Source organism: Talpa occidentalis, unplaced genomic scaffold, assembly GCF_014898055.3.
Source record: "Talpa occidentalis isolate TD23 unplaced genomic scaffold, MPIMG_talOcc4v2.1 talOcc4.7, whole genome shotgun sequence".
NCBI classification, from domain to species: Eukaryota; Metazoa; Chordata; class Mammalia; order Eulipotyphla; family Talpidae; genus Talpa; species Talpa occidentalis.
This window is the reverse complement of record NW_023605083.1, coordinates 328,486-574,792: the sequence shown is the minus strand read 5'-3', so window position 1 is coordinate 574,792 and position 246,307 is coordinate 328,486. Positions and strand designations below refer to the sequence as shown.

At 72.4% G+C, this 246,307-nt stretch overlaps 39 protein-coding genes across 56 annotated transcripts; 22 read left to right on the top strand and 17 right to left on the bottom strand.

Annotated features, from left to right (window-relative positions):
* Window positions 1-1,167: 1,167 nt before the first annotated feature.
* CCDC183 (coiled-coil domain containing 183) lies at window positions 1,168-9,840 on the top strand. Its single transcript, XM_037494079.2, has 14 exons — window positions 1,168-1,287; window positions 1,547-3,708; window positions 4,084-4,205; window positions 4,536-4,613; window positions 4,700-4,867; window positions 5,568-5,672; window positions 6,736-6,858; window positions 7,597-7,722; window positions 7,796-7,850; window positions 8,168-8,268; window positions 8,509-8,669; window positions 8,923-9,199; window positions 9,268-9,364; window positions 9,615-9,840. The coding sequence occupies exons 2-14, from the start codon at window positions 3,372-3,374 to the stop codon at window positions 9,731-9,733; spliced, it is 1,869 nt and encodes a 622-aa protein (XP_037349976.2). The 5' UTR covers window positions 1,168-1,287; window positions 1,547-3,371; the 3' UTR covers window positions 9,734-9,840.
* A 475-nt stretch (window positions 9,841-10,315) lies between these two features.
* On the top strand, window positions 10,316-21,793 carry RABL6 (RAB, member RAS oncogene family like 6). 2 transcript variants are annotated; one of them, XM_037493538.2, is made up of 15 exons: window positions 10,316-10,508; window positions 15,036-15,170; window positions 15,997-16,044; window positions 16,579-16,631; window positions 16,917-17,008; window positions 17,366-17,506; window positions 17,585-17,690; window positions 18,315-18,418; window positions 19,471-19,748; window positions 19,832-19,967; window positions 20,275-20,469; window positions 20,538-20,751; window positions 20,864-21,023; window positions 21,366-21,433; window positions 21,519-21,785. In XM_037493538.2, exons 1-15 carry the CDS (start codon window positions 10,379-10,381, stop codon window positions 21,696-21,698), a joined length of 2,040 nt encoding a protein of 679 aa, XP_037349435.1. In that variant the 5' UTR covers window positions 10,316-10,378; the 3' UTR covers window positions 21,699-21,785. The 2 variants fall into 2 exon arrangements, with proteins under 2 accessions (XP_037349435.1, XP_054545112.1); XM_054689137.1 differs by lacking the exons at window positions 10,316-10,508; window positions 15,036-15,170; window positions 16,579-16,631 and adding an exon at window positions 15,375-15,571 and having other exon boundaries at window positions 21,519-21,793.
* Window positions 21,794-24,085: 2,292 nt separating this feature from the next.
* On the top strand, window positions 24,086-27,041 carry AJM1 (apical junction component 1 homolog). The gene is given in 2 exon segments (XM_037493934.1): window positions 24,086-25,909; window positions 25,912-27,041. Coding segments are annotated over 2 exon segments (2,898 nt in total). The 5' UTR covers window positions 24,086-24,141.
* Window positions 27,042-28,071: 1,030 nt separating this feature from the next.
* PHPT1 (phosphohistidine phosphatase 1) lies at window positions 28,072-29,115 on the top strand. Of its 2 annotated transcripts, XM_037492563.2 has the most exons (3): window positions 28,072-28,279; window positions 28,654-28,778; window positions 28,880-29,007. In XM_037492563.2, the coding sequence occupies exons 1-3, from the start codon at window positions 28,120-28,122 to the stop codon at window positions 28,970-28,972; spliced, it is 378 nt and encodes a 125-aa protein (XP_037348460.1). In that variant the 5' UTR covers window positions 28,072-28,119; the 3' UTR covers window positions 28,973-29,007. The 2 variants fall into 2 exon arrangements, with proteins under 2 accessions (XP_037348460.1, XP_037348461.1); XM_037492564.2 differs by lacking the exon at window positions 28,654-28,778 and having other exon boundaries at window positions 28,880-29,115.
* Window positions 29,116-30,000: 885 nt separating this feature from the next.
* Window positions 30,001-36,768, top strand: MAMDC4 (MAM domain containing 4). The gene is given in 28 exon segments (XM_037495418.2): window positions 30,001-30,046; window positions 30,130-30,261; window positions 30,334-30,507; window positions 30,583-30,708; window positions 30,797-30,927; window positions 31,008-31,092; window positions 31,202-31,327; window positions 31,424-31,561; window positions 31,740-31,828; window positions 31,896-32,069; window positions 32,281-32,455; window positions 32,458-32,523; window positions 32,799-32,927; window positions 33,035-33,166; window positions 33,661-33,777; window positions 33,849-33,884; window positions 33,887-33,982; window positions 34,075-34,211; window positions 34,288-34,507; window positions 34,598-34,735; window positions 34,830-34,948; window positions 35,019-35,109; window positions 35,243-35,389; window positions 35,523-35,657; window positions 35,729-35,856; window positions 35,935-36,043; window positions 36,341-36,513; window positions 36,615-36,768. Coding segments are annotated over 28 exon segments (3,411 nt in total). The 3' UTR covers window positions 36,657-36,768.
* Window positions 36,769-37,515: 747 nt separating this feature from the next.
* On the bottom strand, window positions 37,516-40,592 carry EDF1 (endothelial differentiation related factor 1). Its single transcript, XM_037492601.2, has 5 exons — window positions 40,461-40,592; window positions 38,564-38,615; window positions 38,251-38,411; window positions 38,063-38,156; window positions 37,516-37,772 (listed from the first exon to the last, which is right to left on the bottom strand). The coding sequence occupies exons 1-5, from the start codon at window positions 40,536-40,538 to the stop codon at window positions 37,711-37,713; spliced, it is 447 nt and encodes a 148-aa protein (XP_037348498.1). The 5' UTR covers window positions 40,539-40,592; the 3' UTR covers window positions 37,516-37,710.
* An 8,514-nt stretch (window positions 40,593-49,106) lies between these two features.
* Window positions 49,107-56,676, top strand: TRAF2 (TNF receptor associated factor 2). The gene is made up of 10 exons (XM_037491989.2): window positions 49,107-49,305; window positions 49,501-49,579; window positions 49,693-49,791; window positions 52,197-52,358; window positions 52,732-52,803; window positions 52,952-53,026; window positions 53,456-53,758; window positions 54,088-54,265; window positions 54,546-54,694; window positions 54,850-56,676. The coding sequence occupies exons 1-10, from the start codon at window positions 49,118-49,120 to the stop codon at window positions 55,066-55,068; spliced, it is 1,524 nt and encodes a 507-aa protein (XP_037347886.1). The 5' UTR covers window positions 49,107-49,117; the 3' UTR covers window positions 55,069-56,676.
* FBXW5 (F-box and WD repeat domain containing 5) lies at window positions 56,576-61,708 on the bottom strand. Of its 2 annotated transcripts, XM_037492978.2 has the most exons (9): window positions 61,693-61,708; window positions 60,863-61,078; window positions 60,569-60,726; window positions 60,188-60,374; window positions 59,908-60,056; window positions 59,410-59,830; window positions 59,082-59,229; window positions 58,796-59,008; window positions 56,576-58,721 (listed from the first exon to the last, which is right to left on the bottom strand). In XM_037492978.2, exons 2-9 carry the CDS (start codon window positions 61,053-61,055, stop codon window positions 58,478-58,480), a joined length of 1,713 nt encoding a protein of 570 aa, XP_037348875.1. In that variant the 5' UTR covers window positions 61,056-61,078; window positions 61,693-61,708; the 3' UTR covers window positions 56,576-58,477. The 2 variants fall into 2 exon arrangements, with proteins under 2 accessions (XP_037348875.1, XP_037348876.1); XM_037492979.2 differs by lacking the exon at window positions 61,693-61,708 and having other exon boundaries at window positions 60,188-60,362; window positions 60,863-61,142.
* Window positions 61,709-62,169: 461 nt separating this feature from the next.
* On the top strand, window positions 62,170-66,136 carry C8G (complement C8 gamma chain). Its single transcript, XM_037495412.2, has 7 exons — window positions 62,170-62,600; window positions 62,688-62,824; window positions 62,989-63,059; window positions 63,122-63,229; window positions 63,387-63,488; window positions 63,574-63,612; window positions 66,048-66,136. The coding sequence occupies exons 1-7, from the start codon at window positions 62,391-62,393 to the stop codon at window positions 66,134-66,136; spliced, it is 756 nt and encodes a 251-aa protein (XP_037351309.1). The 5' UTR covers window positions 62,170-62,390.
* Window positions 66,137-66,255: 119 nt separating this feature from the next.
* LCN12 (lipocalin 12) lies at window positions 66,256-72,965 on the bottom strand. Its single transcript, XM_054689494.1, has 10 exons — window positions 72,669-72,965; window positions 72,312-72,489; window positions 71,465-71,741; window positions 68,286-68,295; window positions 67,980-68,116; window positions 67,924-67,928; window positions 67,143-67,661; window positions 66,971-67,075; window positions 66,783-66,884; window positions 66,256-66,346 (listed from the first exon to the last, which is right to left on the bottom strand). Exons 1-10 carry the CDS (start codon window positions 72,963-72,965, stop codon window positions 66,303-66,305), a joined length of 1,674 nt encoding a protein of 557 aa, XP_054545469.1. The 3' UTR covers window positions 66,256-66,302.
* Window positions 72,966-72,993: 28 nt separating this feature from the next.
* PTGDS (prostaglandin D2 synthase) lies at window positions 72,994-75,681 on the top strand. Its single transcript, XM_037492737.2, has 7 exons — window positions 72,994-73,228; window positions 73,749-73,888; window positions 74,022-74,098; window positions 74,548-74,655; window positions 74,720-74,821; window positions 75,178-75,203; window positions 75,484-75,681. Exons 1-6 carry the CDS (start codon window positions 73,118-73,120, stop codon window positions 75,201-75,203), a joined length of 564 nt encoding a protein of 187 aa, XP_037348634.1. The 5' UTR covers window positions 72,994-73,117; the 3' UTR covers window positions 75,484-75,681.
* A 759-nt stretch (window positions 75,682-76,440) lies between these two features.
* LCNL1 (lipocalin like 1) lies at window positions 76,441-78,567 on the top strand. The gene is made up of 7 exons (XM_037495397.2): window positions 76,441-76,581; window positions 76,801-76,940; window positions 77,263-77,336; window positions 77,718-77,828; window positions 78,043-78,144; window positions 78,305-78,330; window positions 78,498-78,567. The coding sequence occupies exons 1-6, from the start codon at window positions 76,483-76,485 to the stop codon at window positions 78,316-78,318; spliced, it is 540 nt and encodes a 179-aa protein (XP_037351294.1). The 5' UTR covers window positions 76,441-76,482; the 3' UTR covers window positions 78,319-78,330; window positions 78,498-78,567.
* Window positions 78,568-80,662: 2,095 nt separating this feature from the next.
* Window positions 80,663-82,149, top strand: PAXX (PAXX non-homologous end joining factor). Its single transcript, XM_054689167.1, is given in 9 exon segments — window positions 80,663-80,711; window positions 80,714-80,767; window positions 80,801-80,819; window positions 81,067-81,127; window positions 81,246-81,294; window positions 81,363-81,548; window positions 81,625-81,693; window positions 81,818-81,902; window positions 81,977-82,149. Coding segments are annotated over 9 exon segments (612 nt in total). The 3' UTR covers window positions 82,017-82,149.
* Window positions 82,150-82,632: 483 nt separating this feature from the next.
* On the bottom strand, window positions 82,633-84,361 carry CLIC3 (chloride intracellular channel 3). The gene is made up of 6 exons (XM_037494460.1): window positions 84,326-84,361; window positions 83,558-83,667; window positions 83,354-83,479; window positions 83,161-83,267; window positions 82,909-83,084; window positions 82,633-82,828 (listed from the first exon to the last, which is right to left on the bottom strand). Exons 1-6 carry the CDS (start codon window positions 84,359-84,361, stop codon window positions 82,670-82,672), a joined length of 714 nt encoding a protein of 237 aa, XP_037350357.1. The 3' UTR covers window positions 82,633-82,669.
* Window positions 84,362-86,412: 2,051 nt separating this feature from the next.
* Window positions 86,413-103,634, bottom strand: ABCA2 (ATP binding cassette subfamily A member 2). Its single transcript, XM_054689095.1, is given in 49 exon segments — window positions 86,413-87,041; window positions 87,390-87,596; window positions 87,719-87,856; window positions 87,963-88,065; window positions 88,175-88,267; window positions 88,355-88,458; window positions 88,528-88,662; window positions 88,731-88,872; window positions 88,945-89,123; window positions 89,216-89,333; window positions 89,414-89,546; window positions 89,640-89,763; window positions 89,837-89,984; window positions 90,055-90,170; window positions 90,500-90,674; window positions 90,772-90,808; window positions 90,811-90,831; window positions 90,915-91,026; window positions 91,105-91,210; window positions 91,290-91,503; window positions 91,570-91,889; window positions 91,985-92,087; window positions 92,343-92,549; window positions 92,625-92,861; window positions 93,123-93,243; window positions 93,399-93,583; window positions 93,719-93,901; window positions 93,976-94,172; window positions 94,283-94,495; window positions 94,585-94,765; window positions 94,852-95,016; window positions 95,117-95,321; window positions 95,393-95,543; window positions 95,635-95,825; window positions 95,928-96,042; window positions 96,106-96,208; window positions 96,284-96,457; window positions 96,614-96,710; window positions 96,775-96,942; window positions 97,025-97,153; window positions 97,500-97,659; window positions 97,875-98,239; window positions 98,534-98,752; window positions 99,012-99,122; window positions 99,221-99,348; window positions 99,526-99,689; window positions 99,921-100,032; window positions 100,928-101,021; window positions 103,531-103,634. Coding segments are annotated over 49 exon segments (7,305 nt in total). The 5' UTR covers window positions 103,597-103,634; the 3' UTR covers window positions 86,413-87,005.
* Window positions 103,635-105,281: 1,647 nt separating this feature from the next.
* Window positions 105,282-106,403, bottom strand: FUT7 (fucosyltransferase 7). The gene has a single exon (XM_037495389.1). The coding sequence runs from the start codon at window positions 106,401-106,403 to the stop codon at window positions 105,282-105,284; it is 1,122 nt and encodes a 373-aa protein (XP_037351286.1).
* Window positions 106,404-109,918: 3,515 nt separating this feature from the next.
* NPDC1 (neural proliferation, differentiation and control 1) lies at window positions 109,919-113,908 on the bottom strand. Its single transcript, XM_054689493.1, has 8 exons — window positions 113,797-113,908; window positions 111,972-112,118; window positions 110,902-111,264; window positions 110,759-110,825; window positions 110,585-110,669; window positions 110,342-110,421; window positions 110,107-110,200; window positions 109,919-110,020 (listed from the first exon to the last, which is right to left on the bottom strand). The coding sequence occupies exons 1-8, from the start codon at window positions 113,906-113,908 to the stop codon at window positions 109,919-109,921; spliced, it is 1,050 nt and encodes a 349-aa protein (XP_054545468.1).
* A 1,496-nt stretch (window positions 113,909-115,404) lies between these two features.
* Window positions 115,405-119,677, bottom strand: ENTPD2 (ectonucleoside triphosphate diphosphohydrolase 2). Its single transcript, XM_037493123.2, has 9 exons — window positions 119,561-119,677; window positions 118,545-118,662; window positions 117,961-118,111; window positions 117,710-117,869; window positions 117,412-117,639; window positions 116,838-117,095; window positions 116,637-116,756; window positions 115,706-115,843; window positions 115,405-115,613 (listed from the first exon to the last, which is right to left on the bottom strand). Exons 1-9 carry the CDS (start codon window positions 119,675-119,677, stop codon window positions 115,410-115,412), a joined length of 1,494 nt encoding a protein of 497 aa, XP_037349020.1. The 3' UTR covers window positions 115,405-115,409.
* Window positions 119,678-128,239: 8,562 nt separating this feature from the next.
* On the bottom strand, window positions 128,240-133,421 carry SAPCD2 (suppressor APC domain containing 2). The gene is made up of 6 exons (XM_037495385.2): window positions 132,926-133,421; window positions 130,959-131,071; window positions 130,527-130,673; window positions 130,172-130,279; window positions 129,983-130,075; window positions 128,240-129,911 (listed from the first exon to the last, which is right to left on the bottom strand). The coding sequence occupies exons 1-6, from the start codon at window positions 133,419-133,421 to the stop codon at window positions 129,783-129,785; spliced, it is 1,086 nt and encodes a 361-aa protein (XP_037351282.2). The 3' UTR covers window positions 128,240-129,782.
* A 4,035-nt stretch (window positions 133,422-137,456) lies between these two features.
* Window positions 137,457-142,825, top strand: UAP1L1 (UDP-N-acetylglucosamine pyrophosphorylase 1 like 1). Its single transcript, XM_037494158.2, has 9 exons — window positions 137,457-137,760; window positions 138,217-138,421; window positions 138,564-138,739; window positions 138,989-139,161; window positions 139,266-139,459; window positions 139,539-139,679; window positions 140,012-140,197; window positions 140,586-140,652; window positions 141,000-142,825. The coding sequence occupies exons 1-9, from the start codon at window positions 137,472-137,474 to the stop codon at window positions 141,081-141,083; spliced, it is 1,515 nt and encodes a 504-aa protein (XP_037350055.1). The 5' UTR covers window positions 137,457-137,471; the 3' UTR covers window positions 141,084-142,825.
* Window positions 142,826-143,314: 489 nt separating this feature from the next.
* MAN1B1 (mannosidase alpha class 1B member 1) lies at window positions 143,315-149,957 on the top strand. Its single transcript, XM_037492836.2, has 13 exons — window positions 143,315-143,455; window positions 143,708-143,816; window positions 144,369-144,484; window positions 144,945-145,099; window positions 145,295-145,404; window positions 145,674-145,859; window positions 146,049-146,197; window positions 146,362-146,550; window positions 146,785-146,975; window positions 147,535-147,655; window positions 147,916-148,113; window positions 148,186-148,317; window positions 148,763-149,957. Exons 1-13 carry the CDS (start codon window positions 143,345-143,347, stop codon window positions 148,964-148,966), a joined length of 1,971 nt encoding a protein of 656 aa, XP_037348733.1. The 5' UTR covers window positions 143,315-143,344; the 3' UTR covers window positions 148,967-149,957.
* Window positions 149,958-150,240: 283 nt separating this feature from the next.
* On the bottom strand, window positions 150,241-153,311 carry DPP7 (dipeptidyl peptidase 7). Of its 3 annotated transcripts, XM_037492837.2 has the most exons (13): window positions 152,853-153,309; window positions 152,674-152,787; window positions 152,437-152,576; window positions 152,202-152,365; window positions 151,947-152,082; window positions 151,796-151,877; window positions 151,489-151,655; window positions 151,322-151,382; window positions 151,069-151,187; window positions 150,832-150,988; window positions 150,687-150,751; window positions 150,460-150,530; window positions 150,241-150,377 (listed from the first exon to the last, which is right to left on the bottom strand). In XM_037492837.2, the coding sequence occupies exons 1-13, from the start codon at window positions 152,947-152,949 to the stop codon at window positions 150,278-150,280; spliced, it is 1,473 nt and encodes a 490-aa protein (XP_037348734.1). In that variant the 5' UTR covers window positions 152,950-153,309; the 3' UTR covers window positions 150,241-150,277. The 3 variants fall into 3 exon arrangements, with proteins under 3 accessions (XP_037348734.1, XP_037348735.1, XP_037348736.1); XM_037492838.2 differs by lacking the exon at window positions 151,322-151,382 and having other exon boundaries at window positions 151,489-151,617; window positions 152,853-153,311; XM_037492839.2 differs by lacking the exons at window positions 150,241-150,377; window positions 151,322-151,382 and having other exon boundaries at window positions 150,473-150,530; window positions 152,853-153,308.
* Window positions 153,312-160,702: 7,391 nt separating this feature from the next.
* On the top strand, window positions 160,703-183,478 carry GRIN1 (glutamate ionotropic receptor NMDA type subunit 1). 2 transcript variants are annotated; one of them, XM_037491990.1, is made up of 21 exons: window positions 160,703-160,960; window positions 162,202-162,336; window positions 164,307-164,483; window positions 168,529-168,591; window positions 169,286-169,386; window positions 173,552-173,676; window positions 173,742-173,916; window positions 176,414-176,558; window positions 176,656-176,739; window positions 177,876-178,017; window positions 178,097-178,224; window positions 178,349-178,513; window positions 178,587-178,705; window positions 178,816-178,928; window positions 178,998-179,146; window positions 179,230-179,387; window positions 179,647-179,808; window positions 179,919-180,028; window positions 180,107-180,252; window positions 181,293-181,403; window positions 183,388-183,478. In XM_037491990.1, exons 1-21 carry the CDS (start codon window positions 160,703-160,705, stop codon window positions 183,454-183,456), a joined length of 2,835 nt encoding a protein of 944 aa, XP_037347887.1. In that variant the 3' UTR covers window positions 183,457-183,478. The 2 variants fall into 2 exon arrangements, with proteins under 2 accessions (XP_037347887.1, XP_037347888.1); XM_037491991.1 differs by lacking the exons at window positions 168,529-168,591; window positions 183,388-183,478 and adding an exon at window positions 183,051-183,167.
* Window positions 183,479-184,233: 755 nt separating this feature from the next.
* On the bottom strand, window positions 184,234-185,262 carry LRRC26 (leucine rich repeat containing 26). The gene is given in 3 exon segments (XM_037495380.1): window positions 184,234-184,514; window positions 184,604-185,163; window positions 185,165-185,262. Coding segments are annotated over 3 exon segments (939 nt in total).
* Window positions 185,263-186,012: 750 nt separating this feature from the next.
* On the bottom strand, window positions 186,013-187,019 carry TMEM210 (transmembrane protein 210). Its single transcript, XM_037494366.2, has 4 exons — window positions 186,855-187,019; window positions 186,567-186,702; window positions 186,346-186,375; window positions 186,013-186,252 (listed from the first exon to the last, which is right to left on the bottom strand). The coding sequence occupies exons 1-4, from the start codon at window positions 186,940-186,942 to the stop codon at window positions 186,060-186,062; spliced, it is 447 nt and encodes a 148-aa protein (XP_037350263.1). The 5' UTR covers window positions 186,943-187,019; the 3' UTR covers window positions 186,013-186,059.
* A 1,189-nt stretch (window positions 187,020-188,208) lies between these two features.
* On the bottom strand, window positions 188,209-193,696 carry ANAPC2 (anaphase promoting complex subunit 2). Its single transcript, XM_037493904.2, has 13 exons — window positions 193,572-193,696; window positions 192,786-193,408; window positions 191,873-192,005; window positions 191,190-191,364; window positions 190,889-191,008; window positions 190,451-190,568; window positions 190,157-190,338; window positions 189,829-189,970; window positions 189,645-189,720; window positions 189,342-189,545; window positions 189,024-189,153; window positions 188,693-188,928; window positions 188,209-188,607 (listed from the first exon to the last, which is right to left on the bottom strand). Exons 1-13 carry the CDS (start codon window positions 193,677-193,679, stop codon window positions 188,395-188,397), a joined length of 2,460 nt encoding a protein of 819 aa, XP_037349801.1. The 5' UTR covers window positions 193,680-193,696; the 3' UTR covers window positions 188,209-188,394.
* Window positions 193,697-193,811: 115 nt separating this feature from the next.
* On the top strand, window positions 193,812-194,925 carry SSNA1 (SS nuclear autoantigen 1). Its single transcript, XM_037493938.2, has 3 exons — window positions 193,812-193,941; window positions 194,114-194,313; window positions 194,407-194,925. The coding sequence occupies exons 1-3, from the start codon at window positions 193,890-193,892 to the stop codon at window positions 194,512-194,514; spliced, it is 360 nt and encodes a 119-aa protein (XP_037349835.1). The 5' UTR covers window positions 193,812-193,889; the 3' UTR covers window positions 194,515-194,925.
* Window positions 194,926-195,595: 670 nt separating this feature from the next.
* On the bottom strand, window positions 195,596-202,187 carry TPRN (taperin). Of its 2 annotated transcripts, XR_005121996.2 has the most exons (5): window positions 200,475-202,187; window positions 196,379-196,586; window positions 196,181-196,287; window positions 195,711-196,099; window positions 195,596-195,610 (listed from the first exon to the last, which is right to left on the bottom strand). XR_005121996.2 is itself a non-coding variant. In XM_037493936.1 (4 exons), exons 1-4 carry the CDS (start codon window positions 202,185-202,187, stop codon window positions 196,037-196,039), a joined length of 2,091 nt encoding a protein of 696 aa, XP_037349833.1. In that variant the 3' UTR covers window positions 195,684-196,036. The 2 variants fall into 2 exon arrangements, 1 of the variants encoding a protein (XP_037349833.1); XM_037493936.1 differs by lacking the exon at window positions 195,596-195,610 and having other exon boundaries at window positions 195,684-196,099.
* Window positions 202,188-204,798: 2,611 nt separating this feature from the next.
* On the bottom strand, window positions 204,799-206,213 carry TMEM203 (transmembrane protein 203). Its single transcript, XM_037492458.2, has one exon. It carries the CDS (start codon window positions 206,202-206,204, stop codon window positions 205,794-205,796), a length of 411 nt encoding a protein of 136 aa, XP_037348355.1. The 5' UTR covers window positions 206,205-206,213; the 3' UTR covers window positions 204,799-205,793.
* Window positions 206,214-206,429: 216 nt separating this feature from the next.
* On the top strand, window positions 206,430-212,212 carry NDOR1 (NADPH dependent diflavin oxidoreductase 1). Its single transcript, XM_037494082.2, has 14 exons — window positions 206,430-206,564; window positions 206,650-206,727; window positions 208,861-208,958; window positions 209,349-209,447; window positions 209,511-209,612; window positions 209,692-209,901; window positions 210,004-210,125; window positions 210,208-210,428; window positions 210,504-210,611; window positions 210,754-210,868; window positions 210,979-211,125; window positions 211,200-211,318; window positions 211,484-211,578; window positions 211,660-212,212. Exons 1-14 carry the CDS (start codon window positions 206,430-206,432, stop codon window positions 211,802-211,804), a joined length of 1,794 nt encoding a protein of 597 aa, XP_037349979.1. The 3' UTR covers window positions 211,805-212,212.
* On the top strand, window positions 211,902-213,481 carry LOC119232993 (RING finger protein 208). Its single transcript, XM_037495379.1, has 2 exons — window positions 211,902-211,988; window positions 212,742-213,481. Exons 1-2 carry the CDS (start codon window positions 211,902-211,904, stop codon window positions 213,471-213,473), a joined length of 819 nt encoding a protein of 272 aa, XP_037351276.1. The 3' UTR covers window positions 213,474-213,481.
* Window positions 213,482-214,588: 1,107 nt separating this feature from the next.
* RNF208 (ring finger protein 208) lies at window positions 214,589-215,604 on the bottom strand. The gene has a single exon (XM_037493837.2). The coding sequence runs from the start codon at window positions 215,381-215,383 to the stop codon at window positions 214,589-214,591; it is 795 nt and encodes a 264-aa protein (XP_037349734.1). The 5' UTR covers window positions 215,384-215,604.
* Window positions 215,605-217,743: 2,139 nt separating this feature from the next.
* On the top strand, window positions 217,744-219,482 carry CYSRT1 (cysteine rich tail 1). The gene is made up of 2 exons (XM_037492644.2): window positions 217,744-217,951; window positions 218,294-219,482. The coding sequence occupies exon 2, from the start codon at window positions 218,302-218,304 to the stop codon at window positions 218,716-218,718; it is 417 nt and encodes a 138-aa protein (XP_037348541.1). The 5' UTR covers window positions 217,744-217,951; window positions 218,294-218,301; the 3' UTR covers window positions 218,719-219,482.
* Window positions 219,483-220,604: 1,122 nt separating this feature from the next.
* RNF224 (ring finger protein 224) lies at window positions 220,605-221,135 on the top strand. Its single transcript, XM_037493561.1, has one exon. The coding sequence runs from the start codon at window positions 220,677-220,679 to the stop codon at window positions 221,133-221,135; it is 459 nt and encodes a 152-aa protein (XP_037349458.1). The 5' UTR covers window positions 220,605-220,676.
* Window positions 221,136-222,643: 1,508 nt separating this feature from the next.
* Window positions 222,644-227,520, top strand: SLC34A3 (solute carrier family 34 member 3). 3 transcript variants are annotated; one of them, XM_054689335.1, is made up of 14 exons: window positions 222,644-222,671; window positions 223,036-223,177; window positions 223,295-223,430; window positions 223,688-223,777; window positions 224,115-224,243; window positions 224,328-224,471; window positions 224,546-224,657; window positions 224,740-224,935; window positions 225,080-225,166; window positions 225,256-225,328; window positions 225,412-225,579; window positions 225,759-225,875; window positions 225,945-226,069; window positions 227,045-227,520. In XM_054689335.1, the coding sequence occupies exons 3-14, from the start codon at window positions 223,334-223,336 to the stop codon at window positions 227,507-227,509; spliced, it is 1,803 nt and encodes a 600-aa protein (XP_054545310.1). In that variant the 5' UTR covers window positions 222,644-222,671; window positions 223,036-223,177; window positions 223,295-223,333; the 3' UTR covers window positions 227,510-227,520. The 3 variants fall into 3 exon arrangements, with proteins under 3 accessions (XP_054545310.1, XP_037350105.1, XP_037350106.1); XM_037494208.1 differs by lacking the exons at window positions 222,644-222,671; window positions 223,036-223,177 and having other exon boundaries at window positions 223,278-223,430; XM_037494209.1 differs by lacking the exons at window positions 222,644-222,671; window positions 223,036-223,177; window positions 223,295-223,430 and having other exon boundaries at window positions 223,606-223,777; window positions 224,115-224,236.
* A 2,923-nt stretch (window positions 227,521-230,443) lies between these two features.
* On the top strand, window positions 230,444-232,783 carry TUBB4B (tubulin beta 4B class IVb). The gene is made up of 4 exons (XM_037492773.2): window positions 230,444-230,534; window positions 230,797-230,905; window positions 230,990-231,100; window positions 231,563-232,783. Exons 1-4 carry the CDS (start codon window positions 230,478-230,480, stop codon window positions 232,621-232,623), a joined length of 1,338 nt encoding a protein of 445 aa, XP_037348670.1. The 5' UTR covers window positions 230,444-230,477; the 3' UTR covers window positions 232,624-232,783.
* On the bottom strand, window positions 231,399-235,402 carry FAM166A (family with sequence similarity 166 member A). Of its 3 annotated transcripts, none has more exons than XM_037492775.2 (7): window positions 235,126-235,402; window positions 233,973-234,187; window positions 233,651-233,904; window positions 233,439-233,565; window positions 233,248-233,342; window positions 232,999-233,116; window positions 231,399-232,834 (listed from the first exon to the last, which is right to left on the bottom strand). In XM_037492775.2, exons 1-7 carry the CDS (start codon window positions 235,179-235,181, stop codon window positions 232,746-232,748), a joined length of 954 nt encoding a protein of 317 aa, XP_037348672.1. In that variant the 5' UTR covers window positions 235,182-235,402; the 3' UTR covers window positions 231,399-232,745. The 3 variants fall into 3 exon arrangements, with proteins under 3 accessions (XP_037348672.1, XP_054545025.1, XP_037348671.1); XM_054689050.1 differs by lacking the exon at window positions 235,126-235,402 and adding an exon at window positions 234,982-235,060 and having other exon boundaries at window positions 233,973-234,165; XM_037492774.2 differs by lacking the exon at window positions 235,126-235,402 and adding an exon at window positions 234,502-234,794 and having other exon boundaries at window positions 233,973-234,165.
* Window positions 235,403-237,030: 1,628 nt separating this feature from the next.
* STPG3 (sperm-tail PG-rich repeat containing 3) lies at window positions 237,031-238,994 on the top strand. 7 transcript variants are annotated; one of them, XM_054689052.1, is made up of 6 exons: window positions 237,031-237,147; window positions 237,248-237,390; window positions 237,464-237,598; window positions 237,669-237,757; window positions 237,853-238,138; window positions 238,240-238,994. In XM_054689052.1, exons 1-6 carry the CDS (start codon window positions 237,065-237,067, stop codon window positions 238,371-238,373), a joined length of 870 nt encoding a protein of 289 aa, XP_054545027.1. In that variant the 5' UTR covers window positions 237,031-237,064; the 3' UTR covers window positions 238,374-238,994. The 7 variants fall into 7 exon arrangements, with proteins under 7 accessions (XP_054545027.1, XP_054545028.1, XP_037348673.2 ...); XM_054689053.1 differs by having other exon boundaries at window positions 237,443-237,544; XM_037492776.2 differs by having other exon boundaries at window positions 237,443-237,598.
* NELFB (negative elongation factor complex member B) lies at window positions 238,562-245,216 on the top strand. Its single transcript, XM_037495377.2, is given in 15 exon segments — window positions 238,562-238,605; window positions 239,916-239,983; window positions 239,986-240,212; window positions 240,287-240,450; window positions 240,554-240,653; window positions 240,901-241,131; window positions 241,608-241,793; window positions 242,080-242,192; window positions 242,620-242,722; window positions 242,829-242,924; window positions 243,244-243,386; window positions 243,465-243,571; window positions 244,308-244,449; window positions 244,525-244,633; window positions 244,718-245,216. Coding segments are annotated over 15 exon segments (1,980 nt in total). The 3' UTR covers window positions 244,865-245,216.
* The last annotated feature ends 1,091 nt before the right edge of the window (window positions 245,217-246,307 follow it).

Here is a 246,307-nt window from a genome sequence, read left to right as displayed (position 1 = left end):
CCTGTTTCTCCTCTGGGAGGTGGCGCGTGAGGCTCTGGCCGGCTGCCCCTCCTGGGGACGTGCCCCAGGGGCTGTGACGGGCTTTGGCTGCCGTGCATTCCTTGGCACTGCCAGGCGGGCCACTCTCCGAGCCGTGGGGTCTAGACCGCTCTCCACGCGCCTCTGCGGGAGCCAGAGCCACTCTGCGCCCCCTGCGGGGTGCAGGCCCACACCGTGCCCGGTCCAGAGCAGAGGGGCCGCTGGGGCGCCCCTGGGGTTCAGTAGAGGGTGCCCTGTGGCTCGCCCGGGTCGGCGGCAGGTTCTGCCCACGGGAGGGAGCTGGTGCCGCGACCAACGAAGACCAGCCCCTCCCGACCCCCCGAGCAAAGCCCGGCTCCTGCAGGGCCCAGCCCCTGGGCGAGCACCCACGCAGCCGCCGCCCTCCCCGTGCGGGCACAGTCCAGCCGCCTGTCCCGAGCGCCCGAGGCCACTGCTCGGGAGGGCCGGAGGGCCGGTCTGCTCGCGGGTCTGAAGACCCCGTCCCTCCCCTGCACCCCTCCCCTGCCCGAGCCCCCGCCCCTCCACGAGAGGCCCCGCCCGACAGAGGCCCCGCCCCCCGGCAGGCCCCGCCCCCACCTTATCCTCGCTCTGGCGCTTGTGCTCAGGCCCCGCCCCCTAGGCCAGCCCCCGCCCGGGCCCGCCCCTCCCCGAGGCCCTGCCCCAACTTTACCTTGTTCTGCGCGTGCGCGGCTAGGCCCCGCCCCGCCGCCGCCGCGGAGAGCCCGGGGCGGGCCGGGTGGACGACGCCGGGCCGCCCGGCACCCGGGGAGGCCGGGACGCGGGACCGGGCGCCGGGCCCAGCAGCCGGCCTGAGCGGGCGGGGGCTCGGTGGGGCGCCCCGTCCGCAGAGGGGCGGGGCCGCCTGGGGGCAGGGCGCCCCGAGAGCTCCCCGGGCAGCCGAGCGTCCCGCAGGGGCCGGGCCGCGTGGCAGCCTCAGGCCGGGCCCCGGGGCTGGCCGGGCCCTGCGCAGGCTCGGCCGCAGACGCCGCTCCCAGGGGTGGCCGCCGCCGGTGCTGCGGCTCCCCGCGAGGGGGTCTGAGGCCCAGACACCTGCCTGCTGCAGGGGAGCTTGCGAGCCCGCCGCCCCGGCCCCCGCCCCGCGCAGCCGGAGCCCCGGCCGGGCCCAGCCCCGCCCGCCGCCCCAGCTGCGGACTCCGTGACCAGCTGTCGGGTGACCCAGTGGAGTCGCAGACGTGCAGCGACCTCTGGCTGTCCCTGGAGTCGGGGCGGCTCCCAAGACGGGCACAGGTGAGGGGGGCACGGCCTGGGCCCCGGGCGGGCTGTCCAGCGTGCCCAGGCCCCACTGCAGAGCCGGACCGGCAGGAGGAAGGCCCGGGAGCGGGCGTGGGGCTGGGGCGCCGTGGGTGCAGAGTGAGGCGCGTGGGCACCAGGAGAAGAGCCGCGGGGTGAGCAGCCCTGCACCAGACACGGAGCCGGCTGCCGGCCTGGCCCTCCCTTTGGCCGCCAGCCGGGGGGCTCTGCTGTCTGTGACCCCTTGGTCTTGCAGGCGGGCGCAGCTAGGCAAGCTCCAGGGCGCGGGAGACCTGCAGCAGCCGCCCCAGTGCAGCCCTGCACCGGACGCTCCGCTGCGAATGCCAGGTCTGCACTGCCGACTACCTCTGCCCACCCCGGCTGCGCTGGACGACTGGCCTCCCTGGACAGCTGGCCTCCCGCGGGGCAGGAGTCTTGGAGAGCCTGGCAGATGCACACTGGTGTTGGGGCAGCGGTCCTGGGGCGCATGGTGGACTCTGGTGCTTTCTGGCCTGGCACCCCCAGAGTGGGGCTAATAAACACCTGTTTTGTTCTCTTACCTGAGTCCCAACGCAATTGGGAAACCAAGTGTTAGAAGCTGAGTCACCTTCGTGCCCCAGCCGACGCTGGAGGGCGTGCCTTGGGGCGCCCTGGGCAGGTGCTCCAACCCGGCCCAGGCAGTTCCCCGGGGCAGTTCCCTGGGGCCGTGTCCCTGCACCTTGGTGGAGGAGCGGAGTGGGGACTCGGCCAGTGGGGCCTGGCTCCCAAACCACGGGGCAGGTCTCTGGAAGGAAGCACCTGGGCTGCCACCTCACCCGCTCGGAAGGGAGGGGCCGGGGAGCGGCGGAGTTGAAACCGGGTACCCAGCACCCTCAGCACCGGCTTCTGGGTCAACCTGGAGACACCAACAGGGCCTTGCCGTGCCCTCACCCAATCCCTGCGCGGCCTGGCTCAGCGGTCACACACAAGGATGGTGGCTGAGCAAGCGACCGGCCGCGGGGACCTGTGAGGGAGCTGGAGGCCAGCCAGCCCCAGAGCCCGCCGGGAGCACGTCCACTCCAAGCCCAGTGGAGGGCCAGGCTCCTGGTCGGTTCCCTGCCCCAGGACCTCCAGCCCTGGTTCCCCCACAGGGTCTTCACGGCCCCGGAAGGCTGCACCAGCCCCAGCCCTTGTGTCTTCATCCCAGCGCACAGGAAAGAAGGGAGGAGCAGTTCTCCCACCACCTCTGCTTACCCTGTGACCAGGACCGGGCTCACACCCCGCCCCTTGGAGCCCCAGCAGGGCTGCCCTTGATCTCCGCGGGAGCCTTCCTGGGGGGGGGGCATGTGCCCCCCTAAAATAAGGGGGGTGGATGAGGGAGACCTCATGTGGTAGGACAGGGAGCAGGCTCTGCCTCAGGCCCTGGAGAGCCGGCCTGCCAAAGCAGCAACCCCAGGGGTGGGCTGGGTTCTGAAGGGGGCAGTGATCTTGGAGTCCGAGACAGACTCACCAGGATGGGGGGAGAGTCTGAGAGGCCCAACTGGACGCCAGTGCTGTGACCGTGGGTGTGGGCCGAGGGCAGGGGTGACCCCAGGACCTCCGAGCACGGCCTGCTTGGAGACAGCGCCTTGCGAGAGTGAGCGCTGGAGGTGCTGAGCCGGCCAGGCCAGTGTGCTTATAGGGGGACCTGGACCAGGGCATGGAGGGGTGAGCAGGGCACAGGGGGCCGAGGAGGTCTCCTGCACACCTGGGCCCTGAGGGCCAGCCTCCAGGGCTCAGGGGCAGCTTCCCTGGTCTCCGCCTGGCGCAGGGGTGGGTGTGGCTGGTGTGTGCCCTGAGTCTGAGACTGGCTGGTGCTGGGGACCCGCGGCTCCAGGAAGCCCAGGGTGCGGCGAGGAGGTGGGCCCCTCCCCTCCTGGAGTGAGTGGCCTCTAAAGCAAGACCTGGGAGTTCCCAGAAGGTGGAGGGGGCAGAGCAGGCTGGGCTCCCGGCCAAGGTCGGGGAGAGAGGGCCAGGGCTGGGTCCCACCCACCGGGTCATGCAGGCATGGGCTTGAGCTCGGGGGCGGGGGCGTTGGATGAAGACCCGGCGGCAGTCGGGGCATGGGAGTTTGTAGGAAACTCAGTGAGGAGAGATGGAGGGTGCAGAGGCACTGTCGGGGTGCAGCACCAAGCCACACCCATCACCTCTATGGAAGAAAGGCAGCTTGCCCCGGCTGCTTCCCAGCGGCCCCCCTGAGGCAGCGGGGGTGGGGGGCATCTGGAACTCCGGGCTCCTGGCGTCGAGAACCCTCCCTGTCTCCAAGGGCCGAGGTTCCGGGCACAATGTGCAAGGCAGTTGTCCTGAGCCGAAGGACTCGGGAGGGGTGCCGGACAATGCACAGGGAGGAGGACACGGAGGAGCAGATCCAGGAGCTGAAGACCATCACTCGGCTGCAGGGTGAGCCGCCTGCCGGCCAGGGCCTTGGGCGGCCAGGGCAAACTGTGGGCAACCTGCCCACCCGCCCCCAGGGGACTGGGAGAAGAGGGGCTCTGAGGACTCTGTGAGCTAGTGGGCCCCGGAGGCAGAGGGACGGGAGGGCCGCCAGCCTGCATGGCTGAGGTGGGGAAGGACCATAGCTGGTGCCCATCCTGGCTTCCGCCTCGCGCTCCCCACTGCCCAGCACAGCTGCCCATTGAGAGCGGTCAGGGGGTCCAGACAGGCACTGCCAAGCAGCAAGGCTCACGTCCACCAGAGCAGGCACTTCCCTGAGGCAGGCCCTTGCCACACTTCTGGGCTCCTGGCCACCCGCTGACCTCCCATCCTTGACCTTAGAGCAATGCCGGGCGCTCCAGGTCCAGGCCATAAAGGAGAAGGCCGTCAAGAACAAGGCCACGCTGGCCCTCCTCAACAGCAACATCCGCCGCGCGGCCCAAGACTGGGCCTCGACCAGGAAGGTAGCGGCCCCCGCCAGCCGCCCCGCAGCAGCCCCACCTCTCAGGAGCCGCGGGCCCTGGGGGCAGCCTGGGTGCCGTCCAGCCGGGGACAGGCCCCCGAGCAGGAGCACTGGCCAGCCCAGAGGGAGGGCCGCGGTCTCGCTGGGGTCCTCTCCTGCCAGCCCCGGCACGGCCGCTCTGGCCCCAGCCTGCAGGGAAGACGCGGGCCCCCTCGTGGGCCCGTCACCTGCGTGCGGGGACGGCCTGAATGGGGCCCGGGGTGTCCGCGGCCCCTGGGGCCCCAGGGCCGGGGCCCGCTGCCTGCGCCCCACTCAGCACCCCGCTCCGCAGTCCGACCAGCGGATCATCGCCAGGGCCTGCGGGAAGGACCTGTCCACGCGGCTGGCGCACTGCCCCCACACCATGGAGGTAAGGGGTGGGGCCCTCCGCCCGCCCCACGCAGGGGCGCGCGGCCGTGGGCCCCCTGCGCCCCTCGCGGACCGGCCTCCCCGCAGGTGGCGCGGGACAAGCTGCGCAAGTACGTGCACGACCGCGAGAGGGCGCACAACGCGCTGAGCCACCTGGTGCGGCGGCGCGGGCAGAGGCTGGACAGCCTGCGCCGGGAGCTCGCCCGCCTGCAGGGCCAGCCGGGCGCCACGCGCGAGGAGCGGCGGCAGCTGCAGGTGGCGCGGGCCGGGGCGGGGCCGGGGCGGGGCCGGGGGGGCCGGGGGCGACAGCGCGGTCGGGGCGGGCCGGGGGGGGACAGGGCGGTCGGGGGCGTGGCCCGGAGCGGGGCGGGGCGGGGCCCGGAGCGGGGCGGGGGCGGGGCCGGGACAGGGCGGGCGGGGGCGGGGCCGGGACATGGAGGCCGGGGCCGGGACAGGGCGGTCGGGGGCGGGGCCTGGAGCGGGGCGGGGGCGGGACATGGCGGCCGGGGGCGGGGCCTGGGAACAGGGCGGGGCGGGGCGGCCGGGGGGACATGGCGGGGGGGGCCAGGGCGGGGCCGGGCCAGGGCGGCCGGGGGCGGGCCTGGAGCGGGGCGGGGGCGGGACATGGCGGCCGGGGGCGGGCCTGGGGAACAGGGCGGGGCGGGGCCCAGGGGGGACATGGCGGGGGCGGGGCCAGGCCAGGGCGGCCGGGGCGGGGCCTGGAGCGGGGCGGGGGCGGGCCAGGGCGGCCGGGGGCGGGGCCGGGGGACAGGGCGGGGGCGGGCCGGGCCGGGCCGGGCCGGGCCGGGGCGTGCGTCCCACCTCCCGGGCGCGGCTCCCGGGAGGACCCGGCAGCGCTGTCCGCGCGGAGACCCGCCGCGCAGGCGGCCCCTGCCCTCCTCTCCGCCCCTGCGGGCGGCCGGCCGGCCCGTCTCACCGAGCCCCGGCGCCCCAGGTCATCCGCCAGCTGGAGAACAACATCGAAAAGACGGTGGTCAAGATCAACTCGAGCCGGCACATCCACCTGCTGTACGCGCACCTGCTGGATTACCTGAAGAAAGTGAGGCCCCGCGCACGCCCGGGGCGCCGGGGCGCGGCACCCCCGCCCCTGCGGCTTCCCCCAGGCCGGGCCCGGACGGCCCTCCCTCCTCTGAACCCTCCGCTGTTCCGCAAGGGGCACACCGGGCCCGCGGCCCGCGCGTGTGTGCAGTGCTTGGCGTGGCTCCGCCGCACCCTCCCTGCCCTGGAGGACGCCCCGAGGGCCTGCCAGGAGCCCCCCAGGGGCAGGGCCGCGCCGCGTGCCCCTCCGAGCAGGCCGCGGGGCAGCCACCGCCCACCCTCCCAGCAGCGGCCCCTCCCAGGAGGCCGGGCAGGGCCTGCCATGGAGCTGGACTCCTTGGCGGGACCCCTGCCCGCCCCCAGCGGAGCACAGCAGATGGGGCAAGGGCCACAGAGGGGCTGCGCGAGGGAGGGAGGGGCGGGCAGGAAGGCGCCCAAATGCCTTCACCTGAGGCTGGGGAGGGAGCCCTAGAAGGCCCTGAGTGGGGGGCGGCGGCTGAAAACGTGGCTTGGAGGGTGAGGTGGGGGCACAGCTCCCAGGCCCATCCCCGCCATCCAGCACACGGCCCCGCCAGCAGGCGCACCTGCCTGCCCGCCCCGCCCCCCCCCGCGAGTCCTGGCCTTCCATCACTTCGTGTGCCCGGTGGGCAGCCTCCTTAGATAACAGCACTTTACAAAGTAACTCCTGAGGTCACTTGCGTGTTTTAAGGAACTGAAGGTTCTGCACATGACCACTGCCCACAGACCGCGGAGCCCAGGTGGCACCACGGGGGCTCGGCCCTGAGCCTGGCTGTGCTTCCCGCCAGGCCAGGCCATTGGCTACCCCACCCCCAGGCACCTCCAGGCTGGCAGCTGCCTTAGCCCTCAGTGGGCCCTGCTAGCTGCCCTCTGTGGACTTCCCTTCGGGCACAGTGGGCGCATGTCCTGGGAACTCCACGTCAGGTGCAGGATGGGGTCCCACCTGATGCCCCCTGTGGGACCACAGGACGCCAGAGAGGGGCGGGGAGGGGGTGCTGGCAGGGCCAGGCAGCACTGGACAGCACCTGCCTCTCCCCTCCACACAGGAGCTGGTCGGGTACTCCACACAGCTGGACAAGCTACAGACCCTGGTGGTCAGCTACTGCTCAGAGCTTTCGGACATGACCGTCATGTCCCATGATGCCATGATGATCACGGATGAGGTCAAGGTGAGCCTGGTTCCAGGGCCCTGCGGAGGCCACCTGCACCTGCATGGCAGCAGGGGCCAGCCGGCGCCCCTCCTCCCCGGGGTGCCAGGACCCGCTGCAGGGATGCGACCTGAGGGGTATGAGGAGGTGCAGTGCTCAGGCCCCGAGACCCGGGCCACAGGGCAGGCACGCGGGGCCTGCTGGGGCGGGGTCTGGGCAGGTTCGGGCCAGGCCAGAGGGGCTGGGGGCCTGCAGGAGGGTGGGCAAAGGTCCTGGTACACAGGGTGCCCGCAGGTTGCGGAGGACAGCAGCCTGTGCCGTCAAGGCAGTTCCACTGTGGACACAGGGTGGGGGTGGGCAGCAAGGGTGGGGTGCAGGCCCTGCCCGAGCCAGAGCCCAGGGAGGGGTGGGGGCCGCCAGGCTTGTTACAAAATGGGTGCCCCCTGGCTGGAGACCGGAAGGAGCCAGAGCAGACTAGTCACTAGGGCCAGAGCAGTGGCGGAGGGTGCTGGCCCCAAGCAGACAGACCAAGAGGCCTTTAAGAGGCCACCTGAGGTCTGGCAGCGGGTGGGATGTGGGCGCGGGAGCGGCGTGCAGGGCGCATGGGCTGGCCCGGGCGGACTCGAACTGCAGGGAGGGGTGTGGCCATCAGCCTGGACGGCTCTCGGGGCTCTGGGAGGACGAGGACCGAGAGCGGTCGCTGGTTTAGTGCCGGGGGGTCTCAGGAGTCGGACGCCCACCCCCACCCTGTGTCCCCAGCGGAACATGCGGCAAGGCGAGGCCACCTTCATCCAGGAGCGCCGGGCGCGGGAGAACCGGCTCAACCAACAGAAGAAGCTGATCGACAAGGTCTACAGCAAGGCGGCCAGCGAGAAGTACCGCCGGGTGAGCTGGGCCCCTGCGGGCGGCCGAGGGGGCGCCCCCGGCCCAGGCCACTCACCTGCACCCCTCCCGGCAGGGCCAGCAGGACCTGGACTTCCCCACCAGCCTGATGGGCCTGGAGATGGCGAAAGGTGCGCCGAGGCCTCAGCCCCACCCGCCCCAGCCAGGCCTGAGGCCCCGAGCCAGGTGCCAGCTGTCCCCGCGGGCGTGAGCCCGGCCCTCCCAGCCGCCTCCGCTGAGGCCGAGCCCCGCAGCCACCGGCTCACCTTCCAGGGAGCTCAGTCTGTGGCCGTCCCAGGCGTCCCACCCCACCCCTCGCCCCTCAGAAAGGACACAGCCCCGCTGGCCCTGAGAAGCGCTATGCTGTCCCCACCCCGTGGGCCCCGGGCCGCCCAGGAGGGAGCAGACGCAGGGGTCGAGCCTCAGAGCCTCCCTCTGCTCTGCCCAGTGATGAAAACACGGGCCTCCAAGGCTGAAATCCAGTACCAGAAGGACGTGGCGGCTCCGGTGGAGAAAGTCAAGGCCGCCGTGCGCTGCTCCCACCTTTGGGTATCGCTCCCCACGCCCGCCAATGGGGCCCACGCACCCGAGACCCGACCTGGGGTGTGGCCTCAGCCTCCACTCAGGCCCCACCCCACCGGCAGCGCCGCAGGAAGCCGGGGCTCCCAGTACCCCACGCAACCCGACCGGGATTAGCAGCACACCTCCCGCGCCCGCCGCGTCACCCTGGCCCGCGGTGGCCACCGGGTCTCGGGCCACATCCACATGGCTGCTCTCCTGCGGCCCCAGGACATCGCCGGCCGCTTCCTGGCGCAGAGGCACACGGAGGAGAACCTGGACCTGCAGATGGAGGACTGCGAGGCGCGGCGGGCGCGGCTGCAGGCCCTGATGCAGAAGCTGGAGCTCGAGGAGGCCGTGCTGAGGTTCCAGCAGACGCCCACCTCCACCAGGTACCGCGGCCGCTCCTCCGGGCCGCCACCACCCGCCGCATCCTCGCAGACAGCCCCCCCCATGTGGGGCTGGGGCTGCCGCCGCCAGGAAGCCTAGGAGGAGCCACCGAGTCCCCGCCAGGGACCCCATGGGAGCCTTCCTTGCCCGGGCAGAGCTGCCGCCATGTCTGGGGGCCCTGCCAGCACCCCCGTGGGAGTGGCCCGGCCCCCTGTGGGCCTGGGGTCTGCCACCTCCTTTCCCACCCGCCCTCAGCTTTGAGTCGCTGGAGAGGAGAATGCAGGACATGCTGAGAGAAGAGGAGCAGCGGCTGCAGCTGGCCCTCGTCAACACGAGCAGAGGCCAGCAGCTGCTGCTGACTGTCCAGACGGGTATTGACAACCTCTACGTCCGCCTCATCGGCGTCACCATGCCCGGCACCCAGGCGCCTACAGCCCCCGGCGCCCTGGACATGTACAGCAAGCTGGCCTTCTGCGAGGGCAGGCTTGTGCAGCTGGCCAACAGCGTGCAGGCGCTCGCCGGGACCCAGGAGGTAGCTGGGGCTGGGGGGAGGCGCCCGCCTGGCCGCTGTCCCTCAGAGCCCACAGCCCCGACCTGCAGGTCCACGCCAAGGTGAGGGACGCCCTGGAGTCCTCGACTCTGAGGGAGCAGCAGAACACCAAGATCAGCTTCGAGGACCTGGAGGACGACATGATAGGTACAGGCCGGCTGGGCGGGGCTGGAGGGGGAAGGGGACCAGCAGCAGGTGCTGGCCGCTGGACCGGGCAGCCTGGGGGCACCCGTGCGAGGTGCAGGCACAAGAGGGCGTGTCCGTTGTACCCCGGGATTTCAGTGTATGGAGGTGGCGGGGTGGGGCCCAGACAGGTGCCAGGGGGCAGAGGGGAGGGCGCGGCGCGGGCGCCCCGGTGGGCAGAGGCGAGGGCGCCAGCGCAGCCCCTGCCTTGCAGAGACCTTCCACTTCGCCGACATGGACCACAGCTACGTGCCCACGCGGGCCGAGATCAAGAAGAAGGCGCAGCAGCTGGTGGACGACAAGCTCAAGGTGACCAAGAAGAAGAGGAAGTGACCTCCCGGCCCGCCCCGCTGTTACACAAATAAACATTTTTCTTGGACGGCTGGGCCCGGGACGCAGAGGCGGGGTCTGGCGGGGGAGGCGCGGTGTTCGCCGTGGACCTGGGCCCCGGAGCTTGGGGGCGGGAGCGCGCCAGGGGACAGGGAAGGGGCGGGCGCGGGTCACCGCGGCCCCGAGGCCAGCGGCCGAGCCCGAGCTGCCCGCGCGCCACCGCACTCCCGTGGCCCTCGCGGCGCCCCGTAACGACGCGTCCGCTCCCGCACCGCTCTGCGCATGCGCGTCTGCGTGCCGCCGCACTCCCGTGGCCCTCGCGACGACCCGTAGCCACGCGTCCGCGCCCGCATCGCTCTGCGCTTGCGCACCAGTGCGCCGCCGCACTGCCCTGGCCCTCGCGGCGCCCCGTAGCTGCCCGCCCCGCCCCGCCGCGCCGGCGCCAAGATGGCGGCGCTGACGAGCGGGGAGCGAAGCCGCAGCCGCTGAGGCCCGAGCCTCTCGAGGCGGGCGCCCGGCCGCCGGGACCCCGGCCTGAGGCCGCACCGGGTCCGGGCCGCCGGGATATGGTGCGCGCCGCGCCGCGCCGCTGCCACCTCTGCCGCTGAGCTCGCCGGCCGCGCCGGGCTCGGACGTCGGAGCGGGAAGATGTTTTCCGCGCTCAAGAAGCTGGTGGGGTCGGAGCAGGCTCCGGGCCGCGACAAGAACATCCCCGCCGGCCTGCAGTCCATGAACCAGGCGCTGCAGCGGCGCTTCGCCAAGGGGGTGCAGTACAACAGTAAGTCGGCCGGCCCGCGGCGTGGCGGCAGGCGGGGTCCCGGGGCGCGGGGCGGGGGCCGGTGGGGCCCGCGGGCGGCGCGTCCACTGTCCGCCCCTGGGGTCGGGAGCCGGTGCCGGCCGGGGGCCCGCGCCAGAGCGCCCCGGGCCGGAGGCGGAGTCGGGGCCCGCGGCCCGGGCGGGGAGCTGCCGCTGGAGCCCGTGCGCTGAGCTCCCCGCAGAAGCCGCCCGGGCGGGGCCGGCGCGCCGCGCGGGGCCCTGATTGGCCCAGGTGACCTCGGGGCGCGAGGCTTACGTAACCGAGAGCCGGCGCCCCTGGAGGGGTGCGAGCCCCCCGCTCTGGTGGCTGGAGCTTTGGGGCTTTTGGGTGGACTTGGTGTTCAGTTGGGAGGTGCCATAGCAGCCAGGCCACTTTATTGCCCGCCGCTCTCCCCCCTCTTTTTTTAAAAAAGATTTATTTATGCATACAGGAGCCGGGGTGCAGGCCAGAGGTGCGGGGGGCGAGACGACTCCCCAGAGAGTGGGGAGCAGAACAGGCGGATCCACGGAAACACACTGCTGAGGGGGCAGCGGGGAGACGGGAGAGTCTGCTGCGCCCCGTGGGCAGCTCCCTGGCCGGGCATGGAACTCGCGCTGCAGAGGCTGTGGACGGCTGCAGAGCGCTGCGCTTTTGTGCCGCCAGGGAGTTCCCGCTCTCCCTTTTTGGAGAGCCTTTGTAACGGGTATATTCAGAAAGCTCCAGGGAGCACGGAGACGCCTTCCCCGTGGGGAGAGGCGCTCTGTGCAGAGGCCAGTCTTGGGGTATAAATTTTGTAAACCGCGCAGCCCGCCATCCCACCGTCCTGTTGACCTCTGGCGCCTCTGTCCTGCCGCCTTCCCTGGTGGCATTTACAGGCCTGTCCCTGCTTCCGAGGGTGTCCTCCAGCACTCTCCTGTGTGCCACGGTCTCCCCGCCCCTGGCCACTTCGGGGGAGCCTCTGTGCTCACAGCGACTTACTCTGGCAGGCTGCGGAGACTTGTGCAGGCTTAAAAGAAGTTTCGTGTGGACGTTTACACCCCCGTGCGCGTGGCCCAGCCAGGGCGGGCAGCAAGGGAGAAGACTCACGCTGATTCCCGACTCGGCGTTTGAGCCTCTCGTGCCTACAGTGTTGCTTTACACCCATCCTGGGTCCTTTGAGGGTGAGACGCGGAGGTTGCACTTGCCCGCCTCCGCCACACTCCTGCGAGGGGGGCGCGGGCTTTGCCCCAGAGAAGGAAGCCCCCTCGCCTGGGTCTCCGGAGTGGAGGGGTGGGGTGGGGTGGGGTGGGGAGGGGTGGGGCAGGTGAGTGAGCTGCCGGCGGGAGGCTTTTGAAATTGACTTCCCCGCGGTGGCCGCGGGTGTTTTCCAAACTGGCCAAGCGATAGCCGCGGGCTCGGGAATTTTCTGGGTGACAGTTGATGACTCCCAAGTACACGAGTTGTCTCTTGTTAAACGTCATTCTCCCGGGACCTCGGAGTCATTTTCTATTAAATTTGCCATCGCTGGCCTGGGGGATCCTGCAGGCACAGGGCGCGCCGGGAACGGACCCCCGTGGAGACGCCGGACCACGCGCCCCAGGTCCCTGCGGGCCAGGGGGAGAGAGTGGCCAAGCCCTGCCCCTGCTGCCCGGGGCACCGCTCAGCCCCGCGCTTGGCCGACGGGTTCCCCCCGGGTCCCTCCGCTGACGGGCTGCGTCCCAGCGGTGGAGCCCCCGGCCGTGGGCAGCGCCCTGCCCGTCGGGTCTCAGCGTTAAGGGTAGAAGTGGGTGGACGCCCTTCCTCGCCGAGACTCTGCTTTCTGGGGCAAGAGCGTTTCTGCTGGAAATCTGCGGCCGCGCCGAAGAGCCGCGCGCCCCTGCGGACTCCCGGTCCAGCGTGGGCCGTGTGGCCTGCGTTCCCGATGGGTGCCGGCCCCGGACCCAGCTGCCCAAAGCCAGCCGCGGCGACGGGGGCGCGCGGGCCTCTGGGTGGGTGCTCCAGGCCGCGGGGCTGAGGGGACACCACCACTTTGAGGGAGACCACTTTGAGGGGTTCTGAGCAGAAAAGGCCCTGCCACGTGGGGGAGCGGGAGGGCGGGGGCAGGGTCTTCGGAGACGGCGGCCCTGGCGAAAGGCTGAGGCGCAGTCGCTGGTCACCGGCGTCAGAGGGAAACCACAGGCGCTTCCTGGGCGTGCGAAGGCCGCTTCCCTGCGGGGGCTCAGGGACGGCGCACTGACGCTGCCACCCGGACGCCCGGGCCGGGGCACCCCAGGGCATGTCCCGGCGGCCCCCGAGCTGCTGGCTCCGGGGCCGTTTTCTTTTCATGTCTTCCTCTGCCGGCTTCTCCGCCCCCCCACCCCGCAGTCCCATGGCCCCCCATTGGCGCCGGGCCGAGCGCGGGCTCCCGAAGCCAGCTTGAGCTTTTACTCCAAAGCGGAGACTTTTTTCAAAAAGATGTATTGGTTTTTTGACGCGCACGCGAGCTGGGGCGCGGGCCAGAGGCAGGTGAGAGGATTCCCCAGAGACAGCGGGGAGCAGGGCCGGCGGATCTGCTGAAATCCACTGCTGAGGGGAGCAGCGGGGAGACCGTGAGGTCTGCTGCGCCCCGGGGGGTCACTCCCTGACCCGGGATCGCACTCGAGCTGCAGGAGCCGCGGACAGCCTCACAGCGCTGCGCTCACCCCGCGGCACAGGGAGGCCCCCAGAGCGCAGACTTCTCAACAGGTGAAGCCAGGTCGCTCCTGGTACCCCGGGGCTGCTTTTGCTTCACTTTACGTCTGCGGGGAGCACGATCCGTTCTAGAGAGAAGGCCAGACTTCTCAGTCACGACCACACGAACGAGTCATGCTTTGAGCCCCGTGAAGACACGGGCGGGGCCTCCAGGCCGGGCCACGGGGCGCCGAGGGCGCAGGGTGACGGGCGGCTTCGTGTCTGGAAACTGAGCCGCTTGCCCGTGACCCGGTGGGAGGCAGAGCCCTGGAGAGCAGAAGGACGGCGGCGCCGGGAGGGGGGGCAGCAGGGGCGTGCGCGGCGCCCACACAGCAGATGGGGGGGTCGCCCTCCCCGGGTCAGGCCCAGCCGCAGGCGGCACAGGCCAGGCGGGGCCAGCAAGGCCTGGAGGAGACCAGCCAGGAGGCAGTTGGGGCGTGGCTGCCCGCCAGTGGCCTCGGTGAGGGCGGATCAGCAGCATCGACGGCCAGGGAGAGGGTCCTGCGGCCCCACCGGGCCCCTCGGCCGGACCAGGGACACCAGCAGAGTGTGGCGGGGGCCGGTCAGGCCCGGCGTGCGGAGGCGCCTGCGCCCGGGGCGGCCCTCCTGAGCCGTCCTCCCCTGCGGGTGTCCCCGGGCGCCAGCTGGGGCGGCGGTGGTGGCGGGAAGGAGTCGAGGATCCGTCCCAGAGGAGCGGGGCCAGGCGGCCTCTACGAGTTTCTAAGCGCGAGGTGACCTCCGAGCAGGGCTGCCCCTGGCCAGGGGCTGTGCCCCAGAAACCTCAGTGGAAGAGGTGCTTGGGTGCACCTGGGCCGGTGCAGGAGTCGCCCGCAACCTTTCTGGGGTGTGCGGGCCCCGCCACGGGGCTCTGGGGCCACGGCCTGGGCGCCTAGAACTGCCGTGTGGGGCAGGCGGAGCCGGAGGCTGCGCAGAGCCCGGGTGCTGCCCCTCTGGAGGCGCTGGGACCCCCGCTGCGGGGCAGGACGACCCCTCGAGGGATCTCCAGAGAGTGACCACGAAAGGGACTCGAGGGGCAGAGTCAAGGGAGATTCTTGAGTGGACTCAGCTGACGGAGCAACCTCGAGGGCTGTCTGGGGGCCGTGAGCCAGACCTGGGGGCCAGAGGAGGCTGGCACCACAATGGCTAGGCAGAGCCGCCGGGCAACCCCTAACCTCTTGGTCTTCCCTGGAGGAGGTGGGCAAAGCCTGCCCAGCGCCTGCGGGTGCCCGTCCGCGCACAAGTGGGTCTTTAGCGGATGCCGGGGAAGCGGAGCCCGGTGGCTGCTGTGTCCTGGGGGAAAGAGGGGGGGGGGCAGCACGAGCCCCAACGGAGCGTGTTTGAGAACCCCTCGCTTGCTCCCTCCTGACGCCTGAAGCTGGACGTGGGGGGCACGTTAGGGGTGCGGATCGCGATGGGGGCCATGAGTGGCTCTGAGGCCAGCGGTGTGAGGTGCTGGACGCTCCGGCCTGCGGCCCCCGCAGCTGCCCGCTCCCCCGTCCGCGGGCTGCACGAGGGGTGCTGCCTCCGCGTGTCCTCTCAGGGCAGAACCTCTGTCCCTCCCAACACCGTCGCGCCAGCCCTGCCCGGCAGCCCTCGGCCCTGGCCGCACCGGCCCTGGCCGTGCTGCCCGCTGGGGACGTGCCAGTCGGGCGACAGAGGGCACGTGTGCCGCGAGGGCTGGTGGGGGCCTGGGGCCCGCAGCCTCTAACCGGCGCCCCCTCCGCCAGCCCCGGGAGCCCCGGGGGCCTTCTGCTTGCGGGGAAGGGGCCCCTCGCCTCGCGATGAGGACGGCCCAGCCTCGGCCTGACCCCTTCCTTGCAGTGAAGATCGTGATCCGCGGGGACAGGAACACGGGCAAGACGGCGCTGTGGCACCGGCTGCAGGGCAAGCGCTTCGTGGAGGAGTACATCCCCACGCAGGAGATCCAGGTCACCAGCATCCACTGGAGCTACAAAAGTGAGGCGGGGGCGGGGCGGGGCGGGGCGGGCTCCTCTCCCTGCGTCCGGCTCCCGGGAGACGCCGCCCCCAGCTGGCGTTGTCATGGCGACGGCACACTCTGGCGGGGGTGCTCGTGGAGGCCGCCTCGCCCCACTTCCTGGGCCCCCCGGGGCAGAGGCCTGGGCTGGGGGAGGCCCCGGGAGCCGGGTGGGGGGCAGAGAAGGGCAGCCTGGGGGCGGAGGGGCCCCCGTAGCTCCCCCAGCCACAGGGTCGCGCCCTCCCCTCCGCCCAAGCCTCTCTGTCAGAGCCCCGGCGGAAGCTGCATCCTGGCAGCAGGCGGCCTCGGGCCACTGGCGGTCCCGTCCCTGGCGAGGACCGAGTGGACGGCTGCGGGCTAGCCGGGGCTCACCAGAGCTGGGGTGCGGACGCCCTGCCTGCCCGGCACCCCTCTCTCCACGCCCTCCCCTGCACTGGCCGCCCCGAGGCTTGGCCATTGGCCCGGGCAGCCCGCGGCCCAGCACGCGGGAGCGGGGACCGAGGAGCGTAGGGCCGTCCCGGGGGTGGGAGGGCGGACGCCCGGGCCCTGCCTGCCGCGCTCGGAGGCCTCTGGCAGAAGCCTGACCCGTGACCGGCCAGCGGAGGGGCAGCCTGGCCCCCTCCTCTAGGGGCGGTGACCTCAGGGCCGTCGGGCCGGCCCCACACGTCCGCGGGCGGCCTGCCGGGGCCAGCGGGGGTGGGGAGCGGTGCGGGGCGGCCGTGCAGGGTTTCCGCTGGAGAATGGGCGCCTGGGCGGGCTGGAGTGGCGGGCGGGGCCGCTGCTGACCTTGGTGCCCTCCCGTTCCAGCCACTGATGACGTCGTCAAAGTGGAGGTCTGGGACGTGGTGGACAAAGGTGAATGCTCCGGGGGCTGCTCCCCTCCAGTGGCGGGCCCCGGGTTCCCCAGCCCCCCCCCCAAGCGGGCTCTGTTATCGCCACGGGGGATCCTGCGAGGCAGGTGCCGTGCCCAAGGCCCATGGGGCACCCGCAAGCCTCCAGCCCCCCGGGCGGGTACCCAGTGGCCAGGACCAGCCAGCTGTCAGGGCCCGGGAGGCTGCGGGCGCTTCTCCTCATCCCTTGGGTCCACCGCGGCTGTCCCCAGGGGTAGAGGGAATGAGGGCTGGAAGCCCCGCATCTCGGGGGCGCCCGGCCTGACCACGGGCCTTGGGCACACCCCACCCCGGGAGCCTGCCTGTGCGAGGGCTGGACATGGTGGCTCTCGAGGGAGCTCGGCCGGGCCCCGGGCCTCTCTGGGGCCAGGTCCGGCCTCCCGAGGGTGACTGGGCGCAGGCCCGTGCGGGCGGGGCTACGGGTGGCGAGATGGCCGCAGCCGAGGCCACCTCCGCACCGTCACCCCCACTCCACCCAAGACCTGTGTTTTTCAACCAGGAAAATGCAAAAAGCGAGGCGAGGGCCTGAAGACCGGGCACGACCCCCAGGAGGTGAGCTGCGCCCGCGGCCTCCAGGCACAGGGCACATGCGCCCGTAGCCCTGCCCGGCGGGTGGGCAGCTGCCTACCCTGGACACAGGACGGGGCCTCTGTCCGGGCCCCTCTCCTCGGCCAGGGCCAGAGGGCACGGTCTGTCTGGCCTGGCCTGGGAGGCCCCGAAAGGTCGCCCTGGGCGGCTGCTGTTGCCCGAGAGGGGGCAGAGGCCAGCTGTCCCGAGAGTGAGCGCTGCTCCTGGGACCCGGCCCCGGCCCACCTCAGGCCCTGTCCCCCGCCCCAGGCCGAGTCCGAGATGGCCCTGGACGCCGAGTTCCTGGACGTGTACAAGAACTGTAACGGGGTGGTCATGATGTTCGACATCACCAAGCAGTGGTGAGGGCGCTCCTGGCGATGGCCGGCCTGTGTCCAGCGCGCGGGCCGCCGGGGCTGCTGGGCCGCCTGGGCCTGGAGTTTGGGTGCCTCCCTCCGCCCCTTCCCAAAAGCACTGGGTCAGAGTTGGCGTCACCAGGCAGCCGCCCAGGTGATGCTGCCCCAAGAGCCCCCGATTTATTCCCGGGGCCAGGAGCCGGGTCTCGGGTGGACCCCGCGGGAGGCTGCGGGGGTGGGCGGCCCGCCTCTGTCCTCCTCCTCCAGGCGCACGGCGCGGGGTGGGGGTGGCGGGGACAAGGCCGGGGGCTCCCCGCGGGCAGGCCGCTGTCCCGAGCCTGAGGCAGCCTCCCGCTCCCGAAGGACCTTCAGCTACATCCTGCGGGAGCTGCCCAAGGTGCCCACGCACGTGCCGGTGTGCGTGCTGGGGAACTACCGCGACATGGGCGAGCACCGCGTCATCCTGCCCGACGACGTGCGCCACTTCATCGAGCGCCTGGACCGGTGCGTGGGCGGGCCGGGCCGGGCCGGGCCGGGGGTGGGACCCCGCAGCCCCGCATTGCCTCACGCGCCTCCCCGCAGGCCGCCCGGCTCCTCCTACTTCCGCTACGCCGAGTCCTCCATGAAAAACAGCTTCGGCCTGAAGTACCTGCACAAGTTCTTCAACATCCCGTTCCTGCAGCTGCAGGTGAGGGCTCGGCGCTGGCCGGGGAGGTGTGGGGGCTTGGGGCGTCCCCACTAGGACGGGGCGGGGCGCTTCCCTCCCCCAGGCTGGCTGGCCCCCGACCGGGGTTTCTAAAACCACGACCGCCTGCCTGCCCACCCGGGGCGCCCACGGTCAGCGCCGCGCTCAGCTGCCAGGGCCCAGCAGCCACCCCGTGCCCCGTGACAGGCGCGTGCTGGGGACCAACTTCCTGCAGAAGACCTTAGGCGGGGGCACAGGGGGCCTCTGTGGGACCCTGTTTCCACGCCCCCAGGTGGCGGGCACTCTTCTGGCGCCCACCTGGCTTGGGCTGGCTGGGGTGCTGGCCCTCCAGACAGTGGCCTGGGCAGCCCAGCGGCCATGATGTGACATAGGCCCTGGGGTGGTCGCAGCGCGGGGCCGCCGGAGGCACCTGTGCGTGCAGCGGTGCAGGGGTCACTGTTGGGCTGGCCCAGCGGCTCCTAGGAGGACGACCCTCCAGCCTCAGGCCACAGGGCGGCACCCACGCTCACACCGGGTGGTCGCATGCCTGCAGGGAGGGCAGGATGCTGTGGGCTGGCGTCTCTGTGGGGGCCCACGCCCAGCTCTGCCTCCCCCTCCCCCTTGCAGAGGGAGACGCTGCTGCGGCAGCTGGAGACCAACCAGCTGGACACAGATGCCACGCTGGAGGAGCTCTCGGTGCAGCAGGAGACGGAGGACCAGAACTACGACATGTGGGTGCCGGCGGGGTGGGCCGAGCCCTTGGGGCTCTCCACTGTCAGCAGGTGGGGCCTGGAGAGTGAGGGGCTGGCGGCTACCACACGGAGCTGCCTGGCAGGCGGCCCTGGCCCTCCGGGCCTGCAGGGTCGGTGGCCACTCAGCCGTCCCCAGTGCTGCTCACCCCGCACAGCCAGGCCTCCATCTTGCCGCCCAGGCCCTGGCCACCCTGATGTCTGCTGGGGCCAGCCCTGTTGCGGTCGGCCGCCCCAGCTGCCCCCACCCACCTTGTAGAGCAGGGTCCCCAGAGAGCTCCCTGAGCTCCTTGGGGTGCGGGTGGTTGTGAAGGTAGGGCTAGGAGACGGCTGATCCCTCTGCAGTGTGCACTCAGGTCGGCCCCCCACGTGGCTTCCAGGCCCTGGCAGGCACAGTGGGGGTCACTCTGCCTGAGCAGGGAAGGCAGGCCCTCAACCGCGGTCGGCTGTGGGTCCTGAGGAAGCACCCGGGGGCATGGGGAAGGCCCCAGAAGTCTGTCCCCAGAAGGGTTGCAGAAGGGCAGGTGTGTCCCCTGGAGGACACCGCTGGGCCTGTCCCAAACTGCCCGCCCTGTGGCCTCTGCGGGGCTGTTTCTTCAGCCCAAGAGCAGGGGCACCTCATCCCTGCGGGTGTCTGCTGGAGCAGAGCCTTCCCTTGCTCCCCAAGACCAAACACTTGGCAGGGTGTGCCTGCCACAGGCCCTTAGGTAGGATGGAGTAAGGCGAGGCCGACTACCTGGCCCCTGGCCCTGCCCACCGGCACCCCCTGCTAGCAGGACCCCTCCTGATGGCAGATGCCCTGTCTGGGCGCTGCCCCCGAGGGAGCTCACCACAGGCTGGGGAGCCCTGTCCCCCTCAGGCCGCAGCCCCTGCTTTAGCCCCACGCGGGCTGGGGCGGGCAGTGGGGTGAGGACTGCCTTCCCGGCCCATGCCCACCACACTCCCGTCAGGGCCCCCAGCGCATGCTGTGGCAGCTCCTCGCGGTCAGGCTCTTGCGCCCCGTGAGAAGGCCGGTCACCGTCCTGTGTCCCCAGCTTCCTGGAGATGATGGAGGCGCGCAGCCGCGGCCACGTGTCCCCGCCAGCGGCCAACGGGCAGAGCCCACCCTCGAGCTCCCAGTCTCCGGTGGTGCCACCCAGCCTCGCGTCCACTGGCAGCTCCAGCCCCAGCACGCCCCAGCCCGCCCCCCAGCCGCCGCCTCAGGCCCCGTCCCCTCCAGAGGCCCCGCCGGCCGCCCCGGCCCCTCGGCGGGGCCTCATCTCGCGCCTGTTTGGGACCAGCTCGCCGGCCGCCGAGGCCCTGCCGCCCCCAGGTAGGCCCCGGCCGTCCTGCTATGTCTGGGCCGTGGGGTGGGGGGCAGCCTTGGGGTGGGCACCGAGTGCCTGCCGCCCTCAGAGCTGGCCCCAGCCGGAGTCCAGAACGTGGAGGACTTTGTCCCTGAAGACGGCCTTGACCGCAGCTTCCTGGAGGACGCGGCCCCAGCCAAGGGCGAGAAGTCGGCTGGAGCAGACGTCCCACCAGGCAGCGACAGGTGAGGCCTGGGGCAGCCTCCCGAGCCCCTTGGGCTCTGGTGGAGCAGAGCGGACACTGCCTGGCCGGCTCGGCGCTGTCCTGGCTCAGAACCAGGGTCGAGGTGGCGCTCAGGCGAGGGCGGGCGTGCCCACAGCAGCCTGGCCTGGTGCCACAGCTTCTCTCCAGCCCCCCTCCTCCCTCACCCCCCGCCCGGTGCGCACCATGTGGGGCCCCCAGCTGTCTCCTGCTGTTGGCACCAGGGGTCCCCCAGGGCCCCACCCCCCCAACATGGTGCCCGACACCTTCTGAGTGCCGACCCCCAACAGCGACGGGGAGGCCCTGGGCGCGAACCCCATGGTGGCGGGCTTCCAGGACGATGTGGACCTCGAGGACCAGCACCCCCGCAGGCCCTCGCTGCCCACAGGCCCTGTCCCCAGTGAGGACCAAGCAGAGCGGCTGGTGGGGTACCTCAAGACCACTGGCCCCGCCCCCCAGAAGTGCTCTGAGCCCGAGACCAAGCGGTATGTGGGGTCCGCAGGGGGAGGAGCGGGGAGATGGCCGCGGGCTCTCTGACGCCCTTTCCTTCCAGGTTCCCCTCGAAGGCCTCCAGGCCACAGAGGGGCGCAGCGCCCAGGACAGGGGGCCACCCCAGCAAGGGGGCCTCCCGGCAGGAGCGGGGCGCAGACGCGCAGGCCGTGTCGTCGTCGGAGAGCGACCCCGAGGGGCCCGTCGCTGCCCAGATGCTGTCCTTTGTCATGGACGACCCCGACTTTGAGAGCGACTCGGACGCGCAGCGTGGGGGGGTGAGGGCGGGCGCAGCGAGGGGCCCAGCCTGGTGACCCAGGGAGGGCAGGCCACCCAACCCCTGCCGCGCAGCAGGGGCGGGAGCTGCTCCCAACCCACCCGCTCCTCCAGGGGGAGCTCCCTGTGCGCGAGGACAGCTCCGACGGGTCGGACTCCGGACCCGCCCCGCCACCCCCGCAGGCTCCCGCCCCCGCCTTCAGACGGAAGGACCCGGCCGACCTCTTCGGGCTGGGGCCGGAGGAGGCGGGCCCCAAGGACAGCAGTGAGGAAGGTAGTGGCCGCGGGCCCGGGCTGGGGGAGGGCGTCCCCTGCCTGTGCCTCCGAGGGCCTCGCCCCCAGGTGCCCCTCGGGTCTCCTTGGGTCCGGCCACGTTGTGACCGCGCCCAGCCTGGGACCTGGGGGCAGCGAGCTGTGGGCACGGGCGGCCCCGCCCCCACTGGGGCCTCCGAGCTCTGCTGGCCCCAACGGCGCGGCCCCGGGGACCTGTCCCAGAAGCGCCTGGGCGCCGCCCTCCCGCGCCGCCCTGCGTGGAGAGGCTCCGCGGGCACCTCCTGCTGCGCCCCCCCCACTGCTGGGGGGCCCGCGGCAGGAGCTGACCCTGCCCCCCCCACAGACAAGGAGGGCCAGGCCCCCCGCAAGGAGAAGGAGGAGAAGAAGAAGAAGAAGAAGAAGGGCAGGGAGGTGCGTGGGGCCTGGGCCTGGGGGGCGAGGGGGGCCCAGACCCCGGCCCCGCGGTGACGGCGGGCGCCCCGGCCTTTCACCCCAGGAGGAGGAGAAGGCGGCCAAGAGGAAGAGCAAGCACAAGAAGACCAAGGACAGGGAGGACGGCAGGGGCGGGCGGCGGCCGCGGGGCCCCGGCAAGACGGCGGCGGCCGAGCTGGAGGCCTTTCTGGGCGCGGCCCCGGGCAGCCACCTGCGCGCGGGCGGGGACTACGAGGAGCTGTAGCCCGCTCTTCTCAGGGACGGACGGGGCTGCCGCCCCCAGGCCATTGGCGGGGTGGCCCCTGCCCCCACCGGCACCCCAGCAGCGATGCGGGCGCCCCCCGGCAGCGGCCTTTCGCCGGCCAGCACCCCGCTTCAGGCCCGTGTGCGGGGCCGGCGGCCACAGCCCCGGGAGCGTCACCCCCGCCCCGCCCCGCCCCGCCATAAAGCTCTCCCGTTTCACTGCGCCTCCGCCTGTGCTTCTGCCGCGCCCGCCTCCGGCACCCCGGCCAGCTCGCCCCGCGCCCGCCGCGTGCTGGCCCCCCGGCCCCCCGGCCCCCCTGCCCGGGGCAGCGGACAGCAGCTGCTGGCCACGGAGCCCAGCTAGCACCCCTCAGGGGCCCTCTCCCCCGGCCGGGGAGGCTCTGCGTCCTGGGGCCCCTGGGGCAGGTGCGTGCGCGCTCCGGGGCTTGGTGCCGGCCCGAGGGGCGGCGGGGCAGCCCATCCTGCGGCCCCACAGGCCCTGCCGCCCACCCGCCGGGGCCGGGCGCGGGGCCGGAGGGCGCGGGGCGGGGGCGCGGGCCATCTGGCCCCGGGGCCCGCGGAGAGCTCGCGGCTCCAGCGGCGCCGCGGGTGGCGAGCGGCCCATCTGCTGCTGCCGGCCCGGCCGCGGGCTGCCCTCCGGGGCTCTGGCCGCCGGCCGGACTGGGGCGGGCCTGGGGCTCCGCTGGGGCGGGCCGCACCCTGCAGCCGCCAGCGGCCCCCGGGCAGGTGCCCCTCAGGCGGGGCCGGCAGGTGCTCGCCCCCGGGCCGGGCCGGGCCGGGCCGTCACGCGGGTCCGCGCCCGAGGACGCCGGAGACCGCGCGGCCCCTTTAAGCGCAGCCCCGCCGGCCGCCACCGGGGGCAGCACCGAGCGCGGCCGGCTCGCGCCGCTCCTCGAAGCTTCTGCCGGGGCCGGGCCGGGCCGGGCCGGGGCCGGGGCCGCGGCGGCGCGGGGAGCGGGGCCGGGCCGCGGCGGAGGGCAGCGCCAGGTAAGGGGTCGGCCGCGCGGCCGAGGCGGGTGGGGCGCCGGGGCGCGGGTCCCACGCCGGCGGCACCGGCCGCCCCCGGGCGCGAGGGCTGCGCGGGGGGGGGGGGGAGCCTGCGCGGGCTCGGGGCCCTGCGCCCCGGGAGCGGCTCGCGGCCACCGCTGCCCAAGGCCGGGCTGTCACCTCCCCGGGGCGGAGCCTCCGCCGCCCCGGCCGGCGGCCCGGCCCGGCCCCAGCTCAGCGCGGAGGGGGCGGGAGGGGGATGGTCCTGCGAGGCGGGAGGGCGGGGGGCGCCCCGCCCCGGGAGAGCAGCCCCCGCAGCGAGCCCTTGGGCGCCGGCGGCCCAGCCGGTCCTGCGGGGTGAGGGGCAGCCGCTGGCCCGGCCACCCCGAGGCTGCCCCTGGGTGGTGCCTGGCGCCCCTCCCCCGCCGCCCCGGGGCCGTGGCCCCCCGCCCGGCAGGCACTGCGCCCCGGAGCCGCGGGCGGCCAGCCCAAGCCGAGTGGGGGGCTCGCCCAGCCCGGCGCTCGCGGGGGAGGCGGTCAGGGGCTGGCGCTCGCCCCCACGTGGGTCGGGGCCGGTCCGCTTCCCGCAGCCACAGAGCCCCGGGGCCCAGCTCCGGACCGTCCTGAGCCCCCATCCCTGGGCAGGTCTGCGCCTCCCCGGGCAGCTGGGGCCAGAGGAGGCTTCCGCGGGGAGGGGGCCCTGGCCCAGGCCTGCTCTCTGGGGTCACCGTTCTGGCCTGGGCCACTGGGGACCCGGGCGGAGCAGGGGCGCAGCAGGCTGTCCCCAGGAAAGCGGCCCCCAGCGCGGGGGCTGCCGGCCTGGTCGCCAGGCGCGTGGGAGACGGGGAGACTCTGCAGAGCTGGTCAAGGCGAGGGGCAGGGACCGGCCAGCAGGCTGCGCCACCTCTGGGCAGTGGGTGCCGGGAGGGGCTGCGGTCACCCAGGCTTGCGGGGCCAACACCTGCCGGGAAACCTGCAAACGGCGCTGCAGATGAGCACCCGGTCACCCCAGCGTGGGCGGGAGGGGGGCTGCCCCGAGGCCAGCGGCTGACCTGTCCCGGGGAAGAGCTTGCCCAAGCCTGCCCGCCTGTCACGGGTCAGGGTAGGGCCAGGCGCCCTGGGGACCACAGCGGTGGCGCAGCGCACAGGGCGAGCCCGTCGGGGAGGGCCGGGGTGGGGAGCGGCTGCGGGAGGCTGGACAGCCGGCTCCTCCCGCAGGTGCTTCGGACTCCGGGCATGGAGCAGGTACCCGCCGCCCCCGCCAAGGCCAGCAGCCAGGGCTGCTCCGCCGGCCGCGCCCCAGGTAAGCCAGGCCGGGCGGAGGGGGGCGGGGGAGCCATGGGCAGCGGGGGCGCCCTGACCTGCGTCTCCCCGCAGAGCGAGCGCCCCGCAAGGCCCAGTGAGCTGCCGCCACCAGCCTGGGGCCCTTTTCTAAGATGACCCGCACGGACCCGCCGGACCTGCTGGTGTCGACCGTGTACCAGGACATCAAGGTGGCGGCCCCGGGGCCCGCGTCGGGGCCCGCGCCGAGGCGCCCGCCATGTGAGCGCCCCGCGGCCAGGCCCGCTGCGCCCGCGCCTTTCAACAAGCGCCACTGCCGCAGCTTCGACTTCCTGGAGGCGCTGGACGCGGAGGCCATGGAGGGCGGCCCGGAGCCGCCGCCCCCGGAGCCCGCCGCGCCGCGCTCCCGGCCCAGAGACGGCGAGTCGCGGCGCCGCGCCCGCTCCAAGAGCGCGCCCCGCGCCCCCCCGGGCCTGGCGCCCGCGCCCGCCTCCCCGCCCGTGCTGCCGCGCCGCGGCCGGGAAGCCCAGCGGGCGGCGCGGGCGGAGGCGTCCCCGCGCCGAGAGCCCGCGTACCCCGCGCTGCGCGCGCTCGCCAACGAGCTGCACCCCATCAAGCTGCAGCCTCAGCGCGGCGGCCCCGGCCGCATCGCGCCCCTCTGCGCCGCCGCGGGCCGCTGCGCGCCGCCCGAGCCCCCCGCGGGGCCCGCCCCCCACGTCCGCTGCCGCCTGGACATCAAGCCCGACGACGCGGTGCTGCAGCACGCCGCCCGGGGCCCGCGGCCCGGCGGGACCCCCGACAGCGCGCCCTGGGCGCGCGCCGGCCCGCAGCTCTACGGGCGCACCGTGCCCGGGCCCCGCCACGTGGCCCTGTCGCGCACCCCCACCCCCAGCGACTCGTACTGCGCGGACCCGCGCGCGCTGTACTGCGACGGCTCCCTGCCCGCGCCCCGGGACTTCGCGGAGCGCCGCAGCCTGGCCTTCGCCGCGCCCCCGGGCCCCACCCAGTTCTTCTACACCGAGGAGCCCGAGGGCCCCCCAGGCGGCTACGCCGCCAGCCCCGGGCCCGCCTTCGACGGCTACTACCCCAGGCCCTTCCCGTCGGAGGAGCCTCCGGGGCCCAGCCCCGGGCGCGCGGGCGGCTACTACGCGGGGGAGGCGCGCGCCTTCCCGGTCCAGGAGCCGCCGTCCCGCTCCTACTACGGGGAGGACCCGCGGGCCTACGGCGCGTTCTGGGCGCCCCGCTACGGCCCCGAGGAGCTGCGGGCCCACCCCGCCTCCCGGATCTTCTACACCGAGGACTTCGGGCGGTACCGCGACCGCGAGGCCCTGGCGCGGACCTACCCGCACCCGCGCAGCAGCCAGGCCTGGGGGGACTGGGGCCCGCGGCCCTACCGCACCCTGCAGGTGGCGCCTCCGCCCGACCCCGGCCAGCTGCTCGCCTCCTGGCACGGGGGCGCCGGCACCAGCCCGCCGCGCCTGGTCACCGACAGCCGCCACTACTCCCGCTCCTGGGACAACATCCTGGCGCCGGGGCCCCGCCGGGAGGACCCCCTGGGCCGCGGCCGCAGCTACGAGAACCTGCTGGGCCGGGAGCCGCGCGCCGCGTCCCCCGAGGGCCGGCGCGCCCCGGTCGTGGTGAACCTGTCCACCTCGCCCCGGCGCTACGCGGCGCTGTCGCTGTCCGAGACGTCGCTGTCCGACAAGGGCCGGGGGGGCGAGGGGCCCGGCCGCAACTGGTACGTGACCCCCGAGATCACCATCACCGACAACGACCTGCGCGCCGCCGAGCGCCCCGCCGCCAGGGCCCGGGAGCCGCCGGGGGGCCGCCCGCGGCCGCCCCCGCCCGCCGCCCCCGCGGCGCGCCAGCGCAGCCTGGAGCAGCTGGACGAGCTCATCACCGACCTGGTCATCGACTCCCGGCCCCCGCCGGCCGCGCCCCCGAGGCCGCGGCGGAAGGGCCGGGCCGCGCGCCGCGCCGCCCGCCGGACGCCCGGCCCGCCCGGGCGCCGCGCTCGCCGCCCGCGTCGGCCGGCAGCGCCGAGGAGCCCGCGGGGCGCGCGGCGGACGCGTCCCCGGAGCCCAGCGCCGACGAGGACGACCTGATGACCTGCTCCAACGCGCGCTGCCGGCGCACCGAGACCATGTTCAACGCCTGCCTCTACTTCAAGTCCTGCCACAGCTGCTACACCTACTACTGCTCGCGCCTGTGCCGCCGCGAGGACTGGGACGCGCACAAGGCGCGCTGCGTGTACGGCCGCGTGGGCAGCGTGTGCCGCCACGTGCTGCAGTTCTGCCGCGACAGCGCGCCGGTGCACCGCGCCTTCTCGCGCATCGCGCGCGTGGGCTTCCTGTCGCGCGGCCGCGGCGTGCTCTTCCTGGGCTTCCCGAGCCCCGGCTCCGCCGACAACTTCCTGCGCTTCGGCCTCGAGGGGCTGCTGCTGTCGCCCACCTACCTGTCGCTGCGCGAGCTGGCGGCGCACGCCGCGCCCCTGGGCAGCTACGCGCGCGAGCTGGCGGCCGCGGGGCGCCTCTACGAGCCGGCCGAGTGCTTCCTGCTCAGCGTGTCGGTGGCCGTGGGCCCCGGCGCCGCGCCCCCCGGCGCCCCCGGCCGGCCCGCGCCCGCGCCCGCGCCGCGCAGCGCGGGGCCCACCGTGCGCAAGTTCGCCAAGGTGGCGCTGGCGGCCGGCAGCCCGGCGCGGCCGCCCCCGGCGCGGGGCCGCGAGCCCGACATGGAGACGCTGATCCTGACGCCGCCGCCCGGCACGGCGGGCCTGGACCAGGACGGCGAGGCGGGGCGGCGCGCGCGCGAGGTGGCCTTCATCCACATCCAGCGCGAGCTGCGGCTGCGCGGCGTCTTCCTGCGCCGCGAGTTCCCGCGCGTGTACGAGCAGCTCTGCGAGTTCGTCGAGGCCAACCGGCGCTTCACGCCCACCACCATCTACCCCACGGACCGGCGCACCGGCCGCCCCTTCATGTGCATGATCATGGCCGCCTCCGAGCCGCGCGCCCTCGACTGGGTGGCCAGCGCCAACCTGCTGGACGACATCATGTGAGCGGCGGGGGCGCGCCGAGCCCCGCCCCGCCCCGCCCCGCGGCGGCCCCCCGCCCCCCGCCCCCGGGCCTCCCCGGAGGCCGGTCCTCGCCGCTCGGGACCCCCGCGGGGAGGCGGGGGGCGGGGTCGGAGGCCCGGCCGCCCCGGCCCGCCCGCCCAGGGGTCGCTCCCGCAGCCCGCGCCGCGCACTCGGCCGCGCCCACCCGCCCGGCGACCCCCGTCGAGGAGCCCGAGGGGACCGGAGCTGGTCGCTGAAGCCCGGGGCCGCCGCGGCCAGCCGGGGTGCGTGCCGCTCGGCGCCCCTTCCCCTCGGGGGGCGCCCCGACAAGCCGCGGCGGGCCGCGTCCCGGGGCCCCCGTCCTGGCGCACAGCGCCGGCGGGAGCGGGGCCCGCGGGGCCTCCGGCCGCCCTCGGCCGCCGCCCCGGCCCGCCGCGGCCCGCACAGGGCGGGGAGCGCGCAGCCGCAGGGCCGGGCGCCGGCGGGGGCCCTGGCAGGGCCGGGGCGGGGCGGGGCGGGGCGGGGCGCGGGGCCGGAGGCCGTCCAGGGGCCCCCCGCGGCCGAGGGCGGACCCGAGGGGGAGCCCCGCCGGAAGCGCGGCGCGGAAGGCACGGCCGGGAGGGGCGCCCCCCGCGCTCGGCCGCGCGAGTCGAGCCGCCGTCGCCCCGGCGCGCCCGCCGGCCTCCCCGCCCCGAGGGCCACCCCGGGCCCGGGCTCCCGCGGCGGCGGGCGCGCGCGAAGCCAGTAAAGTCGCTCTGGAACGTGGTCGCTGCTGCCTCATTGGGGCGCGCGGGGCTCGGGGGGAGCGCGGCCGGGGCCCGCCTGCCCGCCCGGACGGGACCGCCCGCGCCGGCTCCTTCCCCTTTAAGTGCGGCCCGCGCGGCCCCCGCTGCAAGGAGCTGGGTTGCGATTGGCCAGGCCGCGCCGCGGGCCGGCGGCACGATTGGCTGGGGCGCCGCGCCCCGGCAGCACGGCCCCGCGGGATTGGCCAGGCGCCCTCGCGGCCCGCCTCCCGCTCTCGGCGCAGCCCGGGCCGCGCGCAGTGGCCGCAGAGCGGCGGAGCGGGCGCGCTCCGGGGAACATGGCGGCGGCCGACCTCGCCCAGATCCCCGATGTGGACATCGACCCCGACGGCGTCTTCAAGTACGTGCTGATTCGAGTCCACGCGGCGCCGCCCTCCGGGGCCCCGGCCGCGGAGAACAAGGAAATTGTGCGCGGCTACAAGTGGGCCGAGTACCACGGTGAGGGCGGGGCCAACCGCGGCTGGGGCGGGGCCTGGAGCACAGGGGCGGGGCCTCCCAGCGCTGGAGGCGGGGCGGGGCCTCCCACCAATGGGGGCGGGGCCTCCCAGCGCTGGAGGCGGGGCGGGGCGGGGCCTCCCACCAGTGGAGGCGGGGAGGGGCGGGGCCGCCGCGCCCGTCGGGGGACAGTGCGCTCTTGTCCCGGGGAGTCTGACCCCGGGCGGGCCGAGAGGAGAGGGGGACCCGGAGGGCAAGGGGCTGCCTCTCCGCCCCCCCCCGTCTGGGCAGTGCGCACCCCTCCCTTCCCGCCCGCCGGGCCTGGCGGGGTTCAGACCCCCCCGCTGGCCAGGCCCCGCTGAGCCCCGTCCCCCCAGCGGACATCTACGACAAGGTCTCCGGCGAGCTGCAGAGGCAGGGCTTCGGCTGCGAGTGCCTGGGCGGGGGGCGCATCTCCCACCAGAGCCAGGACCGGAGGATCCACGTGTACGGCTACTCCATGGTGAGAGCCGCCCGCCCTCAGCCAGGCCCGCCGTCCCCGCCCCGTGGGCGCTCGGCCCGGCTCTCCCGGACGCGCCCGCACGCACCGCCGTCTCCCCCCAGGGCTACGGACGCGCCCAGCACGCGGTCTCCACCGAGAAGATCAAAGCCAAGTACCCCGACTACGAGGTCACTTGGGCGGACGACGGCTACTGAGACCGCGCGGGGCTCCACCGCCAGCCGCTGCCCGCCCCAGCCCCCTGGACATGGACGCCCAGTGCCCGCTCTACCTCGCCCCCAGGAATTAAAGCGCTGTCCCCCGCCGCGGCTGCTGTGTTCCTTGACTTCACCCGGCGGGGCGGGCGTGGGCGGCAGCCCGGGGTGTGGCGCGCACTCGGGGCTTTGGTCACGGGACGGCTGTGCCCTTTTACAGCCTGGTGGCCCCTCCACGTGGCTGCCATCCCCAAGGACGTCGGGGGGAGGCTCGGGGCCCCTTGCTCAGGGCCCAGTGACCCTTGTCCTGGCCAGCAGAATGTCCGTGTCCCCAAGGCCACATGTGAGGCAGCCCCGGCCCTCACCCGCAGTGAGCAGTCAGGTCAGGGCTGGGACCTGGACTGGCGCCCCTGTCCCAGACCTCCCTGTGCAGGGCCGGGTGGGGCCGGCACCCACCTCCCCAGCACATCTGCCCTCGCTGGTGCCCCGTGCTCGCGCGCGGTCCTCGGGTCACCTGCAGGTGTGTCCCAGGGGGAGCAGGCTGGGGCCCAGCCCAGGGCCAGGTCCCTGAGACCACACCGTGGTGCTGCACAGGCAGAGCCCGGCCAGCCCTGCAGAGAGCGCACCATCTGCTTCTTTCCAACCAAGGAGAGAACGGGGACCCTCCCACACAGTGCCCCAGGGTGCCAGGGCACCCCAGGCAGGGAGCCGGGAGCAGGGTGGGTCACACACCCCAGTCCCTGCTCCAGCCACGGGGCAGAGCCTCCCTCACTGGCTGCCCCTGCCTTGTGCCTCCCCCCGCCCCAGCCAAACAACAGCCACCCCGACCTTCGATCCGGGGAGGGGGCAGGGGGAGCCGGCCAGGCCGGGGCCCCTCAACTGGGTGCGTTTACGACCAGATTTCCCTCCCCGTCAGCTCGGGGTGGGGCTGCCTGGGGCCGTGGGTACAGAAGGTCTGCACCCCACTCGGCCTGAGCAGACGCTGTGGGGCCACCACACCGAGGACAGGCCGCTGCGCCCTCAGCCCAACCATGCGTCTACCCGGCCCCCTCCTGCCGGCCCTGGCCCTGCTCCTGGGTGAGTGCCCAGCCCAGCTCTGGAGGCAGGGGTGGCGGGCCAGTGCCAGGGGGCCCTGGGGAGTCCAGGTCTTGGGCCACAGTGATACCTGGCGTCTCTGCTGGCAGCAGGGTGCCCGAGCTGGGCCCGTGTCCCCGACCACTGTCAGGCCCCCCCGGAGGCCGTGTGCAACTTCGTGTGTGACTGCTGGGGCTGCTCGGATGAGGCCCAGTGCGGTGAGCCTGGGCAGGCGGAGGGTGGGCAGGCCTGACCCTCCACGGCCACCCGCTGACCACCCACCTGCTCAGGTTACCATGGGGTCCCAGCCGCCCTGGGCACCCCCTTCTCCTGTGACTTTGAGTCGGACGCCTGCGGCTGGCGGGATGTCAGCACCTCGGGCTACAGCTGGCTCCGTGACCGGGCAGGAGCCGCGCCGGAGGGCCCGGGGCCACACGCGGACCACACGCTGGGCACCGACCTGGGTGAGGCCCCTGGTCAGTTCCTGTGCCAGCCCCTCCCGGCTCTCCTGCCACCCCTGACCTCACGCCCCGCCTCAGGCTGGTACATGGCAGTCGGCACCCACCGGGGAAAGGAGGCGTCCAGGGCAGCCCTGCGCTCGCCTGTCCTGCACCAGGCGGCCCCCGGCTGCGAGCTGCGGCTCTGGTACCACGTGACCTCCAGAGGTGTGCGGGCCTCCCGGCAGGGGTGGCCGGGGAGAGGCCCCCAAAGGTGGGGCCGGCAAGCCGCAGGCCTGAGCTGCCCGCCCCGCAGATGTGGCCGAGCTGCGCTTGGAGCTGACCCACGGCGCCGAGACGCTGACCCTGTGGCAGAGCCCCGGGCCCTGGGGGCCAGGCTGGCGGGAGCTGGTGGTGGCCACAGGCCGCATCCGGGGCAGCTTCCACGTGAGCGGGCGGCGGGGCCGGCGGCGGGGCAGGCGGCGGCGCGAGGCCCCCTCAGGCCCTCAGGCCGCCGCTCTCCGCAGGTGACCTTCTCCGCCACCCGCAACGCCACCCACAGGGGCGCCGTGGCCGTGGACGACCTGGCCTTCCGGAGCTGCGGGCTGCCCGGTGGGCCGGCGGGCGGGGCGGGGCGGGGGCGGGCGGGGGGCGGGCGGGGCGGCTCCGGCTCCGGCTCCGGCTCCCAATCCCGGCGGCTCAGAGGCTCCCCCGCCCCCAGCGCCCCAGGCCCAATGCCCGCCCGGGCACCTGCACTGCGGGAACCGGGCCTGCGCCGCGCCGCGCCAGCTGTGCGACGGGGAGGACGACTGCGGGGACGGCTCGGACGAGGGCGCCGCCGCCTGCCGTGAGCGCGGGGCCGGGCGCGGGGGGCGCGGGGGGCGCGGGGGGCGCGGGGGCGGGGGGGCGCCCGCCTGAGCCCGCCTGAGCCCGCGGCCCCCAGGACACCACGCGGCCGCCGACTTCGAGACGGGCCCCGGCCTGTGGAACCACTCGGAGGGCTGGACTCGGAACCGCAGCGCGGGGGCCCCGCCGCTCCCGGCCTGGCCGCGCCGCGACCACAGCCGCAACAGCGCGCAGGGTGAGGGCCCGCGCCCCCGCGCCCCCCGCATCCCCCGCGCCCCCTGCGCCCCCGCGCCTCGCGTCCCCCGGGCTCCCCGCGCCCCCCGCGCCCCCGCGCCCCCCCGCGCCCCCCCCGCGCCCCCCCGCGCCCCCTGCGCCCCACCCGCGGCCCCGCCAGCCCGTCGCTGTCTCCGCAGGCGCCTTCCTGGTGTCCCGAGCGGGGCCCGGCGCCCCCGCCGTGCTCTCCAGCCCCGAGTTCCAAGCCTCCGACCCGCACAACTGCTCGGTGAGGTGGGCGGCGCGGGGCTGCGGGTCGCCGAGCCGGCGCCGCCCTGACCCTCGGCCCCCCGCAGCTCACCTTCTACCACTACCTGCACGGCTCCGCGGCCGGCCGCCTGCAGCTCCTCCTGCAGACGCGCGGGCCCGGCGCGCCCCCGGACCCCGTCCTGCTGCGCCAGCGCCGCGGGGAGCTGGGCGCCGCCTGGGTCCGAGACCGGGTTGACGTCCAGAGCACGCGCCCCTTCCGAGTGAGGCCGCGGGGGGCGGGGGCGGGCGGGGCGGGGGGCCCTCCGACGGGACGGCGGGGCTGCGGGTCCACGCGGGGCCGCGGCCAGGGGGACGGGCCCTCCCTGCGCTGGGCGGGGGCAGCGCCCAGCCGGCAGGCGGGAGAGGGGAGAGGCTCGGGCGCGGCCCGGACGCCAGGGGCGCGGGCGCCCGCTGAGCCCCCGCCGCCCGCAGCTCCTCCTGGCCGGGCACACGGGCCCCGGGGGCGTCGTGGGCCTGGACGACCTCATCCTGTCGGAGCACTGCCGGCCGGCGGCCGGCGCGCGGCCGGGCCCTTGGCTCCCCTCGAGGGCCCCGACGCCCCCGGCCAGCCCCTGCGAGCCCGGACACCTGGCCTGCGGGGACCTGTGCGTCCCCCGGAGCAGCTGTGCGACTTCCAGCAGCAGTGCGCCCGGGGCGAGGACGAGCGCGCCTGCGGTGAGGCCGCGGCCGCCGGCGGGGGCGGGGCGGGGTGTGGCCGGGGGCGGGGTGTGGCCGGGGGCGGGGCCTGGCTGGGACGGGGCGTGGCCGGGCTGGGGCGGGGCTTAGCCGCGCTGGGGCGGGGCTTGGACGGTGGGCGGGGCTTGGCGGGGGCCAGGTGGGGGGCGGAGCCAGGCGGGGCGCGAGGCGGGGCCGGGGCCGGGGCCGGGGCCGGGGCCGGGGCCGGGGCCGGGCGGGGCGGCGCATCGGCGCATCCTGGCGGCTCTCTGCAGGCTCCACGGACTTCGAGTCCCCCGCGGCCGGGGGCTGGGAGGACGCCAGTGTGGGGCGGCTGCAGTGGGCCCGTGGCCCGGCCCAGGAGCTTGGAGGCCCAGGCGCGGAGGCCAGCGGGGCTGCGGCTGGTGAGGCCCGCGCCCACGGGGCCTCGGGGGTCCTGCTGCTCCCCACGCGGAGGGTCTCTGGCCCGCGGCTCCCTGGAGGGAAACCCTGAGGCCCTGCTCCCCCGCAGGGCACGTCCTGTCCGTGCAGCGGGCCTGGGGGCAGCTGGCCGCTGAGGCGCGGGTCCTCACTCCCGCCCTGGGCCCCTCGGGCCCCAACTGCGAGATCCGCCTGGCCTACCACTTCCACAGCCGCCCCCGAGGTACCGCTGCCCTCGGCTCTGGCCCTGCGCGGGCTGGTCCCCGGGAGGCTGGGGGCCAGACCCCCACCCACAGTTCGACCTCGCCAGGCTTCCTGGCGCTGCTGGTGGAGGAGGGCGGCCGCCGAGAGCTGCTGTGGCAGGCCCGGGACAGCGGCCCCCTGGGCTGGAAGACGGACACTGTCCTCCTCGGGGCGCGCCGCCGGCCCTTCAGGGTGAGGCCCCGGGCGGGGGCAGGGCGGGCACACTGTCCCGGTCTCCAGCGAACGGCTCCCCCCTCGACCCCAGCTGGAGTTCGTGGGCCTGGTGGACCTAGATGGCCCTGGCCAGGAGGGCGCCAGGGTGGACACAGTGACCATGAGGGACTGCAGCCCCACGGCCGCCGCCGACAAAGACACAGGTCCTGCCTGCCCTTTCCTGCCCCCCAGAGGGGCCCCTGGGTGCCCCCGCGGCAGACGGGGTGCCAGCTGCAGGGTGCTGACCCCCACTGCCCCCAGAGGTCTCCTGTAACTTTGAGCGTGACTTGTGCGGCTGGCACGCGGGCCACCTCTCAGATGCCCACTGGCGCCGGGTGGCGAGCCACGGCCCCGACTACGACCACACCACCGGCCAAGGTAGGCCCGGGCAGGCGCCCTGCCCACCCGCTGGGCCCAGGGCCTGGTCTGCAGCTCTGCCCGCCCCGCAGGCTACTTCGTCCTCCTGGACCCCACGGCACCCCTGGCCCGGGCCCAGGCGCCCAGCTGCTCACCCAGCCACAGGCGCCGGCAGCCGCACAGCAGTGCCTGTCTTTCTGGTACCACCTCCACGGCCCCCAAACTGGTGAGCAGCTCAGGGCAAGCGGGCGCAGGGCTCTGGCTGGGCTGGGGAACCCGGGATTGGGGTGAGCCCACTGCAAGCTGGCCCTCCTCCAGGGACGCTGCGCCTGGCCATGAGGCGGGGCAGGGAGGCCGACGAGCTGCTGTGGGCGAGGTCAGGCACCCAGGGCAACCGCTGGCACCAGGCCTGGGTCACTCTCCACCACCGGCCGGAAGAGGCCGCCATGTACCAAGTGAGGCGGGCGCCCACGGCGGTGGGGCGGGCCAGGGTGGGGCACCAGGCCCCTGCATGACGCCCTCTGCCCCTAGCTGCTGTTCGAGGGCCTCCGCGACGGCTACCACGGCACCATGGCGCTGGACGACGTGGCTGTGCGCCCAGGACCTTGCTGGGCCCCCAAGCAGTGCTCCTTTGAGGACTCGACCTGCGGCTTCTCCACGGGGGCCCAGGGGCTCTGGAGACGCCAGAACAACGCCACAGGCCAGGCCTCCTGGGGCCCTCGAGCTGACCACACCACCCAGACCGCTCAGGGTGCAGACCTGGGGCGAGGGGCGGGGCCTGGCGGAGGCCGGCGGGGAGCGGCGAAGGGTGGGGCCAGCAGGCTGACGCTGCGCCCCGCAGGACACTACATGGTGGTGGACTTGAGCCCGCAGACCCTCCCCCGTGGCCACGTGGCCTCTCTGACCTCAGGGGAGCACCGGCCCCTGACCCAGCCCTCCTGCTTGACCTTCTGGTACCACCTAAGCTTCCCTAACCCAGGTGAGGGGCCAAGGCCTCTCGAGTCCCCAGCCTCCTGCCCCCGCGGGTCCCTGGGGAACCTTCTCCCCAAGCAGCTGACCACCCTGGGGTGCAGGCACCCTGCAGGTACACGTGGAGGAGACCGAGCGGCGTCAGGTGCTGAGCATCAGCGCCCAGGGGGGGCTCACCTGGCGCCTGGGCAGCGTGGACGTGCAAGCTGAGCAGGCCTGGAGGGTGAGTGGAGGCGCCCACCCCTAGGGTTCCCCAGACCGTGCTCGAGGCTCCCCTGCCTGTGCCCGCCCAGGTGGTGTTCGAGGCCGTGGCCGCCGGCGTGGACCACTCCTACATGGCGCTGGACGACCTGCTTCTGCAGGAGGGGCCCTGCCCTCGGCCAGGTGGGAGCTGCAGGGCTGGCCCTGTGACCTGCCTCTGGTCAGGGGTGGTGCCACCCCCAAGACGCCTGGCCGGGCCGTGCCTGGCAGTGGGGTACCGCGGGGGGGACAAAGTTCATCGCCGGGTCTCTCGCAGCCTCCTGTGACTTCGAGGCGGGCCTCTGTGGCTGGAGCCACCTGCCCTGGCCCGGCCTGGGCGGCTACAGCTGGGACTGGAGCAGCGGAGATGCACCCTCCCGCTACCCACAGCCCGCGGTGGATCACACCCTGGGCACGGAGGCAGGTGGGTCTGCGTGGGGCAGGGCCTACCCCGCTCCCCACAACCAGCCCAGGCCAGGCCAGCGTGGCTCCCCACGGGCCGCAGGCCACAGGTCGGAGGCCGGCCCACCCAGCCAGCTGCCCACTGTGGTCCCCAGGCCACTTCGTCCTCTTCCAAACCGGTGTGCTGGGCCCCGGGGCGCGGGCGGCCTGGCTGCGCAGCCCACCTCTGCCAGCCACCGCGGCCTCCTGTCTCCGCTTCTGGTACCTCATGGGCTTCCCCGAGCACTTCTGTAAGTCGGCTGGGCGGCGGCCCCGGCGGCGGGGGGCAGGGCCGGGCGGGCCTGACCAGGGCTGCTCTCAGACAAGGGCGAGCTGAAGGTGCTCCTGCTCAGCGCGCGGGGCCAGCTGACCGTGTGGGGCGCCGGCGGGCGCCTGCGGCACCTGTGGCTGGAAGGTCAGGTGGACGTGGCCAGCCCCGAGGAGTTCCAGGTGAGGCCGGAGCGGGGCCCGGGGGCGCAGCCCTCCCCCTGGCCTCGGCTGCAGCGGCCGCTTCTCCCTTCTGGGCAGATCGTGTTTGAAGCCACTCTAGGTGGCCAGCCGGCCCTGGGGCCCATCGCCCTGGACGACGTGGAGTACCTGGCTGGGCAGCCTTGCCAGCTTCCTGCGCCCCACCGGGGTAAGTCCTGCCCCGGGGACCGGCACGCCAGCACCGGCCCTCCTCCTGGCTGGGCGGCTCCGTCCTGCTGCGTGAAACGCCCCCCAGCGTGGGTGGCGGGCAGGAGGTACCTGGTCAGGCAGAGCCCTTGGCCAGCCTTCCCCGAGAGCGACCAGAGGGCCTAGCCGGGGCCCCACGTGTCTGTGGAGGAGCCGGCACCCCAGGGCTCCCCAGCCTGTGCCTGTCCGCCGGCTGCTCCCGGCCTGGGCGTGGGCCGACAGGGAGGCCTCTGTCCGGGCTCACACATCCCGCCCACAGGGAACAGGGCAGAGGCCACTTCAGTGGCAGCCGTGGTCGGAGGCGCCCTCCTCCTCGCGCTTCTGGTGCTGCTTGGCCTCGGGGTGCGGCGCTGGCTGCCGGGGAAGGGCAGCTGCCCGCTCCAGGCGGAGGCGCTTGCGGCCCCTGGCTTCGACAACGTCCTCTTCCAGGCGGTACGAGTCCCGCGGGGGCTGGGCGGTGGCAGGGTGAGGCCTGCAGGGCCCAGGAGGGCAGGGGTGCCCCATCGGCCGCCAGAGCCGCTCTTTCCCCGCAGGACCAGGTCACCCTCGCTGCATCGGTCCCCGACAGCCAGTAGACGGGTTGGAGAGACCCGATCCCCGGTGGACCTCGGGGGAGAAGCCTGCCTTCCCCCAGGCTGCACGCGCCTGCCAGCGTACTCTCACCCCGTAATAAAGCCCCTGCTCGCAGCCGCAGTCCCGGCATCCCACTCTGCCTTCAAGGGGACCCGTGGGGTTCCTGCCCAGGGCCCCTCCCACAGCAGGGCCCCAACACTCGGCCCCTCCCCCGCCACCTCTGCAGCCCACCCCGGCTGCACGCAGACCCCGGGAGGGCAAAGGCTTCTAGGCCTGCGGGCCCCTGATGCGCTCAGAGGTCCTGCTCCCCACCGCCCTGAGCACACCCCGTGTCCACTGCACCCAGCATGGGTCTGGGGGACCCCCAGAACAAGGGGCCTCAGCAGAGGTTACTCAGGGGCCCTATACAGCCCCGCACAGGTCCTGGGAAGGAAGCTGGAGCCCCTGCCTCAGACGGTGAACAGGTGGAAGTGACCCCCCCCCAGGAGTTCCTGGTGCCCACACGCCCCCCTGGTGTTAGAAGGTGGTCAGGTCTCCTGCCCCAGGGAGATCCGGTTCTGGGCACCGCCCTTCGCAGGGCATGGCCCCGTGGGTGGTGAAGGGTGCGACCAGGTACCGTGTGCGCAGACCAGTGGCCACTGCGCCTCCCGCGTCCTGCAGGAGAGGAGGCAGGGGCGCGGCGGGAGGCTGGCCACAGACACACGGGTGGGGAAGACACTCGGGCCGACCGGCTCCCTCTGCTCAGCCTCGCCAGGCCCCTACCATCCCGCCCAGCGAGGCGAGCCCCCAGAGCCCCCCTCATGGGGCAGAGCGCGCAAAGTGAGGGCCCTCTGGGCCCTCGCGGGGCAGAGGGAGGAGGGAAGGAGAAAGAACCACGAGAAGCAAACGCTTTGCAAGGTTTAGTCTTGGCTCGACGAGGGGTGCGGGTGAGGGGTCCCCAGGCGGGGCTTCCGCCCTACGTTCCGCGGGGCCACAAGAACCCAGGCTGGCGCGGGCGGCCAGGGGGAGCCAGCCGGGCGAGATCAGCCGGAACGCACTGATTTCGAGGCTTTGTGTTCATTTCGCCCTCGGCCCCTTCTCGATCGGCTTCCCAATGTCCTTCCCCCGGAGCTTCAGGCCTGCAAGACCACGGCCCGCTGACCCGCGGCCACGCTGCCAGGGCGCCCCCGCGTCCAGCCCCTGCCGGCTCCCAGCAGGACGCCGCCTCCGCACCTGGTTTCAGAAGCGAGCACCCGCCCTCGGCCCCCTCGAGGGGGACGGGCCCGCGTGGCCAGCGGGGGGAGGCCCCTCTGCAGGCGGCGGAGACCCGGAGAGGCGGCGGCGCAGTGCCTCACGCGGGGCCTCCGAGGCTCGGGAAGCCCCGCCCCGCCCGCCCCCCGCAGCAGGCCTGCAGGCCCGGGGCACTCACCGATGGCCCTCTCGATCTTGCCCAGGACCTGGTTGTTGGGGATGGCGCGCCCGCTCTCGTAGTCCGCGATCACCTGCGGCTTCTCGTTGATTTTCTGAAACAAAGACGCGCTTCGCACCCGCGCCGGCCACCGGCCCCCCCCCCCCCGGGGAGCCCCCCGGCCAGGCCCGCCCGAGGCCGGCGCTCACCGTCGCCAGGTCCTTCTGCGTCAGTCCCTTGCTCTGCCGGCCCTGCTGGATGACCTTGCCCACCTCCAGGGTGACCCGGTCGTGGTGCAGCTCCTCGGTCTCGCGGTCCAGCTTGGCCGTGTTCTTGGTGATGGAGTGCTGCTTGTTCTGGCCGGCGGCCCCTGGGGCAGGGGGCGAGAGCACGGCGCTGGGGGGGGACCCCTGGCCCCCTGTCGTCCGCCCCGGCCCGGCCTGGCCCTGGCTCCCAGGGCCCCACCCCCGTCTCCGGGGGCCCCGAGCGCAGACTCCCGAGGGTGGCTGCGCGGGTACCTACATTTCTTGGACGTTTCCACGTCTTCTCCTCGTCTCTGAGCCGCTAAAATGGCCTGAAAGCCAGAAGGTGATTTTTGGCGCAGACGGGCCTCCCTGGGGGCGCGGGGGCGCGAGTCCCTGCTTTACGGCGCGGGCTGCAGGGGAGTGGCCCCCGGGGCGCAGCAGACGCCTCCTTTCTCCCCGCTGCCCCCCTCAGCAAAGCGTCTCTGTGAAGCCACCTGCTCTGCTTCCCACCGTCTGAGAAGCCCCCTCACCCCCACCTCTGGTCTGCGCCCCGGCTCTTGCGCGCACAAGTGAATAAATCTTGAAAAAGGCAACACCAGGCCGCGGCAGCGCCAGGCGCACACCGGCCGGGGCTGCGGTCAGCAGCAGGCTCGAGCCCCCACCCCAGGGGCCCACCCACGAGCGAGGCGTGAGACCCGCACTCGCCGGGCGAAACCCAGGAAGCCAGCCTCGGCCAGGCCGCAGGAGGCCGCCGGCAGGGACGCGCCTCGCCACCGACAGGCACACGCTGGCGCCTCCTGGAAGCCAGCGTGGGAGCAGAAGGGGCCTGGCGGGGTGGCCCGGCCTTCCTCCGGGCATCGGGCACGCAGCCTGCACCCCCCGCCGCTCAACGGCCCCTTCCAGGCGGGCGCAGCGCCACGCTGGCCCGTCCACGCTCCGGAGGAGGGGCTGAGGAGCGGGCAGCCGCGGCCAGAGGTTCTGCCAGGGGCTCTCCCACACCGAGCGCGCAGCCAGCAGGAGGAAAGCAGGGGCAGGTCTGCCCTGCAGGACGGGCCCGGGGCAGGGCCCCAGGGCCCCAGGGCCGGGGGTCCCGGCAGCTCACCCCAGCCCAGGCCGGGCAGACCCTGAAGGGCCCGTCCCTCACGTCAGGCCCCGGCTGGCCCCGCCGCACGCGGAGTCCCTCTCCCGCAGCCCCGCCCACGCTGGCCAGGAGGAGCCGAAGGCGCCTCAGGCATCTCCAGGGCCTCAACTGGGCTGCCCCGCAGCCACCACTGCCCTCCGCGGGCTCCGGGGCAGTCAGGCGCTGGAGGCCAGGCAGACCCCTGGTCCCGGTCCCTGTGGACCCCGTCCTGGCCCCCCGTCCTGCCCAGCTGCCCCTGCCCCCGCAGGCCCATCCCTGCCCACCCTCTCCTGGCGTCCTCTTCATCTACTGCCCCTGGACCTTGTCCAGGCTGCGCCCAGGCCCCGCCCAACGCCACACCCGCCCCACGGGGCCCTTGGCCTGGCCATGACACCTCCCCCGGGGCCCCCAGCCACCCTCGCCTGCTGACCCTCCTGGCCCGATGCTCAAGTCCCTGCACCCCCACCTACCCGACCGTTCTCCTCAGCCTGGGGCCTGGAGCCCCTAGTGCTGCCCCTCGCCCTGGCCCCGGCCAGCCTCTCCCGGTGCCCTGCCAGCAGCTGTCCCCCCTGCTCCCGGGCCCTGCTCCCGCACCCCACCCTGCCCCAGACCCCGCTCCCGCCCAGGCCGTGCTCCCCGCCCCAACCCCTTGCCCCCTGGCCGAGCCCCATGCCCGCCAGGCCCTCACCCCAGCCCCTGCCGTGCCCCCACCCAGCCCCAGCCCCGGTCCCGCGGTCGGCCCCAACCCCGCCCCACGCCCCAACCCCTCCGGGCCAGCGTCCCCCCCCAGCTGCGGCCCCAGCCCCGGCCCCGAGACCACCCCAACCCCGGCCCCGCGCCCCCCACCCCCCGGCCCCGGCTCCCCCCGGCCCCGCCCGGCACGGGCCCCAGCCCCGCGCGCGCCCCGGCCCGCGCCCCCGCCCCGCCCCGGCCCCCGCCCCCCCCCCCCCCCCGTCCCGCCCCCGCGCCCCCCCCCCCGCCCCGGCCCCGCCCCCCCCCACCCCCCCGCCCCGGCCCCCCGCCCCGGCCCCCGCCCGGCCCCGCGCGGGCCCACCTGCTTGGACTTGGCCTGCGCGGCCGTGGGGCCCTTCTTGCGCAGCACCGTCACCGTGTCCCAGTCGCTCTCGGCCATGGCGGGGCGCTCAGTGCGGCGGCGGCTCCAGGCCCGGCGCGCGACGCGACGTCCGTCGTCCCCGCCGCTTCCGGCGCCGCGCCCCGCCCCCCCGCCCGCCCCGGCGTGCCCCGCGCGGCCAATCGGCGCCCGGCTCGCCTGCGGGGGGGGGGGGGGGGGGGGGAGGGGGCGCGGGCGGCGCTCCCGGGGAGGGCGGGGTGGGGCGGCGGGCGCCGCGGTCTGCACCCGCGGGGCGCGCCGGCTCCCCCTGTCCCCCGCGCGGGCTCCCTCGGGGCGGCGGCGGGCCGAGGTCGCGGTGGGGGGGCTGGGCCGAGGTCGGGGGGGGTGGCTGGGCCGAGGTGGGGGTGGCTGGGCCGAGGTGGGGGGGGGTGCTGGGCCGAGGTCGCGGGGGGGGGGCCCCCCGCCGGGCCGAGCGCGGGGGCGGGACCTGCTCTAGCGGCGGGTTTGCTCGAGGGTTTCTTCAGGTAATTCTTATTCACGCACATCGGGGCGCGGCCAGGGGCGCGGGCCCGAGGCAGAGGGGCGCGCCGGTGGCCCCGGGTCGGGGGTGGGGGTGGGGGAGGGTCCCGGGGATCAGGTCAACGCGGGTCCGGGGAGGGGGTCGCGTCAGCGCGGGCCCCAGGGGCGCGGGGCGCGGGGGGCGCGGGTGGGGGCATCGTGCGGGGGTCAGCGCGGGCCCGGGGGGGGGGCCGGGGGGGTCAGCGCGGGCCGGGGGGGAGGTGCGGGGGGTCAGCGCGGCCCCGGGGGGGGGGGTGCGGGGGGTCAGCGCGGGCCGGGGGGGGGGTGCGGGGGTCAGCGCGGGCCCCGGGGGGGGTGCGGGGGTCAGCGCGGGCCCCGGGGTGGGGTGCGGGGGGTCAGCGCGGCCCGGGGGGGTGCGGGGGGGGTCAGCGCGGGCCCCGGGGCGCGGCCGCACCTCAGGTTCTGTGACGTCCTGGCGACCTGGTGATTCTGCGTGAAACGGAATTTAATAAACTTACAAACTTTGAAACCAGCGCGCGGGCGCCCGCGGCCGAACAACAGCCCGCGCGAAACCCGCACCCGCGCCTCGTCCGCTGAGGGGAAACGGGCGCTTCACCCGCGCCGCGGGGCGCTCGCGCGGGCCGGGGTCGCCTTTATAGGCGGAAGGCGGTGAGGGCGGGGCCGCTGAGGGAGCGCTCATTGGCCGAGAGGGAGCGTCTTGGGCGGGCGCAGCCTCTCATTGGCCGGTGGCGGCGGGAGCACTTCTTATTGGCGGCTGCCGGTGACTGAAGCGTGAGGTGGAACCCCCCCCCATGGCCCCCCCGCCTGGAGGGGCACCCCGGCCTGCTGGGGCTCCCCGCGCGGACCCTGCTGGGGTCGGTGGGAGGGAACCCCGGGCCATGCCGACTTCGTTGTTTCTCTGGGTGTTCGTTTGCGCCCTCCTTCCGGGTTATGTCTCCAAATCCGAATTTAAGCAGGTTCCCGCGTTTCCTCGCCGCGGTCTCTTCAACGTCTTCATCGCGTGTTCGCTCGTGTTACTTTTCATCTTAATGTCATGGATTTACGGAATTGTCGGGATTTTTTTTAAAGGTTTCTTTATGCAGGGCTCCCAGGTGGCACAAAGAGGTAGGACACAGCCTATGGAGCTGTTCACAGCCACCACCGCACCAGGCCATCCACCAGCCAGGAGAAACCCGCGCGGCCCGGCAGACCTCGCCTCTCGCCCGCTGCTCCGCTCAGCAGTGCACTTCAATCTCCTGCTCTGCTCCCCGCTCTGTCTCTGGTGAATCCTCTCACCCCCACCCCCCACACATACACCTCTGGCCTAAACCCCAGCTCTTGCATGCATAAATAAATGAATCTTTGGGGGTAAATTTTTTTTATTTATTTGTACAAGAGCTGGGTACAGGCCAGAGGTGCAGGAGGGTGAGAGGATTCCCCAGAGACAGAGCAGGGAGCCGAACAGGCAGACTGACTGAAACCCACTGCTGAGGGGAGCAGCGGGGAGCCAGGAGAGGTCTGCCGCGCCATGTGGGTTTCTCCCCGGCCAGCTGGGATCAAACCTGCGCTGCAGAGGCTGCGGACAGCTTCACAGCGCTGCGCTCAACCACCAGCGCCACCAGGGAGGCCCTGAGAAGTATGTCTTTACTTCAGAGAGCAGCTTCCTGCACTGAGGATGAAAACTGTGAAGATGGCTTTGCTAGATCAGGGGCACTTCCCCCCCCCCCAAATTTTCAATATATTTACAAAACAATTCTTTAAGGGCCCCCCTGGTGGCACAGCAGGTTGAGCACCGCCTGTGAAGCTGTCCACAACCTCTGCAGCAAGGGTTTGATCCCGGTCGGCCGGGGAGATACCCACATGGCGCCACAGACCTCTCCTGTCTCTCCCGCTGCTCCCCTCAGCAGTGTATTTCAGTCCATCTGCCTGCTCTGCTCCCCAATCTGTCTCTGGTGAATCCTCTCACCCTCCCGCACATCTGGCCTGTACCCCAGCTCTTGTATGTGTGAATAAATAAATCTTAAAAAAATTCACTTTATTTATTTAGGCATACAGCTGGGGTGTAGGGCAGAGATGGGGGGTGATGGTGAGAAGATTCACCAGAGACAGACTGGGGACCAGAGCAGCTGTCATGCTACTCACCCTCCAGTCTAAACTGTTCTGAGGTGGCAGGACACAGCCTCAAGGTGGCACAGGGCCTGGTCTAGAGCTCCCTCCTTAGACTCCAGGCTGAGTTGGGAGCAGCCTGCAGGTCAACCTCCTCAACCTCTAGCCTGAGATGGGGCTGGCCTTCTGGTCCACTCCTCAGCCTCCAGGCTGAGCTGGGACTGGGCCGCTGGTTGACCTCCTTAGCTCAGGATGATATTGGGAAGTCCCCTGGCCTACCCACTCAGACTCCAGGTTGAGCAGGGGCTAACCTGCCTGTCGACCTCCTCAGCCTCTATGGTTAGGTGGGGCTGGCCTTGGTACGACCATCACTCTCTGGCTCCAGGACAGCAGTCTCAGGCTTGCGGCGTCACCTCACCCCCATCTGCAGCCGGGTGATGGGAGCCTCCTCCACGCTGCTCCGCCATTGCTGTCTTCAAAGAAAGGTCTGTCCTAAATGCCTCCTGCTCTTGGGTGCCCACCCGTGTGTTCTGGATGTGGCTGTCACCAAGCCCGTGGCCACCCATGTCTGCCCTGAAGCCGCCATGTGTCCTGTGGCCCTGGGTGGCCCCCTCCAGGTGGCCCTGGGCTCTGGTCTTGCTGCGCCGAGCCCGGAGTCAGGGTGCGGAAAGCTGAGCCTGTGATCGCGGCTTTGCCCCGTGTCTTCTCCCAGAGTGTTAGTGTCCCGGGGCCCCCGTCACGCAGGCTGTGGTGCACCTGACAGCGTCCGGCAAGGGTCCACCTCCGCCTGCCCCAATGTGCATGACCAGCTCCCCCCGCAGAGTGCAGGCAGGCCAGGAACGGTGGGACCAGGCAAGACCAGGGCGGTGGCCGCTGTGGATGGACGTGGCAGGGCTGGGGGCACCGGGCTGGGCAGGGTGGAGGGAACCCGGCCACCCAGAGCCTCCTTGGGCACGCGGGCTGGCCGGCTGGCCATGAGGCAGAGGGCGAGTCCCTGCAGAGGGCAGGTGCTGTGCAGAGGGGGGTCAAAGCCCCGCGGGCCCTTGGATGGTGCTCCAGGAACAGGCTGGACATGCCCCAGGCAGCCCCTGGGACCTGACCTCTGCCCACCAATGCCGACCCACTCTTTCCTTCATCCCGCCTGCAAAGGCAAGCAGACGCAGGTCCCAAGGAGACCGGTGCGAGCGGGGACCCAGAATACCGCTCCTTCCCGGCCCTCGCGGCTCTCACCTGGCCTGGCATTTGTGCTCTGAGCGCAGCTGAGGCAGGTGGGTGGTAAATCACTAAGGGAATTTGGCTGAGCTTGTCTCTGGGTGGGGGAATTTGGGGTGATCTTTTGCTTTCTCCCCAGTACTTTTCTGTATCTCACAGTCGCCCTCTGCTGGGGCCTTGAGCTTGTGCCGATGGGTGAGAGCGCCAACGCCGGGCCCCTCCCCAACACGATCCGACTCTTAGTCTGCTCCCCACTCAGCAGGGAATCGGGGTGCACAGGCGTGGGAGCTCAGCTCTCCCCTTGGCTCAAGGAGCACGTGGTGGCTGGGGTCCTTCCCGCTCACCTCACCAGGCGTGGGGGGGCAGGGGCTCCCCTGCAGGGGACCCCAGCTGGGGCCAGGCTTGGCGCCTCCTCCCTGCAGTTCTGCCCCCAGCTTGACTCCTGGCCGGGCCCAGCTCCGAGCCCAGGCAGCTCGGCCTCTGCCGGAGCTGGGGCTGCCGGAGGAGCTGGTGGCTGTGCACAAGAGGGGGCAGGGGTGCAGGGGGAGCCCCTCCTGGCACCCTGGCAGAAGTGGTGGCGGGTCTTTCTGGAAATGCTGGGTGGAAGATGGCAGAGCGGATTGAAACCGGCTTTCTTCAGCGCCTGCGGCCCGGGCTGACCTTCAAATAGCTGAGACGAGGAAGAGGAAGGGGCCGCTCCCGGAGAGACACGGCGTACTAGTGGGGCATCTTGGAGGGCTCCATGGGGCCTCCGGGCTGGGTCCTTCCTGCCTCTGGCCGGTGTGCAGAGGCCCGGCGGGCAGGCGTGCCACCATCAGGCAGGGCAGGGGCTGGGGTGGGCGGGACTGGCCTCTGGGAGCCTCCGGGCAGAGGTGGCCAGCGACAGAGCCTTGGTGTCCGCCAGCCTCTGCCCTCTGGAGGGTCTGGAGGGCTGTGGGGGCTGGGACAGCAGCGGGGCCTGAACTGTCTGTGCCCCCTGCTCCCCTGGGAGCCTGACCCCGGCCCTCTGGGGCTGCCCCCGCCCGTCTGCGCTGAGTTTTGCTTTCTCTTTGACAGGAAGGAACCTGCTAGGGAATCCCCGTTGTGAGTCACCCTCCCCAGGAGACCCCTCTGCCTGCAGGGCGGTGCCACCCTCCCCAGCGGGCAGGGGCAGGCCGGCCACCCCGCGGCCCGCTTGCAGGTGCTCCCTCCCAGGGCCCCGGCCCCAAGGGCGTGCTGGCCCCGCTCCAAGGCTGGACCCTCGCGGAGCCGCCCAGGAGCGCGGGGCTGCGGAGGCCTCTGCCCAGGAACTCGTGTCTGGACAGGGAGGGCGGGAGCCGCCGCGCCCCGGGGCAGGAGGCCGGGCCCTGTCAGGAGGGTCCCTTCCTTCAGCCCCGCCTGGGCAGGAGAGGCCGCCTCCCGCCAGGGCCAGCCTCGGTGGCGCGCTGCAGGGGGGCCCCGGGGTCCACGCTGTGGGGCCGCGGCCGCTGGAGGACGCCTGCGAGCAACGGGGCGGCGGGCGGGGACCGCGGACAGCGCGGGTGGACGCAGCGTGGCCTGCCCCAGGGCGCGGCCCCGCCGGCCGCCCTTCCCGCCCCTTCCCCTTGGACGGCCCGCGGCTTCGGGGCGCGCGGCCTTGGGCGCGGGGAGAGCGGCCCGCGCGGGGCGCAGAGGCCGGCGAGGTGGCCGGGCCGCCGGGGAGGCCGTCCCGCCGAGCGCAGCCCGAAGCGTCCGCGGACACGCGCGGCGGCGGCCGCCTAATCCCGGCGCCGGGCGGGCGTCGCGGCGACCCAGTGCTGGGCGCTGCGGCGCCCGTCTGCGCCCGGCGTGCTTCGGGGCACCCCGCCCCCCCCCAGCGAGGCGCGGCGGAGCCCCCGCACCCGGCCCCGCCGCCGGGTCAGCCGCGTGGGAGCGGCGCGCCCCTCGCAGAGGCGGGAGGAGGCCCACGCCGCGCAGCTCCGGCCAATCGGCGCGCGCTGCGGCTCCCTGCCCGCGTCCGGTAGGCCCGCGCGGCCGTCCGTCAGGAGGGCGGGCCGAGGCGGAGAGACCGCCGGCCAATGGGCGCGCGCTGCGGCTCCCCGCGCGCCTCCGGTAGGCCCGAGCGGCCGTCCGTCGCGAGGGGCGGGGCGGGCCGTGCGGCCGCGGCCGGGCGGGCGCGCAGTTCCGGGCGCGGAGGCCGCGGTGAGCGGGGCGGCGCGGGGCCGGGGGCCGGGGGCGCGGGGCCGGGGGCGGGGCGCCGGGGGCGCCGGGGGCGCGGGCGGGCGGGCAAGGGCCGGGCGGCCGCTGCGGGCGGAGGGGCCTCGCGGGGCGTGAGCCGAACTGAAAGTCGGGGCGGCCGGCGGAAAGTTCGCGAGCGCGGGGCTCGGGCCGGGCCGGGCCGGGCCGGGGCGGCGCAGCCCGGGGGCTCCTCACGGCCGCGGCCCGCGGGCGGGGGTGGCCCCGGGGCGGGGCCGTGGGGGCCCGGGGGCCGGTGTCCTCCCGGCGGGGCCGGCCCTGGGGGCCGCGCTCGGGGCGGGGTTCCTGGGGCGGGGGTGCCGGGGCTGGGCGGCCTTTGGGGGCCCCAGGGACCCTCTGGTCGACCTGACGGCTCCGCCTCCCCTCGGCAGCCCCGGCCGGCCCCCCAGGGCGTTGGAAGCCGGGGTGCCCCTGGCTCCCGCCCCGCCCCGCCCCGCCGGGTGTCCTGCCCGGAGCCCCGCAGGATGGAAAGCGCGGAGGGCGGAGGGCTGCCTCCCCCCGGGGCGCAGCGCAGCGAGGGGGCACCCCGCGCCCGTGTTTGTGTGTCCGGGCGGAGAGGGTCTTTGACACCCAGCCTGGGGCGCCCTGCGGCGGTGGGGAGCCCAGGGCGGTGTGTGCTGGGGCAGCAGCTCTGCCGCCCGAGGGGCGGACCCCGCCCTGCAGACCTGGCTGCAGAAAGGGGGGTCTAGCCTGTGCCCTGCAGGCCGAGGCCCCCACTCTCTGTTAATTTCTTTCTGGGCTCCAGCGTGACCCTCACTCTGCAGAGCTCACCGTGTCCTGAATCTCAGACCCTGGGGGGACACTCCTCCTGCGGCACTCGGGGCAGCTGGACCGCGCCTGGGGCACACCTGCGCAGCTGCTCCCCTGCACCCCTGCCTGGCTCCAGGTGGTGTCCTCAGCAAAGGCCCAGTGCCCGAGAGGCTGACCCCCCAAAGGTTTGCCGACGCCGTGTCCGAGCCAGGTGCAGCCTGGGATAGCCCCTGGTTGGATGACCCGTGCACCGTGTGGCAGGGACACCGGCCCCAGTGCCGGGCATGGGCTGCTCCCCCGAGGGGCTTCGGCGGGGTCTCTTGAGGAGTGTCCAGATGTCCTGGGGCGACCCTGGGCAGTGTGTGCCTCAGGCAGGTTGCCCCACAGCCTGCTGACAGGTGCTCAGCACCCATGTGTGTCCTCCTCTGTGTCTAGAGTGGCGTTGAACCCCATCTCTGGTGTGGGGAGCCTCCCACCTTCCAGCTCGGTCCCTGACCCAGTGCGGCCCCAGGGGCTGCAGGGCGGGCGTTGGCTGCAGGAGCAGCAGGGCCAGGGAGAAGTGGGGCCGTGTCCAGGCCAGAGCCCGCAGTGGGCGCCCTGCTGGGAGCCGGTGTCTCTGGAGCCCTGCATGCCCAAAGAGCGGGCGGTCGCTGCCCCCGAGACAGTGGGCAGAGGAGGCTGACCCAGCGGAAGGGTGCCCGGGTGGGTGCTGAGACGCCCCAGCCCCCAGGAAAGCTTGTGGGCGAGGACACGCTGTGTCAGCAGCTCTTCAGGGTGGTCACCCACTTAGGACAGACTGGGCCCCGTCCCGCCGCTGAACATGCTGCTCACCTGCTCCCCACGGGGCGCAGCGCAGGAGGGAAAACCCCGGGGGCAGCCAGGGCTGGTGGGCCCCACACCAGCTCTGCCCTGGGCACGGGTCTGGGGAGCTGCTGCCTCCGCCTGGCCATCCTGGTTGCTGGGCGCCCTTGGCGGTGCTGGGGAGCGGGGTGCCGGTCTGCCCGGCTCGGGGTGTCTGCAGACACTTGTTGAGTGAAGGGCCCACGTGGCGAGTCCGGTGCTGGGCCTCTCCTGGAGTCCGGGCGGCCTGGGGACGCACGTCTGTCTGTCTGTCTGTCCCAGGACCAACCTGCGTGCCGGCCAGGGAGGCCAGGCAGCCGCAGTGCCCACGCGTGCTGACCTTGGCGTGTCCATCCTTGCAGCCTTGCACTTGCGCCCACCCTGAAAAAGCCTCCAGCTGCCCGTGGGAGCGAAGGGCCTCCCGGGCCCTGGAGGAGGTGGCAGCAGGGCTGATGGCCGTGCCTGGAGCCACCTGCCCGCCCAGCAGTCTGGTGCTGCAGGACCGCGGCGAGGGCTGGGCTGCAGCCTCCGGGCGGTGGGTGGACTGGGCATCCTTGCCCCTCCTCTGCCCCGCCTGCCCCGCCAGGGCTCGTGCCGTGGACCTGCCCGGGCCGAGCAGGGTCTCCGTGGCGGGGCGTCTCGCGGGCCCAGCCCGGGGCAGCGCCGATGGTGGGTGAATCCCACGGCACAGGCCTGTCTGGGCCCCCACGCCCAGCCCCCCCACCCTGTCGGCGCGCAGGCCCGCGGAGGACCTGGGGCCCGAGGCGGCCCGTCCATCCCCTCCGTGGCAGGCGGCCCGCAGCAGAGGCCCGGCCAGGGCCTCTGGGGAGGTTCAGGGGCCAGCCGCCTGCCCGAACCCGGCTCCCCTGCGGGGAGGTCAGCCCCGCCCCGCAGGCTGCCCCGAGCTACGGTGCCCTCGGGCCCATGGCCCCCCGCGGCTTCCGCGCTGAGCTGGGGTGCTGTCTTCCCAGGGCTGGCGGACCCGGGGCCGCGTCCCCATGGCTGCGGCGAGCGCCACCCCTCCCGGCTCCCTGGGCCCGCTGCAGCCCGGCTTCTCCAGGGCGCTGCTGGGGACGCCGCCGGAGGACAAGTACCTGTGCTCCGCCTGCAGGAACGTGCTGCGCCGGCCCGTCCAGGCCCAGTGCGGCCACCGCTACTGCTCGCACTGCCTGAGCAGCATCCTGAGGTGCGGCCCGCGGGCGCGTCAGGGTCCCCGCGCTCCTCCCGCCCCGAGGTTGCCGCGAGGGCGCTGCTGCGGGCTGTTTGGGGAGAGGGGTGCGGGGAGGCAGGGCCCCCACCGGCAGGGCCCCTCGTCTTCAGCTTCCGCCGCGTGGCCCTCTGCGGCCGGCGCCGCCGGGGCTCACGCGCTCGCCCCCCCCAGCTCGGGACCGCAGAACTGCGCGGCGTGCGTGCAGGAGGGCATCTACGAGGACGGCGTGTCCATCCTGGAGAGCGGCTCCGTGAGCGGGGCGCGGGGGTGGGGCGGGGGGTGCTTAGCAGGTGGCCGGGCCGCCTGGCACCCGGGCCGGGGACGCAGGAAGGGGGGACGTTGACTGCGGCCCTCTCCCCGCAGGCCTTCCCGGACAACGCTGCCCGCAGGGAGGTGGAGAGCCTGCCGGCCGCCTGCCCCAGCGAGGGCTGCTCCTGGAAGGGGACCCTGAAGGACTACGAGGTAGGTCCGCGGTGCACCCGGCCTGGAGCCTGCGCCCCTGCGTTGCCGGCCGGCCCTCCGGCCCTCAGACTGCCCAGCGCAGAGCAGGACGGCGCCCCGGGTGCCCACGGGGGCCGGGGCGGGGCGGCCACGTGCGCGCGGTTTCTCCTCGTGTCTGTCTCGCTGTGCAGACGCGGTCACGGCGGACGTGTGAGGCCCCCCCAGCTCTGGAGCCGCCCCAGGCTGCCGCGTGGGCCTGGATGGGGTGTCTGCCCCGGTGCTGGGCCTGATGCTGGCGCCCCCTGGCCGGGGCTGGGGTCTGGCGCTCCCCCCCGCTCCGCCTGACGGTTTCCCTGCCCGAGCTGCGTGTGGGGGCAGCTGGGCCTCGGCTGGGCCCTCTGTCCTCTGGGTGGGGACGTGGGCGGGTGCAGGCGGCCCTGGGCTATGCCGTCGGGGCGCTCCGGCAGGCCTGGCGCGCGAGCCCGTGGGCGCGGGAGGGGCGGTGGGCCTGGGCCCTGTGGGTGCAGAGGCGGGTGGGGTCCCTGCCGCTGCCTGAGGAGCCGCCCGGCGGCCCGAGCCTGGGGCCTGGCTGGGAGCAGGGCCCCTGTCTGGGGCTCACCCACAGGCCCTGCAGACGCTGGGCGGAAAGTCCCTGGCGGGGCGAGGGCTCCGGAAATCCCCGTGAAGGGTTTGGTCACGTGGGGGTGGCCGTTCTGGGACAGGGCCTGGCCTTGGAGGCGCTGCTGAGACCCGAGCTGGCGGGAGGCCGGCCAGCAGGGGGTGCTCCAGGGGGGCTGCCCAGAGGGAGCACCCGGGGCCTATGAGGGGGCCCCTCCCCCACCCCATGCGTCCAGTCCCCAGTTCTCTGTCTGCGTGAACATTTCTTGGGGTTCTGGCTGAGGTGATGATTCCCCCCCAACCTCGAGCTGGTGGAGCTGCTGCTCCTGGGTCTTTTTTCTTTTTGAAGATTTGTTTCTGCGTGTAAGAGCTGGGGTGTAGGCCAGAGGTGAGAGGGCTCCCCAGAGACAGGGTGGGGCGCAGAACAGGCGGATCCACCGAAACACACCGCTGAGGGGAGCAGCGGGGAGACAGGAGAGGTCTGCTGCGCCCTGTGGGTCGCTCCCTGGCTGGGGATGGACTCGGGCCGCAGGGACGGCCGCTAGCTCCAGAATGCTGAGACTTAATCCCTGAGTCCCCAGGGAGACCCCCGTTTCTGGTGCTTGTTTTGCCCCACCGGGGCAACTGTGCAGTGGACTTGGCCCTGCCCGGTGTGTTCCTCTGCCCCATGCAGGCTGGGGTGCAGTCTGAGTTTTCGGGTGAGAAACCCCAGGGTTCGGGCCCCACGTCTGGACGCCGAGCTCGCGGCGGTGCGGGGCTTCTCTCTGGCTTCACTGAGACTGTCCTGGGGCCCAGCGTGCCCAGGCGGGGCCCTGCTGTCCATGTGCAGGCCCAGGTGCCCTGCCCGGGAGTAGGTGGAGGTCACGGAGGGCCGGGATGTGTACCCAGCAGGGTGGGAGGCAGTCGCCAGGCTGCGGTTGGTCAGTGGCCCTTGATGGAGGTGGACGCAGGGTGGACGTCTGGGCGCCAGGTCCCCTTCCCCCCTGCAGTGTTGGCCTGGCAGAGCCCTAGGGCCCCGCCCTGTCCGCCCGCTGGTCTGGGTGCTGTGGCGCTCGGGGACATGTCCCGGCTGCTGTGGGGTCCCAGGAGGTGTGCAGGGCGCGTGTGCGGGCGGCACAGGGTCAGAGGGCGGCAGGGGAGCACTTGCGTCTTAAGTTTGTGCCTGCAGCAGCAGCAGCAGCCGAGGCCCGGGGAAAAGCGGGGAGCAGCGTCGGGAATAGCAGGGAGCAGCTGGGGACACAGCGCGGGGAACGGCGTTGGGAGTCAGCAGAGACTGAGCGGGTGGGATGCCGCCGGGGGCCGAGAGTCTGATGGAAGGAGTTTTGGGGGGACAGCAAGTTCTGCGGGGGGCTGGGGAGGCTGCGCCGGGCTGCTGTGAGCCAGAAGAGCAAACCAACCTTCACCTCGGGGCTGCTCACCCTGCCATGTTCTTCGGCCCCTTCTCGGTGGACTCCCAATGCCCCCTCTGGTTTCTGTCTCCCCAGCCCTGGCCGCGCAGGGCTGTTGGGGTGACTGGTCCCTTTCTGTCTGCTGAAGGGCGGGAGGATGCAGCTCTGTGGCTGCCAGACCATCAGGTCCCGCCCGACGTCCCCGCGGCCCCTCCCGCTCTGAATTCCCCCTGCGCGGCCTCGGGCTGGGGCCAGGGCCCCGTGTGGCTGTGTCAGGCTCCATCGCGGCGAGGCGGGGGGCTGAGGCGTGCCGCGGCGTCCCTGCTGTGTGTTGCCCAGTGCGGGCGCAGGCCGGGGTGGGGTGCTCTGCCCATGGCTCCAGCCTGCCCCCTCTGCTGAGGCCATGCTTCCTGTCACCAGAGTGGCCACGAGGGACACTGCCCATTCGCGCTGACCCCGTGCCCGGCGTGTAAAGGCCTGGTGCGCCTGGGCGACAGGGAGCACCACGAGGAGCACGAGTGCCCGGGGAGGAGCCTCAGCTGCCCACACTGCCACGCGCCCTGCTGCCGAGCCGACCTGGAGGTGAGGCGCGGGGCTGGCGGTGCGCAGAGGCCGCTCCACCTTGGAGGAGGCCCAGAGCCGACACCTGCCCCGCCGAGCCCTGCGCAGCCCAGCGCGGCCTCCCTCTCCCCGCCGACCCTGACAGGAGCCGGGCTCGTGTGGCCTGTCCCCTCAGGTTCTGTCTCCAGCGTCCGCCTCGGCGGCTGCGTCCAGCGCATCCTCATCGCCGTCCTCTGCCCCCTCCTGCAGGCACATTCGGGCGCCAGGCGCTGCAGCACCTCCTTGGGGGGCTCCCGGGGCTCCTCTGTCGGCAGGGGACCGGGTGGCGCCCCACCTGTGTTGCCCAGAGGCTGCGCAGAGCCATGCGCCGCCTGACGCCCGCCTCTCGCCGTAGGCCCACCACCAGGCCTGCCCCCGGAAACCCCTGGCCTGCGACGGCTGTGGCGCCAAGGTCTCCCGCGAGCAGGTGGGCGCTCCTGGGGCGGGGTGCCGTGCTGGGGGGGCGGGGTGGGGGGCGGGACGCGGCACTCCTGGGGGTGGGGCGGGGCGCCCAGCCTTGGGGGCGGGTCCGTGGGCGCCAGCGGAGTGACATGGGTTCTGGGGCTCCTGCCCAGTTCCAGGACCACGTGAGGACGTGCGGCAAGTGCCCTGTCCCCTGCCGCTTCCACGCTGTTGGCTGCCCCGAGATGGTGAGTCCGGGTTCCCGGAGGACATAGCTGAGCCCGGCCAGCCTGACCGCCCTCCCCTACCCCTCGCCTCCCGCCTCCGGGCTCTGTCCCGTCTGCTTGTCCACCTCGTCCTGGTGCCCTCGTGGCGCCTGGCTTCGACCCCCGTCGGTGAACACGTCCCGCACCTCCCGCCCAGCCCAGGCTGCTCCCTCCCGCCCCAGGCCCGTGCGTGGGGGCGGCAAGGTCGGACGAGCGCTCGGTCTCGTCTCTGCGGCGCGTCCGGCTCTGTGCTGCGGGGCCTGGGGCAGAGGCAGCGAAGGGGAGGATGCCACAGCGGCACCCCCAGACCAAGCCTGGGCGGGTGGCAGTTTGGGGTCGGGTGGCTGCAGACGGTGACTGTGGGCTGCCCCCCGTCTGCGGCCAAGCACACCCAGCCCGCCGTCTCCGCAGGTGGAAAGCGAGGCGCGGCCGGAGCATGAGGCCCAGCGGCTGCGGGAGCACCTGGCTATGCTGCTGAGCAGCCTCCTGGAGGCCCAGCGCCTCTCAGGGGGCAGCCCGTGTGAGTCTGGGGGCCGGGAGGCCAGCACGCCGGAGCTGGTGCGCAGGTGTGAGGCCCTGGAGAGGAAGACGGCCACCTTCGAGAACATCGTATGTGTCCTGAACCGCGAGGTGGAGCGGGTGGCCATGACCGCCGAGGCCTGCGGCCGGCAGCACCGGCTGGACCAAGACCGGATCGAAGCCCTGAGTAACAAGGTCTGTGCCGGGCAGGGTGCCCGCGCCCCCCGGGCCGGAGCTTGGGGTCTGAGGTAGTTATGGCCGCCCCCATCCAGCCCGAGTCTGCGCCCTGTCTCCACCGAGGGCCCTTCTGCAGCTACACTCAGCTGGCCAGGCTCCCGGGCGCGGGGCTGCGGCCACCCTTCCCGGCTGGGACTGCGTGGGCCTGCCTGTCCCGGAGGGCTTGGGAGCTGGGGTGGGGCTGCGGCCCGTGGAAGGTGGCTTTTTGGGAGGCTCCTCGGCAGGTGGGTGGCCCCGGGCAGAGCAGGCAGCCGGCCAGCCCCCAGGAGCCCTCTCGTGTGGGCCAGGTGCAGCAGCTGGAGAGGAGCATCGGCCTGAAGGACCTGGCGATGGCCGACCTGGAGCAGAAGGTGCAGGCCGTGGAGGCCTCCAGCTGCGATGGGGTGCTGGTCTGGAAGATCTCTGACTTCGCCAGGAAGCGGCAGGAGGCCATCGCCGGGCGCACGCCTGCTATCTTCTCCCCAGGTGTGGCAGGGGCTGGGCTGCGCCAGGGCGGCTGGGGGGCCCCCCTCACACCCCCGGGCGGGTGTCCGTGCCAGCCCGAACTGAGGCTGCCGGGTCTTCGGGCCTGACTGTGGCGCCACCCCCAGCCCCGCGGGTCCTGCGCAGAGGGAGGGCTCGGAGTAGCCCAGCAGGTGCCCCGGGGCCTGCGCTGGTCGGCTGTGCTGCCCCAAGCGTTCATGCATTTCCCCGGTGGGGGGCCACTGTTGGCCGCTGGATGGGCGGCTCACCCCCGCCCCCGCAGCTTTCTACACCAGCAGGTATGGCTACAAGATGTGTCTGCGCGTCTACCTGAACGGGGACGGCACGGGCCGCGGCACCCACCTGTCCCTCTTCTTCGTGGTGATGAAGGGGCCCCACGATGCCCTCCTGCGCTGGCCCTTCAACCAGAAGGTGCTGGCCAGGGCTCCAGGGGGGGCGTAGGGTGGGGGGTGCTGCCCCGGGTGGACCCGAGTCCCTGCCCTCGGGTGCCCAGGAAGCCCAGGGCCTGTCTGCGGCAGGCGGACGGCGGAAGCTCGGAGACCACCTTCCCCGCCATGCTCCTCCAGGTGACGCTGATGCTGCTGGACCAGAACAACCGGGAGCACGTGATCGACGCCTTCAGGCCCGACGTGACCTCCTCGTCCTTCCAGCGGCCAGTCAGTGACATGAACATCGCCAGCGGCTGCCCCCTCTTCTGCCCCGTCTCCAAGATGGAGGCCAAGAACTCCTACGTGCGGGACGACACTGTCTTCATCAAGGCCATCGTGGACCTGACGGGGCTCTAGGCCTCCCTGGGGGGCCAGTGGCGCTGGGCGCAGGCCTCTGGGGCCTGTGCTGCCCTGAGGGGCCCTGGGAGCCCTGGACGGTGGCAGTGGGGGGCGCCCACGTGCCCACCGCCCCTGAGGGCTGCAGAGAAGTGGTCATTACACCCCGGTGAGGAATGGCGTTGGCCCTGGCCTTGGCGCGACCCTCTGGGGACCCTGCCTGCTGGACCGTGACCCCGGGCTCGCGGGGCCTGGGCACTGGCCGCCTCCATCCTGGGGGACCTGGCCTGAGTGCGCAGGGCCTTCGCCTGTGCTTGGGGGTCTGCTGGGCCCTGACTCCCCGCTTAGTTGGCGGAGGGCTACGGGCGCCTGGGGCTGTGCAGAGAGCTGGGGCGCGTGGGGCGCATGGGGCCCCGGCATGGCTACCCCGTTGAGTGGGCGCAGGAAAGCGGTGCGGGCAGGGTCTGTCCCCCAGGCGCGTCCCGTCTGGAGCCACGTGTCTCGATTAAAGGAAACGCCACAGACGCGCTGGCTGCTCCTGCTCTCAGTGCAGGCCTGGGGGCTGCTCCTGGGGGCGGGGCCTCTGGGCCTGCCCGCAGCTGCCCCCCGCCCCTCCTCCCGCTCTGGGGGCTCTGGCTCAGCCCTCCGGGGCGCTGGGGCTCCTGGCTGCCACTGTGGGGTCCCCTCACTGCCGCGCAGACGCTGCGGGGCTCTGTACGCCCATGGGCCCCGCCGGACTGCTGCGAGGCCAGCGGTGGCCATGGCCTGGCCTTGACCTGCCTGCCCGGCTGGGGGCACTGGCCAAGCAGGCTGTTTCCCTTGCAGCGAGCCGTGGCAGGATGCGTGGACAGCCCTCCATGGGCAGTGGGGCGGGTGGGGGCGCCCCCATCTGGGGAACGTGGCCGCCAGGTCCCGCTCACCCCTGCCCCGGGGACCCCTCCTGTCTCAGGACCTGCCCCGCCGGGCCAGGCGGCGGTGCCCTGAGGCTGGGGCCGCCTCCCTCTCTGGCAGGGGTGGCTGCCAATAGCCCGATAGAGCTGAGACTTCACCCCTGTGCCCCGGGGGCTCCCACTTGTTCTAGATGGACTCGGCCGCCGGGCCTGGCATGTGCGGTTTCCCTACGCGGGTGGTCACCCGAGCTGCTGCCCGGCCCAGCCCGGCCTCCGCCCTGTCAGGCTGAGCGTGCCCTGCCGTGGCCGGTGATGTCCATTGGCACTCTTATGCTCCTAGTGTGCTGGGGTTTTTTTCCCTAAAGATTTTATTTTTAGGGGGCCTCCCTGGTGGCCCAGGGGGTTGAGCGGGTGCTGTGGAGCTGTCCGCAGCCTCTGCAGCGCGGGTTCAATCCCAGCTGGCTGCAGAGAAACCCACATGGCGCGGCAGACCTCTCCTGCTCCCCTCGGCAGTGTCCGTCAGCCAGTCTGCCTGTTGTGCTCCCCGCTGTCTCTGGGGAATCCTCTCCCCCTCCTGCACATCTGGCCTGTACTCAAGTTCTTGTATGAATAAAATGAATCTTTTTAAAATTTCTTTAAATTTTTATTTATGCACACAAGAGCCGGGGGCCAGGCCAGAGGTGTAGGGGGTGACAGGATCCGCCAGAGACGGAACGGGGAGCAGCACAGGCAGACTGACTGAAACACACTGCTGAGGGGAGCAGGAGAGGTCTGCTGCGCCCTGTGGGTCACTCCCAGCCGGCCACAGCCGATAGCCTGATAGTGGTGTCTTCAGCCCCTGTGCCCCCAGGGAGGTGCTGGGCTGGCAATTTTTAAATTGGCTACTTTGCAAAGTGTTTTTCTTGCAACAGGTGACCTGTGAGGAGGGACTTGTGCCTGTTGCCTTGAGGGAGCGGCATCTGCGGCGGCCCCCAGTGGGGACGCTGGGCCTGTCGGGCTGTGCTGTCTCCGGGCCAGGCGCTGGCCTGCCTGTCGTGAGGCTGGTTTGATGGCTCAGAGCAGGGTCTGTCGTGGGGACCGGCCTGCAGCGGGGGTGGCCGTGGAGGTTGGCCTGCTGTGTCCACGCCCGAGGCCCTGGCCCGGCCACTTAGATGTGGCACCAACGGGCACAGGCCTCTCCAGCCACATTCCTCAAGCCAGCCGAGCTGGCCCGTGAAGATGGGGTTGCTGGGTGGCCAACATGGTGTGGCCGTCCTTATAAAGAGGCGTGTGGACGCCGACCGGACAGGCAGGAAGCCCTAGGGGAGAAGGTGAGCAGCGTGGGTTGGGGAGGGCAGGGGCCTCAGCTGCCCACCTCAGCTCAGCGGCAGAGCTCAGCTGTCCGCCTCTGGGCCATCCTGCATGTCCTTGTGGTGCCCATGCTGGCCACACCCTGGAATTTCCACTGCCAGCGCATCGGCCACAGGCCTGGCTCTACTTTACGGTGCGGACTGTCGGGCCAAGGTGGTGCTTTCTGTGGCCACTTATGCTGCTGGGCTTTGTCCTGCTTGCCCAGGTGACGTGGACACCTGCCAGCTCTGTCCCGGCCAGGGTCTCGGCTGCTCTGTGCCCCAGCCTCACCTGGACCCAGCGCCCCCCCTTAGCGCCCCAGACCTAGCAGCTGTTCAGGCCTGACTCTTGCCCCCAGTAGCTGTTCGCTGGGCCCCGCCCGCGTCTTGACCCTGTTCTCAGTCTTTCTTCGTGACTTGAAATACTTCCGAGGCCCTTTTCAGAAGATGGCTGGGCCCCCGCAGCATCCCTGGAGCTTGCGGGTCTGGTTCCAAGGGGTGACCAGCTGCATTCCTCGCGGTCCTCCAGCGTTTATGGGTTTGTGGGGCTCCAGCAGCCGGGCTGCCGCCCGCTCCTCAGGCTGGCCCCAGGGTAACCTGACTGCACCTTCCTGGCCCAACTGTCCTGAGGGGACAGCCCGCCTACCCTGCCGAGCCCTGCGCCCCGCCTCCGCCCGTCCTGTGGCCTTCTGCTGAAGGGGGGGTGCAAGGGCGGCAGAGGACCCCACCAGGTGGGTGCTGGGGGACTACGGCGGCCACACCCCCCTCTGGCGCGTGCACACACCAGCTGTGACTGCTTTGCCGGTGGTTTATTCAAGCCCTGACATCGGATGAGTGACATGCGGCTCACCTGGGCCGCTGTGCACCTGCCCCCCTGCTGGTGTGCGCACAAGTTCCCAGGGCCCCCCAGCAGCTGGGGGCTGGGGCCCAGGGTGGGGGAGGGGCAGGCCCCGTGTTCTGTGGGCCCCAAGCCGGCCAGGAGGCCCCGGGCCGCCATGCTCAGCGCCAGGCTGCGGGAGGCGTGTGCGTGTGCAAGCGAGGTGGGTCCGGCTGTCCCCTCCCTGCAGCCCTGCCGGACCCCCTCCTAGGGCAGACTACGCCAGCGGTGTCCTCTGCCAATCAGCGCTGGCCCAGGGCGGGGCCGTGTCCTCTGCGGGGTCCTCAGGCCCGCAGATCCGGGCGAACAGGCGCTCCTGCGCAGGGTGGCCCAGCTCAGCGCCTCTGGCTGGCGAACCAAGAGAAGAAGGGGCGCAGCCGCGGGCGCGGGGCCTGGTGGATGCGCACAGTGCGTGGCGAGCGCCAGGCTTTGATGGTGGAGTCATCGCTGGCCGTCAGCAGAAGCTCTTGCTCCTGGGGGCTAAAGACCACGGAGTTGACCACATCCTGGTGCCGCAGCTTGGCCAGGCAAATGTTGTAGTGGCGGTCCCAGATGTAGCCGTGCCGGTCCTCGGCCCCGCTGCAGGAGAGGGACAGCTGGTGGCAGGGGGCCCAACCCACGCCAGCCCTGGCCCCGCCCCGCCACGCCCCTACCTGGCCACGAAGTCCCGGCTGACGTCCAGGAAGATGAAGAAGCACTCGTCGTTGGGCGTGTAGGCGCGGTGGGCCCGCAGCGCCCGCTTCACCTCCCGCATGGTCTTGAGGTCGAACACCAGCAGGTCGATCTCCTCGGCAATGGGGGGTGGCTGCATGGGGTCGGCCACCACCGAGCCACGGGGCCAGGCGCGACTGTTCACGTACAGGTACCTGGGCGAGGGGGCACTGCTCGCTCAGGGTTGCCTGCAGGCGCCCCCCACCCCAGGATGCCGTGGGGGCCCACCTGTTGTCGGGGGACAGACCCATGCCGATGATGTGTCCCTGCACGTCGATGACGTGGTCCAGCGCGTCGAAAAAGGCCTCCGAGCCCCGGCCCTCGCCCAGCACAGGCCCCGCGGTGGTCATCTGGTGCGGCAGGATCTGCTTGATGCCTGCCAGAGGGCCGTGTGAGGCAGCCGGCCGGCAGGGAGGGCCCGCGCCCCCAGCCCCAGCGGACAGCCCAGGCCAGGGCTGTGCCCTGGGGCCATCCACAGGCGGACCCTGCAGGCTCATAGGGACAAGGGCCCGCGTCCCGGAGCCTCACCCTCTAGGGACTGAGGGGCCCCCGTTACCGATCTGGTGTGGTGAGTAGGTGAGGCTGCCGGTGGTGAAGATGAGGAGCTTGCTCTGGGCGCTGGCTGTGCTGCGCTCAGGGGGCTTGGTGCGGCCCTGGGCCAGCAGCTCCGCCACCTTGGTCTCCAGGGTGCGCTCGGACAGTGCGGGCTGCGCGCGCCCATCCAGGATGCCGTCCAGCAAGCGCCGCAGGCCCTCCTTGGCGCGTGCAGGGGCCGTGCCCTCTGCCTCATCCTCACTGTCGCTGCCCAGGTCGAAGACCCGGCAGGGGCGCGCAGCAGGGGCACCGGCGTCCAGCAGGAGGTCGGGGCTGTCGAAGCGGCTGCAGTCGGCCACCATCACCGTGCGGATGGTGCTGGCGTTGAGGTTCTGGATCTTGAAGAGCCGCTTCACCACATTCACATTCTCCGACTCCACATCCTGGGGGGGGGGCAGAGGCAGGTGGGCGCCAGGTTGGGGAGGGGTGCCAGCCACCGGACCGCGCCCCACCCCCGCACCTGGAAGGCGTTGTTGAGCCAGAGCACCGAGCAGGAGGTGATGTCTCCGATGCGGTGCAGGTTCCCAGAGATCAGGCTGGTCTCCGTGAGCCAGCAGCCGAACACGTCGTAGGGCTTGTTGCGCACGCGCGACAGCAGCGCAAAGGTGTCTGCGGAGGGGGTGCGTCGGGGATCTGGGGGCAGGCAAGGGGCCTGGGGGCCGGCCAAGGGGGCTGTGGGTGGGCAGAGTGGCAGGCCTAGGGGCAGAGGGGCAGTGGCAGGGCCAGCACCAGGGTCTCACCCAGGCTGATGACGGCGATCTCGCCGGAGGAGGAGTTGTGGGGCCCCAGGAACACCCCCGAGGCCAGCAGCAGTGAGTCATCCTGGTTGAACTGGGAGAACTGGGTGTAGCTCCAATTGTACGGTCGCATGTCTGCGCTGTGCAGCAGCGAGATGGTCAGGTCGTTGCTCCAGATCTGCGCAGGGGACTGGGTCAGTGGACAACAGCGAGCTGGCCATCTGGCTGAGCTGGAGTTCGGACAGCGCCCGGAGATCGGGCGGAGGCTCCTCACCCCTGAATGTCAGCTAGCCCACCCCATGCCCCCAGGGGTGTGTGCTCTGGGCCTGGGCCCCGGCACCCCCAGCTCCATGTGCTGCTGGCCTGGCCTCCCGCCGCCCTCACCTTCACCGTGCAGTCCTTGGAGCAGGACGCAAACTGGTAGCCTGAGTGGGAGAAGCTGAGGTGCAGGACCTGGTCCGTGTGCTCCCGGAGCGTCTGCACCTCCACGCAGGGCACCCTGTCGTACAGCCGCCGGAACTCCTCGTACCAGGACGTGGCCGCTGTGGGGTGGACGCTGCTGGGCGCTGCGGCTCAGGCCTCCGCTGGGGCGCCCCGCACTGGCCTTGGCTCAGCTCCAGGCTCACCAGCCCTCCCGCCCCCTGGCAGCCCGGGGCTTCGGGCCGCCTCAGCACTGACCTGGGTGTCGCGGCACGTCGCGGGCCACCTGGTAGTAGCGGTAGAATTGCTCCCGCCACAGGAATTCGTCGCGGGACACGGCCTGCCATTGCCGGCACACCAGCCCCGCGGCCAGCACGTCCGCGGGGCCCAGGCTCAGGAAGATCTGGTAGACCAGGCTGTCGGGGAGCAGGGGCGTGCCCCCCTCGTCCATCGTGACATTCTGCCCCGGCGGCCCTGAAACCCGAGCGCAGCCCCCTTAGGCGCAGGCCAGGCGGGAGGACACGCCGGGTTCCCCAGTAACCGCCCCTCCTGGGGGTTCCATGGGCCAGGGGCGGGGGGCTCACGGGCCGGCACCGCCCGCCGGCCGGGCCACCGCGGCGACTCGGAGCCGTCGCAGGGCGCTCGCCGGCCCGCGGGTCCCTGCGCTGTCGCCGGCGGCCCAGGCCCCGGGCGTGGGCGGGTCCCGGGAGCCCCGACCCGCCCGCGCCCGAAGGGTCCTGGTCTGGGCCGGACCTCGAGGCCCCGCCGGCGCCCCAGGAGGCATCTGCACCGGGCCGGGGCCAGCAGCGAGGCGGCGAGCCGGGCGCCTGTCGCGCTGACCTTGCGGCCCGGCCGGCCCGCGGGACGGAGGCCCCGGCGCGGGGCGCGGGGCGCGGGGCGCGGGGCGCGGGGCGCGGGGCGCGGGCCGGCCGGGCACTGGCGCGGGGCCTCGGGGCGGGGCGCGGGCCGGGGCTCGGATCGGGGTGTCGGAGTTCGAGTCCGAGTCCGGATCCGCGCCGGGGCCGGGACCGGGGGCCGGGACCGGGGCCGGGCCAGGCGGACGGCGCCGCCCCCGCGGGCGCACTCACCGCGGCCGCCTCCGCCCGGACGCGCTGCCCCGGCGGGCCTCGGCCTCGACCCCAGGCCCCTCTTCCGGCCCCGCCGCCGCTCCGGCCGCCGCTCTCGATGGTGGAGCCGCCAGGCCGGCGCCACGAGCCCCGAGGCATCGATGGCCGCGGAGGGCCGAGCGCCGCAGCCCGAGTCAGCCGCGCCTGCGCCTATCGCGCCGCAGCCCGGGCGGGCTTAGTGCGCCTGCGCGCGCCGGGGCGGGCCCGTAGAGCGCCCCTGGCGGCCGCGAGGGGCAGCGGCGTGCGCCGGGCCCAGGGGCGGGGCTTCGGGCGAGCCTTCTGCTGCTGGGGTTCGAGACCTGGCTCGGGCCTCTCAGGGTTGTTGGTCCCTGAGCAGGAGGCGTCCGGATCCCTCCCGTCAGGAGCTCTCGCCTGCGGGCAGAAGCCCACTTCTGTTTAAAGGGCTAGTGCTGGTTTACCAGTAAAAATGTGCAAAGGCTGAACCCTGGATAGAGTGGAAATCCAGAGTGGGGTTGTGGCCAAGGAGCCAGAGGTCACTTCCAGCTTTGTACACAAGCGGTGGTGCCAGGGCCCTGCAGGAAGTGCAGGGCCAGGCAGGATTCCAGGGCGAGCTCACGGGGGCGGAGGGCGCCCTGGCCCGCGGTGGCAGTTTGGGGAGGCCGGAAGATGGTCACGGACCTCCTGGGTGGCACTGGCCAATGGACTCTGACCCTGGTCGTGGCCACCCTGTCCTGCCCTCTCCCAGCCTCATCACTGCTGCTGCCACCGCCATGCTGTCCCCCAGGACTGCACTCCTCTTGACTCTGCTCCTGGCCCCGGGGTCCTTGGCCCAGAGGGCTCGCCGACCCCCTCGGCCCCCGTCCCCCATCAGCACCATCCAGCCCAAGGCCAACTTCGATGCTCAGCAGGTAGACTTGGGGAAGGGGGTTCTGGCACCCAGCTTTGGTGGAGTCAGGCCCCAGTGGACCACGTGCCCTCACGAGCCCTGGACCCAGTTTGCAGGGACGTGGCACCTCGTGGCCGTGGCCTCCTCGTGCCGCAACCTGCAGGAGCAGGGCCACCGGGCTGAGGCCACCGCGCTGCACGTGGTGCCCCAGCGCTCAGCCATGGCCGTCAGCACCCTCCGGAAGCTGTGAGTCCCACCCCAGCCCCACCTGGCCCCTGCCCCGGCCCCACCTTTCCCCACTCCACTCTGGCTGCGACACCACTCCAGCATGGCCCCGACCAGTGTCCTGCATGGCCCCTGGGGTTGGGGTCCCCAAGACCTCTGTCCCTCTGCCCACACCGCACGTCCAGGGACGGGATCTGCTGGCAAGTGCGGCAGCTCTATGGAGGCACAGGGGTGCCCGGCCGCTTCCTGCTCCAAGGTGAGGCAAGGGCCGGGGGGAGGGCGGCCGGGCGGCCAGCGCGCTGAGCCCCCTCTGCCCAGCCCGAGGTGCCCGTGGGCCGGTGGACGTGGTCGTCGGGGAGACGGACTACGGGGACTTCGCGGTCCTGTACCTGGAGCGCGCCCGGCGGCTGTCGGTGAAGCTGTACGGTGCGGCCCCGGCCGGCGAGCCAGAGGGACACGGAGCCTCTCCCCGTCCCCACCCTCTCCTGCCCAGCAGGGCCCAGGGTGGGGGGCAGGGCAGGGGGACGGCGCTGGGCACGGCACGGGCGCTCAGTCCGGGACCCAGCAGCCCGTCTGCCCACAGTCCGCTCCCTCCCCGCGGGCGACTCCGTCCTGAGCACCTTCGAGCAGCGGGTCCAGGGGGCCAACCTGACGGAGGACCACATCCTGTTCTTCCCCGCCTACGGTGAGAGGCGCCTGCCCGCCCGCCGCCCGGCTGTGGCCGGCCACCCCGAGCCCTGACCCCTGACCCCTGACCCCGCCCACCCCAGGCTTCTGCGAGGCTGCCGACCAGTTCCACGTCCTGGACGGTGAGTGGCCGCGCCGGCGGGCGTGGAGGGGGCGCCCGAGCGCCTGACTGAGCGGCTCTGTGTGCAGAGGTGACTGGCCGCCGGTGAGCCGCAGGCAGACGCGACCAGGAGGGAGACTGGAGGTGGGGGCGCCGCCGCACCCCTGTGAGCCCGGGCCCAGCCCCCCGGACCCTCCCTTGGCCCCAGTGGGGCGCCGCCTCATTAAACACCCGCATCTGGCTGCCGCCTCCTTCCTTCACGGGAGCCCCTCCCCGGCCCCCCAGCCCCAGCCTGTGGGAGGGAGGGGCGGAGCTGAAGCGGGGTCACAGCGTCCCCCGTGCAGCCTGGAGGGGGCTCCAAGGGTGTCAAGTGGGCCGTCCGTGGGGTTCCCTTCTCCCCAGGGCCCGGGCCCACCTGCCTGTCCCTCACGGGGCCCAGGCAGGACGAGGACCACAAAGCAGAGGGCTGGGGGGGCACAGAGGGACCCCAGGAGGCCCAAAGTTCTTGGCCAACATGGATGTCAGCTGAGCTCCCCTCCCTCCCTCCCCCCAGGTCGGCCCGGGCGGAGGGCAGAGGCAGGCACAGGGGTCCCGAGGGGCGCGCGTTCCAGCTGCCCCAGGCTGGGGGGGTGCTGCCCGCCTGGGCGCGTGCGTGGGGTGTCCCTCGTGGCTCGGGGGCCGCCGCGGCGAGTGTGACCTTCCGGGGAAGGCGGCCGGCGGCGGGGCGTCTACGGCGCGAACCCGCTAAACACGGCTGTCGTTTCCTGACTGACCGCCGCGCCTCACCGCGAAGTGTGGGAAATGGGGTGTTCTGCTCACTGTCCGCCGAGGGCCTCTGCCCTCAGCCTGGCCGGCGGCTGCGGCCTCGGTCTCCCCGGTGTGGGGGTGCAGGGTCTCACGGCGGTGGGCGAGGCGGCAGCGCCCACGGGTGGGCCGGGCCGGGGCCTAGAGACGCCGCGGGATCGAGCCCCCACCCCCGAGCGGAGCCCACCCGCGGGGGACTTGATGGGCGCGGGGGGCCCGAGGGAGGGGCGTCGGGGCTCCCCGGCTGGGCGGAGTGGAGGGTCGTGGGGGGCCTGCGGTGAGGACGCTCCGCCCCGCCCCCTGCTCCTGGCGGCTGGAGCTCAGGCCTCTGGGCTCCGCGGCCAAGTACAGTGAGGGCCCGTCCTGCATGGGGGGGCAGCAACCGTGTGGGGCCCCTCTCTGGCCCCCTGCGGGCCCTTCCCGGGAGCTGCTGCTTGCAGGGGGCGGCGGCGGCGAGGCGGGCTCTGGGACATTTGAGGGCGCCCAAGAACTGCCTGTTGGGGGAGGGACCGAGGGACCCTCCCCGCCACCTGCAGTCAGTCCCAGAACCCCACATCCCCCCGCCGTGGCCCCTGGGTGCTCCCTAGTCCCACAGGCAAGAAGGCGGCGCCTTCCGGGGGACACAGGCAGGACAGGTCTGTCCCTTTCCAGCCAACCAGCCTGTCCAGCCCGCTGGTGGCCAAGGGGCTGGGGCGGAAGGCCTGAGGACGGCCAGCTCCTGCACCCCGGGCGCTCTCCGCCCTGCGCCCCGGGCACCGCCCAGAAGCCAGGCCACAGAGGCGCCGCTGCCCTCCCTCGCACCCGCAGCCCCCAAGTCCTGTGGCCCAGCCCAGGAGCTGGAGCGCCCAAGCCTCGCGGCCAGACGCCCCACGCGGTGACCTCGGTGACTCGCCCCGCCCTCCCACATGGACACCGTCCACTCGGGATGCGGGGCGGCCCTGCTGAGGGGCCCCGGGGGCCACTGCCGGGCCGGAATCACCCGCTTCCCCGGCCAGCCCCGGGGGACCGCGGCGGACAGCCCCGCGCCCAGACCCTGGCGGCGCCCCGCGCCCCGGCACCCCTGCTCAGACTCGGGCCGGCCCCGGACGCCGTCTCCACCTGGGGCACATCCTCTGCCCGCCGCGGGCAGGTCCCGGGGCCGAGCCGCGGTCAGGGAGAGCCCCTGGCGCTGCGGGAGGAGAGCCGGGCCCCTCGGGAGGGGCGGCCAGCCCTGACCGGGGCACGGGGGTTGCACCCTGCAGGGGGCCCTCAGGGACCTGCGGCCTGGGGGCTGCGCCCCGGAACCCAGCCACAAGGGTTTAAGCAAAACAAAGTAAGTTACTAACGGAAAGGGGAGATGGTGCCCGAAGGACTCGCCGGAGCCGGGAGGAGCCACAAAGGAGAGGGAGGCCGGGCCTGGCCCGGGGCTGACCACAGGTCCTCCACCCCTCCCGGGGCCGCCCGCTCGGGCCAGGGGGGCTCTGTCCACCCACCGGGAAGGGGAGGCCTGCCGCTGCCCCAAGGGGGATGCGTGGCTCTGCTGCTCTGGGGGCCCCCAGACGCCCCTCCACGGCCTCCCACCCACCCGACTCCCGCCCCTGGTCCTCCTGCCCTGGCTTCTGGAGACCAGCCGGGACCATCTCAGGGCCTCTGGCTCCCTGCCCTGCCCCACAGCCGCGGACTGTGGGCCCCGCGGAGGCGCCTGTGGGGGCCCTGCCCGTAGGGACAGCCCCGCGCAGCTGGGCCCGGCGCCTCCCGCCTGAGCGCCCCGGCTCCAAGGCCCGGCCCGGACCCCGCGCGGCGCCAGGGGCACCCGCTCGCACGCAGGGGCGGCTCATTCAGAGGGTTTATTAGCCGGGGCCTGGCGGTTCCGCAGCCGCACAGCCCCCACCCCCGGCGGCTCGGCGCAGCCTGGTCGCTGTCCCGGCCTCAGGGCTTCTGCTCCGGACAGATGTTCTGCCTCCACCTCAGCGCTGTCGTGGACGAGGCCGCGTGAGCACGTGTGCGCGGCCCCTGACGTGGGGAGGCGGCCTGAGCCAGACCCTGGGGCCCCCCCCGTGGGCCCAGGCCCGGTGGGCAGCCCCGGCCCGCGCCCCTGGTGGACCGACACCCCCGCGCCGGCGGCCCAGGGCGGCCAAGCTGGGGGAGGGCCCGCGGCGTCCACCCACAGGGACCTGGTGGCGGCCGCCGTGGGCGGGCAGGTGGGGGGCGTCCAGGGAGGGGCCGGGCCTGGGGGGGGCGTCCAGGGCGGGAGACCCAGGACGGCCGCGCACCAGCCCGGTGGGTGCTCCGGGGAGCTCTCTGGGTCTCAGGGAGCATCGGGTGGACCCCCGTGGGCTGTGCCTACCCACAGGACTCCCCGGCTTTTGAGGGGCAGGGGCGGGGCGGGGCTGGGCCGCAGCCTGAGACCTGGCAGGCCCGGGAAGACGAGGTTGTCCGGGGAGAGGCCCAGCCTCCGGAGCAGGCAGATGAAGTTGTTCAGCGGCCAGAAGCCCAGCGCCCACCGCCTGCCTGCCCAGCGAGCGCGCCGGTGAGCCGGGAGCGGCCCCGCGCCCCCCGCCCGCCCGCCCGCCCCGGAGGCCGGAGGCCGGGCTCACACAGCAGCTGGGCCCGCAGGATGCTCTGGCCGCCCGCCCGGCGCTGGGAGAACATCATGGCGAAGGTGGCGTAGTCGGTGTGGAAGACCTGGACCTGCTCGGGGTCTGGGCGCCGCCTTGGGTCAGGGCCCTCCCGCGGCGCCTCCCGCCAGCCCCCCTCCCGCCGCCTCACCCCTGCTGCCATTCACGGAGAACCGCCCCGTCTGGGCCTCCGGCGTCAGCACATACGACCAGGTGACACAGTGCTGGCCCCTGTGGGAGGGGTTGGGCAGAGCGGAAGGTTCCGGAAGCGGGTTGGGCCCTGGCCCTCCAGCCTCTCTGGGGTGAGGGGGCTGGCCCCAGGTGTGCCCCGAGAGAATCGAGCTGTTTGTCCAGCGGGATCGTGGTCTGAAGTGTGGGCGGGGCCCAGCCCCTGGACTTGGCGAGCCTCCCGGGGAGCAGGTGCCCCTGCTGCCCTGCCACAGGGCCTCCCCTGCGGCTAGGGGAGGCCCCTGGCCCCCGCCGTGGCTCTCCCAGCGTTGCTGCACCCCCTTCTCCACCAGGGGGCAGATGCTTCTTCCTGGCGGCCGCCAGAGCCCTGCCACCCGGCAGCAGGGGTTGAAGTGGACCACACAGGGCTTGAGCAGGGAGGCCTTTGCCAAGCTGGTCTGCGACCCCACCCTTCTGGAGGGGACCCTGGCGGGGTGATAAGCTCAGGACAGCATCTTGTCCCTGAGAACAGCGACCTACCTGAGAGCTCAGGGACAGGCAGAACTGAGTGGGGGCTGACCAGGCCCTGACCTCTGTGTTTGAAACTGCTGGATCCAGCTGTTCCTGATCTCCATTAGCCCTCAGGCCCTCCCCAGTCGGTGACCCAGTAATGCCTGTCCTCTCTCGTGTGCGCCCCAGAACTGGTGAGGTCACCGGCAGCCCATGCTAGATTTCACATGGGGGTGCTCAGGAGAACGTGGCACCAGGACTGAGGGGGGCTTGTCGGGGGCACCCAGGCACAGGCCCCATGCCCACTCACCGTCTCATGGCATACACCACCTCCAGGCTGCCGTCCTGTTTCCTCTCAAAGGTCGCGGTGAAAGGCCTCAGCACAGACCTGTCCTCCCGCCTGAGGGTGTTGCCCCCCAGGCCCAGCACGTACCATGTCCCCTGGAACTACAGGGCGCTGGGGGTGGGCAGAAACCGGGGTCGCCTGGACACCCTGACCAGGCGTAGCCCCCACTGGCCTGCACACTGAGGCTGCCCTGGTCTGGCAGGGACCGGGTGACCCCGGCTTTCCTGCGCCTGTTTCCCCACCTGTGCAGCGGCTCTGAGGCGGTCCCACCTTGCAGGGACTGCGGGGTTTGCGGGAGGGAACAGCTGAGCCAGGAAGGTGGTCCAGGTCCTTTTCTATAGGGGCTCGGGAGTGTCCATGGGGGGGTGGGGGCACTGAGAGTAGGGCCGGGTCACAGCAGAGCTGGCCAGCCTGCTCTCCCCACCCCTGTGCTTGGACCGGCCCCCCACCCCCCCAGACCTGGGCTCCGTCGAAGCTTGACAAGACCGTGCTGACCGCTGATCCTGGCCTGTGGGGCTGGAGGGGCTGACCCTTCAGGGCTGTCAGCAAGGAGAGTGCCATCCACATGGCCTGGTGAGGCCCCATCCTGGCCAGGGCAGGCAGGACTGCCTGCGGAGGGTGGCCCCAGATGCCCTCTTTATGCGCTGTCCTGGCACGGGGCGGTCTCCGCCTCTGCAGGGACTGGAGGGCTCAGTGGGCCCCACTTTCCTCAGGTCCTGCCACCCAAGATGGGACATCTAGGGGGCAGGAGTGGAGGCGGTGGGCAGTATGCCTGCCTGGCCACCAGCTCCCAGTGGGTTCTGGACGTCACCTCCCGGCTCCCAGCCCCCCAGCCCTGTTGGCACCCCAGGCCAGGGCAGAGGCCAGTGCTGTCGCCTGTGTCCGGTCCCACGCCCGTGTCGCCAGGACAGACTGCTCCGTCCAGGGTGGGAGCGTGACCTCCCGCGGCCGGGGGCCAGGGCCGCGATGTCCTCTGGGCAGGAACACAGAGCACAGGCACTGCCTGCGTTCCCCCCACCCCACCGAAAGCAGCGTGGGCAGGAAGGAGAGAGCAGTGGGGGAGCGGCGCCAGGCGGGAGGGCCGGGAAGGATGCCCGGGCACCCACCTTAGGGCAACCCAGGCTGTGCGGGAGCCTCTGCCAGCGGGGGCAGGGGTGGGGAAGTGGCGGGGGTGGGGCGCGCCATGCTGTGGGCAAGCGAGGGGGGCTCAGCAGGCTCTGGGCTTCCAGCCACCCCTGCAGGGAGGGACAGGGAAGAAACCCCCCCTCCCCCAGAGCAGAGAGTGGGGCGCTGGGCTCGCCAGATGGCCCGGAAGGGCCTGTGCTGCGCCTGGGAAACTAGAAATTTAATTACTCAAAATGAAGACCAAGTGCCCAGTTGAGGTGGCTGTGCCAGGCGGTCCCAGGGCTTCTGACCCCGTCAGCAGCGTTCCGTGGGCGCCTGGCTCAGTGCCACCCTACAGGCGCCCCGCAGCCCCACTGGCTCTGCCTCTGCGCACGCAGGAAACTGCACCGAAACGAGGTGCCTGAGCTGGTGAGCCGGTCAGGCTTCACCACGGTCCCCACAGCACCTGGTGTCCAGAGGCTACACACTGGGGCACGGGACCCGCGGGAGGTAAACAAAATAAGAACATGGCCCTCCCTGGGTCTGGTAACAACCAAGCAGCAGGATTCAGGTCCCAGGTGGTCCAGTGCTGCCACGTGGGGTGAGGGCAGGCGTGTGTGGGGTGTGGGCAGGCGTGTCCAGTGCCCGGGCATGGGCAGGCGTGTGTGGCCGTGGGCAGGCGTGTCCAGGGCCCGGGCGTGGGCAGGCGTGTGTGGCCGTGAGCAGGCGTGACCAGGGCCCGGGCGTGGGCTGGCGTGTGTGGCCGTGGGCAGGCGTGACCAGGGCCCGGGCGTGGGCTGGCGTGTGTGGCCGTGGGCTGGCGTGTCCAGGGCCCGGGTTTGGCAGGCGTGTGTGGCCGTGGGCAGGCGTGTCCAGGGCCCGGGCGTGGGCAGGCGTGTGTGGCCGTGGGCAGGCGTGTCCAGGGCCCGGGCGTGGGCAGGCGTGTGTGGCCGTGGGCAGGCGTGTCCAGTGCCCGGGCGTGGGCTGGCGTGTGTGGCCGTGGGCTGGCGTGACCAGGGCCCGGGCGTGGGCTGGCGTGTGTGGCCGTGGGCTGGCGTGACCAGGGCCCGGGCGTGGGCTGGCGTGTGTGGCCGTGGGCTGGCGTGTCCAGGGCCCGGGTTTGGCAGGCGTGTGTGGCCGTGGGCAGGCATGTCCAGGGCCCGGGCATGGGCAGGCGTGTGTGGCCGTGGGCAGGCGTGTCCAGGGCCCGGGCGTGGGCAGGCGTGTGTGGCCGTGGGCAGGCGTGTCCAGTGCCCGGGCGTGGGCTGGCGTGTGTGGCCGTGGGCTGGCGTGACCAGGCCCAGGCGTGGGCTGGCGTGTGTGGCCGTGGGCTGGCGTGACCAGGGTCCGGGCGTGGGCTGGCGTGTGTGGCCGTGGGCTGGCGTGACCAGGGTCCGGGCGTGGGCTGGCGTGTGTGGCCGTGGGCAGGCGTGTCCAGGGCCCGGGCGTGGGAAGGCATGTGTGCGTTGTGGGCAGGCGTGTCCAGTGCCCGGGCGTGGGCTGGCGTGTGTGGCCGTGGGCTGGCGTGTCCAGGGCCCGGGTTTGGCAGGCGTGTGTGGCCGTGGGCAGGCGTGACCAGGGCCCGGGCGTGGGCTGGCGTGTGTGGCCGTGGGCTGGCGTGTCCAGGGCCCGGGTTTGGCAGGCGTGTGTGGCCGTGGGCAGGGATAAGGCCTTGTCCCACCTGGCCTTGGGAAGGGCCGGTTCCCTTAGCCCCTGCACACACTGCAAGGGCCCAGCTGCCACCCCCTCTCTGCGGCCTCCTGAGACCTGCTGCTCCAGGGGGCCCCGGTGGAGGCTCAGGTGCTCCTCCCTGGGCGCTGTCATCTTTTGTGACCTTGACCGTCTCCTGACCCCAGGCCTGGGTTTACAACTGCCCTGAGACCCCATGCCGCCCGTGGGACCGACCAGGTGTGCCCGAGCACTGGCCGCTGGGCCGCGGGTGTGTCGGGAGAGCCCGGGAGACCGAGGAGCCGACGTGAGCTGGGTGTCCGGACAGGAGTGCAGCGGACGGTGCCGGCCCAGACTGGACCCGGGGAGTGACCGGCAGTCCGTGGCCTCCTGCCCCCTGCCCGGGACTGGGACCAGGCGCGGCTCAGCCGCCTCCCAGCGGGGGTCTCCTCAGGGCTCTTGGCCCAGGAGACACCGAGTCCTCGCATGGGCACAGCCCCTGGGGGGGGGGTGCAGGGTGGGCGGGGGCCGGGGAGATGGGAGCTCAGGCCCAGGCCCTCCTGGGCACAGGTCTGGCAGGCACCCCTCCAGGTGGGACCCGGAAGGGACAGGGCAGGCCGTTGCTGGCCGTGACCAAGAGCCCCCTCCCGGGCCCCAGCCTCCCGCTGCGCCCCCACCCCCCGCCCTGCCAGTGGGGCACCTCAGGCTTCCTGGGCTGGCGTGAAGAGCCTGCACCGGGCAGAGGCTCGGAGAGCATCCCGTGCGGGACCCCACGTAGGGGCAGCCTTGAGCTCCAGAGCCCAGAAGCCCCCGGGGCCAGGTGCAGCCGTGGACTGGCCAGCTCTGTCCCGCCGCCTTCCTCGCAGCTGGCCCTGGGCACACACTGGCCCAATTTCAAGAGGGGCATGGGCCGTCCCCTCCTCCTGGCCAGGTAGGGCTGACCCCGAAGGTGCCCTGGAGGGAAGGTTTCAAAGGGCCCTTCAGGACGCTCCACTGCTCAAGAGCCCCCCCAGCCCAGGGGCCTCGCCTGAGGGAGTCGTGGCACCGCCCTGGCCGAGGGGCGCCAGGGCTGAGCCAGCATCCAGAGCACAGGCCCAACCTCCCCTTGTATTCCTCTCCTGTCCCTGCCACCCTGAAAGGCGCCCAGATCTGCACCTGGGCCACTGGCAACACTCCCAGAGGGCCCAGCTGGGGCAGCGCCCGCGGGGGCTGAGGTCAGGCCCACAGGACCTGTGCGTGGGGCCTGGCCTGCCAGCCCAGGTGGGCGCCAACCCGACCCCACGCCTCTTCCCAGCCATTTGCAGACAGTCCTGGGGCCGTTCCAAACCAGAGGCCAGGCTGCCAAGGGTCCAGCTTCCGGGCAAGTGCCAGGCCCAGACAGCCTAGGCCGCCTGTGGGCTGCGGCCATGCCTGGAGGTGACCAGCCCCCGTCCCCCACTGCAACTCCTCCCAGCTCCATCTCCCTCCAGGATCAGAGCCGCGCCCTCCAGGCCCCCAGCCCAGGTTCACACCCACCCCACTCACCTTGGTCAGAGCTGTTGACCCCCTGACCCCCAGCAGCGGCCTCGGGCAGGAGCAGAGGGCTGGGGAACACGTGCCAGTTGTGGACAAAGCCCAGGACCTCTGAGACGGCCACCAACCCAGGGAGGCTTCTGGAGGGAGGCGGCCCTCCGTGAGGTGGCCGGGGGACCTGTGTCCTCTTCTGGGGAAGATGCTGTGCGTGAGCAGAACCGCACCCGGGCGGCACGGCCAGGGTGGCAGCGGTCACGAGGGAGGGATGGGCCTGTGCCCGGCCTGGAGGCCCGGGCCGACCGGGGGAGGCACCAGCGGGGCCCGGTGGCTGAGGCCCGCTCCCTGTCGGGGCAGATTCGGTTTCTTTACCTTGGCCCAGGCTTCACGCACCCCCGGGGCCACCGGGCCTTTCGGAGCAAGCCGGGCTTTGCGCCCTCCCGGGTCGGGGCCCAGAGAGGAGGCGTGCCGGCCGCAGCCGGGCGCCAACAGAGCCCCCAAGACCTGCCCCCGGCTCCGCGGCGGGCCTCTGGGGCCCTGAGCGCCACCGGCAGGGGCCTCTGCCTGGCCCGCCCGCAGCGCGGTCCGGGGGTCAGCGGCCGGAGCTCTTACATAAGCTCTGCGGGAGGCTGGGCCGAGGCTGGCCGGAGGCGCTGCCGGCGCCAGCATCACGCGCTTCCAGTGGGCTGGCCCCGGCCCTGGTCGGAGGCCAAGGCAGGCCCATAAATAGGGGTCTCCCCGGAGCCTCTGCTCCTCCCGCAGCCTCCCTGGCCCCGGACACACTGCTGGCCCCAGGCCTGGGACAGTCCCGCGCGGGGAGAATGGCTGCTCGGCACAGGCTGTGGCGGGGGCTGGTCCTGCTGGGGGTCCTGCTGGGGGTCCTCCAGACCCAGGCCCAGGTGCCCCTGCAGCCCAACTTCCAGCAGGACAAGGTGAGGGCTCCCCCCACGGGCCCTGAGGCAGGACAGGGCTCTGTCGGGGAGGGGGCTCTCTCCTCGGCCCAGCTGTCTCCCCGGGAAGGGGGAGCGGCCCAGGGCTGAGCCAGGGTGGGCCGGGCACCCGCGGAGGCTGCCCGGAGGGGCCTCGCTGGCACGCCCACGCGCGGGCACAGGCAGACCCGTGGGCGCGCTCGCCCCTCCGGGCACAGAGCGGGGAGCGGACAGCACCCTCCTCCCCGCCCCGGGTCCCGGCACGGCTCCGGCCTGAGCGGGGGGTCGGGGGCGGCGCTCGGGGACCCTGGGGAGAGCACGCCCCACACCGGCCCTCGGGGTGCGCCCGCGGCCCCTCCCGAGCTTCGCTAGACCCCACAGCCGGGAGCCAGGCGGAGCCCGCGGGGCCCACCCCAGGCGGGCCTCGGCGGGGCGGGGGGGCCGGGCCGGGCCGGGCGCCCGCGCAGGTCATCCCGGAGGGTCTCGCCCGGCCCAGGCCCACCCGGGGACTCGTTCGCCACAGTTTCTGGGGCGCTGGTTCACCACGGGCCTCGCCTCCAACTCGAGCTGGCTCCGGGAGAAGAAGGCAAAGCTGTTCGTGTGCAGGTCGGAGGTGACCCCGGCCGAGGACGGCGGCCTCAACGTGACCGTCACCTTCCTCAGGTGGGACGGCGGCCGGGCTCCCGGGGACCAGCTCGCCCCACCCCGGCCGCAGTCCCGGGACCTCCCCAGGTGACCCTGGACCCGGAGGGTGACCCGCGGGTCGACCCCTGACCCGGAGCCTGACCCCCCGCAGGAAGAACCAGTGTGAGACCCGCACGATGCTGCTGCGCCCCTCGGCCGCCGCCGGCCGCTACAGCTACACCAGCCCCTGTGAGTGGCCGCCCGGGGCCACACCCGCGCCCCGCCCGGCTCAGGGGGCGGCCTGGAGGCCCCTGGGGTCCGCGAGTCCGAGCCCGGCCGGGGCCCGCGTCTGCCCCCCCTTCTCCCAGCCCCGGCCCCTCCAGCCCCTGAGGGTGTGTCCCCAGCTCCTCCTGCCCGGGTGTCCCGGCCGCCCGCTCCCCGCTGACCCGGGGGTGGTGCCCTCCGGGAGCCGGCCCGGGAGGTTTGGCTGCACCGGGAACCCCTAATTTTCTGATGGACGTGGTTCTTGACGCCCCAAGACATCTGACACTGGACCCCGAGTGTTCCCTGGCTGTGCAGCCAGGAAGTGGGGGGCGGCTGTCCGCCCTGGGGGGGAGGGGGCCGGCCCCGCCCAGCAGGGCGCCCCTCTCCCAGGCGGGGAGGAGCAGGCGCCCAACCCCGCTGTCCCGCGGCCCCAGACAAGGGCAGCACCCACGAGCTGGGGGTGGCGGAGACGGACTACGGGCGCTACGCGCTGCTCTACACCGAGAGCCCCGGGCTGGACTTCCGCATGGCCACGCTCTACAGTAGGTGCCGCGGCCCGGGGGGGGGCGGGGGGGCGCAGACCCTCTGAGGCCCCCTCCTGCCCAGGCCGCAGCCAGAGCCCCGGGCCCGCCCTGGAGGAGAAGTTCACCGCCTTTGCCAAGGCCCGAGGCTTCACAGAGGAGGCCATTGTCCTGCTGCCGCCGCCGGGTGAGGGCGCTAATCTGGGGCGGGCACCGCTTCCGGGGAGGCGGGCTGGGAGGCGGGCTGGGCTCCGCGGCCCCGGGCCCTGTGTGGGCTTGGCCGTCCCTGTGCTGGGCCTCCCGCCCGCGGCCGCCCCCTGCGCAGAGCCCCGTGCCCTTGGGACTCGGGGGCCCCGGCCTGGTGGGGCCAGCGGCACTGCCCAGGCCCACGGGGCGCTGACCAGACCGGGGCTCTGGGGCAAGGTGGAGGAGCAGGGCCAGGGGGGCTGGGACGGTGGGGTGCAAAGGAGGCTCTGTTTGGGGGTTCACTCCCCAGGGGTGCGGGGAGGGGGCGCAGGCAGCCGACTGGCTCTTTCCTGGCAGATAAGTGCCTGGAGGAGCCCGAGTAGGTGAGTGAGGGGCTTCGCGCGCCCCGCCCGCCCGCGGTGCAGCGGCCCCTCCAGACACGGCCCTCCCTGGGGCTGCGCAGGGCCGGGCACCTGGGGGCGGGTGGGCAAGCGGGCGCGGCTGGTGCAGGGAGCAGGGTGGGCCCAGGCAGACCCCGGTTCCCAGGGCAGGGGGACTCCACCGAGCTGCCCTAAGGCTTCTGGGGCGAGAAGGGGTGGGGTGGGGCTGTGGGGGGCCCGGGGAGCCCACAGGCCGAAGAGACCACGGAGGCTTCTGGAGCAGGGGCGGCCTCAGACTGGACGCTGGACCCGAGAGGAGCTGTGCCCACGACAGGCCCCCCGGCCGGTGCCCTCGGCCCCCAGGACCCGGCTAGCGCTTTTCCTCCAGGCCCCAAGCCCCCCGCCTGCCTCCCCCCACCCCTGCCCGCGGCTTCATCCGGCTGAGAAATAAACTTTGGACGCGGTCGTCCGCCTGCTCTGTCTGTCGGTCTGCGTCCCCCGCACATCAGGGCTCGGGCCCGGCCCCGGCGTGCCTGCTCCCCGGGCCCGGCTGCCCTGGGGTGTCCTGCTGTCGGTGTGGAGTCGGCTCCCCTGCGAGACTGTCAGCGCCGGCGGCCCCTGCACCTGACCGCGGGGCCCAGGCCTGGGCGCCGGGGGGCCGCCCGCGCCGCCACGCTCCCTCGGCCGCAGCCAGGCCGGCTTGGGTCCGGTGCCCGCGCTCCCTCGGCCCCGGTGGGGGGTGGGGGCCTGGCCCGGGGGGCCGTGCGTTGCCGGCTTCTGAAGGCGCAGGATTAGCAGGATCAGGGCCGAGGCAGGGGTTCCTGGGGACAACGAGGAAGTTGGCTGGAGTGATCATCCGCCACGCGGGAAAGGCCAATGGCGTGGCTGCCTGGCGGCCCCCACCCTGCTGGCCAGGGCCATGGATCCCTGTACAGCCCGGGCCTACCTCCTGCCAGCCCGGGCGTCCAGCCCAGTGGCCGTCCCAGGCCTGCCCCGCTCAGCAAGTGGTGTCCACCGTGGCCTGCCCCGGGGCCCCCGGGGCCTCCGCACGGAGGGTGGACGCTCTTGAGGATGCGCTTCCGGGGGAGCTTCCTGGAGGAGGGCGTCTGGGGGCCTGCCCAGGGCGGGCAGGCGGGCGGGGGGCCAGGCCCGCTGCAGGGCACAACCCGATCTGCAGTCTGTCAGCGCTGGCAGCGGGAGCCAGCGCCCCGGGGCAGCACGGGTGCATAAAAGCCTCCTGGGTCTGGCCGCCCCAGCTCTCCTGCCCACCCTCCCCTGCACCATGCAGCAGACCCTGCTGACCGGCTTCTTCCTCGCCCTGCTCGGGCTGTGCCCAGGCCAGGCCGAGATCCCCATCCAGGACAACTTCGACGCCAGCCAGGTGCGCCAGGGGCCCCCAGAGCCCACCCCCTCGCCCCTGGAGGGTGCCCTCCGGGCTTCTCCCAGCCCCAGGGAGGCTGGTGGGGGCCATGCCCCTGAGTCAGGCCGGGCTTGGTCCGCTGGGAGAGCGAGCCCCGCGGCCCCCTGTCCGCAGGAGGGAGGGCTGGCAGGGCAGTCTGCCTGGCGCTGCAGCCGCCCCAGCGCTCCCTGCCGCCCGCAGTTCCAGGGCGTCTGGTACGTGGTGGGGATGGCGTCCGATGACGAGGGCTTCCAGGAGGCCAAGGACGACATGAAGATGCCCGTGGTGTCTATTACCCCCTCGGCCAACGGCGACCTGACCGTCAAGTTCGGGTACCCCACGTGAGTGACCCCACGAGAGCCTGGCAAAGTCACCTTTGTGCCAGCAGGAACCCGAATCTCCCAGCACAGCGGGGGTCGGGCTCGGCCTGACCGGTCCGCAGGGCCGGCCACAGTGTGCCTGCTCCCTGGGGCCGGCTGGCCTTGGGGTGTCCTCCTACGCTGTGAGCTGTGGGCCCGGGGTCCACTCGGCTGTGAGACTGGAGGCGCCTGCGCCCCTGCACCTGGCCCCAGGGACTGGGGCGGCCACTCGCTGGCTCGACTGGACAGCATCCTGGGGTGCTGGGCGGGTGGGTCCTGCTCAGGGCCACGTGCTCCTCCCCAGGCCTGACGGCGGGTGCCAGAAGCTGGATACCACCTACACCAGAGGCGCCGTGGACGGGCAGTTCAGCGACGCGGGTGAGGCTGGGAGGGGGTGCAGGAGGCCCGGCCAAGCGGGCCAGTGGGAGGCGATGGGACCTGGGGGTCTGCGCCGCCATCCTGGGGGGTGCCCTGGTCTGGCCTATGCTGGGGCTGGGGGCCTAGGGCACTGGGGGTACCCTGGGCCAGGTTGTGTGGAGGTAGGGTGGGGGAGAGTGCCCTGAGCCAGGTTGTGGGGGCATCTTACTGGGGTACTGGTGGGTGCCCTGGCCTGGAGTCCTGGGGTGCTCCCCGGGCTGGGTTGTGCTGGGGGGGGTGCCCTGGCTTGGGGTCCTGGGATGCTGGGGGGCTCCCTGGCCTGGCTTGCACGGGGGGTGCCACCCGGGCCGGTGCTGGCCTGAGGGGGTCCTGCGCCCGCAGCCTTGGCCCAGACCGACATCCGGGTGGTCGTCACGGACTACCAGCACTTCGCGGTGCTGTACATGCAGACGCAGAAGGGCGGCGCGAGCAACAACTGGCTGCAGCTCTATGGTGGGTGGCCGCCGCAGGCCGAGCCCCTGGCCCCGACCCTCTCCTCTGGGCTGGATGTGGGCTGGTCTGCGGGTGACCCACATGTGTGCCAGGAAGTCGGGGCTATGGTGGGTGGCAGAACCAGTGTCCCCCAGAGTCTCCTCAGGGACCCCCGTCTGCGGCGTCAGACCCAGAGCCCTCCCCCCGCCACCTTGCTCTCCACCCCTACCCGCAGCCCGGGCTCCTGAGCTGTACCCCGAAGGCGCCCAGAAGATGCAGCAGCTGGCGTCTCAAGTGGGCCTGAACCCCAGCCAGGGCGCCCTGCTGCCCAAGTCAGGTGAGTGCTGGCGACGCCGCTGGGTGGGGGTGCTGGAGACCCCAGACCCAGAGCAAGGGCCAGGCCCTGAGCCCCCACCCAGCTCAGCACTCGATGCAGAGCGCCCCAGGAGGGCGGGGGGGCGGTGGGGCTGGCTCCTCAAGTCCTGTCTCTCCCACAGACCAGTGTGCGTGAGCCGTCGCCAAGGTGAGTAGGAGGGAGCCCGCAGGCCCCCGCCTGCCCCGCCCAGGCCGGGAGACCCTCCCGGCTAGCAGGCAGCGGTGGGGACCAGTGGGACACAGGCTTTGGGGGTCAGGCAGGAGGGGGGCCAGGCAGGGAGGGGGCAGGAGGCCACCCACATCCTCTGTTTGCAGTGAGGTGCCTGTGCAGACGCTGCTACTCCGCGCAACCCCCGGCCACCGCCCCCACCCCCACAATAAACAATCACAGTCAAGCCTAGAGTCGAGCTTCTTGGGCTGCGGGGGGTGGGGGGGGGCTGCGCCTGGGGGCTGGGGCTGGGAGGAGACTGGCCCTGCCCACCCAAGGGCCAGGCAGACCTGCCCGGTGGGGCACCCCCCGAGGGGGCGTCTGGGCCCGCCAGGCCCTGGAGGGACCCTGCGCTGTCCAGTGCTGGGGCCAGAGGAGGGAGGCGGCTGCGGAGCCGTCGATGCGACTGTCCGCCAGCACCCACCTGACCCGGGCTCACCGTCCCGCCTGCTTTCGGTTGGTTAGATGTGCTTTAAAAAAACCCAGCCCTGCCCTACCAGAGTGGCCCCCTGGATTGCAGCCTTCCTGGTGGGGAGGTCTCAGGATAAAGAGCCCGAAGCCCCAGGAGCCCAGCCTCCTTCCCACCCGCACAACACACCTGGCCCGCCCCCCGCCAGCCCTGACACAGGCTGGCCCCACGCCGGGCCGTGCCCTCTGCCGCCTTGCCGTGCCCAGCTCCGGGTGGTCGGCCCCACGGGCCTGGGGCTGTCATAACCTCCCACCGGGGCTGAGTGCAGGGGCCCGGGAGCCGCGGAGCAACAGCGGGGGCCGAGGCCGGTGGCTGCTGTCCTGGTCCCCAGCAGGAAGTCCCCCTGCGGCCTGGCCCTGCCTCCCCACCGACCTGCATGTCCGGGAAGGATCTGATGGAGGACGGGCAGATCCAGACCCAGGGTCTCCCCGCTCGGTGCCTGGCTGGAGGCCCTCCGAGACTCCCATGGCTTCTGAGGCTCCACCGGCCGCGCACCCAGGTGGTGACGTGTGCCCACATCCCACATTAAATAAGAGCTGAGCTGGGAGCCGGTTTCTGTGCCAGTGACTCTCACATCGCAGCGTGTGGTTTTCTTGGTTCACTTGTGGGACTGTAACAAGCGGCCACGACGGGGGCTTGAGGCCCATGTTCATCCTCAGACAGTCCCGGAGGCCAGAAGATCAAGATCAGCCTCCCTGGGCCCAAACCAGGGCGTCGGCAGGGCCGCACCTCCCCGGGCTCTAGGGAGAGCCAGGCCTGCCCTTCCGGCCACCCCGGGGCCGGCTAGACCCTCCTGTGGCAGCCTGGTCTCTCCTGTCCTCCCTCGTGGGTTCCCTGCTCTCTCCTGTGAGGACCCTCGGGAGGGTGTCCAGGCCCGTCTGGACCATCCAGGGCATCCCCGACTCAAGATCTTGAACCGGACCGCGTCTGCAGAGAACCCCTTTCTGCACAGAGACGGTCAGGGTGCTCCGTCCCGAGAGCTGTTGTCCTAGGGGTCAGCATGCAGCTGGCCACATTCCACCCAGAGAACCCCCGGCCCCCGGTCCTCCGCTGGCCACCTCCTCCAGGGCAGGGCCTGCCCGCAGCGGCCGCCGCCTGCCGGTGCCGCAGGGAGCCCTGGACCGGAGGGCCGGAGCCGGCTCCCTGGACCCCGGCCGCCCGCGGAGCGAGCCAGCCAGACCCGGCCCCGGGGAAACGGCGAACCAGGGCCAACCAGAGCGCTGGGCCCTGCCGGGTGGCGAGTGGGCACTGCCACCCCCTCCGCCCGGCGCGGCTCACGCTCCGCAGAGGGGCCGCGTCGCTGCTCGGGCGGGGCTGCCGGGACCTCGGCCTTGGCCGCGGTGTCGGGAGAGATTCGGGGAGAGACGCCCCAGCACCCCCACGCCGCCGGGCCGCGGGACCGCCCCGGGGAGATGCAGCCTGCGGGGAGGGGTGGGCCCAGGGCGGGGCTCGAGCCTGCGGGAGCGCCCCGGGCGGAGCAGAGGCCACCCGCGAAGGTCCCCGCGCCGCGCGGCCGGAGCCGAGACCCGGCTGCGGAGTCCGCCCAGCGCCAGGCCGGCCCCGGAGCTCCGCGCCCGCCCGCGGCCCCGCCCTCCCGCCCGCGGCCCCGCCCTCCCGCCCGCGGCCCCGCCCCCGCCCGCGGCCCCGCCCGCGGCCCCGCCCCCATCCCCGCCCATGGCCGAGCCGCATCCGCCCTCACGGTAGCCCCGCCCACCGGACAGGCCCCGCCCCTCCCGGCCCCGCCCCCGCCCGCCGCGGAAGCCGCCCGCCTGCGCAGGCGCCGTGACAGCTCGCCCGGGGGACATGGATCCGCCGCCGCTGCCGCCTCCGCTCTGCACGCTGCCGCCGGGCCCGGGCCCCCGCGCCTCGTGTGCTACTGCGAGGGGGAGGGCGAGGGCGAGGGCGAGGGCGAGGGCGAGGGCGAGGGGGGCGGGCCCGGAGGCGGCGGCTTCAATCTCTAGTGAGTGGCAGGGGCGGGGCGGGGCGGGCCCGGGGGCGGGCCCGGGGGCGGGGCGGGGGCGGGCCCGGGGGCGGGGCGAGGGCGGGCCCGGGCCCGGGGGCGGGGCGAGGGCGGGCCCGGGGGCGGGGCGAGGGCGGGCCGGGGGCGGGGCGAGGGCGGGCCGGGGGCGGGGGCGGGGCGGGGGGCTGGGGCGGGCTGCGGCCGGGGGCCGAGCCCCGGGGCGCGCGCTGACCCCCTCCCGCCGCAGCGTGACGGACGCCGAGCAGCTCTGGAGCACCTGCTTCACGCCCGACAGCCTGGCGGCCCTCGTGGGTAACGGGACGCGGGGCCGGACCCGGGTGGCCGGGCGGCGCGGGGCCGGGGCAGCTTGGGGTGTCCCCGGGGCCGGCAGCCTCGGCGGCCGCTGACCACGCCCGCGCCCCGCAGAGAGCCCGCACTGGCCTGAGAGCGGCCGCGGACCTGGCCCCCAGTTCAGGTGAGCCCCGCGGAGGGGGTGGCGGGACCGGGGTCCGCGGGCGCTCAGCGGCGGCTTCCCCAGGGCAGCCTGCGAGCGGCAAGCGGTGACCGTCACCCTGCGGGAGGACGGCGCCTCCTTGACCCTGGCCGGGGGCCTCCGGACGCTGGACTTGCCGCTCTCCAAGGTGCCGGCCCCCCAGGCGGCCTGCAGGTTGCGGGCGCTGACGCTGGGCCTGGCCGAGCGCGTGTGCAGCTTGGAGCGGAGGCTGGCAGGTGGGTGGGGGCCGGCGCGGGCGCGGCGGGGCCCAGCGTGGGGGCCGCCCCCTGATGGGCTGTGACTCCCCGCCAGCTGCAGAGGAGGCGGCTGCCAGCCCCCGGAAGAAGCCCCAGCCCCCGGGGCCTCAGCTCTTCCTGCCAGGTGAGACTGGCCTGTGGGCCCGCGCCCCTCCCCCTCGGGCCGTCTCCCCTGTGTCTGGGGGGGGCGGGCGGGGGCGGCCCGGGCTCCTGTGGGGTTCACTCCTCTCCCCACACCACTTCCCCAGACCCAGACCCTCAGAGAGGCGGCCCCGGACCAGGGGTGAGGAGGCGGTGCCCTGGAGAGTCCCTCATCAACCCCGGCTTCAAGAGGTGCCCGCCGCCCCCGCCCCCCAGCCCTGCCTCTGTCCCCTCCACACCCTACCATGTCGCCCCTTGCTTTCCAGCAAGAAACCAGCGGGTGGTGTCGCCTTTGATGACCCCTGAGGCGCCACAAGTAGACCCACCGGAGTCGGCCTGGGAGGGGGTGCCTGAGACCCCACCCCACTTGCCCGTCACTGATTGGGGGGCAGTCTGCTGCGGGGGGGGGGCCCACCCCATCAATAAACAGCATCCTCAGGCGGAGGTCCTGGCCAGGCTCTGGTTCCGGCGCCGCGGGGTGTAAAGGGCCCCGGGCTCTGCTGCCGCAGGAGGCGGGCACTGTCGCGGCCCCCCAGGGCTGGGGTGGGGCGGCCTGACCAGGGCGCAATCGGGGCCTGTTTCCATCCCTACCCCACGGGGGCACAGACTTCAGTCTCGCCGGCCCCCCTACAGGACGCTGACGAGCGTCCCCCGGCCCTGAGCACACCCAGGTCCAGCGTGAGACACGGTGACCTGCTGCCCAGGGAGTGGCCCGACGCCAGAGCTGCCCGGGCTCGAGTCCCCACCCTCCCGGGTCAACCTGCCGCCCCGCCCTGGCCTGACTGGTTTGGGAGCCCCATCCAGCCCGAGTCTGCAGGGCGGGGCGGCCACCCCCGCCCTGGGCGTTCCGGCGACCGCCGGGCTGCACCTCGCGGGGCTCGCGGGCTCGGGGCCCTCGGACTCGGGACACGCTCACGGGCGGAGATGCTTTAATGGGCGGGCGGGGGCCGGGCGGGGGGCTAGCGGGGGTGCACGGCGGGCCGGTAGGCCGCCAGGATCTCGGCGCTGTGCGGACACGTGTACTTGAACTCCCTCTCCCGCAGCGCGCTGTCCAGGTAGCGCCGGACGCCGCGCAGCTCGGCGGGGATGGGCGCCTGGCGGAAGTGGGCGCACACCGTCTGCGGGCGAGGGCGGCCGCGGTCAGGCCCGGCGCCCGCCCCGCCCCGCCCGCCCCGCCAGCCCGCGGCCCCGCGCTCACGTCCACGATGTGCAGCTTGGGCAGCAGCCCGCAGTCGGCCAGGGTGAGCCGGTCGCCGTCCAGGAAGCGGCGGCGCGACTCGCGCAGCTGCGGCTCCCGCGCCAGCTCGTGCTCCAGGGGCGCGCGCAGGTAGCCGTCCAGCTGGGCCAGGGCGCGCAGCAGCAGCTGGTACAGGGCTGGGGGCAGCGGTGGGGTGAGGACCCGGTCGGCCGCCGCCGGCCCGGCCCGGCCCCTCCGCGCCCCCCACCTCACCGGCGTCCTGCGCGGGCGCGGGGTTCTTGATGAACGCGGAGAACTTGTGGAAGACGTCGCTGCCCGCCACGCGGGACTCCCGGTAGCGGGGCGCCAGGCTGGGGAATCTGCGGGCGCGGGGGCTGGTCAGGACCCCGCGCCTTCCCGCTGGGGCTGCGGGTCCCCCGCCCCGGCCGCGCGGCCCCAGCCTCACTCGGGAGGGCCCAGCCTCTCCTCCAGACACTCCTCGATCTGCAGCGTGTCCGTCGTGGCGTCGCCGTCCCAGAGCAGGATGGGCAGCTGCGAGCCGGGCGCGAAGTCCTTCAGCACGTCCGGGGACCTGTGGGCGCAAGGCAGGCGGGGAGGCGGCTGGCGGGTGGGGGTGGCGGCCTAGGGGGGCCGCGCGCGGGGGGCTCACCTGCGGGTGTCCACGGTGGTCAGCGTGAAGGGCACGCCCTTGAGGAGCAGGATCATGAAGAGCCGCTGGCAGGAGGGGCAGTGGCCCACGCTCTCGCCGTCCTCGCTCGCCTGGGGAGGGCGGGGGTCAGGCCCAGGAACGCGCTCCCAGGCTGGCGGGGCCCGGCCTCCGCTGCCCAGCGGCCGGAGCCCGGCCAGCCCTGCTGTCGGGCACAAGTGGCCAGTGAGGGCTCTCGTCTGGGCCCGGGGGCGGGGAGGGGTGCAGATCAGCTGCTGCCCGGCGCTGGGTGAGGACTTGGGGTGCAGGGCGGGGCCCCAGACCTTATCTCAGAGCCCGGCCAGTGGCCACCCTGGCTCGGCCGCAGGTTCCTCTCAGGCCAGGGTGGCCGGGGAGCTGTTTTCTGAGTGATTCACCCTGCCAGCTGGGCACTGCGGCGCTCCCCGAGCCCCTGCGGAAGGGGCCAGGCCAGGCAGCGGCCGCGGGGCCCACACGCGCAGGCACTGGGGAGCACCAGGGCCGTCTGCCCGGGCCTTGGCCACTGCTCCAGCCAGCACCACCCGGCAGGGACGCTCTCCGCAAGGGCGGGGGCCGAGGGAGGGGGCCAGGGCCACCTCCAGGCCCTTGTGAGCTGGCACAGCCCCTTCTCCTCCACGCTGCCCCCTTACCTGCTTCCTGAGGGCCGCTGGGCCCAGCACAGGGAAGGGCCACGCATCAGGAGCCCCAGGCGCGCCCCCTCCCGGGCCCCGGCCCCCCAGACCCTGCCGGCACCTTGACAAACAGCTGCAGCTTGGCTGTCTCGGCCATGGCAGCCTCCGGGCGCCCGCAGATGGGCCGGGGCGGGCGGGGAGCTCTTTAAGGCCCCCTGGGGCCCCGCCCTGCCAGCCAGGCCCCGCCCCGAGAGTCACCTGCGCAGGGGAGGAGGCCGGCGGGCTGAGTCGGCCCAGGAGGGCGTGGCGTGTGGGGCTGCGGCGGCCTTGGTGCAGGAGCAGCTGTCGGGCCGCGCGCCCACCGGTGAGCTGGTGTGGTGGTGGCCCAGGGGGCTGGGGCAGGAAGAGCGAGGTGCCAGCCGGGCCAGGACTGGACCCGCTGACCCGCCTCCTCCCGACGTGACACCCTGTGTCTGCCCGGGCCCTGCCCGGACCGCAGGGAAGGAGCGGGAGGGAGAGGTGGCGGCTAGCCGCCCGGCCCAGCCACCAGGGAGGTCTGGGATGCCCCCCACGGCCCGCCAGGCCAGCCGGAGCAGCCCGGCCGGGGCCGCATTCCAGACGGCCAGAGCTGGGCCCGCAGACCCCACCCCACCCTGCGCCCCAGCCCCGCGCCCCCGCGCAGGGGGATGCCATGCAGGGGTGCCCACCCGCCCGGCCCCGGCACCGGCCTGGCCCAGGGCCCCGGCCCGTCGGGCGGCTGGCTGGATCGCGTGAGCTCCCGACCCTCACGTCGCATCTGCCTCACCTGGGTGAGGTGCCGGCTGGCGGCCCTGACGTGGGCCCCGCGGCCGCGGCGACTCCAGGGACGCCGGCGTGGTCAGCGCTGGCCGGCTGCTGAGCGCAGAGGAGCGCAGGGTCTAGAGCGCCGCCGCGTGGTGCCATAGCCCCGTGGGAGGGTTTGGGGGCTCGGCTGCAACCCCAAATCGCTTGCTCACCAGGCAGGGGCGGGGGACCCGCAGCCCCAGCGGGAAGGCGCGGGGTCCTGACCAGCCCCCGCGCCCGCAGATTCCCCAGCCTGGCGCCCCGCTACCGGGAGTCCCGCGCGGCGGGCAGCGACGTCTTCCACAAGTTCTCCGCGTTCATCAAGAACCCCGCGGGAGGGGCACGGGAAGCCCCCCCCCCCCCCCCGCAGCACAGGAAAGGCTGAGGCCCCGCCCCGCAGCTTTTCTAAAGGCTTAACCGTCCCCAGGGGCAGGGCTGGGGGAGGGCACGTGGCGAGCGCCTGGGGTCTGCCGGGTCACACGCCCTGACAGCTTCTCCCTCAGGCCCAGGCAGCCCTGCCTGCCCCCGCGCTGACCCCCGCACCCACATGGGCTGCAGCGAGGTGGGGCTCCCCCCGGCCCATCAGCTCCCTGCTGGAGCCACCCTCTGGGCCAGCGCCCGTGACCCCAGCCTTGCGGGGAGGCCCGGCCTTTTGGGGACACCAGCGCCTCTCCGCGGCTGCCGTGGGCTCCTTACTCTGAACTCCCCCCAGCCGATGCGGCCCCCCGGCCCCTTCCAGTGCTCCAGGCCCCATACGCGTCTGCCCCCCACCTCCTGCGGGGGCCTCTGAGTCCCTCAAGTCCCCCTAAGTGCTATAAAGTGGGAGTCTGGAGCCTTCTCCAGCCTCGGGCACCCCTAGTTCCTGGGGCCCCTCACACCGCCTGCCACCCCAGAATGTGCTCTGATCTCTGTCCCTTCTCATAACAGTCCTGGGGGGTCAGTGGCCGCCACCCGAGGCCTCTCCTCTTGGAAGCCCCCCCAGACATGATGGGGTGGAGGCAGCCCCACAGGTCACCCCGGACCCTGCACGGCATGGGCCCTGGAGCCCGCACAGGGCAAGGGCGCCCGGCCCTCAGGGGTGTCCCTGGCACAGCGATGGGCACGGACGACCAGCCCAGGAGCTCGCACGTGAGGCCCCGCAGTCCCCTCTCAGGGTGGGACTTGGGCCCTGGGAGGAGGGGCAGGAGCCACCACAGCCCCCCACGCAGCAGCAGCAGGGCTGAGCCCCAGGCCCACCCAGCAGCCACCCCACCTGGCTGGGCCCCAGAGACGGGCCTAACCTGGTGGCACCTGCCCACCCGCACCCCAGCCCGCACCCCAGCCCGCACCCCAGCCCACATCCCACCCGCACCCCGGCCGCACCCCACCTGCACCCACATGGAGGCTTTTCTGTTTTATTGAAAACAAACTTCTGCGCTCTGTACAGGCCCGGCTGGGGCAGGGGCGGCCAAGCTGGGGGAGCAGGGGCAGCTGGAGGGTGGGGAGGCGGCTGCCCCTCACCTGGCCCAGGCCAGCTTCTCCGTCCTGCGGCCTGGCCCCCTCGGGGGCCCCCTAGGGCGGCCGCAAGCCGCTGGGCAAGGAACCTCTTCCCGAAGCAGAATAAATAGGCGCCTGGGGCGGCCTCAGCCAGCCCAGCCACACCCCCGCGCCGCCGTCCAGTCCCCGCAAACAGAAAGTCCGTTCTGGAGGCCCGGCCAGGAGGGGGGTCGGGAGGCGGCCGTGCCACCCCATGACCCGGCTGCGGGGCCGGGCCGGGCAGAGGCGAGGGGCTGGGCAGACGCCAGGGCTTTAAGGCAAAGCAGGGTGAGGGTGCAGCCCAGGGCCGGGCCGGCCTTTGGCACAGTCGGCGGCTGCGGTGGCCGCGGGAGGTGGGCTGCGGGGGTCGCCCTGGGTCCTGGTGAGCGGGCCTGGGGCCTGGGCAGCCTCGGCCGCCGCCTGGCTCCTGTCCCCACAGCCGTGTCCCCGGGCAGCTGCGGCCGTCAGCAGAGCGTGTCCGTGTTGAAGGAGAGCTGGGCCTGGGGACAGCGAGCAGGTCAGGTTCTGCGGCCCACCCAGGCCGCCTCCCCGCCGGAACGGGCCTGGCCACTGGGCGCCGCCACCCCTGCCCCCCAGCTCTCTCGGTGGGCCCTGCTGTGGCCTCACCCTGCCCAGGCTGGGGTGCAGGCCCCAGTTCTCCAGCCGCGGGCCCCGCCCCGCCAGCTTCCAGAGGGGCCTGCAGCTGGCTCCACTCTGGCTGGCCCGGCCTCCCACGGCGGCGCCACCCTGAGCTCGAGGCGGCACCGTCTGTCCCATAAACTCAGGACAGCAGGAGCCCCCGGGCCCCCACCCCGCCCGCCCGAGCTGCCCAGACCCAGGCCGCGCACCCGCTCCTCCTCGAAGCTGATGAGGCCCTCGTCCTCTGTGTCCAGGTCCTCGGGCTCGTCGGCCACCAAGGCCCGCAGCTCGGTGGGGGGGGGCCGGGGCCGGAGCAGGCTGAGCAGGCGGCCCAGGGGCGACTGCAGGGCGGAGGGGGTCTCTGTCTCCTGCTGCTCCAGGTTGTCGCTCTGCTTCTTGGCAAAGTTCACGAACACCTGGGGGGGTGGACGGAAAACAGAGGCGGGTGGGCAGGGCCGGGGGTGCGCGCAGGCAGGGTGGACAGGGTGGGGGTGCCGGAGTTGGGGGTGCCCGGCGGCCAGCGCCGCTCGCCACTCACGTTGTCTAGGGTGGTCTGGCTGACTGAGTAGTCCTCGATGCCCAGCACGCCCACCACCTGCTCCATCTTGCTGAACACCTGCGCCAGCGAGATGTGCTCCGACTTGAGCTGGTACTGCACCTTCGTGTGGTGCCGCTCCTGGGGGTTCACGCGGGTCAGAGGCGGCTGGGCTGGGCAGGGCAGGGCAGGGCAGGGCAGGGCAGGGCAGGGCAGGGCAGGGCACCCACCCCAGGGTGCCACCCACCTTGAGCACGGCCTCGGGAAAGTTCCGGTTGAAGAACCGCGCCACATCCTTCACGCTCTGGCTGCTCTTGGTCCTCACGGTGATCATGTAGCCATCTCCGAACCTGCGGGTGAGGGTCATGGCCCCAGGCCCCGCCCGGGGAGCCCCGCCCTTCCTGTGACCCTGCCCTGTGGCCCCGCCCACGCCCTGCAGCCCACCCGCCGCCCCCTCACCGGTTCTTCAGGTGCTGGATGCTGCCCAGACAGCGCAGGCGCCCGTTCACCATGATGGCCAGCCGCGTGCACAGCGCCTCGCATTCCTCCATGCTGCGGGGAGACGCAGGGCTGGGCGCCAGGCCGGGGAGGGTGGGCCGCAGGGGGCGTGGGGCGCGTGCTAGAGGGCGCGGGCCCCACCTGTGCGAGGTCAGCACCACGGAGCGCCCCGTCTTGATAAGTTCGAGAATGAGGTTCCAGAGGAAGCGCCGGGCCTTGGGGTCCATGCCGGTGGTGGGCTCGTCCTGGAGGCAGTGGGGCTCAGCCGCTGCGCGCCCTCACAGCCCGCCCCCCGCGCCCGCGCCGCGGCTCACCAGGAAGATGAAGGCGGGGTACCCGATGAGGGCGATGGCCGTGGACAGCTTCCGCTTGTTGCCGCCGCTGTAGGTTCCTGCCGGCTTGTCTGCGTACTTGGTCAGCTCCAGCTTCTCCAGGGCCCACTTCACAACCTGGGGGCGCAGGCTTAGCGCCCGCCCGGCCGCCCACCCTCCCCCTCGCCGCCCGTGGGGGTCCTCACCCGGGCCTCGTCCCGCCAGGGGATGCCGCGCAGGCGCGTGTACAGCTGCAGGTGCTCGCGGGCCGTGAGCTCGTCGAACAGGGCGTCGAACTGCGGGCAGTACCCCAGACTCTGCTGCACCTGGAGCAGCTCCTTGAGCACGCTGGGGACACAGGCTGTCAGCACCGGGTGCTGCGCGCTCCCAGGCCCGCGCCCCCCAGGCCCGCGCCCGCACCTGTGCCCGTTGACAAAGGCCTCGCCCCCCGTCGTGCTCTCGTCCCCAGTCAGCATCTTGAAGGTGCTGGTCTTGCCGGCGCCGTTGACACCCAGGAGGCCGAAGCACTCGCCGGGACGCACCCCCAGGCACAGGCGGTCGACAGCCAGGATGCGGCCCAGCTTCCGCGACTTGTACACCTGCCGGGCGGCCTGCTTAGCTGCGCCCGCGCCCGCGGCCTGGACCCAGCCCCCACACAGGACCCCGCGCCCTCTCCCGGACCCAGGCCCACCTTGGTCAAGTTCTCTATCTTGACCATGTCGTTGTCGGCGTCCCCCCGCAGCACCCGCTGCCGCTCGCTGGCCACGTCCACGTCGTCCTCCACGGGCTTGGTAGACACGGGCATGCGCCTGGAGGAGCAGAGTGGGCAGTGCTGGGGCCCTGCCCCACCTCACCTGGAGCCCCCGCCGGCCCGGTGCGCCCCACTCACTGTGGCTGCCGCAGGAAGTTGTACTGGCACATGATGGTCAGGAAGAAGCCCACGAAGCCCTCGACCGTCATGGCCACCAGCCCCCTGGTGACAATGTCCCATTCGAAGGGGGACTTCATCTTGTCAAACTGGCCTGTGGGGCAGCCAGCTGAGACCCCGCGCCTGGCCCAGCAGCCACCCAGCCCCCACCCGGCCCCAGGGTCCCCCCAGCCCCCGGCCGCCGCACCGATCTTGGCGTAGTACTCGTTGAGGTACTCGTTGTAGGCCATCTCCATGAGCCCGTGGCCGAGGTTGTAGTTGGGGAAGACGAGGAAGCAGCTCTTCAGGTAGCCGTTGACGGCCTTCAGGTCCTGGGGGCCACGGGGTCTCAGCGCCGCCCCCCGCCCCGCCCCGCCGCCCCGCCGCGCCGCGCCGCGCCCCCACCTTGTCGTGCTCGAAGAGCTGCAGCAGGAAGGTGGCCACGGTGGCCGTGATGCCGATGAACAGGTTGATGACGATGAGGAACACGTAGGCCGAGCTGGGCACGTCGAACCAGAAGGAGGCCGGGTACATGACGGGCGTGATGGACCACCTGCGGGGGGCGGCGTCACCACCGGGGTTCCCTGCCCCCCCCGACCCCCCTCCCCCCCGCCGCGCCCTACCCGTAGAGCAGGAAGAGGGACAGCACGGCCGGGAAGTTGGTGGGCGACGTGTAGGCCGGCAGGTCGAACACGAACAGGATGAGGACGCAGCAGGTGGCCGGGACCAGGTAGTTGAGCTGCGGGCGCAGGGGCCGGTGAGGGGCGGGGCCTGGGCCCGGGAGGGGCGGGGCCTGGAGCAGGGGCGGGGGCTGAGCCTGGGAGGGGCGGGGCCTGGGGCAGAGGCGGGCGAGGGGCGGGGCCCTCTCCGAGAGCCGCAGTGGGTGGGGCAGGGGCGGGGCCTGGCGCTCCAGGGGAGGGGGCGGAGCAGGGGCGGGGCCTGAGCTCCAGGGGTGGGCGGGGCCTGGAGAGCCAGGGCAGGAGGAGGGGCAAGGCCTGCGCGTTCACGGTGGGATGGCAGGGCGCGGGGCCTGGGGCTCGGGGCTCCCGGGGGCTAGCGGGGGCCCACCATGTCCCACACGTAGTTGGCCAGCCAGTAGATGACAGGGTTGCAGCCGCTGACGAACTGCAGGTGCTTGGCCTTGGTGGACTTCTCTGCCACCAGAAAGACCACAAAGCTGGCCGGCACAAAGGACATGGCCACGATGATGAAGATGGCGATGACGACGTCTGTGCCCTGCAGCCTGGGGGAGGCGGACTCAGCCCTGCGCCCACCCGTGGCACCCGCCCACCCCGCAGCCTGGGGGAGGCGGCCGCCTCCCTGTGCCCGCCTGCACGTACAGGTAATCCAGGGAGAGGCTGGCGCTCGTCTTGTTCATGGGTGGTTGGTGACGGTGATGCCTGTGACACAGGGGAGGTGGCCTCAGGGCCCGCTTGTGCCCACCCACCCGCCCCTGCCTGCGCCCGCCCACCCATGCCCGCACCGTAGGCCGCGGGGTTGCCCTTGCTCTTGGGCAGGTTGGCCCGCAGGATGGCGTTGTTGAGGCTGTTGAGGTAGGTGGGCATGCTGTGGTAGCCCTTGTTGTTGTAGAAGACCTGGGGGCAGAGAGGAGGCCAGAGCCGTGGGTGCCAGGCCCTGGGGACGGGGCCAGCCACGGGCCTGTGGGGGCTCACCTGAGCTGCCCGGCGCACTGCAATCTTCCGCACCATGGCCGGGGCCCGGGTGCCAAACGAGGCAGGGACAGACTTCTGCACGTTGCCGAATGTTATGGCGCCGTACCTGGGAGGGCAGGCTCGGGGGCGTGAGGCCGGCAGGCGCTGGGCTGCCCCACACCACCCCTGCTCCCCACTTGCCTCACCTGTGCAGCCGGAAGCGGTCCGAGGTGAACAGCAGGTACTCAGAGACATTGTGGCCGGTGATGTCGGTCAAGATGTCGCCCGTGACCACCCGCATCTGGGGCGGGCGGCCACCCACGCCCCCCGGGCAGGAGAAGCCGGTGCCCTGGGAGGAGCAGGTACAGCGCAGGGGCTCCCGCACCAGGCGGGGCAGGGAGGGAGCCAAGGTCCAGTTCTCTGTGGGTGCAGCAGCCAGTCAGACAGGGCCCAGCCAGGCCCAGCCCCTCCCCCACGAGCTGGTACCTGGCCCCGAGGTGGGTGGCAAGGGCGCAGTCCAGCTCTGCAACAGGCCCTCCTCTGGGGACAGCGGGGTGTCAGGCGGGGCTGGCGAGGGTGGGGGTGGCACAAAGTTGGACAGCGGCAGGCCCTGCGTGAAGGACTCCAGGCACATGCTGTCAAAGAACCGTGCAGCCAGCAGGCGTGACTGGCCACTGCTCAGGTTCAGCGTGGGCCCCAGTGAGCCATTGGCTGTAGACTTCAGCACACACGTGGCGCCTACCCCAGACGGCAGCCGGAATGTGCCCACCAGCTGCTGGGGGCTGGCATCGGGCGACAGATGCAGCCTGGGGGAGACACAGGGGTAAGTCAGGGGGCTCAGTGCCCCCCCCCCGCTCCCACACCCAGCACCGCCCACGCTACGGCTTGGCGGGCGCCTCACCGGTCCTCCTGGCGCTCCTCGTTGGCATAGGGGATGAAGTTGCCTCGGGGTTGGGTATAGTTGTGGTACTGGGAGGGGGACAGGACCAGAGGAGGCAGGTCGCCTGGAGGGGTGCATGGAGAAGTCTGAGTGGGGCCTGACCACCTTGCCGGCGGCCCCCAAGTCTGGGCCCCCTACCCCAACACACACAGGGGTCAGCACAGGGTTTGGGCCCCAAGGGGAGCCCTGGAGCAGGACCTCCCAGTCACCAGGCTGCACCCAGACCCGGAGCAGCCAGGGTCCCCCAAAAGGCTCCCAGTGGGGTCTCCCCACAGGGATGGACACATGCCCTGTGCCCCTGCCCCACAAGGCGTCGTACCAATCTCGGGCACGGAGAGGGCCACTGTCATGGCCACGCACACGAAGAAGGCGGGCAGCAGGATCTGGGAGGACAGCGCCTTGGAGTTGCGGCGGGCGCAGTGGAAGCGCTTCACCAGCAGCCCGTGGAACTGGCGCGCCTTCAGCCACCAGCCCTCCAGCTTGCGGCTGCCTTGGCCGGCCCGTGCCAGCGCCTCGGCCTGGGCCTCTGTGAGGGGGCAGGGGTGAGCGGCAGCCCGGCTGCCACACCCTCCCTGGCCACCCGGCGCCAGCCGCCCCCCACCTTGCAGACTGATGTTGTCGGGATCCTGGAGGTCGTTGAAGAGCGGGCGGTAGTCGCCGTGGGTGTCGGTGTGGCCGGTGCCCTCGTGACCGCAGCCCGAGCCCATGGAGGACAGAGACTGCAGCGAGGCCTGTGACTGGGCCAGCTCCGAGCACCGGGCCAGGTTGCCCTCGTGAGCCTCCCCGGATGCCAGACTCTCTGCCCCCGGCAGCACATCCTTCCTGGACTCCTTTGTGTCTGCCGCAGCACAAGGCCATGAGGGGCTGGGCCACCTCCACCCTGGCCTGCCCAAGCCCCCGCCCTCGTGCCCATCCACCCACAAGATGCCTGCGCCCTGCAGGCCCTAGGGAGTCCCCCTCACCCCGGCTGGCCCTGGGGAGTCTTGGCCCCTCGTTCCCACCCAGAACCCCAGGCTTCCAGAGACCAGAAGAGCGGGTAGTGCCAGGCCTGTGGGCCAGGGCAGGGTGGGCGGCTGGCTGGCGGCCTGGAGCCTCTCACCCGCCTCGCTGTTCTCCAGTGACTGGTCCTCCTCGGACACCTTGAGGAAGACCTCCTCCAGCGTCGTGTCCATCAGCCCAAAGCTGCTCAGGTGCAGCGCGTCCAGACTGCACTCCAAATGCTGAGAACGGCCCGGGTGAGCCCCCTGCACTGCAGGTACAGGACAGGGAGACCCCCCCCCCCAAGCCCCTGCCCAGCCCGCCGCACCCGGGGCAGAGCCCTGCCCTCTGCTGGCCACGCCTGCCTCCTCCACGGCTCTGCACCAGCCACCCATACCTGAAAGAGGCGCTCAAAGGCTCCCTTCTTGGCAGCCTCGCTGGGCAGGATGTAGGAGAGTTCAGTGCTGGTGTCCGAGACCAGCAGGCAGGAGGCCACATGCTTGCGGATGAACTGGGAGACCTGGGGCTCCGAGCAGCTGCTCAGCTGGGCCCGTCCGGACGGGCTGGATGCCAGCCCTGGCTCTGGAGAGCAGGGCAAGGAGGGCCTTCACTTGGGGCCGGGGCCCCGCTGGGCCAGGTGGGGCCAGGAGAGGGGTGAGTCAGGTCCCACTGGGCCCCGCCCCAGCAGCCCTGGGTATAGGGGCCCCCGGCGCAGACCTTGGGGGCCGCCGGGCTCAGCAGGCCGCTTGACCAGCGTGAGGCGGTAGCCGTCGCCGTAGGCGCCCTTGAGGAAGAGCGGGGAGCCGCAGCACTTGAGCTTCCCGTGGGAGATGATGGCTATGCGGTCTCCCAGCAGGTCGGCCTCGTCCATGTGGTGTGTGGACAGAAGGATGGTGCGGCCTGAGGGAGGCCGGGGTCAGGAGGCAGGCCGGTGGGGCCGAGTGGGCCCCGCACGCTGCCCAAGCCCCGCTCACCCGGCTTGTACTTCAGGATGAGGTCCCAGATGGCGCGGCGGGCGTAGGGGTCCACGCCCGCGGTCGGCTCGTCCAGGATGATGGCCCTGGAGCCGCCCACAAAGGCAATGGCCACGGAGAGCTTGCGCTTCATGCCTCCCGACAGCGTCTGCACCAGCGAGTGCCGCTTGTTGGACAGCTCCAGGTCCTCGATCATCCTGAGGGGCAGGGGGCGTGACCAAGGCGCGGCCCCGCCCCCGCCCCACCGGGCCCCGCCCCCGCCCGGCCCCGCCCCCGCCCGGCCCCGCCCCCGCCCGGCCCCGCCCACTTGTCCATCTCCTTGCGGATCTCCGCCTGCGCCATGCTCTTGAGCCGCGAGTAGAACCAGAGATGCTCCTCCACCGTGAGGCGGTCGAAGAGCACGTTGTGCTGCGGGCACATGCCCAGGTTTTTGCGGATCTCGTCCATCTCGGTGCGGATGTCGTGCCCGTAGATGGTGGCTGAGCCCGACGTCGGCGGGAACAGGCCCGTCAGGATAGACCTGGGTGGGTGGCGAGGCATGACCCCAGCTCCGGGTGCCCCGCCCTGTGCAGGCCCTTGCAGGCCCCCACGCCCGGCCCCCACACTCACATGGTGGTGGTCTTGCCCGCCCCGTTGTGGCCCAGGAAGGAGACCACCTGGTTCTCGTAGAGGTTCAGGCTCAGCTTGTTCAAGGCCAGCTTCTTGTCGTTCTTATAGACTTTGGTCAGCTTGTCCACGCAGACCACCAGGGGCAGGTGGGTGGGCTCCTCCTCCATGCCACGCATCTCCTCTGCACCCAGGCCGCAGGTCAGCCCAAGGCTGCCCCAGGCCCCCGAGCCCCGCACCGCCCCCCAGCCACCCTGGTGCCAGCCTCACCCAAGCGCCGGCTCTCCATGGCACAGGCCTGGCCCTCCTCCATGATGCTGAGGCGGGGGGCGTGAGCCCACGGCCAGCTCCACTCCCAGGCCTCTGTCCGCCCACTGCCCAGCCAGTAGGACTTCTGCAGCGGGAAGTACCAGGGCCGCGGCAGGCCATACATTCCTGGCGGGGAGGGAGCCCAGGGCTGGGGTCACCATCCACCCAGACCACATGCCCCCAGAGCCGCCCGCCCCACCCCTGCCCCCCAGGGGTCAGCTGGTACCTGGGTGGACGGCCTCGATGTACCACGTGAGCACACCGTACACAGCCGCATCCACCACCAGCATGGTGACGGCCAGTAGCAGGTTGAAGTCGTCACCCTCCACAGGGGACTGGCTGAAGGTGTGCCACTGGATGCCCACGCCGGCCACCTCGTACAGGGCGAAGTACTTGGAGCCCAGGCCGAAGGCTGTTGTGGACATCAGGGACTGAGGGAACCTTGGAGTCAGTGGGGGTGGGCGCCGCCCCCCCAGCCCCTCCCCGCGGGCAGGGCGCTCACCGCGATGCACTTCTCGAAAGCAGTGATCTTGTCGTGCGCCACCTCCTCGCGGATGGCCACGTACATGTAGGGCACGTAGCTCAGGAAGTAGATGATGCCGCCGCAGGCCGAGGCCAGCTTGGCCTTGGAGTACAGCACGGACACCAGGAAGCTGGGGCGGGCACAGCCGTCAGCCGCGCGGCCCCGGCAGGCCCCAGCCCTCCGCCCGGGGCGCCCCAGCTCGCCGCCGCGCACGTGCTCACCAGAACATGATGGTGGCCACGGCGTACACGGCCAGGAAGAGCCAGATGATCAGCACGTGGCTGTGCATGAGGACCTGGCCGTACTTGAGAATGGCGGTGAGCGCGGTCACCGAGATGGACAGCTGCACGAAGCCGGTGATGAACCAGGCCACCCAGTGCACCGCGTTGTTCAGGCCCATCGTCTTCATCACCTGCAGGCAGGGGCACGGGTGGCGCCGGGTGCGGGCCCAGGGCCTCCCTCCGCGCCCGCCCCGGCCGCGCTCCCCGCCTCCCTCGCCCCCACCCGCCCCCACCTCCTTGAGCCGGTGCTCCTTCTCCGCCACGATGTGCTGGATGGTCATGGCCACCGAGTAGACCCAGGAGATCACCATGCAGAGCGGCATCATGTGCTCGATGACAAACAGAAAGCTGGGGGGCAGGGGTGTGAGGGGGCTGCCCGCCCCACCCCACCCCTGCCCCCCGCCCACTCACTCGTCACGCGTGTAGCAGGGGTAGGGGAACATCTGCACGTAGTTGCCCGGCTCCACCACGTCGTGGCCCACAAAGGTGTTGATGATGGCTCGCTCCATCATGTCTGCGGGCGGCCGCAGCGGTCAGGGCTGCCGGACCCGCCCGCCGCTGCGGCCGCCCTCCCGGCCCCCGGCCTTACCCTGGATCCAGACGAAGCCATAGAGGAAGTAGAAGCGGCCGCCGGTGTTGGGCCCCGGCCGCCAGTAGGCGCGGCGGATCTCGTTGGTCTTCTCGGTGAAGCTGGAGTTCTGGCGGATCTTGTAGTGGACGTGCGGCGGCAGGGAGCCGTCCTTCCGCGTCTGGAAGATCACGCCTGCGGGCGGGACGAGCAGCGGGCCGGGCACCGAGTCAGGGCCAGGGCGGGGCTGGAGGGGCAGGGGTGTGGGGAGAGGCTGGAGGGGGACAGTGGGGCGGGGCAAGGCTGGGGGGCCGGGAGGGGCGCGGCGGCGGGTGGACGTGGACGGCTCACTGGCGAACACCGTGACGTTGTCCTGATAGGCCTGGTTGAGCGTGTAGTTGACGATGCTCTCCTCGTCGGGAAAACCCTTGAAGATGTCCACGCTGACCTGGGGGAGGGGTGCCGTCAGAGGGGCCCGGCCCCCCACGGGGCCCCGGGGGCACCCGCCCCACCTTGGACATGAACTGGATCCAGCCGCAGGCCGCGTTGTCAATGGTGTCCAGCTGCTGCAGGAGGGCCGAGCCGTTGGGCAGCGAGAAGTTGTCCCGGCGCAGGGCGGGCGGCAGCTCCTCCAGTGACAGGTTCAGGGCTTCGGGGTGCAGGCGCAGCTCAGCCACGTACTGCGGGGAAAGGCCGGCTCAGAAGGGCCTGGCGCCTGCACAGAGTGGGGCCCCCACCCACACCCCGGCTCGCAGCCAGCACCTGCTGCAGCCAGTGCAGATGCCGCTGTAGCCGGCCCTGGGCCAGGAAGCCGCGGATGTCGGCAGAGATGTTGAGCCACACCCGCGCGTAGTGGGTCACGTTGCCTACAAAGGCAAAGGTCTCGTTGGCCTGCAGAGGGTGAGGGCACCGGGCATGGGGCTCACGGAAGGACCCCGGCCAGAGGGGGCTCTCCACGCCCTCACCTCCCCCCACTGGCCAGCCCCCCACTGCGCCTTCCGGTTCCTGCTTGCAGAGCAGCCCCGACTCTCCACCCCACCCCGCCTGCTCCCAGGGACCCCACCACAGGCGGTGCCCGCTGGGCCATGCCCAGGCCTGGCTTCTGCTTCCTGCCAGCCCCTCTGCTGTGGGTCACCCCAAACCACCCAGGGCCCTGCCCAAACCCTGCGCCCCACATCAAGTGGGAGCCTGAGCCAGTTTGCACGCCGACCCCGCAATGGCCCCGGCGACCCCGCACCTTGAGGATGACCAGGTCGGCCTCCGAGCCCACCGGCGCGTAGAGGATCTTGGGGTTGCTGGTCATGAGGTGCACCAGCAGGCCCAGGTTGCGCTGCTCCTTGCTCGTGAAGCCCAGCGAGCTCATGTTGCCGCGTCGCAAGGCCTCGGGCTCGATGGTGCTGGGGGGCAGGGGGCGTGAGAGGCGGGTCCGGGCGGGTCCAGCCCGGGGAGTGGGCCGAGGGGCGGGGCCGGGCAGGTCCAGCCTCGGAGTGGTCAGATACGAGGGCCGGGGGCCGCGCCGGGCTTCAGAGCTGGGGCAGTGCGGGGGTGGCCGTGTTGTCGTGGAAGCACCCGCGGGGTTTGGCTGTCCCCCCCCCCACCCACGGCCACCTACCGGTTGTTGCCGCACAGGATGGGCTGCAGGCCGGCCCAGAGCTGCACGAAGGCGGAGCACTGGCCCGGCAGCGCCTCGGGAGAGACCGGGGCGGCCAGCGGCGGCGCCCCCTCCTCCACAGTGGCGTTGGCGCCCGCGCCCGCCCCGGTGCCATTGGCCGTTCGGCCGGAGCCGCTGGCGGGGGCCCCGGGAGCCCGCCCAGCGCAGGCACCCTGGGGCAGCAGCAGGGCCAGGGCCGAGAGAACGTCCACATCCTGCAGAAACTTCTGGGCGTCCAGCAGGTCTTCCAGCAGGGCCTGCAGCTGCCGAGCGGAAGGTGGCTGCCGCTGGGGGGCTGAGCCGTTGGGGGCTGCGTCCAGGCCCAGCTGTGGGGGGCACGAGGGGCCAAGCAGGTTTGGCGAGGAGAGCATCGTCAACTAGACGCTCAACCAGGCCTATCAGGACAACGTCCCGGTGGGGCCGGGAGGGACTGCCGCCGGGGGTACCGGAGCCCGGCCCAGGGTGGGGGAGCAGCTGGGTGGGGGAGGGGGCAGTAGGCATGGTGTCTTTGGGGGTGGCACACCTCTGCCCAGGCCCAGGAGTACCCTCCGATACAGGGAGCCCCAGTCCCCCCAGCGAGGCCAGCGGACCTGTGCGCCATCTGGCAGGCAGGACCTCACCTGCTGGGCAATCTTGGCCATGTCCAGCTGGCTCCGGAGCTCAGTGGCCAGCTCAGAGAAGCGCTGGGCCCGGGCTGCAGCCTGCCCACCGCAGACCACAGCCCGGAACCCCTGCAGTGCCGATGGCTCCCCAGGGGGCGCTGTGAGCACCTGACCAGGCTGCCTGGAGCCCGGGGAGCAAGTGAGCTGCTCCAGGAGGGCGGGGGCCAGCAGCAGCTCCTGGGGCGGGGAGGGGGCGGCTGGGAGAAGCGCAAGGACCAGAAACCAGGGCCGGGCGGCCTCAGGTCTCCCTGCCCCGGGCTGTGCCTGGTCGAGGCGCCCCCAACCCCTCCGGGGACAGACATCACCTGCCTCCCCCCTTCCTGTGCCAGCCACACACTTGGGAACCCTCCCCTGGTGAGGAGGGACCGCAAATCCCCACCCAGGCAGCGCCCAGAGGCAGCTGAAGCACCCCCGCCCCACTCACAGGCACCCTCACCTCCATTTGGAAGAGGGGGTGGCTGCCCAGCCGGCTCCTGGGTGCTTGGCCCCTGCGGAGGCCCGACCCCACATCCAGGGCAGAGGAAGGTCCAGAAAGCAGGTGGTAGACCTGGCCGGGGGCAGGGCTGGGCTCAGGCTCCAGGTCTCCCCGCCTCAAACCCGGGGAGAGTGGAGCAGAGACCAAGCACTGACCCGGGCCCCCCTCACCTGGGGCAGGTCCACCTGGGCCGCTAGGAGGGCCTGGGCCGTGCTGTTAGGCAGTGACAGGTTCTGTGTCAGGAAACGCCGGAGCTCCCGGGGGTCCCGGGCCACCGAGTCCAGAGAGAAGGAGGACACTGGACAGGCAGAGGACAGGTCTGAGGCCAGCACGCCCCAAACAGGGTCGGCAAGCCAGGCGGGAGGGTCAGGCCCCTGCGCTCCGGGGACTTGGCTCTGGGGGCTGGGGCACAGGCTGACAGCAGAGCCAGGCGTAAGCCCACCCCTGCCAGGGTCCTGCCTGTCCCCGGGGGCACCTGCAGGCCTGTCCGCCTGGCTGTCCCTGGTGTCCGGGCCCACGCTGAGGGCCTCCAGGCGTTGGCGCAGGGCCTCGAGTTCCGAGCCTAGGCTGGGCCTCGCAGGGTCGAACAGGTTGCCCTCCTCCACCACGCGGTTGAGGCGCTCCAACAGCTGGGTGACCCTGCAGGGCACGGGCGTCACCCACTGGCCACCCAGTGGGGTGGGGAGCACTCACGTGGAGATGGGGGCTGGGAACACCCACTGCAGTTTGGGGTGGGGAGCATTAGTGGAGTTGGGGCGGGGGGCACGCGTGTGCAGTTGGGGCGGGGGGCACTCTCTGCAGTTGGGGTGGGGAGCACCCTCTGCATTTGGGGCGGGGAGCACCGCTGGAGCTGGGGCCGGGAGCACTCACGTGGAGTTGGCGTACTGCAGGAAGCCAAACTCGTCCCGCTGGCCATCGGGGCACAGCGACTGCATGACGGGCAGGATGCCAGCAGAAGTGAGGGGTGCAGCCGTGTAGAAGGCTGGGGACACGGGGCACACCCCAAGGGCAAAAAGGAAGAGGGGAGAGGAGGGGAGAAGAGTGAAGAACAAGAGGGGGAGGGAGACAGAGGCCCAGAAGAGAAATGAAAAGAAAAGTCAGGACGGAAGGGCAGCTTCAGGCAGACACCCGGGGCAGGGCCCAGAGGCCGGTGCGAAGGAGCAGGTCAGAGGTCGAAGGACAGCTGGTCACCCTCCCCACCACTCCCAGAATACCCTCAGCCGCCGTCAAATGCCCTGACGCTGGCCGCCAAATGCCCTGACCCTCCCCCGAGACCTCAGGTGTGGCCCACAGAGTCCAGGGGGCACATCAGCCCCACTGGGCAGCGACCTCTGACCTCTCTGGCCAGCTGGTTAGCAGAGTGAAAGCAGGAGCCCAAGGGGTGTGAGGGGACAGCCACCAGGCATCCCCGCCCGGGGCCAGGTGGCCACGGTCCCATGCAGGGAGGGGGACAGCCTGGTGACTTGACCTGGGAGCTGCTGGCCAGGCGAGGTGGCCTGGCCCGTCGCTGCCACTCCCCCCCCCACCTCACACGGGGAGCCTGCAGGGCCCAGTCAGGGCTGGGCAGGTGCCCGCTGGCAGCAAGCTGTTAATGCAAGCAGCAGGGTGCTGGAGCAGCACCGGAGGCCAGCAGGAGGAGGTGGCCGCTCACTTACAGACTGCATGCGGGCCGAGGACAAGAGACCATGCGGGGAGGGGCAGAACAGAACAGAGGAGAACAGTGAGGACCCGGCGCCTCGGTTCTTGGAGCCCCACGGCCAGTTCGTCCTCCACAGCCCAGCCAGGAGGCCTGGCCAGGGAGTGGGGGGGGCACGCGCGGCCGGACGCAGCGGTGGCCAACGCTCCCTTGCCCACGCAGCGGGGCCCAGGGCCCTCACCTTCCTTCACGGAGATGGTGGGCTTCTTCTGCCGCAGCCCCAGCAGGATGAAGAAGAGGACGAGCGGGATGAAGATCTCGAAGGCCAGGACCCACTGCAAAGGGCGGGCATGAGGTGCCTGGCCTGCCAGCTGCCGCCCAGGCAGCTCGGCAGCCGAGCCCTTCCCCCTGCCGGACAGACACCCCAGAAGCCAGCCTGCCAGCCCCCGGCACAGGTGACCGGCGCTCCCGGCCGAGGAGGCCTCCGTCCCCTGGCAGGAGCCCCCTGGATGGCCGGGCTGATGCGCCCCCAATTCCGGGGCCCCTGTCGGCCTGCGGTCCGTACTGACCGGCCCATCCTCTCCCCACTGCAGCCCTGCCCGGGCGCCCCTGCAGCGCCACGCGGCCCTGAGCAGGTGGGGTGGTGAGGACCGCCCGGCCCTGGAACCCGCCTCCAAGTGGACCCCGTCTGGGCTCTGACCAACCCCGATCCCGGAGGAGCAGCCACCTCCGTCTGCCCAGGGGGCACAGGTGGGAGTGCCCACCGCAGCCCTGCCCACCCCAGGCTGGCGGGACCTGCTGTGAGTGTGAAGGCAACGCCAGGGCCCAGAGGCCCAGGCCACCCTCAGCCTCCAAGAGGCGCCACCAGTGCCTGCCCTAGTGGCCCTAGCTGGGCCGGGGGGAGCCCCAAAGCCCCTTGGGTCCCCTGCAGACCAGCCCCCAAGGCTGGCCCTGACCCGTCGGCTCTCCTTCACCCCACCCCCACCCCAAACTGACCGCGCAGCCCCCAGCTCAGCGCAGCGTCTGGCCCAGGGCCCAGCCCTGGGCCCGGGGTCACAGCCACCCAGTGTTTGTCCGGCTCGGACAATGGTGCTCTGTGGCCTGGAACACCCGTGTGTGCCCGAGCCCACCCCCCCTGCCCTAGTCCGTGCCAGCCTCCACCCCTCCCCAAGCCCACTCGGCCCGGGGCGAGCTCAGGAAGCCCCATGGGCACCCCAGACGGGACGGGCCAGGCCGCGTGGCTGCGGGAATTGGCGGCCTGGGAGGCAGGGGTCATGGCCAAGGTGCCAGCGTCCCCGACACCCGCCCTGCCACCGGGCACCTCCACTGCCGTCACTGCAGCAACAGGCCACGGCTGCCTCCCCGTTGTTATGGCAACGGTGCGCAGGAGCTGCTGGGAGCAGGAGGAGAGGCCTTCTGGGCGGGCAGGCGGCCAGGGGGCCTCTGGTTACAGGCAGGCAGCACAGGTCACCCACCTGGGGGCCGGCAAGGTGGTTGGACTTTTGTTCTGAGGCCACCCTAGCCCTGTGGGCGCTGAGGCACCTTCTGCTGCTTCCGGGGATCAGGGGACGCCTGAGGGTGGAGCCACCGCCTCCAGCCCGGCTCCCTGCAGCTGAGGCCGCTCCGCCGTCAGGGGCTGCGTGTGGCCGGGGTCACCAGGTCCAGGGGCACGGGGGCGGGGGTGGGACACACTCACAGGCGAGGGAACAGGCCCAGGGAGAGGGAGCAAGCAGGGTGCAGAGGTCCTGGGTACCCCCCTGGCGCCAGACCCCTCTCCACAGGGCCAACTCTCCCTGCAGGGCCCATGCGGCAGCAGGCGTCTGCCCAGCCACGCCAGGGGCCCGGCGCGGAGGCCCACGGCCCTCTGGGGAGGGCACCCGTGGGCCAGGCTGCAGCCACCCCAAGGTCAGAGGCCAGGTCTCTGCTGTGGCCTGAGCAGCCGCTGGGGCGGGGGTGCAGGAGGGAGCCCCCACCTGCTGGCACAGTCCGCCTCAGGGGTGTCCTTCCGGGCCCTGCTCCCAGCCCTGCGCAGGGGCAACAGCTGCCCCCATCCCCATCCCCTGACCCCCGGACCCCAAGCCCGAGGCGGGTGGCCGCACCAGAGGCAGCCTGGGGCTGCAGGCTGAGCCTGGTACCCTGGGCCGGGAACGCACTGACCCTGGCCGCCTGCCAGGCCCCGAGGGGATCCTGCCAGGCCCGGTGCTGACAGCCGCCCTGCTGGTCCCGGGCCGGGCTCCGCGCCCCCCCAGGAGGCCGAGGACGCGCCTCCTCAGGCCCCGCCGGCCCGTGGCCGCGTCGGGAGAGCCCGCGCCCCTCCAGAAGGCCCGGGCCGGCTCCGCTGCGTGGACCCCGCGCGGCCGCGGGAGGCCTCGGAGCTGCGGCCCCAGCCCCTCCCCGCCGGGCGCCGGCCCTGACAGCGGCTGCGCGGGGCGCCCGGGCCGCGGGGGGCGCGGGCCGGGCGGGGAGCCTGGCGGTCGCGGCCGCGCAGGGGACGGGGCGGGCGCGTCGGCGCGGAGGGCAGCGGCGCGGGCGCGGGCGGGCCGGCCGGGGCGAGGAGGTCCGCGCTGGGGACGGGGCGCGGCGCGGGGCGCGGGGCTCCCGCCCAAGGACGGCGGGGCGCGGGGGGCGCGGCGCGGGGCGCGGGGGCGCGGGGCGCGGGGGGCGCGGGGGGCGCGGGGGCGCGGGGGGCGCGGGGGGCGCGGGGGCGCGGACCCCAGGGCGGCGGGCGGGACGGCGGCCGCGGCCCGCCCCTGCCCGGACCCCGCCGGCCCGAACCCCCCGCCGGCCGGGCCTGGGGTCGCCGGCGTGACTCAGCCTCGCCGCGGCGGCGGGCGCGGGGCTCACCGGGCTCCGGCGCTTCAGCGTCACGTTCTTCCAGAGCAGCAGCTGCAGCTGGTGCAGGAAGCCCATGGCGGGGCCGCGCTCCGCCGCCCGGCCCCAGGCCGCTCCCTGCGCCCGCCGCCCGCGCCCGGCCGCCCGCCCGCCCGCCGCTCGGCCAAGCCCGCTCGGGGGCGGGGCCGGGCGCTGACTCCGCCCCCGCGCCCCGCCCCCCCGCCCCGCCCGCCCCGCCCCCGCTTAAAGGCGCCGCGCCCGGCCCGCGCCCGGCCTGTCCGCGGGGCGGCGCGTCGATGGCCCGGTCGGACCCGGCCAGGCGCCGCCGCTGGGGAGCCCCGCGCGGAGGGCCCCGGGGTCGCGCGTGGGCCTGGGGCGGCGCGGCCCCTCGCCCTGGGGCGGTCCCGCCAGGCGGCGCCCCGCTGAGGCCCGAGACCCGGCGCGGGCGCGCTCCCCGCCCCCGGCCCTGGGCTGCCCCTCCCCGAGGCGCGGGCCCGGGCGAGGCGCCCACCGCCGGCGGGCACGAGGGGCCGGGGCGGCTGCCCCAGCCGGGCCCTTCCTCGCCGCCCCAGGCCAGGCCGGCCTCGCCGCGGGGCCGCTGCCCTGGAGCCAGGCAGGTGCTCGCAAGGCTGGACCCGAGCCCGGAGCTGCGACCGGCCCCGGGGCGGCCGCGGAGGTCGGCGCAGGGCCCGCCGCACGGAGGGGCAGAGCCGGCTCCGCCTGTTGGGTTTCCCGTTTGTGAGGCCTGATGCCCCCGTCTGGGCCAGCGCGCCGGGCACCCTCGGCGGAGCGGCCTGGGCCCTGGGGCCCGCGCCTGCCCCCTGGCAGATCCTTATTTGCAGGGGAAGGAGGGCACAGCCGGCCACAGGGCGGCCTCAGCACTCCCCGGGCCACGTGGGCCCTCCCGGAGCAGCTGCCCAGAGCCTCCTGCCGCCCCAGCCCAGCCCACCTGGGGCCGACTGGTGGTGCCCCTGCCCACGCCCGCCGGGCAGTGGGAGGCGCTCGTGGCTCTGAGGCTCTGGGGGAGGTGGCTCAGGCGGAGGAGCCAGACACCGCGCCAAGGGGCAGCCATGCGGACACTGCCCACTCCGGACTCCACACAGCACTCCTGTCCCTCGTTTATTCCTGGGTGCCCCCCCTCCAGTGACCGCAGGCTGCCACGCCCCCTGCCCCCTGCGGGCACCCGGGGCCCTGGAGTCCAGGCGGGGCAGGACGATGTGCAGGACGAGGGGCCTGGCCGGGCTCCACCGGGCTGCGCTCTGGGCATCAGGAGGAAGCGGAGCGCGCGGCTGGACCTAGCCCGCAGGCAGCACAGGCAGGCGCCAGCACGCGGAGGGAGGCTGCCCTCTGAGCGCGGGCCTTTCCTCGCTGCGCCTAGGGCGAGGAGACTGAGGTCACCAGGAGGCTTGGGGCAGCAGCTCCTGCCCCCACAGAGCCGGGTAGCACGTCCCAGCCACAAGCAGGTGCCTCCAGCTCCAGTCCCAGGTCCGGGCGCAGCGGGGACGCAGCCAGAGCCCATAAGGGTGGCCTCTTCTCCTGTACCAGCCAGCAGTGGGTACTGGGTGACCACTCCGTGCTCTGCCCTCCTCCCCACTGTCTGCTACAGCCGCCTCCTCCGGGAGACCTGCTCTGGCCAGCGGCGCCTTGTCTCCTTTGCTTCCTGGCTGGACAGTCTGGACGGAGGGGGCTGGGGCCGGCGCTTGGATTTCCACACTCAGCCTTGCCCCCACCGCTGGCACCCAGCCTGTGTGGCACCCGCCCGCTCAGGCCCGGAACCAGCCTTCCAGGTCCTGGTAGACTTGGCCACGGGGCAGGTGTGGGTAGCGGGTGCAGATGGTGCAGAAGCGCTCCCGCCAGTCGGCGAACAGACGCACGCGGAGCTGGGCGCGCCAGGCCAGGTGGCGCCGGTACTGGCTCTCGTTCATGCCGGCCAGGAAGGCGGCCAGCGCGCGGGGCGAGCTGAAGTCGTCCACGTGCACAAAGGCCTCGGGCGGCGCGAAGGCTTCGTAGGTGGCCCTCGGGGGCCCCAGCACCACGGGCACGGCGCCGGCCAGCAGCGCGTTGCGCCAGAACTTCTCGGTGATGTAGTCCCGGTGCTGGGAGTTCTCGAAGGCCAGGTAGAAGAGGTAGCGGCCCAGCGTGGGCAGCAGGCAGTCGGCGCACAGGGGCCGCCGGCTGGCCCGGCCGAACACGTCCACGCGCAGGTACTGCCGCAGCGCCCGGTACAGCTGCACGCGCCGCTGCCGCTCCTGGAAGTTGCTGACCACCCAGGCGGCCACCCTGCTCTTGGGCGGCAGCGGCGGCGCCGGCCCGGCGCGGGGCTCCAGGCGGCCGTAGGGCACGGGGATGTCGGCGTCACGCCGGTAGCTCAGCACCCAGTTGAAGACACCACGCAGGCGGCCCAGGCCGTGCGTGTGGCTGGGCGACTCCAGGGACGCCCACACCCAGGGCTGCCCCGGGGGCCGCTCGGCCAGGGGCAGGCGGGCCTGCCGCATCTGCAGCTCGCGGTGGTGGAAGACCACGGCGTCGGCGTGGGCCAGCAGGCTGCGGTTGGTGCTCAGGTGGCAGCCGGCCACGCCGAAGCTGGCACAGGTGTTGTGGGGCAGCTCCGGCGGGCGCTCGGCGAAGGGCCAGTGCCAGACCAGGATGGTGAGCATGGGCCGGGGTGCCGGGACCGCCCCAGGGCGCGACTGAAGCAGCCACAGGAACCAGAGGGTGCCGAGCAGGGCCGCCCCCACAGGGCCTCCCAAGGTCCGGAGCCCCCGGGTGGGGCCGCACCCTGCACAGGACGAGGTAGCGTTGGTCTCGTTGGTCTCGGTCTCAGGCAGCGCCTGCCCTCCCCACCCAGGCCCCCCGTGGGCCCTGCACTCACCAGCACTGCTCATCGCGGAGGGAGTCGGTCACCCCAGAAGCCAGCCTTCTCCAATCTCAGCTGCCTGCTCAGCAGAGGCGCGGAAATCACGGCCCCGCCCTGCCCCACCTGGCAACCTCGAGGAGGGAAACCAGGGCATCTTCCCGCCCTGGAGGCCACGGACATCCTCACCACCTCCCCCCGCCTCCCCCAGGCCTGGCTGCTGGGGAGGAGCACAGCCGGGCCGAGCGCCGACCCCCCTGCAGGCCGCGGAGGCCCAAGGATGGCCGGGGGGGCAGGAGGGGTGCAGCTACTTGGCCTCTGGGAAGGGAAGGCGGACCCCCCCCAGAAGGCGCCCCTGGACACCGAAGACCCAGAGGCTGCCCACCACCCCGGTCTGGGGTACCAAGAGCAGGCCAGTCACAGGCCGCAGGAAGTCCAGGCTGCCGGCTGCCCCGGGTGGTCAGCCCCGCGCTCCCGCCTGCCCCTGGGCCCCTGCTCACCGCCGCCAACGGCCACAGCCCCTCCGAGCAGACTCGCCAGCTCTGCCTCGCCCCAGGCCGCGTTCTTCCTCGCTCCTCATTGGGGGCCCCCAGGCCCACCCCTGCCGCCACTGGGACACCTGTCCCCACTCAGATCCCCGAACTCGGGTCCATCCTGGACGCCGTCCACACCAGGCCCCCACGCGGGGCCATCGTGGCAGCCATAGGCACCTTCTTCTCCGGCCAGGACGTGTCCCCCGCGGCCCTGAGCTGGGGGCCGGCGCCGAGCACGAGGCCGGAACCCCTGTGGGGTGGGAGGGCTGTCCTTGGGGGTTCCAGGCTTCTTCCTCCAGACCCCACGGCGGGGGGGGGGGGGGGCTTTCCAGGCTGGAAAGGGAAGGAGTCGCTGAGGCCCTGACGCAGGTGGGCGGGGGGCTGGCACCCGCTTCAGGAAAAGGAAGGCAGAGCCCGGGGGGCCTCCCCGCTGAGGGCCCGGCTAGAGAGCCGTCTCTTCCCCTTCTGCTCTGCTCCTCGGGGCTGGAGCGGGCGCGCCCGAGCGGCCCACCTTCCCGAGCCCGGGCCCACGGCCAGTTCTCAGACAGTGGCTTCCGGCGGCGTCCTCCGCCCGGCGGGACCCTGGCCCGGGCCCGGGCGTGCGTGGCCAGGCGGTCCTCATGCTCAGCGCCCTGCTCAGGGCTTCAGAGGTCGCGGACACCTGGCAAACGCGGGCTTGGCCACCCCGGGGGCCCTCTGCCCCCACCCCTCCGGCCCCTGTTGCTCCGCTGGGCACCAGCCTGCTGCGAGGGCAGGTGCCAGGTGTGGCCGCCGGCCCATGGCGGGGGCCCGGGCAAGGCCAGAACGAGGGCAGCTCGGCCTCTTTGAGGTACCCTCCCCCTGCACAGCCTCTGACCCGCGGGTGCCTGTGCAACCTCTCGGGGGCAGGAGATGTGAGCTGTGCCGAGCCCTCTGGGGGCTCCCCGCTGGCCGGCAGCAGGCCCTGCCACAGGGGTGCCCTCGCAGCTGCCCTAGGCCTGGGTCTCGCTGGCTCCTGACCTGGCTTCCTGGCTTCTCTTCCCCGGGGGACGCCCCAGGAGCCACGCCCTGGCTTGGGCCTCACCCCTGCGGCAGCACCCAGCGGGCACAGGGTGTGCCAGGAGGGTCCTGCCACACCCGCCCAGGCCACCGTGGCCTGCCCTTCCTGTTCGCGCTGCCACAGACCTGGCCACACCCCCAGCCCGCTCCCTTCCTGGGTGGGTGCAGGCCCCACCGCACGGCAGGGTCTGTGCCTGCTGGAGGCCCCAGGGAGGGCGGCTCCCCACCTCCTCTGGGGCTTAGTGGCTGCCCAGCGGGAGCCGGTTGCTGAGAAGTGGGGTGCGGGGCCTGCCTGGAGCGGGAAAGAGGAAGCCGAGCGAGTCAAAGGGAAAGCCGGGGCCTCCTGCTGCTCACCACAGACCCTGCAACCCCTGGCCCCCAACCGCCCAGAGCCCCTGGGACCCAGGGAACGTGGCCCCCCACTTCGCTGCTGAGCCCCGGCCTGCTCCCGTGCCACCTTGCTGGGTGCTGAGGGGAGAAGCCACGGCCACAGGCTCTCCCTGTGCGGAAGGCGGACGCTCCTGCTGACCACAGGCCCTTGCAGAACGGCGCCCGGGGGCGGCGCTATTGGAGGGAGGGACGCCTGGACCTCGGGGGGCCGGTAGCACCTCGGAGACCTCCCTCTGGGACTGGTCCCACTTCCTAGGGCCTTGGCTAGAGGGTCACCCCCTTTCTAGGGGGGCATCCTTGAATGCATGTCACCTCAGGGCCCAGGCTGGAGTATGGGGGTCACCCTGTTGGGAAGCCTGGAGGAGCTGCAGACAGGAGCGCCGGTCACCCAGACACGGCCTTGTCCAGAGGGGACCAGGCGGAGGCCGCCTGGGAGGCCGGGGCTCAGGGCTGGGCAGAGGGCAGAGGGGAGGTCAGCCTTGGCAGCGGAGGGCAGGGGTCCCGGGGCACAGGAAACCGGCTGGACTCTGAGGCTGTGGGGGGGGGCACAGGGGTGGGAACAGCCCTCGTCTGCCTAGGACTGGGGCTCCCGGGCCTCCACCCCGGCGGCAGGCACACACTGGGCCCGGCGAGGGGCGCACGAGGGGCTCGGATGCAGCAGGGAGGGGCTGGCTCTGTCCCAGCCAGCCCGGGCCCAGGGGAGCCACCAACGTGGGGGGACGGGGTGCACAGCCTAGGACCCCGCGCCAGGTGGGTGGGCCAAGGAGGCCCCACTTCCAGGAGGCCCCTGGCTTCTGCCCCCCCGCCCCCAGGCTAGCTCCTTTGTCCTTGCTGAGCTGTGGCCCCAGGGCGGCCCCCTGCCTGACGCTGGGTTGGGCAGCCTTTGCCCCGAGCGAGGCCGGCGTGCCCTGCTGTGGGTTCTCCCCAGGCCCGCTCCCGGGTGGCAGACCCCCACAGCGTCCTCGGGTCAAGCTGCTGGAGGGCACAGGGCTGCCCCCTCCACTGTTCCCACCCTGCCTGCCTCGGGGACGCGGCCCGCCGGCCGTGGGCCCCACACACGGCTCCCCATGGAGGCTCAGCCCGAGCTTCCCCAACACCCCCAGGCCTCGGCCCGACACACGCCCAGCGCTGGAGGCTGCGGCTGCCCCCGGCAGCGCCTGCTCTGGCCCCTGACCCCACACTGGAGGCGGCTTTTGGGGAGCAGCCCACAGGGAGCTGCCCTCCCCCTGCGGGCAGGGGTGGGGTGGGGCGCGACGGGAGCGGCCCTCAGCCTGCGGGAAGCCTCTCCTCCCCTGCATGGCAAGGGGTTCCCCGGGGGGGACAGAAGCGCCCAAGCAGCCACCCCCGAGGCCCCCGGAGCTCTCCAGCACAGCCAGGCCGCAGGGTTGATGTGAACTTTAATCGGCTTGTCTCCAGACCCCCCACCGCCGCCCGGCCGCTGGGGTCTCCTGACCCCTCCTGGGCTCCAAAGTGTGGGGACAGGCCCGAGGCAGGAGCAGAGGCCCCCGGCTGGGCAAGGTCTCCGGGCAGGCACCAGCACACTCTCGGGGGCTCCGCCCCTCCCGGCCGGGCCCGGTCACGCCGGTCACTGCGGTGGGGGCGGGGGCAGGGGTGGCGGGTGGCCGGGCGGGGGCGCTGCCAGCGAGGCCTGGTCGAACAGCGGGTTGCGCACCTCCATCTCGCCCGTCTGCCGAGAGGGGGGCGTCAGGCCGGTGGGGGCGCGCGGGCGGCCGGTGGACCCCAGCAGCGGCAGCCCCGCCGGCGGACACTCACCGGGGCCAGGCCCGGGCACTCGTACACCGTGAAGCCGCCGTCTTCGTCCTCCTCGGAGGAGGCCGAGTCCAGCTCCCTGGGCAGCTCTTTGTGTCTGGGGGCGGGGGCACAGCTGGGTCCTCCCATACCCTCGGGGCGGGGAGGGGGAGCGGGCTCTGGGGGCAGGCCAGAGGGGCCGGGCTAAGGGGGCCTGGGGGGGCTCCGGGGGCTGGGCTGGGGGGCCCGGGGCGCTCACCGCTCCAGGCACAGCATCTGCTGCCTCTGGTGCTGGTAGTGGAACATCTCCGCGCTGTGCGCCAGCCGCTGGTCTCCAGGCTGCGGGTGGGGGGCACCACGGTGGGGAGGGGGCGCGGCTGGAGGGCGCACGAGGGGACGCAAGGGCGTGACGGGGCAGGAGGGGGGCCGGGGTGCTATGTGTGTGGTCGCGGGAGCCAAGGGGGGGCTCAGAGGGGTGTGGCGAGGCGTCAGGGGCACCCACCAGAGTCCTGGGCGTGGCGGGCAAGCTGGGCGCCTGTGGTGCTGCGTAGTCGGCCTTGCGGGCCAGGCGGATCTCGCGCTGCAGCCTGTGGGGATTCAGGCTGAGCCTCGGCGGTGCCGCCCGCCGCCCCCAGCAGGCGACCCGCCGCCTCCCGCCTCCCGCGGCCGCGCTCACCTGCACCAGCAGAGGGCAGCCACGGTCAGGGCGGCCAGGCCGGCCACGGAGCAGGCCGCGATCAGCACTGGGGGAGGGGGACGGGCGGCCGGTGAGGGCCTGCCTCCGAGGGCCGCCCCCACCCCACCGTCCCGCAGACCTACCAAGCATGACGCCCGCACCGTGCCCGCCGCGGGGCCGCAGGGGAGACATGTGCACCGGCCCCGACGACACTGGGGAGCTCGGGGAAGGTTGGGGTGTGGGGGTGCCCCGAGTAGGGGGCGGGCCCCAATCCAGGCCCTGGCCCCGCTCTGAGAGCCCCAGCATGGTGGCTGTGGAAGGAAAGCAGGTGAGAGCTGGGCCGGGGGGTGCGGTGGGGGCGGGGCGGGGCGTGGCAGGGGTCTCACCCGGCACCCCCTGGGGCTGGGGGGGAGTCTCGAGCCTCTGGCGCCCCGTCTCCTGGCGGGCCAGCTCCTGGGCCAGGAAGTCAATCTCATCCTCCAGTCTGGGCTGGGGTGCGCTGTCCCCTGCGGAGGGCGAGGGCCATCAGGCCAGAAGCCCCCGCCCCGCCTGGCACCCCACAGGCCGACCGAGGGCGGGGCTCTCCATGCCCCCTTCCTGGGGCGCTGGGTCTCTTCTCAGGAGCCAGCCCCCCGGTGGCCGGCGACAGCTGAGGGGCCAAAGGCTGAGAGTCCCTCGCCCACTCGCAGCCCAGCAAGGGCTGGCCAGTGCCCCCAGTGCCCCTCGGGGAGAGAAGTGGGGACCAGCCCAGCCGCCTCCCCAGGTCCCCGAGAGGCTGGCGCTGTCCGGGGCTGGGCTGGCGCTGACCCCCTTGTCCCTGCTAAAGGGGCCATTGTCCTGGGGGCATAGGCCCCAGGTAACAGAAAGAATGCCAGCTGACGCTGTGTGACCCCCCACTCGCTGCAGAGTGTCCTCGGGAGGGAGGGCCCTGCCCCTGTCTCCTGGGCGCCTCCTAGATGCCCCCTGGCTATCCCAGACTCTGCAGGAGTAGGAGGGGGGCCCCAGCATGCGGGAGCTACGGGCATGAGCAGTGGGTGCAGTCAGTGCCCGAAGGCCAGGGCAGGCCCTGGGGCCCCAAGGAAGCACCCAGCATTTGTGACCAGATGGCTGAGCACCCACCGCAGCCTGCCGCAGCCACCTGTGGGTGCCAGGGAGCCCTGGCCCAGCACAGCTCGGGACAGGCGTGCACGGGCGGGGTGTCCTGCCTGCGTACCGGGAGGCGCGGATGTCCTGGGCACACATTGCCCCAGCAGGTCCTCCTGGAAGGGCCGCAGGCAGGGCCCACACGCATGGGCACCTGGTGGGCACCGCGCCCGCCTCTTCAGGGCACAGTCCAGGCTCCCAGGACAGCCGGCGACATCTGAGGAGGAAGCAGAGGGGCGTGTCATGGCCCTGGGGCGGCCGCCTCCCCCCCAGAGCTGGGCTGGCTGTGGCCATTGTTCTGGAAAGGCCCTTCCTCCCGCCGGATCGGAACCAGGAAGACAAACAGTTCCACGGCTTATGGGAACATGCTGCCCCACCCGCTCCCCAGAGTCCACTCTCCAGGCCTGGGCCAGCCCTCCTGGCGCACTGTCCCCGCCGACTGCTCATGTCAGCCTGGCTGGCCCTGACTGGAAGCCCAGGGTGGGGCCCGGGTCTCCCTGGGGCTCGGAGGCAGCTAAGGACGTGGTGGCCGCTCTCCCACCACACCAGGGGCCCCGGCCACCAGCCGCCGGCTGCAGCCGAGCTGGGGGAGGCAGGGGCAGCCGCCTGGAGGGAGGACGGTCACTCCACTGCCAGCCCTCCCTGCCCAGGGAACGGGGCGCAGCTGGGAGTCCGTCGGCAGGGGCCTCCGGCGCGGCACCCACACATGGTGCCACCTGGGGCTGGGCGAGGCCCCTCCCGACCCGGGCCTGGCTGGGTGTGCGTGCACATGCCCCCGAGGCTGGGGCTGGAGGCGGTGGCCCTCTCTGCCTCAGTGTCTCCCGGGACCAAGGGAATAGGGGTGAAGAAGACTCTTCCAAGTTAAGGACGGTTGTGAGGCCTGGCCCCGGCCCGGGTCACAAAGCAGCAGAGCCAGGGACCAGCAGCCCTGCCCACGCTGGCGGCTGTGATGCGGCCTTGGAGGACGGTGCTGTCTTGGCCCAGCCCTGCCGCGCGAGGGGTCCGGGCGGCTGGAGGTCGGGGATGCCGGGCGCTGTTCCTCTGCAGAGTGGCTCCAGCCTGGCGTGGTTTCCTTGGTAACCCAACACCCACGGCCTCCTGGCTGTGGGCCTGTCTGCAGGGACCCCGGCCGCCCTGTGGCGGCAGGCAGAGCTCCGGCCCGCCGTGGCACACCGGGCGCAGCAGCCTCTGCGGGCCGGGCCGGGCTTGGGCTGGTTAAACGTTAAGCCTGTGCCAGCAGGTGCATCTGTTCCCCACCCACCGCCAGCTGGGCGCCGGGGAGCAGGGCCGTCCGGCCCATGCCGAAGACCCTGGTGCAGCTGCCCAGCTCAGGACGGGCTGCTGCCCCTGCTGATCCCGAGAAGGCGCCCACTGCAGTTCTGGGGCCGGAGGAGGCACCGGGACAGTGCAGCTGGAAGGTGCCGGCCCCCCTCCCTGCATCGTGGCGGCCAGGGGCACCCCAGGCTCTGGGCGCTCCTCTGGGTGGGTGGGAGCACCGGGCGCCAGGCCGGGTGGGGGGCCAGGCAGGAGGACCCCAGCGCAGCGCGCCCCCGCGCCAGGCCAGGCCCCGCAGGCGGCCTCCCCCTCCCCGGCCAGCTGTGTCCCCGCCTCCTGGTCCAGCTGGCCCCGGCGCCCCGGAGCCCGCCCCGCTGGGCCCCCGCCGCCCGCAGCCGTCACCGAGCCCCGGGCCGTCTCCTCCTCCGCAAGGCGGGCGGGGCGCGGGGCGCGGGCGCGGGCGCGGGGGACGGGCACCGGCCCCGGAGCCGGCCAGGCCGGCGCGGCGAGGGGCGCGCGGGGGAGCCGCGCAGGGCGCGCGGGAGACAAAGGCCGGGCGGCGGCGGGGCGGGGGGCGGCGGCGGGGCGGGCGGGGCGGGCGGGGCGGGCGGGGCGCTCACCCGGGCGGCGGGCGGCGGCTCCGCGCAGGGCCGCGCCGAGGACGAGGCCGGAGAGCAGCAGGCGCAGCAGGCGCAGGTGGCGCGGGGCGGGCGGGGGCACGGGCGTCGCCATCCTTAGCGCCGCCGCCGGGGCAGCATGGCGGGCGCGGCCCGGCGGGGGCGGGGCGCGGGGCGCGGGGCGCGGGGCGCGGGGCGCGGGGCGCGGGGCGCGGGGCGCGGGCGCTGCGGCGGCGGATCCGGCTGCGGGCGCGGGCGCGGGGGGGGGGGCGGCGGCCACTGCGCCTGCGCGCGGCACCTGCGGGGGCGGGACGCGCCGCCGGCCGCCCCTCCCCCGCCCCCCCCCCCCGCCCCGCCCCGCCCCCCGGGCCCGCGCCTCCCCCCGCGCCCCGCTCCGGCGCCGGCCCGGCCGCCGCACCCCGCCCGGCGGAGCCCGGGCCTGGGGGACGCGCTGCCCAGGCCCGGCCGGGCCTCGCGGGGCAGCGGCCCCGGGCGCAGGCTCGCGGGCGCGGGGGGCGCGGGCGGCCGCTCCCCGCGAGGCCACCAGGGGGCACGGAGGGCCGCGCGGCCGGCGCCGCTGGGAGCTGTCCACGGTCCCCGGGACGGCCGGGGCGCGGCCCCTTGGCCCGGCAGCCCCGGCGCGCGCCCCGCCGCAGCCCCCTCGGCGGCCCCCGACGGGCGCCCCTGGCCCGGCCTCCGCACTCCCGGACAGGCCGGTGGCCGCGGCTCGGACCCACTGAGTGGGGGGGAGCGGAAGAGGGGCCTGGTCCCCCCGCAGGGCGCTGACCGGACAGAAATGGCGGCCGAGCTCACTCCCCGGGGGGCGGCGGCGGCCGGTTCCCGCCTTCCCGAGGCAGAGAACAGGCGGGGCGGGGGCCCGGGGGGCCTGGGACGCGGCACCCCCACCCGGGCACCCCCACCCGCGGGGCTCTGGCGCCGCCGCTGCAAGTCTCCCCCCCAGCAGGGGCGAGCGCCCCCCCCCCCGTGGAGGGCTCCCCAGCCCGTCTCCCCGGCAGCGAGGGGACCCCCGCCTCGGCTCCCCGCGCAGGCACCCCAAGGCCCTCCCTCTGGGCCCGGGTCTCCCCCGCGGGGATGCGTGGGGGCTGCAGCGCCGCTGGTCAGAGGGGCTCAGGGCTCAGGACTTTCTCCTCAGCCAGTTCTGGGCCAGTTCTGGGCCAGGTCCGCCGCCCGGGCCGGGGCCCAGACAGGAAGGAAGGAGGAGGAGCGGCTCCCCGGGGACGGAGCCGGCCAGTGTGACCCGGCGGTGGGGAGGGCGCGCGCAGCGGGGGGGCCGCCCTGGGTCCACGCCCGGCCGGTGCTCCAGCAAGACCTTTTATTACAAAACTTTGCACTGGGCTGGTTCCCCGCCCGCGGCCCCGGCACTCCGCAGGGGCGCCCCCGACCACGATGACAGAAAAAAGGCTCCACGTCCTGGAGACGCAGCCCCGCAGGCAGAGGCTGGGGTCGGGGCGTCTGAACCCCCACCCAGGAAGAGGAGGCACAGGGGGCCTTGAGGCCAGGCCAAAGCCGGAGGAGCCGGGCTGCACCAGGCAGAGGTGGGGGGCGTGGGGGGCGAAGGGGGCCCTGGGATGGCGGGGGGAGGGGCTGGGCAGCCCCTAGATGACGCTCGGCGACTTGGCGGCGCGCGCCTGGCGCAGCAGCAGCACAATGGCGGCCAGGACCAAGGCGACGAAGATCAGGAGGAGGGCGACCCAGGAGCCGAGGTCTAAGCCCTTGCGCAGCCGGGGCGGGTCGGCGGGGATCATGTTGGTCAGGTTCAGCATGTAGCCGAGCGCCCAGCCCACCGCGGTGTCCCCGGCCTGCGGGTGACCAGCGCAGCCTCAGCCTCCAGCAGCGCGGGCGGCCCCGCCCCGCCCCGGCCCCGCTCCACCCGCGCACCCGCGGCCCGCACCTTTTTCTGGAAGGTCACGCCCGCGAAGGTGTGCTGGTCGAAGCCGTAGCCGCGGCTCAGCAGCTCGTGCACAAACACGGCCATGGCGCAGTACTGCAGCAGGCGAGCGTCCGGCTCCTCCTGCGCCTGAGCCTGCAGCTGGGAGCAGGTGGGAGCCGGCAGCAGGGTCACCACGTGGCGGGGTGGAGGGCGGTGGCAGGCTGCACCCCTCGACACACACCCACAGCGCAAAGCCACAGGCCCCGCGTGTCAGGCCCCAGGCAGGCCGAGCCCTGAGGCACCGGGGGGCTGTTCTTGGGTCAGAACGGTGACCGCTGCCGGGCTGACCTCGAGGGACAGCGGGGCCGCCCAGCGCCAGGGGGCGCGGTGACCGTGCAAGCGGCCAGGGGAACAGGCAAAGCCTGGGGCCCTGGGTTTGCCTCCTGCTCTCCACCTCCCAACCCCAGGCAGCCCCACCAGACAGCACAGAGCCCAGCGAGGCCACGCCTGAGCCCGGGGGGCCTCCCCGCTGCAGGTGCCTCTCACTCCCACGCCCACCTGTCGCCCAGGTGCCGCCCAGTGGGGTCTGGCCAGTGCGGCGGCCAGACACCTGGGCTGGCTTGCAGCCCTTCACACCGCCACCTGAGGCCCTCCGGCGGCCCTGCTGAGTCTCCCCCGAACCCTGCCGTGTCTCTACCCTGTCCCGCCCGCCCTCCGGTGGCCATGGCCCCTGCCCCACGCCTTGGGCTTCTGCGGGGCAGCCCTCCGTCCTGTGGGCCTTGGTCCTGGGCTGGCATCGGGAGGCTGCTGTTGCCTCTCACCCGCTCCCAGGCCGGGCTGCAGCCTGCCACCTTCCCAGGCTGTCAGCGGCGCCCCCCGCAGTGGGTACCGAGCGGCCCCAAGCACAGATGCCGAGTGGCCGCCGGGCGGAGCGGCCGAGCGGAGGCCTCACCTCTTCCCACCCCTTACTGCAGAGGGTCTGCGCCGCATCCTCCAGCTGCGGGAGGGTGGACACAGACAGCCCCATCGTGCTCCTCAGGAAGTTCACGGTGTAGAAGAAGGCAGAGAAGGCCTGCGGGGGTGGGGGGGCAGCGTCACGGCCAGGCCAGCCCAGCCATGGCACTTGGGGTGCGCGCCCAGCCCCTGGACTCACAATGAACTTCCTGGCCACAGGGGGTTGGAAGACGCCGTTGAAGGAGCAGCGGGAGAACGTGCAGGAGGAGCGGTTGAAGAGCCCGGCCACCAGCTTGCGGCAGAGCGTGGCGTTGCTGCTGCCCTCCAGGGTGACCGGGGCGCTGCCGTTGAAGGCGGGGGGCCACTGGGTGGCGGTGCAGGGCGACGGGTGTACGGCCTGCCGCCGCACTTGGTCGGGGGAGCCCCTCGGCCAGCAGGGGTGGAAGCGGCCGTGGGTCTGGGGGATGAGCAGCTGTGGTGGCAGGCCCTGGCGCCCGGGGCACCTCCCCAGAGCCTGCCCGAACCACCAGGCCCGCCAGGGCTCCTCCCTGTGGTGCTCCCGCAGCCGGCCTGACCGAAGCCCCCGGCCCGGCCCTCCTGCTCTCCCTGCGCCCCAGTCGGCCCTCAGCAGGTCCGCCCCAGCCCCCGGGCCTTTCCACACAGCTCTCTCCCGCCCTCCCCCCGCTTGTGCAAGCCCCCCTGGGTGCCTGCCGCCCACCTGGGGCCACCCCAGCCCTGTGGCGGCCGCCCAGGAGGGCAGGGCGGGCGGGCACCTGGAGGGCTCTGGCGTGCAGCTGCTGCAGGACCTGGTCCCGGCCGTAGCAGAGGAAGCTGTGGGTGTAGACGCGGTAGCAGTGGCCATAGAGCCGCAGTCGGACCTCGGCGGCGGGGTCCTCGGCCGGGCTGTCTGTCTCGAAGGTGATCTGTGTGGAGGCGCCCCCCAGGTCCAGGGCCCCCTGCGTCCCCTTCCTCGGCCGGGTCCACAGGCCCTCCCAGTTGTACTGTGGGGAGGGAGGCTGGTCAGCGGACGGAGGGTGCTGGTGCCCCCAGCGCCGGGCCAGCCCCCCGCACCTTGATGAAGTTCTCCAGCAGGTAGTTGGCGGTCACCCAGCCGAACACCCCCTCGTCCTGGCCCGACAGGATGCGGGCGCCGCGGAAGTCGAAGGGGTACTGGGCCAGCGTCCTCTCCACCGCCGCCAGCACCTTGTTCGAGGCCTCCGGATTGCTCAGCCTGAGACAGAGGGGGACTCTGAGGCCTCCCCGGCGGCCATGGGCCTGTTCCGGGCACGCAGCCTGCCCGCCGGGGGGGCCGGCATACTCACTCGAGCAGGCGCATGCCCGCGGTGGCGCCCAGGTAGAGCGGTGTGCCCGCGTGCTGGGCCCGAGGCACGTCCTGCAGCGCCCTGTCCAGGCACGGCACGAGGCTCTCGCCGGCCCCAGCGGGTCTGTGTTCGTAGCTGGAGATGCCCCCGCCTGGAGGGAGGCGGCGAGGTGAGCCCGGCCTGGCGGGTGGCCCCGGTGGGCCCTGGGCTGCGCTGGCCCTGGGCTCCCCACCAGGGGGCTGCTCGGGTGCTGCCTCCCTGCCTCACCCCAGGAGGGCCGGGCTCAGAGAGGGACAAAGGAAGGAGGGAGCCGTTGCCTGTGAGGCTGCGCCCGCCAGGGCTGTGGGCCCAGGTGCGAGGCGAGCAGAGGCCAGCCTGGGAGGGCCCCGGCTCCCCAGCAACGTCCAACCAGGCCCAGCCCACACCCCCCAGCCCTCCTGGGGCGTCCAGGACAGAGCTGCCCTCGGCCCTTCTCTGCCCAGCCCAGCCCCTCTTCTCGGGGCTGCTCCTGGCGGGGCCGGCGTGCGTCAGGCCTGAGGCTGGGCCTGGCAGGGCGGGGTATCCAGCAGGCGCGGGGCCCTCACCCTCCACGTCGCAGGTGCTGTGCTGGCTCACGACGCCTGTGTCGTTCTCCTTGTCCGCTGGCCACTTGTACACAAACATGGATGTGTGGGAGGAGCCGGCGTCCAGCACAATGCCGTACTGTGGGGGGTCAGGCTCGGAGTGGCGGGGGGCGCCCCACTCCACCCCGCCCCACCCGTCCGTGCATGTGGTGGCTTCAGAGTGAAGCTGAGACCAGAGAAAGCCACAAGCAGCCACAGATGCAGCCCCGCTGAGGCGGATGGGGAGGCGATGGGCTGCCGGGGGGCCCCTGTGTCCCCAAGACAAGGAGGCGGCCCCGGAGGCTGGCTGAGGCCGAGGGGCCCTGGGGCCTGCCTTGCACTTGGGGGTGTCAGCACCCAGCTTGGGGTCCCTCCCCCCAGAGCCCGGACTCCAGCAGGGGGAGCACTGGGAACCTGCCCGGCCCCGGCCCCGCCGCCCTCCGCGGGTCCTGGCCACCAGCGCCGGCCTCTGCTCCCTCCCGCGCTGGCCTGCGCCTGCCTGGAGGCCCCCACGCCGCCCCCGGGGAAGGGTTCCCGGGTTCTGGGCCCCTGGAGCCCCGCGCCCCGCCTGCCCCTCAGGCCCCCCAGGCTGCGGCGGCCCCGCAGGGCCAGCAGGGCCCGCGCCCGCGGATGCGCCCCTGGGTCGAGCCGCGGGTCTGGCCGCCACCTGGGGGCGCCGGAACGACTCGGCCCGCGGGGCGCAGCCCCTCCCGGGGCGCGGGCGTCAGGGGTGGCGGAGACCTCAGCCTCCTGCCCCCGCCCCCCGCCCCCCGCCGTGGACCCGCGCCCGGAGCGGCCGGGACTCCCCGCCGCCGCGGGCCCCGAGCCGAGCGCGGGCCTGGACTCCGCCCGCGGGGCAGGGAGCGGGGCAGGGAGCGGGGCGCGGGGCGCGGGCGGGCGGGGGGCGGGGGTCCCGGCTGCCCCGCGGCGCACCCCGGCCCTGCGGGCTCAGCCCCCGCGCCCCGGGACGGCGCGGGTGCCGGGCGCCCAGCGCGCACCTTGAGGGCGGGCGGCTCCGGGACGCGGCGGGCGGGCACGCTCAGCAGCAGGAGGCCGGCGAGCCCCGCCGCGGCCAGCAGCAGGGGCGGCAGCAGCGGCAGCAGCTTCCCGGCCATGGGCGCGCGCGGGCGGACCGGGCGGGACGCAGGGCGGCGGGGAACCGGCGCCGAAGTCCGCGCCGCGGGGTGGGAGCCCGGGGCGGGCGGGCGGGGCGGGCGGGCGGGGCGGGCCCGCGAGGTCCAGGCTGGCCACGCCCGGGGCCGCCCGCCCGCCCTCCCGCCCGCGGGTGCCGGCGCGCAGGTGAGTCGCGGTGAGTCACGGGCCCTCCCGGCGCCCGGCCCGCGGCACAGCCCCCGCCCGCCCCGGAGCCCGCCCCGGAGCCCGCCCCGGAGCCCGCCCCGGTGCCCGCCCCGGTGCCCGGGGGCGCGCGGAGGCCGGACCCCGCGGGAGCGAGGGAAACCCGCCCCGCAGGGCAGTCGGGCACCCCTGGGCGCGGGCGTCCTGGCCGCCTGCCCGGGCGCTGTGGGGCTGGAGCGCCCGCCGGGCTCGGGCGTGGAAGGAAGGGCCAGCCGGGCGCCACCCCGGGCCCTGCGGGAGGCCACCTCGCCGCCCCCAGTCTGGGCGGCTGATACCCGACGGATGGCGAGAGAGAGAAACCTAATTAGGTGGGCGCGCAGACCCCGGGCCTGGGGCGAGCCCTGTGCTGACCCCGGAGGCCGGGCGCTTGGGGGCGGCTGAGGCAAGGGCACCTGCAGCTGAACAGGCCCCGCGGGGCCATTTACATCTGAACACGCTCCTGCAGGGTAGGGCTGGCTCCCGCCCGGGGTGCTTTGTTTCCCGCCTTCCAGGGTCTAGACAACCAGCTGCCTGGGATGGAGACAAGGCCCCGCTCCTCGGGCCCTCCCGGGCAGCCTGTCCTGGCCCTGGGTGCTGGGTGCTGGTCGCACGTGGCCCTGGCGCTGGCGGGCGGGCGAGGCTGCCCCGGTCCCGGGCCCTGACCGTGGCGGCCTGCAGGCTCGGAGCCCCCGCGCCCCGCTGCGGGCCTCCCCGTCTCCCTCTTCACGCGATGAGCAAAACGGACCCCCAGCCCCCCAGCCCCACAGCAGCAGGGAGCCCGCGGCGGGCCGGGTGCCAGAGGGCGCGGAGTGCGGACAGCGGGGCCTGGGGGTGGGTCTTGGCAGTTGGGCTGGGATCGCTGCCTGGACGGAGGGTCTGGGTCAGGCCAGCAAAGGAGCCTTTCTTCCAGCTCAGGACCCCGCGGGGAGGGTGGGAGCTGGAGGCCTCTGGGCTTCTCAAAGGCTGGCGGGGGCCCAGCAGAAAACCCTGGGTGCGGCCAGCGCGGGCTCCGGCCCACTTCCCGCCAGCACACCCCTAGAAGCCCAGAGGGGGTCAGGCCTGAAGAGCCGGGGACAAAGGAGCCCAGCGAGGGGGCAGCAGCCCCTCCAGCCACCTCTGATGGGAACTGCCAGGCCGGCGGGGGGTGGGCCGGGCACAGGCGTGGGGCCTGGACCCTGCCAGGAGGCTGCTCAGGCCAGCCTAGGAGAAGGGGAGGGGGCAGGAGCCCACTGAGGCCGAGGCCGAGGCCCCCGCTGGCAGGGCGGCGGCCAGCTGGGGTCTGAGAGGGCAGAAGCCCACGCCCAGCCAGGCAGGCAGGGTGGCGCAGCCCTGCGCCTGGGGGGCCGCCGGGAGGGCCTCCAGATGTGCTGCGCATGGCTTGGCCCCAGATCCAAGAGGAGGAACATGTTGTTCAGCGGAGCGGGGAGAGGCGTCCTCAGAGCCTCTCTCTCACAGGGTCCAGACTCCCAGGGAGGGGCCGCGGGGTGCGGCCTGCCCAAGACTCCCCGTCGGTAGCCATTATGTCCTGTGGCTAAAATATCTGAAAGGGTGAAGGCTCTTTGCTCGCACCTCCCTTTTCATGTACTCACTCAGTCATTCAACAAACACTGGCTGAAAGAAGGCCATGGTGAGGCTCCCCCAGGCTGTCTAAGGCTGTGCATGGGAGGAAGCCTGCTGCCTGGCCAGCCTCAGAGAACCACAGCAGAAGCTGGCACCCTGCAGTGGCGTGGGCGCCCCGGACGCCGGGGCCCTGGGTGGCCCTGCAGGAGGTGTGCTGGCAGGCAGGTGTGTTCATACTTGCTTTCCTCATTGGGCCCGGGCCCTGGCGTTTCTCGGGCTTGGCCCCAGCTCGCCCTGCTCACGGCGTGATTCTGAGCTTCGCCCCAGCCGTCCGCCAGGCGGGGTACGTTTCTGGGAACGGTGGGCACCTGGCCTCACGGTTGCAGGGTGCTGGGGCTGCCTCCCGCACCCTGGAGCTGGTTGGGGCTTCCCAGCAGAGCTCTCCCAGCGCTGGTGCCGCAGGCCTGGGGAGAGTGGGCGGGGCTGGCGGCACCACATCCTCCCCAATGCATCTCGCTTGCAAGCTTTCGATTTTGAGCTGCTGGGAGGGAGTGTGCTTTCTCTCTAGACTTTAATGGGTCTGCCTGGGCCGCTGCAGAGATGGCACCTTCCCGCCTCCCGTGAAGCAGAGGTGAGGCCTGGAGTCCCTTTGCCAGGGCTCTGCGGCTCCTGGTGGCCTGCGGGCCTCGGGCCGGGCACCGGGCCAGCCCACATGGCTGCAGCCTTCGCCATGGGGAGTTTGGGATGAGTCACCTCCATGAGGTCAGGTAGTCCTGCAAGAGCCACGAGGTCATGTGTGGCTCAGCGGAGACTGCACCGGCTCGGACTCCCCGGTCGGTGCCATCCAGGAAGGAGGGGTCTTGGGGCCCCAGCCAGGTCCCCACTTGCCAGGGGGCTTTGCTGTTATGGGGAGGCTACGCAGCTCGGGGCAGAAGCCCTGGGGCCAGGCTCTCTCCTCTTTTCAGAGACAGCCGGGGGTTTGCCAGCAGGCTGCTCGCTCCCTGCTCCGCGCAGGTCATGTGGGGGGAGTTTCATGTCAAGACAGAGCTCTGCGGGGTGGGGCGTGGGGGCTCAAAGGGGCTTGTGGGCGGCAGGAGGCAGGCGCCCCAGCTGCAGGACTTGCGCTGCGCCGCACTGCGCTGGCGGGGATGCCCGGCAACCCAGGGCACAGAGGGTGCCCGTCCCAAGGGTGGAGGGGACTGCTCATCCCCCCTTCTACTCGGAGGGGGCTCCACCCTCTGCCCCTCCCCCAAGGGTCTGTCCTGTGCTGCTCGCAGGCGGCCACCCCACAAGCGCGTTTGCTCTGGACGGGCCAGCGCCCGTGCTCGGCCGTCCGGCCCGGCATGGCATGGGGTGGGCTTTCGCACCCAAAAGCAAGGCTTAGTTCTCTATTTGTAACCGGCGGCTGAAGCCAAAGACCATCGCAGGCGGCGGCCCCGGCGGGGTGCTGGCGAGGATGGAGCCCCTGGGAAAATATTAAGTATCGCATTTTGGGGTGGAGACTCTGATAAGAAATACAAGGGATGGCAGAAGCAGCCCCCCAAGATTCGGTGTCCAGGATTCTGGGTTTTCGGACCTTCAGCGATTCTGGGGTCAGCGATTCCGGCCCCACCGCACCCATCTGCCGGAGGCTGGTGCGGCCTCTGCTGAGCGTGGGGAGGCGCCCAGCTGCCAGCCTCGGAGAGGGGCAGTTCGGAGGCTTTGTGAGCAGCGGAGCCACTGACACCGTTCCCGGTTTTGCCGCTGTCGTAGCCGGAGGGGAAGGTGGATCCCGGGCGGGGCCGTGCTGAGCTGCGCGTGTGGCCTGTTGGGTCCTGGCCGCGGCTGCTGTCATGCGTGTCCTTGTCCGGTGCTGCGCGGGGCGTCTCGGTGGCTCCGGGAGCATCTCCAGCTGCGTCGCCATCTTAGCGGCTCTTGTGTAGCTCTTGAAAACACTGGACACAGCTTCGGGGGAGGTAAAGGCCATTTTTGGCCTCAGTCACTCTTTGTTGTCCTTGGTTTGGTAAATAAATCCCACTGCAGTTGCTCCCTGAGCCCGCGTGGCCTTGCCATGGTGCGTGCGGGTGAGGAGCTCAGACAATGACCGGTGAACTGCTTGGGCATGTCCTGGGCCGGTTTTCGCGACCCTTGCAGCCCGGGATCAGCTGGCGAGCCAGCCAGAGGAGCCACCGTGGCTGACCCCCCCCCCCAAGGGGCCTCTCCTTGCATCGGTCACCTTAAGGGCAGAGCCATTGCGAGACACCGGACGGTAATTGGTTTGGAAAAGATGTTTTTCTTGTGTACTAGTCACGGGTTCAACCGTCAGTTTCGGTGGTTCTGCTTCTCCACCCCCTGACGCTTCTACTTTTCAATCGTAAGTTTTGAGTTGAGAAATATTGTAAAGTCTGGTAGTGACAAGTTAAAGTCCTTATTGTTGGGGGTTCTGGGGGCACATAGTGGCTGTCTGTACACAGATCTTGGGTCTGTGCTTACAGGAGTCCTCTTGGTTATGTTGCTGTGCGTACCGTTTGCTTAAAAAGGAAGTGCTCTGGTGAATCCTCTCACCCCCTCTGGCCTGCACCCAGCTCTTGTATGCATAAATAAATAACTCTGTTTTTTAAAGATTTATTTATTTATACAAGAACCAGAGTACAGGCCAGATGCATGGGAGGGTGAGAGAATTCACCAGAGACAGAGCGGGGAGCGGAACAGGCAGACTGGCGAAGGACACTGCTGAGGGGAGCGGCGGGCGGCAGGAGAGGTCTGCGCGCCCTGTGGGATTCTCACCGGGCGGTGGGGATCGAACCTGCCCTGCAGAGGCTGCGGACAGCTTCACAGCGCTGCGCTCAACCCCCTGTGCCTCCAGGGAGACCCCAATAAATAACTTTTTTTTTTTAAGATTTATTTATTTATTTATTTACACAAGCACTGGGCACAGTCAGAAGCGCGGGAGGGTGAGAGGATTCACCAGAGCCAGAGCGGGGAGCAGAGCAGGCAGAAGGACCGAAGCACACTGCTGAGGGGAGCAATCCCCGCCGGCAGCCGGGGATTAAACCGGCGCCGCAGAGGCTGCGGGCAGCTTCGCAGCCCAGCGCTCAACCGCTGCGCCACCAGGGAGGCCCAAGAACTCTTTTTTTTTTTTTTTTTTTTTAAAGGGAAGTAAAAAGTCTATGAGAAAACTGCAAGGGCAGATCCAGAAACTGGAGGAGAGGGTAGAAGTAACTCTTCAGAAATCAGATTCAGAAGAGGAAGAAGCCCATTGGGTGGCACAGAGCAGTGACTGGCCCTCTCCCTCCCTGCCAGCGCCGACACAGAGCCACTGGGAGGGAAGGACAGAGCGCCTCACGGTGGCCCTCAACCTGCTGGCGCAAAATCCCTTCCGTGTGGCCAGGGCCCCTCCTGAGGAGACAGCAAGGCAACCCCCCCGCCCCAGCAAGCATCGCTGCCCTCCCGCAGTAACACTGACGGGATCGCTCCTTCCCACGCCAGAACAGGCGCCCAGTGTGGTCAAGGGAACAGCTTTGGGGCAGGACAGCGCCCCCTCTGCCAGTTCCCAGTGGGGGGATTGCGGAACGGCCGGCCTGCTGGGTGCTCCTGGTCTCACAGCGCCTTTGCCCCTGCAGGTCTCGCGGGCTGGGAAAATTCTGTCCCTTCGGCAAAACCCTAAAAAGCTGGTAGACTTGTGCGCGTCTGCTTTTGCCTCCCTTCGGCCCGCTCGGGCAGACTCGCGTAGGGTCGAGCTCGCTGCTCGTGCGGGGTGGCGGACGCTGGTCGTGGGAAGGCCCGGGCAGGAGCGGGCAGGCAGCCCCGAAGTGGAGGCGGCGGCCCTCGGGCGGACCCCACCTGGGGCTCCAGGATGGAGGACGAGAGCGCGACCGGGAGCGCTGGCGGCAGGACCAGGCAGGGGAGCCCGACGCAGAGGAGTCTCGGGACGGTCGTGGCGGTTCGGCAAAGGCCACGGGGAGACCCTCCAGAGCTTCTGGAAAGAGCAACACAGCGCAGCCCGCCCATGCAGGGCCAGAGCCCGAGCCCCGGGGCCGCGCAGGCTGGTTCCTCTGGTCTTCACGTCCCGCCGTGCCCCCGAGGGGAGGGAAACCGAGGGTGCTGGGAACTGGCTACTTCCCTGTGAGTGGACTCGGCCCTCCGAGGCCGATGCCCGGGAGGAGAGGGGCCCAGCAGTCTTCATCCCGCGGGAGGCCGGGGCGCAAATGGGAAGAGAAGCGACAAGAGAACCTTTAAGAGGAGACCAGCGTGCCCGCGGCCGTGAGGACGCCCCCGGACGTCCAGATGTCCCTGGAAAAAATGGAAGGGGGGCCTCCCTGGGGGCGCGGGGGTCAGAGACAGTGCTATCAAGTTATCGCAGAGTTCGATTCCCCGAGCCCCGGCCAGGGGGCTACCCACAGGGCGCGGCAGACCCTCCCGTCTCGCCGCTGCCCCTCAGCAGTGTCTCAGTGGATCTGCCTGTTGCGCCCCCCGCTGTCTCTGGGGAGTCCCCCCACCCCCCCACCCCCCATACCTCCGTCTACACCCCAGGTCTTGTATGCATAAATAAATCATAAAAAAAGAATGTTGCTGGTATTGGCCTTTCCCCATCCCTGGGCATCTGACGGTCTAAAGAGCGGGGTGACCGTGTCCCTGTGGGGTGACCGTGTCCCTGCGGGGTGACCGTGTCCCTGCGGGGCAGGCTGCGTGGAGCTGGGCCAGCGGAGGGGGGCGGCGGGCGCTCACCCCCGCATGGCGATAAACTCTGAAAGTGGGAATGGAGCCAGCGGCTGAGGGCAAAGGCTGTTCGGGGGGTGCCCCAGAGCAGTGCGGGTGAGGGTGGAGCCCCAGGAAAATGCTAAGAAGTATCGGGCTTTGAGGGGAGACTGATGAGAAACATCAGGGACGGCAGCAGCAGCCCCCGCATTCGGTGTCCAGGATTCAGGGTTCTCGGACGGTCAGCGAGTCCAGCCCCACCGCGGGCCCTCCCAGAGGCTGGCGGCGGCCTCGGGTGCGGACCTCCCTGCCGCGGCGCCGGCGGGAGGGCGGACAGCGGCCTGCGGGGGTTCGCGCCGCCACCACCCCGAGGCCCTGCCCGCCGTGTGGCGTCCCGGCCGCCTGGTGAGGGGCACGGCCGCCTGGCTGCCCGCTCGGCCCCGCGTCTGCGTTGGGCTTTCCGCGGGGACAGGCCCGGGGAAGCGGCCCAGGCCCAGTGACTCTTGGGCTTCTTCCCTGTTCCTTTTTGGGGTGTGCGCTCTGCCTGGCCTCGCCCGGCCTGTCCCCTGTGCAGGAGCCGATTTTGGGGTGCGCGTGGCCTGGAGCGCAGCCCGCGAGGTCACCCAGGCCCAGGCGCCAGGAGGGCGGCCCGCCTGGCCCCCGCTAGCCTCGGCCGCGTCCTGCAGGCCCCACAGAGGCGTCGACGCCCCCCGCGGCACGGACGGGCAGCTTTCACAAACACGGGGACCCTTTTCGTGACGGTGCGCGTCCACTTCGGTTCATTCGCCTTCTCCCCCCTTCTTGCCTCCAAACAGTCCCAGCCTCGCAGGCGGCTGCGGGGAGCCGGCGGAGGCCTCGGCGGGTGCCGCCCCTCGGGGGCCGGGGGCGCCTCCTGCCCGGGAGGAGCCCGGCTCTCGCGTGCGCCCCCACCCCGCCGGGTCTGGGCCTCGCGGAGGCGCGCCTGGAGACGGACGCTGGGCTCCTCCCGCCGCGGCTCGGCCCGGCCCGTCCAGTGGCAGCGAGCACCGGCGAGGGCCCGGCCACTGCGCCCTGGCCCGGCGCAGGCGGCGTCTCCTGGAGCCACACGGCTACACTCGCTGACCGCTCCCGCTCCCGCTGCCCAGAACAGTGGGTCTTCGTGCTCCTCAGGTGAACGCCCAGGAGTGCCGCTGCCGGGGCTCCCCAAGAAGCGGTGGAGGATGGCGGGGGGCGGGTGGGGGATAAAGGATGCGCGAGGGCGCCTGGTGGAGGGCGGCTGGGTGGCAGACGGACGGCGCGAAGGCCGGTCGGCGGCAGGTGGAGTGGCGGCTTGCTAAGGGGCACGGACGCGGAGCGCTGGGCACAGGCAGAGGGCAGCGGCTGCAGGCAGCAGGGGAGCGGGACGGGAGGGAGAGGGTGTGTGTCAAGGATTGCTGCGGGGTGGGTGGGTTTGTCTCTCCTTAGGGGTGAGACTGTCCTGGGGGGGTGCTCCTGGGGCCTGCGCTGCTGGCCCCCGGGGTGCCGACAGGCTTCCCCTGCTCCGTTCCCCACCGGCGCCACCGCTGGCTCAGTCCTGGGTGTGGCCACCATGTCTGCTCAGTCCGCCTGCTTACTGGGCACCTTGGCCAGTGCTAAGATGCTCACAGGCTATTTGGTGCCCCTCCCTTGAGCCCAGCCCCTCCCCCCTCCAGAAAGGACTGGAGTCAGGTCAGAGGCCCAGTGAGGCCAGGACGGGCCGTCGTGCAGACACGCTCCCTGCCGAGGCTCCCTCAGGGCCACAGGGCCCTTAAGTAGCGGAGCCAGGCCTGGGGCCAGGAGGAGAGCAGCGTCTGCACAGCAGCCTCAGGAGCCAGGCCAGGCCCAGGGAAGCAGGCCCCACCCACGCTGGTTCTCTGGGGGAGCCCCACACCCCCCAGCTCCAGCCTCGTGGGAGAAAGGGGACCGGGCTGGGGCCCTGGATCTGAGAAGCGATGCCGAGACTGTCCTGGGAAGCGTGAGCTGGTTCAAGCGCGCAGCCCCTGGGAAGCCCGCAGGTGCCCCCAGCTCCGGCCCCCTCCCACCTGCTGGTCCCCCGCCGCCAGTCCGGGTCCACGGGGCGGGTTCCGCCCAGTCATGTTTACTGTGGGTTCTCTCTTCTCCACTCGGCCTCCTCCATAAACCCCTCTTACAAAGTCAGAGCCCACGAAGACCTTCCCTGTCCACCGTCAACGCCTTTTATTGCCGTAGACAACAAATAGGTGAGGTGCATCCACCTGCAGGCTCCTGGGGGGCGGCCCCCCAGCACTGGCCCTGCAGGCGTGGGCATCTCTGCAGGCGGGAGGGGCTGAGGAATAGGGGACAGAGCTCAGGGCCCAGAAGTGGGGGGTGGCACGGCCAGTGGGGTGGCAGGACCGTGCCCAGTGGTCTGTGTGGCCACCAGATAGGAGGGCAGGCCCAGGAGCCGCAGCAGAGGTCGAATGGGGAGCTCCCCATGGGGAGGCCAGGCTGGGTCTGGGGGCACACTTACCCCCCCATACCCGAAGCATGAGGCCTGCCCAGGACCCCCGGGCCTGCAGTGGCCTAGGACCCTGGTGGGCCTCCCTGGGAGGGTAGCTGGCTGGGCAGGTTGACTGGGCACTGACCAGCATGCCCACGCCCCGAGGGGCCTGCGCCCAGAAGCTCCAGGCTGATGCAAGTGGGCAAGCAAAACTGGGCGCAGCAGGGAGGGGCGCCCTGGGCCCAGGACCCCGCATAAGGCCGAGCACCCAGCACTGTGGCGCGGCCGTGCCCTGCACACACCACACCCATGTGCCGCTGCCCTGGCTTGGGGCATCCCGCTGGGGCTGACAGAGCCCAGGGCCCTCCTGCCGGGGGCTCCAGGAGCAGGCCTGCCGAGCGGGGCCAGAGCAGTGCTGAGGTGTGATCTTGGGGGGCCCCCTCTTCCTGAGTCCTGTGGTTCCCCTTTTCTGTGGCGAAGCCAGCCCGGTGCGGCCAGCCGAGTGGGGGTGGGGCAGCAGGTCCACAGGCTGGGGGAGGGGGCTTCAGGGTGGGCCCCGGGAGGCACCTTGGGCATGTCTGGGAGGCCAGGCTGCCCCCCGGGAGGCAGGGTCCTTCCCTGGGGAGGGCAGCTGCGCCCCCAGGCCCTGAGTCTGGGTCACAGGGTCCTGCTGTGCGGGATGGTCCTGGCTGAGCCCTGACTGGGGAGGGGGGCAGCTGGCCCAAGCGGGGACAGGGTCTGGCAGGCCAGCCTCCTGCCCCCAGCACAGCTCCCGGGGGCCCCTGAGCTGGACACAGGCTGGCCCCTCCAGGAGGCCCAACCTCCCCGGAGCCCGTGTGGACAGGGAAGGAGGCTCCCGGCTGCCCCGGCCCTCAGGCAATGCCGCCCTCTGCTAGCTGCAGACGGGAGTGCAGCCTGTGGCCGCTGGCCCCTCTCGCTGGACACGCCCTGCAGGGCCAGCGGCGAGGGCAGGGCCGCGGGTCTGTACGCAGAACAAGGACTCCCAGTGTCCCCCGACAAGGGCAGCGGCAGCTCCAAGCTGTGCCGGCACAAAGGAGGCAGTCCCTCCGGAGTCGCCCGGGCAGCCCTGCTGGCTCCTTGGCTTGGGCAGGGCCCAGGGAGGCCCGGAGGAGGCGCGGGAGAGCCGTGTCCAGGCAGCGGTCCTCCGTCGGAGCTGGGGCGCGAGGAGCCGCCTAGATGAAGGTGGAGTCCAGAGGCCCAGCATCCTGCTGGCTGAGAGCTCGGGCCTCGAACAGCTGCTTGATGAGGGCCGACTTCTCCTGCTCCAGCTGCGTGATGCGGTCACTCTTTTCCGTCACCTCCTGGGCGGGCAGGTGGGGTCAGCTGCGGGGCTCCAGGTGCCCCCACCCCCGGCCCCGGGCCCCCGCCCCACCTGGGTGAGGAGCCGGTTCTGCTCCTTGAGCATGAGGATGGTCTGCTGCTGCCCACAGGGAGCTGGGGGTGAGGCGGGGGCCAGGGGCAGAGCCTGCGGGAGGGAGGGCGTGGTCAGGCATCTCCGGTGCAGCCTCAGGGCCAAGCCGGGGGTACCCTGAGCCGGGCCTGGATCCCAGGGGCCACTCACCCTGCTAGCACAGGCCGCGGCCAGCAGCTCGCCCAGGCACCGGGCCACCTCCTGTATCTTGGGCAGCAGGCGCCCCAGGAGGCGGGGACTCCCCTCAGATCCGAAGTCCTGGGAGGAAAGCAGAGGAGGGAATGGTCAAGAGCTGTCGACCCCGCATCTCCAGGGGCCCCACAGGCCACTGCTCCGAGCCACAGGGAGCCAGGGTGGTTGCTGGTGGGGTGTGGGCCCCATGCACCTGGGGTCACCGTGGGGGTGCCCGCCCCAGGGTGGGGGGATAGCCATGGGCCCTGGAATCGGGCGGTGCAACGCCTGCCCAGGGCGGCCTGGCGGTGGGTGGTCCGGGGTGGTCACTCACGGTGCTGGCCTGGCGCTGGCCCAGGTGGCGCTGCCGCTCCTGCACGCGCTGCAGCTGCTGCTGGTACCAGTCCCGGCCCCGCGCCATCATCTCCAGCCCCTGCAGCAGCACTGCCTCCTCCTGCTCCAGCTCCTGCGCCTGCTTCAGCTGCACACGGGAAGGCCTTCATGAGGGGTTCCGGGGTTCCTGCGCTGCCCCGCGGCCCGCAGGGAGCCCCGCGCCCTCCTCCTGGGGACCAGGCCTCCCCTAGCCACTCCCCGCTCAGCACACCCCCTCGGAGGGCCAGCCCACGGCACGCCTGGCTGTCTTCTCCCCCAAGGACTTCTTGAGCTGACCCCGGCCAGCCCTCAGGTGGACTCAGCCGGGATGGGGAGAGGCCCACGGCCGGGCCTGCTGCTCCCTCCCAGCATGCGACGCCCGAGCCCGCCTCACCAGGTCACAGTCCACTCCGCTGGTGATGGTGTGTCTCCGCCGCTCCCCTCGGGCCCGGGGGCCCCGCCGGGCACCCCCCAAGCCCAGCTCCCAGGCCCTGCAGGCCGCGGCACCTGTGGCAGAGTCAAGGGTCTGGCTTCCAGGTCGCCAGGAACACCCCTATGGTGGCGCCCAGGGGACTCCCCAAGCAGCACGCTCCCAGGGAGGCCAGCAGAGCCCTGTGGCTGCACCAACCACGGCCCCAGGGCTGGAGCTCTGGCCGGTGGCACGTAGGCCTTCGGGCTCAGGGCTGCAGTGTTGGGCGAGCGCTCCCTCCTCCCCCGCGCGCACAGGTCATGCAGGTAAGGTGCAGGGTGTGGGTGCACGAGTATGAACCTCCCAGAGAGTGCCGCCAGGCCCAGGCACGCCTGCACGGTACACCCGCGCGGAGCCCCACCTCGCCCAGGCCGCCCGCAGCCAGGTCTGCGAGACCGGGACCGAGGCCGGGGCCTTCCCTGCACCGGCCCATCCGGCCAGCCTGCTCCCTGGGCCAGGGGCGCAGGGCTGCCCAGGTGGGGAGGGGTGGGGTGCAGGTGTGGTGGAGGGTGCACTCCCTTGGCTGCCGAGCCCAACCCGCCACCAGGCTCGTCCTGGAGGCCCACACCAAGCGGCACCAGGAGACCAGGACCGAGCAAAAAGCCGGCTGGGGCGCCTAGTCGGCCCTGGAAACCTGGCTCCACCTGCCCAAGTCCACTTTCCAGCCTGTCGCGGGTGGCGGGTGCTCCAGGGTGGGCAGTGAGGGTGGGGGACAGGCTTCTGCTCCCGGAGGTGGGGCAGGAAGGGCTGGCCAGAGGGCTGAGGGCACACCCGGAACCCCTGGCCACCCCAAGTCTGACGACAGCGCAGAATCCCCGGGGCAGGGGTGAGGGCCATTGTGGCCTGAGGCTGAGGGGGGCTGGGGCACCTGGAGCACGCCACCCCCCATCGGGGTCCCTGCCTGTGAAAGGAACAGTGATACTGGGCCTGGGGCTCAGAGGGACCCAAGTGAACGCCACAGGGAGGGCTGGCCACGGAGGGGATGGAGGGGCCGGCAGGCTGGACCGCAGGTCTCAGCTCACCGCCTGCTGTGTGCAGCCACACGGGTACCAGGAAGGCCCTGCCCACACCGGGTCGGGCAGTGAGGGGCAGGGGAGCCACCGGCCTGGGGGGGCTGCTGGATCAGTCCCCCAGGGAGGCCACCATGGGTGGGGGCTCACGGCTGGCAGTTGCCCCGCAGCCAGGCCGCACTGGCGGGCACCCTGCACAGGCTGGGCGGGTGAGAGGGTCTGGGCTGCTGGGCCTCCCCGTGAGCCTGGCCCTGGCCAGCCACAACGCAGGTCCTGCTCCCCAGGGAGGCACGGGGGCTGCCGACAGGCGGCCATTCAGCGATGGCCCGTCCCTGCCAGCTGGCCCGGGAGCCAGGCGAGGGGCTGTGGCTTGTTCCCCTCCCTGGCTCGGGCAGAAGTCAGGTGCAGGGGCTCGGCTGGGGGCCCACCCAGCCCCCGGCCCTTCCTGCCCACGCCAGCCGGCCCTGGTCTGATGGGGGGCAGTGGCCAGCAGAGTGGCAGGTGCAAATGGCCCTGTGAAGGCAGCAAGGGTCACTAGGCATCTGGGGACCCTGTATTGCCCTGGAGGGGGAGGCCCCTGCCGACGCCGTCACCAGAGGGTGCCCGGGCCCGGGGGGCCCGCGTTGGGGTGGAGAGCCAGTGGGTCCTCAGTGCGCTGCTCACATTCGGTATGGCGGGGGTGGCTGCGGGGTCTGGGGAGCCCCCCCCCAGCCCCAGGCCCTGGTGGGCCTCGCACAGATGGGGGGCTGGGGGGCTGGCCTGCCTCCTGGACCCTGAGCGCCCCGGAGGGTCACCGGGCTCTCCCCGCAGGCCCGCGAGGCGCGTTCCAGGCCCAGGAGCCCACGAGCGAGACCCGCCCGCCCCGCGGGGCCCCGCACTCACCCGCGTCCGCGCTCGGGCCGCGCTCCAGCGCCGCGCCCTGGGGCCGCTCGGGCTCCGCGGGGCCGGGCGCCGCCCCCGCCGCGCCGCACAGCTGGTCCAGGGCCCGGGCCGCGCCGCCGGGGCCGGCGGGCGGGGGGCGCGCGCCCGGGGGCGGCGCCTTCCCGTCCTGCGCGGCCCGCGGGTCTCCGGGCCGCGCCGCGCCGCCCGCCCGGGCCGGGCCGCGCGCCGGGGCCCGCGCGCCGCCGTCGGCGCTCAGCAGCGCGGCGCGCAGCCCCGCCACGAAGCGCTCGAAGGTCAGGTAGCCGCTGGCCGGGGCCGCGCGCCGCAGGCCGTCCAGCACGCCGCGGGGCAGCTCGCGCGCGTCGGCGCCCTGCCAGCGGGACTCGATCTCGCGCAGGTGCACGAAGCCGCGCCGCCGGTCGTCCAGGATGTCGAAGAGCGGCCGCAGGCTCTGCAGGAAGGCGCGCGGCAGCCCCTCGGTGCCCGGCTCGGCCATCGCCCCGCCCCCCGGCCCCGCCGGCCGGGCTGCGTCCCGGGCGCCCCGGGCCCGACCCGCGCGTGCCGGGCTCCCCCCGCGGCCCGACGGCGCCCGGCCGGCGCGCCCCCCGCGCCCCAACCGCCGCGGCGTTTCGAACCGGCTCCGCGCGGCGTCCGCGGCCGGGGCGTGCGCGCCGGCCATTGGCCGAGGCCGGGCCTGCGCCCCGCGATTGGCTGAGGGGCCGCCGGCCCGGTTTGATTTTCCGGCCGGGGCGGGGCGCGGGGCGGGGCGGGGCGGGGCGGGGCGGGGCGGGTCCCCAGCTCCTTGGCCGGCGCCGCCCGCCCCGCCGGCTCGCCGCTGCCCCCCCCGCCCCCCCGCCCCCCGCCCCCCGCGGCGCCGAGTCCTTTCTCCGGCGCCCGGCAGGAAACCTGCCCCGGGGGCCTCGCGGGGCGCGGAGGGTCCCTCGCCACTCTGGGGCCCCAGGAGGTTTGTGGGCTCCGGCTGGGCGCTTCCCCTCACAGAGGCCGCTCTGTCCCCTCCGCGGCTAGCTCCTCCCCTGGCCCCTCGGGACGGCCTGGCCTCTCCTGCCCGCTGCTGGACAAAAGCACCTTTTCCTGTGTCCTCAGATCCCCATCTAGGTGGCCAGCTCCCTGCAGCTCGCCTGTGACAGGCCCCTTCCTCTGGCTGGACACCCTCAGCGGCTCTCCTGGCCTCCCCCCACCCCCACCAGGCAGCCCTGTGGTCCGCCCCCCTCCCGTCTCTGCTTGGTGTCCAGCCTGAGTCTGGTCACTCCGGCTGCTCTGTCCAGGAGGGGCGCCTCTGGGAGCCCATCTCAGGACTGCCCAGTGGGACCTCCCGAGGCTGTGCCCGGAGCCTCCATCTCCTGGTGGCCTGTCTTCAGGTGCATCCGGCTCCCCATGGCCTTCCCAGAAGTCCCTGCCTGGGCACCTGTCACAGGGCACCGCTCTCTGCTGCTCTGTTTCTAGGCAGGCTGTCCATCTTCAGGGCTAAAGCAGCCCCTCCAGACCGGCGGCCGGCAAGAGGTCACTTGGCCCTCCACAGCCTCCCTTGAGGCCCTCTTGGGTGGCCTGCCTACCTGGGCCTCTGTGTCCTCGGGCCCCAGGGAAGGGGTGCCTGTGTCTCGAGCTGTGAGGTCAGCTGCCCTGGCCGGGGCATGTGCTGGGCCCACTTCTTCCCTGGGGTTTCCCTCCACCTGTGTGGTGAGGAGTTTACGGGGGACCTGGTCTATCCCTGCCTTCGCTTTTGCTGGCTGGGCTGGCCAGAGCCCCAGGACAGCATGCCAGTTGCTTGCTCTGCAGTTCTGGTCCTCTCCTCCGCACCTGGCCCCCCATCCTTCGGGCACCCCGCATTCTCTCCCCTCCGGGCCTTCAAGCAGCCACCCTTCCGCCAGGCAGGCCCTTGCCCGCCCGATGCAGCAGGCGCTGGCCCAGCCCCGGAGTCTGTTCAGACACCCGAACGTCCAAGGCTGCGTGGCTTTCTCCTAAGAAAAGTGCTGTCTCAGCCCAGGGCCCTTGGGGACAGGGCCACACCAAGGCCTGTTGGCCTGGCCCACAGGGGGTGCCCGGTGGGTGGCGGGCCCACAGGAAGCCTTAGCCTGCAGGTGGCTCACCCCCACCTTGAGGTGGGATTCGGGGGCCACCCTGAACGTTGATGCTCTGACACCCACTTTCGAGGCACATGAGCAGGGCGAGGAGCCCACGGACTCTGGCCTGGGGTGTGGAGCCGGCTCTGCTCTGGGATCCCCGCCTCCCCTGTGCCCTCTGCCCTCAGCAGCGCAGGTGGCTGGAGCGGGCGCTCGCCACTCCCTTCCCTCCAGCACCCCCCGCAGGCCTGGGCCTGGCTGCTGTGCTGGGCTTAGACCCCTGCACCTGGGTCAGTCAGAAGGCACAAACTGCCTACTGTGTGCTGGGTGTGGATCTAAGGTGACTGTGGTGGGGCAGAGCAAGGGGCCCCATCGCTCCCTGCTCCTGAGGAGTTCGCTTTTCATGGGGAGACAAGGGGGGGGGTGTCAGGTGTGCAGGACACGGAAGCAGGAGGAAGAGGAGGACCTGCTCTCTGAGCTCACAGGAACCTGGGGGGTCTCCCTGGGAACTGATGTGGGCGCAGAGACCTAGCTCAGTGGCCAGGAAGGCACAGGACTTTCCAGGGAGGAGAATTCCAGGCAGGGGGACAGTAAGTGCAAAGGCCATGGGGCAGGCCCGAGTCCATCTTTGAAGATAACTCCCTTTGTTAGGGGGAACAGGATGGCCTAAAGCTAATTCCATGCAGGCTTCGTGGACTCCACCCCCACCCCAGGCCAAAGCCAAAGACACTGGGAACTCCACATCCCATCCCCACCCAAGGGAAGGGGGCTGGGACCTGAGGGTGGGGTTCAGCAGCCAGGTGGATATAAAAGGCAGACACGTGGGCTTTGGGGGATCCCCCATTTTGGCTCCCCGCCAGCTCGCAGCGTCCGGCCAGCTCTGAGAGCGCCTTTGGGTTTCCAGGTCGTCGGATCGGGTAGGACACATGAAAGACTTTATTTCCCTATTTTCTCCCTGAGTTGTCCATTTTCCTTATTTCCTTTTCCCTTGTCAATAAACCTTTTATGAAGCTGTTGTGTGTCCTGCAGTGGGGTATTCATAAGTCCCTTGTAAGCGCGCGGGTGAGGACCCCCAGCCAGGAACCCGTTCAATATCGGGGCTGCTCTGTAACACCTTCAGGTCCAAAGCAGCTGCACAGGCTCCCTGGCAGGGTGTGCATGAAAGGAGAGGATCACCTCACAGGGCCAGCTGGGGAAGGCCCGGGGAGGGGTGTGACTTCATTTTAGGTCCTAAGCACCATTTCAGGTTTTCTTTTTAAGATTTATTTATTTATTTATGCATACAGGCCAAAGATGGGGGGGGTGGTGAGAAGATTCACCAGAGACAGAGTGGGGCACACAACAGGCAGACTGACCGAAACACACTGCCGAGGGGAGCAGCGGGCGAGTCAGGCTGCCTCGCCTTGTGGGTTGCTCCCTGGCCGGCCGGAGATCGAACTCGTGCTGCAGAGGGTGTGGATTGCTTCACAGTGCTGTGCTTAGCCCCTTGCGCCACCAGGGAGGCCGTTTCAGTTTGTTTTAACTACGGGCATGTATTACTTTCAGACCTAACAAACTAATTTCTGAAAGTTTTGGGCCTCCCTGGTGGTGCTAGGGGTTCAGACGCAACCTATGAAGCTGTCGCAGCCTCTGCAGCAGGAGTTTGATCCCCAGCCAGGGAGCTACCCCCGCCGCGCGGCAGCCCTCTCCTGCCTCCCCGCTGCTCCCCTCAGCCGTGGGTTTCAGTGGATCCCGCCTGTTCTCTTCTCTGGTGAGTCTTCTCAACCTCTGGCCTGCACCCCAGTTCTTGTGTGCATAAAGAAAGAAAATCTTAAAAATAAATGAAAGAAAGTTTTGCCCCCAAATGGCTGAAGTTACTTATTTATGTTTTCCACAAGGGAGTTTTAGCAGCTTTTTGATAAAGTAACAGGCAGGCTGACGGGTCAGTCCAGGGGTTCTGGCCCCACAGCAGCGGGCAGGAGGCGGCCCCGGGGAGCAGGGGGCTCCTTGGGAGGCTGTGGTGACACGCGGAATTCGGTCCTGCGGGTGATCTGGCCTCTTCGCTGAGCCGGGCCGGCGCGGGGAGACCCCGGGCCGAGGGCAGAGAATGCTGGCCTGGAACCGGTCAGCCCTCACGGGCCGGCCAAGGGGGTGGCAAGGCCTGCGGAGGGCCCCCGCTGTGGGGTGCGACCCCAGAGTTGCACCAGCGCCCCGGGAGCGCCCGCGGCGCAGCAGGGGCCGCGCGGGGCGGGGCCGGGGCCGGAAGGGTCGCCCGGGGGAGGAGCCGGGGCGGGTCCGCGAGGGTCGGGGGGGCGCGGCCAGGGACGGCCGGGGCGGAGACCGGCCCGCCGCGGGCGCGGGGCAGGGCGGGCTCGAGGCGGGGCGCCCGGGGCCCGCCCCGCTGGGGTCGACGCCGCCCGCCGGGTCCCGTGACCGGTGGGAGCGCGCGGGTCACGAGTGCCAGCTCGACCGACGGCGGCGGCGACATGGCCTCGGAGCGGGACGTGCGCGCCCGGCTGCGGCGCGCGGGCCAGGAGCACCTCCTGCGCTTCTGCGCCGAGCTGGCGCCGGGGCCGCGCGCCGCGCTGCTGGCCGAGCTGGGGCCGCTGGAGCCCGACGCGCTGCGCGAGCACTGCCGGCGCGCGGCCGAGGCCTGCGCGCGCCCCCCGGGGCCGCCGCCCGACCTGGCCGCGCGCCTGCGGCCCCTGCCCCCCGAGCGCGTGGGCAGCGCGAGCCGCGGCGACCCCGAGACGCGCCGGCTCTGGGAGGAGGAAGGTAGGCGGGCGGGCGCGGGAAGGGCCTTGCCTCGGAGGGCGGGTGGAGAGGAGCGTGCGCCCCGACGGCCGGGCTGCCTGGCTGCCGCTCCGTGGAGTCTCCTCCTCTCCACGCTCGCCGGGCCGGGCCGGGGCAGCGGGGGGCCGCGCGGCCGCAGCTCAGCGGTGCTTCGTGCAGGCGCACGCCCCTGTCGGCCCGGCGCGTGTCCTCGAGCACCCGGGCGTAGGGCCCGCGCCCCTTTCGCGCGAGCGCGCTCCTCGACGGGCGCTGCCCGGGACCCGCTGCACAGCTCTGGCCGGCCCACCCGCGCTCCCCTAACGGGCCCGGGTTGGGATGAACCCAGGAGGACGCCTTCGGGCCGCCGGAGGCTGCGGCTGCGTTAGACGGGGTGAGGCCCAGACCCAGACGAGACGCGAGTGTTGACCGGAACTCAGCCGCTGGCCGCGCGCCCCCTAGGTTTCCGCCAGATCGCCCTGAACAAGGTGGCCGTGCTGCTGCTGGCTGGCGGGCAGGGCACGCGCCTGGGCGTGCCGTACCCGAAGGGCATGTACCAGGTGGGGCTGCCCAGCCAGAAGACCCTGTATCAGCTGCAGGCGGAGCGCATTCGGCGGGTGGAGCAGCTGGCCGGCCAGCGCCACGGCACGCGCTGCACCATCCCCTGGTGAGCCCCCTGCGCCTCCGGCCCGCCCAGAATGACGCCCCCCGCGACCCCAGCCCTGCCCAAAGCAAGCGGAACCCCAACCCCAGCGCAGCCCTGGAGCGAGCACGCCCCGCCGCGGGCCTCAGCCTGGCCCCCCTCGCAGGTACATCATGACCAGCGAGTTCACCCTGGGGCCCACGGCCCAGTTCTTCAAGGAGCACGACTTCTTCCAGCTGGACCCGGGCAACGTGGTCATGTTTGAGCAGCGCATGCTGCCCGCCGTGACCTTCGATGGCAAGGCCATCCTGGAGCGGAAAGACAAGGTGGCCATGGCCCCAGGTGCGCGCCACCGCGGCTCGGCGCAGGCCCGCGGGCCTGGAATGTGGACCTGGTCTGGGGGGAGGCCACACCGCGGGGCCTGGAGGCGGGGTGGGGCCGGGCCGCCTCCGCCGGCTGGAGTCCGGTCAGCCGCAAGGCCGCGGGGCCTCGGCCGGTCGCGGCGGGAGCTGCCACCCCCCCCAACGTCCAGCTCCCAGGGGCGTGCAAGGGCCAGGCCCGGCCGAGCCCACCACCACCCGTGCCCCGCAGACGGCAACGGGGGCCTGTACTGCGCGCTGGCGGACCACCAGATCCTGGAGGACATGGAGCGCCGCGGCGTGGACTTCGTGCACGTGTACTGCGTGGACAACATCCTCGTGAGGCTGGCCGACCCCGTCTTCATCGGCTTCTGCGTGCTGCGGGGGGCGGACTGCGGCGCCAAGGTGCGCCCGCCCCTCGGGCCCCCGCCCCCTCTTCCTCCGCCCCCGCCCCCCTCCCCCGCCCCCGCCGGCCCCGCCCCGCCGTCAGCGCCCGCCCCGCCCCGCAGGTGGTGGAGAAGGCGCGGCCCGAGGAGCCGGTGGGCGTGCTGTGCCAGGTGGACGGCGCGCCGCAGGTGGTGGAGTACAGCGAGCTCAGCCCCGAGGCGGCGCGGCGCCGGGCCCCCGACGGCGGCCTGCTGTTCCGCGCGGGCAACATCTGCAACCACTTCTTCACGCGGGGCTTCCTGCGGCGGGTCACCCGGTGCGCGGCGGGGTGCTGGGCGGCCGGGGACCCGGGGCGGAGGCTGGGCCGGGCCCTCCGTGACCGCCGCCCGCCGCAGGGAGCTGGAGCCCTCGCTGAGGCCGCACGTGGCCGTGAAGAAGGTCCCGCACGTGGACGAGGAGGGACACCCGGTAAAGCCGCTCACGCCCAACGGGATAAAGATGGAGAAGTTTGTGTTTGATGTGTTCCAGTTTGCCAAGTTAGTGGCAGCGTTTCCTCCTCCTCCTCCTCTGCTACCTCTGCTCCCCGGGGTCCGAGGCCGCCGGGCGAGGAGGTGGCGGCCGGGCATGGTGGGGGCATCTGCGGCTCGGCACCTGCAGGCGGGGCCCGGAGAGCGGAGGGCCTGGGGCACGGGACCCTCGGGACACCCTTGTCCCCTCCCGAGTCTCCCGCTGCGCCTCCCGGGGCTGGGGCTGTCTTCTGGTCGGCGTGCGGGTGGGGAGGCAGGGAGTGCACCTCGCTGGGTGGATGTGGGCCCCGCGGCCCCGCCCGCCCCCGCCCGGGGTCTCGGCCACCAGCTCTCTTTGCCAGGAACTTCGTGGCCTTTGAGGTGCTGAGGGAGGAGGAGTTCTCTCCTCTGAAGAACGCGGACTCCGCCGACAGGGACACGCCCACCACAGCTCGGCGGGCGCTGCTCGCTCAGCACTACCGCTGGGCCCTGCGGGCTGGGGCCCACTTCCTAGACACTCGGGGGACCCGGCTTCCCGAGCTGCCCAGGTGAGTGTGGGCCTCACCAGCTCTGCTGCTGTCGGAGCTGGGGTGCCCTGGGGCACGTGGCAGTGGCTTCAGCTTTGGGCCCCAGCTCTCCAGGTGGCCCTAGCCAGAGACCAGGGTAAGGGCACCCAAGCCCCAGACATGCCATTCTGGGAGGCGCCCCAGTCACAGCCATTGGGACTATCGGCGAAACCTGCCAACGTCCCCCTGGGCAGCCCGTCCGAGGCCCTCCAGTCAGGGCCTGCCAGCAGATGGGACAGTCCGCTCGGGGCTCCAGGTGTCAGGAGAAGAGGTGGTCACGACAAGGGCCAGGCAGTGGAGCAGACCAGGCCCAGATCCTGGGGGGCAGCCAGGGTGCACCCTGACTAGTGCTGACACGTGGCTCCCGCAGCCTGCCCTGCGACTCGGACCCGCCAGCCATCTGTGAGATCTCGCCCTTGGTGTCCTGCTTTGGGGAGGTGAGTTGAGGCCTAGAGGGATGTCTCCAGGTGGCGCTTGTGGGCATTAGAGGAAGCTGCCTGGAGAGGGAGCTGGGGGCAGCTCTGCCTTCTCTGTGAGGGGGGGTGAGTGGCTCCTCAGTACAGGGAATCTTCCGGCTGTGCTGTGGGTGAGTGGCCAGGGGCCCTCACCCATCCTGAGGCTGGGGGTCGGGTCAAATGAGTAGGGCTCTGGCCGGGAGCCTTGGTGGCAGGTGCCCTGGCTTGGGCAGGTGTTCTGGCCCGCAGCTCCCTGGATCCAGGCAGGATTGGGGTCCTACAGAGGGGGCTGAGAGCTGGACCCTGCATGGGGACGTGCTTGTGTCCAGGGTCTGGAGCTGTACCTGCAAGGCCGAGAATTCCAGTCCCCCTTCGTCTTGGACGAGGACCGGGCCAGGGCGCTGCAGACCTGAGCCGCTCCCGGACCAGCCACGCCAGGGCCCGACTCCGCAGGGGAGGAAGCTGCCGGCTCCTGGCCAGCGCACACTGGCCACACGTCTGGGCGGGATTCCCTCATTTCTAGAGCTGCCTCGGCTGCCCCTCCCTCTGCGGGGGCCTCCCCAAGCACTATGGGGACCAACAGCGGGGGTCTCCTGTGGAGGCTGATGAATCCAGGACCGAACCAGTGTGGAGGACGTCTCTGGCCCAGGCTGGGGGAGCTGCTGGCCCTGGTTTCCTGCCCTGGCCCAGCATCCACTTCCTTCTCCTCTGGGAACAGCACAGCAGCTCCCACCTCTCCCAGCCCAGCGGCACCCTGCTGGGAACTCACCGGAGAGCCTATCAGCGCCCCTAAACCCAGGCAGCCTTCCGCCTGTCTCCAACCAGACTTCCACTAAGCAGGCGCCTGGGCGCCCCGCTGTGGGCTGCAGGCTATGCCCAGCTGAGGCCAGAAGTGCGTGCCCGCCCAGGTCCCCTCTGCAGAGTCCTGTGAACGAGGGGCCTTTTCACAGCCACCTCAGGCCCACAGAGGGCCCGGGCAAGCAGGCGAGGTGGGAGGTGCAGCCCACGTGGCCACTGCCCCACGAGACAGCCCCGTGGAGCTGATGGAGTCTTTGCTTTTTAAACCACTTTATTTCCGTGTAATTACACTCTCACGTGAGGTCTCCAGCACAGCGCTGAGTTTGTGTGCCCTCTGGGGCTTCCCTCACACGCCGGCCCCCAACAGTGCCCATGGTCACTCCCCAGGCAGGTCTACCCTCAGGCCGCCGCTGCTGGCCCCCCCTCATCCCCGCCCCAGACTGGAAAGATGGGCCCCATCCCTGCCACTAGGGAAACTGGAAAGATGGGCAAGCCCTGAAATTTAATACATCGGGGGCCAGGTAACTGCTGTGAGCAATATACCCGAAGCAGGTGTGTGCCAACACTGCCCCTGGGCCAGAGCTCAGGGCCCTAGGGAGCCGGATCCTCAGTCTTAGTTCTCTGAGGCAACCTAGAGGGTGCCTAGGGGAGGACCCAGAACCTGCTCCTTGAGCCGGCTCTGGGGTGGGGGGCGCACCCTCACCTATCAACCTGGTGTCAGCCTGCAGTGTCTCCGGGTGCCACCGCCTCCCTGGTGACCGGGGGGCATCTCCTGGGAATACCAGCAGAGCCCTTGGAGGTGACCGTAGAGGGGAAGCGGGAGGCCTCCAGACACCCAGAAATGCCACAGTTGGAGCTGCAGGAAGCACTGGGATTGCCAGTGGGGGAAATGGGAGCGCACCGGGGTGGGTGTGACTTGGGGTTCATGGGGACAGCACGGGGGGGCTTAGCATTCTCAGTGCCACCCCAGAGCATCGAAGTTGTTACAAGGACCAACACAGCTGACCACACAGTGCTGTGAAGAGTCGAGGGGTCACCCCCACCCCCAGCTTTGGATTTTGCACTCCTGGCCACTCAGGCAAGGTTCTGCCTGAAGTTCACCCACTCGCAGCACGTTCGCGGGGGGCAGGCACCTCCCCTGGGGACCGCGCGTCCAGGTGCCCCTGGATGGCACCCCACAGTGCCCGGGACCAAACGCTTCAGGCTGCAGACCAAGTCGGGCCCATGACCCCTCTGCACCCGACTCCGACGCCCTTCCGGGGCCTGACCACCGTGCGAGCAGGTGACCCGCGGCCCAGACCCCACCGCGGCCCGCCCCGTTCCCTGCAGGCCCCACGCGGGTAGAAGAGGAGGGCGTAGGGTGCAAGGGCTCCCCGCTATCACAGCGCGGTACGCTGGGCACCGGCCCGGGCAGCTCCCACGAGGCCAGCACCTCCGCGCGGGAACGACTGGACATCGGGCGAGCGGGCACACGCGCGCCTGCAGCGGACCCCGTCGGAAGCTCCCCCTCCACCCCGTGGAGCGCGAACCGGCTCGCGGGTCAACTGCGCATGCGCGAGGCGACGTCAACGTTCTGGTTGGGCGGTCACGGCGCAGGCGCGGCTGTTCGCCCACCGCGAATTAAACGTAGACGCACACGCAAACGGCCCCCGCCCGCGCAGGCGCGGCGGCGGACCCAGGGAGGCGCGCAGGCGCACTGGGGGTCAAGAGGTCAAGACGCAGGCGCAGTGGCGACGCCGAGAGATGGGCGGGGTGTGGACCGAGCTGCGATGGCTGCCCGCGGCTGTCAGGACGGCGGGGCCCTGGGTACCTCGCGGTGCCCGTCCTCCTGACGCCGACAGCGGGCGGGGTCCCGCGTGCCGCCGCCCCCGCTGCCATGTATCCGCCGGCGGCGCCGGCGCCGCAGCGCGACTTCATCTCGGTGACGCTGAGCCTGGGGCCCGGCTACGAAGGCAGCAAGCGCTGGCGGCGCCGCTCCTGCTGGCGGGTGAGGGCCGCGCCGGGGCCGCCTTCGGCAGCGGCGGGGCGGCCGGACCGCGGGGGCCGCACACGGGCCCCCCACTCCGTGCGCCCACGCGCCGGGCACCCCCAGCTGTCTCCTTGGGGGCCGCCCACCGTCAGAACGACACCGCTCCGGGGCGGAGCCGCGCGGGAAGGACGCGTCTCCGCAGGCGGGCTGGCAGCTGGGGAGCTTTCTCGCGCGTCTCCAGGCTCAGGGCGCACGTCTGTTCTCCCGTAGAAATGGAAGCAGCTGTCCCGGCTGCAGCGGAACGTGATTCTCCTGCTCTCCGTCTTCCTGCTGCTCTGTGGCCTCTTGTCCTACATCCACATGGCTGAGCAGTGGAGAGGTATGGCTGCCCTCCTGCCCTCCCGGCCTGCATGGAGCCTGGGGCCCCAGAAGCCACCTGGCAGCCATACCGTGGCCGTCCACGAAGCACAGGTGCCCCCACACCGGCCAGACGAGGACAGGCCCTGTCCTCACACTTGGCTGCACACGGTGAGAACGTGACGGTGCCACTGTCTTCTGAGCCGTCGTCAGGACGATGTCCCCACCTTGTCCGCCTCATAGGGATCCTGGCAGAGACAGTCTCAGGCACCCTGGGACTCTCCTGACAAGTGTGCTTACAGGGGCCCGCGCAGCTCTGCTGGATGCTTGGGGAGTGCCTTCCAAACCTCTTGAAGGTTTAGTGTGACGAGCAGTGAAGAGCTGCCCCAGAGGGGGCCTGTAGGCCCAACTGCCAAGTCTCCGGGTAGGGCAGGCGTTTAGCAGCAGCACTGTCAACGCAGTTGCACTCTCACCACGTATTACGTATCTTGGGTGTTACCTACTAAAGGATTTCTGTTTTGGGTCTTGTGGTTTGGTTGATATAAAATAAAAAAACAAAACTTTTTTTTCCCAGTCCAGAACGGTAGGTCGGTGCACGAGCAGAAGATGAGAGCAGACGACCCACCTGCCGCACCCAGTCCTCAGAAGGCAGACACTCGCCTGGAACACGAGCCCAGGCTTCGGCCTCAGGTACTTCCCACCGCTGCCCTGCAGCGTGACTGCCCAGCACTAGGCACTGTTGGCCACAGGAGAGGCTCAGGCGCCACTTGAAAGACAGTGGCGTGATTCTCACATTTGTGGGGCATTTGACATCACGCTAACGCTTCCCACTGGCTGTGCACACTTGGGGCAGTGGGGAGTGGGCTGACCCCTGCCTTGCCCTGCCTGGGGAGCCCAGAGAGGGTGGAGGAGGCGGGGCAGGGCCCAGGGCAGGCAGGGGCCCTGTGCACCCTGACAGGGAAGGGGCCGGCCCCTTGCGAGGGGACGCTGGGCGGGCCGAGGAGCCAGGCGGGCGGGCAGAGGTGGGAGAGCAGCTCTCTCCGGGAGACATGAGAACCTGGCTCCGGCCCGGCGCTGCGGGGATGCACCCCGGCGGCGAGAGCACGTGCAGACGTCGGCCAGTTCCACCATCGGGTCTTGTTGTGAGCAGCACCCGCAGAGGCAGCTCCGCCGGGGGCCCCCCAACCTGCAGATCAGAGCCCCGGACCGGGACCCGCAGGGCGGCCGGCGGGGCGAGGCCCGGCGCAGGGAGGAAGTGGCGGGCCGCGCGGGCCAGGACGACGGCGAGCGGAGGACCGTGGTCAGGTACGGAGCCGGGCAGTGGGCGCGTCTGCCGCTGGAGTCGGAGCGGCCTCGGCCCCGGGTTGTCTCCACAGTGGGCTGCGGGGCGGGGTCGCGGGGCGGCCGGCCCCCGGCCCTCGGGGAGGCTGAGGCGGCGGGAGGGCCGCGGCGCTGGCCTCTGCCCTCGTGCCGGCTGACGGTGCCTCCCGTCTCCTGCAGCTGGAGGGGAGCCGTGATTGAGCCAGAGCCGGACACCAGACGGCCCTCGAGCAGAGCAGAGGCCCCCCCAGAGCCGTCCCGGGCGCCCCGGAAGATCCCGAAGCCATCAGGTCTGGAGTCCCCGCTCCCTCTCGGCCCCGCCTGGCCCTCAAGGGCCTTTGTGGCTGCTGCTGCCTCCCCGCCCCAGGGCGGCCCGGGCCCCTGTGCAGAGGCCCTGCCCCTGCGCTCACCTGCCGGGGCTCTGCAGGTGGCTGGGCCCGGCCGGTGCGGTGAGGTTGCCCAGCCGGGGTCCTGTCCCTCACGATGGCCGGCGTCGGGTCACTCAATCCGGGCGGGGGGGCTGGCGAGCATGGCAGAACCTGACCCGGCCGCTTCGCAGCCACCCCGAATGAGCGCCAGCTGGCTGTGGTGGATGCCTTTCGCCACGCCTGGAGCGGCTACCGCAAGTTCGCCTGGGGCCACGATGAGCTGAAACCCGTGTCTAGGTCCTTCAGCGAGTGGTTCGGCCTTGGCCTCACGCTGATTGATGCTTTGGACACCATGTGGATCTTGGGCTTACGAGAAGGTGTTTGCTCGTCCTGGGCTCGGGGCCGCAGGCAGGGTTTGGGGGGGGGGCGCTGGGTCTGCCCAGGATGGCTAAGGCGGCACTGAGTCGGGCTCCCCTGGCCCGGGCGGGTGGAGTCTGAGTGGAGACAGCAGGCGCAGCGGCCCCGCTGAGATGACCCCTTCCTCACTGTCCCATCTGCCGCGGCAGAATTTGAAGAAGCCCGGAGCTGGGTGTTCCAGAAGCTGCAGTTCCAGAAGGATGTGGACGTCAACCTGTTCGAGAGCACCATCCGCATCCTGGGCGGGCTGCTGAGCGCCTACCATCTCTCCGGGGACGCCCTCTTCCTGCAGAAAGCCGTGAGTAGGCCGGGCTCACTGCGTGGGCCGCCGGCCACCAGAGTTGGGCAGTGCATGCGCCTCGGGTCCGCCACATGACGGTGGGTGGGCCGGGCTGTGGGTGGTGGCCAGCTGGCGGGGACAGGGCCAGAGGACGGACGGCTGCTCGTCTGTGTCCGGCGCAGGAGGACTTCGGGAACCGGCTGCTGCCCGCCTTCCAGACACCCTCCAAGATCCCATACTCGGATGTGAACATCGGCACGGGTGTGGCCCACCCGCCCCGCTGGACCTCCGACAGTACAGTGGCCGAGGTGACCAGCATCCAGCTGGAGTTCCGCGAGCTGTCCCGACTCACGGGGCTGAAGAAGTTCCGGGTAGGGCTCCTGGGGACGCGGCTACTCTGGTACCCCCGGGCTTCACGGTCAGCTCTGTGCCGTCCACTCGGGCGTGTCCTCGGCCACCGTCCTGGCCTCACCTGTGGGTGTGCGGCCCTGAGGCGCAGCTGCTGTCCATGGACACCTGAGCAGTGGCTGATCCCAGGCCTAGGGTGGTTCCCCCGGCGAGGACGCTGCCCCCTGCACTTGCTTACGCCGCCCTGGTCCACCCAGGAGGCCGCGGAGGCGGTGACGCAGCACGTGCACGGCCTGCCTGGGAAGAAGGACGGGTTGGTGCCCATGTTCATCAACACGCATAGCGGCCTCTTCACGCACACGGCTGTGTTCACGCTGGGCGCCCGGGCCGACAGCTACTACGAGTACCTGCTCAAGCAGTGGATCCAGGGCGGGAAGAAGGAAACGCAGTGAGGCCTGTTCAGTGACTCTGGGGCCCCCCACCCCCAGATCCCATGAGGGCTGCGCATCCCCTGGACACGGTGTGGCGTGGAGAGACCCGTGTCGCTGAGGCTGGCTGGGGCCAGCAGGGCTGGGATGTGTGTCTGGCCCCCATCCCCTGCCCTGCTTGCATGGCTGAGCCGTTTACCGGGGCGACGGCCACATCCTGCGACCGCTCTTCAGTGGGGCGACAGCGGCGTCTGTCCGCTCCCCGCCTTGCTTTTGGCGCTGTCCCGGGACCCTCAGCCCCTCACCACACCCATAGGGCGGGATGGAGGCGCCTGTGATCAGCCCAAGATAATCGGGTCCCAGAACCCCAGGGCAGTTCCCAGCTGACCCCCCTGGGGGGCACTAGGGCCTTGCCATGTGGGGAGCTCTCCTGTCCCGAGCGTGGGGTCGTGCAGGGAACTAGGGGCCTCTGGGTGCAGGTTCGAGGGCTGGTCGGCAAGTCCTGAGGGCTGGCGAGAGGCGTGGACCCAGCCAGTGTCCCTGGCCAGGGCCAGCCCAGTGCCCGCTCCTGCCCCTCAGGTTGCTGGAGGACTACCTGGAGGCCATCGAGGGCGTCAGGAGGCACCTGCTGCGCAGGTCCGAGCCCAGCAAGCTCACCTTCGTCGGCGAGCTCGCACACGGCCGCTTCAGCAGCAAGATGGTGAGCACGAGGCAGGCCGGCTGGGCTGCTGCTCCAGGCGCTTCGGCTCTGGCTTATGGGGTGTCCAGGTCCCAAGGGTTCACATCCCTTAATGGCGCGGTGGGGGTGCACAGGCCTAGCTTCCCCGGGACCCTGCCCTGCTGCAGTGGCTGCTCCTCCAGCTTTTGGGGTGCGGTGACAGGCCTGCGGGCATGGCCCGGGGAAGGACGTCTGTCCCGAGGTGGGCGGCCCCGCATGCTGAACAGGCTGCCGTGTTTCAGGACCACCTGGTGTGCTTCCTGCCAGGGACGCTGGCCCTGGGCGCCCACCACGGGCTGCCGGCCGACCACATGGAGCTGGCCCGGGCGCTCATGGACACTTGCTACCAGATGAACCGCCAGATGGAGACGGGGTTGAGCCCTGAGATCGTGCACTTCAGCCTGCACCCCCAGAAAGGCGGGAAGGATGTGCAGGTCAAGGTGAGCTGGGGCCGGGGCCGGGGCAGGCGGGGGCGGGGCGGCTGGGCATGGCCTGAACCTGCGTCTCCCCAGCCGGGCGACAGGCACAACCTGCTGCGGCCGGAGACGGTGGAGAGTCTCTTCTACCTGCACCGCTGCACGGGCGACCCCAAGTACCAGGACTGGGGCTGGGAGATTCTGCGCAGCTTCAACGCCCACACACGGGTGAGCCCCTCGGTGTCGCGCCCAGCCCCTGGGAGGGACCCATCTGCGTGGGCAGTTGCTGCGGTGGCCACGCTCACCACACATCATGTCTGGGTCCCACGGGGCCCACCTGCCTTCCCCTGCCCAGGAGGACCTCAGGACCGGGGCTGCCCAGGACAGGGTCCCCGCCCCACGTGCTCGGGCCCCATCGCACCGCACTTGGGAAGGTCCTGTGGGGCCCTGGCTCACCGCCAGCCTTGACCTTTGTGCCGCCTTTCTGTGTGTGTTCTGGGCCCTCGGTGGCCTCGGGCCTCCTCCGTCAGGCCTCCGTCCAGCAGCTTGAGCTGGGGGCTTCCTGGCGGGGCTTCTGACCTCGGGGCCCACGCTCATGGACGCTGGCGCTCTCTGCCCCCGGCCGCGCCTGCGGGTTCTGCCAGCCGTGACGGCGGCCTCGGCTCTCACGCAGGTCCCCTCGGGCGGCTTCTCGTCCATCAGCAACGTGCAGGACCCCCGCAACCCCCAGCCCAGGGACAAGATGGAGAGCTTCTTCTTGGGGGAGACGCTCAAGTACCTGTACCTGCTTTTCTCTGATGACCCGGGCCTGCTCAGCCTGGACACCTACGTGTTCAACACCGAGGCTCACCCCCTGCCCATCTGGACCCCCAGCTAGGGGCACAGTGCCCGTTGGGCACGCCTGGACCCAGCGCACCTGTCCTCAAGCTGCCTGTGCACACTGCCCTGGGCTAGGCCGCCCACCCTTGACTTGGCCATGGCGTCCACCGCTGGGCTGGATGTGCTCCAGGCACCTCGCCATAGGTCGCGGCCCCGCCAGGCTGGGTGGCCGCTGGGCCCCCGGAGCTATGCTCGGGCTTAGCTCTCCCATCTGGGCCGTCGTCGGACGTGTCAGGAACCAGCAGTTGTGAGGTTCAGGGGCTCCCACCCCGGGGACCTTCTTCCGTGAAACTCTAGCCACATTCACATTCCTGAAGCCCACCAGTGTCCTGTGGTGGGTGCGGGGCTCCGTGGGCTGAGCCGCCGGACAGCCGGGAGGCGGCCTGGCCGCGGGGTCTCAGAGCCTGTGAAGGTGCCAGACCCTCGGGTTTCGGGGGCTGCTGGCTGATCGTGGTGTTTACACACTGGACTCAGGGATCCCCTGGCTTTTGGGGGGCTGGGCGGGCACCTTCATTCTCTTCCCAGATGTCCGACACATGTGCTGTCGGGGTAAAGTGGATTTGCTAAATGGGTCCTGTGTTGCTGTGTCCCTGCAGAGCCCTGCAGGAGTGAGCAGTGTGGGGTGCGCCTTACTTGAGCTGCAGGGGCCTCACCAAGATCTGTGGTCCTGCAGGGAGTGGCGGGGCGCCCCGGCCCTTCTCTGGCAGCGGGCTGTGGTCCTGACCGTGGAGTCCACCCCTTCGTAGTGAGAGGACAGCATGCTGGGCCGCAGCAGGACCTTGCAGCCCTGGGTCTAGCAGGCCTCGGGACAGCCTGGCTCTTCCCTCAGCCAAGTGAAGCCTGTTGCCTGTGCTAGAAGATTCCCTGGTCTGGAAGCCTGGTCCTGGCCAGTCCTTGGAGACGCCTTTGGGGCCCGCTGCTGGGGGCAGGACTTGGGCTCTGGGACTGGCTGTCCTGTCCGCACCCACCTCCCGCTGATCCCCGGGCCAGAGCAAGTGTGGCTTCGGCCTGAGCGGTGGGCAGGGCTGTGGCGGGGGTGGCCCAGCCGCCCACCGTGCTCACAGCAGCACCTGGCTGCGTGCGCCCACGGCGCCCTGCTCCCCTGTGGACACCAGGCGGGTGGTTGGGCGTGCGGAAGAGACGCTGACGCGGGGCCGTGGGCTGCCCTTTATTAAGCAGGAGGTGGCGTGGGGTCGTCGTGCAGGGCCAAGCCTCCCTGCGGTGCTGCCCAGCCCAGCCCCGGGGTCCACGAACTCGGCGGCGGCCCGTGGTCCTGAACATAGGCCCCAGTCCCTGCTGGCCGGCGCCCTCACCGGTCCCGCCGCGCTGCCTGCACCCACTCGTGGATGACGGCGGCCTCCAGCCTGCGCGCCTGCACCACGGACACCGGGTCCTGGGGGTGGGACGCCCTGGGGGCGGGCACGGGTGGCGCTCAGCTGGGCAGCTGGGCCCTTGGCCCCCTCCCGGCCGCCGGCTCGAGCCCCCGCGCACCTGAGGTCCAGGTGGTGCGCGCCTCCCGCGATGGTGATGGCCAGCACCGAGGCGCTCAGGTTGCTCTGGATCTGCCCTCAGCAGAAGGAGCCCCGGGGTGAGGGCCTGGGGGAGCCGGCCTGCCCCGTCCGGCCTGCCCTGCGGCCACGGCGCGCCCCGCCCAGGACTGGGGTGAGGGTGGGGGCGGGAGCCGAGCCAAGACCCCAGGGCCCTCTGGGCCCGCTCACCCCGCCGCGCGCCCAGGGGTCCAGGTCGCCGTTGGAGAAGATGATGTTGCTGGCGGCCTTGAGGTCTGCGGGAGGCAGAGCGGGTGTGGGCGCCGCCCCGACGCCCGGCCCGGCCCGGTGGGGTCCCGCCGGCCGCCGGCCTTACCGCCGCCCCCGAAGCTGGTCTGCAGCCAGGCCCGCCGCGGCCACACGCCCCACGTGTCCAGGCAGTAGCGGCGGCGCGCGGCCGCGGGGAAGGCCATCTCGGGGAAGAGGTCCGTCCGGTTGTTGCTGGAGAACTCCAGGTTGATCTCCGTGCAGGCCTGGGGGCGGCCCGGTCAGGCGCGGCCCGGGGCAGCCCGCCGCCCGCGCCCGCCCGCCGCCCGCGCCCGCCCGCGCGCACCTGGTAGTCCCAGGCCCGGGCGTCGGAGCCGGACCCGCAGCCCGTGGGGTCCGCGCAGGCCCGGTACTGCCGGTACACGTCGAAGCAGGGCTCGGCCCCCGAGGCGTTGTAGACCAGCCCTGGGCGGGGCCGCAGCAGCGTCGGCGCGAGGCCGGGGCTGCCCCTCCCGCCCGCCCGCGGCCCGGCGGCGCGAGGGGGCGGGCACGTCCCCGGGCGGGAAGGGCCTGCGCGCCCCCGACGGACGCGGACGCACCTGCCAGCGCGCGGAGCCCCCGGACGCTCTGCCTCTCGCTCAGCAGCCGCTCGCAGCCCACCTGCGGGGCAGCGCCGGTGGGACAGGCCCAGGGCGGGCGCGAGGCCCTGGGGGGAGGGGCCCCCCCCTCCCGGAGCCGCTCCCGCCGCCTGCGGCAGGGGCCCCACCTTGACAGGGTTGGCGGGCAGGTGCCCCAGGAAGTCGGTGGGGTACGGGTAGTCCATCATGGCCAGCACGGTGAAGGCGTTGCGGACAAACCCGAAGAGCTGGGTCAGGTCCTCCGGGCTGGACAGCAGCTGGCAGGTGCCGAAGGCCTGGCTGACCGCTTCGTGGGCTGGGGCGGGGCGCGGGGGCCTTTGGAGGCTGCTGGCCCCGGGCTGGGGCAGGGGCCGGAGCCGGGGCGGGGCGGGCAGGACTGGGCTCGGGCTGGGGGGTGCTGGGGGCCGGGGAGGTCCCCCGGGGGGCGCCTCTCACCTCCCTGTAGAAACCAGTCCTTGATCTGCCGGAAGGCGTCGCGCACGCCCTGCGCACACTCGGGACTGTGGGCCTCAAAGTCCTGGGGGCGGACAGCGGGGGCTGCAGCTGCTGTGGCGCCGGGGCCAGCCCGGGCCCGGACCCCACTCACCGCCGAGACGTCCTGGAAGAACTGGTAGGGGCTCCCGAGGCCTGCGACGGCCAGGACGGGCGCGCTGGCTGCCAGGGCTCCCGCCACGAGGTGGGGGTACTTCATCCTCATGTAGGCGCTCAGCATCCCCCCGTAGCTGGCAGACACGCAGGGTGAGGGCGACGGCGCACCCCGCGGCACCCCAGGGCGGGCGCAGGCGCCAGGTACCCGGGAGGAGCCCCGGAGCTGCGGGCACGCACGGGGCGCGGCACCCACCTTCCGCCGAAGGCGATGGCGGGCGCGCGCAGGGCGCCCAGGTCCCGCCGCAGCGCCTGCAGCAGCGCCGCGAAGTCGGCCAGCGCCTGCTCCACCGTCAGCAGCTCCGTGTGCCCGCGCCGCGTGGACGGCGCCCCGAAGGGCAGCGACCGGCCGTAGTAGCGCTGCGGGGCAGGGGCGCTGAGACCCGGCGGCCCCCCTCACCCCCCAGCCCCCGCCCCCCCGCCCTACCCACGTGCTCCGCGAAGACCACCAGGGCCGCCTGCTGCGCCGCCAGCTCCAGGACGAAGCCCGAGTTGTTGGCGAAGGCCCACACGTCCCCCTCGTTGCCCGTGTAGAAGAAGATGGGCCCCTCGCGCGGCTTCCAGAACTGCTCTGCGGGCGGAGCGGGAGGGTGGGGGGGGTGGCGCCCCGGGGTCCCCGCGGTGCCCCCTCCGCCGCCGGCCCTGCACCCCGGCCCCGCCGGGCGCACCTGACACCAAGAACCGCTGGCGGAACGTCTTATTGCCGAACCTCTCGAAGTTGAAATGGTCCAGAAGCTGCTCAAAGTAGGCCTCCCGGAAGCGGGGCTCCCCGACCCTGGGGGCTGCAGGGGTCGGGCACTCAGGGCCGGCTGGCTGGGGGGACACCCACGCGGCCCGCCCCACTCACCCCCGGCCTCCAGGCCGCTCAGCGCCCACGCCAGCAGCAGGACCGGGGCCCAGGTCCGGGCCGTGGGAGCCCGGGGCTCCGGGGGTGCGTCTCGCATGGCTGGTGGCAGTCAGGCGGGCTGGGCCACGTGACCAGAACCACATGACCTGCGGTGCCGTCACGTGACCTCCGGGCAGGGCGGTGCCGGCTCCGACCGGGCTGGAAGGTTCCTGGCTGCCGCTGTGTCCCCGGGGAGATGGTTGCCATGGGGACGTGGGGGGGTGACCCCTCCTGGCAGGGCAGCCCCAGGCTGCAGCCCCGCTTGGCCCCACCTGGTGGGTGACCATGGGGAGGTTCCCCAATGCGACCTCTTACAGGACCTGCCCCTCCGACCTCGATGCCCAGTGTGGGGGGCAGGAGCCCCGGTGGGCCCAGGCTCCAGCCCCCCGCGGCGAGTCTGTGCCGAGTTCGGCCCTCAGCAGCGCCACTCCCAGACTCACCGCCCCTGGCGGGCCCTGGAGCGCTTCCCTGCAGGGCGCTGCGCCCCTCAGGGGCGGGGGCAGCCGGGAGGATGGGGCGGCAGCTGCCCTGGAGGGGACTCCTCTTGTCCAGTGGCAGCAAAGGGCCCTGGCCCGGGCCAGAGGGCCTCGAGCCGGCGGGAGATGGGGGCTGCTCCTGGGGGTGGGCAGCCGGGCCCGGGCACCAAGGGGCGCAGGGGTCCAGGCCACGACCCGGCGCCCAGGCCCACTCGCCCTGCAGACTGGACAGACGAGGCCCGGGAGGGCCCAGGGCAGGCTCAGGGAGCCTCCGCGCCCGTCCAGCAGGGCCCCAGCAGGTCCGAGCGGCTGAGCCAGCCCGGCCCCTGTGGGCCCAACTGGCCTCGCGCCGGGCACATGGGCATGGCCAGGCCCAGCCAGAGAGCGGGGCCGTCTTGGCCAATGCCCCAGCGCGGGCAGCCCCAGGCCCAGGCCGGGCAGAGCAGGGGCAGCCCCCGATGGGCCCGGTCGCTGCGGCAACCGGCGTGGTGACAATGGCTGCCGTGGCATCACATGGGCGTGGCCAGCCATGGTCCCCCGGCGCCCCCCTGCGCTCTCCCCATTCCTGCCCCGTCCCCCCTGTGTCCCTCCCTGTGTCCCTCCCCGTGTCCCCCCCCGTGTCCCTAACCCTATGTCCTCGTGCTCCCCTTGCTCCCGTGTCCCCATCCAGGTGTCCCTGTCCTCGTGTGCTCGCCCCTGCGTCCCCGTGTCCCCATCCTTGTGTCCCTGTGTCCCCGTCCCCGTGTGCTCCTCCCCCTGCCCCTCCGTGCCCGTGCCCGTGTGCCCACCCCTGTGTCCCCGCCCCTGTGTGCCCGTGTCCCCATGCCCCTCCGTGCCCGTGCCCGTGTGCCCGCCCCTGTGTCCCCGCCCCTGCATCCCCGTGGCCCCCTGCACCTCCGTCCCCATCCCCGTGTGCCCACCCCTGTGTCCCCGTCCATGTGTGCCTGTGTCCCCCTGTCTCTCCGTGCCCGTGCCTGTGTGCCCGCCCCTGTGTCCCCGTCCATGTGTGCCCGTGTCGCCCTGTCTCTCTGTCCCCGTCCCTGTGTGCCCACCCCTGTGTCCCCGTCCCTGTGTACCCATGTCCCCACCATGCCTCTATGTCCCCAAGTTCCCCTGCCCCCGTGTGCCCGTGTCCCTCTTCCTGTGCCCCCGCAACCAGGGCTGCCTGTCCTGTGTTAAATAGAGCGGCCCCGGTCGGGCCTCTGCCCTCGTCCCCTCCTAAGCTTGGCCCCCCACCCCATGCGCCCGCCTCGGAGGCGCCAGACCCCCCTCTGCAGCTCCTGAGCGCCGGGGGTGGCACCAAGATGGCCGGGGAGGCGCGTCAGCCCATGAGGGCCCTGAGCATCTGGGTACGTCTGGGGGCACAGCCCTCCCAGTGCGGGGCCCGCGCCCGTGGGGTGGAGCGGGGCCTGACCACCTCGCGGCACCCAGGCTGGGCCCAGCCCATCCTCCCCCGGCGGCTCTGCCCCTCGGACCTCGATGCCCAGTGTGGAGGGCAGGAGCCCCAGTGGGCCCAGGCTCCAGCCCCGCCGTGGCGTCTGTGTGAGCGCGGGCACTGCAGCGGCGGCCACACACGGGTCCCCCAGGGGCTGGGGCTGGCACTCGCCATGGGGTGCGGGGTCCCCATGGGGTGCAATCCTGGCACGCGGGGCGCCCCAGCAGGGCAGGTGGACGAGGCTCCCCCTCCCGGGCCACGCAGGCCCCCACCCCGTGACCTGCCCCCAGGGCGCTGACAGCCCTTGGGCTCCCTCCGGGTGGCCCTTGGGGGGTCCCGGCGGCCGTGGGTCAGGAGCGACGCGCAGGGCCCAGGGGACCACAAAACGGGCAAATTGGACTCCAAAAGAATGGCGTCTTCGTGCGGTTTAAAGACGTAGCCGGAGCAGCGGCGTGCGGGTGGGAGAAAACACGGGCTGGCCACGCGGCCTGGACGGCCACTCTCGAGAGTGTGCTGGAGAGTCAGAAACTCAACAACAAACCCCAAGAGACTCCCCTGTCAAGGGCCCAATCAGCACACGGAACACGCGCGACGTCACCCGGCGTCAGGGCCGCGGGGTCGGAACCGCAGAGCCAGAGAAGGGGTGGGGAGGACGCAGAGGAGGACCAGGAGGGCCAGGGGGAGGAGGGGGAGGGCCAGAGGGAGGAGGGGGAAGGCCAGGGGGAGGAAGGGGAAGGCCAGGGGGAGGAAGGGGAGGGCCAGGGGGAGGACCAGGAGGAGGACCACAAGGCAGAGGCCCAGGAGGAGGAGGACGGGGGAGGGAGGGGGACATGGACATGCAGGGCCGGGGACAGCGCTGGGGGCACAGGACTCGCCCTGCAGGCCCCGCGCCCTCCGGCCTGGGGGTCAGAGCAGAGGGGCCGGCGGGGCGGCCGGGGTGTCTGCCGGGAGGCGCCGCGGGGCGAGTGCGGGGCAGGGCGTGCTCCCTGGGCGGCGGTGCGTGTGTGACCACAGCGTCGAGGCTGCGTCCACAGAGCGCGACAGACCCAGGCACGGGCCCGACCTCCACACGTGCCGTCAGGGACCCGACGGGCAAGCGTGAGAGCCGGGCGCAGGGACCCCGGGGATCCCCCGTCCGCCCGGGGGCCTGGCCAGCACCCGTCGCCCCTGCCTGCGCGGGCCCTCGCGCCCGGCGTCCGACGAGAGCACGGGGCGGGCCTCCGGGGGCCAGTGGCGGGGCCGGGGCCGGCGGCCTGCCCCCTGCCGGCCCGCGCAGACGCCCCAAAGCAGGCTGGGGTCTGCAGCAGCCGCGGCCTCTCTGCAGCGGGGTCACACCCGGGTCTCGCCCACAGGAGGAAGAGCGGATGGGGCCGGGGTCGTCCCCCAGGCACAGTGGCCAGATGGAGGCCGGGACGTGCTGACGCCGGCCCGGGGAGCCACGGCTGCGCCCAGCCGCAAGGGCCGCTGGACAACGCGGGGCCCATGCTCGGCGCGGCCGGCTCGGAGCTCTCACAGCGGGGAAGCCGCCGTCACCACAGCGGGGGCGCCCGGCAGTGCGGGAGGAGCCGCGCCCCCGGGGCCCTTCCCAGGAGAGCTTCAGCCCCGAGCCCGGGACGGGCAGACACCTTCTCGCCGGCCTGGGGTCCACGTGGCGTCCAGGGCGTCGGCCAGCGTGAGGCCAAGGCCGAACCACTCACCGAAGGGCCTGGACACGGGTGTAGCTCGTGGTAGCCGCTCCGGGCGTGGACAAGGCGTCCACCACGGCCAGCGGGGGCGGCCCAGTCGGGTCCTGGCCACACTCGCCAGCCCCCCCGCCCGGATTGAGTGACCCGACGCCAGCCATCGCGAGGGACAGGACCCCGGCTGGGCAACCTCACCGCACCGGCCGGGCCCGGCCACCTGCAGAGCCCCGGCAGGTGAGCGCAGGGGCAGGGCCTCTGCACAGGGGCCCGGGCCGCCCTGGGGCGGGGAGGCAGCAGCAGCCACAAAGGCCCTTGAGGGCCAGGCGGGGCCGAGAGGGAGCGGGGACTCCAGACCTGGTGGCTTCGGGATCTTCCGGGGCGCCCGGGACGGCTCTGGGGGGGCCTCTGCTCTGCTCGAGGGCCGTCTGGTGTCCGGCTCCGGCTCAATCACGGCTCCCCTCCAGCTGCAGGAGACGGGAGGCGCCGTCAGCCGGCACGAGGGCAGAGGCCAGCGCCGCGGCCCTCCCGCCGCCTCAGCCTCCCCGAGGGCCGGGGGCCGGCCGCCCCGCGACCCCGCCCCGCAGCCCACTGTGGAGACAACCCGGGGCCGAGGCCGCTCCGACTCCAGCGGCAGACGCGCCCACTGCCCGGCTCCGTACCTGACCACGGTCCTCCGCTCGCCGTCGTCCTGGCCCGCGCGGCCCGCCACTTCCTCCCTGCGCCGGGCCTCGCCCCGCCGGCCGCCCTGCGGGTCCCGGTCCGGGGCTCTCATCTGCAGGTTGGGGGGCCCCCCGCGGAGCTGCCTCTGCGGGTGCTGCTCACAACAAGACCCGGTGGTGGAACTGGCCGACGTCTGCGCGTGCTCTCGCCGCCGGGGTGCATCCCCGCAGCGCCGGGCCAGGGCCGGGCCGGAGCCAGGTTCTCACGTCTCCTGGAGGGGCCTCTGGCCCCAACCGCTCTCCCACCTCTGCCCACCCCCCGGGCTCCTTGGCCCACCGACCGCTCCCCAGCTCTGGGGCCTGCCCAGCGTCCCCTCGCAAGGGGCCAGCCCCTTCCCTGTCAGGGTGCACAGGGCCCCCCCGCCTGCCCTGGGCCCCGCCCCGCCTCCTCCACCCTCTCCGGGCTTCCCGGGCAGGGCAAGGCAGGGGCCGGCCCATTCCCCCGCTGCCCCAGGCTGCTCCCAGCTGCGCCCCGGAGGTTTCAGCCACCAGCCGGTGGACTCCGGAGGGTACGGGCCGCAACGAGCCGTCTCACTCTACCCGGAGGCGCCCGTTTGTGCCCTCGGCCTGGGCAGACCCCTGGGTAGGCGGTTCCTGTGAAGCAGTGCCCGAGGGAGGGCTGTCCTGGCTCCTGGCTGCCTGCTGCCCACAGCTGCACCTGCTGGAGCGGGGCCGCTCCTCGGGCCCTTCAGGGTTGTGATGGGCAGGGTCCAGAGGGCGCAGCCAGACCGGATGTTTCTCTTGCGCTGCTATGTCAGAGCTGACCGTGAGCCGGAGGTCTTGGTGGACTGCCCCGTGGGGGGAAGCAGCGCCGGGTGGGCACCTCTGGGCATCGGTGGGCCCATGGGCTTGAAGGTGCCTGAGCCTGGAGGCCAGAGCGTGCCTGTGAGAGCTCGTGGCGACGGAGGCCCACAGACAGCAGGGCCAGCTGGAGGAGTGAGGGCGGGGGCACTGCACCCTGGCATGAGAGTGGGGGCCTGTCCCAGAGCTGGGGCCCCGTGGGGCATTCTCACTGGGGCTCACTCCCCGCATGGGTTCAGGTGGCCTTACCCGTGACCGCTACCAAGCACTTCAAGGGTTAGCAGCCTCTCACTGGTTCTGCGGGAGCTGGAGCAGAGGAGACGCTTCCCAGTCATCTCGGAGGCTGTTACTGGCCTGTAGCCATGGGGCCAGCAGCCATGGGGACCCCAGTGGCCACAGATCCAGTTGCCATGGATGGGGGGCCACAGCAGCCACGGGGACCCCAGCAGCCACAGATCCAACAGCCACGGGGACCCCAGCAGCCACAGACCCAACAGCCACGCCATCACAGCTGCACACTTCCTCTAGAAAATCCGTCTGTGTCATGACCAAAGGGGTGTATTTCAGGGATGTGAGGGTGGTTTGACACTCAAGAATTCATGTCACATGCTACTTGTCGTCATGGAAGAAGATGTTATACAGGAAACACAAAAGCTACTCACTTTAATACATTAGAGATAGACATTTGATGGATCAATGCCCGCCCACAACAAATATTCTAATCAAGTTAGGGACAGAAAGGCCACCTGGTGAGAAGCCACAGCTGTCCATGCCGGCCTCTCCGGCCAGCGGGTAACCCCTATCGCGACGCCTGGTCTTGCCACGGCCGGGGTGCATGGGCTCTGTGAGGCGCGAAGGTGGCCCCAGGGACGGTGGGTTTAGAAATCCAGGAAGGAAGAAGGAAAGAAAGAAATTGGGGCCTCCCTGGGGGCACAGGGGTTAAGTCTCAGCCTCTGCAGCCTGAGCTCGACCCCCAGCCGGGAGTGACCCACAGGGCGCAGCAGACCTCCCCTGGCTCTGCTGCCCCCTCAGCAGCGGCTTTCAGTGGATCCGCCTGTCCTGGGGAGGTGAATCACCTCCCGCACTCTGGCCTGCCCCCCGTTCTTGTATGCATGAACACATGAATCTTAAAAAAAAAACGAGGTAAAATATAAATTTAAAAAATTTTAGAAAGGGTAAAAATGAATATTTTTTTATTTTTAAAGAAAACAATCCCAGGACAGGGCAGGGCAGGGACTTGCGGAGCCGGCCGCCGAGCTGCGGTCAGGTGAGCAGCAGCGACAGCACCCGAGCGCGGCCCGCCCCCGCACCCCCCGCACCCCGCACCCGCACCCCCCGCACCCCGCACCCCGCACCCCGGCGCAGGACACAGCCCCCGCCCACCCGGCCCCGCCCCGCCCTATAGGCCCCGCCCCCGGCCCCGGCCCCGCCCCGCCCCGGCGGGTCCCAGCTCCAGCTCGGCTCAGTTTTGCAAACGCCCACAGGCCGCCTGGCGGGGGGGGGGTGGGGGGGGTGGGGGGGGCGCAGGGGCCGCCGCAGCACCCAAGGGGGCAGGGAGGGGGGTCCACGTCTGCTCCTCGCCCGGGGGCCTGGGCGGCGGCGGGGTGACTGCTGGCCGCGCCCCACGCGGCTGCCGCTCCCCCAGGCGGAGGGGGAGCGTGCGGGGTCCCGAGGGCCCGCGGGGTGGGGCGGCGCGGCGCGTCTCCCCGCGACCCCGGTGCTCGGGTGCGGAGGCGCCGGCTGCAGCAGCGGCGCGGCGGGTCGCCCCAACAGCGGTTCCCGGGCGCCGAGCGCCAAGGGCCGGGGACGCGCCGCCGGGACCGCGGGGGCCAGGCCGGGGGGGGGCGGGCGCGCGGGGCGAGGCGCGCGCGGCGGGTCCGGGCTTTGTCCTGCGGGCGCCGCCGCGGGGGCTGCTCGCCCTCGGTTGCTGCGGGCGACCGCGCGTCACTGGCGGAGGCGGGCACCGCGGGCGCCGGGGGCGGGGGGCCGCGGGGCCGGGCGGAGGCAGAAGAGGACGCGCGCGGTCGGGGGAGTCAGCCTCGCACCCCCGGGGGGCAAGCGCTTCCGCCGCCCGTGGCCGCAGACGGGGCGCCCCGCGTGGCCCCCCTTGCCGGCCGGCGTCCCGACCCTCCGCCTCGCCGGCAGCCCCGCCTCTCCACGGGGTGGCCCCTGGACCCGCCTCGACCCCCGGGGGAGCCCGCCCACGCGGCCAGGCCGAGAGGGCCTCCCCCTCTTCTGGGCCTCCTGGAGGGGGAGCCCCGTCCCTCCCCCAGAGCCGCGAGTTAGGGCTCCTGCAGGCCCCGCGCCCGGGCTCGGACAGGCCCGGACCGCCGGCGCCGCGGAGAGCGCGCCCCGCCAGACAGGAGCCCGCCCCGCCCCGCCCCCCGCCCCCCGCTCGCGCGCGGGCACCCCGCTCCGCCCCGGCCCGCCCCCCGCTCCGCCGCGGGCCCGCCGCCCCGCACCCCGCTCGCGCGCGCCCGGCCCGCCGGTGCCCGCGGAGCGCAGGCGCGCACTCGGCTCGGCGGCGGGAGGCGGGGGCGGCGGGAGGGCGGCGACGTCGGCCCGGCTCGCGGCTCCGCGGCTGCCGCAGACGCCGCCGCGTCGGGACCGGAGCGCGCAGCCCGGAGCAGCGCCGCGTCCCCTGCCCGCGCCGGGCCGGCCCCGCTCAGCACCGCGGACAGCGCCGCCGCCGCGGCCCATGCGCACCATGCGCCTGCTGCCGCTCGCGCTGCTCGTGTCCTGCTCCGTGGCCCGCGCCGCCTGCGACCCCAAGATCGTCAACATCGGCGCGGTGCTGAGCACGCGCAAGCACGAGCAGATGTTCCGCGAGGCCGTGAACCAGGCCAACAAGCGGCACGGCGCCTGGAAGCTGCAGCTCAACGCCACCTCCGTCACGCACAAGCCCAACGCCATCCAGATGGCCCTGTCCGTGTGCGAGGACCTCATCTCCAGCCAGGTGCGCCCGCGCGGCTCTCCCGGGCGGGCGGCGGGCGGGCGGGGCGCGCGGCCCCCCGCGGGGTGACTGCGCCCTGGCGGCCGCGGGGCGCCGGCGGGGGGCGGGGGCCGGGGGGCACGGGAGGGACCCGGACTTGCGCCAGGGCCGGCGGGGCTGTCTTTGTTCCGCTCTGGCTCCGCCGCCCGCGGCCGCCAAGGACGCAGGGGGCACAGCGGCGGGCGGGGCGGCGGCAGGGAGGCGGCGGGGACCGCCTGGAGAGCCGTCTCCCCCAGAGGCAGCGGCGCCCCACGGCTGGGGGGAGCAGAACAGCTTACGTAAGCAGAGCCCCGCCGCCCCCGCGGCGCACACTTGCTCGCTGGCGCGTGCGAGGGACACGTGGGCCGCCGCCCGCACAGTCGTGCACAGCGCCCGGCACACTGCGCCTGCTCACTCCGCCCCCAGGGCACACACGCAAGCACGCGTGCTCACACGGTCACAGGGAGGGGGCGGCGCGAGGTGTCCAGAGAGGACCCCTTCTGGGGAGCCGTCCCTCCAGCTCCCCGTTGTGAGATCTGTGGGTTCTGTCACCTCAGAGCGCAGCCAGCGCCAGGAGCTGGGGGTGGCGCAGCTGCGCCCCACGGGCGGCACGCAGGCCCTCTCTGGCACTGGATGGGGCAAGCGGATGGAGGGGTGCAGGTCCTCCCTCGAGCATGTGCAGGAACACCCCCCGCTCCCACCCTGCCTGGCTGCACACAGGTCGCAGGACCTAGTCCCAAGGCCCCGCTGGGTGTCTCTGCCCCACCTTCCCGTCCCGGGCGCGTGGTCAGAGCTCAGAGCTGGCCCTGGTCGCGCGCCAGCTGGACTGAGACTGGCCCCAGGAGCCACTTGCACAGCGATGGGCATCCAGGGCACCTTCCGGCACCTCCTCCTGTGCCCACCTGCAGCACCCAGTACCTCTGGCGCGCAGGGGGTGGGCCGGGGCCCGAGGCCTCTGTCCACACGAGGCAGGGGCAGTGGCTGCGCTTCTCCTGCAAGGGTCTCAGGCCCCGTCAAGGCTTCTTTCCTGCAGGCAGGAGGGTCCACATGTCCCCCAGCCCAGGACTGGCTCTGCCCCACGCAGGGCTCCTGCGCGCTCCAGCCGTGCGGCGCTCTGGCCCAGCCTGGTGGGTGTGTCCTGGGCCCCAACGGCCACTGCTTCTGGCCATTCGCTCCTGGGCAGCGCTGGCCTGGCCTGCGGAGTCACCTGTGTCTCCTGTCCACAGGTCTATGCCATCCTGGTTAGCCACCCGCCCACCCCGAATGACCACTTCACGCCCACCCCCGTCTCCTACACGGCCGGCTTCTACCGCATCCCCGTGCTTGGGCTGACCACGCGCATGTCCATCTACTCCGACAAGGTGGGTCCTGCTGCCGCCGCGCTGCCACCGGGGCCCCGGGGACACCAAACCCCCCACACCCCACACACTCACCCCACACCCCACACTCACCCACACCCCACACACCCCACACACTCACCCACACCCCACACTCACCCCATACCCCACACTCACCCCACGCACTCACCTCACCCCCCACACTCACCCCCCACCCCACACACCACACACCACACACCCACACGCTCGCCTCACACCCCACACCCTCATCCCACACCCACACACCCCCCCACGTACTCACCCTCATCCCACATACTCACCCCACACCCCCCACACTCACACACTCACCCCGCACCCACCCCACACACTCACCCCACACTCTCACACGCACTCTCACACACACTCACAATTCTCATATTCACACATATTCATGCCCACACACTCACCCCTCACACACACTTACAAACATACCCACACATTCACACCCTCACACACACCCGCACACACACACTCGCAGCCTCACGGACACCCAGTAATGCACACTCACACCCGCAACACACAACTTCACAAACACAGATAAACCTGCAAAGGCGCACGCGTGTGCGGTCACCGTGTGTGCAGTCTGGGGACCCCGCACTGGGGCGCAGGGGGAGGAGGGGCAGCTCCGTGGACTGAGGGAACCTGGGCTGGGCCAAGCTCCTGCCAGCGCCTGGGGAGACCCGTCTGCTGGGGTGCAGGCTGGGAGCCGGAGCACCCCGCGGCCTGCTTCACCCCACTCCGGGCCTGGGATCCCCACAGACAGACCACAAGGGCCACGGGGCAGGAACCCCAGCTCTGGGCCAGAGCCGAGGGCCGGAGAGCCGCCGGGCCGCCCCGGGGCCCCTTTCTCCAGGGGTCTCCACCAGAGCCGGGAGCCCTAGAAAGAGCTGCCCCTGCTCGGCCCGGCGGGGGACCAGCCCCCTCCCCTCGGAGGGAGAACAGGGTGCGCCTGGCCCTCCGGGGCAGGACTGGCCTCCCCCCCCCCCCCCCCCCCCCCCCCCCCCCCCGCTGCCCGCCCTCCCCGCGCCCCCGCCCCCCTCGCTGGCCGGGTCAGCTCCGGCAGGTGCCCGCCCCATCCCCCACCCACCCACCCGGCCCCAAGCCCCACGGAGCCGGGGCCGCCAGCACCCGCAGACAGGGCCGCCCCAAGCCCGGCACGGAGTCGCGGGGGTCTGGGACCAGCCGGAGGGTTCCGAGCGCGGGGCCCCCCGGGTCCGCCCCCGCCCCCAGGCCGCCTCTCTGCCAGGCGGAGCCCGCCCCACGGCCGGGGCGGGAGCAGGGCCAGCGCGAGCGAGAGCGGGCGCGGAGGGGGCGCGGGGCGAGCGGAGGGGGCGCGGAGGGGGCGCGGAGGGGGCGCGGGGGGGGCGCGGAGGGGCATGGGCGCGCGCGGAGGGGCGCGGAGGGGGCGCGGAGAGGCGTGGGCGCGCGCGGAGGGGGCACGGAGGGGCGCGGAGGGGGCGCGGGAGGGGGCGCGGGAGGGGGCGCGGAGGGGGCGCGAAGGGGGCGCGGGAGGGGGCGCGGGAGGGGCGCGGAGGGGGCGCGGAGAGGCGTGGGCGCGCGCGGAGGGGGCGCGGAGGGGGCGCGGGAGGGGGCGCGGAGGGGCGCGGGGAGGGGGCGCGGGAGGGGGCGCGGAGGGGGCGCGGAGGGGGCGCGGGAGGAGGCGCGGGAGGGGGCGCGGAGGGGGCGCGGGAGGGGGCGCGGAGGGGGCGCGGGAGGGGGCGCGGAGGGGGCGCGGGAGGGGGCGCGGAGGGGGGCGCGGGAGGGGGCGCGGAGGGGGCGCGGAGGGGGCGCGGAGGGGCGCGGGAGGGGGCGCGGAGGGGCGCGGAGGGGGCGCGGAGGGGGCGCGGGAGGGGGCGCGGAGGGGGCGCGGGAGGGGGCGCGGAGGGGCGCGGAGGGGGGCGCGGAGGGGCGCGGGTGGCGGGCGGGAGCGCTCACCCCGCGCCGCCCGCCCGCAGAGCATCCACCTGAGCTTCCTGCGCACGGTGCCGCCCTACTCGCACCAGTCGAGCGTGTGGTTCGAGATGATGCGCGTGTACAGCTGGAACCACGTCATCCTGCTGGTCAGCGACGACCACGAGGGCCGCGCGGCGCAGAAGCGCCTGGAGACGCTGCTGGAGGAGCGCGAGTCCAAGGTGCGCGCGCCCCGCGGCCCGGCGTCCGTGCTCGTTGTGCCTCTCTCTCATCCGCATGCGCCCCCGGCCTGTCCTGGTCATCTCACCCGCTTTCGCCATTAGTCGAAATCTCCTTCGTGTCGAACCCTGCGGGGCGAAGGCTGGACCTCCTGGAGCTCCGCAAACACCCTCCGCCCCCCCGCCCCCCCGCCCACAGCCAGCGCCCCGCCCACAGCCAGCGCGCCCCGCCCCCGCCCCGCCCACAGCCAGCGCGCCCCGCCCACAGCCAGCGCCCCGCCCCCGCCCCCGCGAGGAAGCCGTGCCCCCCCCATACGCCCTGCCACGCCCACACCCTTGCCCGCGCCAGAGCCCAGCCCCGCCCCGCCCCCACCGCCCCGCCCCTCCACGACCCACCCACAGCCCACTCCCCGCCCCTCCCGCACCCCCTCCCCGCCTCGCCTCTCCCACGCCCGGTCCGGGCCGCCCCACAGGCCCCACAACCCCAGTCTTAGAGCTCGGGCGCCGCCGCCTGGGGCTCAGCGGCCTGACCGAGGCCCCGCCACGCCGCGTGCCCGCCCAGACACCCACCCACGCCCTCCCCCGGCCTCCTCCTCCCCCACGCACAGCTGCCCATCGCGCCCCCGGGAGCCCATCGCCCCAATGCCACCCCCATCCCAGCCTGGGCCTCGGCCCCCCGCTGGCCAGCTGAGCCCTGCCCCGGGGCGGCCTCCCACTCGCGGGCCACGCGCCTGCCGGGGCGCTGACCAGAGGAGGCGTTCTGGGGTCCCGGCGACCCCGCGCTCTCCCGGGTCACCGCGTGGCAGCCTGAGGAGGAGAGGGCGCCGGACAGGCCACGTCCCTCGGGCACCCAGACCCCCAGCACCCACGATCCCTCCACCCCCCCCTGCCCCGCCCACCCGGCCACGCACAGACCACGCCCGCCAGGGGACCACGCCCACCCGGGCCACGCCCAGACCACGCCCCCGGCCACGCCCAGCCACGCCCAGCCACGCCCACCCGGGCCTCGCATAGACCACACCTGGGGCCGCGCCACGCGGGCCACGGCAGAGAGGGCGGGTCCAGGCTGGGAGGGCCAGGGCGCCCGGCCGGGGGAGCGTGTCCTGCCGCCTGGTCAGGGCTGCCGCCCCCGAGGGCCCCCCAAGGCCCTGAGGCCCCAGAGGGCAGACCCAGAGGGTTGGGAGGGTCCCGCGGGGCTCAAGGGGGAAGGGCTGCGGCCGCCCCCGGTCCGCCCGCCCAGACACCCCGCAGCACCTCGCCGCACGCGCCCGCACACCCGGGCTCGGGGCACCCCTGCGCCCCGACAGCAGGCGCCCGCGCAGGAGCAACGCCCGCACGAGCCCCCACGCCGCACATGCCCCGCACACACCTCCGCACGCCCCACATGCCCCCACACACCCGCACGCGCCCCCCACATGCCCCCCGCACGCGCCCGCACACGCCCGCATACGCGCCCCGCACGCGCGCGCACATGCCCCCACACGTCCCCGCATGCCGCACACGCCCCCGCACGCTCCCGCACACGCCCCCGCACACGCCCTCGCAGGCCCGCACACGCCCCACATGCTCCACATGACCCGCAGGCCCCACACGCCCACACACGTCCCACATGCCCCCAACATGCCCCCACGAGCCCACATGCCCCCTACATGCCCCCACACGCCCCACATGCTCCACATGCCCACACACACCCGCACACACCCCACATGCTCCACATGACCCGCAGGCCCCACACTCCCACACATGTCCCACATGCCCCCAACATGCCCCCAAGAGCCCCACATGCCCCTACATGCCCCCACACGCCCCACATGCTCCACATGCCCACACACACCCGCACACGCCCCACATGCTCCACATGACCCGCAGGCCCCACACGCCCACACACGCCCCACATGCCCCCAACATGCCCCCACACGCCCCACATGCTCCACATGCCCGCACACGACCCCCGCAGTCCCCCACACGACCCCGCATGCCACACACACCCACACACGCCCCCACACGCCCGCACACATCCCTGCATGCCCCGCACACACCTCCTCATGCCCCTGCACACCCCACACACCCGCACACGTCCCTGCACGACCCCACACGCCCACACAAGTCCCCACATGACCCCACATGCCCCCACATGCCCCCGCACGCTCCACATGCCCCGCACACACTTCACAAACGCCTGCACACACACCACATGCCCCACACACCCACACATGTCCCTGCACACCCCGCACTTGCCCGCACAAGTCCCCACATGCTGCCGCCCACCCCACACACGTCCCCACAGGCCCCGCACACACCCCACACAACCAACATGCCTGCACACGTCCCCACATGCCCCCACATGCCCTGCACACACCCACACAGGCCCCACATGCCCTCAAATGCCCCCACACGATGCACACGTCCTGCACATCCCCACATGCCCCACACACGTCCCCACTCTCCCGGCACATGCCCCACACGTCCCCATACTCCCAGCACATGCCCCGCACATGCCACACACGTACCCGCATGCCACACATGCCCCACACATGTCCCCGCATGCCTCACACATGTCCCCACACACCCGCCCATGCCCCACATACCCCACACACATCCATGAATGCCTCACACCCCCACACGCCCTCACATGCCCCCCCACACACACACATGCCCCACACAGGCCTACAAATTCCCGCACACACCTGCACATGCCCCACACACCCACACACACCCCACACACCTGCACATGCCCCACACACGCCCTCAAATCCCTGCACAAGTCCCCGCATGCCCCGTACACGCCCCCACACACCCGCAATGCTCCCACATGCCCACACATGCTCTCACATGACCACACACGTCCCACAGCCCTACACACTCCCCCACAAGTCCTCACATGCCCCCACATGCCCCACACCTGCACATGCCCCCATACACCCACACACATCCCACACACCACATATGCCCCCATGCACCCCGCACACACCCCCATATGGCCGCACATGCCCCCCACACAACCGCACATGCCACATATGCCTGCACATGCTCCACACATGCCTGCACATGCCCCACACATGCCTGCGGACACAGTGCATGGCACACACATGCAAGCACAGGGGAGCACACCCATACATGCACTCAGACACACACACACCATGGGCACAGTGCAAGGGCACACACGTGCGCACACACGAACACACACATCAACGCAGGGCGCACATGCATTACACTGTGTGTTACCTGCCGGTGCACACAAACACGAAAGCAGAAGCACACACACAAACATGTGCATGGTGCGAAGCACACACATGCACACCACCCAGCACAGCACCCACAAACACGTGCACGTGTGCACACAGTGGCACATGTGCGCACATGTGCGTTTGCTTGCACTGGTGTGTTTGTGCTGTGTACACACGTGTGCGTGTGTGCATGCTTACACAGAAGTGTTCAGTGGCACTGGCCATCACGCCTCCCTCTTGGGCTATGTGGGCAAGCACCCCGAGCCGCTACCCAGGGCCCCCCAAGCCGGTACCCAGGTCCCCGCCCTCACCATAGACGCTGCCTGCACCACCTGGTCCCCACGCCCCAGTACATCACGGGGCCAGGGTCACGGAAAGGCAGTGGGAACAGACCCCCAGGCTCCAGAAGGCAGAAAGGAGACTCCCGAGTGGGGATGTAGGGAACAAGGCACAAGGGGGTGCTGTCACCCCATTCAGGCCTGACGCAGGCACCCCATGGCACACAGCACCCCACACTGCAGGGCCACACCGCAGGCGCATGCAGGGTGGGGTGGAGGAGGGACGCCAAGGGGCGCGCCCTGCTCAGGTGGGACAGGGCCGCCCTCCCTCCCGAGCGTGAGCACCTGCCAGAGCGCGGCTCGGGGCGCCGCTGGCCCCGTGCACCCCCCCACCCCCGCCCCACCGCCCCGGGGAGGTGTTTGCGAGCTCCAGGCCTGCAGACCTGCCGAGGAGGTGGTGTGATTGCTTTAGCGCCGTCATTTTCAACCGTTTATAATCTTCTTCTGTGTCTGCATATTTTCTCTGTGCACATTATTCATCAGAGTAAAAACAGGAACTATGAAAACCTCGGCCAACTGTCCTATGACCACAAGCGCGGACCCAAGGTATATATGCATGGACCTGCACGCCACCCACCGACTAGGGCCGGCTCGGCGCTCACCTCGGGCCGCCGTCCAGCCGCGCCGCACGCAGGCTGCGCAGAGCGAGGTCGTGAGGCAGGCAGTGCAGGCAGGACAGGGCCGCTGCGGGCCACCCCTGCGCCCACCGCGGCCTCGGTCGGGGCTGCGCCAGAGGCAGGCCCAGCGCAGGAGGAGCTGCTCTCGGGGAGTGCATGCAAACCTCTGGGGTCCCCGGGGTTTCCTCGTGGAACCCAGGAGGGGCCGCCCGCCCGCCCGCCGAGCTGGCCGCGCCCGCAGGGCCTGCAAACCGGGCCGAGAGGACAGCCCGTTGTGGAAAAGTCGGCCCCGTCTACTCCCGGTTGCGTTCCAAAACTCCTGATTCCTGTCCGCTGCACGCCTCTTCCTGAGACTCGGCCCACGTCAGCTTGCATGCTCAGCGCACAGTGAGAGCAGGAGTGAGCGGAGCGCCGCCCCAGGCGGCGCAGGAGCGCGAGCAGGACGAGCGTGCTGGGCAGGCAGAGTGGAGCGAGCAGGCAGGTGGACAGCGCAGGTGGCAGGTGCAGGCCACGGCAGCCCTAGCTCAGCTGCCTCGGGGTTCCTAGCGGCTGCGGCCACTGCTCGCCCTGGAGGCACCCCGTCCCCGCCAAGGCCACGGCTAACACTGTCGCTCACACCACAGGCGGAGAAGGTGCTGCAGTTTGACCCTGGAACCAAGAACGTGACGGCCCTGCTGATGGAGGCGCGAGAGCTGGAGGCCCGGGTCATCATCCTCTCGGCCAGGTGAGGCAGTGCCGGCTGCCCCGCACCCAGGGCTGCCGTGTCAGCTTCCTAATGTCTTTGGCAAAGAGCATGCATGTACGCACGCACAAGCACACAGTCTGTGTGCACGCACATGTGTGTGCACGTGCGGGCAGGCACACGTGTGAACATGCATGTACACATACACACGTGAACACCTACAGACATTTCCGTGTCGAATGTACCTACATACGTGTATGTGTGTGCACGTATACATACAGACACACGCACACGCACATACATTTCCGTGTAGAATGTACATACATGTGTGTGCACAGACACGTGCGCGCACACACTCACATACACGTACACACACTTCCGTGTAGAACATACATGCATGCACATGTGCACACGTACGCGCATGCATGCAGACACGTGCGCAAGTATGCCCACGTGCGCACTCACACCTGGGCGCCTGGCCACGCTGCGCCCTCGCGTCCAGCCTCCCCGCCTCTTTGGTTCCAGCTGCTCTTGCCGCTGGCCGTGGGCTGGCGCGGGGGCGAGCGGCGGCGGGGTCCTGCCCCGGGGAGTCACAGCTTGGGGTGCGGGGCCAGGGGCCAGTCACCCGAGGGGAGGCGGCATGTGTGCAGGTGAGCCGGGGAGGACCGCGGCAGGCTGAGGAATTAGAGCATCGTCTGGCAGCGCGAGGGGGACCCCAGGGGGAGCCCCGTGAACACCCGCGCCCCTGGACGGCGGCCGCTCCCGGCCCCAGGGACACGCCGGGGAGACGCTCCGTGCGCAAATGGCCACGCGCCCCCGGGAAGGGCAGGGCCAGGCCCCCGGGGCAGGAGCGAGAAGAGGTGGCCCCAGGCACGGCAGGGTCACCCCAGCCCGGGGCACGCCCCGACACTGCGTCCAGCGCTGCGGAGAACGGCAGCGGCCCGCGGGCAGGCAGGGGCGGCAGGGGCTGCCCGCCGCGCCCCGCTTTGAAGGAGGCAAACCGGAGCTCAGGGTCACGGCCCGCTGACGGGTCCTCAGCCCTGGGCAGTGCGGGAGAGGCTGGGGGAAAGGGTGAGCGCGAGCCCAGCGCGGGTGGGACACAGGGCCCCGGGGCACGCTCCGCGGAGCTCGAGCCCACGCAGGGAGAGCCCCGCCCACGGGAGCCCCGCCCCAGCCAAGCCCCGCCCGGGAACCGCCCCCCCAACCAAGCCCCGCCCCAACCAAGCCCCGCCCACGGAAGCCCCGCCCCGGCCAAGCCCCGCCCATGGAAGCCCCGCCTCGGCCAAGCCCCGCCCCAGCCAAGCCCCGCCCACGGGAGCCCCGCCCCAGCCAAGCCCCGCCCGGGAAGCTCCTCCCCAGCCAAGCCCCGCCCATGGGAGCCCCGCCCATGGGAGCCCCGCCCCGAGAGCCAGCCCCGCCCCGCCTCTTCCTTTCTTTCCAGACCCTGGCTCGGCCTCCCGCAGAGGAGCCGCGGGTGGGCTGGAGCCGCGGGGTGGGTGGGCTGGAGCCGCGGGGTGGGTGGGCTGGAGCCGCGGGTGGGCTGGAGCCGCGGGGTGGGCGGGCCGTGGGCAGGCGTCGGGCGAGCGGACGCGGCTCGCTGTGGACGGCCCATGCGCCCAGGACAGAGCAACTCCACGCGCATCACCCCGAACCCGTGCTCAGGTGCCGGGCGCTTTTGCAAAGGGTGAGATCCCACGGGGGGCGGGGGGGGCGGCGAGGGGGCACGGGCTGACGGGCGTGGCCGTTTCACGGCAGCGAGCGCCCAGTGAGGCCGTCCCTGCCCGGCCCGGAGGGGCCTCTGCCCTGCTTTCTCCCCGGTCCGCGAGCGCCCTCCGTGTCCAGGCGAGCCGGTCGCAGGCTGTGGTGAGGACTTGCGGACGGTCAGCTGGGAGGGCCCGGGGCGCTGCGGGCGCCCCCACACCTGCGTGTGAGCACGGCCAGAGCGGGACAGCGGGTGCAGCCCAGAGGTGAGCCCCCGCCCAAGAGCGTGGCAGGACACACGCACACACACAGCCACACACGCGCACATGTCCACACGCACACACACACCTGGCCACACGCACACACCCCTCCACACGCACACCTTCCACACTCATGCACATATGCCGCAACGCACAGATACAGCTTCACATGTGATCATACGTGCGTGCACATGGCCACAACCCACTCACGCCCACATGCATCCATGCACGTTCACACGCACACACGTGTACACATGCACAGGCCCACAACCCTCCACAGACCACACACACGCAACTACTCCCACATATGCATTCATGCAGGGCACACACGCCCACGTCCACACATCTGCACACCCCCACCTCCCCACACGTACACGTATGCCACCCACACAAGTACACACACCACATAACCCTACACGCACGTGCACACATGTCCATACACATGTACAGTTGCACCCACGTGTTCAGATATATACACCCCCTTCCACACACGCACACACATGTCCACACACATAACACATGCATCCACATACTCATCCATGTATGTTCACACAGTACAAACTCGCACATGCCCTCCACGCAGCACACACATGTGCACACATCCATGCACATGCATACACTGCCACAAAGGTACATGCACTCGCACATGTGCACACATCCACACATATTCCCACACACCAGCACATGTGTGCACACACCTACACATATAGGCAAATGCCCTCCCCACACAAATGCACACATAGCCCTCCACATGTGCTTACAACCTGTACACATATCCACAGGAGCCCACACGTCCACACACACCTCCACACACGGACACATACACATGCCGGTCCATATACATTCACATATCCCCACACACCCGCCTATGTGTGTGCACAACTCCACACGCCATCTACAACACAAGCGCCTTGACCGCACACATGTGCACACACGCGAACGCCACACAGGCACGTGGCTCACACGTGCCCCTCGCAGGCCCTCGCACATGTGGCACACACGGCTCCTTCCCAGCATGCGGTCAGGATGGGCGGTGCCAACCGAGCTGAGACAGCTGCAGGGCACCCCCACCCCTAGAGCTGCACAGGCCTGAGGCTGGGGTCAGCCGGTGGCAGTCGAGACTCCACCCAGCACACAGCCTCCCCATGCACACTGCAGACACTCAGGCACACCTATACACCCGTGTGCACGCGTGTCACCTACTCTGCACACCCACCAAGACACGTGCACCCCACTGCCCCCGAGCAGCAGCGTGCATGCCCACTGCATGCCCACGGCGCATGCGCCACACACTGCTGTGCATGCCCAGGCAGGGGCAGGCACTGGCCTCTTGGCCCTGGCGCTGCACCCGGACCCGCATGGCCATCCATCAGGCAGGCGAGAGGCTGTCCCTGCTGGAGCCTGCCGCAGAGCACAGGGCAGGGTGGGGGGCACAGGTCTTGGCAGCTGCAGAGCCTCCAGCAGTGACAGGCAGGCACAGGTGTGCGCCCATGTGAGCTGAGCCGCACACACCTGAGCCCCCGTTGGAGGCGGTGCCCAGTGTGCCTGGCGAGCTCGCTGGATGTGCTCAGCTGGGTAATGGGGTGGCACTGCCGGCACACCCCCACGCTGTGGTGCTTGCAGCTCTTCCCAGACACGCTGTGCCAGGAATAGTCCAATGCTTGGGCCACCTGTGCTGTCTGTGCCCAGTAGCCCATGTTTGGAGATGCAAACACCTCCTGGCATCAGGTGCCAGGTCCAGCCTGGCAGGGTAGGGACGGCGGAAGCAGGGAGAGGGTCCCCTGGGACTAGGTGCGTGGGCTGGCCTGTGAGGACACCCCAAGAGCTCAGGGCCCTGTGTGTGGGTGCCGCAAGGGGCGGCCGCGTCTCCCCCAGGGGCTCGGCCACTGCCTCTCACCAGCCCCGGAGCCTCCAGCCCCTCATCGCAACCGGTTGGGCCGGGCCGCGGGGGTGGCAGGAGCGCGGCTGAGGTGGCCGGGGCAGCACACACCTGGCTCTGCCTCCGCCCGCCGCCCAAGCCCCAGGCACACCCCCCCGCCCGGGAGGACCCAGCAGCACCCCGCCCACGCGGCGCCCCGGGCCGAGCCTGCCAGTGCCCCTGCCCTGGGGGCTGTGCTGCCCAGTGCGGCTGGGGGCCATCACCCGCCTCCAGCCCTCCAGGAGGGGCGCGCGAGGGAGGCGGGCGCCGGCCTGGGCCGGGCGGCCCGCGCGGCTGGAGTCGGCCGTCAGCCCGCTCTGCCCCGCAGCGAGGACGACGCGGCCACCGTGTACCGCGCGGCCGCCATGCTGAACATGACCGGCGCGGGCTACGTGTGGCTGGTGGGCGAGCGCGAGATCTCCGGGAACGCGCTGCGCTACGCCCGGACGGTGGGTGCCGGGCGGCGGGGGGGGGGCGGGGGGGGCCGCGCGGGGCGCGCTCAAGGCCGCGCTCCGCAGGCATCATCGGGCTGCAGCTCATCAACGGGAAGAACGAGTCGGCGCACATCAGCGACGCCGTGGGCGTGGTGGCGCAGGCCGTGCACGAGCTGCTGGAGAAGGAGAACATCACCGACCCGCCGCGGGGCTGCGTGGGCAACACCAACATCTGGAAGACCGGGCCGCTCTTCAAGAGGTGGGCGGCGCCGGGCGGGGCCCTCGGTGGGCGGGGCCTCTCGGGGTGGGCGGGGCCACCCTTCAAGAGGTGGGCGGCGCCCGGGGGCGGGGCCTCTCGGTGGGCGGGGCCTCTCCGGGGTGGGCGGGGCCGCCCTTCAAGAGGTGGGCGGCGCCCGGGGCGGGGCCTCTCGGTGGGCGGGCCTCTCCGGGGTGGGCGGGGCCGCCCTTCAAGAGGTGGGCGGGCCTCTGGGGCGGGGCCTCTCCGGGTGGGCGGGGCCTCTCCGGGTGGCGGGGCCTCTCCGGGTGGGCGGGGCCTCTCCTGGGGGCGGGGCCGCTCTTCAAGAGGTGGGCGGGCTCTCCTGGGTGGGCGGGCCGCTCTTCAAGAGGTGGGCGGTGCCCGGGGCGGGGCCTCTCGGGTGGGCGGGGCCTCACCGGGGTGGGCGGGGCCGCTCTTCAAGAGGTGGGCGGTGACCAGGCGGGGCCTCTCGGGTGGGTGGTGCCTCTCCGGGGTGGGCGGGGCCGCTCTTCAAGAGGTGGGCGGTGCCCGGGCGGGGCCTCTCTCGGTGGGCGGGGCCTCTCCGGGGTGGGCGGGGCCGCTCTTCAAGAGGTGGGCGGCGCCCGGGCGGGGCCTCTTGGTGGGCGGGGCCCTCCGGGGTGGGCGGGGCCGCCTTCAAGAGGTGGGCGGGCACTCTGGGGCGGGGCCTCTCCGGTGGGCGGGGCCTCTCCGGGTGGGCGGGGCCTCTCCTGGGGGCGGGGCCGCTCTTCAAGAGGTGGGCGGGCTCTCCTGGGTGGGCGGGGCCGCTCTTCAAGAGGTGGGCGGTGCCCGGGGCGGGGCCTCTCGGGTGGGCGGGGCCTCACCGGGGTGGGCGGGGCCGCTCTTCAAGAGGTGGGCGGCGCCCGGGGCGGGCCTCTCGGTGGGCGGGGCCTCTCCGGGGTGGGCGGGCCGCCCTTCAAGAGGTGGGCGGCGCCCGGGGCGGGGCCTCTCGGTGGGCGGGGCCTCTCCGGGTGGGCGGGGCCGCCCTCAAGAGGTGGGCGGCGCCCGGGGCTGGGCTCTCGGTGGGCGGGGCCTCTCCGGGGTGGCGGGGCCGCCCTTCAAGAGGTGGGCGGCGCCCGGGGCGGGGCCTCTCGGTGGGCGGGGCCTCTCCGGGGTGGGCGGGGCCGCTCTTCAAGAGGTGGGCGGCGCCCGGGGCGGGCCTCTCGGTGGGCGGGGCCTCTCCGGGGTGGGCGGGCCGCTCTTCAAGAGGTGGGCGGTGCCCGGGGCGGGGCCTCTCGGTGGGGGGGGCCTCTCCGGGGTGGGCGGGGCCGCCCTTCAAGAGGTGGGCGGGCACTCTGGGGCGGGGCCTCTCCGGGTGGGCGGGGCCTCTCCGGGTGGGCGGGGCCTCTCTGGGGGCGGGGCCGCTCTTCAAGAGGTGGGCGGGCTCTCCTGGGTGGGCGGGGCCGCTCTTCAAGAGGTGGGCGGTGCCCGGGGCGGGCCTCTCGGGTGGGCGGGGCCTCACCGGGGTGGGCGGGGCCACTCTTCAAGAGGTGGGCGGTGACCGGGGCGGGCCTCTCGGGTGGGTGGGGCCTCTCCGGGGTGGGCGAGGCCGCTCTTCAAGAGGTGGGTGGTGCTCCGGGGCGGGGCCTCTCTGGGTGGTGGGGCCTCTCTCCGGGGTGGGCGGGGCCTCTCCTGGGGGCGGGGCCTCTCCTGGAGGCGGGGCCGTTCTTCAGAGGTGGTGGGGGGCTCTCCTGGGTGGGGGGGCCTCTCTGAGGGTGGGTGGGTCCTCCTCTAGGGCAGGCGGGGCCTCTCGGGTGGGCGGGGCCGCTCTTCAAGAGGTGGGCGTGGCCTCTCCGAGGGTGGGCGGGGCCTCCTCTAGAGTGGATGAACCTGTTCTGGCGCAAAGATGGGCTGGGCTGCTCCAAGAAGTGGGAGTAGCTGCTCCCACAGCTCACGGGGGGCTCGCCTCCCAGCCCCCCGGCCATCTCCACGCCGACCGCCATCTGCCCTGTTTCCACACCAACACCTGCCACACGCTGAGGTGCTGGCCCAGGGCTCCGGCTCCCCTCCCCTGCCCCACCCCAGGGTGGCTGCCAGCGACTGGGCGGAGGCTCCTGCTGAGATGGGGACTGGGAGCTTCCGGGGACCCAGCAGGCCAGATAATGCGCCCAGGGGTGGCCCCGAGCCCCCAGTGGATGGTCCCGATCAGGCGGAGCTAACTCGGCCCCTCGGATCCCACGCCCGGGTGGTGCGGGCCAGCCCTTCACGAGGCCCCCTGGAGGAGCAGCGAGCGGAGTCGCTGGGCAGAGCCCCTGGTGCCCGCACAGTGGCACCCGGCAGGCGGGGACGGCGGCACCAGACTTGTCCTTAGGCTCTGCCGCGGCTCTGGAGGCCGCCTGGCGCTCGGGCCACGCGGCCGTGCTGTCCTGGGGCCCGGGCACTAGAGCAGGTCACTGCCCTGATGCCCGTTCTTGGGAGGGAGCGGGAGGGGCATGTGCGTTCCAGAGCGGGGCGACCCCGAGGCTCCCGCCTGCCTCCCCAGGGTGCTGATGTCCTCTAAGTACGCCGAGGGCGTGACCGGCCGCGTGGAGTTCAATGAGGACGGGGACCGCAAGTTCGCCAACTACAGCATCATGAACCTGCAGAACCGCAAGCTGGTGCAAGTGGGGGTTTACAACGGCACCCATGTAGGTGGGGGTCATGAGGGGGTGGGGGCTGGGGCCTTAGGGTCCCGGGGCCAAGACCCCTGCGTGGCCACCCTCCATCTCATACTCCCACCCCCAGGTCATCCCCAACGACAGGAAGATCATCTGGCCAGGCGGGGAGACAGAGAGGCCTCGAGGATATCAGATGTCCACCAGGCTGAAGGTGCACCCCCAGACGTGCCAGGCAGCCTGCAGGCCCCACAAGGGGGCAGCCAGGCCAGCGGATGTGGCCAGAGGCGGGGCTGGCGCCTGCCGCATGCACCTGGCTGGGCAGGGCGCAGCGGGTGGGAGAGGAGCGCGGCTGCCGCCCCCCACCCCCCGTGGGGCGTGGCCCACTTAGGTCTGGGGGAGCCAGCTGGGGTGGGGACCCCCTGGGGACATGCCGGTGAGTGATGATCGTAGCCCGCTCCTCAGAGCCCGTCCTGGGTCCCCTCCCTGGGCACGCGCCCCTGCCGTCTGCCCAGGCTGTCTCTGGGAGCCCCCCGAGGGGCGCAGCATGCCAGCAGCTGGCCTGGCACAGGTGGGAGCGGGAGCACACCCCAGCCTCTCGGGGTCCCTAGTCCTCGGTGTCCCTTGACCCGTCTGCCTCCATGGCCCTGCGGCTTCTCCCCGCTCCCGTCGTCAGTGCCACCCGCAGTCACCACCTCTGGGAGGCGCCTGGGCTCTCCCCAAGTCACACAGCCCCTCCGCAGTTCCGCCAGCGCACCCTGAAAAACCCAGCCGGGCTTTGCAACTTATTTTTGGCCTCAGTGGACTTTTAAAAGCACAAATATATTTCGCTTGCACAGGAGAAAAAGCGAGATGAAAGTGTAAAGAGCCCCCAAGCCCCGGGAGACAAGGGCCAAAATGCTGCGGAGGGAGAGGCTCAGCCTGCCCGACCCGCCCGGCCCACCTGCCCCACGCGCCCTCTGCCGGCTCCGCGCCAGCATAGCCCCGGGGCAGCCAGACCTGGGGAGGCTGAGGGCAGGAGGTGGACCCTGTGGGTCCAGGCCCTGAGCCAGCAGAGTGGACACGACAGTCGGTGGGCACGGCACTGTCCCCTGGCGGCAGGCGCTGGGCTGGCGGGGGGGGGTCTCTTCCTGAGAGGTCGGTGCGGGGCGCCGGGCATTCAGGCGGCGGTGGAGGGTGGGGTGCGGGGGCTGGGACCACAAGGAAAGCGCCCCGAGGCAGGGACCCCAGGACCGCAGGGCCCACTGGGGAGGCGCGTGGGATCCGGAAGGGCCGCAGGAAGGGCCGCGCCTGAGAAGGGCCGGCGCGGGCCGCGGCGCAGTGGTGCGAGCTGGTCTCCCGCGCCCCTAGATCGTGACGATCCACCAGGAGCCCTTCGTGTACGTGAAGCCCACGCTGAGCGACGGCACGTGCAAGGAGGAGTTCACGGTCAACGGCGACCCGGTCAAGAAGGTGATCTGCACCGGGCCCAACGACACGTCCCCCGGCAGCCGTGAGTTCGGGGCCGGGTGTGCGGGCGGGGCGGGGGGCGGGGTGCCCGGCCCCCGGGTGACCGCCCCTCCCGCCCGCAGCCCGCCACACCGTGCCCCAGTGCTGCTACGGCTTCTGCGTGGACCTGCTCATCAAGCTGGCGCGCACCATGAACTTCACCTACGAGGTGCACCTGGTGGCCGACGGCAAGTTCGGCACGCAGGAGCGGGTAGGCGCCGGCCCGGGCGGGCCTCGGCGGCGGGCGGGCGCTGGAGCGGGCCGCCCCCAGGGGGCCTCGGGCGGGAGCCCGTCTCGCCGGCGCGGCCGCGACGCCCGGTGCCCGTCGCCCGCAGGTGAACAACAGCAACAAGAAGGAGTGGAACGGGATGATGGGCGAGCTGCTCAGCGGGCAGGCGGACATGATCGTGGCGCCGCTGACCATCAACAACGAGCGAGCGCAGTACATAGAGTTCTCCAAGCCCTTCAAGTACCAGGGCCTGACCATTCTGGTCAAGAAGGTGGGCGCGGCCGGCGGGGCTGGGCGGGCGCGCGGGGAGGGCCCGGAGGGCGCTGACGGCCCGCCCGCCGCAGGAGATCCCGCGGAGCACGCTGGACTCGTTCATGCAGCCCTTCCAGAGCACGCTGTGGCTGCTGGTGGGGCTGTCGGTGCACGTGGTGGCCGTGATGCTCTACCTGCTGGATCGCTTCAGGTGAGCGCGGCCCGGGGGCCGGACCCCTCCACCGGCGGGGCGGGCGGAGCCGGGAGGGCGGGCAGGAGCGCCTCTCCCGCCCTCTCCCGCCCGCCCTCTGCGCCCCGCAGCCCCTTCGGACGGTTCAAGGTGAACAGCGAGGAGGAGGAGGAGGACGCGCTGACCCTGTCTTCGGCCATGTGGTTCTCCTGGGGCGTCCTTCTCAACTCGGGCATCGGCGAAGGTGAGGCCGCAGCCGGCTGCCCCCCCCCCGCGCCCCGCCACCTGGCAGCTGACGCCGCTCTGCCCGCAGGCGCCCCCCGAAGCTTCTCAGCGCGCATCCTGGGCATGGTGTGGGCCGGCTTCGCCATGATCATCGTGGCCTCCTACACCGCCAACCTGGCGGCCTTCCTGGTGCTGGACCGGCCGGAGGAGCGCATCACCGGCATCAACGACCCCCGGGTGAGGCCCGGCCCCACAGGGGCAGGGGTGGCGGGTCAGCGGGCTGGCCTGGAGCGCCGCCTGAGCCCGCGCCCGCCCCGCAGCTGCGGAATCCCTCGGACAAGTTCATCTACGCGACGGTGAAGCAGAGCTCGGTGGACATCTACTTCCGGCGGCAGGTGGAGCTGAGCACCATGTACCGGCACATGGAGAAGCACAACTATGAGAGCGCCGCCGAGGCCATCCAGGCCGTGCGGGACAAGTGAGGGCGGGGCGGGCTGGGGGCCGGGGCGGGGCGGGCCGGCCCGGGGGCGGGGCGGGGCGTGAGGCGAGCTGAGTGGGACCAGAAAGGGGCTTGGGGCTGGAAGGGGGAGCTGCCAGCGTGGGACAGGGGCCGCTCCCCAGTGTGGTCAGGTGGGCGTCCAGGGCGGGCTGGGAGAGCCACGAGGCCGGCAGCGGACGGCGCGCGAGTGGGGGCGCCGGCAGCCGGTCGCCAGGCCCCAGGGACCCTGTGCCCGCAGCAAGCTGCACGCCTTCATCTGGGACTCGGCGGTGCTGGAGTTCGAGGCCTCGCAGAAGTGCGACCTGGTGACCACGGGCGAGCTCTTCTTCCGCTCGGGCTTCGGCATCGGCATGCGCAAGGACAGCCCCTGGAAGCAGAACGTCTCCCTGTCCATCCTCAAGTGAGCCCGCATCCCCCTGGCCGCCCCCTGGCCGCCCCCCTGCCCCGCCCCTCCCCGCAGACCCTGTCCAGGGCTGTGCCCGGCGCCGCCCACAGCCCCCACGCCCCCAGGTCCCATGAGAACGGCTTCATGGAGGACCTGGACAAGACGTGGGTGCGGTACCAGGAGTGCGACTCCCGCAGCAACGCCCCCGCCACCCTCACCTTCGAGAACATGGCAGGTGCGTCCCCGGCCTCCCAGCCTGCACCGGCCCTGGCCTCCCCGGGGCCACGATGCTGAGGCGCCCGCCTGCCCGCAGGGGTCTTCATGCTGGTGGCTGGGGGCATCGTGGCCGGGATCTTCCTGATCTTCATCGAGATCGCCTACAAGCGGCACAAGGACGCGCGCCGGAAGCAGATGCAGCTGGCCTTCGCCGCGGTGAACGTGTGGCGGAAGAACCTGCAGGTAGGGCAGGACACCCTCCGAGGCCTGGTGCCCACGGCCCGGCCTGGCCCTGGCCCCGCTCCGTCCACGCGGGTGAAGCGCTGGCTCCGGCTCCCGAGCCCGCGTGGGCAGGACCGGAACCGGGAGCCGGCCAGGCCCTCACCGCCGGGCCCACCTGCGGGCGGCCGTCCGCTGCAGAGCCGGCCAGGGGAGGCACGCGCCCTGCTCCCAGCCTCCGCCTGGCCCCTCTGTCTCCAGAGCCGCCCGCTGGCACGCGTCCGTGGGAAGGCAGACTGAGGCAGGGTAAGACAGGGCCCGCGCGAGTCCAGGACGCATCCGCCGCCTCCCCGCCTCGGAGCCCTCCCTGCGCCCTGCTGCGTCCTGCGCTCCGGCCCCGGCTGCATCCGCCCGCCTGCGCCCAGGCTGGTCTGCGGAGGGGGCCCCTCGGGCGGCCACGGCCACGGAGCCGGGCTGGGGGGCCCGAGGCCGTCCGTCTGCTCCGTCTCTTCTCTTTCTCTGGTGCCGCCCAGAGCCTGTTTGGGGTGGGCTGTGAGCAGGCACGGGGCCGCTGGCAGCGCGGGCACCTCTCATCCGCCCCCTCTTGCCCCGGGACCTGGCTGCGGCCCTCACTGGAGGCGCAGGCCCCCCGGCGTCCGAGCAGAGCCAGGGCCCGGTGGCCTCCGCCGCCATCGCTCCAGCCCCTCGTCACCTCCCGCCCGCAGCCCCTCGGGCCCCCCGCATCTTGGCGAGTGCCTCTCGGGGGCCGTCTGGCTGGCGGGGACCCCGCCCCTGGATCACCGGTCCCGGGGGCCACCGGGAGTCAGCCAGCCAGACGAAGCTCCCAGGACGAGAGCCAGACAGGCCCAGGCCGGCCCCAGCACGAGTCAGCTCAGGCCTGCGCCCCGGGCAGGAGCCGACGTCCGCCCGGCCCTCCGTGCAGCGCAGGCAGGCAGGAGCGAGGGCCGAGTGGCGGCCAGGCCGGGCAGCGGCCCCCAAGGAGCAGCGAGGGCAGTGCGGCGGCCCTCCGTAGCCGTCTAATCACTTATACATATTCATTTTAGGATAGAAAGAGTGGTAGAGCAGAGCCCGACCCTAAAAAGAAAGCCACATTTAGGGCTATCACCTCCACGCTGGCTTCCAGCTTCAAGAGACGTAGGTCCTCCAAAGACACGGTAAGGGAGCCCAGCCCCGCGTCTGCGAGTCCGCGCCCTCCGTGTCCGTCTCCCGTCTCCCCCCGGCCGTCCGCCATCTCTACGCGCCCGCACACGAGGTCTTCGCCCTCGACTCCGCCCCCGGGCCGCGCCCCCATGTCTCTGCGTCCGTCTGCCCCTGCCGCGGCGCCGCGCCATCCCGGAGCTGTGTCATGTCGTGGGCCGCCGGGGCCGCGCTGCCCTAGGCCCGGCCCTCGCCGGGGGCCGCCCACCTGTCACCTCGTCCCTCAGCCTCTCCATCGGAGCCTGCCGCCCCCCGCCGCGGCGTCCGTGGGGGCGGCTGTAGTGTCCCATCCGTCCGTCTGTCTGGCCCAGCCCGCAGGCGCCGTGTCGCGTGTCTCGCAGCCTGTGCGTCCCTCGTGTGGTCTGTGTGGCCGGGGCCGGCGCCGGGCCTGGCTCCGTCTGGGTGGACGGCTGGGGCCCGCAGTTGGCACGGGCCCTGGCCACAGGGGGCCGCCAGATGGGGGTGGGGAGACCCCAGGGGGCGAGCGCCACCCCTGGCCAAGCCGGGGCCTCCGGGAAGCCTGAGAGCGGTGGGGCAGCCCATCAGCCAGGGCCTGCCGTGCTGCGGGCGACTCAGGCTCCCAGCCAGAGGCCCAGGGCAGCGAGGCCGCTCTAGGGGGACACACCCTCACCCCTGCCCCGCTAGAGGCCACCATCAGAGCCCCGCCTTCCACCTGGGCCCAGGGCTCCCCCGCCCGCCTGCCTCAGCCCCTTGTCACCGCGCAGCTGCGCACGGGGGACCGGAGCCCCACACGTGTCCAGCCCTGCTGGGGAACTGCCGGGGCGCCCGGGGGCCTCCCTGAAGTCCAGGGGTAGACCGGCCTCCAGCCCACGGGGCGCGCCCCCCTCATGGCAGCAGCACAGGAAGGGGGCAGGCAGCCGGGGCACAGAGCCGCCCTAGTCTGAGGAGGCTGGGGCTTCCCCGGAGGGGCCCGGAGGCCTGGAGGCCCCGCTTCTGAGTGGGGGGGTCAGTGCAGGAGGAAGCCGGAGCGCGGGGTCCACCGCGGGGCTGCAGCACAGCCGCCCCTGGGCGCCCCAGGCCCGGGAGGTGGGCGGAGCCTGAGCCGGGGGGGGGGGGGGGGGGCCGGCTGGCGGGGAGTTGGGGAGAGCGGCAGGAGTGCAGGTGGGGGGCAGGCTGGGAGGGGCCCCCTGCTGACAGAGCAGCGCTGGGAGCAGGCGTGGCGGCGGCCGGCCGGCCAGCAGGCAGGGGCAGCTCTCTCGCCCACCCCGAGCAGACACACGGCCCCTCGGCTGCTCAGGGGCAGCTCAGAGACCCTCCCGTGCCTTTGGGGGGACGCTCCCAGCGGACTCAGGCCCGGGGCTCCCTGGGCGCCAGGGACCGTCCCCCAGGCTAGCCCTGGCGCCACGTGGCATCTGGGAAGGCCCTGCCCTGCAGGATGACTGGGGGGCGCGGGGAGGGCCGCTCAGCCCCCAGGGGCGGTCGGGGTGGGGGCTCTGCTGGGAGGGTGGGGCTGGTCCGGCTGCTGAGATCCTCTGCCCCTGTCCTGTGGCCGGTCCAGGCCCGGGTGGCACTGGGCGCTCAGGGCTGGGGTCCCTGGCGGCCGGCGGGGCCAGCGGGTATTGATTGTTGGTTCTTATTTATAGAGCACCGGGGGTGGACGCGGCGCTTTGCAAAACCAAAAAGACACAGTGCTGCCGCGACGCGCTATTGAGAGGGAGGAGGGCCAGCTGCAGATGTGCGCCCGGCATAGGGAGAGCTGAGACGCCCTGCCCGCCCTCCTCTGCCCCCCTCCCCCGCAGACAGACAGACGGACGGACGGGACAGCGGCCCGGCCCACGCAGAGCCCCGGAGCACCGCGGGGCCCGGGAGGAGCCCCGGCCCGGCCGCGCCCCGCCTGGAGGGGCGGCCGCAGCAGTCCCGCCCCGCGCGCGCGCCCGGCGCCGGCTAACGGGCTGCCTTGTCTGTGATTCTATTTTGCAGCAGTGCCACCCCACTGATATCACGGGCCCGCTCAACCTCTCAGATCCCTCGGTCAGCACCGTGGTGTGAGGCCCCCGGAGGCGCCCGCCTGCCCAGTTAGCCCGGCCAAGGACACTGATGGGTCCTGCTGCTCGGGAAGGCCCGAGGGAAGCCCACCCGCCCCGAGACCGCCCAGCTGGGCCTCCCGCGCGCCCGCCTGGCTGCCTGGCGGGCGGCCCCTGCCGGACCGAGGCGCGGACCAGCGCGGCGGCGAAGGACCAGAGCTGAGCTGGCTGGGCAGGGCCGCGGGCGCTCCGGCAGAGGCAGGGCCCCGGGGTCTCCGGCGGGGGGAGAGGGAGCTGAGCTGGCCCGGGGAGGGGCTGCCCGAGGCCGAGGCCCGCCCTCCTCGGCCTCCCCCAGTCACCGGGCGCGCCCGCCTCGCGCCCGCCGCCTGCTCCCGCCCGCGCGGCCGCGCTCCGGCCCTGCCCTCCCCGCCGCCGAGCCCCCCCCGCCGCCTCCCGGCCGCGCTGGGCTCCCCGCCGCCCGCCGCCCGCCGCCGGCCGGCTGGGGAGGGCGGAGCGCGCAGCCCAGGACGGCGGCCCCACGCCCGCCCGCCCGCCCGCCCGGGACTGTCCGCCGCCCGCCCGCCCCCCGCCCCCTTGTACAGGCCCAGCCTCCCGCCCCCGGCCCGGCCGTGCCTTCCCCTCGCCCGCGCGCAGCCCGGCCCGGCCCCGGGCGCCCCCGCCCCGGTGTGTGCCCAGGTGATGCCTAAAGGAATGTCGCGAAACTGCGTCCGTGTCGTTGCTGCGCCTGCGGGGGGCGGGGGCGGGGGGGCGGGGGCGGGGCGGGGCGCGCAGCCCCGACGGCTCAGGCGGGGCCCGCGGCGGGGGGCCCGGGGCCCGGGGGTCTCCTCGGCGCGCGGCGGGCCTCGGGGCGGCGGCGGCGCGCGCGGCAGGCGGTGACCGCGGCGCCCAGCGCGAGGCAGGCGGCCAGGCTGGCGAGGAAGGAGCCGGGGCCGAGCGCGCAGGCCACGGCCAGGTCCCGCGCGGAGAGCGGCCGCCCGCAGTGCGCGAAGGCGGCGTCGGGGAGCGCGGCCAGGGCGGTGGGCGTCGGGAGCCCGGGCGCCGCGCACTGCGCGGTCTCGGCGTCTGCGGGACAGGGCGCGGCGTCAGGCGTCGGGCGGCCGCAGCGGCCGCGGCCCGCGTCCCCCCGCGCGCCCCCGGCCCCGAGGGCTCACCTGGCGCCGGGCGCGGGTGCCGGCGCAGCCAGGCGCAGAGGGGGCGCAGGCGGCAGCCGCAGACCCAGGGGTTCCCGCGCAGGCGCAGCGTGCGGAGCGCGGGCAGGCCGGCCAGCAGGCCCGGCGCGAGCGCCTCCAGCTCGTTGTCCTGCAGGCTGAGCGCGCGCAGCAGCGGGAGCGCGCCCAGCGCCGCGGGCTCCAGGCGCGCCAGCCGGTTGCCGGTCAGCGCGAGGGCGCGCAGCGAGCGCAGCGGCTGGAAGGTGCCGGGCGCCAGCACCGCCAGCTGGTTGGCGCTGAGGTCGAGCAGCTGCAGCGCGCCCAGGCCCCAGAAGGCCCGCGCGTGCAGCCGGCGCAGCCCGTTCTCGCGCAGGTCCAGGCGCTGCAGCGCGGCCGCGCCCTCGAAGGCGCGGGCAGGCAGCGCGCGCACGCGGTTGCGGTCCAGCAGCAGCGCGCGCACGTGCGGGGTCAGCCCCGCGGGCACGGCGGGCAGCGCGCGCCCCGAGCAGTTGGCCAGGCCGCCCGGCGCGCACGCGCACGCCTCGGGGCAGCGCGGGGTCCCCCGGGGCGGCCGCCGCGGGCGTCTGGTCCCAGGCCGGCCTCGACCACAGCAGCAGCAGCCACAGCGGCGGCGGCAGCCGCGAGAGAGCGGGGCGCCGCATGGGGGCAGCGGCCCGCAGCCCGCGTCTCCCGAGCCCGCCCGCGCCGAGTGTCCGCGCTCGGGCCAGAGAGCCGGCAGGTCCTGCCCCACGGCTGGTCCCGCGCCCGGGGCGGGGGCTGGGCACGCGGCCAGCGCTCTGCCCGGCCAGCCACCTGTCCCGGAGCTCCGGGATCCTGTCCGCCCTGTACCTGCCGCGGAGCTGGCAGCCCCCGCCCCTGCCCGCAGCGTCCACCGCCGCGCACGGAGGCGGGAACGGCACCCGCTGAGCTCAAAGCAGCACCCCAAAGCCACGCGGTGCCCTGCTCCTCACCCCAACCTGCCAGTCCCCCGGGCTCCGCAGTGAGCCTAGCACGCGCACACGCAGACCCCCACAGGATGACCGGGGGACGACCGGCAGGGCAGACACGGCCCAGGGACAAGCGGCGGGTGTCCCTGACGCAGGGGAAGCAGAGTCTCCCCAACTGCCCCCCCAGGACTCCCAGAACCTCCAGGAGCCAATGTGGGTGGGGCCGGGCGCTGGGAGTTGCCGGGGCGGGGCCGGACGCCCAGGGGCCCAGGACAAAGCAGCAGGAGGAGGCAGGAGGGGAGCTGGACTGAGGCCCCAGCCTGAGCGCCAACCCAGGGGCGGGGCTCCCTGTCCACCCCGTGCACAGTGGTGTCTGGCGTGGGGAGAAAGGGGGTGCCCACCTCCTCGCCACCCCCGGCGCAGCTGACGGGCCTCCGCAGGGGCCGGTGGAGAGGACAGCGCAGGGTCACTAGCTAGCGTTTAATCCCCCGCCCCGGCTGCCCCAGCCCTGCTCAGGAGGGGGCTGGCGAGGCGGACCGCTCCTCCATGGTCAGCGAGGCCGTCATGGAGTCCATGGCCACCAGGCCCCGGCTCTCCAGGGCTGGCATCACGCAGCCCTCCAGCCGGGGGTCCACGAGGTGGGACTGTACACGCACCGAGCGCAGGTCCATGCGATCTTCCTGGACCCCGAAGTGCCCCACCAACCTGCATGACACCACCGGGTCGTGCTGGCCAGCCGGGCCCGAGCCTGGCCTCCCAGAGCAGGGGCCCGGCCGGCCCTCCTCGGGAGCCACTCACCTGCTGTCCATCTCTCCGAGGCACTTCTCACTGGGGGGCACAAAGGTGGGCGTGAATCCCTCCAGGGGCCTGACTCTGCTCCTCGCCCTGCCCGGCTCTCCTGGACGTGGCCCCCGAGCCCTGCTGACAGCCCCCGCCCACAGAGGCCACGCTCCCCCGACCCCGGGGCCCATAGGGCCAGCGCAGGCAGCACAGCCCGGGCCCACCTGGGGCTCACCCACCCCTTGGAGCGCATGACGCCAACGACCACGATGACCAGGGCACAGAAGCAGCTGGCGCTGACGCCGGCCAGCACCACAATCAGGGCGATGAGGGCCTCGCGGCTGAGGCCCAGACCGCACTCGCAGTTGGCCGCAGCTGCAGAGACAGGCCGGGTGGCCGTCACCCCCGGCAGAGGGCCCCAGGCCCGCCCCCATCCCCCGCCCCGGCCGCCCCCAGACACAGGGGCGCCCGATGGGCCCAGGCAAGGGAGGCGTGCTGGCCGGAGGGGGGACTGGGGCAGGAGGCACCTGCTGCAGGGATGAGCGAAAGGGACAAGCCTATCAGACCAAGGGGGATGCCGAGCAGGCAAGAGTCAAGCTGGGGACGGGGGGCCATGTCCAGCCGGGCCCCACCGCACACCTCTGGCCACAACTCATTGGAAGGCGCTGACCTCACAGTAGGGCTGAAGCAGGGCAGGTGGGGGCAGGGCCCAGGTGGAGCCGCCCTCGGGCGCCCGGATCAAGCCGCCCCGGGGCAGCCGGGGTGGACAGGAGCCGGCCCGAGGCCCAGGCAGCAGTGGGCTGCATGATCTTGGGGAGCGGTCCTTGCAAGCAAAGCTGCACTTGGCCCTGGGGCGACGGTGGCCAGGAGCCACGGGAAGTCCCAAGGGCAGGCGGCCCAGCCACAGGGGCCTCTCGGGACAGGGGCTCCAGCTGGGCGCCACGAAGGCTGGGCACACACACAAGGCCCTTGTGCCGGCACGCTGCAGACTCCCAAGGCCTGCGGCGCCCCAAACAAGTGGAGGAGCCCGGGGCCACGTCGGACCCACCCGCCCTCCCAGCTGCTCAGGGACCCGGCTCGCGCTGCCCGGCCCAGCGTGAGGGAGCCTCGGCCTCCCCACCCCCCAGGCCCTACGCGGAGCTGCCAGCAGCAACAGGAAAGGCACACCCGGGTGACCTGCAGGGTGGGTGTGCCACCCACTGGGGCCCCAGGGACTTTCCTGCTCCCTGGCACAGGTGCCCTCCTGGGGGGACAGCGGGTAGCCCCGGGCACGCCTCTGTGAGGCAGCAACACTGTCGGGGCCCAGCGCAGCAGCCGGAGCAGGTGCGGGGCTGGCAGCACCACCCTGCCTGGCCGGTCCAGCAGGCTCCCGTCCTGTCAGGACAAGGTGTGCCCAACATGCTGCCAGGCAGGGCCCGCCAGGGGTGGGGGTGGGTAACCCTTTCCCTTCCAACCCGTGGCAGGCGGCAGCCTGGAGCAAGGCGGGTCCCGGGAGGAACAGGCACAGCGCAGGGGCCCTGCATGTGGATGCTGGGGGCTGGGAGGGCATCTGGGGCAGCAGGCAGTCCCTGGCCTGAGGCCGGCACACACAGCTCAGCTGCGCCCAGGCCCACCCGCCTGTGAGCTTCAGGAAGGTCCGGCTGTGGAAGCCCCACTCCAGGGGGCAGAGCTGTCCTGCATCCCGTGGCACCGCCCCACCCCCAGACGTGGACGCCTGGCTGCACGCCAGGCTCAGAGCAGGAAAGTCGGCACGGCACGCCCCGCGCAAAGGCAGGCCCTCGGGCGCCCCCACCCCCTTCCATGCCTAGAGGCCTGGCTGAAGCGCACCCAGGTGGGACCAGACAGGCCTGTGCCCTGGGGTTGGAGGCCCATGTGGCTACACGGCTACACTGCCCTGCCCTGCCCTGGGGGAGCCCGGCCCCGTCCCGCCGGTGTGCACGGGCTGATCTCAGCAGGGCCTGGGCCACGAGTGTCTGGGGGCGCGCGAAGCTGGCAAAGCACGGGAGACGGGGAACCACGGGCTTTACTCTGCGGGGTGGCGGGGCCGGTGGCAGGCGGGGCGCTGCCTCAGCCGCAGCTCTTGGGCAGGCGGTAGACGCCCGCGGCGTAGAGCAGCTGCTGGTCCCGCACCTTCTTCTGCAGGAAGCCCTGCAGCTCCTGCAGGTCGATCTCAGCCAGCGCGGGTCCGGTGACCACGAACATGCGCAGCATGCTGTAGATGCGCTCCAGGGACAGGCTCTCCAGGTTGGTCAGCATGGCCTGGATGTACGTCCAGAAGAGCTGGGGGACAGTGCAGCCAGGGCTCAGTGGGGCGCCTGGTCCCGCCGCCGGCCCCCGCCCCTGCCCTGGCGCCGCCCGCCCGCACCAGCAGCTCCTCCTCCTTCTGGTCGGCCTGGGAGGCCATGCCCGAGTCACTCTCATCGTCGCTGTCCAGCAGCACCATGCTGTCCCGGTCCTGGGGCCGCTCCTGCTCCACCACCGAGAAGGTGCCGGGGGGCTCCTCCCGCAGCACGCCCTGCTGCAGCCACACGGACATGCGGCGCCGCAGCAGCGCCGCGGGCATTTTCACGGCCTTGCTCAGCTCCTCCAGTGTCCAGCTGGCTGTGGGCGCAGGAAAGGGATGGGCAGGGCTGCTGCCAGCCACTCGGGGTGCCCGGCCTGCCCCCCGTGGCCAGAGCAGGGTGGTGCCCGCTCACCTTGGTCCTGGAAGTACAGCAGGACCACGGCCTGCACGGGGGTGACCGCCACGGAGAGCGTGCGGTCCGCCAGCTCCACATCCATGGTCACCAGCCCCAAGGTGTGCTTCCAGCTGAGGGTCCGCATGGCCTGCGGGGCGGGGTGGGGTCAGGGCAGCAGAGGCCTGGGGCCAGCGAGTGCGCCCGCAGGTTCCTGGGGGGCGGGCAGGGCCCGAGTGCCCGTCCCCGGAACAGACCAGCGAGGGGACGGGCAGGGTCTCAGGAGGCGCAGGGCTGCGGGAAGGAGGGCCGGCACAGGGCACGGGGCCACCCGCCTACCTTCAGCTTCTCGTACTTCTTGCAGTAGGCCTCCAGGGCCTCCTTGATGGCCTCCGGGACCTCCAGCTTCTCCTCCTTGAAAGGCGGCCAGAACTCGCTGGACAGGATGACGGCGTAGACCCCGAACGGCGGCTGCTCCTCCTCCGGCCGCTTCTCGTCCTCCTCCCGGATGTTGGCATTGATGCGGCGGGAGTCCGCCATGTCCTGGGGGGAGGGGCCGTCCAGGGCGGTGAGCTAGGAGGGATCTGCCTTGTCCTGCGGGGGCTGTCCAGGACCGGCGGGGTGGAGGGGGGCTGCACCCACCTTCAGCATGACCTCGCAGAAGTGCATGGGGGCCTCCCCGAAGCGCAGCTTCAGCAGCTCCACGTTGCGGATCTCCCTGCGAGAACACAGCTCTGAGGGGCGCGCGGAGGAGCAGGCTTCGGGGGCCAGCCAGTCGCCCAGAGCTGGGGCCAGCAGGGGGAGCCCCGGGGCCGCGCAGCCTCACCGCTCGGGGCTGAAGCTGAACTGGTGCAGCAGGCGGTCGGCCAGCAGCGAGCGGTACTCGTTGATGAAGAGGTCCTTGCTGCCGTAGATGCTGACCAGCAGGCTGATGATGTCGGAGGAGCGGCGCCTGGAGCTGGGCTGCCCTGCACGTGGCGGGGCACGCTGGCATAGGGGCGTCCTCGGGCTTCCGCCACAGAGCCCCCGGGGACCCGGCGGGGTGGGCCCGGCCCCTGCACCCCCCCCAAGCCCCAGGGCACACGTGCCCACCCCCGAGGCCAGGCCGCCAGCCCCACAGGAGCCCCCGCCAAGCCGGCCCCGCCGGCGCCGACCTGGGTCAGCGTCCACAGGGTCGGGGACCCAGTCCTCCGGCTCCCCGGAGTCGTCCTCGCTGTCCTGGCCGGTCTCCAGGCTGGCTGGGTCCGTCTTAGACAGCTCGACAGCCAGGTCCCCGGTCCCGTCCGAGTCCCCCGTCAGCCCGGCCACGATTTGCCGCACCGTGTCCTCGCGCGTCCTGCAGGGCAAAGGGGCGCTCACAGCCCCCGAGGCCATGCCCGTGCACAGGGCGGCCAGGGCCGGCCAGCAGGAGATGCGCCTCCCGGCGCCCGGCGCAGGCCTGGTCCCACCTCAGGTATCGGCGGACGGGCTCGCAGGCCACCTCCAGGATGACCATGGAGGGATCCAGCACGCGCAGCGCCTTGATGGCCGAGATGTAGAGAGTGATGATGTCACACGTGTTCACACCTGCGGGGGGGGGGGCACGGCTGACAGAGGCGCGCCAGGCCGCACACGGGGCTTGGGCCATCCCCGTGACCCCGGTCCCCAGGGGACAGTGCGAACTCCCCCTTCGCCCCACCTCACCTCCCTTTCTCCAGAACTCTCCAAGGCCCATGCTCCCCATCCCGAGGCGTTCTGCTCCGAGGGAGGACGTGCCACTCCGCCCCACTGACATGTGTCCCGCCGCGACCCCTCACCCGAGGGTGAAACACAGGCCGCGAGCCCCACACAGAGCCACTTCTGAACCCGCTGCCTCTCGAGCCCCGGGCATGGGGGCGGGGGGGCACCTGGGTGCAGGAGCCTCGTCTCCAGGGCAGCCTTGAGGGACAGGAGCAGCCGCTGCCGTTGGTCAGTCCTCTCCAGGCAGTACTTGAGGTCCTCGACGGCCGGCCGGGAGTCCGGGAAGTCTGCGGGGGGATGGCGCTCACCCCCCTGCCCCGCCGGGGTGACGAAGGACGCTGGCCGGGGGTCAGGTGCCCCCCCACGCCTGCGTGCACCCACAAGAGGCCACAACTGCCTCCCCACGCGCGCCCTGCCCCAGCCCAGCCCCGGAGAGCGCACGCGCTGAGACCGGAGGGGCCAGCCGACCTCGGATGATGCTGAACAGCTCCTCGATGCGCAGGCCGGCGTAGATGCGGTAGAAGAAGCGCTGCACATGGCAGCGCCAACGGCGCAAGGTAGCTCCGGCCTCGGGGGAGGCGGGCCTGGCGGGGCCGTCCTGCAGGAACACCTTGCCCAGCCAGCCGACCACCCTCTCGATCCACTGCGGGGCACAGGGGAAGGGCAGGCTGAGCCACAAGCTGCCGGGCACAGGGGCCAAGGTGGCTAGGGTGCGGGGGAGCCCGCACAAAGGGGCCTGAGGGAGTATCAAGGCCTACACAGGACACCGGCCTGCAGACCTCTGTCCGGCCACGGCGCTGGCGCAGAGCTGGGCAGGTGCTTGTCTCACCTGACGGACAAACATGTCAGGGCACGGGCCGAGCGCAGCCAGAGCGCTCCACCAGCACGGGGTTAGCCCGTGGAAGACACGGAGCCAAACACGGCCCGAGACCCGCCAACCCCCGAGAGCGCCCTGACAGGGTGCTTCCTACTTGTGGCCGCCCGTCAGGCTGCCGGCCCTGCCCAGACCCCGCATCTGGAAGGCAACACAAAGACATGCAGGCGTAGAAGTGGGAAGCGGCAGAACCAGGGAGTGCTAATGGCACGGCACCCAAGACCCCTCGCCAGGACACCATGCCCGGCACAAGACCGCTCTGCCAGGGCCGGCTCACCTTGTGGAACTCCCGCAGGAAGGAGCGCTCGAACTCGCCCCGACAGCGGTCCTCCATCCTCTCCCTGGTCACCCGGCGCAGGGTGGTGGTCACTGCCTCCGCACTGACCCTCTCCAGCAGGCTCAGCCTGTGTCTAGAGAGAGTGCTGCATGGAGCCCCACCTCATGCACGTTGCCCCGCACCTTGGCTGCGCTTCTGCCTGGCCAGGACATGGCCGCCCCCGCCGTGTAAGCACAGGCGCCGCCGCCATATCTCCTGACACAAAGCCCAGGAGACAACAGCAACGACACCCTCTGTTCCCCCGCCTCAGCCCAAGGTGAGAGCAAAGGTTTCTGTGGTAGGTTGGTGGGGATGTACCCAACAGAAACATTCAGGTCTCCTGCATCTGTTAGCCCCTGGGTCATGCCCCGCCCAGCCTGAGACTGGCCCAACCACTGCTGCTGCCAGACCAGGCTGCCGAGGCTGGCCGGAGTATCTGCACATCAGGGCCAGGCTCGACCACCACGCCCTTCTCCTTGAGAGAGCGAGGGAGCAGCTGCTCGACGCATCGGCCCAACTGCACCTTCTAGAGCTGCCACTCGTGCCCACGGGGCTTGAGGTCCATGGCACCCCGCCCCCACAAACCACAACACAGAGCTGGGCACAGCCCGGCACGTGCGGGGTCATGTAAATGTGTGGGGTGGATGAAGAGTGATATGCCCGGGTAACGTGAAAAACACATTCACGTCCAGCACAAAAGGGTCTGTAAAGGCGCAGCTGAGACCCGGGGGACCTGCCCTCCATGGCTCTGGGCACGGGACAGGAGGTCCCGGTCAGCTCGCTAGCTCTCTGCAGACCAGTGGGGCCCGGGGGAGCAAGGGGTTCTGGGCAGCAAGGGGTTCTGGCGAGCACGGCTACGCAGAGATGTACTCACAGGGCCTGGCTGAGCTGATTGAACTGCTCCAGCGCCTGGCGGCACCAGCACTGCTGCTTGTCGCTGCCACACCCGGCACACAGCGGGCTCTGCAGGAGGCGGTAGTAGCGGCGGCGTGCGTACCTGCTGTCCAATTCCCCCTCCAGCTCCGGGTCTGTGCCCCCTTCTCCTTTCCTCTTGCTCTGCATGTAGACTCTCAAAAAGCGCCCGTACAAACACTCGATCATCTCCTGGAAACTTCTAGGGGTGGAAAAGAACAAGACGCCTCGCAAGGTGGTGTGCACCTTTTCCCGCAGCCCCTGGGCGCCAGTGCCCATCAGCAGGCCCAAGCGAGTCCACTTCTCCAGGAGCTCCAGGCTACGCAGGTAGGGATCCAGGCGGCTCTCCAGCAGGCCGAAGGCGTCGAGGAGCAGCAGGAGGCACTGGGGCTCGTCAGCGCGGTTCTCGCGCTGGGACAGGGCGTTCCAGAACTCCGGGGAGATGTTGGCCTGCAGGTCGTTCTGCAGCACCTCCACGAACCACTCCTCCAGCACCGAGTGCAGGCCGCAGCCCCGCAGGACCTCCACCGCCGCCCGCAGCTCCTCCTCCTTGGGCGGGACCGCCCCGCTGGTCCGCGAGGACGCCTGGAGTGCAGAGCGCCGTGAGGCCCGAGCCCGCGGCGGGCGGGGAGGGGAGGCCGCGACGCGCGGGGCGGCCGGGAAGGGCTGAGGGGAGCGGGGCGGGCGAGGCTGTGGGGGGCAGGGCCCGGGCGGGCGGCCCCACCCGGCGCGCGGCCCCGGGCCTCACCAGCCCCAGCGCGGCCGGCGGCACCAGCCCGGTGCTCACGGTGCTCCAGGCCTCCAGCAGCTCCTGAGCGGGCCCGGGCTCGCCCGCTCCCGCTCCCGCCGCCGCCATCCGCGCCCACCTGCCCCGACTCCCCCGGCGCGGCGCGCGGCGATGACGCAGGCGGCGCGAGGCGATGACGCAGGCGGCGCGCGGCCGTGACGCCCCCACGAGAGGCGCAGCGGTGACGCGCGGGCGGGCGCGCCGGCGGGGAGCGGTGCGCAGGCGCGGCGGGCGATGCGGTAGCGGCGGTTGAGGCGGCGGGACCCCCGGGCGGCGACCATGACCCAGCAGGGCGCGGCGCTGCAGAACTACAACAACGAGCTGGTCAAGTGTGAGCGGCGGCGCGGCGCGGCGCGGAGGGGCGGCGGCGGGGCGGCGGGGGTCCCGGCCGGACGCCGGGGCGGGCGGCGGACCTGCCCAGCGCCGCGCCCGGGAGTGGAGGGCGCCGAACGGAGGGCCCGGGCACGCCCCCGGCCCCGGCCCACGCCCGCCCGCACCCGCAGGCATCGAGGAGCTGTGCCAGAAGCGGGAGGAGCTGTCCCGGCAGATCCAGCAGGAGGAGGACGAGAAGCAGCGGCTGCAGAACGAGGTGCGGCAGCTGACCGAGAAGCTGGCGCGCGTGAACGAGAACCTGGCGCGCAAGATCGCCTCTCGCAACGAGTTTGACCGGACCATCGCGGAGACGGAGGCCGCCTACCTCAAGGTGGGACTGGGGCCCGGGGAACCCCGGAGGCGGGCCCGCGCTGCTCGGGGAGGGGCGGGCCGGGGAACCTGGATGGCCTCGCGTCTGTTCCAGATCTTGGAGAGCTCGCAGACCCTGCTGAGCGTTCTGAAGAGAGAAGCCGGGAACCTGACCAAGGCCACGGCCTCCGACCAGAAGAGCAGCGGCGGCAAGGACAGCTGACGAGCCCCGAGAGGGGGCCAGCCCTCACCGCACTTGGGGCGCCTCGCCCCACCTGGTCTGTCTGTGTTCTCCGCAGCGGTCGTCATCTCGTCGCGTTGTCTTGGGTATGAAGAGCTCGCCGCCAACTCCCCGGCCCTGGCAGACAGGAGGCAGCCTGGGCAAGCCCCCTGAGGGTCCTGGCCCCACACTCCCCAAATCAGTCACACCCGCGGACTGCCAGGCCAGCCCTGTTATCAGCCTGAGCACTATGGGTGTTCTCTCGCCCTATTTTCAGACTAGCAGCAACCAGGCCAGGCTAGCAGGGGCAGGGCTGGGGTCCTCCACCTCAGCGCTGGTGCCTGTGGCCTGTGGGCATCAATAGAGATCACTTTCATACAGTTCCACCTGTGTGCCACTTGCCTTCTGTCAGGAGCGTGCGGCTACAGGGCACCCCCCGGGCCAGGGCTAGAGCCAGAGCTGCTGCAGCGGGGTGGGGGACACGGTGTGCGGCTTTTCTGAGGCTGGTCTCACTGGGCCACTTTGTCCTCGCCGGGATTGCTCTTCCTGAGCTCGGGTACCCCAGGAAGGGCTGTGCCTCTGGGATCGTCTGCCCTGTGGTGCTTCTGAAGCTACTGGCTGAGGAAGCACGTTGGTGTCCGGGACCCAGAGAACCTGAGTCAGCTCTTCCCATGATTGGCTGGGCAGCATTTCTTAGCTTTGCAGCTGCGTCCAATGCTTGGGTCACAGGTGGCCCTAGTACCAGACTACAGTTAAAGCCTGTTGAAAGGCAGCCGGTGGGCCTGCCAGCTGCTCGCCCCAGCCACAGGGGCGAGCACACCCTCACTGCACACAGGCCTGCACGCCCTCACTGAGCAATGCCCACCCTCCCCAGGCTTCTGCTTCTCCAGGGAAAGCCCCAGGCCAGCAGCCGCAGCCCACCCTCCCCTGCTACCCAGATTCCCCGGGTCCTGGCTGCTCGAGCACCCATTTTGCATGCATTCTGGGGAGGGCTGTGGCAGACAGGGTGCTCACAGGCCGGATGGGGTTCCTGTCCTAGGCCACGGGGTGCTGGGGGTGGAGCAGAGCTGCTAGGGCTGTGGGAGTCGAAAGTCTGGGCCTGCGAGGTAGAGGAACGTCTCTGTGTCCGCCACCTAACTTGAACACGACATCCAAGCTGGCCTCCACTTCACCCCACGCGGCTGCCTGTCCGCTTATACCTCGCGGGAGCCCTGAAGAGCCCACGCCTACGGCTTCTCGGGCGCAAGTCATGAGAAGCAGAAACCGCCTCGTCCAATGCTGTTTATTGAGTTGTCAGAGACAGGGTGGCCTCCACTTATTGCAGGGCGTGTGGGGGTGGGGGGCACTGGGTCCTGCTGAAGACGAAGCCAGGCCAGCCCATGCCCAGCAGCACTGGCCACACACCACCTGCTCCATAGGCAGCAGTCTTAGGCGAGGCCCTGGGAGGGAGCGCAGAATGCCCAGGGAGGGAAACAGGAGGGCGCAGCGAGGTGGGGGAAGTTCAGCCTTCCGGGCAGGTCAGGGGTCAGAAGTAGAGGGCTGGCTCACTGCGGAAGTCCGAGAGGTCATTCTGGCCAGCCGGGGTGAGCTGAGAGAGGGAGCACTAATGCAGCCCAGGGGCACAGCCAGGCTCCCCAGCCCCGCCCTGCCCGGCGCCCCTCTGGCTCACCATGACCTCCGCGGGTGGGGGCTCAGCCTCGATCAGTGGCAGTGCCCGCGTCTGCTCCTGCCACTGGCTGAAGGCCACGGCATGCTTGGGAGTGTAGCTGGACAGGCCTGCGGGCCAGGGGTACAGACAGGTGGATGTGTGGCCCGGACCGCATTCTAGGCACATCCCCCCCCGGCCCCCGCCACGGCGGGCACTCACATGAGCTGCTGTCTGGCTGCCGGGGGCTGTCGCTCACGAATGTGGCTCGGGGCAAGAAGAGCTCAAAGGGATTCTCCGCGGCCCCCTCAGAGCCAGAACCATCATCATCCTCCTCCAGATCCCCTGCTCCCTCCTCCTGCACCAGGGAGCGCTCAGAAGGGTACTCGAAGGTGGTCTGCAGGCTCTTGTCGTTGAAAGAGATCTTCATCTGGGGGCGGGGTGTCGGCAAGGCTAAGCTAGGGGCCAGCCAGACCTAGCCTGGCAGAGACCACTCCCACGGGCGGCCCTTTGGAGCTTGGGAGGCTGCCCCCCAGAACCCCCTCTGCCTAGACCCCGCAGGCCCGGCCACACAGACCCCGGCAGGGTTGAATCCCGCCCACGGCCAACCTAGGTCAGCACCCCAGGCACCCACCCCTTGAGGAACCGGAGCCCGAAGCTGAGGGGTTGCCCAGAGTGTCCATGGCCACTCCCAGGATCAGGGACGGCCACCTCGGGAGCACACCGCACCAGGTGAGTCTCCCGCTGCAGGGCAGGCCCAGGACGGGGCTTGTGTCCAGTTCCCTGGGCACCCCGCCATCCTGCCCACCCCTGCGAGCATGGGCCCCGAGGCTGCCAAGGCTGTTCCACCCAAGGCCACCGCATACGCTACAGCCCCCGGCCCCAGGAAGGTGGCCCCCCAGTGCCATCACCCCACTCTGCTGTACCACGCCGACTTGACGGGGCCTACCTAGGGCACCAGCCACCCCCGCCGCCCAGCACAACCTCACCCGCCTGCTCCTCGCCCCAGTCAGGGCCGCGGACGCCTGGCGGGAGGCAGGAGGCGCGCCTTCCGGAATGAGCTGCACAGCCCCGAAGCCCGTCCCAGGCCCGCAGAGCTCACCCTCCAGCGGGTAATGAATATGGCCCCACGCGCGGCAGGTGGGGCGCTGGCGCTGCCACCGCCACTGCTGCTGCTCGAAATATTAAACTCCGGGCACAGGACACCAGCAGGCGGCTCGGGTTCCTCCTCCGAGGCGGGAGCTGCCCCCCCCCCCCCACTAGATATGAGGCCTGGGATGGTGGGACAGGGCGGGGCAGGCAGCAGCGGGGTCTGGTGCTGGGGGGTGGGGTGGGGGGTGCCGGAGAGGCCTGCTGGGGACAGACCCACGTTCCAGTCCGCCAGCCCCCGGGCGCCCCGTCTGCAGGGCACGCACATCCGCACCAGCTGGGCAGCAGGCTGGTCCCAGCAGCAGGTGAGCGGCGGGGATCCGGCTGACTGCGACACGTCCAGGAGGGGCCCCGGGCAGGACGGGCTACCCCCAGGGGTCCGGTCCTGCCCCGGAGTCAGGCTCCCAGGGACACGGCACCGGCCCCCCCCCCTCCCCCCCCGGGACCTATCCCCCCGCGGCCGCAGACCCAGGACACTGGTTGCCAGTGGATTAGCTGCCCTCATTAGTCCACATGACCAGCCCCTGGCCTGGGGGGGCGGGGCGGCACTCACAGGCCTGTCTGCGCCCAGCTGGGGCCCCACTCCCTACGGGGCTGCCCCCCCCCAGCACCTCGTGACTCCTGCTGCTGGGGGACTGGCTCCCCACCCCGCAGACAGGAAGGGCGGGAGGGTGTGGCAGGAGCCAGCACAGGCCCCACCTGGCCATCCTGAGGACTTTGCCCGCCGCGCAGGACTCCCGGCTCGCTCAGCCCTCTGCCCGGCCGCACCACCCAGCCGCGCCGGGCCCGGCCAGTCCAGCCTGCCCCTGCTCCCCAGCACACACCTGCTGCGCCCATCCCCCACCTGCCCAGGTGCGGCCCCGCCCCCGCTCCAGATCAGCCGGAGACAGGCCTTCCCGGCAGAGCTGGGCGCCAAGGTCCAGGCCTGCTCCTGGGGCCTCAGCTCCAGAAGAACCAGTTGGGGGTTCCCTGTGGGGACCCCGGGAGCATCCTCCTAACTCCCAGGGCCCCGGGTCAGCACAGCTGAGGCTGAGGTGACTAGGCCAGCAAGGTTGGGGTGCTGGTGTGCACCGCAGGTGCGAGCAGAGGCACAGGGTGTGGGGAGGGTCGCCCCAGGGATGCTGGAACTGAGGCAAGGACCAGCAGGGAGGAGGGCGAGGGCAAAGGGGAGGGAGGAGGAGCCAGGCAGGTGGCACCTCACCGAGGGGGAAGGCCCCGGGGTGTGGAGAGCAGCTGGCCAGCCCACCCACGACAGCCTGGGGCCACCAGCCAGAGCGGGGTGCGGCCAGAACACCCACAGTAGTCCCGGGCCGGGAGGGGAGGCGGGAAGGGAACGCGTGCTGATTCTGAGAAGGGCTAAGTAGGGTCCTGTGCCTGCCGGGCAGGCCGGCTGGGCACCTGGCTGGCCAGGAGGGCCCTTATCCTCAAATCTGGCCCAGGCACAGCACGGCGCATCTGGCCAGCAGGCCCCCGGACGCCTCTCCGGCCAGCCGCCCATCCCGGGGAAGAGGCGCCAGTGCCGCCCCCCGCCGGCCAGCCAGGGTCAAGTGAGCACCGGGCCCCAGGGTCCCACTGGCCACCAGCCCACCTCAGCCCTGTGGGGCCGGGACGGCAGGACAGCCACCCAAAGCAGTGGCCGGGGTGAGGCCCGGAGGGTCAGGCAGGAGGGCTGCCCGGGGAGGGGCAGCAGACAGGGCCGGCCCCAACAAGCCATCCACGCTGAAGACCTGGGCAGCCCCACGCCTGCCCCCACGCGCATCCAGGCTCCATCAGGGCAGGGCAGCTGGCTGGCCTGCTGCCCTGGCGGTGCCCCGTCGACTGCTCGGCCAGGCCTGATCTCAGCCATCTGGACCCCCAACCCCTCGGCTGGCACGGAGACTGGCCAAGCGGGTCTAGCCCCCCACCACGCACGGCCGGCCAGCTTCTCCCACCACCACCACCTGTCCCACCGGCCCTGCCTTCCCACCCCGGCCGGCCACAGTGCCAGCCACAGCCCTGCCCTGCTGGGGCAGGAGACCGGGCTCGGAAGCGGACGTCCGGTCCCAGGAAAAGGCAGGCTGGCGGCAAAGGAAGCCAGGCCGGGGTGTGGCCGCGAGCCATTCCCTGTCTGTGATGGAGCTGCCACCACCCCTGCTTCTAGGACCGCCTCCCAGGGCGGCAGGGCCAAGGGTCAGGAAGCAAGACGGGGGGCCAGGGGAGGGGCCGGTGATGGCAGGGGCCGTGCGACCACACTCAGGCAAGACGGGCCCCGGCACCGAGGCAGGCGAGGCGAGGCGAGGCAGGGCCAGCTAGAGCAGAGCAGGGGGCTGGGCGTGAAGGCCTGACTGGGCAGGTGGGGCTGTTGGGAGCCTGAGGCCTCACCCAGGAGGAGAGGATGACACAGGGTGCGGCCAAGGCCATCCAGGCAGGAAGTGGGGGGGAGGCAGATCAAAAGCAGCCGTGGGGCAGCGACAGACGGGGTCCAGGTCCCCTGAGGAGGGGTGGGGCCTCAGGGATGAGCCAGACCCCAGCGGTCTGGGTTCCGGGTTCTGGGCAGGGCAGGTGGGGTGCTGCCAGCTGCCCTTGGAATCTGCCCCGGGGCTGGACCCCGCACTGGAGCAGCAGGAAGAATGTGAGGAACGTGTCTCTGGGTCAGAGGGTTCCAGGCCACTGGGCAAGGGGTTGGGGCTCCTGAGCCCTGGATCTGGGTGTCTCTGCCTGAGCGCCTCCTCCCCGACAAGGGGGTCGTCATCACCACCCCTGAGGCTCAGGCCAGAGCTGGCACGAACCCTGAGCCCCGTACACACACCACCGGGTCCTGTGGAGCCTGGGCCAACACGCCCCGGGGAGCCCCCAGAGGCTGCCAGGGCTGTGCCCAGGCCAGCAGGCAGCACAGACCCCAAAGCCTTAGCCCCGCTCTCTCCAGCGCAGGGCCTTTCGCCAGCCCGGCTGGAGGTCCAGGAGGCCAGGCCGGGCTGTCTCCTCCTGGGCCATCGAGGGACCCAGGGCTCTTCCCCCAGGACTGTCCACAGGGAACAGGCCCAGTGCTGGGCTGGGAGGATGGGCAGGCGCGGGGCAGAGCAGCAGGCCAGTGCTCCCGGGCCAGGGCAGGTACTCCTCCCACTCAGCACCCCCTCCAGGGCAGCAGTGGCCCCCGTGACCCCCACCACCACCATGCCTGGTCTCTGACCTTCTTCCGCGAGGCGCCAGCTTTGCTGAGGCAGGACCTCTGCGGGGCGAGGTAGCCGCCTATCACTTCGATCTCGTGCGCAGCGGGGTAGCGCTTCTTCAGTGGGGCGGCCGGGGGCTCCGGGAGGCTGCCCGCCTGCTCCGCCTCAGCACCCTCTGGCCTGGCCTCCCCATTCGCCTGCAGGGGCCCTGGCTTCCTCTTGGGCACCACCACGAAGGTGTGGCCGCCTCTGCGCAGGAGCTCCGCCGGGTGCCCAGGTCCAGTGGGGTGCGGGTGGTACTGGGGAGGGGCACTGATCCCCGAACAGGGCAGTTTGGCTTCTTGGGGGGCCTCATCCTCTGAGTCCACTTCATCAATGAAGGTGATGGGCAGTCCTGGCCTCCCAGGCTCCCCACCATTCTTTGTCAAGCCAGGAACCCCAGAGCCCTGGGCAGTTTCTGCTTCAGAAGCAGCCCTGGGGGATGGGGGTGGCGAGGATGGCCTCGGCCACCTAACAGCCTGGTCCAGGAGGGCAGCAGCGGGCCTGGGGCCGGCCCCCTCCTCAGCCCCCAAGACACTCCTCCGGGGGGCAGGCGAGCCGTCCGCTCCAGGCACCCGCCGGCCTTCTCCCTGCCGGTGCCGGGAGGCCCAGCCCGCCTGCTCCTCGGGCGGCCCCTCGGAAGGGCTCCGCTGGGGAGGGGGGGCCGGGGCAGTCTTGCTCTTGGGGACGAACAAGAAGGAGTTTCTGGAGTTCGCGCGGAGGCTGGCCAAGGCCCGGGCCTGCAGGTCCCCGGCGGGGATGGCGTCCGGGTCGGGCTTGGCGGCCGGCCGGATCTCGAAGGAGTCGTTGGCGCTGGTGGCCGCGGAGACGCCCCGGCGCTGGCCGGGAGTGGCACTGGCAGGGCCGGGCGCGGCTGGAGTGGCACCGGGGGTCCGGGGGCTGGGGGGCGGGCGGAGAGGGGGCGCCCCCGACTCCACCTTTGGCTTCCACTGGGCCGGGCCGGGCGCGGCGTCCGCGGGGCCGTTGGCAGCGCCGGCCGGGGCGGCGGGCCCGTCGCGGGGCAGGCCGCGGGGGTGGACGGTGAAGGAGTTGCTGCCCGTCTTCTGCAGGAAGGCGCCGCGCCGCGCGCCCGGCCCCGCACCGCGGCGCTCCGGGTCGGGGCCGGCCGCGCGCGCGCCGGCGGGGCCGGGGCCGGGGCCGGGGCCGGCGGGCGGCGGGGGGCGGCCGCGCTCCGGGCTCCCGCGGGGGCGCGGCGCGGCCGGCGGGTCGAACTTCTGCAGCAGGCGGCTGACGCGGCCGGGCGGCGGCGCCTCGAGCACCAGCACCTCGGCGGCGCGGACGCGGGCGGCGGGCGGCGGGCCGGGGCCGGGGCCGGGGCGGGGGCCGGGGCCGGGCGCGAAGCCGGGCGCCGACTCGATGATGAGGATGTTGTCGGCGCGGATGGTGCGCACGCCCGGCACGCGGCGGAACAGCTCCGGCGGCGGCGGCCCCGCCGCGCCCGCGCCCGCGCCCGCGCCCCGCCGCGCCCCGCGCCGCCGCGCCGCCTCCAGCCGCACGAACGGGTTCTCGCGCAGCGGGCCCGGGCTGTCCGCCAGCGCCCGCCGCTCCGGCGCCGCCGCCTCGCCGCCCGCGCCCAGGGCCGCCCGCTTGGCCCGCTTCCGCTCCAGCACCTCCCGCTGCCAGGCGGGCAGCGCGGGCCGCGGCCCCGGGCCCGGCCGCCCCAGGCCCGCCATGGTCCGAGCCGCCGCCGCCGGGGCCAGCGCGCGCCGGGAACTGCCGGGCCGCCGCCCGCCGCCCGCCTTCGCGCGGCCCCGCCCCGCCGCCCCCATTGGGGGAGGCCCTTCGGCCCCGCCCCGCCGCCCCCATTGGGGGAGGCCCCTCGGCCCCGCCCCGCCACCCCCATTGGGGGAGGCCCTTCGGCCACGCCCCCGCCACTGCCCATTGGGGGAGGCCTTTCCGGCCCCGCCCCGCCACCCCCATTGGGGGAGGCCCTTCGGCCCCGCCCCGCCGCCCCCATTGGGGGAGGCCCTTCGGCCCCGCCCCGCCGCCCCCATTGGGGGAGGCCCTTCGGCCCCGCCCCGCCGCCCCCATTGGGGGAGGCCCCTCGGCCCCGCCCCGCCGCCCCCATTGGGGGAGGCCCTTCGGCCCCGCCCCGCCGCCCCCATTGGGGGAGGCCCTTCGGCCCCGCCCCGCCGCCCCCATTGGGGGAGGCCCTTCGGCCACGCCCCCGCCACTGCCCATTGGGGGAGGCCTTTCCGGCCCCGCCCCGCCACCCCCATTGGGGGAGGCCCTTCCGGCCCCGCCCCGCCGCCCCCATTGGGGGAGGCCCTTCGGCCCCGCCCCGCCGCCCCCATTGGGGGAGGCCCTTCGGCCCCGCCCCGCCGCCCCCATTGGGGGAGGCCCTTCGGCCCCGCCCCGCCGCCCCCATTGGGGGAGGCCCTTCGGCCCCGCCCCTCCGCCCCCATTGGGGGAGGCCCTTCGGCCACGCCCCCGCCACTGCCCATTGGGGGAGGCCCTTCCGGCCCCGCCCCGCCGCCCCCATTGGGGGAGGCCCTTCGGCCCCGCCCCACCACCGCCTATTGGGGGGAGACCCTTAGGCCACGCCCCCTCCACTGCCCATTGGGGGGAGGCCCTTCGGCCACGCCCCTCCGCCCCCATGGGGGGGAGACCCTTTCGGCCCCGCCCCGCCACCGCCCTTGGCCGAGGCCGAGGCCCGCCCCGACGGGGGAGGCCCGTTAGGCCACGCCCACTCCGCGCCGTGGGGGCGGCCCGCCGAGGGCGGAAGCGGGGCCGCGGCGCGGCGGACGGCGCCCTTCCCGCGGGGCTCCAGGCCCAGCCGTCACGGGGGCGGCCCCGCCCCCACGCCTCGCGCGCTCATTGGCGGCCCCGCTTCCGCCCCTGCGCCCTGGGTCCGCGGCGCCCGGGCGGGGGGCAGCCCCCGCCTGACCCCGGGGCCCCGCAGCGCCGGTGACCTGGGCCGGGCCAGGGCCTTCCCCGTCGAGCCGGAGCCACAGGACCCGGAGGCTGAGCCTGCTGCCCCCTCCCGCCCGGCCCCTCGCTCCCGCCCGACCCCAGGCCGACCCTGCAGCCCCCCTCGACGCCGGGGGTCGCGGCCTGGCCGCTCCGGAACCGACTCGGCGCCGTGCTGTTCGGGGCTCACCGCACCCCGTGGTCCCCTTCCCCGCACACGAGTGGCCCCAGGGCTGCCAGCGGAGAGCAGGGCCGCGCCAGGGCGAAGCCCGGCCCCCGGTGTCTGTTCCATCCCCAGGCTGTTCGCGGCCGCCGCTGACTCCACTGGGCACACCTCCTGGCCCCCGTGCCACCAGGGCTGCGAGGGCCCGCCACTCCCTCGGGCACAGCGGCCCCCACCCACAGATGCCTCCTCCTCTCCTCCGCTGCCCCATGGTCAGAGGTGCCCAGTGGAGGCGCGACGCCCCCACCTGCTCGCCCCACGAGGGCCGGGCTCCCGCTGAGGCGGGGCAGGTGTCCTCCTGGGTGCCCCTCTGCCTCCAGGTCCCACAGCAGCCTGCAGCCGCCCCCACCTGCCACTGCCTCCCTCCTGCGCTTGCTCAAGCGCAAGCAGACAGACTCCAGCTCCCAGCAGGCTGATGTCCTGGTCCTCTGCACTCTCCTCCAATTACCCCCGCAGCAGCACACCAGCCCTTCTCAGTCTCAAGACTGCTTGACCACCGACAGCCAGAATTAAATGGGTAACAAAACACATAACCCAAGGAGGAACGCCGCCCCACAGATGAGCTGGTAGCCGGCTTTGACTCAGGTTAGGCCAGTCCTGGGAAGGGGGCAGTCCTGCCGCTGGGGGGCAGCCCTACCAGCCTGCGGTCCAAGCATGTATCCCAGGTGAGGGTCACAAAGCTGCTTCACTGGAGCAAGGGTCTGCAAACCTGCAATGGGCAGACAGTAAGTATTGTAGCCCACTGGTCCCCACGGGCAGCTTCTTCGCTCAGAAGGCTTGGCAAAGTCTAGAGCCGCTTTGGCTGTCAGGAGCGGCATGGCTCCTGGCAGCTGGTAGACACCCAGAATGCTCGGAACATCCCTCACACCCCCACCCAAGCACAACAGAGACCAAGCCAACCACAGGCCAGTGGTGCCAGGACAGACGGGTACACTGAAGGCACATGCACTCCCAGCTGATAGGCACATAAGAGCAGACTCAGGCCAGATGTGCTGACCCTGCCCTGGAAAATGAGCACAGCCCAGAGACCACATACTAGCGTGAGGGCCAGACACCCCCCGACTGTTCGGGGTCCTTGACACGCCCTGACAGGCCTCCCAGAGTGAGAGACAGTATCCTCCCAGGGAACATCTGTTCCCCTCAAATCTACCCAAGAAACTCTGGCTGGTTCCAGCCCCCTACAAACTTAGCATCACCAGCGACACATGACGGCGGGGGTTTGGACATTCATCTTATTCACAGCTCAGACAAACACCACATTTCAGCAAAACATTCTCTTATTTTATTTTCATCTCAGCAAATGTTCTTGTTTGGCACCTGACTAACATCCATTTGCGGACCACACTCAGGTCCACAGGTGTGGGCCCAGGCCATCCGCAGACTCCCACTGGCGGGTCTCGATGCCTGCGGACATCAGAGCGCCTGCTCCTCTCTACCTCCAGGGCCTCAACCTGTCCAAGGTGCGCAAACAGTGGCGGCAGCAGGGTGGGAGGGCAGTCGAGACACAGCAAGCCAAGCAAGTGCCTTGACAGCAAAGTTCCTTCCACGGGTGGCAGGTCTCTGGACAGGGTCCCAGTGGAGCTTATCCAACACACTGCTGTCTGCTGGGGTGGGTTGAAGAAAGGACCGCCGTCCCTAGTGGCTGGGGGGGGGGGGGTGCGCGACAAGCTGGTTTTCGCCAACTTTTTAGAGCTCAAGCATCTAAGGAAGTCTTGCTAGATGGATGGATGGGGCAAAGAGCTCGTAGGTCAGCTGCTGGCCAGAGAACATTCCCAAGTGCAGCTCTAAAGCCTTCTCACGAGAGTACTTTCCCAGTATCCACAAATACACCCTGGGCCCATGGGGCCACTTCTCTTCTCCACAGTTTTCAGTTGTCAAAGGAGTTCAGGGGCGTTGGCCTGGGGCCCTCCTCAAGCTCTGGGTTCAGGGTTAGCTGCTCCAAGCACAAGCACAGTCTGGGGGTCAGGCTGCTCTTGCAGCCCTGCTGAGGAAATCAGACATGCCTGGCTGGAGAAAACCCGGCGCTCCGCGGGGCACGGCTGGCGGGGCTTTCGGGCCCAGACGTCTCCTCCGGCGCGGTGGAAGCGAGACCGCGCGCGGGCGGGCCGTCAGCCTCCCCGACCCCCGCCTGCGGCCCGGCGCGGGGCTAGTTGACCCGGCAGGCGCGGATCATGAGCAGCTGCAGGAGGATGAAGACCGGGGACGTGATCAGCCCGAACCAGAGCTCCCGAGTCTGCTCCACCAGCTTCTGGCACAGCAGCATCTCGAAGACGAACTTGAGGCTGAGAACCGTGAGGACCCAGAAGAGGCGCAGCACCGCCAGCCGCTTCTCCCCGTCCTGGAAGAGGCGCACCGACACGATGGTGGTGAAGTAGGTGCTGAGCCCGTCAGCGGCGAAGAAGGGCACGAACACGTTCCACCAGGTGAGGCCGGGGGCCAGGCCGTCCACGCGCAGCGCCAGCAGCACGGAGAACACCAGCAGCGCCAGCAGGTGCACGAACACCTCGAAGGTGGCGAAGCCCAGCCACTGCACCAGCTCCCGCAGCGAGAAGAGCATCGCGCCGGCCGCGCGCGGGCCCCGCCCGCCGCCCCGGCCCCCGCCCCCGGCGCGCCGCCGCCCCGCCGGCCCCGGCCCGGCCCCCCGCACTGGCCGCCCGCGGACGCCCGCCGCGCTCGGCCGCCATGCCCCCGGGCGCGGCCCGAGGGCGTCACTTCCGGCCGGCGCCGGAAGCCGGAAGCGGGGCCGGAAGCGGCGCGCCGGGCGGCCGGGGTGGCCGGGCCGATGCCGCGCGCGCGGCTGCTGGTGCTCTTCGGCAGCCAGACGGGCACGGCGCAGGATGCGGCGGAGCGGCTGGGCCGCGGGGCCCGGCGCCGCCGCCTCGGCTGCCGGGTGCAGGCCCTGGACGCCTACCCGCTGGTGAGGCCTCCGGGGCTCGGGCGGGAGGCGGCGGGGCGGGGCGGTCGCTGCTGCCCGGGCCTGACTCCTGCGTCTCTCCCTTGAGGCGAATCTGGTTCACGAGCCCCTGGTGATATTCGTTTGTGCAACCACAGGCCAAGGAGACCCTCCTGACAACATGCAGGTAGGGCGGGCGGGCGCGCTGCCCCAGGCGCAGGGCCCCGGCCCCTCCCTGCTGCCGGCCGAGCCAGAAGCCCGCCGAGCCGCCCCGGGACCCTGGCTGCCCCCCTCAATAAACTTGCAGAGGCCACCAGAGAGCTTTGTTCCCCGCCTTGACCTGTGTTTCTCCGAGGTTGTGTGTGAATCTGGCCCGAGTGGCCATTTCAGTGTGGCTTGGCCCGCAGGGGCCAGCCCTCAGGCCATCCTGCAGCGCCCCTCTGTTCCAACCCAGTGTGAGCGCACACGCACACGCACACTTCTGTCCGCCCGCCCAGTGCCGCAGAAGCCACGAGCTGGAGAGGCAGTTGCAGTGCCAGAAGGAGGCGCTGCAAGGGGACAGCCCAGGTGCCACGGGAGCGTTGACAGGGCTGTCCAGCCCAACCTGGGCTTCCAAGGAGATCTTTCTGGAAGAACAGCGTGCAGGCTGAGTCCAGAAGGACAAGGAGGCTGACCAGGTGCCAGGAAAGGTGGGGGGGGGGTGTCTGTGCAGAACAGCAAGAAAAATGGCCTCACTTGCGGGAAGAGCTGGCCAGCTCAGGCTGGAACAGCTGGTGATCAGGTGGGGTGGGAAGAGCGGCAGGAAGGCAGGCCTGACCCCAAGGAACCCTCAGCGAGCAGCGTGAAGCTCTGGGTGTGTCCTAGCAGAGCTGCCATCCGCCGGGGGCAGGGGAGAAGAAAGCACATCTCCGAGATGTTAAGAAGGCGGGATTTATAGGACATGGGCTCAGACACCTCAAACATGAGAGAGACAGGGATTGGGGCTCAGGTGCTTCGATGGCCTGTGGGCCAGAGCTCCACGACGGCGCCGGGTGGAGGTCGAGGCCGGAGTGGCCAACACAGCTGCTCAGGAAGAAGCGCCTCTTCCCCCTCAACGGGCTGCCCTGGACAAGGGGCCCGGGAGGGCTGCGGGGAGAGGCCACCCAGTGGCCCCAGTGTGGGGGGAGGGAGGCGTCCTATGGCGAGGGGCGGTCACTGACTCCGGTCACAGGCATCCAGGGTGAGCAGAAGTGACAGCTTTGGAAAGGCTCTGGCTATGTGCGGACTGCGGGTGGGGCCTGGGCCCATTTAATGCTGGTGGGGGAGAGACTGAAGATGCGGGGCCAGGTGAGGCAAAGCAGAAGGCAGGAGGGGAGGGCTGGCCGGTGCGGTGCTTACTCCACTTTGAAAATGGCAGCTTGAGCTGTGGTGGAAGCAGGGTAGGAGGCAGGGAAGACCCCCGAGGAGGGGTCGGGGCCTCCCTAACCACAGTAGGCGCCTCGGCTGCAGACCAGGAACGTGGTGGGGGTGGGGGTGTGACTCCAGCTGCCGCTGGACTGGCCCCCTGAGCACACTGGTCGGCATGCACCCTGGCGGGGGCGGGGGGGGGCCTCTCTTTGGAAACCAAGGGCTGCTGGGAAAGATCCTGCCTTGTCCCCTACTGTGAGACCTGCTGGGTGACAGGTCGCAACTTGTTTTCCGCCACCTGAAACACAAAAGGCCACCAGGAGCCACCCCACGTGGAGGGAAAGACCCGATAGGTGGACCCGCGGGCTTGGGAGCTGCCCAGGCCGAGTTGGTGTCCACAGAGAAGGGCGGGCCTGGAGCCGGAGAGTGGGGTTCCCGCGCAGGGCCGGTGGTCAGCGCCCTCACGTCCAGCTCCAGGCCTGCTTCCTGCTGCCCAGCGAGGCCCCTCCGGTGTGTGCTTGAGAGATCCAGGGCTGGCTGGGCCTGAGGCCTCCCCCAGGGGCCCCCAGCGAAGTGGGCAGCCAAAGGCAGGGCATGAGGTCAGGATGGGGCGCACCAGAGTCCGCCGTGTTGGTCCTGACGTGTCCGTGGGGTTCTCGGGATCTCTGGGTCTGGACACGGCCCCCTCGAAGGGCCAGCCAGGAACGCTGTGGAGGCGAAGGAGCCCTGGAGGGGGACGGGGAGCTCCTGGCCAGCACGCTGGGCAGCAGAACGTGTGGGCGGGCATGAGTCCGGGGCCCCCAGAGCTGTTCCTGGCGGAGGAAGTTCCACCGAGTGGGTGGACAAGGACCAGAGGGGCAGCCGGACTGAGAAGGGAGCGGTGGGGGGTGGGGAATGCCCTGCAGGCCGGGCACTAATTGGGCTGCTCCTCCAGCGCTTTTGGAGGTTCATATTCCGGAAGAGCCTGCCGGCCACCGCCCTCTGCCAGCTGGACTTCGCCGTCCTGGGCCTCGGGGACTCCTCCTACCCCAAGTGAGCAGGCAGGCAGGCTGCCAGGATGGAGCTTGGCAGGGGGGCCTGACCAAGGGACCCGCGCGGGAGGCAGGCACGGGGGTGGCAGCCATGCCGGGGCTCCCCCGCTTTTATGGGAAGGGGGTCCAGGTGCTCTGGCTTCCGGGGAGCTCCAAGAACCCACAGCCTCGAGTCCTGGCACCCCGCATGGGTTGGGGGCACACAGGGCATGTGGTGGCCTCTGTGCAAGGACAGTGGGCAGCGCCTGGGCAGCAGGACACTCGGTTCTGCAGGACGTGGCTGCTTCCTGCACCGCGGGCGCCGGCCAGGCCCCAGGCGCGCCCCGGGAGGGCCGCAGTGAGGGGTGCTGCCCTCCCCCCAGCCACCCAGCTGCCTGCTCACTCTTCACAGGTTTAATTTTGTGGCCAAGAAGCTGCACCGCAGGCTGCTCCAGCTGGGGGGCAGCGCCCTGCTGCCTGTGGGCCTGGCCGACGACCAGCATGAGCTGGGGTGAGTGTGGGGGCCCGGGCGGGGGTGGGGGTGCGGGCCCGCCTGAGCTCCCTCTCTCCACAGCCCCGACGCCGCCATCGACCCCTGGCTGCAGGACCTGTGGGAGAAGGTGCTGGGGCTGCACCCCGTGCCCTCCGACCTTGGCGTGATCCCTCCCGGAGTCCCGTGAGTGTTGCGGCCGCGGGGCCCTCCCTCGGGCCACTCCCGGGCCTCGCGGCCTGACGCTGCCCCTGCCTTCCCGCAGCCTGCCCTCCACCTTCAGCCTGCAGCTCCTGCAGGGGGCCCCCAGGACCAGCCCCGAGGAGCAGGATGGGGCCGCGACAGGCCCGCCGGGTCCGCCGTCGGAGCTGAGGCCCTTCCCGGCGCCCATGGTGGCTAATCGGAGAGTGACCGGCCCCGCCCACTTCCAGGACGTCCGCATGATCGAGTTTGACGTTGCAGGCTCTGGGCTCAGGTGGGCCCCTCCCTCGGGCGGGCGGGCAGGGCGCCCCCTCCTCCCACCCGCGGCCCCTGCTCCGGGCAGAGGTGAGCCCGTCCCGCCCGTGGCTCCCCACAGTTTCGCACCTGGGGACGTGGTGCTGCTCCGGCCCGAGAACGCGGCCGGCCCCGTCCAGCAGTTCTGCCAGCTGCTGGGCCTGGACCCCGACCAGCTCTTCACCCTGCAGCCCCGGGAGCCAGGTGAGCCTGGGGGGCCCTGCCACGGCCCCGCCCGGAGGCCCTCGCCCGCCCCCGGCCTGCCGCTACGCCCCCCCCGCCGCAGGTGTGCCCCGCCCCGCCCGGCTGCCGCAGCCCTGCTCCGTGCGGCACCTCGTGTCCCGGTACCTGGACATCGCCAGCGTGCCCCGCCGCTCCTTCTTCGAGCTCCTGGCCTGCCTGTCCCCCCACCAGCTAGAGCGGGAGAAGCTGCTGGAGCTCAGCTCGGCCCAGGGCCAGGAGCAGCTGCTGAGCTACTGCACAAGGCCCCGCAGGACCACCCTGGAGGTGCGGCCCGGCCGGGCAGGGCAGGTGGGCCGGGCAGGGGCGGGGCTGGCAGCCCCCTGAGGCCGTCTTCCCCAGGTGCTCTGTGACTTCCCGCACTCGGCTGGCGCCGTCCCCCCAGACTACCTGCTGGACCTCATCCCCCCGATCCGACCCAGGGCCTTCTCCATCGCCTCCTCCGAGCTGGTGAGGGCCGGCGTCAGGGAGAGGGCAGGACCCTGACCGGCAGGCGATGGCCACCCCGCGCGGGGTCGCGCCTGGTGGGCTGGTGGGTCTGGCGGTGGGGGTGGGGCAGCCACCAGTGGGGCACCTACCGCCGTCTCTGCAGGTGCACCCCTCGAGGCTGCAGATCCTCGTGGCCGTGGTGCAGTACCGGACCCGCCTCCGGGAACCCCGCCGGGGCCTCTGCTCGTCCTGGCTGGCGTCTCTGGACCCTGAGCGAGGTGCGCGGCTCCGGGGGGAGGGTGTGGCCTGGGACCTGACCTGGACATGGCTAGGCCTGGGCGGGGTCCTGGCCCTCCAGGCTTCCTCACGCGCCTCCTTCCCGTGACAGGACCTGTTGAGGTGCCCCTGTGGGTGCGTCCCGGGAGCCTGGCCTTCCCTGAGACACCAGGCACGCCCGTGATCATGGTGGGGCCTGGCACCGGCGTGGCCCCCTTCCGAGCAGCCATCCAGGAGCGCGTGGCCCGGGGCCAGACCGGTGAGCGCACGGCCAGGCAGGGGAGCTGCACACTCAGGCGTGGGCCAGACTCAGGCCGCCCTGTGTCCCCCCAGGAAACTTCTTGTTTTTCGGGTGCCGCCGGCGGGACCAGGACTTCTACTGGGAGACCGAGTGGAAGGAGCTGGAGGAGAGGGGCTGCCTGAGCCTGTTCACCGCCTTTTCCCGCGAGCAGGTGGATGCTCCTGGAGAGGGGTGGGGTGGGGTAGGGGCACAGGGAGCACGGGGCTTGCCTTGGAGCGTGGGAAGGATGCTGGGGGGCGGGCGGGGGGCCAGAGAGGATTGGGGGCTGGGAGGACTGGCCGGGAATGCTGGGGTGCTGACCCCCGCCCCCCCGCAGGAGCAGAAGGTGTACGTGCAGCACCGGCTGCGGGAGCACGGGGCCCTGGTGTGGCGGCTGCTGGACGGCCAGGGCGCCTTCTTCTACCTGGCGGGGTGAGCACAGCCCTAGCGCGGGGGGAGGCAGCGGAAGTGCCGGCCACCCTGAGCCCTGAGCCCTCTTGCCTGTTCCCCCAGCAACGCCAAGGACATGCCCGTGGGCGTGTCGGAAGCCCTGACGTCCATCTTCCAGGAGGAGGGAGGGCTCTCCGGGCCCGAGGCGGCCGCCTACCTTGCTGGGCTCCAGCGGAAGCTGCGTTTCCAGGCCGAGACGTGGGCCTGAGGGGCCGTCCAGCCGGCGCTGGCCACTCTGACCGCTGCCCCCGCGGGCCCAGGCCCCCCCCCACCAGCAGCAGGGCAGCCAGCTCCCTGCACACCAGATGACCTGGACCCGCCCCATCCGGGTTCAGCTTCCTGTTGCCCTTTCCCCACCTGTGCCCTGGGCATCGCGGCCTGATGGGCAGCAGGTACCAGTCAGCCGTTTTGGGGTACTCTGTGCCCCAAAGCATGGGTGTGTGAAGTGGCAGGAACCCCAGCAATAAACATGGCTCTGCTGTCTGCCCTGGTGTGCTCCCCTCGTGGCGCTGGTGGGGGAGTACTGTGCCCAGGGTGGCCCCAGCTGCCTCTGCCCGCAGCCCTTGGGTGTCTCCCCTAATACAGTGGGCAGTGCCCGTCTGCCCCCTTGCATGGGCCCTGACCCGGCCGACAGCCTGGAGAGGGGCAGGAAAGCAAGGGCTGGAGGTGCCCGGGCAGGACCAGCTGACCCTGTCCAGCCCGGGAGCCGGCCTGGCAGGCGGGGTGGGGCGGGGGCCGGGCGGCACTCTCCCCGCCCCTGGGAGGTCCTTGAAATCCGGCTGGAGCAGTCTGGCGAGCTGTCCCAGCGCTGCCTCCACCTGGAATCTCCGGGTGCCTGACACCGGCCGGACCAGGCGCTGCCTGGCCGGGCTGGGTGGGGTGGGGTGGCCACGGGCCGGAGGCCCCCTGGAGCTGGGGCTCCACGACGTTGGCTCCAGTGGGGCGCAGAGCCAGAAGGAGGCAGCGCCGCTGTGAGGTCAGTGCCCGCTCCCGCACCGTCCTGGAGGACCACGCTGTTCCTCCTCAGGGCAACAGCCGCCGGGCGCCACTCTGGGGCCCCGACCTGCCCTCCCGGACTCCTGCCCCGGGGCCCCCGCCCCTGCACCAGGCCCCGGGGCCCATGCTCACAGCCTCGCTGCCCGCAGCCCTGGGCTGGCCCAGCTCCCCGCTGCCCCCGGGGCCCTGAGTGCTCGGACCCGCTGCGCCAAGAGCCAGCGGAAGGAGGAGCGGACGGCAGGGCCCCTCAGAGCCCCGGAGCAGCAGGCAGAGACCCCCTGCTGGGGGGCACAGCCCCTGCCTGCCCCTTGGCCGGGCGCCCAGGGCAGCAGCAAGTGGCTGCGGGCGAGGAGTGCCCCATCTGCACAGAGCCCTACGGGCCGGGCGCGCACCGCCTGGCCCTGCTGAACTGCGGCCACGGCCTGTGCGAGGGCTGCCTGCGGCGGCTGCTGGGCACAGCCCCCAGCGTGGACCTGGGCCGGGTGCGCTGCCCGCTGTGCCGCCAGAAGACGCCGGTGCTGGAGTGGGAGATCTGCCGGCTGCAGGAGGAGCTGCTGCGGGCCGACGGGCCCCCGCGCCCCCCGCGCCCCCCGCCCCCAGCCCCCCAGCGCCGCGGCCGCGGGCCCTGGGGCTACCTGGAGCACCGCTACCAGTTCCGCTTCCTGGTGGGGCCCATGGGGGGCCGGGGCTGCCTGCCCTTCCTGCCCTGCCCGCCCTGCCTGGGCACCCGGCTCTGGGCCCTGCGGGAGCGGGGCCCCTGGGCCCGGCGCCTGGCCCTGCTGGGGCTGCTGGGCCTGGAGCTGCTGGGGCTGCTTCTGGTCTTCACGCCGCTCATGCTGCTGGGGCTGCTCTTCATGCTGCTGGACCGTGTGGGCCACTGAGCAGGCCACCCACCACCCGGGCCTGCCTTGCCGGGGCCAGGACCTGGCGGAAACACCCAAGCCTGATAAGCTCGAGTCTCCGAGAGACCACGGCCAGCTGAGGGCCGCCCAGGAGCCTGCCAGAGACCAGCGCACCAGGCGCGGGGAGCTAGCCACAGCCAGCACAGCACCGCAGGAGGCCCGGGCCCACCCCGACCTCGCTAGGCCCGGCCCGTCTGCCGCGGGCACAGCGGGCCTTGGCAGCACCGAGTCCAGGGCGGGCGGGCTGGGCAGGGGCTGCGTACCCGGCAAGGGCCAGTACACATCCCCTGAAGGTCAGGGCAGCAGAGAGGAGGGTTCTCGCAGCGCATGTTCAGGGGTGGCCCAAGGGACTCCCACATGCCCCCAGGCTCAGGTCCCAGGCAGGGGCCATCACAGAAGGCTGGCATGACTGGGCCCCTCCGGCGGCTGTGCCTGGCCCAGGAAACGTCTGTCAATACACGGCTCCTGCCGCCAGTCCTCTGTCCCTGTTCTCCCGCTCCATCCTCGCCGCTGGCCTCCTCCCACCGCTGCGGAGGCCCCGTCTTGCGTCCAGGTGGCCCGAGTGCCAGGCAGGCCGCAGGGTCCCCACCCCCACCACCATCTCTGCCGGCCTCGCCCCAGCCCCACTCACACTGGCCCCCAGCTGTCCCCACGTGACCTCGAGGGTCAGGTGGCCCCAGGAGCCAGGCGGACGGATTTGCCCCCATGTAGCCACCCCCGCATCCAAGGGCCAGTCCCAAGGACACGTCCCTCCCGGCTCGCCTGGCCCGCTCTGCGGCCCCGCCCTCACAGGCAGCCGCTCTAGGCAGGTGCGTGGGTTCTGCGCGCGAGCAGGGCCCCGCCCCCCCCCACACGCAGGGCCAGCGGGGGCTCCCGCAGGCCAGGCCCTCCTCTGGCAGCTCCAGGCCCGAGCCGGCTAGGTGCAGGCCACGGGGGGCTTCAGTCCAGGGCACGAGGTGCGGACTTTGGCAAAGAGTTTTAATGGCAGAGTTGGCTGCAGCGGCAATGCCACGCGGGCGGGGGCCAGAAGCTGCGGTGGGTGGGGGGCGGCAGGGCAGGCGGCCCGGAAGGCGCGGCAGCCCCGGCAGCGGCGGCTACATGATGGAGCAGGCGGACAGCGGGTTGCGGGCCTGGCAGGTGCAGGCGGCCCCGCAGTACTGCCGGAAGGTCTGGTAGCAGCTGCCCTCGGGTTCGCCCCCCCACTGGCCGCCCGACGGGGCGGTCAGAGCCTCGGGGGGCAGGCGGCTCAGCAGGGATGTGTTGACGGCCAGCGCGGCCAGGCCGTAGTCGGTGAAGAGCACGGTCTCGCGGCGGCAGGTGGGGCAGGAGATGAACTTGTACTTGGGGCAGGACTCGTAGAGGATCTGCAGGCACTGCTCGCACACCGAGTGCAGGCAGGACAGCACGCGCGGCCGCCGCTGCGTGGCGTTGTACGTGTGCCCACAGGTGGGGCACTCCAGGGGCTCGCCCGCGGCTGGCGCCACCGGGGGAGCCCCCGCGGACGGCGGGCCTGGCCGCATCACGTACTGGTTCACGATGACCTCGTCCGCGGGCGCCACGCGGGGGAAGCCCAGCTCGGTGCTGCCCTTGCGGGGCCTGCGCGGCAGGGGCGGGGTGCGAGGCGCCCCCTCCGGGGCTGGCACGCCACCCCCACAGGCCTGGTTGGCGATGACCTCCGTGTCTGCGGGCCAGGCACGCTTGGGTGCCAAAGTAGGGGCGGGCCGGGGTGCGGCTGGGAAGCAGGGGGCGGCCGCCTGCAGCTCGGGGAACTTCTCAGGGTGGACGATCTTCACGGCCTCCATCTTGAGGATGACATGGGGGCCCTTCAGGCAGGACATGAGGAGGCCCGGCCAGCCGCTGCCCACCTCGGGCCCGGGGTCAGCCCGCATCGGGTGGTCTCCGGTCAGACTGGGCGTGGGAGCAGGTGGGGGTGTTGGGTGGGGCCGGGGGGGAGGCAAGGGGGCAGCATCCTGGTCCCGCCAGGCTTGGTGGGGACCTCGGCCGCCCCGTGGACTCCTGGAGGTGGCCGGCGAGAGCTGGGGGTGCAGTGGTCCCCCCAGTGGCCACAGTGGCTTCTCTGGTCCAGTCCGAGGAGGAGGGAGGGGCGGAGGTGGGGGCGGGAGGCGGGGACAGGGCGGGGTGGGAGGCTGCCCCGGGCTGCAGGTCTGGCCCAGGGGCTCACCCGGGGTCTCCGGCGGCCGCTGGCAAGGGGGCGTGGGGGGGGCTCCCCCTGCAGCCGAAGTCAGCAGGCCCCGGGCCGGGACATCCGGGCGGGCAGGGGCTAGGTGGGCCCCATGGCTCCAGGACAGGGCGCCCAGGGAAGGCAGCTAGCCCGGGCCCTGGCTGCGGGGGGCCCCGGGCCGCGGGCGCGGCGCGGGCGGAGAGGCCTGGCCCCGGCCCGAGCTGCAGGTGAGAGACCGCGTCAGGGCCGCGCCCCGGCCCAGCCCGCCCCGCACAAAGCCCGGGCGCGCGACCTCTGACCCCGACCCCCGCCCGCCCGCCCGCCCGCGCGAGGGGCGCCCCGCGACCCCGCGACCCCGCGCCCGGCCCCCGCGCCGCGCCGCGCTCACCTGCCCCAGCCTGGCGTCCGGGCCGCGCGCCGCGCCGCAGAGGTTGAATCAAAGGCAGGCCCGGGGCGCGCCCGGCCGGGCCCGGCGCGGCGGCGGCTCCGGCGGCGGCGGCGGCTGCGGGGGCGGCCGGCCAGGCAGGGCCGCGGGCAGCTCCGGGCGCGGGCGGCGCGGGGCCGGGCAGGGGCGCGGGCGCGGCGGCAGGTGCGTGCGGAGCGCGGCGCGCGCTGCGGCGGAGGCGCGGGGACCGCAGTGCGCGCGGCGCCCGCCCGCGCCCGCAGCGCCACCCCCCGTCTGGGGACCCGCGCGGGGTCCGCGGGGCGGGGCCAGGCGCTCGCCGCCCCTCGATCCGCCGCGGCCGGCCCGCTCCCGGGGTCGCCCCCGCCCCGCCCCGCCCCGCCCCGCCCCGCCCCGCCCGGCGCGGGGTCCGGGCCGCGCCCCGCCGGCTCCGGGAGGGGCCCCTGTTCCCCCGCCCAGGCCCAGCGCGGGGCGGCGCCGAGGGGGGCCAGGCCCCTCCCTGTGTCCGCCCGCCCCTGCGGGCGCCCCGGGGGCGCGCCCGGCACGTCCCTCCGTCCCCCGCCGGCCCGGCGACGGGCGCCTCGCGGGGCCGGGGCCTGAGGGCGGCGGGGACGGGCGGGGCGCCCCGGAGCACGCGCCCGCCGGCCGTCGGGTCAGCGCGAGGCGCGCCTCGGGGCCGCGTGCCGCCCGGCCGGCGCCGCTGCCCCCGGCACTGCCCGCCCGCCGGCCACCTCGCGACGCGCCGGGCCCGGCGGGCCCCTCGGAGCCGGGCAGCAGCGCCCGGAGGCCCGCGGGCCGGGGCAGCACGCGGACCCCGGCGACCCCGGCCCGGGGCGCTCCGGCCCGCCCGACGTCGGGCTCTGGGGGCCCGGCCGGTGCCGGCCCGTCCCCCGCCCCGCGGGCCGGCGGGGGCGAGGGGGCGCGGGGCCGCGGGCCGGCGGGGGTGGGGCCCCCTCGGCCCCTGCCGGCCCATCGCCCGGCCCCGCGGGGCGCGTGCCCGCGGGCGCGGCCCCGACCGCGCCTCGACCCGGGCCCGCAGCGCCCGCGCCGTCCGAGGCGGGAGGCCGAGCCGGGTCTTCGGAAAAACCCTCGGGCGCGAAGGCTTCTGGGAACCACGTTCCCACCGGCCGCCCCGCGCCCGCGTGCGCATGCGCCAGCCTCCGCCTCGCGGCCGGGCGGGGGGCGCGGCTCCGCGCGTGCGCGGTGGGGCTCCCTGGTGGCCTCCGGGTCCGGGCCGCGACCGGCTCCCCGGCATCCGCGGCCGCAGCGGCGGAGCTCGCGTCCGGGCCGTTCGCGCCGGCCCGCACGGGCACGTGGCCCCCCTGGGCGCGGGGCACGTCCGACGTGGTGCCGCGCTTCCGGGGCTTCCCTCCGGCGCGAGGCCTGGGGGCGCGGCCGCCGGGGCCGCCGCCGCTGTCCCCCGCGGCCCGGGCGCGCTGCTGCTGCCCGGGGAGAAGGCGGCGTCGCCCGGGCCAAGGATGGGGGCGCGGGGCGCCCCAAGGCGGGGCGCGGGGCCCCGAGCCGCCGGCCAGGGGCGAGCCGCAGCCTCGCGGACGAGCCGCAGGTCCTGCGCGCGGCCCGGCCGCCGGCGGGGTCGGTTCCGCTGGCCGCGGCGCGTCGCCGGAGCCCGCCTCCCGGCCGGACCCCGCGGGGCCCCGCACGGGTCCCGGGGCCAGCCCGCCTCTGTCCTCTGGCACGCGCTCGGCCTGCGGGGCGCGCCCAGGGCCCTCCCCCGAATCTTGGGAAACCCTCTCTGAGCCGCCCGCCCCGCGCCCCGCCCCTCCCCGGGAGGGAAAAGGCGGCCGCGGTGTCCCCGGCGCTGGGACCAGGAGCCCAGAGGACGGGAGGACGGACGCGCCATCGCCACTTCAGGTGGGTCCTTGTCCGAGGGCTCCCTACACCAGGCGCGCCCCAGGGACAGCCCCGGGCCCCCATTCTCACCCGCGCCCCTCCCCGGCCCCTCCCGGGGCACTGCCACGCAGGAAGGGAGCCCGGAGGGTGCGGGGGAGCTGCCCTCACCCACCCTTGCGGCCCACCCCTGGCGCACTCGGGGCACCACTCGGGGCACCTCCGTGCCCAGGGCCCCTGGGCTGTAGGGACCCTGAGCCCCGGTGAGGGGCCTCAGCCTGGCTTTCCCCGGCAGGCTTTCCCGGGGCTGTCGCTGGCTCCCCCCGCCCCCCGCCCCAATGTCGCCTCCTCTGTCCCCCGTGCCAGGCTAGGCCATGGACCCTCACGAGATGCTCGTCAAGAACCCGTATGCCCATGTCAGCATACCCCGGGCGCAGCTGCGGCCCGACCTGGGGCAGCAGCTGCAGACGTCCCCCTGCTCCCCAGAGTCGGGGCCTCTGCCAGAGGAGCCCTGCGCCCCCGAGCCCACCTGCCTCCCACAAGTGAGCGAGACTCCGGGCTGCGAGGGGGCCAAGGGGGCAGCGGCTGGCCAGGGTCAGCAGGCCTTGCAGCAGCCCAGCAACCCCTACGGCTGCGGCTGCGGGCAGCACCCAGCAGGACTGACCTACGCCGGCCTGCCACCCGTCGGGCGTGGAGACGACATCGCCCACCACTGCTGCTGCTGCCCCTGCTGCTCCTGCTGCCACTGCCCACGCTTCTGCCGCTGCCACAGCTGCTGCGTCGTCTCCTAGCCCCACCTGGGTGGCCGCACCGCGGCCTGGGCCGGCCACTTCTTGCCTGGACAGAGGCGCTGACCCACGGAGGCCATTGGCCCAGCTCGGGTCTAGAGAGGGAGCCCCGGGCACAGCACGGGCAGCCTGGGGTGCCCTGGCCACCTCCCCGGGGCCAGGCCGCGGCAATAAAGCAGAGGAAGCGTGTCTGGTGACTCCTCGTTCGCGGTGGTCCCTTGGGGAGGTCCCTGTCTGGAGGACGCCAGAGCCCCAGCCTGTCTGGGCCACCAGGGTGTGGGGAAGCTGCTATCACGTGGGCCGCAGGCATCTGGCCTGCCGGGGACGCGACAGGAGGGGCGGGAGTGTGTTCCCTGCGGGCCTGGGTCTGAATTCCTTGAGGCCCAGGCCCCGGCCGAGACGGGTCAGCCTGTGCATTGGACACAGGACGGCGCTGAGCCCGCACGAGGTGGAGCCCTTGATAAGGCGCAGGAGGAAAAGAAGGTTGGCGGCTGCTCAGGAGGGCGGCACCAGCAGGTTTCGGGGAGTGGGGCCTGGTGGCCGTGAGTCACGGCGCGTCCTCAGCTGGGCGTTTTCTGGTTTCTCACCAAACACCCGACTTCCTGATCACCTCCGTGGGCTGCTCTCCGCTGCCGCGGCCTGGGAGTCTGGAGGGGGCGGGGCCGCCCAGACGGGCCAGCACACAGGCTGCTGGGGTGTCCGGGGAGCTGAGCCACATGAAGCCGGGCTGCCGGGCCAGGAGTGAGCACCACGGCCAGGGCGGGGGCCTGGCAGTTCTGGGCTGGGCAGGGGTGGCCAGAGGAAGGCGCCTGGCAGGCCTCGCAGGCCAGACGGGTCCCGGGGCCAGCCCGCCCCTGACCCGTGGTGACCAGCCACCCGCAGGGCCGGTCTCTGGGCGTGGGCAACGTGTCACTGGCCTGATGCACGGGACTCGGGCGTGCCAGGCTGCCTCCAGGCCGGCCCCCACGGGAGCACGACCCCACCCGGGCAGCCACGGAAACCCGTCTGACCAGCCTGGAGACTGCCAGCGGAGAACGAGGAGCGGCCCCTGTGACCCTTGGCTTCCTCCCAGCCAGTCCTGAGGGTTCCGGGGTCCTGACCCCTCCCGCCGTGCCTCCACGCCCCCTGCTGTTGTGCCCGGGGCTGTGGCCAGGCAGATCCCCAGGAGTGAGATCTGCACGCGAGCGTCCGCCTTGCGGGGCTGGCTCCAGCCGGCCATGTGGTGTCGCAGCCCTGGCCCAGGCCCTGATGGAGGTGTCCCCTGCTGGCTGGGCAGCACCGTCCTGTCCTGCCGCTGGTGCCTTGCCCTGGCCCTCCAGCTGCGCCGGACACAAGCTGTGATGGAGCCAGAACAGCAGGCCCCTCACGGCTGACAGCAGGGCTCCTGGCAGGCTTCCTGGAGGAGGTGACGCTTGACCCAAGAGCTGGTGGATGGGCCAACGCCAAGAAGAGCCTGAGAGTGGGGCGGGGTGGGGGTGGTCTGGGCCTGGAGAGGATGGGGCGTGGGCTGGGGGGCACCTCATCTCCTGCCGCATTCCTAGTGCCGCTGGATCTAGTTGCAAGCGTGCCGTGGCTGAAAGGGGAGCCCACGCCCGCCCCACAGCCGCCACCTGCCTCCTCACAGGCTCGTCATACTCAGCCAGTAATTCGAGCCGCAGGGAAAAGGCCGCAGGGTGCCCTGGGTTCCCCCATCCTGGCCACCCTCGGGCTGGGCATAGCCGCCCAGGGGAGCAGATGCAGGTAAGAGCAGCCGGGCCGGTGGGCGTGGGCCAGGGCTGGGTAGGGCGGCGCTGCCCAGTCAGCCCCGGGCTCCACGGGGCTATGCCCCAGCCCCACGGGGCACCCCCACAGGCTTGCAGAGGCTCCCGTTCTCTGGACTGGGGTCCCGAGACGAGAGCCCTGACCACCCGGTCAGCTGGGTGGTGGACGACCGGTGGCAGCTTCCCTGCACGCTCCCCAGGATGCTGCGGCCCGAGGGGCCCCGGGCCTCCACGGAAGGGGCAGCCGCCGGCGCCCAGCGGGGCGACTGCATCGTCTGTTACTCTGCCTACGACCTGCAAGGGCGCCTGCCGCGCCGCCTCTACTGCGGCCACACCTTCTGCCAGGCCTGCGTGCGGCGGCTGGACATGGCGGCCCACCAGCAGCGCTGGATCCCCTGCCCGCAGTGCCGCCAGAGCACACCCACGCCCCGCGGAGGGGTGGCCATGCTGGACCTCGACCTGGCCGCCTTCCTGGCCGTCAGGGCTGAGCGGGAGGCTCCCTGCGTGGAGCCCCGGGCCCCCGCGCCCCTCGAGGGCAGCGCTGCCATCACTCAGCAGCCAGCCGGGCCCCTCCCCCCGCCCCACTGCCCCCAGCCCAAGCGCTGCCGTGGGGGCTGCTGCAGCCTGTGCTGGGAGCCCCCGGGCAGCCCTGAGGTCTGAGCCCGGCCCCGCCCACCCCCAGGGAGCTGCCTCCACGGGATGCCTGCCTGGGCCCCGGTCACTCCAGGCCAACCCAGGACCTCTTGGGAACTGAGTGGCCACCCCAGCCGGGACACCCTCGAGCCCCAGTCCGAAGTGGAGACCCTACTGGTGGCTGGTGACCCCATCCGTTCTGGGTGCAGGTCCCTGGGCCTGGACGCGGCCTGCCGGCACGGGGCGACACACTGCTGTCCACAGCCCCCACAGGCCCGGCCCAGGTCTGCACTTGGCCCAGAGGGTGACCCTGAAGGGACCCGGTGCCAGAGCCCAGGCCGGGGTGCAGGCTGCAGGGCAAGGCCTGGCGAGGCTACTCCTGCTCGCTGCCCGGGTGCCGCCCCTCCCCGTGGACCTGCGTCCAGAGGCCTGCAGGGAGCCGGCGCCCCATGACAAGGTGGCCCTGTGACGTCCACGCTCAGCAAAGTCCATCGAGCGCCACTGTGTGTCAGGCGCTGCCCTGGCAGGACGCCTGAGGCGGTCAGCGGGCCACACCGCAGCCAGTTCTAGGCCCAGAGGCCAGGCCCTCAACCAGCCTGAGGCCGCACCTCTCGGCACAGCCACTTCCCAGGGGGTCCTCCCCTGGCCCCAGCTTCCTTCTGCCTGCCAGGGGCCACTGCAGACCCTTCCGAGGGCGCAGAGCAGCCTCCAAGCTGTGACGAACCCCATCAGGCTGCTACGCCCGGGAGCCACCATCACTGGGAGCCCCAGGAGGGCCGCCGCTGGGCAGGGGTGGCAGGACTGGGAGGGCTGCAAGCACCTGCTGAGAGGACAACCAGACCCTCCTCCCTCCTGGGGCAAAGTCCCCGCACTCTGTGACCAGCGGGCAGCGGGCAGGCCCTGGACTGACCTGCCTGAGCGGGCAGCCCAGCAGGGGGCACTCTCCCTGGACGTGCCAGGCAGGAAGGCGCTGACCCCAGGCCCCAGGGGAGGGTTTCCTGCAAGTGCAGGCAGTGGGCTAGGCAGCAATGTGGCCTGGGGGGATTGCAGAGGAAAACATGTCTCCTGGGCTGGGGCCGGTCACCCCGGGCTTATCCGCCAAGCCTCTGGCGGGCCCGGCCCAGACAGTATCAGGATGTGAACGGGCCGGCCTCCGGGCTGGTGCCCTCCAAAGCCACCTGGACCTGCTGCCCACCACCACAGGGCCAGCAGAACCAGGGCTGGCGTCCCACAGGCCCCGGGCTGGTCCGGCAGATCGCCAGCGTCCTGCCCTGGGCAGGTGGTGGGCAGTGCCTGTCCGTGCCATGCTGCCATCTGCTGGTGGCGTCCAGGAGGTGGCAGTGATGCCCGGCCCGGCCCGGCCCTCGGCGCTTCCCGTCCGTCCCAGGGTGGCCCCAGGGAGGCTGCCCCCGGGCTACACAGGTACCCCTCAGGCCTCAGCTCCTGGGTAAACATTAATGGGGCCCAGCGGCCGCGGTCATGTGGGCGCCCGGCGGATCTTTGACCCGCGGCTGCTCCCGCCCTGTGTCTCCTCCCCGCAGGTGCCCCTCACCACCCTCACAGGTAGGAGCTTCTAGAAGCAGGTCGGGAGCCCAGGAACACTGTGCCCGGGGCGGGTGACCTCCAGGGCCAGGGCTCAGGCCCCACCCTGAGCCTCCAGGAGCTAAGGGCGAGACACCAGCCCGGGGGCAGGGGGGAGTGAAGGAGCTGGCGGGAAGCAGGGTCGCGCGCTGGACGGGGCTCCAGGCCCTGAGGAGGCAGAGGCCGTGGCGACGGGACCTGGAATCCGGGGGGCACCCAAGCCCCTCTCCCTGCCCCCATCACTGGGGGTGGGGCGCTTATCAAGCAGAGGCGTCGCCGTGTGGTATCAAATGCCAAAGTCTACGGCAGGACCATCTGCAGTGTCCCCGATGACACCTGATCGCAGAGACTGCCGTTTCCGGCCTGCACCCCAACACTCCGGGCCCCGTCACCTACCAGGCCAGACCAGCGAGGCGAGGGCGCCGGGAAGCCAGGGTCTCTCATCTCTGCCCCCGACCCGGACGGGGCTCTTCTGACAGCCGCCTGAGGTCACTGGAGCCACCCCCCGAGGATGGAGGACGGGGCTCGCTGGGCCCCAGCGGGAGGGCGGAGCGGCATGGGGGCCGGGCGGAGAGGGGAGGGTCTGACCTGTCCTCCCCCTGCAGATCCAGGCTGGGGCCTGGGTCTGTCCTTGCCCGAGACCCATGCCGGACCCCATGCCAGACTCCCTCACGGGCGGCCAGGCCCCGCAGCCCGCTCAGGACACGGTCGGGCTGGTGGACCAGAGTCTGAAAAATGCAGGTACCGGACACCCCAGGCCCAGGAGGCCGGCCCGGCCCTTCCCCTGGTGCCCGACTCTTGATTCTCGGGTAGGGGTGAGGGGCTCTGGTGTCCCCAGAGGAAGGTGGACGCCCTAGGGGTTTGCGACAGCGCTGCAGGCCCCCTCCTGCTCCCGCCCCACCACAAGCGCCTCAGCTACCTGCCTTGTGCCTGGCGGCCCCCAGGGCCATGCTGGGAGCGGCTGGGTCCCTGGCCCGATCTGACCTCAACCCCTGCAGGGGCCTCCGGTTCTGCCCCCGTCTTGGAAGAAGAGGGCACAGACCCCTGGGCCCTCCCACAGCTGAAGGGCACTGGCCAGTCCTGGAGAGGTAGGTCTGGAGGGTCTGGGTGGCCGGCCCTACCCTCAGGCTCCACGCGTGAAGAGGATCTTGGGGAGAGCAGATTGGGGTCTGTCCCAACGGGACGTGCAGAAAACCCCAGGACAGCCACACTGGGGACTCCTCTCAGCCCTGGCCCTCCTCTGCCCTCCTGCTGGGAGGCCTGGTCCTCAGCAAAGGAATGAGGGGGGCGTTCCCTGGGGAAAAAGAGCGGGGACACCGAGGCCCTGGCCTAGGGCGGAGGCGGCGAGGGCCGGGGAGGAGGCAGGGCCTGCCGGGCGGTGCGGTGCAGGGAACGGCCGGGGACGGTCTTCTCCTATGTCCTCAGAGCTCAGCGTGGCCGGCAGGGTGAGGCGGGTGGCCATCGGCTTCCTGAAGACTTGCGGGCTCCTGGGCTGCCTCTACCTCTTCATCTGCTCCCTAGACATCCTGAGCTCTGCCTTCCAGCTGGTGGGCAGTGAGTGACACCCACGGTGGGGGGGCCGGGGGGGCAGCAGCAGCCAGCCCCCGCAGCCTCAGAGCCCCTCTCTCCTGGCTCCAGGCAAGGTGGCCGGGGACCTCTTCAAGGATAACGTGGTGCTGTCCAACCCTGTGGCCGGCCTGGTCATCGGCGTGCTCGTCACGGTCCTCGTGCAGAGCTCCAGCACATCCTCCTCCATCGTGGTCAGCATGGTGGCCTCCAAGCGTGAGTGTTGGGGGGGGCGGGGCGGCAGGAGGTGGGGGGCGGGGCGGGCGGAAGCTGATGTGCGCCCCCCCCAGTGCTGACTGTGAAGGCGTCTGTCCCCATCATCATGGGCGTCAACGTCGGCACGTCCATCACCAGCACCCTGGTGTCCATGGCCCAGTCGGGGGACCGAGACGAGTTCCGGAGGTGAGCAGGGCGGGGCAGGGGCAGGGCCTGCAGCAGCGGAGGCCGCGCCAGGCCACTGACCAGCCCGCTCTGTGGCCCACAGGGCCTTTGGGGGCTCAGCTTTGCATGGCATCTTCAACTGGCTCACAGTGCTGGTCATGCTGCCCCTGGAGAGCGCCTCGGCCGCGCTGGAGAGGCTCAGCGAGCTGACCCTGGGCTCTACCAGCCTGCAGCCGGGGACGCAAACCCCCGACATCCTCAAGGTGCTGACACAGCCCCTCACACACCTCATCGTGCAGGTGAGGGGGCACAGACCCAGCCCCGGGCAGGCCGAGGATGGGCTGGGAGGCGCGGGACCCCGGCCGGCCGCCAGCTGGACCTGCCGCAGGAGCCCCTGGCGGGTGGCGAGGGCCCAGCCCACAACCGATCACCTTGTCCGGCAGCTGGACCCCGACGTGCTGGCGGCCAGCGCCAGCGGCAACGCCACCAACAGCAGCCTCATTAAACGGTGGTGCGGGAGCAAGGAACCGGTGAGGCCCCCTCAGCCCCACCCCGGCTTCCATCCCCCCAGCCCCCCACACCGCCCGGCCGCTCGAGCCCGCCCTGCCTTGCCTTGCAGGCTGCGGGGAACAGCAGCGACTGCGGAGACCTCTGCCCGGGGAACAGCAGCTCGGCCTCGCAGCTGATACACTGTGAGCCCCCGCAGCGCGCGCCCCCCGCCCCGCGCCCCCGCCCCGCCCCGCGCCCCCCGCGCTCACCCGCCCGCCCCGCACAGGCCACCACCTGTTTGCCAGCACGGAGCTCTCGGACCTGGCGGTGGGCTTCATCCTGCTGGCCGCCTCGCTGCTGGTGCTCTGCTCCTGCCTGGTGCTCATCGTCAAGCTGCTCAACTCCGTGCTGCAGGGCCGCGTGGCCGGGGTGGTGCGGGCGGTCATCAACGCGGGTGAGGGGCCGGGCGGGGCCTATGGGGCTGCTGGGCCGCGTGGCCGGGGTGGTGAGGGCGGTCATCCAGCGAGTGAAGGGCCTGGGGGTCCGGGAGTCCCTGGAGGGTCGGGGTGGGGGTGGGGGCACCTCGGGAGGGGGAGGGGAGGCAGCGCAGCGCTGACACCCTTCCGCCCCCAGACTTCCCCGTCCCCTTCTGCTGGCTCCCCGGGTACCTGGCCATCCTGGTGGGCGCCGGCCTCACCTTCGTGCTGCAGAGCAGCAGCGTCTTCACCGCCGCCATCGTGCCGCTCATGGGTGAGCAGACGGGCAGGGTGGGCTCCGGGGTGGGGGCGCAGGGCTCCCTGTGACTCTCAGCTTCTCCAGGGGTCGGGGTGATCAGCCTGGAGCGGGCATACCCCCTCTTCCTGGGGTCCAACATCGGCACCACCACCACGGCCCTGCTGGCCGCCTTGGCCAGCCCCTCGGACATGCTGCTCAGTGCTGTCCAGGTACTGTCCCCTGCTCCCCAAGTGTCCCTCTTGCAACACCAGCCCTGGGCGGCCCTCAGCCCAACCCCGTGGGCAGGAAGTGTGAGGCCTGCCCTGGAACCCCCCTACCTGGCTGCCGGCACCTGCACCCCCACCTCCTCAGACCCCAGTCTACTCGTTGCCAGCCCCAGGGTGGATTCTGGGACTGATGGCCCTGGGGCCACACTGCCCCACATGTCCCCTTTCTTCTGGCAGCCTGTCCCCAGCCCACCCCCGCCGCGCTCCAGGCTTCCAGGGCAGGGGCCTCTAGGATACCACTAAGCTCAGCAGGCCCCTGCATGGCCCCAACATCATCATCCCACCCCGTGTAGGGGTCCATGCCGCTGCCCCTTCACAATCCCACTTCCGGGACAGCTCCCGAGTCCCCAGCTCTGCACCCCCAGCTCCACTCAGCCTGCTTCTGCTCATCCTCTCAGACACCCCTCCGCGGCCACAAGCGGCCACAGCTCCCCCACCGCCTGCTCGGGCTGCAGACAGGCACAACCCGAAGGCCGGACCCCAAGGCCTCAGCCCCCAGCCCCCAGTGCAGGCCTTGAGCCACACCCTCCGGGAAGCCTGCCACCCGCCCCCCCAACACCAGCTGCTCCAGACGACTCCTCCAGGCCAGCAGCCGGGCAGGGCTGTGTCCCTCCCCCCACAATGGCCTGGAGCCCTCCCCACAGGGCCAGGCCAGAGCCCCTTGGACGAGCGGAGGCATGAGGCGAGGGCCACGCTAAGGCAGCCGGGGGCGGGGGGCCTGGGCAGACCCTGCACGGGGGCAGTGTGGAGGTGCACGCCCTCAGCTGGCTGGACCCTGCCTGTCCCGATGCCAGTCCTAGCCAGTGAGCGGATTCCCCGCTCGGCGTCCCTTTTGCCAGGGCAGGGCTGGGCCGGCCGCAGGGCTCCGGGGCCCCTGCCTCAGCCAGCTCCCGACCTCTGCTTGCCCTCTGCCCCCAGGTGGCCCTCATCCACTTCTACTTCAACCTGGCTGGCATTCTGCTGTGGTATGTGGTACCCGTGCTGCGGCTGCCCATCCCACTGGCCAAGAGCTTCGGGAACCTGACCGCGCGCTACCGCTGGGTGGCTGTCGCCTACCTGCTGCTTAGCTTCCTGCTGCTGCCGCTGGCTGCCTTCGGGCTCTCCCTGGCAGGGGGCGTGGTGCTGGCTGCCGTCGGGGGGCCCCTGCTGGGCGTGCTGTTCCTCGTCGTGGCTGTCAACCTCTTGCAGCGGCACCGGCCGGGCTGGCTGCCCCGCCGCCTGCGGTCCTGGGCCTGGCTCCCTCGCTGGCTCCGCTCCCTGGAGCCCTGGGACCGCCTGGTGACCCGCTGCTGCCCCTGCCGGGCCTGCAGCTCCCCACTGGCCACCAGCAAAGAGGCTTACTGCTACGACAACCCCGAGGTCCTGGCGTCCCAGCCGCTGTGAGGGCTGGGCCGCCACCCCGCCGGCCTCGGGGCGTCCTGCGGATCCCGGGAGCAGCAGGCTTCGGAGTCACCTGGCCCCTTCTTTGCAAATAAACGTGGCCGTGTCCCCACCAGCTGACCAGGTGCTGGCTTCCCCTGGGCAGGGGCTGCCTGGGCAGGGCCCCCTGGCTGGGGAGAGGAAAGGGTGGAACCTATGTGCCCCCTAGCGGCGATCGGGGGGAGCAGGCGGCGGGTCTGGGTGGGGAGGGAACAGCCGTGCCCGCTGTGGCCCTGGCTCTCTGGGCCTGCTGCGGTGGGGACAGAGGCGCCGAGTACCGGCAGGCGCAGAGCGAGGCAGCTTCCCGCGGCAGGCAGCTGTCCCTGGCGCCGGCCCCCACCCACCCCCCTTCCCAGCTGCCTGGCTCCCGGCCCCCTGTGGCACTCGGCCTGAGACCGATGAGAAGGGGACAGGCCAGGACCACAGCCCGGAGTCCCTGCTGTCCCGTGTCCCCCCCACCTGGCTGAGAGGTGCTCAGCCCCCCGGGGGTGCTCCCAGCCCTGCCCACGCCCGCAGAACACCAGCACACCCATGACCAGCTGGGCCTCCAAACCTAGCACATGTGGGGTCAACAGCGTCCACCCCTAGAACCTGCACAGAGCCAGGTGCGCGAGACAGACGCACAGACCTGGGGCCCGTCCCTCCCTGCCAGGGGGGCTGCCCTGCCGGGCCCAACTCCCACCCACCCAGACCCTGTTGGGGCCAGACGTGACCGGTCCAGAAGAGGTCCTGTCCCCCACACCCCTCCACCCAAGGGCTGCCCCCATGTGCCTCCTCAGGCCCCCTCAGTGCCCCCACGTCCCCCAGGCCCCTCAGTCCCCTTTCCCCCCTGGATCCCCTGGGGCCTAGCTCCCTTTCTTCCCCCAACAAACTTCTAGGCCTCCTAATTCTGCAGTTTGTCCTGCTCATTGAGAGTAGTGTGAGCTGTTTGGGGAGCCCTGAGGACCCCCATGGGAGCAAGACCCCTGTGGCAGGCTGGTGCACTCCAGTTCGACCCCCACTTCTGAGACCCCAGACCTCAGGGTACTCTCGAATGGAACCCCCTGAGGGGCCTGGTCCCACTCATTCCCTGGGGAGGCTTGGGGGGACTCCTCCTCCCCAGGGTGGGGGGCAGCGAGAGGGAAGAGTACCCAGCACCTCTCTTTCCGGGGCGGGTGAGGGCGCCCACAAAGGCTGACCGCAGGTCCTCTGAGGCCGTGCGGGGCTGTGTGCCTGCTGCCCCTGCCGGCGGTAAGGCAGCCTCCCCTTGGGACCGCGCTGCCGGGAAACAGAGCCGGCCTTGTGGCTGCTCCGACAGCTGCGGCCAGAGCGGGAGGGCTGGGCCCGCACCCCCAGAGCCCCCCGGCCGGCCCCAAGCAGGCTCGCCTCTGCACTGCTCAATGCGCCCTGGCTCGGGGTGCCCAGGGCCGCCCTCGACCCAGGCCAGCAGCAGGTCCACCCGGTGGGTGGGGGCGGGGCCAGGCGGTCCACCTGGTGCCGGGCTCTGGGGCTCACACCTGGCACGCGCCACCCGCATGTCGCCACTGAGGAAAGGGAGGCACCACATGGACACCCGAGCCCGCGGGCACAGACCACAGGAGCGGGGCGCTTTCCAGGGAGGAGCCTCAGGCCGCCGAGGCTCCGACCCGCCTCTCCGTCCGGCCACAACGGGGCTCTGCCCGGCCCGGGGAACCCGGGCTTCTCTCCCGGGCTTGTGACAACCCACGGCTGGGAGGCCCGGGCCAGGGCCTCGCCGGCGGCTCGGGCAGCTCCGCCGCCTGGCAGGGCACGGCGAGGGCGCGGGGCGCGCCCGCAGGGCCCGAGAAGGCGGGGCCGCGCCGGGAGGGTCTGCGAGGGCCGGGCGCCCCCTGGGCCCCGGGCCGGGCCGCACCTGCCGCCGCCCCCGCGCGGGCTCCGCGGACCTCCCGGGGCCGGCGCGGCGCCCCGCCCGCGCGCCCGCCCGTCTCCCCGGGGCTCGGCTCTGCGCCGCCGCGCGGCCGCGCGCTCCCCGGAGGGGCCGGGGCAGCGGGCAGGCTCACCCGAGGCCGCGGCGCCGTCCAGGGCAGGCGCCGGGCCCGGGCCCCGCCGGGAAGCGCCTGCCGCGGGCCGGGCGGGCCGCGCGCACCCCCGCGCCCCTGCGCGTCGGCTCAGCCCCGGCCCAGCCCGAGCCGGGCGGCGAGCGCGTGTCGGGGCAGGCCCGCGGCGGGGGGGCGGGGGGGGGCAGGCCCGCGGCGGGGGGCGGGGGGGCGGGGGGCCCCGGCGACCGGCGCGCGGCCAGGGCGTCTCCACAACAGCGGCCGGGCGGGGCCTCGAGCGCTCCCCGCGGCGGCGGCGCGGCCCGGGCGGGGAGCGGGCACAGCCCGCCAGACGCGCCGGCGGCGGGGGCACCCGGGCCGGGGCCGGGGGCTGCGGGCACGACGCCCCGCGCCGGCCGAGGGCGCCCCCCGCCCCCGCCCCGTACCCCGCCCCCGCGCCCCCGCCCCGCCCCCCGCGCCCCGCCCCGCGCCCCGCGCCCCGCGCCCCCGCCCCGCGCCCCGCCCCGCGCCCCCGCCCCGCGCCCCGCACTGCGGCGGTTGCCAGGACGCGGCCCCACGCAGCGCGCAGCGCCGGCGCCGGCGGCCGGGCGGCCAATGGGCGCACAAATCAATCATTTGAAACGCCCAATGGACGCAGCGCGCCGGCCCCGGGAGGGGGGACTTGAGAGGGCGAGCCGGGCTCTCGGCCGACCAATGGGGAGGCGGCGGCTTTAGGAAGGCGGGCCCTAGGGCCTTGAAGGACGGGGCTGGCGCCAATCAAATGCAGAAGGCGGCCGGCCTCGTTCTGGCTGCCCAATGCGGGGCGGGCGGGGCGGGCGCGGCGGGCATATAAGCGGCGGCCGAGCGTCGGTTGCAGCACTCCGCGCGCCCGCCCGCCCTCGGCCCCGCTGCTGCCGCCCCCCGCCGCCGCCGCCGCCATGAGGGAGATCGTGCACCTGCAGGCCGGCCAGTGCGGCAACCAGATCGGCGCCAAGGTGGGCGGGGGCCGCGGGCGCGGCGCGGCGCGGCGCGGCGGCCGGGCGGGAAGATGGCGGCGGCGGGCGGCGCCCCGCACTGCGGCCCCGGGCCCGGCGCGGGCGCGGGCGGGGGCGGCCCGGGCGCGGGCGGCGGCGGCGGGGCCCGGGGCCGCCGCGGGGGAGGCGGAGGGGGAGGGGAGGGGAGGGGAGGCCGCGCCCGTCCGGGGCGGGGCGCCGGCCGCCCCGGCCGCCGTGACTCAGCCCGCGGCGCCGCCCGCAGTTCTGGGAGGTGATCAGCGACGAGCACGGCATCGACCCCACCGGGACCTACCACGGCGACAGCGACCTGCAGCTGGAGCGCATCAACGTGTACTACAACGAGGCCACCGGTGAGCCCCGCGCCCCCCCGACGCCCCCCGCGCCCCCCGCTGGCGCCCCCCGCGCCCCCCGCTGACGCCCCCCGCCCCCTCCAGGTGGCAAGTATGTGCCCCGCGCCGTGCTCGTGGACCTGGAGCCCGGCACCATGGACTCCGTGCGCTCCGGGCCCTTCGGCCAGATCTTCAGGCCCGACAACTTTGTCTTCGGTGAGCGGCGGGGGCGGGGCGGCGCCGGGGCCCGGGAGGCGCAAAGGTCAGAGGCGGCCCCAAGGTCACCGTCCTCAGAAGCCAGCGCGGCTCCTGGCCGCTGTGTCCACGCAGGGCGCTGGGCTCCTGCCGCTCCCCGTGCCCCGCCCCGCGGTCACCCAATCTCGCCTCCCGGAGAGGCTTGGGAAGGAGGCCCAGCTGTCCGCCTGCCGGCAGGGGCCCGACGCCTCCCCGGGCGGGCTGAGCCCTGGCCGAGGGGGTCACCTGCCCTTGGGAATTGGCTGGGCCGCCGGGGAGGGGCCGCTTACTCTTAAGCCGTCTCGGCACACCCCCAACTTCTAAACTGGCCGGCTGCCGCCTCCCGGGCTGTCTTCTCCCGGCAGGTTAGCCCTGCCCGTCCCCAGGCACCTTCTCTTCAGGTGGCCACACCCCTGCCAGAGAGTGAGGGCTGCTCTCTTGCAGGTCAGAGTGGTGCCGGGAACAACTGGGCTAAGGGCCACTACACAGAGGGCGCCGAGCTGGTCGACTCTGTGCTGGACGTCGTGAGGAAGGAGGCCGAGAGCTGCGACTGCCTGCAGGGCTTCCAGCTGACGCACTCGCTGGGCGGGGGCACGGGCTCCGGCATGGGCACGCTGCTCATCAGCAAGATCCGGGAGGAGTACCCCGACCGCATCATGAACACCTTCAGCGTGGTGCCCTCGCCCAAGGTGTCGGACACGGTGGTGGAGCCCTACAACGCCACCCTGTCCGTGCACCAGCTGGTGGAGAACACGGACGAGACCTACTGCATCGACAACGAGGCTCTGTACGACATCTGCTTCCGCACCCTGAAACTCACCACCCCCACCTACGGGGACCTCAACCACCTGGTGTCGGCCACCATGAGCGGGGTCACCACCTGCCTGCGTTTCCCGGGCCAGCTCAACGCCGACCTGCGCAAGCTGGCCGTCAACATGGTGCCCTTCCCGCGCCTGCACTTCTTCATGCCCGGCTTCGCCCCGCTGACCAGCCGGGGGAGCCAGCAGTACCGCGCGCTGACGGTGCCCGAGCTCACCCAGCAGATGTTCGACGCCAAGAACATGATGGCCGCCTGCGACCCGCGCCACGGCCGCTACCTGACCGTGGCCGCCGTGTTCAGGGGCCGCATGTCCATGAAGGAGGTGGATGAGCAGATGCTCAATGTGCAGAACAAGAACAGCAGCTACTTCGTGGAGTGGATCCCCAACAACGTCAAGACGGCCGTGTGCGACATCCCGCCCCGGGGGCTGAAGATGTCGGCCACCTTCATCGGCAACAGCACGGCCATCCAGGAGCTGTTCAAGCGCATCTCGGAGCAGTTCACGGCCATGTTCCGGCGCAAGGCCTTCCTGCACTGGTACACGGGCGAGGGCATGGACGAGATGGAGTTCACCGAGGCCGAGAGCAACATGAACGACCTGGTGTCCGAGTACCAGCAGTACCAGGACGCCACGGCCGAGGAGGAGGGCGAGTTTGAGGAGGAGGCCGAGGAGGAGGTGGCCTAGAGCGGCCCGTGGCGGAGCGTGCGAACTCTTTATTCCCCCCCAGCCTGCTCCGGCCGCTCTGCCGCACCGCCACTCGCTCCTGCCCCGACGCCGCCGGCTGCACAGATACCATTAAAGGGTTTTCACAGCGCCTGCTGCCGCCTCTCCAGTTCTTTCTGATAGGCCTTGCGCGTGCTGTTGCCGAAGGTCAGGCCGTAGCTGTCCTGGGTGGCTGCGAGGGCACAGTGCTGCGCTGAGCCGGGGGGCCGCCCGGTCGGCTGTCTGCCCAGCACAGACGGCGCGTCTGCGGGAGGGTGGCCTCCGCCTGGGGCCCGAGCCTCCCGTTGCGGCCCTGGCCTTGAAGTGGGCGGGCGGCCGGGAGTCCCGCTTACTCACCTGGCACCAGCCCCATGTAGAAGGGGACCAGGCCCCGGCTGCTGTAGACGACCTTGTTGGGCCAGTGGGTCCGGGGCAGCCTCTCCCCCAGGGCGCAGACGGGGTTTCTGAAGAGGAACTGGGAGGAGGGGGGGAGCCTGTGAGCAGGAGGCTGGGGCTGCCCTTCCCCCGCCCGTCAGGGAGCTGAGGCCCCGGTATAGGAGGGCCCCCCCCCCCCCCCGTCTGCACCCCTGGGCCGGGGGGTCCCACCTGGTTCTTGTCAAACTCGTCCATGGCCTGTGTGACCCCGTCGCGGTAGTTGACCCCCATCACCCAGGCAAAGCGGGGGACGAAGCCAGCGTAGCCTGGGGGTGGGAGGAGGCCGGTCTTTCCTGTCCCACCGCCACCAGACCCCGCTCCCGCCCTTCAGCCTGCCGGGGGTGGCTGGCCCGGCGGTCCACCTGAGATGGCCTTGCGCTGGATCAGGTTGGGGTGGTCCAGCTGGGGCAGCCTCTGGAACCTGCCCACGTCCAGCGTCCCCTGCTGGCGGGCCGGGGGCGGGTACTCGTCCCTCCTGCAGTGGTACAGCTGAGGGGGGGGGGGTGGTCACCGCCCTGGTTCCCTGGGCCTGGCTGCAGCGAGGCTGGCCCCGCCCGCTGTGTCTCCCAGTCACCTGGTAGCGCCCGGGGGCCGTGTGGACGGGAGTGGTGCTCTTCCAGCCCTCCTCCCCGAGTGCCAGCCGCAGGCCTGGGTGCCCCAGGTCCCCCCTCCTGCCCGGCGGGCACGGGGGGTAGGGGGGGTAGGGCATGAAGCCGGCAGGCAGTGGGGCCTGCCTGGACACGCTCTCCCCGGCGGGTGGCCCCTGGCCATCCTCCTCCTGGGCTGGGAAGCGGCCCACGATCTCGAAGTTCTTGTGGGGCTTCAGACCTGTGCGGGGGGCAGCTGTGAGCACAGGCGGCGGCCAGGCAGGGTGGGCAGGCGGGCAGGCGGCTTACCCGTGTAGTGCGGGATGTAGGGCTCGAAGAGGTCGTGGCAGGGGATGGCCGGGGGCTTGGGCTCGCTGAAGTCCTCGATGAACTTGGGCTTGGCGATGGGCGAGAGCACGGAGCAGGGGCTCTTCTGGACGCTGGGGTCCGTCAGCAGCTGCGCGGTCGTGCGCCCATAGGTGTTGCCCACCTGGTAGCGCAGCTGCGGGTAGAAGCCGGCGTAGCTGCGGAGAGGGGGCAGCAGCGCTCCAGAGGGCGGGTCCCTGGGTGGGCAGCCCTCCCGGCACCGTCCGCTCCTGTGCTTCCCGCCCAGGCCGCCCCGCAGCCACTCCCACGCAGGCCCAGGGCAGGGAGGCCGCCTGCCCCCGAAGGCTTGGGGGATCCGGCCCCGCCAGCGGTGGCAGATGGCGGAGCAGGAGCAGGGTCTGGGGCGGGCGGAGGCTGCAGCAGCGGGACTGAGCTGAGGGCCATTTGGATGCAGCACGGGGACCTGTGGGTCCCCCAGGAGCGTAAGCTGTGTCGGAGCCGTCCAGCTTACCTCCCGGGCTCTTAGGCCCATGCTCTTACGTCACATGGGCTTTTTCGTGGCCTCGGGCAGACAGCCCCTCCTTCCCCAGGGAGAGGGAGAAGAGCAGCGCCCTCTGGGGCTACCCCAGTGATGGGCAGGCTCCCCAGGCCTGGCAGGGGTGGGGGCAGCCCAGGCCAGGTCCTGGAGCTGCGCCCCTGGGGGACTGGCTATAATGAGGCCCACTCTGGGGGGCCACCCAAGGGCCTGGGGGAGCCCGCCCAAGGGAAGGTGGCGGACTCAGGATGGCAGGAGCCGCCTGCATACGTTCCCCCTGGCCCCTGTACAGTCCCCCCAACAACCCCCTCAGGGCCCCCAACTCCCCCTACACGGCCCCTCCTGGCCTGCTGGGAGCTGGTGGCTGCCGGCCCTTCGCCTGCTTCCCAGGAGCTGCGTGTCCAGCGTCCACGCCAGGAGAGGCTTTCTGTACGGGGCGGGAGTGCAGGCTCATACCCTGCCCATCTCCCTGGGTGCTCATCTGCTCCCTAAGGTGAGCCCCACATGGTGAAGGTTGGCCCCAGCCTGGGCCACTGTCCGGCCACCTGCGCTCCCGCTGGCCACCTGGCCTGCTCTCCGCGGCAGCCGAGGCTGGCTCACCCGGGGATGTAGTGGGGCTCAGGCGTGAAGAGCTGGTGCTTCTGAGCAGCCGTCATGCCGCCTCCGCTGCGCCTGTGCTGGCCGAGCCCCAGCCCCGGCCCAGCTCCCTCCCAGGGAGGCCCCACTGCCTGGCAACCATTGTGAAGGGGCCACCGTGCTGGACAGCGCCCCCAGGCGGCTCCCCAGCCACTTCACAAATGGGGCTGAGGCCCAGGTGGGGAGGGAGGGCTCCCCAGCCAACCTGGAGCCCAGAGACCTGGCTGTTGGCCCTCCAGGAGGGCAGCAGGATTGGGCCTGCCGCCCCGACAGGCCAGGAGCCAGCTGGACAGCTGCCGCACCACCAGGGCGAGGCCGGGGCGCCCCAGCCCAGGCGCCCACAGGGCGTCACCATGGGAGCCTGGATGTGCGGGACTCTGACCACCCGGGGCCTTTCCCGGGAGCTGGCACGACTGCCCAGTTTATTTTTTTTTAAGACTTATTTATGCACACAAGAGCTGGGGTGCAGGCCAGAGGTGCGGGGGGTGAGAGGGCTCCCCAGAGACAGAGCGGGGACCGGAACCCGCAGGTCCACTGAGATCCACTGCTGAGGGGAGCAGCAGGGAGACAGGAGGGGTCTGCCGCACCCTGTGGGTCACTCCCTGGCCGGGGGTCGAGCTCAGGCGGCAGTGGCTGGACAGCCTCACTGTGCTGAGACTAAGCTCTGCGCCCCCAGGGCGGCCCCATGACTGCCCACTTCAAACAAACCTCAAACCTCGGCACACACACCTTTGCAGGCAGCACTTGCTCATCTTACAAAGGAAAGAAAACATAAAGAAAAGGCGAGCCAGCTCAAGTGTGTCAGAAAATAGCGCCTCTCACACTGGACGGCAGACCATGCCGTAGGCTCGGCTGTGACAGGCGCCGGCTCCTGCCCCGCCCCACAGGTGCCCAGCCCCAGCCCTGCGGTCAGCAAAGGGCCGGCAGCCGCAGAGCCTTCCTCAAATCAACGCCAAAGTGGCCGCTTGCGACGCCTGCACCGTGAGGGGGGGCTCCTGGGGGTGGCTGCCTGGATAAGCGCCACTTCTGCCCCTGGGGATGGCCAGCAGTCAGCTAAGGGCAGCCCAACGTCACCCTCAGGGCCACGAGATGGAGCCAGCCTCGGCCAGGTGTCCGGCTCGAGGCCTCCAGTGCGCAGCCACGCGTGGCCACTGGCGACTGTCTACCTGCCCGGAGCCCTGGCCGGACACACCCAAGACAGGCCGGCCGGAGCTGGTGGGCAGAGTCCGGAGAGGCAGAGACCCTCAGGCCGGGAGAGCTCCGGGCACGAGACAGACTTGACCTCACTGTTCCGGGTGGACTAGGCCAAGGCCTGGGTGGGCAGGCACTGCCGGGCCCTGGTGCTCAGTGGCTCTCACACACTCTGGCCCTTGATTCCTTTGCATTTTGTCCAGGGAAACCCCATCCCTCTGGGCACGCCTCTGGCTTCTGGTGGAGGAGCCTCGTGTTGGCCCCCTGAAGGCCAGGTCAGCCTCTGGGCCACTCCTTCCGCTGTGGCTTTGCTTTTGCAGGGCTTGAGCGTCCAGCGGGGCCGCCTCCTGCTCCAGGGAGACTCCCTGGGCCCTTCACACTGCCCCCGCCTTCCCCAGGCATCCTGTAGAACCTGCTCCCTTCCCTGCTGCTGTGGGGGCGTCCTGCAAGGTGCGGGCGCCCTGGCGCCGAGTCCAGAAAGGGGAGGGTCTGAAACACCGGGGAGAGGAAAGGTGGCTGGGCCAGGGGTCACCTTCTGGTCCTCCTGACCAATGCTGGCCCCGGGGTGACCTCTTGGGCAGGGCAGGGGACCTCTGGGGGACCCTCTGGGCCACGCCCCCAGGCTGGACAGGGCTCTGTTCCTAGGGTCCCTGGCAACAGCTCGTGAGGTCACAGAGCCCAGGGTGTCCAGGGAGCAGCCAGGGCCCTGGCAATGAATTTCGACCAGAAGGCGGTGAAGTTCCTGGCAAGCTTTCACGTCAATGGCGGCAGACACTGGGCCCACGGCCCGCTGAGGCAGGGGCCACTCACACGTGCCCTGAACCTGGGGTGGTGGGCGGGCTGGGGGCAGCTGGGGGTAGCGGCTGGAGGGACTGTGCCCCGGGATCTTCTGCAGGCCCAAGGTTGGTCTGGGACTGGGGCCCACCTGGGACACCATGCGGCCCCCAAGGGTGCAGAAGTTTCCAGCCAGCCTCAGGAAGAAAATGGGCACCCTGCAGGAGCCCTGCCCTGGCTGCACCCACAACCTGAGGGAGCTGGGTGAGCGAGGGCCGGGCGGTGGGGCAGGGTCGGGGGGATGGCGGGCACTCAGGGGTCCGTGGCTTCCCGCCAGTGCTGGAGCGACGGCCCCCCATCCTTATCGACCTGGACACCCCGGGCCCCACCACGTACCAGGTGCCCGACGCCTCCCTCCGTGAGTCCTCCCCGCACCCCCACTTCAGCATCGGCCGCAAGCATCCTGCCCGTGGTGCGTGCCATCCCACACCCTGGGGGGATGGGGCACCCACGTCTGTCCCCAACACGCCACCTCCTTGCAGAGGGTGGTGGCCGCAGGGCCTGGCATTCCGTGTGGCTGCAGAGCGAAAGCCCTTTCACGCAGAAAACCGACTTCAACCAAGAGCTAAAGGTCCGGAGGTCACCCCAGTGGCCCCGCAGGGGGCCTGCAGGCGGGGACATGCAGGTGCGGGGAGGGGTCCCGCAGGAGTCGCTTCTCCTCTGCAGTGGCCATCGCCCGCTGACTACCTGCCCCGGAGCCGGCCCGCCCACCCAGCCTTTAGCTTTGGAGGCCACTGCCCGGCCCCTAAGACACCTGAGGCCCACTACCGCCTGGGGCAGCTGCTGGCCAGGGGTGTGGGCCCCCAGACACCGCCCTCCTCCGAGGCCCAGGGGGACAAACGGCCGGGCCCCAACGCCTACAACATCGTCCCCGGGAGCCGGCTGCGCAGCCCACACCCGCCCGCCTTCTCCATGGGCCAGTCGCCCGCCTCTGCCTCCTGGATCCGCTCCCGTGAGGAGGCCTGGGCGGAGGGGCCGGGGGGCTGGCGTGGGGCCGGGGCTGGGGGTCCAGGGGCCACCCGCTCGAGACCCAGGCTCTGGTCTCCCCTGCAGCCCACACCCCAGGCCCCGCCGCCTACCATGTGGAGCACTGCTTTGACTCGCGCTTCCCCGCAGCGCCGGGGGTGCTCATCCAGGGCGTTCGGAGGCCCAAGCGCCACGACACGGGCCCCTTCTGTGCCATCTAGACCCGCGCGGCCGGGCCAGGCTTGGAGGCCGCCGCCCTGGAACCCGGGCCCTGCTGGCCTCCGGGCCTGGGAGGGGAGCCTCTGGCCACAGACCCACTGTGGGCCAGGACCAGCAGGGCCCGCTGGCAGCACCCACCCAGGTCTTTGCTACCCAGAAATACAGTCGCTGCCTCTGAGCATCCTGCGGCATGGCATGCAGCCCTGTCACCCTGGCCTCCTGGCAGCCCCTTGGGTGCTCTCTTCTCTCAGAGGGTGGCAGCTGGGGCTTCCTGGCCAGGGCCAGGGCAAGGCGGAGACCCTGTGGCCATCAGGACACCCCGACCTCACAGAGACCCCCCCCCCCAGGGCCAGTCCTGCAGCCAGTCCACCAGAGGGTCAGACGGCTGAGCTGAGGGACTGACAGCTGGGTGGAGTGGGGCCAGATTGCCTGAGCTGCCATCTTGGGGTGCGGTCAGCCTGCCCAGGCACCAGGGAGGGCCCAGTGGACCCCACTTGCCCCCAGGCCTGGCCCAAAGACCCAAGCGGGGCTTGGCTGCCTGAGTCCCCGAACTTGCCCAGAGTCCACCCTTGGGGCCTTCCTGCGGACAGCTGCTGCTCATCACCATCGGCCGGCCCTCCCGCCCAGGGCTGGCCCCAGCTGTGTCCGCCAGGGCCGCTGTCCTCGAGTTCCTCCCCCCGCCTCCCCCCTGCCCTGGGCGGGCCCGAGCCACGCCTCCCCAAGAGGCGCCTGGAGCTGCCCCCAGGGTGCGGCCGCGAGCCCCGCAGGAGCCCAGGCCCGGGGACTCGGGGCCGGAGCCGCAGCAGGGCGGCACTGGCCGCCGGCCCGCACTGACCAGCTCCGTCGCGGGGCCCCGACCCTGGCAGCAAGGGGACCCGGCTCCCGGCGGTGCCCAGAGCTCGAGCGCGCGCAGCCGGGTGGGCGCGGGGACGCCGGCCCGCGGCCTTCCCCCAGGAGGGCGCGAGGAAGGGGGGCCGCGCTGGAGCGCGAGGCGGACGCCAGGCCCCGAGGGGCGCGGCCCGGGGCGCGGCGGGCGGGGCGGGCTCGGGCGGGGCGGGCTGCGGGAGGGGAGCGGGGCCGCGGGCCGCCGGGCGGAGGCTCGTCGGGCGGTGCCCGCCCCGGCCCTGCGCGAGCGCGCCAAGGGGCGAGGGCGCTGCGGGCCCTGCGGGGCGCAGAGGAGGGCGGCGCCCGCACCCGCCGCCTGCGCCCGCCGGGGCGCGGTCCTGCGTGCGCCCCACGACCAGCGGCGCGGCGGGGGCTCCCTGGGGGCGGGGCCCGGGGCGGGCCTCTGGCGGGAGCTCGGCCTGGGGCGGGGCCTCGGCGGGCGGGGCGGGCCTCTGGCGGGAGCACGCACGGCCTGGGGCGGGGCCTCGGCGGGCGGGGCGGGGCCTCTGGCGGGAGCACGCACGGCCTGGGGCGGGGCCTCGCCTCCCTCTGGCGCCCGGAACCCCTGCGCGGCGGCGGCGCTGTTTCCCGGGGACGGCGGGCGGGCGGGCACCCGTGCGGGGCGGAAGTGCGCGCGGAAGTGGGCGGTGCGGGCCGAGCCGAGCCGAGCCGAGCCGGGCCGGGCCGCGCTGCGGGCGGGAGCTGGCCGAGCTGGAGGGCGCGGGGGAGCGGGCTCGGGCGGGGCCCGGGGCCCGGGCGAGCGGCCTGCCGGGGGCCCTGCGGCGGCCGGGGCGGCGCCGGCGGAGCGCGGCGGCGATGGGGCGCCCGGCCGGGCGGGGGCCGCGGCCTCGGCCGTCTTCGCGGGGCTGCAGGACCTGGGCGTGGCCAACGGCGAGGACCTGAAGGAGACGCTGACCAACTGCACGGAGCCGCTCAAGGCCATCGAGCAGTTCCAGGTGCGGCGGCGCGGGCGGGCCGGGCCTCCCCGCGGGCCTCCCGCGCGGCCCTCGCTGACCCTCTGCCCCCGCAGACGGAGAACGGCGTGCTGCTGCCCTCCCTGCAGTCGGCGCTGCCCTTCCTGGACCTGCACGGCACCCCGCGCCTGGAGTTCCACCAGTCCGTGTTCGACGAGCTGCGGGACAAGCTGCTGGAGCGCGTGTCCGCCATCGCCTCCGAGGGGAAGGCCGAGGAACGGTGGGTGGCGGCCGCGGCGCGCCCCGCCTGAGCCCGGGCGCCGTCCCGGGCTGCGCCCCCGCGGCGGCGGCGCCGCGGCTCAGCCTGTCTGCGGTCGTTGCAGGTATAAGAAGCTGGAGGACCTTCTGGAGAAGAGCTTTTCGCTGGTCAAGATGCCGTCCCTGCAGCCGGTGGTGATGTGCGTCATGAAACACCTGCCCAAGGTCAGCCGCCTGCCAGTCCAGGGCGCGCTCAGCTGCGGGGAGGGCTGCGCCTGCCCCAGCCCCAGTCCGGCTCCCGGGCCAGCACCCGCAGGCTGCGGCTGGGTGCGAGCAGCCCTGGGGCCCCTGGGACAGAGCGGGGGGCCGGCTGGCAGGCAGGCAGGCTGGGGCTGGGCTGGACGAGGCCTCCCGACCCCTCCCGAGGGAGCCCTGGGCACCAGTCCCGCTCACCGGCCTGTGGCCCCGGCAGGTGCCGGAGAAGAAGCTGAAGCTGGTGATGGCTGACAAGGAGCTGTACCGGGCCTGTGCCGTGGAGGTGAAGCGGCAGATCTGGCAGGACAATCAGGCGCTCTTCGGGGACGAGGTGTCCCCGCTGCTGAAGCAGTACATCCTGGAGAAGGAGCGCGCGCTGTTCAGTTCCGAGCTGTCCGTTCTGCACAACTTCTTCAGTCCGTCCCCCAAGGCCCGGCGCCAGGGCGAGGTGAGCCCATGCAACCCGAAGGCCTGCGTGTCGCACTGGCTTTGCTGCCGCGCTGGCCTTCAGCAGCCTGGGGTGAGCGAGGCGAGACCTACAGTTCTTTCGGGGAAAGAGACAGCCTCTTCACCCCTCCCAGGGGCAGGTCACTTGCTCTTTGACGTTGCCTCTGTAGAGCAGTGCCGTGTGTGTGTGTCTGTGTGTGTGTGTGTGTGTTTGGGGGGGCTCTTCCTTGTTGGTCTTGTCTTAGATTACGCTTGGGGGTAACCGAGGCTGTTTGCAAGGGTTTTTGCTTAGCCCAGCCCCCGGCACAAAGGGAGGACGGGGCACAGCCACGGTGGAGGCAGCGATGGTAGCTGTGATGCTTTTCCCGACCCGCTGTGCCCGCCGGGGCTACGGGCAGGGCGGGGCAGGGCCCCAGCAGCCTGGCCCCGAGCTGGCGCAGGGTTCCCTGGATACTTAACGCTGCGTGTCGCCCGCAGGTGGTGCAGAAGCTGACACGCATGGTGGGCAAGAACGTGAAGCTGTACGACATGGTGCTGCAGTTCCTGCGCACGCTCTTCCTGCGCACACGCAACGTGCACTACTGCACCCTGCGGGCCGAGCTGCTCATGTCCCTGCACGACCTGGATGTGGGCGACATCTGCTCCGTGGACCCCTGCCACAAGGTGCTGCCGCCCGGCCGCCCAGCCCCTCCCCTGCGTGTGTGTGTGTGTGTGTGTGTGTGTGGGCAGGGCGGGGACACGCCGGCTGTGCAGCGTCCTGGGAGAGACGCAGTACCCACCCGGGCTGGGCCCAGAGCCCTTTGGGACGTTTGCCTCCCCAACACTGCTGGCCGTGGGGCATGGGCCCTCCTGTGGGTTGACTTTCGACCTGGTGCGAGCACCAAGTAGGGGGCAGGGGCGGGGGCGAGGCGCTGAGCCCTTCCTCGAAGCCCTGTCTCCGCTGCTGCAGTTCACTTGGTGCCTGGACGCCTGCATCCGGGAGCGGTTCGTGGACAGCAAGAGGGCCCGGGAGCTGCAGGGCTTCCTGGATGGAGTGAAGAAAGGGCAGGAGCAAGTCCTGGGGTGAGGCTTGGCCGTGCACCGCACCCAGCCCCGCTTCCCCCACCAGCGCTGCCCCCTGGCCTGTGGCAAGCAGGTGTCCAGCCGTAGCGTGGGAGAGCTGCCCTGCCAGGCCTGCTGCCCTGGGAGAGCCAGGGCCAGTCTCGGGCCAGAGCCGGGGCCCTGTGCTGGGTAGTGGTGCCAGAGGGGGTGGGTGGAGGCCAACGCCGGCCCCACCGTAGCTCCCGCTGTCCAGGACGCTGGCTGGACCGATGGTCAGCCGGGCCGGGATACAATTTGTGTTTAAACCTTTTAACTCCTCGGGGTCTCTAGTTAAGTCGAGGGTGAATCCATGTGAGCCTTTTTTGTGGCAAAAAGTGGGTTGTCCTGGGGTGGAAGGATCTGGGGGGCTGGGAAACCCGCCTGCTCCATGCCAGGGTCTACCCTCCAGGGACCTGTCCATGATCCTGTGTGACCCCTTCGCCATCAACACCCTGTCGCTGAGCACGGTGAGGCACCTGCAGGAGCTGGTGGGCCAGGAGACGCTGCCCAGGGTGAGCGAGCTGCCCAGGGGCGGGGTGGGGGCGTGCTGCCCAGGATGAGCATGCTGCCCCAGGGGTGTGCAGGCCGGAGGTGAGCGTGCTGACCCCTCCCCCGCAGGACAGCCCGGACCTGCTGCTGCTGCTCAGGCTGCTGGCGCTGGGCCAGGGGGCATGGGACATGATTGACAGCCAGGTCTTCAAGGAGCCCAAGATGGTATGGACCGGCCAGCCGCCTCAGGTCCCCAGAGGGCAGTGCGGCCTGAGTGCCACCAGGGCCCTGAGCTGGGTACCTGGCTGCCTGCTGACCTTCCTGGGGTGGGGGGGGCCCTCATGGGGCACACCTTTGTGGGTGTATAGAGCATCAGTGTCTTAGATCAGGCACTGGCCGGGGTCACTGGAGGGAGCGGGGCAGGAGGACAGAGGGCTGAGAACTAGGAAGTGGCAGTCTGGGGAGCCTGGAAGGACAGACCCTTCCCCGCTGTTGGGAGAGGTGGGGACATTGCTGGGCCCAGCATTGGGGCTTCCCTGGCCAGGAGGTGGAGCTCATCACCAGGTTCCTGCCCATGCTCATGTCCTTTGTGGTGGACGACCACACCTTCAACGTGGACCAGAAGCTTCCCGCTGAGGAGAAAGCCCCGGTCCTGTACCCCAGTGCGCTGCCAGAGAGCTTCACTAAGTAGGCAGGGCGGGCCTGGCGCAGCGGGGTGCCTGGCGGGGCGGGCACGGGGCGGGCGTGCTCTGACCCCGGGCGCAGGTTCCTGCAGGGGCAGCGCCTGGCCTGCGAGGTGGGCCTCTACTACGTGCTGCATATCACCAAGCAGAGAAACAAGAACGCGCTGCTGCGCCTGCTGCCCGGGCTCGGTGAGTGGCCACCCGCCCTTGCTGGCTGTGCTGGCGTCCGTGCATCTCCAGAAGGCTCCTTGGGCGCCCTGGCAGGGTGCAGGGGCGCAGCACCGGGGAGCCCCCCTGGCTGGACCCGACTTGCGCGTGGCCTCCGGTCTGGTCTGCACGGGGAAGAGCGCCCTCCTGGGCCTCGTTGCAAGCTGGCTGGCCCCTCCCCCGAGCGCAGGGTCTAGACTGGGGCCTGCAGCAGCTCCCGGTGCAGAGGGACACGTGGGAGAGGGCGCTGGTGCAGTGGCCGTTCAGTCGCTGGGACTGGCCAGGCTGCCTCTGGGCCCCGCCCTGCCTCCGGGGCCGTCCAGCCGTCCTTCCTTGTACACATCGGGTGCGGCTGCTGCCTGCCGTCAGTGGGCGCCGCGAGTCTTCCACAGTCCCCTGGGTGTCTGCGAGTTTGACGGCCCTGTTTGGGGGTGGAGGGTGGCCTCGGCTTCCCTGCGGGGCAGGCCTGGCCAGCTCCCTGGATGGCTCTTCACCCTGTGCCCTAATCCTGGTGTTTTCTCCCGGAGCCAGTTCGCTCCAAAGCTGGGCCCGCCCCTAGGATGGCACCTGCCCCACCCCACGGCCCCTCCCTATGCCCGCCTCCCCCGCTGGTGCTGGCTCCGGGGGCACCACAGTCTGTGGGTCCCGGGCAGAGGGCCGGCTGTGGGCAGGGTGTGGGCGGCAGGTGGCTGGGCTGACCCTCGCGGTGCCGCCGCAGTGGAGACCTTCGGCGATCTGGCCTTTGGTGACATTTTCCTGCACCTGCTCACGGGGAACCTGGCGCTGCTGGCTGACGAGTTTGCCCTGGAGGACTTCTGCAGCAGCCTGTTTGACAGCTTCCTCCTCACCGCCTGCCCCAGGTACCTGTCCTCTGGGGCATCACGTGCGGGGCGGGGCGGCGGGGCCTGGCCTGGCTGCAGCTCTCGCTCTTGCAGGAAGGAGAGTGTCCAGCGCCACGCACTGAGGCTCCTCGTACACCTGCACCACCGGGTGGCCCCCGCCAAGCTGGAGGCCCTGCAGAAGGCGCTGGAGCCCACGGGTCAGGTGGGTGCCTGCGGCCGCATCCCAGCGTGACTGTCGCTGACCCGCGCGCCCGGCTGAGTCGCTCCCACTGTGCTTCCCCCACAGAGTGGCGAGGCCGTGAAGGAGCTGTACTCCCAGCTGGGCGAGAAGCTGGAGCAGCTGGACCCCCGCAAAGCCAGCCCCGCCCCGGCCACCGAGCCCCCAGCTCTGGAGCTGCCCCTCCCTGCGGTGCCCGCCCCGCCGGCCATCTGAGGCCCTGCCTGCTGGACCCGGCCACCTCCTGAAGACAGCCAGACCCCCGACCCCCGTCTGCGGGTGGCTGCACCAGCTTGTCTGCCTCCCCACCGTCTCAGCCCAAAGCAACGAGCAGGGAGAGCCCCGTGTCCCCGGGGAGCGGCGGGGCAGCCGGGGAGACGCAGACACAGGGACTCCGGTCGGCCCGCTGCCCCGGCAGGCTGCACTCAGCGAGCAGGGACCTCACCTCTGCCTCAATTTACCCTCAGGCTTCCTGCTCCTGTGCTCACTGGGCCGTGTGGATGAGCGAGGGATTCGCGTGTAAATAAAAGACATTTTGGTAATGGCGGGCGAGCTGTTCTGTGTGGTGCCCGCCCGGACGCCCCGGGCCTGCTGCTCCCGCTGCCTCGGCTCTCCTGCCCCACCTGGCGGAGGCAGGGGCCGTGGTGGCCAGCACGCCGCAGGCTCCAGCGCCAGCGGACCCTGCCTAGTGACGGGTGGCTGCCGGGCCACAGCAGGCAGCAGCTGGGACACTGAGGCCCCTGCGTCCAGCTCCCACAGGGCCCCTTTGTGCCTGGGGCGAGCAGGTCCCTGAGGCCCCCAGGTGCTCGCTGAGAGCAGGCCCTGTGTCTGCCGCTGGCCCCCGCGAGGCCTCGGCGGGCCTGGGGCGTGGCAGAGGGTGGGGCCTGGGCATGCTGGGGGCAGGTGGCGGCCTCTGAGAGGCAGAGGGGCCGTGGGGGTCACCTGTTCCGGAGCTGGCGGGACAAGCCCTAGCCGCATGGACAGCAGCGCCCGTATCACCCCGGCCCACAAACACCACCTTCTGGCACGAAGGGCCCCCAGGCCCACGAGCCACATGTCCAGCAGTGGGCCAGCGTGGGCGAGGGAGGCCGAGCTGGGCAGTGGCCTGGCCGAGGCGTCTGGCACGTCGGGCTGGCAGCAGGGAGCTGGGGCGGCTGCCTTGGGCACAGCAGTCCTGGGTGGGGCCGGCCTGGAGACAGTGGGTGCTGTCGGTGTCACGGCTGGTTTGGGGGTGGCACTGGCTGGCAAGCCCAGTCTTGGCTAAAGATGGGGGCCGGGAAGCGTCCAGCGCCCCGAAGCTCTCGTTCTTGACCATCCCTGCAGGGTGTGCAGCCTGGCCAGGGGGCTCCAGGCTGGGGAGGTGGGCAGGCAGAAGAGACTCCTCCGGAGGCACCGGGATCAGGGATGCAAGAGCCTGTGGTGGGAGGGGATGCCCGGCTGGGCAGAGGCCCTGGTTGGTCCCCAGGGCTCTGGCCTGACGCCCCCCCACCCCCACCCCGTCGCCAGCAGGCAGCCTGGGCCCTCTGCCCGCAGGGGCAGGCGCGGGCACCTTGCTGGTGGCCAGTGGGTGGCAGGCGGGGCTGCAGGGGCCTCGCGCCCCCCAGCCACCGGGGGCCTAGACCCAGCCAAGAGGACTGGAGGGGCGCAGGGCCGAGGTGG

Bases quoted from the DNA above. Each gene is read 5' to 3' on its own strand.
- ENTPD2 (XM_037493123.2), bottom strand. From the start codon at position 119,677: ATGGCCGGGAAGCTGCTGCCGCTGCTGCCGCCCCTGCTGCTGGCCGCG. The intron at 117,096-117,411 runs GTGCCCGCCCGC...CTCATCCCCCAG, and splicing joins TGCACGCCAGAGCCCTCCAG to ACCCACGGCCGCTTCCACCC. The intron at 115,614-115,705 runs GTGCGGGCCGCG...GGTCACCCGCAG, and splicing joins GCGTGACCTTCCAGAAAAAG to GCCGGGGACACCGCGGTGGG.
- GRIN1 (XM_037491990.1), top strand. From the start codon at position 160,703: ATGCGCACCATGCGCCTGCTGCCGCTCGCGCTGCTCGTGTCCTGCTCC. The intron at 162,337-164,306 runs GTGGGTCCTGCT...GCCCGCCCGCAG, and splicing joins TGTCCATCTACTCCGACAAG to AGCATCCACCTGAGCTTCCT. The intron at 176,740-177,875 runs GTGCACCCCCAG...CCGCGCCCCTAG, and splicing joins AGATGTCCACCAGGCTGAAG to ATCGTGACGATCCACCAGGA.
- TMEM210 (XM_037494366.2), bottom strand. From the start codon at position 186,942: ATGGCCCCCCGTCCCCAGCTTGACTCTTGCCTGCTCGGCATCCCCCTT. The intron at 186,703-186,854 runs GTGCCTCCTGCC...CTGTCTCTGCAG, and splicing joins TTCGCTCATCCCTGCAGCAG to CTGCGGCCAACTGCGAGTGC. The intron at 186,376-186,566 runs GTGGGTGAGCCC...TGTGCCCCCCAG, and splicing joins GGCGTCATGCGCTCCAAGGG to TGAGAAGTGCCTCGGAGAGA.
- DPP7 (XM_037492837.2), bottom strand. From the start codon at position 152,949: ATGCGAGACGCACCCCCGGAGCCCCGGGCTCCCACGGCCCGGACCTGG. The intron at 151,188-151,321 runs GTGCGTCCGCGT...GGCCCCGCCCAG, and splicing joins GGGGCTCCGCGCGCTGGCAG to GGCTGGTCTACAACGCCTCG. The intron at 150,531-150,686 runs GTGAGCGGGCCC...TGCTGAGGGCAG, and splicing joins ACCCCTGGGCGCGCGGCGGG to ATCCAGAGCAACCTGAGCGC.
- NDOR1 (XM_037494082.2), top strand. From the start codon at position 206,430: ATGCCGCGCGCGCGGCTGCTGGTGCTCTTCGGCAGCCAGACGGGCACG. The intron at 209,613-209,691 runs GTGAGTGTTGCG...GCCTTCCCGCAG, and splicing joins GTGATCCCTCCCGGAGTCCC to CCTGCCCTCCACCTTCAGCC. The intron at 209,902-210,003 runs GTGGGCCCCTCC...GGCTCCCCACAG, and splicing joins GTTGCAGGCTCTGGGCTCAG to TTTCGCACCTGGGGACGTGG.
- LCN12 (XM_054689494.1), bottom strand. From the start codon at position 72,965: ATGCTGGCGCCGGCAGCGCCTCCGGCCAGCCTCGGCCCAGCCTCCCGC. The intron at 72,490-72,668 runs GTAAAGAAACCG...CATCTTCCCCAG, and splicing joins TGCGTGAAGCCTGGGCCAAG to AAGAGGACACAGGTCCCCCG. The intron at 66,885-66,970 runs GTGAGCCCGGCC...CTCGCTGGGCAG, and splicing joins CCTGCGGGCCCAGCTGCTGT to GCAGGCGGTGGGCGCTGGGC.
- NPDC1 (XM_054689493.1), bottom strand. From the start codon at position 113,908: ATGGCGACGCCCGTGCCCCCGCCCGCCCCGCGCCACCTGCGCCTGCTG. The intron at 110,670-110,758 runs GTGAGCGCGGCC...GAATCCCCACAG, and splicing joins GCTGCCCTCTGCTGGTGCAG to GCTGCAGCGCGAGATCCGCC. The intron at 110,422-110,584 runs GTGGGTGCCCCT...CCCCACCCGCAG, and splicing joins CCGCCACGCCCAGGACTCTG to CCTGGAGACCAGCGGCTGGC.
- FUT7 (XM_037495389.1), bottom strand. From the start codon at position 106,403: ATGAGCAGTGCTGGTGAGTGCAGGGCCCACGGGGGGCCTGGGTGGGGA.
- RABL6 (XM_037493538.2), top strand. From the start codon at position 10,379: ATGTTTTCCGCGCTCAAGAAGCTGGTGGGGTCGGAGCAGGCTCCGGGC. The intron at 19,749-19,831 runs GTAGGCCCCGGC...TGCCGCCCTCAG, and splicing joins CGAGGCCCTGCCGCCCCCAG to AGCTGGCCCCAGCCGGAGTC. The intron at 21,024-21,365 runs GTAGTGGCCGCG...CCCCCCCCACAG, and splicing joins CAAGGACAGCAGTGAGGAAG to ACAAGGAGGGCCAGGCCCCC.
- TMEM203 (XM_037492458.2), bottom strand. From the start codon at position 206,204: ATGCTCTTCTCGCTGCGGGAGCTGGTGCAGTGGCTGGGCTTCGCCACC.
- UAP1L1 (XM_037494158.2), top strand. From the start codon at position 137,472: ATGGCCTCGGAGCGGGACGTGCGCGCCCGGCTGCGGCGCGCGGGCCAG. The intron at 138,422-138,563 runs GTGAGCCCCCTG...CCCCCCTCGCAG, and splicing joins ACGCGCTGCACCATCCCCTG to GTACATCATGACCAGCGAGT. The intron at 140,653-140,999 runs GTGAGTTGAGGC...GCTTGTGTCCAG, and splicing joins TGGTGTCCTGCTTTGGGGAG to GGTCTGGAGCTGTACCTGCA.
- RNF208 (XM_037493837.2), bottom strand. From the start codon at position 215,383: ATGCGGGCTGACCCCGGGCCCGAGGTGGGCAGCGGCTGGCCGGGCCTC.
- MAN1B1 (XM_037492836.2), top strand. From the start codon at position 143,345: ATGTATCCGCCGGCGGCGCCGGCGCCGCAGCGCGACTTCATCTCGGTG. The intron at 145,860-146,048 runs GTGTTTGCTCGT...CTGCCGCGGCAG, and splicing joins GATCTTGGGCTTACGAGAAG to AATTTGAAGAAGCCCGGAGC. The intron at 148,318-148,762 runs GTGAGCCCCTCG...GCTCTCACGCAG, and splicing joins GCTTCAACGCCCACACACGG to GTCCCCTCGGGCGGCTTCTC.
- TUBB4B (XM_037492773.2), top strand. From the start codon at position 230,478: ATGAGGGAGATCGTGCACCTGCAGGCCGGCCAGTGCGGCAACCAGATC. The intron at 230,535-230,796 runs GTGGGCGGGGGC...CGCCGCCCGCAG, and splicing joins GCAACCAGATCGGCGCCAAG to TTCTGGGAGGTGATCAGCGA. The intron at 230,906-230,989 runs GTGAGCCCCGCG...CGCCCCCTCCAG, and splicing joins GTACTACAACGAGGCCACCG to GTGGCAAGTATGTGCCCCGC.
- CYSRT1 (XM_037492644.2), top strand. From the start codon at position 218,302: ATGGACCCTCACGAGATGCTCGTCAAGAACCCGTATGCCCATGTCAGC.
- LOC119232993 (XM_037495379.1), top strand. From the start codon at position 211,902: ATGACCTGGACCCGCCCCATCCGGGTTCAGCTTCCTGTTGCCCTTTCC. The intron at 211,989-212,741 runs GTACCAGTCAGC...CGCTGCCCGCAG, and splicing joins CGCGGCCTGATGGGCAGCAG to CCCTGGGCTGGCCCAGCTCC.
- ANAPC2 (XM_037493904.2), bottom strand. From the start codon at position 193,679: ATGGCGGCGGCGGGAGCGGGAGCGGGCGAGCCCGGGCCCGCTCAGGAG. The intron at 192,006-192,785 runs GTGAGTACATCT...CACTCTCTCTAG, and splicing joins AATCAGCTCAGCCAGGCCCT to ACACAGGCTGAGCCTGCTGG. The intron at 190,339-190,450 runs GTGGGACCAGGC...TTTGCCCTGCAG, and splicing joins CCCGTCCGCCGATACCTGAG to GACGCGCGAGGACACGGTGC.
- FAM166A (XM_037492775.2), bottom strand. From the start codon at position 235,181: ATGACGGCTGCTCAGAAGCACCAGCTCTTCACGCCTGAGCCCCACTAC. The intron at 233,343-233,438 runs GTGGACCGCCGG...TCCCACCCCCAG, and splicing joins CCAGCGCAAGGCCATCTCAG to GCTACGCTGGCTTCGTCCCC. The intron at 232,835-232,998 runs GTGAGTAAGCGG...GTGCCCTCGCAG, and splicing joins CTACATGGGGCTGGTGCCAG to CCACCCAGGACAGCTACGGC.
- C8G (XM_037495412.2), top strand. From the start codon at position 62,391: ATGGACTCTGACCCTGGTCGTGGCCACCCTGTCCTGCCCTCTCCCAGC. The intron at 62,825-62,988 runs GTGAGTCCCACC...CCGCACGTCCAG, and splicing joins GTCAGCACCCTCCGGAAGCT to GGACGGGATCTGCTGGCAAG. The intron at 63,060-63,121 runs GTGAGGCAAGGG...CCCTCTGCCCAG, and splicing joins CGGCCGCTTCCTGCTCCAAG to CCCGAGGTGCCCGTGGGCCG.
- RNF224 (XM_037493561.1), top strand. From the start codon at position 220,677: ATGCTGCGGCCCGAGGGGCCCCGGGCCTCCACGGAAGGGGCAGCCGCC.
- SSNA1 (XM_037493938.2), top strand. From the start codon at position 193,890: ATGACCCAGCAGGGCGCGGCGCTGCAGAACTACAACAACGAGCTGGTC. The intron at 193,942-194,113 runs GTGAGCGGCGGC...CCGCACCCGCAG, and splicing joins CAACAACGAGCTGGTCAAGT to GCATCGAGGAGCTGTGCCAG. The intron at 194,314-194,406 runs GTGGGACTGGGG...CGTCTGTTCCAG, and splicing joins CGGAGGCCGCCTACCTCAAG to ATCTTGGAGAGCTCGCAGAC.
- SLC34A3 (XM_054689335.1), top strand. From the start codon at position 223,334: ATGCCGGACCCCATGCCAGACTCCCTCACGGGCGGCCAGGCCCCGCAG. The intron at 224,936-225,079 runs GTGAGGGGGCAC...CTTGTCCGGCAG, and splicing joins TCACACACCTCATCGTGCAG to CTGGACCCCGACGTGCTGGC. The intron at 225,329-225,411 runs GTGAGCCCCCGC...CGCCCCGCACAG, and splicing joins GGCCTCGCAGCTGATACACT to GCCACCACCTGTTTGCCAGC.
- PTGDS (XM_037492737.2), top strand. From the start codon at position 73,118: ATGGCTGCTCGGCACAGGCTGTGGCGGGGGCTGGTCCTGCTGGGGGTC. The intron at 73,229-73,748 runs GTGAGGGCTCCC...CGTTCGCCACAG, and splicing joins CCAACTTCCAGCAGGACAAG to TTTCTGGGGCGCTGGTTCAC. The intron at 74,656-74,719 runs GTAGGTGCCGCG...CCTCCTGCCCAG, and splicing joins CCGCATGGCCACGCTCTACA to GCCGCAGCCAGAGCCCCGGG.
- LCNL1 (XM_037495397.2), top strand. From the start codon at position 76,483: ATGCAGCAGACCCTGCTGACCGGCTTCTTCCTCGCCCTGCTCGGGCTG. The intron at 77,337-77,717 runs GTGAGGCTGGGA...CTGCGCCCGCAG, and splicing joins CGGGCAGTTCAGCGACGCGG to CCTTGGCCCAGACCGACATC. The intron at 77,829-78,042 runs GTGGGTGGCCGC...CCCTACCCGCAG, and splicing joins CAACTGGCTGCAGCTCTATG to CCCGGGCTCCTGAGCTGTAC.
- SAPCD2 (XM_037495385.2), bottom strand. From the start codon at position 133,421: ATGGCCGAGCCGGGCACCGAGGGGCTGCCGCGCGCCTTCCTGCAGAGC. The intron at 130,674-130,958 runs GTGAGGCGGGCT...TCCCGTGTGCAG, and splicing joins GCGGAGTGGACTGTGACCTG to CTGAAGCAGGCGCAGGAGCT. The intron at 129,912-129,982 runs GTGGGGCGGGGG...CTGCCCGCCCAG, and splicing joins AGAACCGGCTCCTCACCCAG to GAGGTGACGGAAAAGAGTGA.
- EDF1 (XM_037492601.2), bottom strand. From the start codon at position 40,538: ATGGCCGAGAGCGACTGGGACACGGTGACGGTGCTGCGCAAGAAGGGC. The intron at 38,412-38,563 runs GTAGGTACCCGC...CCCCTGCCCCAG, and splicing joins CGTGGAAACGTCCAAGAAAT to GGGCCGCCGGCCAGAACAAG. The intron at 38,157-38,250 runs GTGAGCGCCGGC...TCTTTGTTTCAG, and splicing joins CGCAGAAGGACCTGGCGACG to AAAATCAACGAGAAGCCGCA.
- CLIC3 (XM_037494460.1), bottom strand. From the start codon at position 84,361: ATGGCCGAGACAGCCAAGCTGCAGCTGTTTGTCAAG. The intron at 83,668-84,325 runs GTGCCGGCAGGG...CGCCCTCCCCAG, and splicing joins AGCTGCAGCTGTTTGTCAAG to GCGAGCGAGGACGGCGAGAG. The intron at 83,268-83,353 runs GTGAGGCTGGGG...CCGCGCCCGCAG, and splicing joins GAGAGGCTGGGCCCTCCCGA to ATTCCCCAGCCTGGCGCCCC.
- TPRN (XM_037493936.1), bottom strand. From the start codon at position 202,187: ATGGCGGGCCTGGGGCGGCCGGGCCCGGGGCCGCGGCCCGCGCTGCCC. The intron at 196,288-196,378 runs GTGAGTGCCCGC...CCTGGCCCGCAG, and splicing joins GCAGCCAGACAGCAGCTCAT to GCCTGTCCAGCTACACTCCC. The intron at 196,100-196,180 runs GTGAGCCAGAGG...TCCCTCTCTCAG, and splicing joins CCCCACCCGCGGAGGTCATG to CTCACCCCGGCTGGCCAGAA.
- TRAF2 (XM_037491989.2), top strand. From the start codon at position 49,118: ATGGCTGCGGCGAGCGCCACCCCTCCCGGCTCCCTGGGCCCGCTGCAG. The intron at 49,792-52,196 runs GTAGGTCCGCGG...TCCTGTCACCAG, and splicing joins GGACCCTGAAGGACTACGAG to AGTGGCCACGAGGGACACTG. The intron at 54,266-54,545 runs GTGTGGCAGGGG...CCGCCCCCGCAG, and splicing joins GCCTGCTATCTTCTCCCCAG to CTTTCTACACCAGCAGGTAT.
- FBXW5 (XM_037492978.2), bottom strand. From the start codon at position 61,055: ATGGACGAGGGGGGCACGCCCCTGCTCCCCGACAGCCTGGTCTACCAG. The intron at 59,009-59,081 runs GTGGGCCCCCAC...CCCCTCGCCCAG, and splicing joins GGTCTGTCCCCCGACAACAG to GTACCTGTACGTGAACAGTC. The intron at 58,722-58,795 runs GTAGGGGCGTGG...CCTCTCCTGCAG, and splicing joins AGCCGGGACTTCGTGGCCAG to CGGGGCCGAGGACCGGCACG.
- STPG3 (XM_037492777.2), top strand. From the start codon at position 237,065: ATGAATTTCGACCAGAAGGCGGTGAAGTTCCTGGCAAGCTTTCACGTC. The intron at 237,181-237,247 runs GTGGTGGGCGGG...GATCTTCTGCAG, and splicing joins ACACGTGCCCTGAACCTGGG to GCCCAAGGTTGGTCTGGGAC. The intron at 238,139-238,239 runs GTGAGGAGGCCT...TCTCCCCTGCAG, and splicing joins TGCCTCCTGGATCCGCTCCC to CCCACACCCCAGGCCCCGCC.
- CCDC183 (XM_037494079.2), top strand. From the start codon at position 3,372: ATGGGAGTTTGTAGGAAACTCAGTGAGGAGAGATGGAGGGTGCAGAGG. The intron at 4,206-4,535 runs GTAGCGGCCCCC...CCCGCTCCGCAG, and splicing joins ACTGGGCCTCGACCAGGAAG to TCCGACCAGCGGATCATCGC. The intron at 7,851-8,167 runs GTGCGCCGAGGC...TGCTCTGCCCAG, and splicing joins GGGCCTGGAGATGGCGAAAG to TGATGAAAACACGGGCCTCC.
- PHPT1 (XM_037492563.2), top strand. From the start codon at position 28,120: ATGGCGGCGGCCGACCTCGCCCAGATCCCCGATGTGGACATCGACCCC. The intron at 28,280-28,653 runs GTGAGGGCGGGG...CCGTCCCCCCAG, and splicing joins CAAGTGGGCCGAGTACCACG to CGGACATCTACGACAAGGTC. The intron at 28,779-28,879 runs GTGAGAGCCGCC...GTCTCCCCCCAG, and splicing joins ACGTGTACGGCTACTCCATG to GGCTACGGACGCGCCCAGCA.